The sequence below is a fragment of the Perca flavescens genome, chromosome 17 (genome assembly GCF_004354835.1).
Source record: "Perca flavescens isolate YP-PL-M2 chromosome 17, PFLA_1.0, whole genome shotgun sequence".
NCBI classification, from domain to species: domain Eukaryota; kingdom Metazoa; phylum Chordata; class Actinopteri; order Perciformes; family Percidae; genus Perca; species Perca flavescens.
Genome location: NC_041347.1, coordinates 16,346,410 through 16,625,216, shown reverse-complemented (window position 1 = coordinate 16,625,216; position 278,807 = coordinate 16,346,410). Strand labels below are relative to the sequence as shown.

Genomic DNA, 278,807 nt, shown 5'->3' with positions numbered 1-278,807 from the left:
CTGCTGCCGAGGACCAAACACGACAATGCACAGTTTATCACGTAAGGCGCAGCTGTTTTGAACTCCTTGCCAAAGGACAATGCCAAGATGATGTGTGATAGCTGTTAGAGCTAGTGTCTAAACATTTCTCCTCTTCTTCACTTAGAGGTGTGGATTTTGATGGTTCCACTGTCGGCTTAGCCAACACCAATGCAATGTGCACCTCTAACTCTGGAGCCGTCAATGAGGTACATATACTTTTTTGTAACATATCTGTGTAAAAATATAGAAATTAAAAGGAAATTATTGGGAGTTGTGTGATGTTAATGTTTCAGTTTTACTTGACTCGACTTTTGTCTACTGTACACACAGGACCATAACATTAACTCAATAGGAGTGGCCTCAACTATTGCACATGAGATGGAGCCAAGTGAGCTTGAATGCTTAAGTTTATTATTATTACCTCTTAAAAAGGAGGTTATGTTTTCGGTTTTCCAGCAGGATTACGGAAAAACTACTGGTCTGATTTTCATGAAACTTGGTGGAAGGGTATAGCATGGGCCAAGGAAGAACGCTTTACATTTTCAAGCGGATCTGAATTAAGGGGTGGTTACACAAATTATTTTTTACTTTGGTTAATATTGCGAGATAGGGCTAGGTGTAGTCTTGCATTGCCAGACCTTCTTCCCCAGCGCTGCGGAGGAGGGTCTGGCTAGCCCACACAGCATTTCGGATGGAAGGAAAAAGTGCTCTGGTTTATTGCTATTTCTTTAAACCAATCACAATCATCTTGGCGGTGTTAAAAGCGCCCGGACGGGCAACGGCACCTCTGCAATATAGCCTCGGGAAGGAACTTGTTTTGGTGGAACATGTGAACGTTCAAAGGTTGTTTAGTCGTGCAACAGAAAACTCAGATTGGACAGATAGTCTAGCTAGCCATCTCGATTTACCCTGCAGAGATCTGAGGAGCAGTTAACCCTCAGAAATCCACTGGAGTTTAGAATGCCAACATAAAGAAAGCGGAAAGTGATGGACAGCCGGCCTTAAAAGAGGCACCTGAACAATCCTGGAAGTGTAACATTGTCAATCTATACTAGGCTACAACAAACAGCGCTGTTCATTGGGTTGAAAAAACAGCTAAGCGATAGTCACATTACATTACATCCAAAGCAACTTCCAATTAATCATCATGCATCTCGCCCAATACTGTTGTTGATTTTGCTATTTTTCTACAAAGGGGGCAAAAATACAACTAACAGCTCGTTGCGGTGTGCCCATTTCAGCTCTTTTGTCCGGTGTGGAAAAAAATTAAAGCCAATGTAGCAAATGACCATATGGATCAATGAGCAAAAAAACTAACAAACACGATTTGACGATCAATCGACAACAAGCAAGACTTGACCAATCAGATTTGTCTGCGCTCTCTGAGTGTGCTTCTAGTTATTTCAGTAATTAATGTAAACACCCATATCAAACATGCCAATGTATAGTGTGAGTGTTGCAAGCATTGTACCGTGTATAAGCGTCAGCGACAATTGGTGCTTAATAAGTTAATTTAAAAAGATTAAATTGTCCAGAAAATCTACATATATCTCATAGAAGCGCTTAAGGTAGAATTTGCTTTGGCTTTGCTTGTATTAAAGTCCTCACTGTGGTCCTTTTTTGCCATATGACACAATCATCATATTGGCAGGAAATTAACTAGTCACAGAAAAAGTATCCTCATTGATGATGAGTGTAATGATACCAAAACTAGATGAAGTTCTGGGGTGACCTGAACTCAATTCTGACTGAAATCACAGTTGTACAGAGATTTTGAGGATGAAAGAGAATAGCTTAAGATTCTTTTCAAAACATGATAAACTGTTAAAATGTCAAGATATGTTTTATTTCCCACATTACAGTGGGAGTTGAGTTGTGAAAGGACATGATATTTACATTTCGATATGAGAATTGACTTACTACTAGTGCTTCAAGACGAGAGACCGATTTAAGGCGAGCAAAGCTGATTTGGTCACATCTCTGCATGAAACAGACCAATCGTAATTATGATACTTGTGCGTATGGAAATAGCACACTCCATTCTGTCTGTGAGGATAAAGATAATTCATGTATGTAATGTATTATAAATCTTGTCATGGAAAGGAAAGTGTGTGTGATCTTACATCAATTGGCATTTTGACATACCAATGTTGGCAGGTCCACTCAGATACAGGATAATGTTCTGTTATGCTTCACCGGGCAGGCCTCTCGTCTCTTTTAAAGACGATACACTTTTACCCAAAGTTCCCGCTGTGTGTTTCATAAATGTTTATTCCACATGACTCCCCAAAGTTTACTTAGGCCCTGCCAACTCTTATGAAAGAAAAAAATGAAATTTATAAAGCCTACTTCAACACGTTTGGTTCAAAAGCCTCTAGCTCGCCCAGTAAGAGTGTTTACCCCATGTAGGCTGAGTTCTGCAGCGGCGCGGGTTCAAATCCAACCTGCTGCCCTTTGCTGCATGTCATCCCCATCTCTTTCCCCTTTCATATCTATCCACTTTCAAATAAAGGGAAAAAGCTCCATAAAAACAATCTTAAAAAAAAAAAAAAAAAAAAAGGCAACTCTTTTGGAAATAGTCAACTTTGGCAAGGCAGCAGGGTTCAGAGAGGTGTGTGAAAGTTTGGGTTTGTTGATTGATTTATTGTCTATATTGCAAGGGCACTGTTGCAGTATCACTTCTCACTGTTGTTTTATTGGCATGGCATGACTGCACTGTCACTCTTTTTTGTCTGTCGCTCCACCACATTTTAAGATTGAAATATCTCAACAGCCGTTGGATTGATAGCCATTCCATTTTGTACAGACAGTCATGCTGCACATAGGATGAATCCTAAAGACTTAAATGACCCACTGACCTTTTCTTCTAGCGCCACCACCAGGTTGACATTTTGGGTTTTAGTGAAATGTCTCGCCTATTATTGGATCAATTGCCATGCAATTTGGTAAAGATATCAATGGTGCACAATGTTGAATCTTCATAACTTTGGTGACCTTTCAGCTAGTGCCACCAACAGGTCAAAATTTTCACCTATCCAGTCAAGTATAACATCTACACGATGAACTGGCATAACATTTTGAACAAAATAAATTGTGTTGTTGATATGTATTGAAAAGCAATAAATAGGTTAAAAGACAAGAGATACTTTGTAATACAAAAACCTGTAGTGCAGCTACTGCACTGTATATAGATTTTTATTTCTCAAACAAAAATACGCATTGTTGACTCTTTTAGTATGTGTGTGCTACTCAGATAGAAGTAGGAAATATAATTTACTCATTCATTACAAAGCAATGGAAGAGAAGACAGCCCTACATCCCTTTTCAAACAGGAGGAGAGTGCGAAAGAGTAATATTCTCAGTAAGTAGAGGAGAATGTAATGTTGTTGGGCACTAAATTACAGTCATTGAAAGCTTGTATGGTTACCCAGCGATCTATCACTGTCACACAGAGAGGGAGAGCGGGAGAGAGAGCAGACAGGCGCCAGGCGCAGCAGGATCAAAGCAGAAATGTACCTTGGGGAGAGAAACAGTTAACTCCATTTAACCAATTGTCCTATAGACAGAGAGTCAGTGTGCTGCTGCAGGCCCAACAACAGTTCCCATAAGAGAGAAAAAAAAAACTCACATATTGGGTTTCCCCGAAAATGATTTGACTTGATTTGAAGAGTTGCAAAACAAGGCCAATTTGGATGGGCCTCTTCAATGGACCTCTGTGACATTAGTTAGGGTTTTACTGTGTCTCAAAGGGATTACAGACAATGAACACAATAGATTGAAATATGGGCAGTATACAGCCATAGATAACTTTGTTGCAGGCCTCAAGATAGAAATTTATAGTGATAATAACTCCTAAGAGTATAAAAAGTACCGTGAATCACAGCCTGGATTGCCTTATTAGTTTAATGAAACATGGTGATTAACTACTGTAACTTATTTTCAAGCACAACTTTTCAGACGAGGTCCTGCAACAAGTAACAGCACTAACATTTTGGCAACAAAATGAAAAAAAATGTATACCTTGTATTAACCTTGTATTATTTTGTAAACTGAGTTTTTGGGTCCATCTTTTGTTAAACTGTCTTTCATTGATTTGTTTGGGCACTTGGGGGCAGCAGAACAACACAACATTTATCAACATATTATCTCCTTGTAAAGTTGATATGGCGAATGTGTTAACAAACAGTTTAGCAACCAATTTACACTTTCAGAAGACACAAAACATTAGCATTCATTTGGAGTCATGTTTGTGTCTGCCTGATGAATGTAAGTCCAATATTTACTCTACTTGAGCTCTGATTTTAACTCCTGATGGAATCTGGCTCTTTAACTGCTAAACGCTCCACTATGTTCACCAGCAAGTCGCCAACTTTGGGTGCTGGGCATGTAGTGTAAAGTGGGTTTTTAGAGCAGCTGCCTGTTGCTGCTGAAAACAAAGCTTGATGAGAGTGGTGAGAGTGAATCAAAAAATGTAAGCTGGGGCCGTAAAACCAAAACAATGAGTTGAAAATAGAGCCCAACCTATATGGGAATTTTTTAGACCAATACCAATTTTATAGGGGAACATTTCAGAGATTACTGATGTGGCGGCTGGTGTATGAATGTTTGAGCTGGAGAGAAAATAGACCTTTTCTATGTGGATTGTGCACCAATATGACTATGCAAACTTACTCAGAAGGCTGTTTACTTAAACAAATAATTTTATCAAAGAATATTTAACATACATTATTTTACATTACACATACAATGTATTACACTGTCAACCAATTCCACATTTTATAAACAAGATATGATTTATATTATCAATATTAAACAATATATTAGCCTAAATATTTCTGGCAATATTCAGACCTGGACCTGTGCACTGAAATGTTGATATATCCATGCAGTCAGTCACTGATGTTATGTTGCAATTTCTTGCAATGCACAAATTAAACCCATGATACCAGTGACTGGGGGAGGAAGATGGTGCTGATGTAGGAGTCCACAGCTGGAAAGGTCCAACAACAAAAAGTCTGTGTGAAGGGAGATAGAGGGACAGTGGTGGTAGAGGGGTGGAGGGTGGAGGAGGACTTTTTTACTTTGGGGATTCCGAATTCCGCAAAACTCGCTGATCGGAGGTTTACATCTGTCAAGGCACCACAGGCGCATGGAATGGACCACAACACTGTCATCACAAGCCTGACCTATCAGAAACCGTTTCAGCCTAGTCACATGGGAACATCGACAGTCTGATAGGCAGGCGGAAGGATGAGAGAGGAACTAATGGCACTTCACTGAAGGAGAGGCAAGTCCGTGCGTAAACACTTAAGTTTACCACGCAGCTGCTGAACATTGGAGGACCCTGGGCAATAACAGATTTGTTCGAGTGAAAACGAAAAAAGAAAATCAGAAACGGAGAGAGCGGCAGGAAAATTGGTTGTATGGCACCTCAGTCGTGCGTAATGAATCCTGCGCAGGGATCACCGCCCTTGGCTGCTCCGACTCAGACCTCACCAGAGGACCGAACCTCTGGTGGCATTGGAACTGACGAGCTGGACCTGTCATCTACCAGAAGGTGTAAAACCAAAAGTTTAAATCTGCCTTTCAGTGTGGAATCCCTCATATCAGACAGGACGCCGGACAGACGCCTCCACTCCCCCGAGCCTGCAGGCTGCGCCCGGGCAGAGGAAACCGAGTGTGCGTCACCGAGGGGACTTTATCGGTCCAATCCGGAGGCTGTGGACCTCAACGACAAGGAGACGAGCCCCTGGTTTCAGGCTCCTTACGCATCCCCCAAGTGAGTGTAGGACAGCCTACTCTTTCTTTCTTAATTCTGTAAAACATACGCTACTTTTAAACTTTCCAACAGTGTAAAACTGTCTCCAAATTATACATATGGACATACGTTTGTACTAATTGAAGAACCTTGCACGAAATACCACAGCAAATACAAAAAAGTTCATACCCTAAGTATTTTACAGTAGTAGCCTGCACTGATGAGGAAACTCGATGTAAAAAGCCATCGTCCCTTAATTATCTCAGACTTTAAATCTAGAGATGATGGGGATGGATTTTTAAACTTTAAGATGTGATAGCGTTGCCTTAAATAACAGCTCCTGCATATATATTCGGTTAGATATTTCCCTGATTTGGCTTTACTTGTATCATGCATGATGTGTAACGCAAAGTGGCAATATAGTAAAGTAATATCGATAAAACATTTTCTATTCCAATAATGTGTCTCTAAATATTTTTCCAGGACATCCCAGCCCAACCTCGTGTAATCTACGGAAACACAAGAATAACAGAAAACCCAGAACTCCCTTTACAACCTCTCAGCTGCTTTCTCTGGAGAGGAAGTTCCGTCAGAAACAGTACCTCTCCATCGCAGAGAGAGCGGAGTTCTCAACTCCCTCAGCCTCACAGAGACCCAGGTCAAGATCTGGTTTCAGAACCGCAGGGCCAAGGCCAAAAGACTGCAGGAGGCCGAGCTGGAGAAGTTCAAGCTGGCCGCGAAGCCGCTGTTGCCGGCCTTCGCCTTTCCCTTCCCCCTGAGCGCACCCATGGGCTCACCGTCCCTATACGGGTCCCTGAACGGACCGAGGCCTGCCTTCACCGTCCCAGGACTATTCAGTGGACCATATGGGATGTACTACTTGTCTTAACCCTCACTACCTTTGAACTGCATCGCTGGGAAAGCTGCCTTTTAAAAATGCCTTAGCCTATACAGCAAATAACCAACACTGAAGAAAATGTCCATCTTGAGTCAACATGTCTGAAATCTTATATTAATTGTTATATTTTTCGATATAATGAAACATATTTTTCACACAATAGTTATGCTAGTAGAACAATCTATTTTAATATAACCACTTTATTTAAGGAACACGCGGGACAAAACCAAGTGAAATATTTCACTCGATTGGCTTTTTTAAATGATTTGTTAACATGGTAATTTTTGCAGTATATTCAGTAAAATCTTTTTTTTTGCAGAGCTCATTTTCGGGACCAATTGCTAGCCTATTGTGAGCTTTTCCATTCAAATAGAGGTAGGCTATTCCATAAATATCTGTCAAAGTGAATTTAATGTAACAGAGATACCGTGGTTATTTAAAGGCCTATAGCTTTGGGTTTAAAGCAACAATAAGTGACGACGTTTTATTTCCATTCCAAAGGCCATATATATATATACATATATATATATATATATATATATATATATATATATATATATATATACATATATATATATATATATATATACATATATATATATATATATATATATATATATATATATATATATATATATATATATATATATATATATATATATATATATATATATATATACATATATATATATATATATATATATATATATATATATATATACATATATATATATATATATATATATATATATATATATATATATATATATATATATATATATATATATATATATATATATATATATATATATATTTAAGGCGAAAGGAAAAAGTTACCAAACAAGTGTGATTTTTTGTATTGTAGACCTACCTACAATTATAATCAGAGGCTATAAAAAGGAAATTTAACAACAAAAAAACAGTCCAAAAGTACATCCATAATTATAACTAGTTGGTCATCAACAATAGCTCATAATCAATAACAAAAAGAGACTAGTGCCTTTTTATCACCTTTGCAATGAAATCAAATGTCCATAAAAGTTTATAGTTTTATCTTTAAAAATGGGTTTACCCTTTGGCAACACCAGTGACCTTTTTCATGTTAATATAAACCATGAGACCTTTTAAGGTGAATTTACTATTTAATACCTAAACCACACAATTTCTGTTTCTAACTTCTTAATAATTTTCCCAGTTTAAAAAATAGAAATCAGCTATATAAATATAAAAAGTGTATAATTTTTTTTACATTACCTCAAAAGGACAACTTCTTTGCACATATGTTCAAAGAGCTCTTAATAGTCCAGTTGCATTACTAAATGTAAATAAGTCAGCAATTTATGAAAAAACTCAAAATCCTAAACATGACTGATACTCACATCAGTCATTAATGAACAGTGTATTTTATATCTGATGGGTAAAAAGATGTTTTGTACAATTATTAAAATCTATTATGTAAATTCTGACATCCGTCTTATTTTTCTCTTCCAAAATCTTCCATCACACACACACTCACACACACACTCACACACACACACACACACACACACACACACACACACACACACACACTCACACACTCTCACACACTCTCTCACACTCTCTCACACTCTCTCACACTCTCTCACACTCTCTCACACTCTCTCACACACACACACACACACACAAACTAAAAAAAACATTTTATTTGAAGAAAAGGATACATATGAGAGTAAATATATTCATTAGACAAGTGTATAGTTTTTTTTTATCTTAAAAAAGGACAGACAACAGAGTTCTGGTGTTTCATTTCCTCCTTCCTCGCCGCCCTCTGAAGCCTCGGACAGAGCCGTGACCGAAGCACACGGTTGTGGGGACCCTGAGAGACAAGAACACGGCTGTTGTTTTGTATGTCACATTGTTTGTAAAAAACTGTAGTGAATAATATGAAGATATCAACTCACATTCATTTTAATTATATAATATTGCATTTAAATGCTAGAAAAAAACTTCCTACAATTTGCTTAATTACATAATTGCACAAGTTTTGCCTTAAGACTAGAATCTTTAATATCCAGAGTTAACCTTGAAACATTTTGAAAATGGCTGACAGTCTCTCTAAGTACAGGGCTCAAACTGCCTGAGAATATCCAGTACTTTTGTAAAGACTAACCTGTAGGAGTATCGTGGTTTTAGTGGCTCCGTGCTTGTACTCCCCGTACTGTGAGCTGCCTCAGAAAGATCTGCGTGCTCCTCAGTAGAGGCTGACTTTGCCATGCGAGCAGCTTCTTCCTCAGACACATGCGTCTCCATGGATTCTCCTTGCTCGAGTTGGTGGGACAGCACATCACACATAACCTCACTCACACCCTCAGACTCACATACATCGTCCACTAACTCCATGGCTGTATCTTTCTGCTGCTGTCTCTTCATCTGTCGGGTTCTATTAACAAAGACATTATTAGAAATACACATACAAGGGTACTTAATGAAAATATAATTATTTAACACTCATTTAAGCCATTTTACTGTTAGTTGGGACTGAACAATGATACAAAATATGCATTTTAAGCAATTCACACTGTAGCTGAGCTTTTGAAAGAAAGTTCACTAAAAGTTACAGACTGGCTTCAATAAAGCAGCCAAGAGAATCTCAGTCTATAACTATTTTGTTAACAAGAGACTATGAAATAGCCGAGTAAAAATATAAACAGTTTCAACTCAAGAATTTCAATTCAGAGGCATAAATTGTGTTTACTGTAATAAACATGGACTCTTCTAGACTGAAACCTTGCAGAGAAATACACCTACTGAGGTTTTGCTGCCATCTAATGGACCAAATATGCAGTCTTACCCTCTGTCCTTTTTGTTTTGTCAAATCTGAAGTCTGGAGGATACTTGTGAATCTGATGAGGTGGTCTTTCCTGTGTTTACTAGTCCTGAACTTCTGTCCACAGCCCTCCACCAAACACTGGTACTGAAAAATGTGAAGGAAGAATCAGGAAAAATAAAAATAAAAACTCAGTATTAATCTTCAATGAATGTTTAGAATATTTCACTTTATTTACAGCTTAAGATCAAGACAATAAAGAGTCGTGGGAAATTACACAACCTTAGACTTTAGCTCACCAAATCTTGCCGCTGGGCAAGGATAGTGAAAAGAGAGTCATGCCACTCCTGAATGTGAATGTCTAGGAGCCGGGCACTTGGCAGGGAGGCGGCGGCAAGAGCAGCACACATGTCTGTGAAGGGAGTTGTAGTGGTGCTCATACTCCTCCAAAGTGCTGAAGACTGCACTGCAGCCAGAAATGTGACAGGCAAACTCTGACACGCTGAGAAAAGACAAAAGGAGGTCATTACAATGGGCTAAAGTTAAAAAGGGAAGAATCCACAGCTGTTAGCTAACTTTGTTGTTTGGTGTTAGGGGTTTTGGTGGTTTATTTGCCCTATTTCTGGAGATAACTGGTCAAGACTAATAGACTATCTAAGTGCTAAATTCTACAAAAACTTGCACTCAGTCCTTTTATTTTAACTAATCAGTTTAGTCTGTAAAATAGTACCAAACGCCTGACAAAAATTAGTCATATAAAAAATGAGTGATATATTGGTCAATGTCAACATTTGTTTAACACACTACCTCAATAGTAACAATGTGATGGTCAATTGGGTAAGATGATTTCAATACATGTCAATGTATAATCCATTTGTGGTACTTTCTTCTAAAATGAAGTTAAAACATATTTTAATGAGTTCAGGAACTGCTTTTCAGTGAAGGACATTATCTGCCCTGTAATTAAATGGGCTAAATAATGTAGCTAAATTTGTTAACTGAATGCAGCCCAATTCTGTACCACAGCCACACACAAGCTAACGTTATTACAAAAGCTAAAACTTCGATCACGAATTGATATAACTTGATTTAAATACCTGAGTGGTGGCTTGCCGTCAGCCTCTGAGATGTAGAGGTCTTGCAGATACATGTGTCTGTGAATATCCCCATCCTGTTAACAACATTCACATGCAGTATTTTATGGTGGCTACTTGGTTAGCTAAATGTGACCGTTATCCAAGGGCTTCAGCAGAATGAGTAAACGATCAGTCGGTTCCATTTGTTGTTGCTATATTAACGTTACCTCAAAGAACTCGTGGTCCTTGTGCAGGTGGATGAGCTGCGGGGTGAAGTTGAACGGATTTCCCTCCTCGTCCACACTCTGCCTCGGCTCCTGTTGGATTCCTGTCAAACAGTCTTCATCGCAGTTTTTTAATAATAAATGTCCATCTGTCAGAAGTCGGACCAATTCTGGCTGCTGTAGCATCGTTTCAAGTTGTCATCGGTTGTTATAGGTACCGTAACGTGCTAGAACGAGAACACGGTGCGCAGGCATCAACACCATTGACATAGCTAGACATATGATCAACACACATTTGAACACGTATGTGTGTACGTGTATATACATTATACATATGTGCCTATTTGTACATATTTGTATTCATGTATTTCTCCGAATGATTTGTATATGCGACAGGAAGATGTTTGTTAAATAAGTAAATTTGTGGTGTCTTGTAATCCCATGTGGGATGGGCCAAAACGTTTGACATGACACAGAAATAAAGCATAACATAACTAGATAACTAACTAACTTAACCCTGCTACAACGCGACGTTGTAGTGAATACTATGAGTCCTAACCGGTACAAACGCAGTATAGCAGCGTATAATTCAGTATACATAAATATGTAACTTACCTTAAAAAGTACTCTTTCTCGACTGTAACGTTCATTGACATATATACAAGGTAACGTTAGCCGCGAAGAGTTTGGGTTGTAGTAGTTGTCGCGAAATGACGACGTCATAATGGGTTTTTTTCAAAAAAGGAAATGATGCGTTACCGCCACCAACTGGCCGAACATACGCAACATAATCAGAGACAGTTTACAATAATCTTTGGAAAAGTTATATCCACATCAGGATGCTAATTAATTGGTAACTTTATTTAATTTGTTTGATATTATGCACCACAAACGAGCAATATAAACTTGACTCGTCCGTGTGCAAGCACATAGTGTAGGCTATTTGTCTTTTCAACTAACTTTACCAATTTAGCAAAAGAAACGCGATGTCGCAGCTTGTTTTATCCGGTTGTATCCGTTTATATACTGTCCATGGTTGTTGTGTCCATAGGGTTGTACCAGTGACATATATATAAGGGTTGTACCAATGAAAATTGTAAAAGGTCAAGAACCACAAAACCGGAAACAGAGACAGCTTGCCTTAAAAGTAAAAGTAGCCTACAATTAATGCACATTTTTAAGACTAAACCCTCCCTAAACCATTGGAAGAATGAGCTAAATATCTTGTGTAAGTCATTGAAACAGCTTAAAGACAAAAAGCCCTTAAATTGATTTCTTCACTTGAGACTCTTAAGTTAATTTGAGATAGCCCTTTTCTTTTCGTTTTTATTTATTTATTTTGAATTGTTATGTAAGCTCTTAGGTTTGGTTTATATGCTCGACCCAAGGCAAAAGCTCTATCTTTGAAGTGAATTTGTAAATGTAACTTGTTGTTGGTAGGCCTATTCTGTATTCCTAATAAAGAAATTAATAAAATAAAAAATAAAAGTAAAAGTGTCGCATTTGAAGCGTAACGTTAACACATAGGCTACAACTCACTCCAAAATATGTATTTACGCTGCTGCATGATAATAACTGGCAAAGAGTCACTCGATAGGCTAATATGTTTCAATTGTAAAGGAATCGAATTATACAGTTGTTTTTTTTCTCATAACATGAAAACACCGTCTGAGCGAATCTGACTGCTCCGCTATTTTACCAGTAGATGGTGATAAAGGCCACTAAGATCCCTTGTATTTGGTCTGCTGTCATTTGCTATTGGGTAGATGTTGGCTTACAATTAGGCTACTGGACATTTTTTAATAAATCAGGACTTTCCCATAATCTGCCGAGTAAAATCTGAAATTGAATGAAATGAAATGAAATAGATTGAGGGAAAATAGAGGGCAGAGCCGACCATAAAACAGAGCCGACTTTTAACTAACTGCAACTTTCTAAACGAGGTTTATCAGTAGACTAGTTTATCACCGCGTTTTTAATCCCCGTACAATCATGTCTATCACTTAATTTTGACTCACCCAGCACGTTACACAAATTTAAAGAACAACCTTTTTACGGCTCGGGTTGTGACTCATGTGGTTTGTCAACCTCAAATGGTAATTGTCAGGATATTACACAGCAGAGAAGGGGCGGAGAGCTGAGGAGCCTATTTCCCTTAGACTGCCAAGCACACAATGTCAGAGTCCGTCCGGTAGAGCAACATGCCATATTCTGGGTTATTTATATGGATTTTCTTCTCCTCATGGGGTACGAATATCTTTCTTTCTTTCTTTCATTCTTTCTTCCTTTTCTTTCTTTTTTACTTTCTTTCTTTCTTTCACTCGTTCACTCTTTCTTTCTTTCTTTCTTTCTTTTTTGTAAAATATCCCTGATACTTTCAGGAATAATTGCGGGCAATGAGATGACTCTTCCTCATGTGATGAAGTACCAAACAGTGATACCTCAGAGGCTGAAGGATTCATCTCGCATTAATGATGCCACTACACATCAGGTAACAGACACTCTACTGAACCATTTGATGAGTTTATTTAAAAATCAATTTTAACTTTTTGAAGAATGCATTAAAGGGTATTTTGCTGTGTGTGTGTGTGTGTGTGTGTGTGTGTGTGTGTGTGTGTGTGTGTGTGTGTGTGTGTGTGTGTGTGTGTGTGTGTGTGTGTGTGTGTGTAGACATACCCTGTTGTACTCCAGTACTCTTTGACGATTGCAGGGCAAAACTACACACTGCACCTGGAAAAGAACAAGTAAGAAAACTTAAAATGTTTGCAACACTGCTTTGTATTTTTTTCTGATTGTGCAGAGTCCACACATACTGTACTCTCATTCTTGATGTGTCAATATTATTTAAAAATAAATAAATAAATGTTCTTTTCAGAGACCTTGTCGGGAAAAACTTCTCCGTGACACACTATTCTGATCAGGGCACCCAAGTCACAACTACTCCAGATCTTAGGGTATGTCTTTGCATTATTTCACTAATATTTTGCTGACATTAATATAATCCCTGTATTTATATCAGAAACAGATGCCTGTGTTGGGAAAATTAGATAAGCCTCAAATGAATGCTTTGTTATTTTTTTTTATTTCGAATCACTGAATAATGGAGATGTGGATGATTCAGAGGTCTGGAACCAGATGAGTGTAATACAACCAAAGATTTATTTTCCTGTACAGGCAGGCAATGAGTTAAGTAGGCTACAGGATATCCTGTGTCACCTCACCTCCAAGTTTCAGTGGTTTTGTTACATTGGTTTCCTATATTTGGTCTTTTGTTGCAGGTGTGGTTATTTTGTGGTCAGTTCAAAATGTTAAATCACAGCTCTGAACTCTTGAGTTAAGATAATATAAGAAAGAGGGTTTATATAATGCAGATCTTCCCACATATATATTTACTGTATTGACCAAATACATGTGATACGATTTTAAAGGCTGTACAACTCAAATAACAACACAAAAGTAATTACATACATATCTAATTAATTATACAGATCCCAGTCATCTTCATCATTTTTATCTACAAACTTTGTGTTTTGGGCATTTTATGCAATACCTGCCCGTAACATTTCAAAATAGCAGATGACATGATAGTTTCTCAGTTACAAAGTTCCTATTTATGAGAGGGGACACTGCAATTCTTGTGTAATGTGGAAGAGGAATTGACATATAAGGAAACCGTGGCACATACGATATTATCTTCTTCAAATTAGATCACATTTTTACACTTCGCTTAAGAAAAAAACCCAAAAGAGTGAGTTGAAATCTCTCCATTGAGTCTGTGACAAATAATAGACGTCTCTTCAGGTCCACTGCTACTACCATGGGCACATTGTGGGGGTAGATGACTCCTCTGCCAGCGTGGGACTGTGCTCAGGAATAAAGTGAGTAATTCTGGATGGCAAGTTTTTTTCATTATATCTCTAATTACAAAAAGTTATTGTTTCTCAAAGTAGAGTGCCAAATTTAATTAAGCCTGTGGTAATTTGAGACTGTAAGTCTCCCTTTGTGACTCATGACCAGTGTGTCCAATCCAAAGAGAGGATCAGTCTCTCAGCATCCATAAAGACTGCATGTAGCTCGATTTCTGAAAACCTATAACCCAAACAACAAAGGCCATGCAATGCTGCCTTCTGTCTGCTATAAAATACATGTCTGTTAGTCACAATATCTGTGGAAACTTGAAAACAGGATAAACAAGGTAAACTGAGATCTGTTTGAGAAAAGAAACCGTTTTTTTCGGTGTCCACTCTGAAGTTCCTGTTTTGCACTACAGGGGGTTTGTGCGTCTCCAGGACCAAATGTACCTCATTGAACCTCTGGCTGGCACCGAGGCGGGGCAGCAGAACGACAGACAGATCTCCGCAGTTAACAGTGACAAGGTTCTTCATGCTGTTTACAACTACAAACACCTGAGGAGGAAGAGGAGCTCCTGTTCCCATGGAAACACAACCACATACTATGATCACGGACCTCGTCCGTCTGGACTGTTCCAGCTCAGCAGCCTGGTAAAGACACACAGTGTGGACATATACAGAAATACACCAGGCTTAGAAGCCTGAAGCTGATCCAATATATATCCAATATTTAGTGCCGCATTCTTGCCTTTGACAACTGTATGCAAAAAAAGAAGCAAGAACGGATATGCAGTAAAATACTACTAATGATACACAGTTCTTGTATCATAGTTCCGTATCTGCATCAGATTTATGATAAAAAGCACTTTCTCCTTGATATTTAAAAATCTAACAATATGAGACCCAAAAAAAGAGTTTAAATAATTTGAAAATTACAAGTTGCACTTCAGTTGAATGTAACAAATTAACACAAAACCAAAGTGAATGAATAAAGGGGCGCATGGTAAAAAAAAAAAAAAATAGACAAGACAACAAGAAAACAAGGAATAGAGACATAATAGATCTTAATATATTTGGAAATGATTACAGGATGTGACTATTAGCTTCAATAATTCGTCATTTTGCATATTTCAATACTTTTGCATCAAAATAATTGTTGTAATTATTTTACAGTTTGTATCTTATCTTATTCATTTATTTTATAAGCAACAGTGTTTTGAAAGGTGCTATACAAATAAAGTTTATTATTTTATAAAACTTTTGTCTAACCATATCAGACACATATGCATGCACACCCACCTAATATACCTTTTGTGTTATTCAGAAAAGCAGAGCCCAGACCAAAGACCGTACAGGAAAATCCAGGACAGTGGAGCTGGTTGTGGTGGTCGACAACAAGGAGGTTTGATTCCTTATTTTCCTTTTCACAGTTTGTCATTGCAGATGTAGCTCTATTAATGACATTGATCTTGTGGATGATACACAATTCCCTTAAGAAGTAGATTATTTGATATACCTGAGATCTTCTTGGTTGTTATTACTAATTCAAACAATAATTTCTTTTTAGTATGAGAAGTTTGGCAGCAAGAAGAAAATAGAGGCCAGAGCGCTTGAAATAGCAAACCACGTGGACAAGGTATGTTTGTTTCTCTGTAGTCTATCAGTTGAAAGGATTCAACCTTGTGAAGGCCTGATCTTAAATAAGGGCATTCTAGAGTTCAAATGAGTGTAAAAGCTTCATTTTATGTAATTTTCCTTCTGGACTAATAAAGTAGTCCATCTAGTTTTACCAGTAATTTAGTTTTTTTTCATTGGTGGCAGAAAAGACTATAAAAGATTTTTCTCACAAAGCAGCAAAGCCACGTGTCCGGCACTTCATCAGACTTTACTTTGATTAAATACAAGAAATCTGTCCTGATACTATCTGTTCTTTCCTGAGTTGAATCTGACCAATAAAAGGAATGAACAGTTCTCTCTCTGTGAAAATCTAACTTTAACTGTGAATCTTCACACCTAAGTTGATAATCACACATTCACACATATCACACAATTCTCTTTGCATACTCTGAAGGAAAAGGGCCAACATGAATGCATCATCAGACAGCACTAGACCCATAGTGGTTTCTAGCATCATAGATGAGGCCTTTGGTTGTGTGATTTTTAAAATTACGTGTTTGATCCTTTCGTGTATGAAAAATACTGATTTCAGCTATTTACTTGGCAGTTCAATTCAGTTTTAGGTTCATTTCCACTTTCCAGTTTGTGTTAACATGCTGCTCTGTTTCAGCTCTATCGCCCCGTGGGTGTTCGTGTGATGCTGGTCGGTCTGGATATCTGGTCATACAGAGATCAGATCGAGGTCAGTACTAACCCTGAGCTCACCCTCGGTCGCTTCCTAGAGTGGCGTCAGCGGAGCCTGCTGCCGAGGACCAAACACGACAATGCACAGTTTATCACGTAAGACGCAGCTGTTTTGAACTCCTTGCCAAAAGGACAATGCCAAGATGATGTGTGATAGCTGTTAGAGCTAGTGTCTAAACATTTCTCCTCTTCTTCACTTAGAGGTGTGGATTTTGATGGTTCCACTGTCGGCTTAGCCAACACCAATGCAATGTGCACCTCTAACTCTGGAGCCGTCAATGAGGTACATATACTTTTTTGTAACATATCTGTGTAAAAATATAGAAATTAAAAGGAAATTATTGGGAGTTGTGTGATGTTAATGTTTCAGTTTTACTTGACTCGACTTTTGTCTACTGTACACACAGGACCATAACATTAACTCAATAGGAGTGGCCTCAACTATTGCACATGAGATGGGTCACAACCTTGGCTTGTCCCATGATTCTGAAAACTGTGTCTGTGGCTCCTTAACATCGAAAAAAGGCTGCATCATGGCTGAGAGTGTTGGGTAAACTCAGTTTCACTTCCACATAAGCTCCCCCAAATCTACTGTTCTTAAACCCAGAGTAAAGCTAATATTTACCTTTTTTTTTGTACTTGTTCTTGTTAACTTTTCTCCTAGCCTTGTGTATCCAGAGCTGTTCAGCAGCTGCAGTCAGCAGCAACTCAGCAGGTTCTTGGAGGAGGTCAACCCTGCCTGTCTGTTGGATACTCCCTCTACTGACCGCATCTATGGAGGGCCAGTGTGTGGAAATGCCTTCCTGGAGCCTGGAGAGGATTGTGACTGTGGCACTGCAGAGGTTTGTTCATGCCGCACGCAGAAGGTGGATACAAACAATATCAAACTAGGAGACTGGATCGTTATATTCCACACCTTTCTGTCTGTCTCATAGGAGTGCAAGAATCCCTGCTGCAATGCCACTACCTGCACACTTAATGCAGGAGCCCAGTGTGCACAGGGAGAGTGCTGCCACAACTGCCAAGTAAGTAATACTCACTATGTCCTCTCTACTGTAGATGAGGGAAGTCACACTGATACTTACTATGTTACCAAATATCTAGACACTGTCTGACTCTGCCGTCTGGCTGGTTATGTGCGAGTGTGCTTATTTCAGTAGTCAGTACATCACCAGCTGTGTTTCTTTTCGCTCTGCAGCTGAAACCGACAGGCAGCGTCTGCCGACCAAAGACAGGAGGCTGTGACCTGGCAGAATACTGCACCGGCTTCTCTGCCTCCTGTCCGACTGATGCCTACACCCAGAATGGCCTGTCCTGCAACCGTGGAAAAGGATACTGCTACAATGGACAGTGTCCTTCACGGCAGGAACACTGCAAGAGACTTTGGGGACCAGGTAAAACACCAGTGAATTACAGTTTGTTTTGTTGTTGTTATATTCTGATACATTGAGATTCTTACGTCCGCAACTATCTTGTTTGTCATGATTCTGCTTAGATGCTGAAGTAGCTCCAGATGTTTGTTTCTACCAGCACGGAAACTGCAGAAAGACACTGTTTAGCCAGAGATGTTCAAACCGGTATGTATTCAAAAGCCAAAACAGCACTATAATCATGTATATATTACAGTGTGGTATTCTTGATTTGTGGTACAGTATCATTGCTTTGTGGTTTTTGGTTACAGAGATCAATCTTGCGGGAAACTTTTCTGCTCTGGAGGATGGGAGTTTCCAGTGACATCCAGGAAGTCCTTTTACAAAGTAGGAAATGGGGACATATGCAATGAGGCAACTATGAACCCTGAGGATAACTATCCTGCAGATCTGGGCTTAGTGCCTGTTGGTACCAAGTGTGGCAACAACATGGTAAGAAAACTGCCCATGTTGCTGGTGGCTGTTACTATCAACAAAACCTATGTGGACTCCAGTTCTGTGAACTTTGTCAATATCTTTCAGGTATGCTATGATCAACGGTGTCAAGACATCAAAAACATAAAAGTGTACGGAACAAATGACTGCTCTGCCAAATGCAACAACCACGGGGTGAGGAATCTGTTAACCTCACAACACTGTAGAGTTCTGTATAGCCATGATAACATAACTGACTGTGAGTGTGATCTCTGGCAGGTTTGTAACCATGAGAGACAGTGTCACTGCGACCCTGGCTGGGCCCCACCTTTCTGCGATGTGGAGCAGTCAGAACTTCCTGAAGGTATTGTACAAGCCTTTATATCGTTGGTTCACTGTTTGTGTCTGTTGTTCTTCTGCTCTGTTTTTCCACCATGATTTTACACATGAAATAGATTTATCCTGGACTCTCAAACAATGATGCTCTGTTTTGATGATTTAATGGAATTCCCCAGTCACATTGGTACAAATGCAGTAATGATGTTACAGTGCATTTTGTTTCCTGAGCGGGTGACATACTGTGTTATCCTTGAACAAAAAAAGAATATTGTCACAATCAATGTGTGTTTGTGTGTGCAGAGCCAAGTCTGGTGGTGTTTATTGTGTCACTGATAGTCGGCTTATTTCTGCTATCGGTCCTGGTTATTGAGAGTTTGATGTGCTGCATCAAAAAAAGGCGACCAGCAAAGAGGTACAGAAAAAATGTTATCCCTTTATTTCAGTCTCTGTTTAATCACTATGTACATTCAGCCACAAAGACTATACTTTCTACTTTGCCCATCTTGAATTTTACCTTCTGTGTGTATTTCTTTAGATGCTTCCAATCTACCTCAGGACAAACCAACCCGTTGTTTCGGTCAAGCGGTGTACGAGGCAGCCCTCGTCTCGGGTCCACGCACATCAGCCAGCCTACATTTGTGGAGTCTTCAGCCGCTCAAGCCTGTAAACCTCTGTCCTCTGCCAGACCACATACCCAAGCACTGAAGCCCAGCAGAGCAGCTCCATTGGTGAGCTTCCATTTTGAACAGCTTCAGCATCAGAGTGTAGTAATGCACTGTATCCACATGGTATTTGTTTTATTTGGCAACTAGTTTGCATCTGAAACCATGTCATTGTGGTGAATAGTTTTGGGTAACTGACCCAAATATGAAGCCACAGAAAACAGCAAAGATGTGCCTGCTGAAGTGTCTTTGAGCCACACACTGACAACCAATGAGATCCAGGGATGATATTGAATAAATTCCATGCTATCATAAAGAGGCCATTTTTGCAATGAAGCTACAAAAACCAGAAAGTATCATGGTTTTCGCCTTCACTCATCTCTGTTTGTGTCCCTTACAGCCCCCTAAGAATTTGTCAGCTGTATCTCAGCCATCAAAGATTCAACAGGTAATCTGCTCTACTGTTTTTTTCTTTATTTTAATGTGGCATTATGTATGTGTAGTATTGCAGTCTTTATTGTTTAGATGTCTTCTGTATTTCAACCAGCAAATACATGTTTTTCTTTAGGTTGTAAGTCCGTTCATGCAGCCTGTTTCAAGCAAGCCAATCTATTCTGAGGTAAAACTGCATACAGAAATTTCTTATTTTCTTATATAAAGGACACTAATAATTTGCTTTGTGTGTATTACTTGTTTTAATTGTTGTCTCTTTTTTGTCAGAATAAGCCACTACCTCCATCTAGACCTCTGCCACCACTTGCAACAAAACTGGTGAGTTACATTACATTAAAGTCATTTTACCTACAATTTTCACATTTGCACTCACACATTAACAGTGTTGGGAAGGATACTTTCAAAACGTATTTCGTTACAGAATACATGCCCACAAATGTAATTTGTAACGTATTCCATTACGTTACTCAATCTGAGTAACGTATTCTGAATACTTGGATTACTTCAAGATTACTTCCACATTGAATTGCGTTTTATAGGTGTAGGAATGCGGCTATCACATCCAGCTTACTAAACAGGCCTATATTGGTGTGTTCTTTTTATTCCAACTAGCTGAATGTGTACCTGAACAAGCAGATAGATTATTGTATTGGTAGTCCCGAACTGCATAGCCTACTACAAAAATCGAACTGCAGTCTAAGCTACCACAAGCTAATTTTAGCTAACGTTAGTTAGCATGTCAAACGGGGCTATAGTCTTTAAACGGCTCTGGAGCTAGTAAATCAGCACCTAGGAGAATATAAAGTCGCACGTCAATGTTAAAATAGCAAGGTGACCAGTAAAACTACAGCAGACGACTACCCTTGGCTAATTAAAAAAATAACTTACTTTAAGATGCTTCTTCAGGTTGGAGGTGGAGTAATTTGGAGCTGAAAGGAGGTTGGTTGCTGGCAAGCAGAGGCTGCACGGCACAGTTAGCTGTATTTCATTCTCCCTGTTCGTTCTTTAATGTGAAATGCTGTTTGAATTTCCAAGATAGAAACTTATTGCTGCCCTGGCTCTGTCGTGCCGGTTCCGACTCCATTGTGACTGATCACGCAAATAGCTATTTTTTTCTATTTCATATCGGGGCTTCTGAAAAATGCATTAAGTTGCCTTAATTTATTCAGAGTGAATAAACTCGTGAAACGGAGAAGTATTGTCATGTAATCCATTGATTTTAACAATGTAACTGTATTCTAAATACCAACTATTTAAATTGTAACTGTAACGGAATACAGTTACTCATAATTTGTATTCTGAATACGTAACGCCGTTACATGTATCCCGTTACTCCCCAACACTGCACATTAAAATGTTCGTGCCATTGGCACTTGTTTGAAATGTGAACATCTGCTCTCTAAGATCATGAAGCCAAAGCCTCCAATGCCTCCAGTGAAGCCGAAGCCCTCTGCAGTCCGGTCTCCACTGCCACACACTCAGCTGGTATGTATTCAGACGGCAACAGAGTCAATCGGACCTTCCTAAATCCTCCAAATCCTGGCAGTTGGTAGTCAGACATTCCTAATGTTATTCAAGGCATTCACGTTTATAAAGACGTCTGTGGTTTTGGACATTGTCCTAACATAGCAGTGTAATGAACAAGTTGTGACTCAGTGTTAGTGAGTCAATAAGCACATAAACTTCTCTGGACCACCACTGAATAACTAAGAGACATGTAACAAAAGAGTTTAGGGAAAGGCATGTTTCTTAACATTTGTTTTTCTAGCTTGCAGGGAGAGCTGCCCTGATGCCCCAAAGCAGGCCCAGATGACAGAGGGAATCAATCTCCCATGGTGTAAACACTGAGATCCTCTGACAGAGGACACTGTTGTTGTCCCACCTAAGAAGGACCAATAAATCCTCTCAAGAGACGCATGTCTGTTTTAAAGTGGAAACGAGATCCACTGAAGAATCGGCAGCAAATAAATAACAGAGCTTTTCTGGCAATTATGGCCTCCCTAAGGATTACCACCGTCTGTGTCTTGCTTATGTAAGCCTGCAGTATGTTGATGACAATCTGAAGCCGTGATTGACAGACTCAACTCCTGTGCTTTATAAATGACAAATGGCTATGCTGCCATGATGATGTTTTTTCTTATTTTTTTAAATTTATGCGGAATGTCTCTCTGCCTTGATCCTTGAATATGTGAAGTGAACACTTTGCAATTGCACTATCAATGCTGTAACTGTTTTACTAATTGTTATTATTCCCTCACATTGGTTTTGGTACTGCTTTTCTAAGAAATAATGTTGTTAAGGGATTTTAAAATGTGGCACTTTACAGATTATGACTTTTTCTTGAACTTTTTTATACTAATTTATGTATGCTTGACTAACGGAATTATTACATGCTGCTGTTTTGTTTCATGTGTTGACTTAATATGTGTTGATTGTAATTGTTCAAGGGATTTTATATTGCATATTTTCTATGCAGCAGACACCTTCCCTCAAAATGCCATTGATTGTGGTATTCCCTTACAGTGAGGATTCTGCCTTGATTTGTCCTGCAAACTTTGAATTGACAATTCATTTGAACCTTTCCTATTTATTGAGATCTTCTTTTTGTCTGTGTAATGAAGCGAACAATAAAAGAGAATAGCCATAATCAGTGTTCTAGTCATTTTTATCCATCTGTATCATGATCCATAATCTGTTGTCATGGTTCCTTAGCGGTCGCCTAGCAACGCCTTAAACAACTGTCGTCGAGAGAAGCTAAGAAGCTAGCTAGCCCAGTAAAACAGTTTGAGTCTTTATAGAAAGACTCACTTACTTGTCCAGAAACCGATGTCGCTTTAAGAATAATGGACCGAGAACTGAACGAAGAGGAACTGCAGGATTTGTACGCATGGATAGACAAAATATCTCTGTCCCGGCCCAAACGAAACATCACAAGAGACTTCAGCGACGGAGGTAACGTTAACCGTAGTTAACTTAGCTAGCTAGTTTTCGGCCTTGCTAGCAGGGAGGTGGTGACTGAACAAGCAGCAGGAGTAATATGACCTCGTATAAATGTGTCTCACGTAACTACTGTCTCCAGCTACAATAATCTTGTTTGGCTGTTTACGTAGTTTATCAGCTCAAATGTCTGTCTGTCTGTTTATTTATTTACTTGAACTGACTCTACCTTTCTGATGAACCCTCTGTAGTGATGGCTGCAGAGGTCGTCAAATATTTCTTCCCAAAGTTTGTTGATCTGCACAACTATATTCCTGCAAACTCCACACAGCAGAAGCTCAGTAACTGGGATCTCCTCAACAGGCAAGACATAATAATAATAACAACCATTTATTTGTTTATTAAAAGGTCATGTGTGGATCTAATAAAGGTGGCTGCACTCATGTACTGTCTGGAGACTTCTAGCTTGTAAATGGGATAGGAGGGAATTGCATGAAGCTGAGCTGGAAAGATTTACATTTTCACAATCTGACTATATTCTTACACAAACACACACTCAACAAAAAGTTAAAATTCCAATATATATATATATATATATATATCCTAATCCAAACGACAGTGCTTTTTTGCTTTTCAATAATTTAGCTATAAACACTGAGGCAGAACTTTTGTTCAGCATACCAAGGGCCTCTGCATCTGGTCGTGAGAACCAATCCAACACACACCCACTCATCCTCTCCCAGGCCACTGATATGGCACATAGCCAGCTACAGATTTATGGGTCTTCACTGTAAACACATTGGCCCCTGGGGTGTTTATCATCACCATGCATCATCATCAGTTAAACCACTTTCAATCTGCTGTTCCTATTGTAACTAGTTTTGATTTTCTGTTTTATTAGTTATTATTTGTATTAGAAACATCTGTTTTTTATTCTTCTTTGGACAGGAAGGTGTTTTCCAAGCTGAACTTCCACGTGCCTGAAGAGACAGTGAAGAGGATTGTACTGAGCACCGCAGGAGTGATAGAGCCTGTACTGAATGCCCTCAGGGAGAAGATAGACAAGAAACTGGAGCACACTACAGAGAATATACTGGTGTGTACTGTATGTTTATGTGTGTGTGTGTGTGTGTGTGTGTGTGTGTGTGTGTGTGTGTGTGTGTGTGTGTGTGTGTGTGTGTGCTTAGAGACATACATACTATAGTCCCTTTTTATCTGTTTGAATGCTAATTAAAAAAATAAATAATAGCTGTGGTCCTCTTTCATTGTAGCTATGGGAAAATAATCGCACTTTGAACACTTTTTTTACTAAGGATTTGGAATACTATGACACCAGAAACCAGGAGAAACCTCATACAGGTAGCGTAATTATTATGTTATTGCATTTACACAAACCCTAACATACCTTCTTATTTCTTTACTCAAACTTCTTTTACTCAATCCACACAATTGTAGGAACTTTATCCTCTGACAGACATGTCTGTTGTCATATTCAACCTAAATTTCTGCAGAAGAACAAGAAGTTTCTGCGATTAAGTCAGTGAACTAAACCAGATTACAAAAACATAAATTGAAGAATGTGATGACTGTGTTTTGGCCTTATGGCTTGTGCATGATATATCCGTATGCTATTTGTGGAGTGTATTAGCTAACACAGTCAGTTTGAAACCTTGACTAAAGCGGCACAGTCCAACATTTCACATCTTTTAGAGCAGGGAAGGAAGTGGGTGTAATTTTAGACTATTTTTAATGTTGCTGTATCTACAGGTCAGCTGACAAACACAAAATCTGCATATTCAAGATAAACTGAGGTGTTTTTTTGCATCTGAGAGGACTAGTGACTGCTATGAAGGCTGAGTCTGCCTCTAAAATCATATTATTTCTAAGATATTCTCTACTTCTCGCCCTCTCTTTCCTGTCTTGATATTGTCAGCGCTTGAGTCCTCTCTGTTACGGTAATGCTAATCTCTCCTACTGATAGCAGCGACCACACAGCGACACAAACATATCTACGTTGAACAGCATCAGACAGGATTGATAAGGGAATCCCACGACCTTTAGGGAGTGAATCGTTGATGTGTCTTTCTTCCGTTTCCCACACCTCATCTGTTCCTGAAACAACCCTGCAAAGCTGACCTCAGGCCTCCTTCCTCTGCTCTTTCCTCTTCAATCTACACCCCATCCGCTATCAGACACACAGCTCAGTTCCTCATATCAGCGCCCAACATCACCAGAGGGCCTTTATCGCTAGCCTGAGCTCAGCACTGCAAGACTTAAAAGCCTCCTAATTTTTTCTTTCTCCATCTTCTAATCTAACTTCCCTTTTTCGCCCTTTTTCTTATACGGTCATTTGCCTCCTATCCTCCTCATTTTACCCTAGTTGTGTCCATAAGATTTATGGCATGAATCCCTTTAGGTTTCTAACAACAGCAGAGTTTTTAGTCATCATGTTGTGTTCACATTATAGTTGGAGAAATTTTTATAGTTTTGCTTTGTTGTCTTCAGAAATTCACCAGACTGAAGCAAAACTTGTGGCTCAGCTGGCAGGAGAAGAGATGAAAAAAGATGAAAAGAGCAGAATAAAAAACGGGTAGGACCAAAATGTTGCTTTAAATGTGACTTAAATTTAATCAAAAGCAGAGTTTATAATAATGATGGTGTATTCTGTTTTTTTTTTCATTGTATAGTAAACCGCAGCAGACAGCACAGTTTTACTCAGACATGGACCCTACTTTACAACTAATCCTGCAGGAAAAAGAGCAAGCTGTCATGGCTCTGCAGGAGACTGTGGAGGTACACACACATAGATACACACGCACACACACACCACTTGACTCATGGAAACACTTGGCTACTACATGTGATATTGTTGCTGTGTGTGTGTGTGTGTGTGTGTGTGTGTGTGTGTGTGTGTGTGTGTGTGTGTGTGTGTGTGTGTGTGTGCGCGCACGTGAGTGAGAGACATTGAGGTGTGTGTGATACATATGGGTCATAAGCTGTGTCAGCAGTGGTCAGTGAGTCAGTATCTGCTCAGCGGAAATAACTTTTTTTTCTTCGCCTTTAGCCACATCTGCATGTTAAGAAAGAATAATGACACAGATGTGCAACTTCCCCTGTTATTACTTTTCATCAAGTTTTCATCAGTGAGATAATTCACAGTTTTAGAAATAATCCTTACCTAGTTTAATCACATCCTTTTGCATATGTGTGTGTGTGTGTGTGTGTGTGTGTGTAGATTCTGCAGATGAAAGTAAACAGGTTAGAGCATCTGGTTCACTTGAAGGACATGCGTATTGAAGATCTGACGCGGCATCTGGAAACCTACAAAGCAAAAGGCAATACACGCTGATACAAACGTATGTTTGTACACACAGATTTTTTTTTTATAGTAGCTCTACATTATAACACTGTAACATAAATAAACTTTTACTTTATCAAGAAATTTTAGTCAAGGCAAAGGATCAGTTCATATATATATATATATATATATATATATATATATACTGAGATTATTGTCATCCCTGCTAAAATGCATCGTACCTGACATGCAACAGTGGGATTACAGATGTGTCTTGTTGAGTGAAGTGTGCTTTTGTGATGAAAGAGAGGTTTGGTAATTGAATTCCCATTAACATTAGTTACACCATTCACAATAGAGAAATGTAAGTACAAGTAATATAGCCATTCCAGTGTGTCGCTCTTTCATAACATGAAACACAACAGTGAACATTTCAAGAGGATTTATCTAATTTGACATTGAAATCCTTTTAATATCATGTCTTCTCTATAATATAAAGGTTTTTTGCAGATATTGCATATTATGTCCTTGTGTTTAAATCTTATCTAATGAGATTTTAAAGTAAATGGTTTATATGAATTTGGGTTGTTTAATACAGATAGTCGCTTCTTTACGAGGAGTGAGTAGAAGGTGATTTTTATGTGTTTATGTATCTACAGTCGTTAACCTTCTGTGCCTTTACACAGCCTATTTTACCTACTTCTGACTTCCAAGTGCTCAATAAATCAACCAACCTCTTTAATTTCCAAATTGTCTTTTTGAACATGAGCAGTGTAGCAAATCAGCAGTGTAGAGATCTAAGGCATTGAAATGAACCAAGCTAAATGATATGCAGTGTTAGGTTTATACACTGTGACTGTCACTTGCTTTACGATCTAAAATCACATAAGTCCTTTTTAATGCAACTCTTGTTCCCATTGACTAAGTGTGAAGACTGGTCAGAGATAGAACACAGTTAATAATTACTTCATTTTCAAGCGTTTCGAAAGACATGCACGACCAAACTGACAGATGTCCAAATATAGTAAGCTAAAGCTGACACAGATGTTCTTTCTATTTAAATATAAAGTGTACTTCCTTTTCTGATATATCACGTCATTCCAGTGAAATGGGGTTGGGCAGGTTCCTCCAAATTAGTAGGTCAGTGTTTGCCTGTCACTGTGTTGGTGTAGAATAAGAAGAGACAGGAGACCTGCTGAGCAGCATCAGGAGCAGCTGATCTTCTCCAGCTAGCTGCTGCTGCTGCTGCTGGGACCGAGTTCTAATCACCTTCACACCACCTAATCAATCACCATTATCAGGCTTACAGCAATAAAACACTGAGGTACAAATCTTACATTTTTTAGTGTTGATACTTAAAACGTCTTACAACACTCCAAGCTAAGTGGCTAGTTGGCAAATCAACCACTGGAATGCTACGCCAGTCAAGACATGCTAGCGTTAGTCAGTCAGAACAACTTATTTCTGTTTTTTCTGTACTGGGCCATTTACTCTAACAGAACTATAAGTTCAGGTAGTTTATTCACAAGACATATTTGTACCATAGACTCCTGTCTTATAACCAACTGCTAACCAGTCCTCTTTTGTGGTGCAGTTTATTCTCCAATATGTTAAATAAAAGTGGATAGTGACACACAGCGAATCAGCTACAATAGCTTCTCTAATTTTGGACTCTCTGGCTCTCAGTCCCCTCAAAGCGCAGCGCTGTTCACACAGCTTGCTATTGGACAACACTGACATCACTGAGTGATCTGTACAATTGATGGAGGGCCCATTTTATGGCTGATGAATAATTCACAACAAGAGAATAAAGAAGAACAAAGCACAATTAGGTTGATCAAAACATTCAAATATTTCATATTCATATTGACGCATATGCAACACAGAATTAGGTTTTGACCCTACATTTTACAGCTGACTCGAGGAATGACTGCAAAATCCATCCAGAGGGTCACCTCAAAAATGTAGAGGAGCATAAGTAAAAGACCTAAGAAGGGAAGGAAAGTGCTTAGAAATAGCAAAGCTAATGCTCTTTGTATGAGGTTTTGTATTACACACCCAAAAAAACACACACACACACACACAGGATAGGAATGTGAGAGAAAACTGCAGAACAGAGCAGCTACTGATGATGGCGCTGACTGCAGCTGATGAATCATATTCTGCTGTTTGGGGAGTAGATTTTCCGGCCTCCACTCAGAATGAAGGACCACGCCCTTGTATCTCTGAGGGATGGATCTAGGGACGAGGAGTCAAGGCTAGAAGGATCATACAGGATTTGATGATCAGTTACAAAAGGAAGGAAAGAGAAGCGCTGGCTCATGCAGGAATCAGCAAACATGACCTTGACACCACTTCCTGAGAGGGGAGGGCTTTAAACTGGCTTTGCAGCCCTGACACCAAATCAGACCACCCATTAAAATGAGCCCAGACATCCACAAAAAAAATGTCACTTGAGTAAACAAGCTGAGGACACGTGAAGTTCATTCAAACTCATAGACAGGCTTTATGGCGGTATTTCTCACATATTCTGGCATCAGGAAAACCAGATCTGTGGTCAGACTATAACTAAACATCCTCCTCCAGAAAGCAAAGACTGATGCTTTGGCTGGGCCAGGATATGGAAGGACCAAGGTCATACGAGGAAGCTATCCCTCATCTGGTCATCCAGGCAGTGGTCACACTCACTCACACACACATTTTGAATGCTTCCTGGAAAGCCTTTGTTAACAGCTGACTGGCCTTGCTGAGGACAAGACTTAGAGTCCGTCTCTTGGGATGACCATTTTATAGTCTCGACAAACACATCTCTGTTTTTGTAATGTTTACAACACATTATGTAGGTTATAACTAAAGGAACTGTGATAGTGTATGCATATTCAGTAAATGTTTACTGAATCATCCTATCGCCTCAACCAACCAGATATCTTTATAAGTGACTAGCCAACACATGCACATTGTATGAATTCTCAATTTTTTCTAAATGACAGTGATTCTGTGTGGGCTCAAACATGATTTTAAGCTTGAGAGGCAATGTTCAGAAGTAATAATTTATCACCATTTGTAAACCTGTGAAAAACTTCTAAACCAGAAATATAAGTTTGTGAATGTATAGAAAACATTTGTTGTTTGCACAGGATGTGTGCATGTGTAGTTTAAGTGTCCCACAAAGTATGGGATCTTTAAGTTTCACAGTTTCTTCTTTAAATGTGTGCTCCGATATTAACGTTTTTCCTCAGTCTTTGAGTAACCTTACAGTTGATTACATTTGTGGACAAATTTTGACATTCTCAATTTTTTTCTAAAACTACAGATCTTTTTTACACATTGACAAACTTTCTCATGCAGTATTAACACCTATCTACATTTCTCTAAACATATTGCACGCTTACTATCTCATTGACCCCTATTTGTGCCCACAAGTTGGTGTTTTTCTGTTTTGTTAAACTTATCTTGTCTTTCAACATCACCAGTTGGTAGCAATCTGGCTCAGTGATTGAACCAGAGCATTTATAATTTAAACACAGTTAGCTCTCCTCCTGTTGGCATCCAAGTGTACTACACAATGTCCACACACAAAGCTGCACAGTTGGAGAAGAGAGGTACCAAAATAGGTTTTATTTTACATAAGAACATTGTCAAAACTTGAAAACATTTTTGCATATAAACCTTTTAAAACAAGGAGACAATGTTAGATTTCACAGATTGTACAAAATAGACAAAAAAAATCATTTTCATGAGTGATTCATACCCCTCTTTTGCATCTTTAAACCCACCACCCAAGCAAATGCAGAGTGCAGCCTTTAACTGCCATTCATAGGTCAAGTAAACATCACAACATCTTCCAAACACTAGTAGTGTCCACTGCTAGTTCTGTCTTTCTCAGCTAGAGTCGATGATGAGGCCCGTACAGTTCAGTCTGTACATCCAAGCTCTTAAGAAGTCTCACAGTTCAAATGGAGCTTTTTAGTTCATGAGAATCACTGAATCTTTAAGTCTGGGGTAACCCATTAATTAAGGCTTGCATTTTGAATAGTGGAAGTAGTAGGTGTAGTAGAGCTGAGCAAAATCCAAAAGCTTAAACACATAAAAACTAGCACCAACTTGCATCTTATTTAAACCCAAGCTCTATTAACATTCATCTTTTATTAGAGCAAAACTTGTTGTGTTGAACTGGAACATAAAACTGATCAAAGGCTAAACAAATTCTCCCTTAAGAGGAAGTAAGTTAATACTGTAATTAGGAGCTGTGTGTTGCCATTACAATTAGCTTGTTTAGCAAAGATTGAAAAACTTTGCAGTCCATCAATTCTTGAATTACAGAAACATGTAAACATTGACCGTGGAAAGAAGCTTTTGTTTATACTGTTTCTACTTTGACAGACCAACATGCTCATTATATTCAATGTCACAGACACCCACTGGAAATAGGTCGTGCAATAAAATAGTGACAGTGCACTAAGAATGTCACCTGTCAAAACAAAGTTTGATTCTAGTGAAAAGGAAATCATAGCTTTGCTTATCCTCGAATCAAATGTTCTTGTTTCACTGTTTCAACTTGTCTATCCAAATTCAATCAACAGATTTTTAACTTTTTAAAAGTAGTAACTTTCTTACTTGCAAACATTGCCAATGATGATTTTAAAGGGTTTAAGCTCTGTCCAACATTGAGCAGCCGTTTATTAAAATAAAAGTCAATTTCCTGAGAATTTACATTTTTACATCTGAATAAGCTGTAGAACAACAGAATTGGCAGACATCGCAGGCACTACTTATCATCTGAATCAAGCCACTACACATTTCCACATGCATGGCCCTGATAATCAAAACCAGATCAAGGAAATAAAGATGTACAAATCACAACTTCTTCCTGTGGCACTATCAAAACCGCCTTATTGTTACGTTCCCATATTAATTAACTTTGTTATTAATGCATTTATGTTAGCTTTTAGAAAAGGAAATCTGATTTTCTATTGGCAGCACTAAAGCCTTTTTCCTCACAGTAAATACCACAGCAGCTCTAGTGCAGCATCTCAAGTCTCCCTGAGGTGGCTGCACTCTCAACCACAACTAACAACAGCAAACTACCACCGAGGTTACAGAAAATAAACTGCATTACTAACAATCTGACACCGCTGTACATCAACTATAGAAACTGGGAACACCCGATGACTACCCTCCCACGTCAAAGACTTGAGTATCTGTAGGATTGTATCCAACTATGCAAACTTTTATAAAGTCAGGCCACTTGTTTCTAGAGCGCAAACGTTTAAAAAGTCTTTCACATATCCGTTTTCATCCACAAGCAGCATTTGATATGAGGTGTGATCAAACAGTCCTCACACTGACTCATGTTGAGAGAGCAGAGCCAACTAGTGATTTAGTGTAAGAGAAGATGGCACAGATGACCTACCCACATTACACACTTACACAAACCCTAACCACTTTTAATTAATTAGTGTCACCTGTTAGATTCCAGTTCAGCTCAACCAGAAATTAATTCTCAAAAATCATTTATCACAAATCACTCCTCTGGCGTACAAAAAACAAAATGAATGCAGATCCAACAGCAAAGTTAAACACTGCACTGACTGCAAGCACACATAAATTAGGGCGACTTCTTGCAATCGCCTTCCCAGGCATAAGCATTTATTATGCTTTTCATTTTTAACTATGGCATCATTCTCAATCCTAAAACTTGTCCAACCCCCTCCCCGCCTTCATCCCCCCCCCCCCAAAAAAAGAGTGGAAGTCACGAATAATTCCCTTTTGTCTTGCCTTTCCCAGCTTTCACTTCTGCTTGTCCTTACATTTTCCCACTTGTTCTTTGCCATTTAGATTTAAGACTAAAATGCGTTATTAACCAAACTAGCTGCAAAGCTTTCCCACCCACCATCTTCAGTTCAGAGCTCTCCATCTCACAGACAAGACAAGTCCTCATCAGGTTCTCCTGTCCTGTGCAGAGGCAGAGCTTTGGACTCACTCTGGCTTCACTTGTTGAGCATTGGGCAGATTAGGGGAGCGCACAGACTTAGGGGGGTTGTTGGTTCCCTCTACAAACATGTTAGGGATGTCCTGGCCAAAGTAGATCTTACTGTTAGCTGATATGGCCTGGTACTTCATCAGCTCCAGGTACTCTGGTGTTAACTTCACCTGTAAAAATGTAGAAAAAAAGACAGCAGTATGTGAGGACTAGATTAGGGCTGGGTCATTATCACTGTTCATGACAATCCTTGTATGAATCTGACAATGTACAGCATGGCTAAAATTGAATACAACATTGCAGCTGGCTCAACTGTGGAGGATTTTGTTCCATAAAAGGAAGTGAATTCAGTAGTGCAGAGGTGGTTGACAATATGAATGTTCAGAGAGAAGAACTGAGGCGCTAAAGCACACAACAATAGCCACATACTCCGACATAGTAACTACACTGACCATAAAACGAGTCGCTTTACTACGCTGTACATTTTAGAAAAAGGCATCAGGTTCAGTTCTGCTCTGAGGCTGTACGGTTTCAGCATAGTTTTTTTTAAACAAACTTTATTGACATTAACCAGGTCTCATGACTATCACTTGAGGCAGGTATCATAAGTAGTAGACATTAGCAAGAAGGGTACAGCATACTTTTCATCTATAGACACCGCCGGGAGGTACAATAATGGCAGAAAATGGAGCTGGCGGCCGCGGGAGATCATTGTTTACATGATCCTGTTTAAATCGATGTACAGTGGGGGAAATAAGTATTTGACCCCTTGCTGATTTTGCAGGTTTGCCCACTTACAAAGAATGCAAAAAATCTACAATTGTAATCATATGTACATTCTAACAGTGAAAGACAGAATCCCAAAGAAAATTCCAGAAAATCACATCATATGAATTTATTAAAATTGATAACCATCTGATGAGGAAAAACAAGTATTTGACCCCCTGGACAAACAGCAAGTATTCTGGCTCCTACAAGCCGAACCAATTATCTACATCAAATACACCTGCCTCACCTCGTTACCTGTATAAAAGACACCTGTCAACACCCAAACAACCAGCATCCAACATCACCACCATGGGCAAGACCAAAGAGCTTTCTACGGACATCAGGGACAAGATTGTTGATCTGCACAAGGCTGGGATGGGCTACAAGAGAATCGGAAAGCAACTTGGAGAGAAAGATCAACTGTTGGTGCAGTTATCAGGAAATGGAAGAAGCACCACACCACCGCCAACCTCCCTCGGTCTGGGCCTCCACACAAGATCTTGCCTCGTGGGGTGTCCCTGATCATGCGAACGGTGAGGAATCATCCCAAAACCACAAGGGGGGAACTGATGAATCAAGTGAAGGCAGCTGGGACCACAGTTACAAAAGAAACGGTTGGTAACACACTACGCCGTCATGGATTGAAATCCTGCAGCGCACGCAAGGTCCCCCTGCTCAAGAAGAAACATGTACAGGCCCGCATGAAGTTCGCCATTCACCACCTGGACGACTCAGAAGAGGCCTGGAAGAAGGTGATGTGGTCAGATGAGACCAAAATAGAACTTTTTGGCCTCAACTCAACTCGTCGTGTTTGGAGGGCAAAGAACACCGAGTACAACCCAAAGAACACCATCCCCACCGTCAAGCATGGTGGTGGCAACATCATGCTTTGGGGTGCTTTTCAGCCAAGGGGACGGGACAACTCCATCGTATTGAGGGGAGGATGGACGGGGCCATGTATCGTGGAATTCTGGACCGACATCTCCTTCCCTCAGTGAGAGAGCTGATGATGGGTCGAGGATGGGTGTTTCAGCACAACAACGACCCTAAGCACACCGCCAAAGCAACAAAAGAGTGGCTGAAGAAGAAGCACATCAAGGTTCTGGAGTGGCCTAGGCAGTCTCCAGACCTGAATCCGATTGAAAATCTTTGGAGGGAGCTTAAAATTCGAGTTGCCAGGCGACAACCTCGGAACCTGAATGATTTGGAGGCTGTCTGCAGGGAGGAGTGGGCCAACATCCCTGCCGAAATGTGCACAAACCTTGTCACCAACTATAAAAACCGTTTGACATCTGTGCTGGCCAATAATGGCTTTTCTACAAAATATTAACATGCTGTTTGTCCAGGGGGTAATACTTGTTTTTCCTCATCAGATGGTTATCAATTTTAATAAATTCATATGATGTTATTTTCTGGAATTTTCTTTGGGATTCTGTCTTTCACTGTTAGAATGTACATATGATTAAAATTGTAGATTTTTGCATTCTTTGTAAGTGGGCAAACCTGCAAAATCAGCAAGGGGTCAAATACTTATTTCCCCCACTGTAAAATGAAAACTATAACAGCGTTACACGTTATGTGAGTTCCGGTGCAAAACAACAAGCGGACCATTTATATTGCAGAGTTCAAAGGGTTAAAAGATGCTATAGAGACCATTTTCATGAGAGATTCACCCCCCTTTTTTGCATCCTTATTTAAACCCACCACCCAAGCAAATGCAGAGTGCAGCCTTTAACTGCCATTCATAGGTCAAGTAAACATCACAACATCTTCCAAACACTAGTAATACAATTACTGGAATTGTTGGGGCTTTGTAAATTATAGTGTCCACTGCTAGTTCTGTCTTTCTCAGCTAGAGTCGATGATGAGGCCGTACAGTTCAGTAGTGAAAAGGAAGTAGTATGTAGTAGAGCTGAGCAAAATCCAAAAGCTTAAACACATAATAAAAACTAGAACCAACTTGCATCTTATTTAAGCCCAAGCTTATAGAGAGCACATATATTCAGCATTTCGATTGCTAATAGAATAATAAGGTTCGTAATATAATACTGGACTTTACCTGCTAAATTTGTGATTACTAACAAATTGAAAGAGATGTCTTTTTAAGACTATACATCAAATACTTCCCCATCCTGTCAAAAGATGTGGAGGTCAGTTGTTCCTTTTGTGCTATATACCCTGAAGACATTTTAAAACTATCCTTACATAAACAATTTGTGGAAAGACATGATAGATAGATAGATAGATAGATAGATAGATAGATAGATAGATAGATAGATAGATAGATAGATAGATAGATAGTTTGGTTCCACCAACAACATTTCTATTATATTAGCCACATTATTATTCCATTTGCTAAACAGCTTATTTATAAATGTAAGTACAGCAATCAGAAACACTAATTCATTGTTTAAAATTTAAACCAAAAAAACTAAAACCATTTTTATTTAAAAAATAAAGCAATCAAAACACTGAATATACTGTAGGTGCACTCCATAACATCTTTTAATTAATGTGATGCCATGCTTTTTTCTGCCATTATTGTACACCTGGTGGTTATTGTCAATGTCAAATGTCAATAAAGTTTGTTTAAAAAAAACAGTAAACATGCTAAAACCATACGGCCACAGAGGAAACGGCCTCAAACCAAACAGCCCCAGAGCAGAAGATCGAATGAAGCCGTTTTATCTGAGGCTGTTTATCCTGAGACACGAAGCCTTATCAGCTGACGCTTGAGACCAGAGGCCGTTTTTTTTTTAAATCTGACGCCGTTTTACCGTACGCCTTTTCCTCTGATGTCTGAGACCTGACTGATGGCTGAGGATGTCCTTAAATGTACACCGTACTTGAGGGTCTAATTCAGCTCCGGCCGACAATGATCAATCAATCAATCATGACATTGTACGTTCCATTTTTATTATTAATCAAAAAAGCCCATTGTAATGTCACATAAAAAAATGTTTGTTGGGAAAAGTGGAGGGTAACCACTCACTCAGAGGCAGGTGGGGGTATGGGAGAAACATGTCAATGTAAACACCTGTTTAGATTATCACCAGCTAGACATGTTTAACCCAATACGCTCTGCACCTATTTAAAGTTAGTTTTACATTCGATATTGATCAGCTGGACTCAGCTGACTAACACCATTACAGCAGAGCCGTTTCCATAAACAACTCTGATTTGAGAATTACTTTAGAGCAGCTCTGCCTCTACCACCACAGACAGAATACATGTGCTGGCTGCAAAAATCTGATCACACCTGCTGAAATGTTGTTATTGCTATTATTGTTATACTGTAAAAAATAATTATATTGTAGTGATCACAAAGATACCTCCCAAAATCGTGACGTTGTTTTAAGGCCAGTAAATGTTGTGTTTATGTATTAAATTATCTCAACAGCATTTCTTTTGTTTACCTTGTTTGCGTCGGCAATCTTGGCAGCAGTGTAATATTCTGCATCAGCCTTAGCCCTCTCCTTTGCCAGGAAGGCAGAATCTGAAACAAAAGAGGCCGTGTTGAATGAGGCAGACACATGACAGACCAGTTCACCAGTCGACAAACACATACAGAAACACACAAATCTCAGAAGAGAACTGAAAGCACTGAGGCTAACCCTCTATTTCAGAGATCCTCTTCTCCGTCTCTTTCTCCATCACCAACTGTTGGAAGTGGATCTCTGCTACCTGGGCCACTTTCTGAGCCTCTATGGGACAGAAAAAACATGTGAACTGTAACAGCTGTACATAAGGTTGAGGGTTACACATGGGTGATAGTAGGGTTACACATGAGTGACTGAAAGGAGAAAGCAGCTAAAATTATAATCACCATCATGCAAATAAAAACCTAGCTGGCTTATTTACAGTAAAAAACCATCACATTTACCAATAATGGCCCTCTTCCTTTCAGTCTCTGCTTCCTTTTCCACCACCCTCTGAGTCTGAGCCGTGACTAACAGACGAGTCTTCTCTGCTTCCCTGCATATACAACACACATACACACAAAAAAAGGTTCTTGTAAATATTTTCCTTTCTGTGTGGTCTTACATGAACTGAGTGGTCTGGTAACAGAATTTGAACCACGAACTAAGACTGTGCTAGTAAGTACAGATTTACAAACTCACATGAGTTCAAAGTTCCTCCTGATAGATTCAGGGATCTTTGGCTTGGTAACACGGACTGCCTTCAACAGGATATTGAAACAGCGCAGAGGAAAAAAGAGAGAGAAAACAAATGTACACTTCATTCGCAGTCAATCTGCCAAAAATGTTTTTCAGAGAGCTGGTTATCAGGCTAGTTAGGGTTTTCAAGTTATAATTGGTCTACTGGTAGCTGTTCAGAATTTGAGTGGAAGAGTGAAACCGGTTTTAATTTGACCATATGTCATAAGAACAGTAAATTGCCATTGGCTCAAAGCTCAAGCTATATTTATAGGCTAATTAGCACAGGAGGTTAATGGCAGTAGGTAGGTTTTGAATTAGAGTTTAGCGTCAGATTTTAACATTTGATAACACCACAACAATCCTGGACTGATGGTATGTAAAATCATATTGTGCTTTAGCTATATTCCCTGCAGTAACTATGTTCCTATTCTTCATTTACTTTGCAAAAGTGGGCTACAGACATTATACAGTATAACTGGAGTTAGAGCCACGTAACTTATATTCCGCATTGTCTCATCAGGAGACTACTGCAAATACGATGTGCAATCCCTGTTTACGTTCTCTCATTCACTGTGAAGGGCGACCGCACAGAGCAGAAGGTTTGCAGTGTAAATAGCTAGATGTGTGATAAGGACAAGCAAGCCAGATTTTTCAGCCTCCACTGTGATATGAATTACTAAACCCCTTAAGTTATTCGTGCATGTGTTCTAATACCTGTATTGTAAGTCCAGGTGCCATAACATTAAGATCTTTCTGCAAAGCAGTCTTCATGTTCTCATCTATAATGTCTGCAAGACAAAAAAAAAAACGCAGCTGTTTGAATACACAACATGCCGGGTTTCACATTTTAGGAATTTCAAGAATGAACACACAGGACAAGTTGCATTCTATTGCATGAAAATTTATATTTTTTTACAAAAGCATACTCACCAAACAAGTCAATGTATACCTCCTGTAGTGTGTGTACACTGCAGAACTGGTTGAGTTCATGGTGAATCTTGTTGAAAATGAGAGTTTTGTCATAATCTGCCGTGTAGTTCCTCACAGTGTCCACCACTGTAAAGAAATGAACAAAGACGAGAGTTGTAATGCCAAGCAGCTGGCAGGGTTAATGTGTCAACCAAATAAACTTTTGCAAAGAAGGAAATTAGAACATGTTGTACCTGCTGAAGGGACCAGCATGTTAACAACTTCTATTCTGTCAAAATAGATCATCACACCACCACTATCAAGAAAAGAAAAATCTGTTAAAATACATAACCATTTTCATGGATGGAACACTGTAACAGCTACATCAATAAACTCAGTCTTACCTTGTTCCACAGGGCACATTCTTGATCTCATCAGTTTGGAGAGTAGTCTGAAACACAAAAACTCAATTACAATCATATGATAATGATGATAAAGATTATTTTCCCACACAGCCCATGAGAATCCAAATAAATGAACTAGTCACATCTTTGATATTATTTTATTACTATTATATGTACGGTCAAATAACATAAAAGGTTGGTCAAAAATATCTCGGTAGCATAAGCTGTAAAAACATATATACAGTGTGTGTGTGTGTGTGTGTGTGTATGTATGTATGTATGTATGTATATATATATATTCATTTTTTTTCCTTCTTTCTTCTTAAAATAAAAGCACAACAAATGGTGCGTAAACATGCCACTGCAGCCATGGTTGAATGGCAACTGTTTGCATGGTGCAACTGATTTATTTATAGAAGATCCAATTCTGGTCTTCATGCATCAGCACCTTCTGGTTGACTCTAACATTGCACTTGCCTCTGCCAACAGGCCAAGTTTCAGGGCTGAAAGGTAGGTTTACCTGCACTGATCTGTAGGTGGTAATGAAAGGCAGCATGATGTGATATCCAGGACCGTTGGGAGAAGTCAGCAATGCCCCACCCCTGAAACAAAGAAACTAATTATTTGGTCTGCTTCTTATCAGATTATCTACTGATTATATTAAAAGAGTGTGGACAAAAAATAAATGAAGGGTGGACAAAAGAAAATGACTTAAGGTGTTCATTCAGGTTTAACAGCATTTATGAGGGTATAGTTGAGTTTTTGTTGAATAATGTTGCATTATATTACAGGTTGTTCCTGTTATTTTTTTAATGAACACTGCCAACAATTAGGGTTTAATATTTGTTCCATATGTTATAATGTAGTTGTAAAGTTTTATTCAATTAAATTCCCCAAATGGTCCAACTTCCCTGCAGGGATTAGTAAAATGTTATCTTAAGATAAGATAAGATAGACTTTATTAATCACACACTGGGGAAATTCCTGTGCTATAGATATACAGGAAGCATTATAAGAAATAGAAAAAAATAGAATTAGTTATAATAATACAAACAGATTTACACAATAAACACCCTTATATAAACAGACAGTATACAGCATATATACAGATGAGTTAGGTGCGGATGAATATAAATGACATTTTGCACAGTTGGAGGGGACACAGAGTAATAAATAAATAAATAAATATGCATAGTGCAGAATATTGTCCAGTGATGGCTCAAATTGCAGAAACAGCTAGCAGTGCGAAATTATGATGTTGCATTAAAGAGTCTGACTGCTGCTGGAATGAAGGACCTGCAGTGGTGCTCCTTCTTGCACTGAGAGTGCAGCAGTCTGCTGCTGAAGGAGCTGCTCAGGGAACTCAGTCTCATGTAGAGGGTGAGAGGTGTTGCCCATGATTGATGCCAGCCTGGCTAACATCCTCCTCTCCCCCACCTCCTCTATGGTGTCCAGAGGGCAGACCAGAACAGAGCTAGCCCTCTTTACCAGTCTGTTTAGCCTTAATCACTGTTACATTTGACTGATTTGTACAAACAGACACTCGTTAAGACCATGCTCAGATCTGGACTGGAAAATTCTAAGCTAACAAGTTGTTGGCGATGGCCTCTCTTTTGCTGTCTTTGGTCAGACAGGTATGGAGTATGCACTCCTCAGAATCCCAGATAATATTGCCATATCCAGGCAAAATGTGTATGTATCATTATCAGAAAATAGGCCTCTTTCATACAAAAATATGCCATCCACATTCTAGTAAGTATATTTGTTATTTCTGTCAGGCACATATATAAAAGGTCAGTGTTCCGATACCTGTAGTACACAGCAAGGTGTCCTTCTTCTACCTTGTGAATGGAGGAGTGCAACATGATGGCCATCACTCCTGCTATTGCTCCAAATACTGCCCCTATGTGCGGCATCGTCATCCTCGCTAGTACTCACCTACGGGCAGAGAAAGAAGCATAAACATACGGACATATTTATACAACATTATGTACTCAGGGCACCATTACACCTCGGTGTCAGATCTTTACTATAATTGTCAGCAGCAGTGAATCAGTCATTTAACAGTGTGTTAGGTAAACCTATCTAAAACTAATGCAGTCTCACACAACAGCCCTTTGATAAATCCTACCTTCATGAAGGTTTTAATGTTCGGCTTGGATTAAACTGTTTCAGAGAGGTATTTATCAACTTTATGGTCAAAACGTTATGGTCTTGGAGACTGTAGTTTGTGAAGCTGTTGAATTACATTGCATTATACTGAGAGGTGATCCTAACATTTAGTCTAACGTTACCCTTAAATGGAGTGGACAAAAATGTGTAATCTAAAAACTATAAAAATAAGTTATCTTAAAAATATCTCAAAATAATGAGAAACTCACTCAAAATAATGACTTGGTATATTTAGGTAACGCTTCTCATTATTTTTGAGATACTAACTCATAATTTTGAGAAGGTTTCGCATTATTTTGAGATACTAGCTAGCTAGCTATGTCATTATAATGAGAAGGTTTCGCATTATTTTGAGATAATGGCTAATTCTATAATGAGAACGTTTCTCAGTTGAATGACTTGCAGGATTATTTTTTCATCGCATTGGCGGTAATGTGCTTCAAAACCTTATCGTTAGCTTCCTCAATTAGAAAGTGCACTTCACAAGTAGGAAGCAAACAGCTAACACTATAATAAACGATGAGCTAGCTTGCAGAATTACTTGTAAGGAAACTAGCAAGAAATCCTCTGAAAACACATACAGTAACGCGTTTGCGACACAGATACTCCTTCAATATAACGATCACACCGAACGTCTGAATATATTTAATGAATCAATAGCAAAGGCTGATACACCATGATTCCCCTGGTAACGTTAACCTAGCTAGCTAGCTCTCATTATTGGGTGGGTTAGTCAGGTAACGTAACTCCGTCAGTTTCTTGTAGCTTAACATTAGGGCTGCTAGCGTAAGGCAAACGAGTTTACTCACCTGTCACAAAGCTGAAATAAAAGTATTAATATGTACGCGTTAAAACAAAAGGTTGGTTTATGATAAATAAAATGAACGTTACCACTGCGATCGAACCGTAGCTATCCCTTTCTGGTCTTATCATTCAACGTCCAATCCCCCTCACCCCGCTTCCCACAACTTCCTTCTTCTTCTATGGGTTTAAACGGCAGCTAGCATCCTTAATGTTGCACTACTGCCGTCTGGAGTTTAGATTGTCATGTAGATTTTAGGAAGCTGACCAAACATCTTCTGCCTTGTCCACTTTTACCAGACTCAAGTATGTTCCTTACACAGGTCTCCTGTCAATTGTTTCATTTTAACTTTATACATATATGTATATATAAATACAAATTCCATTTTTATGTTAGTGACATAAAAATGACTTCTAAAACCAGACTAAAAAGGAAGGCAGACTGCCACGTGCAGCGCCTCATTTGGATGTGCCTGACGCTTTCTTTGGAGCTTAACTTCCCTACGTTTCTCCTACAAATGGGCCTTGAGCTTGTTTGGAGGTTCTAGCAGGGGAGCGCAGCTACTGGTACACCGAAGGATGGACGTCCGCCGGGGGAACCATCGTCCTCTTCCACCGAGCGCGGGGCTTCGGGAGGGACACACATGGAGCGGTGAGGGAGGAAGGGGACACCCGCCTAGCCAGCCAGATCAGCCGAATAAACCCTAGCGATCAATGGGGTGACAGATGTCGCAGCCAGATCGCCCTCACATCCAATCTTTACTAGTAAAGGCAACGTTATATATAGCACTGAATAGAAGTACCATTTAATATCACGGTGTCAGACTTGAAAATGTCACCCGCTATGTATATAGTTCGTCTCTTATGACAATGTAGCGTAAACGACGTTAACGTTTTTTGTCAATACGGCAAATAAGTCGATTCTTCTTTAAATGCGACCAGTTTGTCTTTATCCCATGATGTTTAGCGACAATATGTTAATTTGCCATGTTTCTATTGGCCAGAACCAACCAATCAATGCCTTCAGATGTTTCAGCAGGTCTTCCATCATTTAAATAGCCTAGACATCTAGAGTCTAGATTCTAGACGCACCCTAGTGGCAGCAAACTTATTTTGCAGTCAGGGGCCAACATTTTGACGTGGGTCTGGCTTGTCAGGCTACCATTTACACGCTCTAAACCAGTCGGTATTGTATATGGGTGTTATTGTAATAATATATATAATAATGTATGAATGCATGTATATCAATGGGCCCACATTTAGCAGTTTAAGAGCAGTCAGGCCAACCAAATTAAAAGGCTCCTGTATATGAGATGGGTGCGCAACGATCAGCTTTTTCTCCGCGAAGGCATAGTTAACTAGACAAAATGAAAATAAACACAATAAAATGTTACAAAATATTGAATGACACGTTATGATGAGGTTAAGTTAGTGGTATAGGAACTGAATAAGTTAAGTGGACATAAATATATTATTATCTAAAATATTTTTATTAAAATATATTAACCCAACACTACTTATACAAATACTGCTCAAACGCATCATATTGTATTATGCGTTTGCAGAATTTCTGTGAAATGAAAAGGGAGTTCAATGTAATGAGTAAATGCAACCATACAGTGAAGTGAAATAAAACCAACATTTTCCACTGACATTGAGTGAAATAAAAAAGGCCATTTATTTCAGTGTCTGGTATTCATCTCAAATAGTAAACTGTTGATGCACTACTTAGTAATATTAAACTATAATGTGGGCTTAATGATGGAGGTCAGTATGACTAAAACAAAAGGTGGAGATGCAGCATTGCTTTGGACTGTTAATTTTGCATCGGTTAAAGACATCTTCCACATGTATTAGGACTGTATACTGATGTTCTTCCTCCTTTAATGAATAAACTATTATATATTCTGTTGAAACTACAGAGAGCTGTCCTGACTAAACACACTGCCTTGAAGTATGCCCGTTACTTGATTTTTGTCATTTTCATTTATATTATTTTATGCATGGTGTTACTTTCGTTTGCCTCCTTGCTGTTTAGATTTCAGCAGCTCCCAAAATAATTTTGAACCCAGGGTCTTATAAACAAGCATTTTTCCTGCATGAGTCTGGTCCACTGTGTGTATGTAAATAACCAGATACGTATTACATTCAACAGTTTAAAACTTGCAGAGAAAAGAAAAAAACATGATATACAATATGTGCCATACATTTATAAATATTTATTCATATTCCATCATGCATAGTTTGTCAGCAGCAATGTTTACTCTAATCAATATTACCAGTAAAATAAATATGGTCTTGATTACAGCTAAAACTCAATAATATGCATTTAAATTAAAACATGAATAGCTTACAGTGCACTATTATGCAGTTTTACACTGTTACATGTATGTTAAATACACAGTATGGAATCACAAAGCTTTCAGATAGTGTAACTCGGATAAGGCACTCGTTTACAGTTAGGGTTGGGTAACGTTTGGGTTTTTTCCGATACCCATGCTAAAACGATACTTTTAAAACGGTGCCGGAACCGATACTTTTGAAAACATTTAAAAAAAATATGTATTTATTAAAAAAAGGAGCACAAAATGACAGTCGGCGACATTTAAGAACAGCTTGTTTATTGCTAAGGCCATATGGTCAAAATTAAATGATTTATTAAAAATGTAATAACAATAACTTATAACAATCATTTATTTCACCAGTAAATTGCTGGTAAACAACGACACAACCACTAGATGGAAAAAGGGTATTTTTCAATAACTTTGAATGCACCATGAGGCTGGCGAGGCGAATTTCAAGCGAACCCACCGTCTGTGTTGTTTTTCCAACAACAGCAGCTGCAGACTACGTCTCTGTGTTGGAATCCTCTACAGTGAAATACAGTCACACCGCATTAGCTGTCAGCATTTTAACCATTCTCTTAATACAACCATGGTTTAATCCAGCTGCTAGCTAACGGTAGGCTAACGTTACCTGCTGCTAAGTGCATTATGCTAACTAGCGTCACATGCAGCGATGTTTCGGTAGCCTCTAACATCTGTTTCGGAACATCAGAGGGCAGCGCTGGCATTTCAGTGGCACCGAAATCCGCGTTCTAATTCGGTACGGTAGATACCGGTTGTTAAGGCACCGGTGGCGTATCAGCACCGGATGTCGGTACCCAAACCTATTTAAAAGTATATACTATATTTGACTCCTGAGCCTTTGGCCATTTTCTACAGCTTCTGAGGTTGGGCTTGCACTGCTCCGTACTGAGTCCAGCTCCAGTCCTGATCCTGGAGAGAGAACAAACAAGTTAATACTGTACTACTAAACATACCGTTCTCCATCTACTGAACATTTTCATGCCATTGTCCCATCTCAAAACTTAACTGAATCTATCAATACTCAATGCAAATGTATGGTAATAACCTATGTACAAATAATATTCAGGTCAATTAAAAATAGTCAAAAGTAAGATGCTTCAAGGATCTGTTTACATGCATGAACACACTCCCTCACTTCTGTATCCCATACCATGACACTGTGCTCCATCTCCTGGGTGGCGTCTTGCAACAGAGAAGTTAGTTGACTTAGATAACGCAGATTCTCATCCAGTAACTGATGAACAGTTTCACTGAAAAAGAGACGAAAGACTCTACATTCACTGAATGGATTCTTCTTACTAAGATGCTAGACTTTGAAGTGCATGGAGTGACCTCTTGTGGCAGCTTTTTGATTTGTACAAAACCCAGCAGCTGGTTTTAGGAGATCATTCAACTTGTTCTGTGCAGTGTAGATTTAAACTCATCTTATAGAATGTAGCTAATGACAGAGAAAACAGCCACATTATATTTTAGTGTGGCGATTCCTTTTAACAGTGTCTTTTTTAGATACAATTAAATATATATTGAGCTCTGTAAAACTTGTGACTTTTCCAGATCTTACCTGTCAGTGGATTGTTGCATAAGTGACTGTGATGGAGAATTGCTCTGGGCCTAAAGACACAACCACACACCATATTAGCTACAGTATTGCAGAGCTTCAAGCTACTAAAACAGCACTAATAGCTAACAATATTTTCTGTCTCTTGTTTTACACTCACACAGGCAATCTTGAGGAGGTACCAGAACTCTTTCTGTCTCTTCATTTGCATCTGCATCACTGCAGCCTCTGCAGTTTTTATGTTCTCTACAGCCCTCTCCAACTTAGGGAACAAATCAACGATGCGTCGCTTACACACCAGAATCGTACTACAGGAAAAAAAGGTGAGTTAAACCACAAAAAACACACAGAGAACTGTAACATAATACCTCAGTTATGCTGAACTTTGCATAGTTGCATTTATGTGTATGTGTGTATCTGTTTAGATTACACTTCTGGTTAAATTACCTAAGGTGAGTATACAAGTCTTTCAGCACTCTGTCCTGGTTCTGAACTGTTTGGACTATCATCTTCACCATGTCCGAGCTGTCACTGTAGCCATGTGGAGGGTCAGGACCTGTACGAACACATACCACTATGACCATCCATGTACTATCATCTGACACAGTCATGTAAACACACGCCACATACCATCCTGCTATTCACATTAACAGCTATTCTGAGGAATTAAACAAAAAGGTGGCCCCTGTGACACGTTTGTTCAGTGAATCCATCTGCACATTTGCCAGCCATTGAATTTATTTGTTATACAACTGAACTGTATCCATAGCAACAAGCATTATCAGATTCCACTGTAGCTGGCTATGATCAACAACAAAAAGCAGGAGCCCCTATAACTCGTGTTTTCCATTTTAAATGTGTAATGATTTGTACTAACTTTTGCATTTAGCTTTCAGTTGCTTGAAGAGGTCAATAGCCTTTTCCTCGCTGAAAAAAATGGCAAAAAGAGAGAGAGTTAACTTTTGCATACCGCAGTTATATTTTAATGATAGGCCCACATTTTTTCAAGTCTGTCTTAAAACAATTAGTCAGGTCATTAATTCCTTCCATCCGTACTGGCCATTAAAAGATCCTTTCTTAACATGCATCCACTAAAAGTGATGGAGGACAAAATCCAATGTCCTCGTTTTATCATACAATATATTCTAAAGTTTATCTGAAGTTAATATGAGGCTTCAGCCGTCTGATTTCAAATCAAGCGGATATCTTCCAAAGTTTGTTTAGTACAAATTATTTCTATTTTGAATATGGGCGCATGCCTATTGTTTTAAGACTGATTGAAACATGTGAACTCCTTTAAGAAAAGGATTATAGTGTACATATAACAGAGATACTGACAGCTGTTCCATTACATCCCCCTGTCTCCTCGCAAATGGACTCCTCTGCAATTCCACAATCTCAGAATGTAGAGCCACTATCTCTTCATCCAGATACCCCACATCTGCAACCTACAGCACAAAACACCCTTAGCATGCTGTGTTTTTAAATCACTGCAAGTAAGTTTACAACTGCAAGTAAGTAACAACATTCCTACCTTTGTGAACCCGTCGGCTTTATCTTCATTTTCCTGCCAGGTCTTCAACATTTTTTCTGAAGCTTCAGAAAAACGCACAACAGCAGATAGTTTACCTAAGGCATCAGTAACTACTTTAAATTATGTATCACATCAGGAGATAAGCATGCACTCACAGATGCCGATGTGCCTCTGCTTGGTGTACTGCTCAAGGTCGTGCTGGATGCTGGTTTTAAAAAAAGCCAGTTTGGCTCGGAGCTGCTGCGACTGGGAGAACAGCAGGTTCTTGTACCGTGTTAGGTTGGTGTTGTAGCGCAGCAGGCTCAGCCTACACATGCACAAATACAAGGTAAGGATGTTTCAGTGTGTAGGTGTATGTGTATGTGTGCGTTTCTGCACTTACATGGCAGCCCTATGTCCCTGGTACAGGCGAATGTAGTCCTCTTTCAGTCCGCAGATGTAGCTGACGGCTTCCCCCCACACCTTTCTCAGTGCAGAGAGTGGGAGCTGTGTCTTAGTCTCCCTGACTGAGACAACACACGATTCCCACATTAACTTGGACAACAAATAAAAAGAATTTGCTACAACAAATCTTTGGAGGGTAAAAACATAACAAAGACGATGCACTCCCAGATGTGTTGACCAAAAATTTGCTGTAAACTGAGAAGAAACTAACAATCTTGCACACTGTCGATCACTTTTATTTACACATTTTTCCAAGTCCAAAGTTAACCTTCCAGAGAGCAGCAACAGACGAGAGTAACTTTTAGAACATTATTTTACAGCTCAGTATACATTTATATATCTCACCTATAAAGTTGACACGGTCTGGCAGAGGTCTGGCAGTCAGCGGTCCTGAGTACTTGGTCAGGCTCTTATCAAACAGGAAAACTATGGAGCTGTCCCAACCTCGCTGAAAGCAGAGAACAAATTAGAGATGGTCCGATACCATTTTTTGCTTCCCAATACCAATTCCGATACCTGAACTTGCGTATCGGCCGATACCGAGTACCGATCCGATACCAGTGTGTCATATATTTTATTATGTTTTAACAACTGTATACTAATATCCCTGTATGGATGTGATATGATTTCTATCTTTGTTGTCGGTCTGGCTCAGGTTAAACTCTTTGTGAAACATGAACAAACACAGAACTTTCTTTTATTCTCCAGTTTGACAGTCAGTTATAACGGAAAAAGAACATAAATAAACTACTTTAACGTAGATTTTCTTTAGGGCTTTATTACGTGGTATCGGATCGGTGCATAAACTCCAGTACTTCCCGATACCGATACCAGAGTTTAAGGCAGTATCGAAGCCGATACCGATACTGGTATCAGTATCGGAACATCTCTAGAACAAATATCCCTGTGAATACTAAAGTGTGTGTTAGTGGAGGTTTGCTAACTGGTGAAGTCTAGTCTATGCTTAGGTTTACATTTGCTGGAACATTTTCTTCCAGAGAAGCTAGACAGACTGGAAGCAAGCAATATTTATGCACTCATACAGTCTGCAAAATATTGTCAAAAAAATGTGTCCCTTCTTACAAACCAACTCATTTACCTTATCAATTTTTACTCCACGAAAAACCCACTGGAAACTAAATGTTGAAGTAATTTCACTATTTATATATGAAGGCAAAAAAATAATTCCAACTACCAGAAATAATAAGAACAGTGTAATGTATAACACGACGATATTTAAAATAATATGAAGATAAAAAAAAGAGTTGGTTGTCTGCTGCGTATGTACTTGTGGCTGGGCCTGTTAAACATTAGATATTTTTGTTTATGTGTGTGTGCGTGTGTGTGTGTGTGTGTGTGTCCCCCATACCAATCCCTCCGGCAGACAGTGTGCGGGCAGTCTGCGTGGGTCGAGGGAGATTCCCGTCTCCAGCAGCAGCTCTTGACTCAGCGGGGAGATGTGCGTCTGAGTGTGTGTCTCCAGACGAAGCTGCAGGGAGTGTAAACTCTCCTCAGCACCCAAAACTAAAGAGTGCAGCTGTGCTGACGTCATGTCCAACACATGAATCACCTGGAGAAATAAAGGCACAAAGCGTAGTGGGTTTGCTTTGTGTGCTGTCCTCAACTGGGACATATAAAACCACGAATACACTCAATAAAATCTGGTTTAGGTGAGTCTGAAGGCTCTGACACATCGACCTGACGGCCGACCGCAGAAAAGCCAGTCGGACTGACTGCCTCCCCGAGTTGGTCAAAAAAGTGCCTCGGAACACACCGAAGCGACGCCGACTTGAGCGTACGTTCTGTGTGTGCGCGAGACGTAATACGTCTCCATAACAGCAGGCAGCGCTAATCTGTATTGCCGCCCAAAAAAAACAAACCTGAAGCTGATTGGACGAACGTGTCACGTGGGTCTGGCTTCTCTTGAATCTCAAAACTGACCATAATGGCGGCTCGTTCGGAATACAATTGCGTATTTTACGAAAATAGTTCACCGAAACGTGTTTCTGAAAACATTTTAAGCGAGAAATAGGCCATGCAGTTGCTGAATCTGTCTTCATTTCAGATTGACAAAGGTCAGTTTAGAAGATTTTCGTCAGATTTTGAGAGGCGTTCATCACGTTCATCCCGCTCACTCATTTCCGGGTTAGCACTCCACCAATCAGATTGGTCATTGAGTCCGACTGCCTTGTTGCCGATTCAACATGTAAAATCGGCCCAAATGAAGGCCTCCGACTGACGAAGGCACCGAACACACCAAACGGACTTGAGTCACCGACCTCGCCAGACTGTCCGACGGCCGATAATCAGGTTGGTGTGTCAGCACCTTAACTACAGGCAAGGTCCCTATTATAAATACAGGCAAGGTCCCTATTATTAACCTTCATGTTGAGAATATTCTGTAGAGCTGTGTAGCAATGCGGTTTGTTTGTGTCAGGATCCAGCCCACCACCACGCGTTGCAGCGTCCCACAGTAACAACACCTGCAGAAGACACTCGACTGGTTCCTGCAACGGTCTATGAAAACACACACACACACACACACACACACACACACACACACACACACACACACACACACACACACACACACACACACAGTTAGAATGTGGGACGCTTGACTGGTAGGTATGAAAAAAGTGTCTTTTTTGTCTCTACCTGCTGAGATTATTGGGATATGGGAGATGTGGGGAGAATCGGACTTCTCCATTCATGTCCTCTACTGCCATGATGTCTTTGGGACCTTTGTTCTTGACTTTACTTGTCCTACAAAAGCAGGACAAGATGCAACCAGAGATAGCTGACATTAACGCTAACAAATTGAAACTAGACCCATAAAATATTCTAAACATTCAGGAGAAAAACAGCTGTATAACTGTCTCCCTCTTTATCATGCAAATATTTTGCAGATAAAAATGTAGTCACAATCACTACATTAATAAAAAGTGTATATACGTAAATTCCTTAAATTAAGTGAGTCTTTAGTGGTCAATATCAAATTTAATTTAACCTGGTTTAGGATCTTTATTTAGTACTGTATGATAACACTCAATCAAATGTAACATTTTGATGTGATTTAGATATACTGCAGACAATCATCAAATTATTTAGGATTATTAGATCTTCTCATTACATATGTGGAGATATTGTATAACGTTAAATCCCCCAAATGTGTGTTTTAAAGCCATGTGTATGTCCATGTTCTTCAGCACACAGACAAGACTCACCACTGTACAGGCTGCATGTGATGTAAAAAGGGGCGAAAGCCACAAGTGCATTCAAAGATCACTGTCCCAAAGCTCCAGTAGTCCACAGTTACAGTGTAGGGTTTACTCTCAAACAGCTCTGGAGCCTGGCACACATACAGACAGGTTTATTAAACAAGGCTTGATTGTTACATCTATTGGGAATAAAAACCTTGCAGAGCAATGCATTACTGATGCAACACTTACCAGATACTGGAGAGTTCCAACAAAGGATGTACAGAGACTGCCCTGATCTAGGTCTTTTGCATAACCCAGATCTATGATTTTATGGACAAGCTGGAAGAAAACATAGTTTGAGATGAGAGCAAGGCACAGAAAATCTTCAGATGAAATTGAATATAACACAAGCTGCATGCATATACAAAAGTAAACTAGTTTACCTTCCCACCAACCTCCTGCAGAACTATGTTCTCTGGCTTCAGGTCTCTGTGAATGATCTTATTTTCATGTAGATATTGGATACCAGAACCTGTGTTTGTAAAGAAAACAATTCCATGTACATTTATGCATGAACATTTCTTAACAGTGACTTTTTGTCAAAGTAAAAGCTGAGGAAAACATTACCAATGTCACTGAGCAGCGAAAGGACTTCACCCTCCTTTAGCCCACAACAGTTTTCTGGTTTATTCAACACCTAAAAAAGAGGTATGGAGGTTAACAGTGTAATGTTTGAAAAGACAACAAATTGCTTGGGGTCTTTATAATATACCTGATACCTTGCGGAGGTCTCCTCTTGAGCAGTACTCCATGGCCAACAGAGGTAAGTCATTTAAAGCAATGGAGCTCAACTCTTCTGGAACTTCTCTGGCCTGAACAACATTCACATGGTTGAGCCTAAAACAGAAAGAGAGCCAAACATGCAGCGATGGTTTAACAAAAACAAAATGTGCAGTTACGTTTGTTCATAGGCTGCTTTGTGAACACAAGCAGATGATTTACACTCACTTCTTCATGATCTGAATCTCTCTGCCCCAACGGTCTTTGTTCTTGGAGTTCAGCTCCAAGCGGCAAAGTTTCACCGCAATCTTCTCTCCCAACTCCTGCTCCAAACACAGACAGGGAATAAAACCAAGCTACAGATACATATGGGTCTTGGGTTTACGTTCTCCTTTGCATACTGCTGGATGGCAGAACTTACAAGGTGCTGGTACAGGTAGACATTCCCAAAGCCTCCTGTCCCAAGTTTCTCCTTCATTTCCCAGGAGCCGCACAGCTGGTTCTGTTTAAGTGCAGACCGCTCCATATTGTGAGGTCTGCTGGAACCGCTGGGTTACCAAGGGACCAGAGCTTAAAAAAAAAAAGAAAAATATAAAATCTGTCACTGTAACATTATGTCGACTACACTGTAGATCTTGATCAAGGCTTCTGTTCTTAAAGCCTTTTTAATTACACATCTGCCTCTACAGCTGCAGTGTTACTTTCAACAGTTAAATGTTCTTTACTACATATTCATGTATTATATTTTCTCTTCATTAGAAATAGACACTTATCATAGCCTTTTTAAAATATACATTAACTTTATTTTAGAGCTGCTTTTAATATTATTGTATTAGCTTATTTATGTACTGTTTTTTATATTGCAGTGGTGCACATATATTTTTGTATAGTGACCTCATTTTCCCACGAGGAAACAGTTTTATTTAACTTTAATCACATGTAACGTTACTATTGTTGATGTTGCACTTTGCGCTTATTGTTAGCTGTAGCTAGTTGTAGCTGTTGTTATTGGAAAGCCAATGTTACAATGTCAGTGGTTCAGTGAAGTCAGATAACTCAAAGACAGATTGACCATGTTGAACAAAACATCTACTAAAAGCAACATCTCACTCCACAAACATGATGAACTCACCTGTCCAGGAGGTCAGAGTCGACAGACGAGTTGTTAACTTAACGTTACTTTGGATGTCTGAACATTGTTGCTTCAGAGTTAGCTAACGGTGTTGTTTACGGTTCATTTTCTTATTTAGTGTTCAGCAAAAAGGTTAAGCTGGCGAAATAATACCTTCACCCTTTACAGTCCATCAAACACGGCTTTAAAGATTACGTTTATGCTGTGTTTTTGTTGTAGTTTTGAGTGAAAAGCTGCTCGATATCTACGCAAAGTGAAAGTGTAGCTAGACTGTGACAGGCAGACGTTGTTTCTGCGCATGCGTGTCTGGTTTGAGAACAGCTCTCTGTAGGACTACTCCCTCTGTTGGGGAATTCCCATCACACCCGTGACCCACAACCAAAGAAGCAGACAAAGTGTAAACCATAGACTATTAATATTTACAGTATATGGTGTAAACGGATGTATTTAATGTCAACAGGGGTGTTAAAGGTCCCATGACATGGTGTTCTTTGGATGCTTTTATATAGACCTTAGTGGTCCCCTAATACTGTATCTGAAGCCTCTTTCCCAAAATTCAGCCTTGGTGCAGAATTACAGCCACTAGAGCCAGTCCCACAATGACCTTTCCTTAGTATGTGCCATTTATGTGTCTGTAGCAATTGAGGAGGAGAGATGGGGGGCAAGGTGGAGGGTGGGGGTGTGGCCTTGACCAACTGCCACTTTGCTCGTTTGAAAGCCATGATGTCTCTCTCTCTCATGGGTGGGCCAAATTCTCTGGGCGGGCAAAGCAGAGAAAGTGGAGGTAACCTTGCTCCTTATGACCTCATAAGGAGCAAGATTCCAGATCAGCTCATCTGAGCTTTCATTTTCTCAAAGGCGGAGCAGGATACCCAGGGCTTGGTTTACACCTATCGCCATTTCTACTCACTGGGGGACCATAGGCAGGCTGGGTGAACTCATATTAATGTTAAAAAAAAACTCATAAAGTGAAATTTTCATGCCATGGGACCTTTAAATAAACCCACTCGTTTTTTGTTGACAATAAAAGCAACTGCTCAGTAGCAGCTAAGAACTAATATTTCCAAAACTTTGACACTTTAAAAGTGTTCACTAGATGGTGACATTGCCGCAGCTTTAGTCATAATCAGAAGCTCATTACAGTACAGAAATAGTTTTGTCAGTCTTTAGTTAGTCTCGAATTGATCAAGACCTCCTTTTCAGAGAGACCATATGCACTCAAAGAAACATTTACAGTATAAGCATTAATAAACACACAAATTCACAGCAAACAAAATCCCCATACACTATATCAGTTTCATATTAAAAAGAGAACAATTAGGGTACAAGTGGCAAACATTACATTTAGCTGACACTTTTATCCAAAGCAACTTACAATTGCTATATATGTCAGAGGTAACAAACCTCTGGAGCAACTAGGGGTTAAGTGTCTTGCTCAGGGACACATTGGTTGATGTATCACAGTGGGATTTGAATGCAGGTCTCCCACACCAAAGGCAGTTGACATATCCACTGCGCCATCACCACCAGTACAAGTATGATGGTTATATTTTAATCTTAAAAAGCAACGAGATATTCATTTTTGAGTTTCATTACATTTGTAAAGAGCATATTTAAATCCAGTTTTTCAAGCACAATGATTACTGTTTAGATGTGATCAGAAAGCAGAAAGTTAATACAGCCTCATAGGTAAATAATGTACAATGCAACATCCTTCTCTTGTTGGTTAAAGAGGAATATGCCACCTTTTCATTTGGGATACAATGGTGAGTCAAGACGGTGTTGCTTTTGCTTAGGTGCAGTGCACTGTGATCACAGTCAAGAGGCTCTAAGGTGGAGGGCATACAATCTATACCAGGGGGTCCTCAAAGTTACTGCAGGTGGGCCGCAAAATTCTTGTTTGATACATTTTTTTGTTTGATAAATCTTTTGTTTTTCTTTTTCAAAATTTTTAATATGTCTGAAAATATTACATTTATTACCATGAATCCAACATATTATTATCAAAGGAAAAGCAGTCTTAATTTGTGATTAAAAAAATATTTAATTTACAAAACATTGATGATAGGCTTAGGCTATATGTAGCCACCATGGCAGACATCATAGCTACACCACTGATCAAGTGCAAACATAATTGTAGGTTGAAAAAAGTCTTCCACAAGAAAAACATGACTTTTTTTCTGTACAAACATCAAAGTTTAATCTTCTGTTTGGTAGTCAGGTGTTCCAGGTGGTTCTTAAAAGTTAGTCAGTTCTCCAGCCAGATTCCCAAATATTTGTAACATTCAACACATTTCAGTTTTGGTCCCAGTCTTTCAACTATCAAACAGAAATGCCATTAAAAAGGGCACTTTGCAGTTGCATGAACAAATCTGCATTTCAAGCCCAACTAATCTTTCACTGAGAATAAGAAAATGGACTATTACATTACATGGGATATAATAAAATGTTGTTTCTTTTTTTTCAAATTAACAATTTAAATCATTTATTTTAGATTCTGTATTAGGCGGGTTATGGTTCCAGAGGTTTGACTTCATCAGGGAGAAATCATAATTTCTCAATCTATTAAACAAAAGATGAGCTAACAGTAAACCATGGGAAATGTGCAATTAGTCAAGAATTCTGACAACATAGTCAAAGCAATGAGGCCCTCGTTGCATCTGCTTTGACTATGCTGAGGGGCAGTGCTGTTCAATGAAACAAAATGCTCTGCAACTGCTTTTGTGCTTTTGCTGTTTTTGTTCCCCTCTGTGTGAAACTGAGTTTGTGAAGCAAGACAGCTTTCAGACCATTATTCAATTAAAGAATTATTAACAAAATTTGGTCTTTGCTTAGCCAGTGTTCAACCATTATTGACATTTATATTATTAGAAATTAATTTTATTTAAATATCACGTTGCTTTCTCCACAAGTTGCTCAAATGAAAAGTCAATTATATTTACTGTCTGTAGACTATTAAGATGTCCAAATGAATCTATATATTCATTTTCAGACTCAAAGTAGCTATAAGTTACAATTACTGTGAAAATCAAACAAGTGAAATGTACGCATGCATACCAACCCTCATAGCTGCTTATTAAAACAGTTTTATTCAACAGAATGTACTTTTTGCTGGAAAGGGGAAGCAGAAAGGTATCTCGTGATTCAATAGAGAAGCTGAAAACACATGTAATCTAAAATTCGTCACTAGAGTGACAATATCAGGTGATGTAAGTGTAAAAGGTTTGGATTGTGAAAATCAATGGTTTCCTGACTGTTTCACCAGGTGTTAATCCCTTTAGAAACAGGAGAGTTAAAGTGACTGGCAGGGTTTGAGTCTGAGATGTTTTGCACGTTTCAAGTTCTATTGATCAGAATTCAGAAAATAAGAAATATTAGGAGTTGACTTCCCTTCTTGGGGTTTAAAAAACGTTCCTCTCACACATGAGGCAACCACACTTTGATCAAGATAGCGGTTATATCTGTGAAGTCTAATTTCTTTTTCTCTTCTTATTAGGCTATAAAATAAACTGTGAATCACACTGTTAGGGTTTCACACGGCAGGCTTCTATTTCTCGGTTTCTCCTTCCTCTTTTTCTCAGAACTGATGTCAGTGGGTTTCATATGTGCAAACTCCCACGGTGTCTGGAGATACTGAAGCTGTTACATTTTAATGTGCAGGTTGTGACCCTATTGTTACAGGGAAATAACACAGCAGTAATCATACTTTTTATGGTTTTAAGCTTTACTTCTTGTTAGATCAAAAAATATATTAAAGTATAAATTATAGTATATACAGTATAAAACAGGATACATCATCTGTTCACAGGTATCTTATGCTTGAGGGCCAACACCTCTCACCACGCTAACGCAACTGTAGAGATTTATCAAAATAAAACAGAACTTTATTAGAAGAATATTTAACACAGAAAGTTGAGGAAGATACCAGGAACTGCAAGAGGTGAGTTTCAAGCCTTCAGGATGGTATTTTGAGGGTGACTGGTGTCCAGCCTGTGTCAAAATCCACTCTGCTGTAGGTTGCAGATGGCTTCAACCACAAATGTTTCCATGGGTTGGATAATTTCTGGTAACTTAGTTCTATTTTTGGTAAAACATATATGTGAAGCTTAAAGTAGACATTTATCAGAGAGGGCTACTGGAGTCAAAACATTAATTGATGTTTGTTATTAAGTTGTGTCATGCTTCCTGACTTCATGCATGCTGTACATGTTTTACATGTTTATCTCATCCCTTTAAGTTATCCGGTCCACAAAGCCCTGCCAAAAGGTGTCATATCTGGCTATTGTCACCAAAGAGGAAATGTGAGTAAGTAACACAAGCGTCAGAGTATTTGATAGGGGTATGTGAGGGAGAATCCAGTCTAGAAATCCCCAAGCAAAATCCATAACAATGCCTATTCTTTTATGGGAAATTGTGTTACATTATTAGTACAAGATGTGCAAAGAATGTTGTTTTGAAAGACAGCTGCTCTGTTATCCAAAACAGATTTAATTGAAAAAGTTGCTTAAACTAATCTGGTAAAAAACAAGGAATTTACAACTACTTAACAGATGATGAATGATGATGAATCCCTGATCATTGAGATGTTTAAACTGAGGAAATATCCCAACCCATTGAAGACAACATAAGAAGTCTAAATAAATCTCTCTTTTCTTATTCTCTTTAGTCTTTATTATCTGGAATTGACACACAACACATCAAGAAAGCATTCCTTTACATATGATACAGACTTACAAAATGGAATATCAATTGAATCAATGTTAAGTGTTTCAATGGAGCATTGGATATCCTACAAATGAACATATGTAACATTACCATATAGTGTGGGGAAATGTTGTATCTAATTTCACAGGTTCTTGAGTGGACATTTAAGATGAAGGATCAAGTGATTAAATACCAGTTTGAACTGATGCCATCAATACCACTTGAGTGTGTTTCGACTGTAGAAATAAGACCTCAGTTATACATTAAAATATTAGATTATGCCTATAACAAAGTAGTAGGTATTCTGTTTCTTCAGTGCATATGTTGTAGTGTCTGACCAATTTATGTTATGGAAAAAAAAATTAACTAAATTCAGTAAATTAATTTCAAACCTGTCATTCTACTTTTTAATGAGATGTGCTCTTCTGCACCCACATATGCAGCAGTTGCCATTGTACGTATGAGCAATTTTGGATATGTCATTTTGAGCAATATCACTGTGGTTATAGTGGAAGGAGGAGGTGCTCAAGGAATGTGTCACAGGAAATGACAGATTCTTTATTCAAGACTTGCTTATCAGCAATTGAGCCCCACTGATGTTTTCATTTTTCTCCTTAACCCCTCCCACTTGTAGCCTGTCTGTTTTTAAATAGGAGGTTCATCAGCACAGCAACACCAGAGCAACTAACATCGGAGTCCTGCCACAACAAAGGTGCCTATCAGAGGACACAGAGAAGAGATAACAGTCCCCCCAGCTGGAAGAAATAACAAAGAGCTTCATCAGGATTGCAAGTTTGGACAGAAAGGTAACTATATCTCTGACAAAGCTTCTGTGACATGCAGCAAAATATAAGAAGTTGTTTTACCGTATTTATGATGAAGTATAAATGATAGGTCAATCCAAGCCAAGTCAGTTTTATTGATTTTGCCCAAAACCACACATCACAAATTGGATTTGTTATAATGGACCTGGGAAGAGGACACACTACACAAACGCACAAGAGGAAAAGCTCAAGCACCCCATTCACACAGATGGTAGAAAGGATGCAAACACACAGAGACTAATATTTCTGTGCTTTAGTTTAGTTTATTGGTTTACACATATACAAATACTACAGGTAATATACACATAATCAATAAAAGATGTGATGGAGAGATGCAAAAAACCCTCAGAGGGGCTTAATCTGGGCACTTTCCAATGCATACACCAATTAAAATTAAAATAAACTAAAATGCTGAAAAAAAAAAAAAGAAAGAAAAATTTAAACAAAAAGCCATTAACTTGTTAGTGTTAGCTTTGGAAAAATCTGATCGCAAAGCATTCCATATCACTAAACCTCTGTAATTTAATTTAATGCTAAACACAAAAAATGTTTTGTATCAAAAGTAAAGTGTTACCATACAACCATTTGATTTGTCATTATCAAGTTGATACTGTGTCCTAGAAATATCTAGAAATGCAATGTTTCAACTGTATGCATTGCAGAACTAATGTGATGTAATGGTGTGCACGTCATGCAGTAATCAACCATAACCTAAATTGATATTGCACTCACTGTACCGATAGAGGCTGTGTTTATAGTACAGAGCGAACACAGTGGACATGCTCTATCTGTTGCTCTCACATTAGAACCTCCACAGCACAGTTTTTCATCTGCAATAAATGTACACGTGCAATCAACAGAAATGTAACACTGTGTGAACTGAAGGTTAGCACAATTAAACCCAGATAAAGAAAGCACATGCCTGTTCAGTAGTCACACTTGTTTCTGTCCTATCATGTGCTTTAAGATAAACTCCGTATAAGGAGCTTTAAATTCAGTGGCTTGTTTTGTTCCATTTCTGTAATTTTGCTTCTTTTTTCAGTCTGTCTTAAGACAAAAATATCCCCAATAAGGAGAAGTGAAGATGAACCTGTTAGTCATCCTCGCCATCCTTGCAGCTATCAGCGTTGATGTGGTAAGCAATAATAAAAGAAAGTAACTTTAGGTTTAACTGTCATGCTGAGGGTGTCAGAGGATTTTTATAAATGTGTCTCAACCGTCTGTTCTTCTTTTTAGGCTTTTTCACGAAGACGGTCACCTAAATCCTGGGGCATTAACAAGGGTAAGCACACTGTCAAACCAACTTTATATTCATGCATTTGTTGCATCTGGTGAGAGAAATTAAATGTTCTTGTCTCTCTCTAATGTGATCCTCAGAGATGTGCCGGTCTGGGGATGGGAGCAGTTACAGGGGATTTGTTTCTGAGTCGGCAAACGGTAACACATGTCTCAACTGGAACAAGTTTAAAATCCCTTCAGGATCTTCAAATAGACTTGGCAACCACAATTACTGCAGGTATACTTTAAATGACCAATCTGGGACCTAGATAGACCATGTTAAGAAGAGGTATTGTGGGTTTAACAGGCTATTATTTAACTTGAATGTTAGGAATCCTGACCAGAGCTTGATGCCGTGGTGCCGTGTCCGAAAAGGAAGGAGGATCGTGAGAGAATTCTGCAACATACCCAGCTGTAAGGTTTGATCGGGAATTTAAAAAAATCATTGAAACATTGTATATGTTTGATTTGGATTTTTCTAATGATCTCTGTTTTCTGCTCCTGTACAGGTTCGACACCAACAGTAAAACCTACACCGGCTGTGGATACAGGTAGCTTTGTTATTTAAATACACTTTTTTCTCTCAATGTCACCTCGTGATTCCCTTCATCATCACTCACTGACTCGTCCTGTCCCCACAGAGCTGACATGTGGCGAGAGGTCTGAGCGGAGGATGCATAAAATTGTGGGTGGTTCTTTCACACCCATAGAGTCGCACCCATGGGTCGCTGCTCTCTTTCATCAGGGCAAACGTTTCCTCTGTGGTGGCACTCTCATCGCGCCATGCTGGGTTCTCACGGCTGCACACTGCTTCCTTGATGGGTGAGACAGAAAACACAACACACTATCATTTCCTCCACTAAAATTCTCATACTATGATTGCAATATGACTCATATGAGTATGTAATATGTTTACACACCTGTTGGTTTTTTGTTCAGTAAGGAGACAAACATCAAGCGTTTGTCTGTATACCTGGGAAAAACTGCCATCAATGACACAGATGCTGACAGGGAGCAGACATTCACTGTGGAAAAACTGATCATCCACCAAAAATACAATGAGTCCAACTTCAACAATGACATAGGTGTGCACAATTATTGTACTGTGTGTGTGTGTGTGTACATGAGAAAGAGTTGTAGCCTAATGGGTGCTTTGTGTGCAGGACTCATAGCTGTGTTTGTCTTTGCATTTCAGCACTGTTGAAGATCAAAAGCAGCAATGGAGGATGTGCAGTGAGGTCAGCGTCTGCCCGGACAGTGTGTCTTCCTCCATCTCACACTCAGCTTCCTGCAGGATTTCAGTGCAGCATCGCAGGATATGGGATGGAGAGATTCGGTATGTAATACAGAACCTCTAACCTACACATTCATTACTGATCATCTCACCCATTTTACTGATTCTTACAACTGACACTGTTGTCTGCAGCGGCGTGGCATTACTCACAGTACCTGAAGCAGGCCAAGGTGAAACTGCTCTCCAAGACGGAGTGTACAAGTAAATCGTACTATGGAGATCTCATCACAGAGAACATGTTCTGTGCTGGGAGCCCTGACTGGAGCACTGATGCCTGCAAGGTGAGCAACGAACCCATAGGCTATGCAGGAATGTCTTTAGTCTTTAAATGTCTGCACAAACACAGAAGTGCCTAAAGAAAAAACCTGAAGGAAGTTGTAATCTAACAGACATTATAATTATAATTATAATAATAATTTTCATCAGATTGTCATTACTTTGTTTATAGACAGTCAGTATCCATATGAGCCTTTATAACAACATACTATGTACTTGGATCTTTCTTTCTTTGCCGTGATCACTGACTGATTGTTGCGTCCTTTCTCTCACAGGGTGACTCTGGCGGTCCGTTGGTGTGTGAAGTGTCAGGTCGGATGTTTCTGTTCGGGGTGGTGAGCTGGGGTGAGGGCTGCGCCCTTAGGAACAAACCAGGGGTTTACACACAAGTCACCAACTACAACAAGTGGATCGCAGCTAAAACGGGGCTCTCCAAATACACCAAAGGAGTCATTTATCCCCTAAAATGAAGCTGTGGCAGACTGTTACCTGTTGGGCATTTTGTGCAGCAGTTTTGTAGCTAATGGGCATTTCTTTTTTAGTCATATAGTTTTGCACAGTGAATATTTAACAGTTCTAAATGAGTGTTTATTATTATTTTTTTATTTTCTATATTTCACTGTATACAGTTAAATTATTTATCTAATTTAATTTAAATAAGCATTTCCTCTTGTTGAAGGCTGGACCTGCTGTTGAGCTATTTATGTATAATAAATAAAATATTTTTATTACATATTCATTGTGTTTATTAATCTCCAAGCTCCAAATGTTTCTGTCTCTGTTTTGCATGTGCAGACTCTTCAACACATGTAGAAATATACACACCCTGTATGTATTCACCCTGTATGTCAGAAGAAGAACATCTGCTAAAGGACATAAATTTGGGTCTAACAAGTGAAATATATATTTTATGAAATAAACTGCGGATATTTAGAAATCCAAAACAACTGACTCTGGGACTCAGTTTGTGTGAGTTCAATTCAGTACACAGTATGTCCTTCAGTGGAAGTGTTCTTAAGATGAACACTGGAGGGCACTGTTGGGTAAAATAAAAATTACATTACAAACAGGCAGTTTAGTAGTCTCAAACATACTGGAAGTCAAAACTTTAAAAAAATATTTGAGTACAAACAACAATAGCATCCAAACATAATCAATATCTTTATGACAATTTATGACGGTTTAATACACACTTCTTACACTTTTTAGACACAGTGAATGTAGCAGTTTGCGTGTGCCAATTAATAGAGCAGGACTTTTCAACTTACATACTGCCATATGAGTCAAACTAGAAATACTAAATATAAGATATATGGTGTAATATGAAACGCTATAAGAAAAATGGTGTAATATGAAACGTTATGTCTTACTTGGCACTATCTGATTCCTCAAAAGCATATAGTTGAAAAATGTGGGGCTTTTGTTCTTATATCTCTCCCTAGTCATGAATTATTCCACTAAACATCTATCCAATTGACTGCAGCAGATTTATATTCATATATATAGTTGGAATAAAAAGAAATGCATGGCAGCTGAGGTTGGAGAGCTGATGGTTCAGGCTGTTAATGACACAGAAAGCAATCTGTTTTTTTTTCTTGCCTGACTTGACTTCCAACCTATATTTGCATTTTAATGGTCACAGCAATACTGCAAATAATTCTCACCATTGTTTAAAACCCTTACAGTGAAGCTCCTCTACAAACATAAAGATGTTGGTGGAGTCGACCCCAGGAATCTTTTAATTTTTATCTCCTGTCTCTTATGCTGAGATTGTAATGGAGCAATAGAGATTCACAGAGAGTTCAGCTCATAAATAAACAACATTGTTTATCAGTGCAGCAGAGAGATGCTTTTTAAAAAAAAAAATTTATTGATATGCTCAGGATTACAAATTGGTGTGATTTTTACAAAAACTATTTCAGCATAAAAAAGCAAAAAATAAAGCAGATAATTGGGACAAAAACAGAGTAAAAAAAAGCAAAAACAAAAGGAGAAAGATTAATTAAAGATAAGGTTTAACATGGTTAATGATCCGAAACATGCTGTTGTTCAGGTATAACATTTACCATGTTCACCATCTTACTTTAGCGTGTTAGCGTGCTAACATTTGCTAATAAACACTGAAGACAAAGTAGGCCTACAGCTGAGGCTTGTAGGAATGTCATTAGTGTTAGGCAACTTTACCTGATGGTAGTGATATAAATGAAAAGTCATTGGATGACTACATTTTGTCCCAGAATCAGATGTAATGAAGGCAAACTATAGGCTACTATTCTACGCTTTTATTCCTCTAGGACTCAGGAAGAAACTTTTGTTGATATCCATATGCAGCAAGGCCCAAATGAAAGTAGTTCTACTAAACATGGTTCTGTGAAGAAGGCTGAGCGTCACCTCATGCCAGGATTCCCAGGAAAGTTTCAGTGTGGAGCAAGTGTTTACATGTTCAGTTGTCCACTGACTCACACCTCTCTGTCTAATACCCCTTACTTCCAACACCAACACCCCACTCCCAAAAAAGAAACATGTCACAGGAACGCACCTCTGCTCCAATCATGCCAAACAATCCATCAATGTGAATGCATATACAACAGCAACACAAAGAAATGAAAGTTAAATCGTGGTGTCATCTTTTTAGTAAACTTTGTTGCAATAAACAACCACAATCCAGCTGGTCATCGCGTCATTATTGAAAGCATATACTTTAAAACCTCTCTAAGCGACCTGCTGCAATGCTTTCTATCAAAGTCTGTTTGGACAAGTCCACGTATACAGATTGTTCACAGCAGGACTACTGGAGCCAATCACAGTTCATCCTATTCCCCCTCAATTACTCACAGTGAGCAGTTTACTTTACTGCTCCTCTACTCCATCCATATATGGATTTGAGATGCGAGTATGAGTCTTACTCCTCTTTAAGGACAATTTCTAAGGGATAGGAGAGGAGAGGAGAGGAGAGGAGAGAGGAGAGGAGAGGAGAGGAGAGGAGAGGAGAGGAGAGGAGAGGAGAGGAGAGGAGTAGTAACAGGGTCTATTCTAACCAGGTGGACATAAGTGTCTGGTCTCTCTCCGGATGGCTTTTCTACCACACCCACATTAGACACACACACACACACACACACACACACACACACACACACACACACACACACACACACACACACACACACACACACACACACACACACACACACACACACACACACACACACACAGGGGGTCTCTTGGCTGGAGGCTCTTTGGTTGACACTGGGTTTCAGGGGTATAAATACCGCTGTTTTTGCTGCGGGGGTCTCCAGTTTCCCCAACACAGATTCAGATCTGAGGAGCAAAGAGCAGAGGCAACCTTACCAGCAACCACACACACACACACACACACACACACACACACACACACACACACACACACACACAAATTACAGTTAAATCAGATTATTTCACTTTAATGCAAACACAATTTCAAGTACAACCTGTCAGGTGGGTGTTAAACCAATAGGACAGCATCTCTGTGTCAAAGTGAAGAAGTTGGAGAAGCAGTGTGTGGGTGAGGTGCAGGATCTGTAAGTCTCCTTCTGCTGGACACACTCCTTCTTTCAGCTGCAGCCAGCAGCAAGTTGAATCCATAGGCTTTATTTAGACCTGAACATTTAGGCCCGGAGACATGAACTCCTGACCCCCCTTTTATTGAACACAGATCATATGTCAGATGAAGGTTTGAAGCTTCATAAAGAGACAACACCAGTTTTCTTCAACATAATGGTGCAGCTCGATCCTAATCTCATCTCCAGTGTTCTCAATGGTTGATGTGAAGCTGACTTTTATCAGGCTGAATAGGTAAGCTTCCAAACATTATGTTTACAACCTTTCCTTGTTATAGCTAGATGTTAGCCCCCTCATCTGCACACACCTATTCCGCCATATCTTAGAACCACAATCTATTCCCATTAAGTTACCCCAACACTTTCCTTTTTGGGGCCACTGGCATGTATGACGTAATTTGGGGAGCGCTTTCACTTGCAGTGTGTGTGTGTGTGTGTGTGTGTGTGTGTGTGTGTGTGTGTGTGTGTGTGTGTGTGTGTGTGTGTGTGTGTTTGATGTGTATGCGTGCGTGTGCGTTCTGGGAAGCGTCAGTGCGCACCAACACCAACCCGCTTGGCAGCCGTAGGCCTATTCCTTGGTTGTGATTGGGCGGAGGGCGGGGATTCCTTCTGTCACGATTTGGATCGCTCCCACCGGAGGACACCGACCGTCTGAGTCCAGCCTTCACCGAGGTGCTCACCCACAAGAGGAGACGGTGCACACAAGGAGGAGAGACGCATGAGGGTTTCGTTTTAGGGGTTGGACTGACAAGTCGGGGTTTGTCCTCCTGTCGGTGTCGGTGAGGAGAGGAGAGGGAGAGGAGAGGAGAGAAGGGGGGTCTTCAGAGCTGGAGCGACCAGCAGCCTTTCTTTTGTCGGGGCTGCGGTAAAAGTCGTTCAAGATGCCGGTGTTTCACACCAAGACCATCGAGAGTATCCTGGAGCCGGTGGCCCAGCAGATCTCCCACCTGGTCATCATGCACGAGGAGGGGGAGGTGGACGGTAAAGCCATCCCAGATCTGACGGTGCCGGTGGCCGCGGTGCAGGCGGCAGTCAGCAACCTCGTACGGGTGAGTCCCGAGTTCGAACCAGAACCAGGGCGTCAATTCACTAAAAGCCTCAATGGCAAAGTGTCAGCATCCATATGTATCACGATGACTGGTCTGATTGTATAGCTTTTATGTTATCATAAATGATTATAATAGGATGTCATCACACTGTCCTGCACTGCACATGGGGCAGTATAGGCTATAGCCTACATTTATTTTTCTATATAGGCTATGGTTTCCAGATAGATTTATTGCAATCCAATCTCAGCTGACGCTCATATGCGTTTTTCACGAGCTCCTGCAGTAGTTTTTTGTGCGCGTCTGTGCACACACACAACACATGTCAAACTTTGCCCCGATTGGTAATCAGATGGCCGCTGAGCTCAATGAAGTTTGTGGGGCGGAAGGAACGAGTGCTTGATTGAATTAACAGGATGCTGTACTCTCTCTCTCTCTCTCTCTCTCTCTCTCTCTCTCTCTCTCTCTCTCTCTCTCTCTCTCTCTCTCTCACACACACACACACACATATACACACACACACACTGTGTGATCAGTATAGAGGGAACTGTGCCATACTTCATTAAACTGAGTTAGATTATTGCAGAATTTGCAGTTTATAGAACAATGAATTTTGAAAACTCAGCCCATTAATAATAACCTCCATAGAGAATAGATACACCCTGTGGTCATTTATCAGACTCCCATCTCTTCCCTTCATAGTAACTCATACACTTTCCTCCCTGTTCTCTCTTTTCCCAACTCCTTTGACCTCTCCACTTTACACGTCCCAGTGAGTCTAAATTGTCATTTTGTGTAGAAAGAGGCAAGCTTCAGTCAGACAACAATGTCTCCTCTGTATGCGCTGACTGGAAAAATCAATACGGGCCACATCATTAATGCCAATCCAGTCATTGTTATTGATGCAGGGGCGACCAGGCTTCACTCACTCAGGAGAACTCAGTAGCAGATGAACACTCACTCTATTCCGCTTCACAGTAATAGTATGAAAAGAAGCTGGTTTCATGTTCATTTGAGCCTGAATGTATCTCACAGTGTGAAAGGTCACACTTGGTGGAACAGACTTGATCAGGATGCCACAGAAACTGTGATGCAGGTTGTGTGGCCGACTAAGACGCTGTCTATGCTCTGCTTTGTCAAGATTTAAACAGGCTTTGTCTACTTCTTTGTTGGGCATTTTGGCAGTTGTATTTTGCTCTCCCGTTTAAGAGTTTTAATTGTATTTCGCTGCATATTGCTGAAGCACATCACCATTATGCTGCTCTTCTGGCCATGGCTCCTCTGTACTTGTTTTTGCTATTGGACAAAAAGTAAAGTAAAAAAAAAATAATAAAGTTTGAAATTGTTATTTTGATATCATACTGGTATGCAGGGGACCATGATTTATCATCTGGAAAGCACTACTGTAAACTGTTGCCTAAATCCAAAAATATACAGTATTGGCTAAATGAATTTTGTGATATTACTCAGCATGTGTAAGATTATGTATGAAGGATTTTGAAGTAAAACACATAGGAAGGTCATTAATACTTTGCAAAGTCAGTGTCCACCTTCACTGACTTCAATGACTGCCACATGGAAACTATGTTATTGGATAGTCTGAAGGTTTGTTGAATTGTTCCTTTAAAATAATTTACAGTGAATAAGGCATCTTTAATTGTTCTAATAGTTGTAATGTCAAAGTTTTGAATAGTTCACGCATAAGGCTGCTGATTCCCTTTGCAAGGACACAAAAGATCATTTTGATAAATATCTCATTAACTGAGATGAATAAAAAGGGCTATTCCGTTTGAACTCAAACACAATGAAAAATCCTCCTTTTATGCGATACCATCCAGCTGCACTGAGGCTTCAATATCTCATTGCTACCAGGCACTCTTCTCCATCTCTCTCTTTTTCTCAGCTTGTCCTTTTTTGACAGCCATTCATTGACTCGATTCAGTTGATTCATGCAGACAGTGAGCAGAAGGAGGCTAATAGCAGCCTCAGGCATGTTGCTGGGTCTCAGATGATGGAGATGCCAGGCCATAGAGAGAGATAAGGGCTGAGGACACAGTTGGAAGGTGTCGGACAGAGGAAAATGCTGTTAAGAGGGAGGAATCCAAAGATTAATGCTGTCTTTTCCTAGCGTTTACTCTTGTATTTTGTACTCTATATAACAACACAGCTAAATGCCTACATACGCAGTTGAAGAAGAAATGATGAGTAGTTGTGTAGTCCACTGATAGAGGAGTGAGAGTTAAGAAGTGGGTGACAAGAAGGTGTTGAAAGAGAGCACAAAAGGTCCTTGAAAACAGAGCTTGTAAAATCAGCACTGGTTGGTTGCTGGGTAGATAAACTGAATTGGATGTAAAAGATACCAAAGTTGAAATACACATACACTTCTGAGCACATGCTCTTTATTTTAGAAAGCTGATTCATTTCTACACTTGCGCAGTTTGAGCTTAGATATAACACAGTATACCGCTACATGCCAGCATCACCACAAGAGTCCCACTGCACACTGATACAATTACACTGTTAACTTCGTCCAGGGTGGGCTGGATGTGGGGGATACTTAAAATCTAGGTCACTGAGACACTTACCCACACGTAAGATGGTGTCAGTCTCTGTCAGAGCTTGTGCGTGGGTTGATTTGACTAACGATCTTAAAGATGCTGTTAGTGTATTTGGTTGAAAGTGTGAGTTTGCTAAAGTTGTGCTAAAAAAGAGCTGCCTCAGTGTTGTTTAAGAAGTATCTTCTCCTGAAGGAGTCATCATAGATCCTGAGTATGTCTGGGGGAGGGGGAGGAAGGAATAAATAGATTTACCGTTAAGTGAAGTAGCCACTCTCTGGAGAGAGAAAGAGAGAGGAGGGAAGAGCGAGAGGAGGGATGCAAGGTGCGAGATTGTCGACTAAAACTGCTGAACAGCGTGATGCAGAATGAGGAAAGAAGAAGAGGGATGGAGAGAGGAGGAGGAATAGACACTTTGAGTCAGACACCGGCACCCTGTTAGGGAGGGAATTTGTCTCTGGCGTCTTCAGACCAGACTCTGCCAAGCCTCATAGTCCACCCTCCCACCTACACCCCACACACACACACACACACACACACACACACACACACACACACACACACACACACACACACACACACACACACACACACACATACCAACTGTCCTCAGCCTGCTGTAAATATGAGCCATCTCTTCTTGTTCATTGGCAGACCCAGGATGAATCTTAGTCTCCTCTGTTTCTCAGTTTGCCTTAAATCTACTCCTGGCTTATATTATATTGCAGAATTGTATAATATTTTTATTATGTTATCAAGTGCTGAAATGGTGTTGTTGAAAAATTGGTTTGTTGATTGACAGAATGTTGATTATGGTAATTCCATCTTGCTAATCAATAATGTAATTTACGATCAAATAAGTAATTTAAGTCAGAGAATCATCCACCAACTCTGTAGTTCCTCTCAACTCCACAGTGTTAGAGCATCTTTCAGCTCATTGGTTTTACGTATAACCCACAACTTTGTTGTTTTTGTTCACTCTCACAGCTCTCATCGGCTTTGTTTGCAGCAGTAGCGGGCAGCTGTACACTACCTGCTCAGCACCAAACTGCAGAAAGACAAATTTAGCGACTAGCTGGTGAACATATTCAAGCATTTAGTAGCTGAAGATCCAGATATGTCCCCCTGCAGTTAGTGGAGACCAAAATAGAGCTATAAAGAGAGTGAATATGGGAGTGACAGATGGGCACAACCACGACTCCAAATGAATGCTAATGTTGCTCCATGTCTTCTGTATGTGTTAATTGGCAACTGTTTGCTAACATGTTAGCTATAACAACTTTACAAGGCTATAATATTTGAAAATGTGTGTCAAATCTTTATCTTGATCTGCGCAAGTATGTAGCTAAGTATGTCTCACATATGTGTGTGCAAGGAGGAAAGACAGAGGAGAATGGCATGCAGCTAACTTTGAACAGCAGTTGTAATTTCATGGTCATTGTCCAAGACATTCTCTAATAAAATTATTATTATTCATTACTTGCAGGAGATGACTTTTGCCATTATTCTTTGATCGGACTGGACTGTTAGGTTCCATTAATATGACATTATTAGAAAAGAGAGTATGGAAGCTGAACCCACATCAGAGCTGATGCCTGTAGATCTGAGATCAGACTAATTGTATTGTGTCAGCTTTGAGTGACAGCTGTCTGTTTACCGCTGAATTGGTCACACCTTTCGCGCTGTACAACCACACACACATCACACTGTCAGTGTGTTCAGCAAACCACTTAAATTCTCATTAATTATGTATTGAATAATCAATGCCAAGCGTTGCTGCTTACAGGAAACTCACACAGGTCTTTGATCTTTCACCTAACGCTGCATTCCTCACAGTTTAGAGTTGGGAAACATTTTTAAACAAGGAAATTCAACAAGATACATTTACTGTAAGCCTTCATATATATTGATCATATTTTTGCAGTGTTTGTGAACATTCATTTATACACCACTGCCACACATGACAGGTTCAGTGTTGTGTAGGTGAATCTGTGTTTGAACATGTTATATGATGGCTGCCTCCTGAGTCTCTGGAGCCAGAAAGTGTACTTTACGTAACAGACTTTCATTGACGCAGCAGCAAGAGACTGATGTTATCATCTCACTTTACAGTAATTACATCTCAAGTGTGTCAGTGTGTGGTTGCATGTTTTTGTGTGTGTTGTAGGATGTGTTTCACAGACATGTCGTTTTTTTAGCCAGCTGCATCACCATATGAACATGGGCCTAGGTGGAGGAAAAAATCAATACTCACAGTTACGACTGTCAAGTTCGATTTGTTCATTACTGTAAATGTATAGTCTACACAGACGGATGTTGTGCTAACTGTGTTAAGAGTTTAGGAAAGTTGTTAAAAGTATTGAAAAAATTGTCATAGCAATTGGAAAAAACTGTAAATACCGTATATCTTCACTAACTAGTCTAAAACAGGACACCTACTTAGGCTTTCAGCTAAAATTCCAATCAGCAGTGTTTGATAGGCACCAGACTAAAATCTATTCAGTTTTGAATGCGTGGTTAACAGTTTAGACAGCACTGTGTTAGCATTTGAACAAAGTGCTGTAAATCTAGTGTTGTGCACATTGTGGTTAAAGCCATGGGATAGGTGTGTAGAGTTTTGAAAACTGTGTTCAAGCAATGAAAAACGAACTAGAGTTTGGTCCACATGAACTGCTGCTGTGCAGACTGTAGTCAGAGTTTTGCACATGTAGCTCTAGTTTTGCCCACTGTCTTTTAGCAATCAAAAACAACTGTAAAAAAAGAGAGCATATACATTTACCAGGTCCCGACTATCATTTGTGCCTGATTTAATGTGGGAAATGATTACACTCCAAACATTTTCTACATTGTTGATGTTGTACTGATGACTATAGACCTCCAGTAGCGCAGCATAAACATCTCACGCCTCATGTAGAATAACAGATGTCCGACTCAACCAGAGCCCGAGCTGCCTGCTCTCGAAGCTTGAAAGATATGACATGCACGCATGGTTGAAATAGGTGTGAATTGATACACACCCGTTCACCCTTAGGCTATTAATAGTGCTTACTTGAATAGTATTTCCTGTCTTGCTGCAGCTTATGATAATAAAATAAATGGTCGATCTGTGTGTGTGTGTGTGTGTGTGTGTGTGTGTGTGTGTGTGTGCGCGCGCGTGTGTGTGTGTGTTTGGTGTTTTGCAGGTGGGGAAGGAGACTGTTCAAACCACCGAGGACCAGGTTATGAAGAGAGACATGCCTCCTGCATTCATTAAGTAAGTCTGTCTTTAAAGCATTGTGCAAGAAAAAGCACTGCTCTTGTTTCTTTGTATAACTCCCTCTGTCCCTCTCTCACCCACAGTCACTCACAGAAATACACAGTGACACATTTATGGAAATGATCCACTTTATCTCACAGAGAACTTGTTGAAAAGAGGATTCCAGACGATTTAATGTCAGGAAACATGGCTGAGCTCCCAGCTGCAACAAAGAGCCACTTCTGAGGCCGAGCCCGGGAGATTGTCCGGCTCTCTGCATCCAGATCGCTGAGAGGCTGTTTGTTGTTTTCAAGCTTGCATCCAAAGAGCTGACATGAACTCTGGGTGCCAGCTGAGAGCTGCTTCTCAGCAATCCTGGGGCATAGACATCTGGCTGTGTTTGCTTGCCTGTATGTGTTGCATTTGTGTGTATTTTTATCCTATTACTGTGCATTTGATATAATTGAATTTTGAATTAATTCTCTTCATGATTTTGTTTTCTGTCATTGTTTTAAGAAAAGGGTCTAGTAGATCCACACACTGCTCTCTCAGGCCCACTTGCACATACACCATAAATCTCACTCACGGGGCTTAGAAAGGGGCGTGTGGGAATGTGTACCAGCCTAAATATAGATGAACCAGCAGCCATTGATACCCTGACCAATGGGGGTCAGAAAGAGGAGGGACTTGGCTTTATTCAACTGCTCTTAAAATCTATATTTCAGGTTAAGCTAATCATTGATCTCTGATAGGCAATTCAAGTTAGAAAATGAAAGTCCTAAACTTTGACCATTATAGCATTGTAAATGAGAAATTGGTAGATATTACTGAATTAAAGTTGACATGATTGCAAAAAAACTAAATCCAAGATTTATTACAGGGCAACGCTTTGTCATTGCTTTTTTATATCAATGAGACAAACTTTCAAATGCAGAACTAAACAGAAAAATCTCTTCAAATTTGGTGCACTTCCCTATGTGCTCACCTCGTAACCATCTCTTGTTACCAGGAGAGCAGCTTCTTTAAGCGAGTGGCATATGGTTTTCTTTTCTAGACATGAGATCTGATCTTTTTGATTTACAAGGCAATACATTCCTATGATTGGTAAATGTATATGCTGCTCGTCTTAAGCCAGCTGTGTATTTTCAGGGTGGAGAACTCGAGCTCTAAGCTCGTCCAGGCGGCTCAGATGCTAAAGGCAGATCCATACTCGGTTCCTGCGCGAGATTACTTGATCGATGGATCCAGAGGGATACTGTCTGGAACGTCTGACCTGCTCCTCACCTTTGACGAGGCAGTGTGTGTGTGTGTGTGTGTGTGTGTGTGTGTGTGTGTGTGTGTGTGTGTGTGTGTGTGTGTGTGTGTGTGTGTGTGTGTGTGTGTTTGCCTCCTCATATCCATGTATGTGACCTGAGAATCACTCTAACTTCAGAGGTGTGGTATCTTTCAGGGAAATAAAGCTTTATATAGCTGCACAGAGAAAGGAGGAACTCAGCTTTGAGCAAGTCTGTAATGGAGCCTCAAATGCAGCCAGATCTAATCACTGAGATCAAATGACTTTCCTCTGTCATAACTCAGGATGTGTGTTTGTGTGTGAGGACATGGTATGTACCAGTCTGCATGTGTGTGTGTGTGTGTGTGTGTGTGTGTGTCTGATAAGTGGAATCACATTGGGCACGGGATAATGCTCACCATGTCTCATCACTAGCCTCATTTTTGAAAGAGCAACTTTTCAGTCACAAGACGAACATCACAAGACTTTACACACACCAACACACACACACACACACACACACACACACACACACAAACACAAAGAACAGGATAACTTTAACACTGTCTAAAAACAGATCATGCACATGTTGAATTTTGTTCTCTTACTGTAATAAAGAAGTTTGTGTATAATCATCATTAGCTGTTGTTTTTGTTATCTAACAGGTGCGTAAGATAATTCGTGTGTGTAAAGGTATCCTAGAGTATCTGACAGTAGCTGAAGTGGTGGAGACCATGGAGGACCTCATCACTTACACCAAGAACCTGGGACCAGGTCAGCAGGAGCTTTCTTTCTTTTCTTTTTGGACAAAACAAACAATTTGAAGGAAAGGAAATTGTCTACAATTTTCAGGCAATTCATAGACCAAATGATACTTATCACAAATGCATGACACTATATTTTGCATTTGTGGCTCTGTTTTACAATGGCCACCAATAAAACATTAACAGTGCAATGAACCTTTGTGTTAGAGTAATCTAAGACACATTTGACATGATGAAAACTAAACTACTGACTGTTAACTCTGACACTAAGATGCTGTGATTAAAGATCTGATATTTTCACTGGCTGGAGAGCAGCACCATAAACAGGCTATTTATCATCAGAGGTAGAAGGTCAATTGTGTTGTCAGAGCACTGTGGCATAATGAGCTGGAGGAAATCTGATGCCAAGGGTTTCTCACACTTGACTGATGCTGTGATTGTATGAGATCAGTCGTTCATGAAGTAATGATCTGTTTGGATGTGTTGGGGCTACTCAGTTAGTGAATATGTTGGAGGATGCCCTTGGCCTCTGATCGTTCGAGCGTAGTGAACACTGTAATGCTAACGCTAACAAACCGAAGGTCAGGAATATTTGCTGCATTCTACCTGCTGGTTGGTTTGATTATGGTGACCTCTAACTTTCACAGAACAATAAATTCTCCCCCAAAAACTCCCCATTTTTTGTTTCTCCCCCTCAGGGATGACCAAAATGTCAAAGATGATTGAGGAGAGGCAGCAGGAGCTGACGCACCAAGAACACAGACAGATGCTAGTCAACTCCATGAACACTGTTAAAGAGCTGCTGCCTGTTCTTATATCAGGTTTGTGCGACTTTGTGTGTTTGTGTGTGTGTGTGTGTGTGTGTGTGTGTGTGTGTGTGTACGTGCGTTTGCCGCTCATGTGTGCGTGCGTGCGTGCGTGCGTGCGTGTGTGTGTGTGCGTGTGTGTGTGTGTGTGTGTGTGTGTGTGTGTTCAAATGTCATCACAGGTCACTGAGCATCCAACAGTTGTTATAGCAACACTGATAATTACAGTCATTAGTTGCTGGGGATGTCAGACTACACACACTTCGCCCACTAGCTGCTCAGCTAGCGTCTCTCATACTGTATATTGCACCAGCAAAGAAGAGATGGACTCGATGTGGATGTAATGTCAAAACTGTTGTGCTTGCAAGATCACGAACCACTTTGCAAACATAAAGTTGCTATAATCAATATTTTCTACTGTTTTGAAAGGGTTCAATGGTAGTGATGAACCTGCAGATAATTATCATCTGACTCTGCAGTCCCCTCAGCTCTGTAGAGCATTTTACCATCTTTCAGCTTATTGTTTTTGTTTTCCGGCCCACAATTTACTGTTTTGGTTCACTCTCACCATTCTCACCAGTGTAGTTTATGAAAAAGATCTGACAAACCCACTGTATGCTACATGCAGCATCAGAAAGACTAAATGGTGAACATGGTGCAGCATTTAGCAGCTAAAGAGACTGATATTTCACTCAGGAGAGGTGGAGTTTGCCATATCAACTTAAAAGTTTATTTTAAGTATAAATATAAGTATTTTATATTTATGTATAAAAGTGTATGTTGTTTTTTCGCTGCCTCCAAGTGGCCAGAAATTAAGCTAATACAGTTTTAAAGCCACTAGAATTTAAAGGATTGGAGCAAGTTACATTATTCTGATGGTAGTTTTAGTTTGTTGAATATTTTCTGGTGAAAACTCGTGCAGTGTTTTGGGGTATGCCACAGCGTCTTTTTTAAACTACACTACTAGTGGGGGATTTTCAATACTCATGTTTCTGTCCTCAGCTATAAAGATTTTTGTCGCAACCAAGAGCAGTCGAGGTGCCGGCGTTGAGGAGGCAGAGAGGAACAGAAGGTTTACCTTTGAAAAGATGAGCGCTGAAATCAACGAGATCATACGAGTCTTACAGCTCACCACGTGGGATGAAGACGCCTGGGCCAATAAGGTATGCCCTGTGCTGCACATTTGAACTCTGATTTTCTTCATTTTATAACCTAAACCCCCACAACTACTTTAAAAGATCCCCACATACCTAAATCAGATAATCACTTTTGCTTTGGAGAGCCTGTTTGCACACACATAGCCACACACTCTATTCACACATCGCTCTGTGCTGCAGAGAGCATCTACAAAAAAATTCACTCTTCTTTCTGTCTCCACTTTTTTCTTTTTGCTCGGTAGTATAACTCCTGGTTTTTCTTTTTCTTTTCTTTCTTTACCTTCCTCCTCCATTCTTTTCCTCACTGTAGAAGGTAAGCCTGTTTCTCTCCCCCTCTGCAGTTTCCAGCATGCAAGTGTGCCTGTGTGAGAGAGTGAAGGAAATATGTCCTCATGCTTACATATGTATCTGTCATGCTGGTATTTAACAGTTAGTGTGTCATGTGTTTTAGTCCACTGACTGTTAGCTGACGTGATCTATATTGTCACTATATTGTTATATGTGCATCTGTTTGTCTCTAGATGTTCATTTGAGTCAAATGGCTTGAAACAGATGCCAGTTGTAAGATTGTAACAATAACAGCTTCAGACATTCAATCCATGTTCAATCATGGTATTTTCCTTCTCGTGCTGCTAATGTTTACTGTGTGATGGAGTTGTCAGTAGCACAATAAGATACTGTTTTGGGGCAGAATATACTCTCCTGGAAATATTTATTTGGGCACATCAGTTATAGACTGTGCCACAAGATAATTTACTGGTAAAGTCAAGATCTGTTTCATCAGTCTAACCTGTAACCCTGCATGTTTCTCTGCACACAGCTACCTCAGACAATGATCTGTCTGTTTGTGTTTTTTTGTGTGTGTTTGCTGCTGACATACCGCATACTGAGCTGTATGTGAGTTGTGATAAGCACTTACTGTCAGTGTGTGGGGGAACCACAGGCACACAATAACTGTCCTCCACTCAGGTCATGAATTATAGAAATAAGCTGGTTGGTGTCCAGACACATCTATAATAGATGGGTTGTATTGAACGCTTCCACTTAAATGGTTCATTCTCCTCTGAGCTGGAAAATGGCTTTTTATCCTCTCCACCTGTTATGAAGCAAAGAGTTCCCCTTTAATTTCTATCTTTTTCATAAGTAATTATTATTTTTATTAATTTTTAACAGTTGATCTCTATACATAATTTCTGAAAATGCAACATAACGACTTTTGTTGTTACAAATGAAGGTTAATAAATCATGTATTACTAAGTTTGTATATTACAGATAATAAATAGCATTAATAAAAGTAACTTTTGGGGTCGCCAGGTTAAGAGACTACAGTTAAGTACATACTATTTGCTATGACGCTTCTAATGCAGTAACTTTTTATTAATGACATAAATGTGATGATAAATGTCTGTAATTCATCAATAATTAAACAATTTGGATATTTTGTAGACAAATCCCACAGAATGATCAAAACTAACAATAAATTGTTCCTATTAACAAGTATTACTGTAACCAAAGCCTGATAAAGTATAAACATTGAAGCTGAACATCAGCACTGTAATTTATGTTGAGTCAATCCCATCATGTTATTTTATACCCACTGCTGGTTTGACAGAGCTATATCACAATGCTGCCTTTTCTCTTACCCTCAGGATATGGAGGCTTTGAAGAGATCTCTGGCTTTGATTGAGTCAAAGATGGCACAAGCTAAAAGCTGGCTTAAAGACCCCCATGGACAACCAGGTAACTGGATTTTTCATGATTTCTGCTAAAACACTTAATCAGCTTTTTAGATGTTTTTCCACAATGTGATCCTGTGGTGTGTTGTCGTCCCCAGGAGACCCTGGTGAGGTTGCCCTGCGTGTGATACTGGATGAAGCTGGTAAGGTGGGAGAGCTTTGTGCTGGGAAGGAGAGGAGAGACATACTGGCAACCACTAAGGCTCTGGGACAAATGACAGACCAGATTGCAGATCTACGAGCCAGGTAGTGTGGTGGTAGCGATATGTGAGTTAATGTTTGTATGCTATGACATGAACTTCCACGATAACCTTCGAAGTCACTGTGACTTCTAATGTGACTGTTATCACCACTGTTCATCACGCCCCCAACTGGCCCGTCAGACACCGCCTACCAAGAGTCTGGGTCTGCCGAGGTTTCTTCCTAAAAGGGAGTTTTTTCTTGCCACTGTCGCAATAGCCACTGCTAATGCTTGCTCTTGAGGGAATTACTGTAATTGTTGGGGTTTTGGAATTTATAGAGTGTGGTCTAGACCTACTCTATCTGTAAAGTGTCTCGAGATAACTTTTGTTATGATTTGATACTATAAATAAAATTGAATTGAATTGAATTTTGTAGTCTTGTGTTAGCTGTGTGTGTTTTTCTTTCATGACAGAGGCCAGGGCCCGACCCCAGGATGTGTGCAGCGTGCAGGACAGTGCTCGCAGGGCTTAGACTTGTTATTTGGCAAAGTGGACAGTGCTGCTCGCAGATTGGAGGCTTTAATCAATGCCAAACAGGCCATTGCCAGGAGGCTGGACGCTGCACAGGTCAGATAAAACAACAACACAGTTATCCATGACAACACTCTCCCCAGTGAATGATACCTACTCCTCTATTTAAACAATTTCTGTTTCTTTTCTTCAACAACAATTTAAGTCATAAGCTAATGTGAATAAGAGCAGTCGTCAAATGCTTAAAATAAACTATATTTAATGAAATTATTTATTAGATGAGAATTAATCCATATATATGCATTTTTAGGCCTGGCTGGCTGATCCTAACGGCGGTCCTGAGGGAGAGGAGAACATCAGAGCACTGCTAGCAGAGGCCAAGCGCATCGCCGATCTATGTGAAGACCCCAAAGAGAGGGATGACATCCTGCGCTCCATCAGTGAGATTGCAGGCCTCACTGCCAGACTTGTGGAGCTACGTAAACAGTACGCTTTCCTTCTTTGGACACATGCACAACCGATGATGTTTCATGACTTTAAGTAATTCTTAGAGAGTCTCTTTCTAGGCTAAAACTGCAACCTCATTTTACCTGCCTGGAAAATATGTTTTTGCCTGTCAACCCTGGGCGTCAGTCCTACAATAAGGTTTCTTTTTAAATATGTTGTGAAAGAGATGGGGCTATGGTATTTATTAAGGTCAGTAACAGTTTGATGATCAAAACTTAACTCAAGAACCTAAAGGAAAATACCAATCATTTCAAGGTTCCTGCCACTGAATTTCATATTTGAAATACATTTCAGATGCAGTCTGATTGTCAGTTTGTTTGTCATATTTTATTCTTCTGGCCTTAGATGTGTCAATAGTAATTAAACTCACAATATATTTCCTTGAACTGTTATGTCTTTATTTCAGGCTACAAAAGACAAAAAGTAATGTTGACAAAAACAGATGAAAAAGTGCCATCAGACTTTGACAGTATTTTCCTTTAAGGTGGTGTCTAACAGGGTTATGGTAAGACATTTGGTGGGTTTGAAGCCCATATTTAATGGTGAATTTCTACACTTCATAGCTTTTACACCTTTTTGTTTCCACCCTCTCGCTATCTGTTATTGTCTCAGGGGTAAAGGTGACAGCCCGGAGGCCCGTGCATTGGCTAAGCAGATTGGGGCGGCACTGCTGACTCTGCAGTCCAAAACCAACCGTGCCGTGGCCAACATGAGACCTGCCAAACCTGCCGTCACCTTGGAGGGCAAGATGGAGCAGGCCCTCCGCTGGGCGAGCAACCCCGGAGTAGACGACAGAGGAGTAGGTGAGCGGGGTTGGATGACAAGCTCTTGGGATCTATATATGATGTAGTAGTTCTAAAATAAACGCTCTGACCTTCCATGCCTTTTGTCAGTCTGTGTGGATGTGTCATGAAAGTAGTTATGGGATCCTGAAAGATGTGAGGTGTTTGTGGTCCATGAGGGGGACGCAAAGTGTGTCATTTTCAACATTTCTGAATATGGTACAGAAATGACTGTGCTGGTGACTGATGCCATTTCCTTAAATGCCCACAGTGAATCACTGAATGAATTAATAATTTAACTTAGTCATTTAGGAAGCATTGTTTTTTAATGCTTTGTTTGATGCCTGTTGCTGTATCCATGTTTGGTCATTTGATTGTTTTCTATTTCCTCCCATGCTTCCCTATGGGAGCAGAGTGTGAGATACTACAATGGAACACAGGTACCTGCCCACTATATGTTTTCTTAGAGGATATGACCAAACACCACAGATATTAATCCCATAATGACTTCTTAGAAACATTATGATCTCTTTTCTAATTTACAAGATAAGATATATAAGCCACAGCCATTGCATTCCTAGTACTTATTAGATCACTTAAGCAACAAATACAAAAACACTGTGCTGCAATTTAGAGAAGCTTCATGTCTAAAGGGTTTTTATTTTTATAGGAAATGTTGTGTATCCATATGTGATGTGAAAATTACTTGTGCCCTATGTGTCTCCCCAGGTCAGGCAGCAATAAGAGGAATGGTTGGAGAAGGGAGGAGACTGGCAGGAGGCCTGTTGGGCCCGTATCGGCAGGATATGGTTGGGCGCTGCGACCGAACAGAGACCCTTATGACATCTTTGGCGGATATGGCCGGCAGGGGCGAGGCTGAGGCTCCTCATGCACGAGCTACAGCCGCACAACTGCAGGACAGCCTCAAGGTAGCTCAACGGTCTCACAAACACACACATTCATTTATGAATTAATCATTCCTTTGTCATTACAAACCTACTCTGTGCAGGCACACATTGTTCAAATGCACAGAGGTTATTTTAAGTGATAGTGCAGAGTCCAAATATACCAAATATGTCAGGCTAAATTTTGGGGAAATGTAAATATAATGATGCACAAGACATCTAAAATATTTCCATTTGATCAAATGGTGCATCCATAAAAAAAAACATGGAGTCCTGTATGTATGATGCATGGGTGATCATTATAATTCAAAGTATTGGTGCAGAGCTCCACCTAGTGGACTCATATAACACTCTCTGCTTCTACTAGGACCTGAGGCAGCACATGCAGGAGGTGATGACCCAGGAAGTATCTGATGTTTTCAGTGACACCACCACCCCTATCAAACTGCTGGCTGTGGCTGCAACTGCTCCCCCCGATGCCCCCAACAGAGAGGAGGTCAGCAACGTACAACAATCTGTGCTGCTCCATCCAGTTGTTATGTGTGAAAAAAATGGAAACCGAATGAAAGCGGATGATTATGCCTGTAGTCTTTATAACCAGCATTAATATTTGTTGTAGGTTTTTGAAGAGCGTGCAGGGAACTTTGAGGCCCACGCAGGTCGGCTGGGGGCTACTGCAGAGAAGGCTGCTGCTGTGGGAACAGGCAATAAGAGTACAGTAGAGGGGATACATGCTGCTGTGAAACATGCCAGGGAGCTCACACCACAGGTGCTAATGTTTGTTTAGGTGTCCCTGATTTGGTTAAAACATCTGGTTAAAACATGTAGCTGTCAGAGTCTGTCTAAACAGTCTGGCATGTTTGTTGATGTCCAGGTGACCTCTGCTGCACGGATCTTGTTGAAGAATCCAGGAAACAAAGCAGCATACGAGCACTTTGACACCATGAAGAACCAGTGGATTGACAATGTTGAGAGACTTACTGGTGAGAAGTTTCTTTCTAGTTGCAGATCAAGTACTTGTTGATACACATACATTCCAAATGACATTAACATTGTGTGTGTGTGTGTGTGTGTGTGTGTGTGTGTGTGTGTGTGTGTGTGTGTGTGTGTGTGTGTGTGTGTGCGTGCGTGCGTGTGCGTGTGGCCTCAGGTCTGGTGGACGAGGCCATCGACACCAAATCTCTGTTAGATGCTTCTGAGGAGGCTATAAAAAAAGACATTGACAAGTGCCGAGTTGCCATGGCGAATGTTCAGCCCCAAATGCTTGTTGCCGGGGCAACAAGCATAGCAAGACGAGCTAATCGGGTCCTGTTGGTGGCTAAGAGGGAGGTGGAGAACTCTGAAGATCCACGGTTCAGAGACACAGTGAAACACGCGTCAGACATCCTCTCCCACACCATCTCGCCCATGGTGATGGATGCTAAAGCTGTGGCTGGGAACATACAAGATAAAGGTACAGGAATACACTATGCAAACACATGTTCAAGATACTGTATGAAAGGTTTATTCACTTCATTGTCTCTCTTTATGCTCCACCTTTTCTTCCACAGCTCTGCAAAAGGCCTATTTGGACTCATGTCTGAGGATTCTGGCTGCAGTTGGAAAAGTTAGAGAAGCCTTCCAACCTCAGGAGCCTGACTTCCCTCCTCCACCACCTGACCTGGACCAACTCCATGTATGCACATTCAAATACATATTTCATATTATCCACAGTAAACCTTCCTACCACCACTTACTAAAAATGAATGCATTAATACAGATGGGGAAAGTAATGTTTTATCAACTTTGGTAGCAGTGACTTTGATCTGCTAATTGCTCTAGTGGAGCTGCTCAGTGTCCAACAGCAGAAAGCTGGTTAGAGTGGCACCTCAGGTGTAATTGTAAATGTGAAGCTGGGTGTTGCAAAGTGCATACTCACTTAAATTCCTGTGGAAGATTAAATGAAAGGTTAAGACTGAATAAAATGTAAACAAATACCTCATCCCCAGGCCTGTTTTACCTAGTAACAAACACTCTTTACAGGCCCTGAATACATCTCAATCAGCTTTTTACTGTGATTAATTGGGTCTCACATGAATGCCATATTTTCTGCTAAATTAACAACAGTTTGGGTCATTTTACTGTCAGTCTAAAAATATTTACATTTAAGCAATCAGAAGTATTGCAAAAAAAACAATATTGGGTCAAACAGTATAGCCTAGTAGATTATAACAAAACCAAAATGGTATCACGTTTAAAGAGTAACTTAACAACTACTAGAAATCGTTTCTTGCTGAGTTCCAGTGCTTTAACTCCTCACCCTGCTGCAGTGATGTATGGCTGTACTCCAGGACCTCCTCATGACATCACTGTTGCGTGTTTTTACAAGTGCAACAGAGCACATTTGCATGTTGGTCAGAGGTGAAACAGGCCTGAAACTTTCAACAAGAGAGAGCAGCAAACTCTGCTTTTATTCTTTAAAGCCCCAAGAGTGTTGACGTTTAATGTCTTTATTGATACAACCACTGGATGGTGCAAAAGTCACATCCACCTTTGTTCCTCATCTACATATGTATCGCTAAGATATGTGTGTCTATATGTGTCTTTTCCAGGTTAGTGATGAGCAGGCACCACCCAAGCCCCCCCTGCCAGAGGGCGAGGTGCCCCCGCCTCGGCCCCCTCCTCCAGAGGAGAAGGATGAGGAGTTCCCAGAGCAGAAAGCCGGAGAGGTGCTCAGCGAACCCATGATGGTGGCAGCCAGGCAGCTGCACGATGAGGCACGCAAATGGTCAAGCAAGGTCAGTTCACACAAACACAGAAATCTACAGTTTGCATATCCACCCCATCAAATGTGTTTAATTTCAAAATCAGTAGCATACATACATTTCTATGCTATCAAATGATATCCTTATGTCATGTTAATATACATGACTTCAGGGATTTTACTTTTTCACTCTGTTGGCTATAATGCACTTGTCCAATGATGAAGTGCCTTCTCATTCTGTGAATATCCTGAAATCATGTTTTTCCTGAAATCACGTTGACGATGGAATTTGGAGATCAGTGGCTCAAATCCAATTTCAGAGGGAAAACTGGAAACTGTCCTCTGTTCAAGGTGTTGGCATTTAAGGTTGTTAATGGCTTACACGCACACACTTACATGCACAAAGTAAATATAACAAAAATAGTCATTTGTGGAGGGTCAATCCTTCCTCGAGAGACCAAGCCCACTATATATTTGCAGTAGACTTTGTATTCTTTGCACTCTTATCCCTTTGGGGTCTATGTTCTATATGTGTGTCCAATTGTTTTTGTGTAGAGAAACTGTGTAAATAACCCTTTTATTATCTTTGTGAAGCTTGTAACCGTTTTCCCCTCTATAGCTTTCTTGACATCACCATCTGTTTAATGAAATGCATCAGAGGTGTCTTTGGAAACCAGGCACAAAATATTTCTTATCTTTTATGGCATTGTGCCACACTCAGTTTCCCAGCACACTGCTAGACTCCTAAATACACTAGAAGGATGCCAACCACTGGATTTGGCTACAGTTGGCTACAGATTATGATTTTTCAAATGCTTTACAAACTGTCAACTCAGCCACTGCCTTAGAGTAAGGCATGTCATCCACCTGCTACCTGCCCAAACCAGCTCCTCTTTCCTTTTTTTCCTACCTTTGCTTGTATGTGCAGTTTCACCTCCCCTCTCCCTGCTTCTTCACAGTGCTTGTATTCGCTCCTCTTCCCTCCTGTACATCTCCTGTCCTCTGTTCTTCCATCCAGTGCCTCTCATACTGTACTAAATGCTTCCTTTTCCCATGCTTCCTTCCCTCCTGCCATCCCTGGCTTCCTCCTTCCCCTTCTTCTCCACATTTTCCCATCTCCTCCTCCTCCCTCCTTCTTTGCCTCCCTCCCTTTCCTTCCCATCCCAATTGATCCACCAACCACCACCAACAATACCCCCCGCGCCTGCCCAGCCTGAGGATGAGGAGGCAGTAGAGGAGAGAGAGGTAGATGATGAAGATGAGTTTACTGATGGTGAGGATGACTATGAGCCAGAACTGCTGATGATGCCCTCCAACCAGCCTGTCAATCAACCCATTCTGGCAGCTGCCCAGTCTCTCCACCAGGAGGCGCGCAAGTGGTCCAGCAAGGTCTGCGCACGCACATGCACATTGAGTGCACACACAACCAGATGTGGGTCAGTTTGATATTTGTAAATGGCTCCCAGTGTTTTGAGCGGCTGAGTGGCTCATGCAGCTGTTTGACCCCACAGGCACAGACATCCACACATGCAAACAGATATATGCACCACACAAGGAAAGCCCTGCAGGACAAATGAACACCCTTTGGAGTACTAGCCATGGTACTAGCTGACAGTCACTGTGGCTGTGCAAACGATGAGCTCTGCATCTGCCACTACCACGGAAACTTCCAACCAGCTGCGGCTGTTGTTGCAACACACTCAGGCATGGTTGACACACGGTTCTGCTAACGCCACGCTAAGATTGTACTATTAATCAGTCAATCAGTAAATCAATTTCATCACCTTTTATTTGTCACATGAAATCATATAAGGTACAATTACAGTGAAATGTGATCCCTTATGTGTATGTAATCTTTCCTTTAAGCAGGGTAGAGCTCCGCCTATTGTATGTTCAGCTGAACGAACCACTCTTTTCAGGGCCTTGCAGTCCTGTTTGGTTCTATTTCCGTACCAGACAGTGATGTTCCCTGTCAGGATGCTCTCAATGTTGCAGGAGTAGAAATTCCTCAGTATTTGAGTAGACATCGCTTAGAGCACCTTTAACTCAAATATAAACGTTGGAGGCCATTAATCGTGCGTAAAGTCCTTGAAATCCATTCTGCAGTTAGCATCATATAGCCATGGCAAAAAGAAAACAAGGCAGTTTAATTGTTTTTGGTTTTACTAAGAAATTGTGTAGCGATGACGTTAATAGCACGACCGATTCACCTGCTGCGAGCCCTGTTAGCACACCTCCCGCCGGGGTGACAACGTAAGAAGAGGCTGCAGAAGTAATTTCCTCTCTGGCTGAAGATGGAGGTTGTAACAGCTCGTCAGAGGTTGGTCACAATCCTAACCCCTCAAACTCCTCTCTCCCATTAAATTGGAACAGCCAGCAGTGGAGAGACTGGAAGAGCCTATATACATGGCTGTTTGTTAACCCTTGTGTCATCTTTAACCCTTGAGAGAGATTATCTATTGATTGATGGAATAGCTGACAGTATAACGCCTTTGCATCTTTAGCAAAGTCACACTTGGCCATTGGCGGCATCCAAGTCTGCATGTTTTTCACTTCACCTTTTCAGATATTAATAGCAACGTTCTTGTTTATTTTCAGGCTGGAGGCAATTCCAGGTGCAACTCCCAATACACTTTTGTTTACAGAGTAAAGTTGAAGCTCAAACAGAACATGTTAGAGGCTGTTTCCCCTGCAGGGAGATCACAAACTAAAACCTAAGTGTTGCTCATCCAAAAGGCCTCAGGAAATACTGTAACTAAAGTCTGTACACACTGTGGACACACAGCACTTTGTTCAAATGCTAACACGCTGCTGGCAAAACGGTTAAGGATGGAAGCTTGGGGTGCATCGCTTAGGCCTAATTGAACGGAGGAATTATGGTATTCTTCGGTAGACTGAGTAACTCATTCATTCGTTCATGTGAAATCTCAAAGACAACCTGATGCTTTGTTTATAGACTATTTGTGGGTGGCTGTTTGCTGTTTGACCTATCTATTCCTGTCAATAAAGTATAATAGGGTAAATCCAGTATGCATACACTTGTAGCTGTTACGTATCTTTGTAAATCATTGTAAATCGCAAGCGCACGGGAAAATAATCTGCAGTATAAATCCATAATTGCAGTAACAAGCAATAACAAGCAGTAATTTGAGAGGCGACCAGAGGATCCCAAACTCTCCAAATCAGCAACAAGAAAGCAGCAGTTAGAAGTACAAACCTTCAGAGCTGACAACAGCTAAGAACTAGTAATCCTGTGTCCTTTGAACATTTAAGAGAAGATCTGAATTAACTTGGGTCAAAGTCCTTTTGGAGTCACAGAAACCAATAAGCAATTTGATAATAATATATTTTAAATGTTCCATTCGACATGCCTGCTTGCCAGATATGATCACCAGCTTGTGCTTCTTAGCCTCAGGGTGCGTGATCGCCCCAACACTGTGAACATCACCTCATGGGTACTAACCTCACGTTGACTGTGATGTTAAGGGAGACGGTGAGGACCTCAACACTGTTTCCCTCCAAAACTACGCTTATAAATTTGAGAATTATGTTAATCTATGAAGGTTGAAGAATATGTGCTAACTTGCACTGACAAGGCATGCAGCTTTTCCGCTTGTAAATGTAGTGCCTGTTTTGCTTTTGTCATTAAACTCATTCATACAAAGCACCAGCATTCATTTATTGTTGGATAACACAATTTTCAGTATCCTACGATCCTATGATTATTATCAGAAAAATGTGTGGAAACATGACTCATACAAGATGTTTCTATTGCATTCTCATCATCTCTTATCCAAAGCCATGCTCCTCTCCAGTATCTTGCTCACAGCTCTTACTGCTTCCTCCTCTACCCCCTCTCCGCTCTTCACAGGGTAACGACATCATAGCAGCAGCCAAGCGGATGGCTCTGCTAATGGCAGAAATGTCTCGGCTGGTGCGTGGTGGAAGCGGGAACAAGCGAGCACTTATTCAGTGTGCTAAGGACATCGCCAAGGCCTCAGATGAGGTGACGAGACTGGCTAAAGAAGTGGCCAAGCAGTGCACTGACAGACGCATCAGAACTAACCTGCTGCAGGTAAGGACATACTCATACGGACACATGCTGAAAAGCCCTTGTCCTTCTGTCTTGTACAGAAAATAAATTACATGTTTTTCTCCTACCAAAGGTGTGTGAACGAATCCCTACCATCAGTACTCAGCTGAAGATCCTCTCTACTGTCAAAGCCACCATGCTGGGACGAACAAACATTAGTGAAGAGGAGTCAGAGCAGGTAAACTCCCGAAATTGCACATGATACCGAGTGCCACTTCAATAACTTTGCTCTCTTTCTCCCCAAAATTTAAATAGTGATAGATGAATGTAACTGATGTAACACTGAATTTTATAACGAGCCCAAGTCAATCAGAGACTGGCCCGGCAGATCACTGCATGCCTAAAAGATAATTCTTTTGTAAAAGTATAAAATGGAAGTACTAGTACAGTACAAGTACCTGAGTACAGTACTTGCGTAAATGTCTTCTCTCTTGTCTTAATTTTGTCCCATCGCTGGTGTTATTTATTTTTTTATCCAAATGTTTCCCTGACCAGGCCACAGATATGTTGGTCCATAATGCCCAGAATCTGATGCAGTCAGTGAAGGAGACCGTCAGAGAAGCAGAAGCAGCCTCCATCAAGATCCGCACTGATGCAGGATGCACCCTTCGCTGGGTGCGCAAAACCCCCTGGTACCAATAAACAAACCTGGTCACTGAAAAAGTAACACTTTTAACTTGGCAACGATAGCACACACCTCCAGTCATGTATGGATTACTGAATGGGCCTACTGGCTACAAAGACACGCACAAAATAACAACAAATAGACACAAAATGACCACGAAGAGACACAAAACACCTACGAAGAGACACAAAATGACCCCAAAGAGACACTAAACAAGCACAAAGAGACATTAAAATGACACAAAACTACAAAGAGATGTGTAACCACTTCAAAAAGACGCATGTCTGTGCCCAGGAGCCCATTGTCTCGTAATCCGTCCATGCCTTGAGTAAAAGTAGCAATGTGCATACTCATCATGAGTACACATGCACTTCTTGAATAAGGAAACTGATGCGATGTGGTGCTTACCAGTAACCATTAGATTTGGAGTGAGTTCAGCTTTGCTATCCAGTTCTCTTTATCTGTAACTGTGGAATCACGTAGGCTAATCCGAGACAGTTTATAATATATATTTTTGGTATGTTGTGTTACAAGAGTTTATCCAAATCCCAGGTATATATTTTTTGCATGACATTTTTTTCTATTTTCTAAAGACAAATTATGACATTAAGATACTTATCTCCTAGAGGGTTTACTCTTATTCATTCATTTTTCAGTGAGTTTCTTATTGTCAATTGTATATACAGTAATTATTTGTTTAATGGACAATACTCAGCTGTGAGCTTTATACACTGAGTTATACACTAAAGTGTAAAGTCTTGTGTGAGCTGATGAGCTCTCCTCATGTTTACTTTTAGTAATAACACTGTTCTTAACTGAAGATCTATGAATTCAAAGGTGATACAACATCACTGCTGTCTGGTGATGTTCATACTTGAAGAACTAAAAAGGTCTTCTGAATGAAAAGTGTTATAATTTATAGGCAAATTATACAGTTTCAAAAGTGATTGTATAATTTTTTTAAATGTATGGTTGTCAATATATATTACCTTAATTGCAGGAAGGTTGATACTTAATAGATAAGAGACTTTCACATGACAGTTGCAGTATGACTGACAATAAGGTAAGGCGAGATGAGATGTTTTGTTATGGCTGTTTTGAGTTCTTTGTTTGAACTATATTCAACTTTAAGTTCAGTGAACAATGCCAAAGGATTTGTCTTAAATTATTGTAAGCCTCATCTTAACACTTAAAATCCAGGTTATAACAAACAAGACAGATCATTTCTTTAGAGATGCTGAGGTACTTTTTGAGGTCTGTTATTTTTTTAGCAAAAAAAGAGAATGCTTTCTCTTTTTTAACTAATTGTAGTGCTTTGTTTCTGCACTCTGTAACAGTTGAACTGTTTTGATGTTTTATTCAAAGTGTATCAAAACCAAGGATTTTAGACAGCCATTCAACTTCCTGCTTTAGACTTTTCTCCATGTGTGAGCTAAGTAGTCCCACTCGGAATGTTCTGAAGCATCATCTTGACACAGATTTTCTAGAAGACCCAGGTGGTTTGAGAACAAAAACAAACCTTTTATGTGATATATCAGGCATTAATACCAGTAGGTATTAGTGTGGGTGTAGCTGTTTTTGTCTGGAATAATTACACATCAGTTCAACAACAAATGATTGGTAACTCTATATTAAATGCAGTCAGATCAATGAATACATATTTTCATTTCCTAAACAGTATTTCATCAAGTTTTATTACACATGTTTATGGTTGGGCAAATGTAACTATTAAATAGAGAATCTGTATGTATGTGTGTGTATGTGTGTGTGTGTGTGTGTGTGTGTGTGTGTGTGTGTGAAGCCTCCACTTAATCAGTATTATTGAGCCGTCCCCATGGTGGTTAGGGACAGAGCTCTAAATATTAATCGCATTTTCATCTTTTTTTGGACCTACCAAGCATGTAGCAGTCACTGACCCCTCACTGAGAGCGACAGGGTGAACTTGTTTGTGTACTTGTGTTCATTCAAACCCTGAATGTATTCTGATAGCTTCTTGCCCTGCCAACACATCAGCTGTGCCTTGTTAGAATAAAAGACTATAATAATGACTGGAGTTCGCCTTTTAATTCCCTTTCGTAAGTCACATGTACCACAACATAAAATCAGTGAGTGTTGTGGGGAAGTAAGACTTAACTATCTGAGTCGAGTCCGAGTCCAGGACTCGAGTACTCCATCACTGCCATATGCTAACATGCTCAATATGACAATGCTAGCATGCTGAAGTTGATGTTTACTATGGTTGCAGCATGTGTATCAACTTAGTTTAGTGTGTTAACATGCTAGCATTTGCTAATTAGCACTAAATGCACAGTAAAGCTGAGGCTCATTTATTTAGTAAAGCTAAAAGAGCACAAATGAACACATCTTTTTAAAGCTTTTATAAGACATATTACACACTGGAATACAGATTCAACTTCTTAAGGAGCTTTAAGTAGTATTTTTCACATCAACAACTGATTGTGCAAATCTTGTGCTGAGTATATAGTTGCATTCAAGATTATGTGAGGATTTTGTAGATTTCCTTGAGTTCCTTTTTACGCAATTGTGTACAGGCCCTGCAGATAGTTCTCCATAAGTCAAACAATGTACGTTAGATGTAAAGATATATTTTGAAAAAGAATGTACTTCCACTCATGCCTCCAAAACATGTATTTGTGCTGTAGTGTGCTATACAAAGCACCTTTACCTACCCAAAGGCCTCATTAAAGAATGAATGTGTGTAAGAAATACCTGCACTAAAGACTAAAATATTTTTGAAAATGTGTTTAGTATAAAACTTGCTACCTTATATTATGTAAAAATGTTTTCAAAGGCATGGTTGCTTACTTTTAGGCAAAATGCAAGATTGTATGTATAGTTGTGTTAAAATGGGAGTGTCACTTTTCAAACAGAAATATTTCCCTCAGGCAACAATCAGAAGGTGTTAAAAGAAAAGAAAAGAAAAGAAAAAAAAAACTGAAAAAGTCCAAAAAGAAAAGGAGGAATGGTGCATACAATACAGCACATTTAAACTAGATAGAAACTAGAAGCACTTCAACAAGGTCACATTGATTATTAAGGCTTCCCTTTACAGGCCACAAATACCATTCAGTCATATATATGTAATGCCAAAGACATAATAAATAACTCTTCATTAATAACAATGAGCCAGAGGATATGTAAGACATGTTTGAGTCGATTGTCTTGCTCCCTATTTGGCACATTGGATTGTTGACCATTGTCCTCTGACATGTCATTACTCAGGTCCGCACTTGGAATTTCCCTGCTTTAGTCAGATATTTGACCCCTTTAAACGGCTTGTATTTCTCTCCATACATGTCAAGCCGACTGACCTTAAGACCTGTACAGAGGGAAAAGAAGCATATTGAGCAATGACTGAAAATGCACTTTAAACTTGGCCCAGTTAAAAGATTAAGAGAGCTTGTAGCGAGGAATGGATTACCTGATATGGCAACCTGCTGAATCTTCAGGTCAATGTTGAGTGATGGGTTATCTTCAGGTTTGGGGGCTCCTGCCTGCAGACTCAGACTGCCTCTTAAGTTAGGAAGCTTCTGGGGGTTCAGTTTCCCAATGTCCCAAACCAACACCTATCAAAACACAAACGTGCTTCGAGTAAGGACATTAAAACAAAATGCTCTTTGTTTTGAGTTTTAATTTTCTTCATTACAGAGTCCAACACTGTAGAGCTACAAAAAATATCTAGTGCATTTGCATATCTTAAAAAATGTCCTGCTTTTAGTTTTAATGTTACTCTGGCTATCAATTTAGCACTTATGAGGTAAGCAGCTTTGCAATATGGCATTGCACGAGATCGACAAAAACTGAGCAGTATGCTCGACATGGATTGGATAAAGGGGTCCACATTCTACTAACTGTATCACTGCTGAGGACAGCCTTGTAAACAGTTGTTACCTTGGTAGCAAGGTCGTAGGTGTAGTTTCCCTGTGTGGGTGTGAGGTTGGCACTGAGCACAGCTTTAGGCATGTGGATAGTGACCATCAAGGCCTCCACCGTCTTCCCCATGGTCTGCTTGGGTCCGATTGTGATGTCCAGGCGACCACAAGGTCCCATCTCAAAGAAAGTGATGCTCTGCTTCACGTACACTGGAATGGCCACGAGACTGAGGAAGGACAAAGAAGGAATTGACCATGATGACAATAAACAGTTAGGTTCAGCAGGCATTCAGCAACCAGATTATGTTAATAAGTGAACACAGGAACAAGTGAATACTTATTGCGGAAATTAAACCAGAATTTCGATCCACTCCTCCACACTGAAACCCAAAGAAAATAATACGACAAATATTTGATTAGTGATATCGCATTTTTACATGTATCGCAATCAGCCGATACGCGGCTGTTGCATTCGGCGATAGTTTTTTTTCCAGACATTATTTACAGACAGCCGTCCACAGGCAGCTCTGTGTTGCTGGAGACGCTGCAGTTCCCGTGCAGACCATGCACTGCCCCTACCCCACTAGCCATGACAGTCTTAAATTACAAATCAAGCACTTTATTTTAATGGCTACTTTTCAGGTTTATTGTTTTCTTAAATTATTTAAATGTGTTGACAAAGGACATTTTGTGATTACCTGATTATATCTGTCTTATAATATGTCAGCAAGCAATGCATCATCAAGGCTGTGTTGTAGATGTTGATGAAAGCCTTTTACCCTTGCACAGTTAACCATATGCAGTGCACCCATCCATATGATGCACATGAATGTAAGATAGATGATTGCAGAAGTGACACTGATCTGTGTTTTTGTTTACTATTTTTAAAGAAATGGCAGAGCAGATGCTGAAAACAAATCCAGTGTGGCAGGGTTTACATTTTTATGATGTAAATTGAGGGAGCAAAAGCAGTATCGGCTCCAAATATCGGCTCAAGAAAATCGGCAGCTCGTATTGGTCATCGGCTAAGGCTGATGAAAAAAAAATTGGTATTGGCACTAAAAAAAATCCATATCAGATGTGCCTATGCTTACTTTTGAGAGCTGACATGATAGTTCATGAGTGTGAAGTTTCCATCTGGCGGGATGAAAGAGAGGACGCGCTCAGACTCCCAGCGCTTAAACCGCACACATGGGTGGAAACTCACATCATCGAGGAGACGAGGATTCTGTCATCAAAAACAACAAGGGTGGCGAGTGAAATTTACACTCAGACAGACGCACGAGCAGACCACGAGAGCACATACAGAAACACACAGAGCTGAGAGGAAATAAACCCACCATAAAGGACAGAGTCAGGTCAGGCATCCCAGTGAGCCTCACACAGGCTTCAATTACACCCTGGATCTCTGCAAATACTGTCGAACCTGAATTAGAAAGATTGAAGTGGATGCAAGTTTAAAGAGTAACCACACTGTTTATACATTAATTCTAAAAAGTAAACACTTCTAACTGCTGTGGTAAACTTTCATGAAACTTTGTTTAATCATTTATTGAAGTTTTGATTTCTGTGACTGCTCACTCTGTTCATCTGGAAAATGTAAAAAAAAAAAAAAAAAAAAAAATGTATGTGAATTCACGTTTTCTAAAGACTGAAAAACAAGTCAGATGAAGAACATTTGCTTTGTTGAGATTACTTGTCTCTAGGCTACATTCTATATTGAGAAGTCAGATGCTGCACATTTGACTATCAGCCGATGCCTTCTAAAGCCAATCGGGTCTTGTATAAACAATGCATTTTCTGGCTCTTTGGAGAGAAGACTCCTGGGTTTCGTGATGAGGTTTGTCTCTCTCTTATTAATACAATAATACAAACAACTTTAACCTTCAATCCATCATTGTTGTTGTGCATTATTTTATGTGTGCTTGAGTGATTGCAGATATTTTCCACGACACTGCCATAGATTTACTCTTCATCTATGGCGATCAAATCGTTGCTCATTTTTACCTGATTTGTCCAGAATGGCATCGATTTCCTCTATCACGTCAAAATATGCCTCATTATTAGTGTATTTAACACCAGCCCTCCTCCATGGGATATTGGACAACTGACCGGTTGGTAATGTATCTCCAACATTACTACCTCCTGGAAAACACAAATGAACGGCAAATACATAAATGTACACATAAATATTTTAGATAAGTAAGCAGGCGGTACAGTTCAGACTGAGTCAGGGTGACCTCGGTTTACCTGTGAGCGTATTGACAACTGATCGCAGGATGGTGGGAGGCCTGATCATCTCTTTGAGGACGTTAGACTCTGTTGCTAGTGGAAAGCCGTTGTCCAGCATCTCCTCCAACAGCTCATACACAGTCACCACATTGTCCTTGATTACACTTTCTGAGCACTCTCCAAAGTAGTCCTGTTGACAAGAAGACAAATGCAAAAAAAAAGCTTGTTGCAGAAACTCTGACTGGATTTGTCAGTTGTCTTTAAAAGCAGCACCCTTAGTCTTTTCCCATCAAGACCCTACATGAGTCCCAATTCCATACCTCATACTAATTGTTTACAGTATGTACGATATATACATGTTTTAGTACATTTCTGTAGTGAGTATACAAGAAATCAACATATTTTACTGTTGTATTAATGGGAACTTCTCCAACAGTTGCAACCACAGAAGTCAAACTGTAACTTTAGATGGCCACTTAAACTTCACGGTGAAATAATCAATATTGTGGTTCTAAGTAGCTCCTCCATTTCCCTTGTGGATTGCATTAATGAGAAATACTGTATGACAACAGCACACGCCAAAAAAAATCAAGCACTTTTTTAAAAAGTGTTTTAGGAGACTACATCTAGACATCCTGCAATCTGTTTATACAGGAAAACAAGTTTGAACATAACCAAATATGTCTGAGTTATAAATGCTGGCATGTATCAAAATGAACAGTTTAATCACACCTGAATTGTGTCTGCCACTCTGTGCAGGAACTCAATGACAAACAGTGGAGGGACTTCAGTCTGAATGACAGAAAGGAAGAAGAGCTTGTCCCTGTATATGGTGATGAGATAGTGGTGTGGGGTCTGCAGGACAGGGGGCACATTCTCCGGGTCCACTGCCTTCTCCTTCGCCTCGAAAAAGTAATCACACACACTCCGGCTGATGACACTCTTCCAGTGTTTCTCCAGGAAGAGGTCTCCCGAGTGATTAATCAGGAACAGACTGTGGATCATCTCAGCTGCAACAAAGAGGTTATTGTAGTGACGGATAGAGAGAGGTTTTAAAACCTTAAAACTCCTTATCAAGTATTTCATTGCGCAAAACAAAACAAAATAATGCAAACTTAAATGTAAAGCAATGGCAATTGTTGTCAACATGTATCTACTGGCATTCTGTCAAACTAACTTTAATCTCAGGTAATTTAACCGGCTGGCTAGCAAACTGATTGATAACTTCGGACATGTTTTACCATCGGTTTGTTAATGTTACAAAACATATATATATATATATATTTAAAACAAAAATTAAATAAATCATCTTAAAAGAGGATGATGTATACAAAGTTTCACAGATTGTTAAAAGTTTACCTGCTAACTCCGGTATATTGCAAAGGATATGGTGCCAGTATGGCAGAAATTGTCTGAGTTGCTGAAGAGACGCCTGCAGATCTATGCACACGTAAACACAATGTAGTCACGAGTACATATCTATAAATCAAAAGAATAAGGCCCAAATACTATTAGTAAAGTATTGAAATAAATTTCAGACGGTTTAAATACAAACCAACTCTAGTGTCAACCTGATCGATAGTTTTAGAGCAAAGTATCGGACTTTTTAATCAGGCAAGCTTTGCGGGCAGCTGATCTGTATGTGAGCGCTTGGGATTTTGTAGCCCTGAGTGTTGCCTTTCAGGTGTCTATGCAGGTATACAACCATTGACATATATCCATACATCCATGGTGCAGGTCCTCAGGGGGCCAGTTGTTCAAAACATTTAACCTGGATCAAAATGATCCGGATTTGGAAATCCCATTTTTTGCTATTCAGGATCAGTTAATCCGTCTTACTTTTTTGCCGGTTTTTCAAAGCAACATTAGACTGGATCACCCTGATCCAGATCCAAGATTACCAAATCCGGATTACCAGTGCTCTAAATGGGACAACATATCACAATGTGGGCTACCAGCTATGTAAAAAACAGGTAGAAGAGCCAACATGGGGTCACTGTAAGTGTTTCTTATTTTGAGACAAAACACAAACATAACATAAACATCCACTTCCATTCATAATTTCTTTTATGACCCCTCATCTGAGCCACAACAAATAAAAACAAATATACATAAATACATTGTGGATATTTTGAAAATGTCTTAAAAACAAAACAAAAGGCTAAATGTCCAATAGTTAACAAAATAAAGAATGTTCAGGGTTCTTCTTCATCTGAGGAGGAGAGACCAGCATTTCCAAGCCCTGCTTTTAGGAGGTGGATCTGAAGTTTGGCTTTGGTTTGCTGCAGTTTGGTCAGCTTGATTTGTTCCTCTGCCAGGAGTATCTTTGCTTCTGCTCTTTCAGTTTCTCGTTTAGACATGGGGACAAGATCATTTTTATTTTTATTTTATTTTTACTTTACTATACTGAATAGCTTAAGTGGTAGCCTATGTCTACTTTATCTATTTATCACTGTTACAACGGTTACACAAGTCAAGTGCAAAATATAAATAAAAGTATACACTAAATTATACAAATGTATTATTCGACCAATTTTTAAGTTTTACTACATTTTCTTCCTGGAATCCACCTTGAAATCCTACCCCCTATTGGGATCAGAATAATCCTGGTTTTTTTTTATCAAAGTTCTCCAAATCCTACTGACAAGTTTTGAACAACACAAACTGAAGGTTTGATCCAGATTAAAACTAGGATTGGATTTCATGATCTAATCTGATTTCAGAATCCTTCTTTCCTTTTTGAACAACCCATTTTCAAGATTTGATCCAATCCGATAACCAAAATCCGATCAGTTTGAACAACTGGCCCCAGAATACCACACATTTATTGATTTCTGAAGGCTTCTTCCAACAGCTAAATTTAATTTCATCCAAAGCAGACCTCACACTAAAAATGAGCACTTAAAATGTACCTTAATGTCAGGTTTCAGATGTAAAAATGCAAAAAGATTAGATTTGATAACCAAACTGTAGTCTTGCAGTGAGAAAAAATCAAAGTGAAACAAGTTGTCGAGTATTTCAACTTCATTTAGAAATACTTTGCTGTATAATTCCTGGAACACTGACTTAAATCTTAAATTGAGATCCACCAGGTAGACGTGCTACAATTTACAAAGTAAAATTATGACCATATAAGCAGAGCAAAGAAGAAGTCACAGCATCTCTTTGTTAGACAACCAATATGTTTAACTCGGGTTTAGTCTCCACTATCTCCTGTGGAAAATATTTGTCTCTTTAGTCTTTACCCAAGCTAAATGCTCCACCATAATCATCTTACCAGCTAGTTAACGTTATCTTTCTGCTGTATGGTGCTGGATAGTGTGTACAGTGAGGTTTAGATGTTTTCTTTTCCAAAAAAGCCTGCTGTCTTTTTTGTTATGTTACTTTTATTTTCATTAACATTTTATTTTCACATACTATTTAGTCATTTTACTCGAAGGTATTCATTTTTAATCTGTATTTTCTCAGCTGTATTGTAATGAACTAATGTTAATTCCAAAGATGTATATTGTATGAACTTTTGAGATGTAAAACACTTTGTGCAAGTTAACACATAACACACCAGCCAAACCTAATGTAAGGCGTTTGATTGGTGGAGCTCTGTGAAGGCTTGACGTCACACGCACGGCCTTGGGGAGGCAACGTCTGCCTGCGAGGCTTTACTCCGGAGAATAAACGTCCTTTTAACTCTGTGTTAGCAGCACGAGCGCCTTTTCACACCGGTTGAGGTGATTGCAACGTTCGCGGTCAGCCATGGCTTCTGAAGAACCAAAAGCAAAGAAACAAAAACTTTCAGAGGAGGAGAAGACAGAGCGTCCGAGCAAAAAGGCTCCCGCCAAACTAAGGTGACCAAAGAAAAAAAAGTTAACAAACTGCCTCTCTGCGGTGCGAGGAGACACGACTCTCCTCGGAGTTGTTTGAATGCTAATGTGCGCAAATCTTTAGTTTACAATGTAAGCATTATGAATGCGTGCATGAAAAGTGAGTGATGTTTTAAAAATTCTTTAGACTACTAAATGTCTGCATGAACCACCACGGTGGGGAAAAGAGATCGGTCGTTATCAATAATGACCGGTGTAAAGTCCTTTGTCGTATAGCCTATCAATTGTTAACGTTAGGTCAGGAGCGTGTAGACTGCTGTTGTCTAAAAACGTCCTAGCAAGTGTGCCAATATCTAAATCTAAGTTTAACATGACCACCACCTGCCCCTGCATGTTTAAAAGCTGCAGAAAGAAATACTTGGACTGATCTGGACACTCCGTTCATTCAGTGCCAAGGGTTTGCTCCGCTGCTTGGTTTAGCAATGGTTACTGCAGAGAGAGCTTACTGGGCCATCCTGTACCAGCTCACAAAACATTGAATTGCGAAGGATTCACGTGGTGGTGAAATGCAATGTTTTGATGTATTTTTTTCCCCCCTGAATAAAGCTGACTGGCACGGTGCATCACTCGGCGAATTGCGCATATTCAGCTCAACTGAAATCTGCTTTTGTAATATCATCAGCACGCTTCTCACGATGTTATTTAGCTTCAAAAGAGTGAGTGAGTGGATTGAGCCTGGGTCGGCAAGACAAGCCAATCACCAGACAGACGGACTGTTCTGGCCCGTCCTCCTCGAGATGCCTCCAATCAGTCAGTCCCGAGTAGGAGGAGCTGGGGTTGCAGGGGGAAATCGATATACCCGCACACTGAGCTGAAATTGTGAAGTTTTAAAATCCATAGCTCTTTCTGAGCAGGTTTTAGGTTGCTCAACAAGTCTGTCAGGATCTAGCAGGTACACAGAGAGAGGGACACAATGTCTTCTGCGAGGTAAGACCACGTTGGCATAGAGTATTGATCTAAAGGCAGACATGGGTTGTGGTTCAGTGTAATTGGCTGCACAAGCCCAGTAATCTTCTGACTGCATATTGGCATATGTGCTGTAGGAAATGATAGCAAGGGTGTGGCGTCTGCTGGATACATGCATCTTCTGTTTTCCAGTGGAAAAAATAAATAAACGTGCTTAATTACGTTTCCTTATTCATTGTTTTATTTTTGAAGACATCCTTCCTCATTGCTTCTTTTTGCCTCGTTCAATCTTGTTGTCAGGCGAGTGTAGAAAGAAAGGTTTGTCCATATGCCAGCACATGTTCATGTGGAGGTGGCGTATGTCAGAGGCTGTGTTCAGAGACTTGCTCCATCTGGGGTTTTCCCCAGAAACACTGACAAAATTGTGGTCACATCAAGGACTAGCATTCAGGAGTGAAGATTACACGAAGACAGATCTGAGTTCACACGTTAACATGATACTACCACAATATCTTGGTGCTTTTGCAGTAGTACTAGGTCATTCAGTATTTCTTTATGGAAAAGGAAACGTTGCAGACTAACCCACTGGATGGTTGGTGGTTACTGGTGTGTAAGTTCCGGTGTATGTGTTGGCACAAATTTAAGTGTTGTTGTGCTGTTTTAAACAGGTTTTTGTTGGCATCACAGGACTATAACTTGCTATGATATTCAAGCTCTGTGTTCAGTTGTTGCCCCAGAACAGAACAGACTGTACAAACACAGAGACACATGTGGCCTACAGCTGCCCTGATGTTGCCTTGCTGTGAATGTCATAACATGGTTACATGCATGACTGACTGGGTCTTCACCGCCGCACCACCACATCCATATTCTTTGTAATGTTTGAGTCATGCATGTTTCCAAACTATTGCTCTCAGATATGTGCTATTTCTGCTTCTGTCTGTGAAAGTGGAATGTTTAAGTCATGTGATTAAAGTCACATGGAAACAAAACTGTGGGTTTTGCAAATAAATGGTCAACACTGGAATTAAAACCCAGCTCATTCAGTGGAGTGACCAAACATGATTTGCAAAATTTTCCTTTCTACACTGTGCTGAAAGGAGGGCTATTTGCTCTTCAAAAAAGCTATCAGAATCAGAAAGGGTTTTATTGCCAAGTACGTTTTTTAACACATACAAGGAATTTGTTTTGGTGTTGTTGGTGCACATCACACATTCTCTAAATGGAATATAAAAAGCTATAAAGCTATAGTTACTATAAAAAATAAATAAATACTACTGTTACTTAGAGGTTAAAAAGGAAGGTAGTGCTGTTCCATGCTGTCCAGGCCAAGCCATGTAGAGCTTTTTTTGTTTTAACGCTTCGTCTTTATGTTTCAGCCCTAATTCACTATTTGGGATGGGAAACCCCTTACTGGACATCTCTGCTGTAGTGGACAAAGACTTCTTGGACAAGTAAGATAAAGCAATGGAATAAGATTTGTGTGACCTAAAGAAAGTGCTGTCATCAGCTTGTTATGGTCCTGGATTCCTCAAGAATTGTAAAGGCAAATAAATAATAAAAGATATCTGGATTCTTTTTTTTTTTTTAATTACAATGTTGAATGAACTCTTGTCGTGGAGCCATTTTGTAGCCCATGTAAAATCTCCACAAAGCACGGTCACACTTGACCACACAGACGTTCTGTGCCAGTGAGGACACTCCACTGACAGGCTGACCATAATGATGTAATTTGATCAATGGAGATACAAGATAAATATTATACAAGAGAGCAGAGCACAGGAAACCACCAAGCTGACTGATCAGCGTCTGCAGAGCTGTATGCCCAGCAGATGTATACCTTTAATATCTCCTGGCCTGAGACAGGGTATCATGACATAACAGTGAGGTGATGCATATTGTACTGTCCTAGCAAAGTGAAACAAACAAACAATACCTCTCCCTGTTTTGTCATCATGTTCAAAATTGTATTGTTTATCAATGTAGGAAAATTACATTGGCTAAGTCTTAAAAGCAGTGGACAAAAAAAAAACACTGACTCAACAATCCACCTTTTTAATATTTGTACTTATTTATTTACTTACTTCTTTATTCTTTTATTTATTTACTATGTAGTGGAAACCTACACAGTGAAAGCAGCGGTTTTCTGGTCTGTCCAAGCTCTGTCACACTAGTTGACCAGGGCAAAGGGCTCCTTTGGGTTCCAGCTCAGAGTCCACTCTCAAGCCCCTTGCATAAACTCCAGGATTCGAGCTAAACCAACCAACCACAGTTCTAATTCAGTCACATTGAATAAAGCAGGGCTAAAGCTGCACCTTTAAGCCCCAACCTACCTTTTGTGTTTCGAGGAAACTAGACTCACTTTATTGACTCACTTTATTGACCAACATATTGATTTGGACTGAGTGGTGGTGATAGCTAGTAACAAAATGCACTTTCACAGAGTTTCTCAAAGCCTCTACCTATGACTAAATTATTTCATTAATTACATTTTCCATTGGAGGGAACAACCCATTTGGCAGCACCACTATTGTTTCTGCAATGCTTATCCACATAATCCAGATGCTTGTTGTGTATTTTTTTTTCCTTAAACACATTTGTGGAGTTTGTTAGATGGGTAAAACAGAAGGGTTTAATGTAGTATATGTTTCTGATGACTTTGAGAAACTAATGCCTCTTTTTCTTTCTCATTTAATTATTTGCAGGTACACTCTGAAACCCAATGACCAGATCCTGGCAGAGGACAAACACAAAGCACTGTTCGTATCTCCTATATTGCAAGTTGCAACAGTTCTTATTCAGTAGTGGTCTGTACAGGGAGAAAATGAATATGTCTAAATTCATACAGAGTTTTGTCCTCTCTGTTCTAGAGCAGGCCAGTGAAAACAAGCACACACCAGAAATCCTCCTCTATTGACCTCCGTATCGTCAAAGCGGCATATCCAGCACAGAGAGACTGAGAGCCAATAGCAAAACAGCATACTTCACCTCCCAGTCCCTCTGAGCAAGAAAGCAAACATTTAACAGCAGGAGATAAGAAAGCTGTGTGTAACTGACTGTGTGAGAGAGGATTAAACTGATGACTGTATTTTTTGACTCTCCACCGTTATAATTATAAAAACAAGTAGTTTTCTAGTCATATCTATTTTATATTTGCCATAGTGCTTGTTATGCAAGATATTCACATTTACACTATACATGTTGTTGAGGATGGCATTTGATAAAGCCAGGTGTTTCAATTAAAAAGATAGAGGCAACTTTAATGCAACCACTAAAGACGGTTACATCTCCATATATGAAGAGTTTATGTAAGGGAAGATTTGTACTCATGATTCCCAACTTTCGAGTCAGTAATGTCAGGAGCTCAGTGAGTGGAGGCTCTGTTAATAGGGAAGCCATTAAGGCGATGTTTGTCTTTATCCAGCTCCTTTCTGATCATTGATATGTAATGTAATACAGCAAATAATTTATGGGTATATTATAAAATGTGTCTGTTTCCATGAGCGGTATAAAACCAATGTGAGGCGAAATAATTTATACTTTGTGTGTGGTGAGGTTTGAATCACTTAGCCAGCACCACAAAGAAAGCTATTGAGGTGAACAAGAATTAAACAAACTTTATGAAACCTAATTGAATCTTCTCTTGGAAATATGAATTATGGGAATAACACGTTTGTCTCTGTGTATAGATTTGAGGAGATAGTGAAGAAGTTCAAAGTTGAGTACCACGCTGGAGGAGCCACACAGAACTCTATAAAGATTGCTCAGGTCAGTCAGTCACACACAAACTCACTAACTTCCTGTTCTGTCACTACATCAGTGCTCTGTGAATTCTTACTGTAAATGTTGGCCACAGTGAGCAGAGTTAATCGACTGATGCTGATCAGAGCTGTTGTGACTGTCTGTAGTGGATGATCCAAGAACCCCATAATGTGGGCACGTTCTTTGGCTGCATTGGCAAAGACAAGTTTGGAGGGATCCTGAAGCAGAAGTCTGAGGAGGCCCACATCGATGCCCGTTACTACGAGCAAGATGAAGAGCCCACAGGGACATGTGCTGCTTGCATCACTGGAGATAACAGGTGGGTAATAATAATAATAATAATAATAATAGAAATAATAGGCACATGTTGATTCATTATAATCTCATCTGTCTATAACTCTTCATCTGTTTTTTTTACTTCCTCCTCTCAGGTCTCTGGTAGCTAACCTAGCTGCTGCTAACTGTTATAAGAAGGACAAGCATCTAGACCTGGAAGAAAACTGGAAGCTGGTGGAAAAAGCTAAAGTCTACTATATTGCTGTAAGTAGTAATTGGCAAACTAATATATGGTGTGTTATGCCATTTACTTCTAATATTTAGGTAAATTGATGTACAGTCACTTTCCCTTTGTACTGGGGTGTATAACCACCAGAGGACCCACAAGGGAATATCCGGACATAGTGGTGCAGTCAAGACCTTACCTCATGTGATTCATTTGAACCCATCAAGATATGAAAATCCGATCCGTCTTGACCCAATGTCACTGTTTGCTTCCAGGGTTTCTTCCTGACCGTCTCTTTGGAGTCCATCCTGAAAGTAGCGAAGAATGCGTCTGAAAACAACAAGCTGTTTTGCCTGAACCTCTCGGCGCCCTTCATCTGCCAGTTCTTCAAGGATAACCTCATGCAGGTTATGCCCTACGTTGATGTGTTGTTCGGCAATGAGACCGTAAGCCAGACTTTCACAGTACATTCTTCAGATGACTGCATGTAGGACTGGGCGATATGGAGAAAATCAAATATCACAAAATATTTGACCAGATACCTCAATATCGATACCGCAACGATATTGTAGTGTTGACTATTGGTGTTTTCACAAAATATTTACACAATGAGATTTTGGATAAATAATCATCAGTAATGTGGATATAATGAATAAGTGGGTAAAGACAAATAATAGTACATTTACAACAGTCAGTTCAGAAAATGACGTAACTTTACTGTAATGCAGCCTTTAAAACCAGGAAAAGACAACATTTATGCCATATTACGATATCCAAAATCTAAGACGATATCTAGTCTCATTTCACGATATCGATATAATATCGATATATTGCCCAGCTCTAGCTGCATGTGCTTGTGCAGTGCTTTGTGTCCACCAGATGTTGATGGTTGGCTCATATTTATCTCTAACACAATCTTATTTTTATTCTTCAGGAGGCAGTTGCATTTGCTGAAGCGCAAGACTTCGAGGTGAGTGTACTCACACTCGCTGACTGTCTCTTTTAGTATTTGCAAATGATTAGTGCTGCATTTTTCATGTATTTTGTGCATTATCAACTGGTTGTGTTAATGTTTATTTTGTATGTAGACCAAGGACATTAAGGAAATTGCAAAGAAAGCCCAGGCTTTGTCCAAAGTCAACACAAAGAGACAGAGGATTGTAGTGTTCACCCAAGGGAAGGATGATACTGCTATGGCCATGAGTAAGATTTTGTATTTTTCCTTATATTTCTCTCATTCTCTAAACCGCTCTTAGAAGTATACTGCAGACGTAACATTTCCTTCACGTGTCTGTTCAGGTGACAAGATCGAGACATTCCCTGTACTGAAGATTGACCCAGAGGATATTGTTGATACAAATGGTGCAGGTGATGCTTTCGTAGGAGGTAAGAGTGTCCTCTGTTTTCATTTGATACATTTCCAGGTTGTTTTTTGTCTGTCCTCTGTTTTCTGTGGGTTTCTCTTCAAGTTGTTTTCCCCTTTGTGTTGCAGGTTTCCTGTCTGAGCTGGTCCAGGAGAAACCACTGGATCAGTGTGTGAAGGCAGCACACTACGCTGCCAACGTCATCATCAGACGAGCAGGTTGCACCTTCCCAGAAAAACCTGACTTCAACTGAGGATTGCCGGACAAATTGTCCTTCAGCCTGAAACCTCATGCTCCATACAAGCTGCCATACACAACTGCGACCCATAATTTCCACTGTTTTCTACAAATACTACCCTCAATTATCATAGCCACATTTCTTTCTAATCAGCCACCCGTCCATGTTATTTTTCAATTCATCTGCAGATAATTTCCTTCCAGTTGTTAGGTGGGTGTCCCCCTGACATGTGTGCCTGTCTCTGTTCTCCACTTGGGACCCCAAGAGGATCATACAGCCAAGAGCCAATGGAGATTTGGCTATATATATACCTGTACATAGATGACCATAAAGGAATTATGATAACATCCCAGGAAGTGATAATGTTGCTTTACACAAAGGATCTAAATGGGAAGTCTCTTTTCATGGACAGTTGTTTTTGTTTCTAAATGTTTTTTGGCTCTGACACTGCCAACGTCTGGCTGCACAGATGCCCATCGGACTGCTGCAAGCTCTTGTGCTGACATCTCTAGAGTCTGTTGTTTCTTCGCCTTGGAGACAGAATCAAGCTAATTTTACAATGGGAGGACCCATTATACAAAAACAAAGGACTAATGCATAAATTATCATTGTCAATGGAGGATTTGGATACTGCACTGAAATGTGCAGTAGTAGTTTGTTTTAGACTTTTTTTAAAGATGAATTATTCCTGATTTATTAATTTTTATTTGTGTAGATTTAATTTAACCGGCCAGTTATGAAACCAAAGGTTTTTCTTTGAAGTGCACAATTTTTAAATGTGTCAAAGCCTCTGCCCACTTAGTCCTGTGATGACTGCTTTACTGTGTCAATTATATTCACAAGTTACCTTCAACATCAACATTGTGGAAGTTTGTTTTTCCTCGCGCTGTTTTTTGGGGCAGGTGCTTTTAGTAACGAGTGCCTTTTTATTCCTTTATCTGTAAATGTTACGAAGTTTGCAGAGGCCACAAGTGTTATGTGAACCTGCATTTGTTTTTACAGGCAACTATAGTGGCTTATAGGGGTGGCATCTTTAAAATGCATGTAAGGTAGAAAGATATTATGTTTGAATGGTCTCTACAATACAGTTGGTATGAAATCTGACTTTTCCTCCTGTTTATTTTTTTTTAAATGTTCATTCGGAGTGTATGTTGATCTCTTGCAGTATCAACATGTAACCCAACTTTAGCACTGTCCGCTTTGCTAAATCAGATGGAAATGTAATTTAAATGTACATTTTCAACATCAGATTTTTATATTTTTGTCAAGTGACAATTGGTACAACTGGCAAATGGGAGATACAAAAGAAATTGGGGAAACAAATCAAAAACATAAGCTAAATTAAGGCTCAGGTCACACTTGTGATATGGGGCCTAACATTTCAAACCCCTTGTATTAACCTGAGTTTGTAGTCTGTGCAACACTAAATACTTGAATACAATTATCCTGAATATAGATGCACTCTAAAAATGTCATGGTGAGCAAAATGTAAGTTTTCTGATATCTCCCAAGTGTTTTGAAACTATCTGTTCGTGTTGCCCCCCTCTGTTGAATAGGTGGTTAATTTTTTATGTTCAAAATCACCAAAAAGCCTTATTTGACAATTCCTGGTCTAAACTACACTCAAGTTGCCCATCTCACAAAAAATCACAAATAAAACTTAAAGCTATGATCTTTTTATTATTTTTTTCTTTTTTAAATCCTAAGAAATTATTTTTAATCATGGCCGGGTTAGTTCAGTTGGTAGAGCAGGCGCACATATAGAGGTTTACTCCTTGACATAGCAGCCGGGTGTTAGGCTCCGACCTGCGACCCTTTGCTGCATGTCATTCCCCCTCTCTTTCCCCTTTTGTGTCTTCTGTCCTGTGGAAATAAAGGCCTAAAAATGCCCCAAAAAATAATAATAAAAAAAAAAAATGAAATTATTTTTTATCAAAGACATTTCTTAGTAAGAGATCTACAGTATGTACCCAATTTAAGGTACAACAGTTTTCTTCAAGTCAACATTTGTGAATGAATTTTAGGCTTCTTAGCTCTCGCCCCTCATGTCCTACAGTAGATCTGGAAGGGCCAGGACCTACTCTGTGTCACTCATTGAAATCTGGTCATACACTTACAGTAGACACACATAGACAAAATCGCTCTTTCTTTAAAACATCACTAAGCCCTGAGGACACCCCATTCTTCAATTTGACATTTTAACTCTTACATGATGCAGTTGTGAAAAACAAAACCGAGTTTAATGATACAACAGTTAAAGAACATTTTTGTATATCTAAGATAGATTCAAAAGAAAAATTGAAGTAGTAAACAGGCATATTATCTATTGTACATTATTGGTGTTTCATCTCTCTTTTTTGTTTAAGCCTCTCCTCTTGTAACGTGATGTCCAGGGCTCTGAGCTGTTTTAGGAAGCCGTGATTGGGCAGGATGCAGCGGCGCTGTCGCACATGCTCAATAGCATCCACCACAGTTAAGCTGTGTTTCATCATCAGGTATGCCAAGACCAGAGTTGCTGACCTGCTCCGACCCATCACACAGTGCACCAGCACCTTGTCTAGAGACAAATTAAGTAAAGATAGATGGAATCATAGATAGAAACATAGTGAAGCATACAAGCCTCTTCAGAGAATTATCTCAGTTCAAAGATTTTACTTACTCTGTGGGTGACTGAGGGCCTCGTGGATGAACTGGGTTGCAGGGCAGAAGTACTGGGAGATGTTGAAGGTGGGTTTGTCATCAGCTTCTACACCGTAGTACTGGATGCCCACGTCAGTGTAGTAATCGGCACCAGTCAGCACATTATTCCACTTTCCCTCTGCTGAATTAAGGACATGTGTGATACCCAGATCCCTCAGGCCAGGCAGCTCCAGAGCCGTTTTCCTGTTTTCATGTTACACACAGACTCAGTATGAAGCTGTCATTAGAACCATAAAACCACCTCTTTGTGCATTTACTCACTCGTCCCCGATGTAGACACTGGGCCAGACCTGGTTGACATGTGCATACTGAGCCCCGGTGCCGGTCCAGAACAGCTGTTCCAGGTCTAATGTCCCCGGTGTGATGTAGTCACTGTCTGGGTCTACCTGCACCGCTGTGTAAGGGTTCCTGCTTCTGGACTTCACCACACAGGAGGACATAGCTCACTTCTGCTGCCAAGAAAACATACACACATCCCTGAACGTAATCAAAAACTAAAAGAAAAAAAATGTCTGCACATTGTTATATAAAAATTAAAGCCCTCTAAAATGTCCTCTTAAGGCAATATTTGTAACTCAGATTTAGATTATTAATGTATTAACTTTGAACTTTTTTTCCATGCCCATTTGCAAAGATATTTAGATCCTCCATGTTCTTAGTTTCAATCTACAGTACACTTCTGTTGTATGTGCTGCACATTCATGCTCCTTTTTCTATCTATTCTATCTGAACTAAAGCTGGTTGTGGTCACTTCAGGGATGTGATCTACTCACGATATTGGCTGTTTAAAATACACTGATGGCTTGTTCAATTTTTTCCTACTCTACAGTCTGATTGTCATAATGAAGTACTATCTTAAAAAACAATGACTTACCTCTTTCTTATAACTGTTTAAAGCTTTTAATCCGTTCCTGAGCAGGATCGCAGACCAGCACCTCAACTTTTTCTCAGTAAACGTGTGTGTGTGTGTGTGTGTGTGTGTGTGTGTGTGTGTGTGTGTGTGTGTGTGTGTGTGTGTGTGTGTGTGTGTGTATCAACAGAGACCTCCCTTTGCAGTACGCCTGAAGGCTAAAATCCAGATCTGGAATGGTAACTGCTCTCTCGGGCTCTGTGGTTAAGATGATATTTTTAGGCAGTTGGGCTGCAACACCTGACCTCAACAACGTGACACACACACACACACACACATACCCAGAGACCCTTTCTCACAGCCTTCATAATGGGATCTGAGTCCTCAACAATTAAACAATGCCAGATCAAAACTAGAAGTAGCATGTTGCTTTATTATCAACATAAGAATGTCACTTATGTGTGAACAGGTGTGGGGAGAGTTATTTCTGGAGACATAAAACTTAAAGCATTAAGTTGTTATATTCTACTGTTGAACGTTGGTTAGAGATAATATATGAGAGAGAGACTTCTTGTAACAGATGACACACACAGTTGACATTTCTGTGTGTCATATTGTATGTTGTTATTATAGAAAATGTGGATATAAACAAAACAGGTGCCTGACAAAGGTGAAAGGGCATGCTCTGTCATGATGTGTCAGCGCGCTCCTCTGTGATCTGTCGCTCAGCTCCAGCTGCTCCAGAAATCCAGAGTTGGGGCCAATGTCCCGGTTCAGACGTACAGCGATGATGGCCTCCGCTGACGACAGGCCCTGGCAGATCATCAGATGACCAGAGCGGCTGACACCCATGGCACAGTGCACAAACACCTTTCCTGGAAGATACATGGATAAGTACTGTATATACACTTTGACAAAATAATTTCTTTTACCAGAATTGTCAAAGTAGGAAAAGCACAGGTGTTACTAATTACGTTAAAGATGGCTCTGTTCTATTCAAGTGTCTTCAGTAAACTGTGACATTCATTTGAAATTGAAGCAGCTAAATGGAATTCAATCACCCTTAATTGTATTATTTACACCTGCGCTTTTCCTGCTTTTAAATTAAAAGAAAGGATTACATGGGTAGATGAGGGAGCAGAAATGATAAAAATTCTAATGCCTTTAGAATAAAGATTAGTTATCTAAAGGTGGAAGAGGAGGTGTTGGCTCTCTTTATTACCAATTATCTGTGCAGCTGAAAGCTCTAAATAGATAACATTCAACATAAAGTCATATGGTTATAAGTTAGTATACCCACAAATAAAGCAGGAACTGATTTAGTTCACATTATGAATTGGCTTGGGCTGTTGAAACACTTTTCTTAAGAGCACTGTCTATGAACTGTGCAGCAGGGTTGAAGAAAGGTCGGAGGTTGAACTCCGGACGGTGCAGCATTCAGTGTGTGAGTTGCACACGGAAACAAGGGTGTGGTTTTACCTCACGCCACAGACCTGCAGACACACACCACTAGAAACCTGATTCGTTCTAATATCTTTTCACAACATTTTAAGCTGCTGGTTGTGATTTTTCTACTCACTCATCTCCAATGCACAGGTTCGGCCAGACTTGATTGACAGGTGCCACTGGCTTCCTGTTGGTCCAAAGAATTTGCCTTAGCTCTGTCAGATATGTTATGTTCTCCTCCTGGGATTGTCCTCTGTAGCAACAAAGATTTGTGTGTGTCTGTGTGCATATGTTGATGTGTATGGCTTTGTGTGTGTCTGCGGGTGTCTTTACAGTGTTTGGGCCTGTTGTCGCCTCCTCCTCTCCCTCTCCAGGCCCATGTCGAGGCTGCGGAGCTGCAGCAGGAAGCCTGGGTTGGGACAGATGTCTCTGTGCGGCCTGACAGCAGCCACCGCCTGCGGCAGCCTCAGGCCCTCGACAATCATCAGGAAGGCCAGCACCAATGTTGCAGAGCGGCTCACGCCCATCAGACAGTGGACAAACACCCGTCCTGGGACAGGGACATTTGCTGTTACCTTCAGCACCAGATATGCAGCCAAATATGCACTTTATTTGGTAAACCTGTACAATCCAATACAACAGACCTGCCATTACATCTATCTTCACAAAGCTCATAATGTTCAGTTTGTGTTGATATTGTCGGAAATGTGTCAATTCAATTATATGTCTATTACTGAGATCATAGTGAAATGTGGTGTTGTATTGGACTTAATTATATTAAGAGGTGCTTCTTCTTTTTTGTCCTCTCTATTTACATACATGAGGGGGGCAGAGTATTAGAAACACCTCTCAGTATAAAGCAGTCCAGTACAACATCATCACGAAAGACTGAAATAATAAAATAAACATTATATGCATCATCAAATTAGACTTTATGGCAGAAGAGTTGTATTGGATTGCATTAGATTGTACCTAATACAATGGCCACTGAGATGTAAATCCAATCACACACATTCAGATGTCTGACTTGCCTCCTATGGCCAGTGCAGCTCCGATGTATCGTGCTGTCGGGTAAAAGAAAGGACTAAGGATGAACTCTATTGCATCATCAGCCTCCACCCCATAATACTCCACTGTCATGTCTCTGTAGAAACGTGGGCCAGTGTTGACGTAGAAACAGGGGCCGGCACCAGGGTTGGTGGGTCGGTGAGCAGCATTTACAATGTGAGTTATGCCCAGACTGTGGAGAGTGTCCTTGTCACGAGCCGCCACCCTGAAACACAATCATGCATTCACTTCTGTATAAATGTAGGATGTTAATGTAGACGTGTGTTTGTGTGCATTGTGTGTAAACCTACTCGTTTCCTATGTAAAGGTTAGGCCAGACTTGATTGACATGTCCTGTAGGTTTTCTGTCTGCCAGCAAGAACTCCTGCAGCTCTGAGACAGAAGGAGGCTCGTACGGTGGATCCCTGAGGGACATACTGGCAAACACACACAGGCAAAGAGCACATACAAGGCGTTTACTTTGTTAAATTACAAAGTTCCCCTGTCACTGCTGCCTTTCTTAACAACATTCTTCTCACAATCACAGACTGAGCAAACAAACGCACACTAACCTCTGTGAATGAACTTACCTCACTTTAAAACAAACTCTTCTCCTACCGTGCTTGCTCTTATTTCTCTGTAAAGACTTACACCCATATATGACTGTTTCTTTTAATAACTCTGTAATCATACACTTATTAGTGACAAAAAAAAGAATGTACAGTATCTATCAGCAGTTCAAGCACTTTGAAATCCATTTAAACCATTTTGACTACATGCCTGTAGCTTCATTCCTATGAACAATGTGGTATTATCCTTTGAACTTTAACATTGGCTCACTTGCCATTACTTTCCATGGCCACAGACTGTTGTGTAATACACTCTGTGCTAAAGGGGTCTCTATGTTGCAGAGTAACGCTCTGCTCCTTTAAGAAATATGATCAAGGCTGTGAGTAACATTCACCAGTGACGTGTTAACTTTTGGCTGCATTTGTTGTGTTTACATCATACTGAATTATTTAACATGAATTAAAAATGTAGGATATGCTCATTGCATTTTGTAACAAGGTATAAAGGATAAGAAAGTGTAAGTACAGCACTCTCTTTGCTCCTTTAGATGACTGTAAAGAACAAGAGTGACAGTTAACATGATGTCAGTTACAGGTTAAAAGAAATCTTCAAGCCACATTTCTTTTTTTATGAGTTTAAATTAATTGAAAACTCAATCAATGGAGTTATACATGTATAGGAATATTGGTTCCCACTATGTTTTATCATTAGTTTAAAATATATCCAATGTTTAGTTACTGTATTCATATACCCCCTCGGTTGTAATGAGTCCACATTGAAATCCATTTAGAAAGTTGAGATTATTCGCCTACCCAAATAATTCTTTTGTGAAAATGTAATTTTAATCAGTCTAATGCCAATAGATAATAAGATCTTGGTTAAATGAAAATAATTTTAAATGTTTGCTACCAGAGAAGACATGTCTTTGTTAATGCAAAATGATTTGGCTGAAACAAAAAAACTAAGTCTGGTCTAAGGGATTATTGAAGAATGACATGGTGCCTTATTAGGCAAACTGTTCAAAGTTATGTTTTGTCAAAAATGTGTAATGTGCATACATGTTTAAAATACATGTTTAAAAATATGGTTTACCACTCTCAATTTTATAGATATCCAGTCAAAACATTTCAAAAAGATATCATAAAATGTCTTTAATGGTTATTCACAACAAGTCATAAAGGTGCATTTAAAAAGCTTGTACACATGCCTGACGACAGGTTATAGTTGAATACATTTTTAATATGAAAAACAAACCTCAGCGAAATATGACAATTAGATATTTACAATATTTCACACAACACATGACCATTGCCAGAAGTTAAACTTGTACATGAAAAGTAGACCTTAGATCCGTAGAAATAAAAAGATGGACTTTAAATGTTCACCACCGTCAAACTCACACCTCTACTACATCATACACATTATTTATATAAATTGTCCACACTGATTAGAGTGGAGTGTAACACATGGAAAGAAAGAGAGATCTAATGTGATGATGGAGTTTAAAGGAGGTGAAAAAAGACAGAGAAGAATGTCAGAGAAGAGGACACAACCTCCGTTTGAGTGTCAGCTGTTCATCCAGCTTGAGGAGGAGAGACAGGAAGTTCCGGTTGGGATAAATGGCTCGTTTTTGGACGACACACCTCAGAGCGTCTCTCAGAGAAAGACGCTGTCGCAACATGAAGAAAGCCAGGACCAAAGTGGCCGATCGACTCACGCCCATGATGCAATGGACCAGCACTTTTCCTGTAGAGCAGGATGGAGAACGAGAAAGGAAATAGAGAAAATGTGAGACAGCTAAAATATAAAGGTTTGATGGGACAACGGGTGTCACATTCATGTACTGTACCATCTTTGCTCTTCAGGGCTTTATCTATGAAGTCAGCTGCAGGTTTGAAGTACTGACTGAGGTCAAAGTGGTCAGAATCCTCTGCTGGGATGCCAAAGTAAACGCTGGTGTTCCCATAAAAACTCTGGTCACCGATGCTGCCCTGCTTGGAGTGTGCTGCGTTCAGGACATGAGTGATGCCAAGCTTATGTAATTTCGTTCTACTCTGTGCCACAGCCCTGGAAAACACAGAAAAGAGACGAACAAAGGGAAGGCAAGATGCAGTTACACGGGTTCAATACTTTAACAAGCTAATAAAACTGATCAATTTATCTCTTGCAGTGCTCATGGAGGTCACTGCAATATATATACAAACACAAGACACTCACACATTTCCTATGTACAGGTTGGGCCAGACTTCATCCACTGGTGTGAGCTCCAGTGTGCAGGAATCCAAGATGATCTCTAGTTCTTTAATGAGCACTAGGTCCTGTAGCTGGTTGCTCCCCGACATTCTACCCGGACACAGAGTGCTCCTCCAACAGACTGTCTACGTCCACCGTCCCTTCAGCACCAGAGTGGGCAGCTCAGTGACTGACGACAGCAGGTGGCTGTTTGAATGCAGCATGCCTCCAAAATTAGTTCTCTGTGTTCAGTGAGTACTCTCCGACTGGATGTAGAGTTATTTAATGGTGTTGCTGTTGCATTGATTAGTCTGTTCACTGATGCCAAAGGTCCAGCGGGAAAAGACAGGGAACTTTCTCTGTCCCCACTGAGGTCACATCAGGAGAGGACAAGGGAGGGGAGAGGTGGACACAGTTGAACTGTTTAGTGTATACATACAGTAAGTGGTACAAACGGAGACAGGCTTGCATGGTGAATGAGGACATTGACTTCTGCAGACTAAGGGACGACAATCCTATTGATTTACTACGTAGGGTTGCTCCTTTCTTTGTTTTATTTTGGCTCATTCAACCCTTCATCCTTCAGTTTTCGGTCCAGGGCTATAAGTTGTCGCAGGAAGCCTCTGTTTGGGAAAATCCAGCGTTTCTGTTGCACGCAGCGTATAGAAGACAGAAGACTTAGGTGGTGATGAATCATCAAGTAGACCAGGACCAACGCAGCTGAGCGACTCACACCCACAGCACAGTGCACAAACACCTTTCCTTGACATCATTAAAGACACAAACAAAGACACTGAAAATACAGGTAACCCCACAGTAACTGTTTCTATGTAGTGTCACCTCTGAAAACATGTTGTGGCAGCGTATGATACCTCCTGATGCCAAAGCCAGGTGGATGAACTCAGCAGCAGGGTAGAAATAAGGTGAAAGGTCAAATGTTGGCAGGTCGTTGGCCGGGACGCCGTAGTATTTCACCGTGGTTCCATAAAAATCATCACTGCCCTTACAGCACAGTTTACCATGTGCTGCGTTCAGCACATGAGTAATGCCCAGCTGCCAGAGCCCAAGCTTGTCATGAGACATAAACCTGACACAGATACAACATTTGATGCACAATTTGGACACATATAGGTGAACTTAAATAAAGCGCAGGATACTCACATGTCCCCCAGATACAGGTCTGGCCACACCTCATCTCCGTGGCGACAGGAGCGTGGAGCTGAATGTAAAAGCTCCTCCAGCTCCTGGAGAGACGGGACCTCCCACGTCCTCTTTGAATCCTTTGTCGCACATGTGGACTCTTCCTCCTCTTCTGGGTTTGTGGCGCTGATGTTTCTCTGTTCAGAGTCTCCACATCTAACCTCAGAGATTGGTTTAATATCTGTCATTTCTAAGTTTATAGGGTGTAAAACTACTCTGTTATGCCCCTGCTGTCTGTTGCCTTTGCTTTGGTTACTGCAGCCTCTGACTGTCATAAACAGGTGGTCCAGTTTGGCACTGACTCTCAGCCAAACTTTCACTTATGGAAATGTGTTTATAATAAAATTGCTGTTTTTGGAAACCACTGCTTCTGCTTGTGCTTGTCCGTGAGCGGTCAAATTCAAACCAAATAGTCCATGAAATCTACTTTTTATTTTTTATCTAGAGAAACATAACGTGTAAACAGACCCTAGTTTTACCTAAAGGTGGCCAGCAGATGTCAGTGTGGGTTTTACTAGCAGCCCTGCATGAGCCCAACAGTTCTTCTTTACTGGTGTTGTTGACTGTTGTCTCTTCCTGTTTGGTGTTGCCTAGTTGTCAGAAGCATGTTGGCCATGGAATTCTCTAAACAGACAGCTCATCTACACCCATATCTACACCCTCTGCCAGCACAGTGACTGTAGATTTATGGTAAGAGAGGCAACTGCTGTTTAATATAACCTTTTAAAGAAAGTTTGAAACTACTAAATGTACTTCCTATGACTTGTTGGTTCTCATACAAAGTTGAAGGGTATTCTACTGTTTTGTCCATGTGAAGAAAATAATGTTTAAACTTTTCCATACCATCATAAAGATGTGATCGAATCGCTCAGAGAGTCGATCTCATGCTGAAATGTATCAGTCTGGCGTTGCTTTTTGGTCCTGTGATAAACAGACTATGACCCCTTTGTCAAATTGTGTCTCTCTCTCTCACACACACACACACACACACACACACACACACACACACACACACACACACACACACACACACACACACACAGAAGGGCTTTTTCTCTCACAGCTGTGTCACTGCTCACTGTGACTCACTGTAAACCAGCCAAACAAGCTGACATGGCACTTATGAATCCCCAAGAAAAGACATGGGCAGAGAAGCTGCAGGATGTTGCCAATAAAATCTAGAGGCCAGTTAAAAATAACTTGTTTCTTTCTGAGGGAACGGAGCAGCAACTACCCAGGTAAATTGCTTTAGGTTTCAGACATGTGCCTATATTAATCATCAGCCAATTAGCTGGATTTGTCCTGTATGGGCACCTTACTCACTCGCAGTTACTCACCATATGATCTGCATTATTGATGGTAGGCCTATACAACAAACTTCAGTTGGTGTGATGATTATTGGGAGGTTGTTGACTAAATCTAATTTCCTGCTATTTTTGAAACAGTATATGCTATCAATGCGATGTCATATCAGCTGTGACTGTCCATTTAAGGGTTTTACTCTTAGAAAAAAATGAGTAATGAATGACAAGAGAAAACCTTTATCGATCAAAAGCCCAAACACTGTGACATCGCGCTAACACAAAAATCACTTCCGAGTAGGCAGTTGATTTAAATTGCGGAGATATGAGAAATCGGCAAGCTTGTTTGTTTCTGTTGTCATTTTCAGCCATAACTGTAACGTTTAGAGTTGACTAAACACGATGGTCCGACCTATCGGGTCTTTCTGCTGTTCATATTTTCTGGCTTGCTTTCATCACGTCCAAGAACAACCAAATTAATCTGTCGTTACGAACAACAACTCACCACCGCTCGGACTAGCTAACTGCTGGTTTGGGTGGTGTTTTTTCTTTAGTCTGTGGCCCAATAGGTACATTAGGTATCCCACCTAATGTTAGTGTTGAAACGTGAAACATCAAACGTGCATTTTAGATGAATGAGATGCGAGATCCAGCTGTTCCCCGTTTATTTTGCCCAGCGCCGTGAGGGACGGCAAGTTTTTCCTAGGATGGCGAAGGCATGGGGGCGGCATGACCCGCCCTACTCCACCTCTGATTGGCCAGTAGGCCTACTTGTTGACTTTGTTTGTTTGGTTGGTCAGGTTTAGGGTTTAGGCACCTAGTAGGTTAGGGTCAGAGCCATGTCTTTCTCTATCACTCTGGTTAGGGTTAGAAACTGTCAGGGTAAGCCAATCAGAAGCAGAGTAAGGCGGGACATGCCATTTTCAGCTGATATTTTTGGTCTTGTATAACAATATGGACAATATTTTAAATAGAGCTTAAACAGTTCAATCGATTGATTTCAATTTTAATCTGTCATTTATTTTTGATTTGATGGTTCCAGCTTTTGAAATATAAATATGAGGCTGCAACTAACTATCGATTAGTCTGCTCGTTCATTCATCAATTAATCAGTTTACTATAATGTAACTTAAGACAAAAAAAGGCAGCAAAATCTCACATTGGAAAAGCTGAAACCATCAGTTTACATTTTTGCTCAAATAAATGGTTTCGTCGATGATCCATCTACAGCTTAATCGACTAATCGTTTAATCTCTAGTGAGGATTAGTGGCTTTTCTTGTTTTTACATTACAGTAAACTGAATATTTTAAGGGTTTTGGACTGTTTTCATAATATTCTGACGTTTTACAGACCAGACGGATAATCAATTAATATAGAAAATAATCATTAGTGGCAGCCCTTAAATTGACGTAGTTCCCAGATCCGGTAAGTATCACAGAGCAGACTTACTTATTCTATAATTCTGCTCACTCAATTATTGTAACTGTCTAAGTACTAACCAGCTATACAAAATACTGGCTCCCTTTATGTAGGAGCATTTATAGATATCTTATCATAGTAGTCATCCTTTATAAACCTAGTGCTGTCTCATTTATTGCTGATAACTGAAAGCTGCTTACTTGGGTAATTTAAAGTCTGTGTTTTAATAGTCGTGTTGGTTTAGCCTTACAGACCTTTGGAGCAGTCAGGACGACAGGGCGAGCAGCCATGTAGTGAGCTTATCAGAGGGTCAAAGGGCCAAAACTAGGAAAAGAGAAAGCAAAGAAGAGTGTTCATCAATACCTGAGTCTGTCTGTGGGAGAGGATCGTACTTACTCTGCTTGTTTTGTGGATGGTTAGTGACTCACTTTTTTGTTTTTGTTTTAATATGAAATGACACCTATGGAACAGAGAGGATGTTCACGCTCAAGTCAGTTTGAATTCCTGTTTGTTTGGTTTGAGACATACTGGATACTTTGTGGATCGGGGTGTCAGTGAATACTTTAACTGTAAGCCACTGCTCTGCTGTACAGTCACAGACCACACAGATGATGTAATAGCCCTAAGTAGCCGGTAGTGTGTAGTGCTGGGTCACGTTGAATAAGCGCACAAAGAAGCTTCCCCACAGCAGCCTTCACAGTATGTATTACTGTGTTATAGTGTTATTGTTTGTCTTTTCTTAAACAAAAGTGCATTTTGTTTGTGGTTTCAGCTTCTAAAATGTGATGATTTGCTTCATGTCTCTTTATAACATTTAGGATGGAAACTAACAACTATTTTCATTATTAATTAATTATTTAGTTAATAAAATGTCAGAAAATTGTGAAAAATGTCAGTCAGTAATTCCAAGCACCCAAGGGGATGTCTTCAAATTACATATTTTCTCCAACCAACAGTCCAAAACCCAAAGATAATCAGTTTCGACGTGACATAAAAGAGAAAATCCTCACATTAGCTTGAACAATAAATTGCTTGGAGTTTTTGCTTGAAACATTTGTACGTGATCAAATTTGTAATTTGATTTATTGATTATCAAAACACTTCCTGATAAATGTCCTGACGATTGATTAATTTTTTCCGCTATAATATTGTAGATTTTATAGCTTTTGATTTAAGTTGAATGAAGACATCAGTTTGTCTCTGGCTAATTTTGATGTGCATTTTGACTAAATGATTATTACGTAGTTGAAAAAATAAGGTGAAGTGTGAGGATTTGCTCTGCTTTTCTCTGTTTTATATCACTGTAAACTCATGTCTTAATAAAACAAGACATTTGAAGATATCACCTGGACTCTGAAAAAATGTGATGGGCATTTGTTGCTATTTTCTGACATTTAATAGACCAAACAACTAATTAATTCATTGAGAGAATAATCTGCAGATTAATCAATAATTGTTAGTCACAGCCCTGGCTTATATACAGTTAGACAATGGGTTGTCCTCAATAGTACGCACATTGAATAGTAATGACAATGGGTGAGTTTTGAATTCAAACAACAGGGCTGACAGTGACAAAGACAGGAATGAAATCAAGAAGTGAAAACACAGTGGAGAAAGAAGTGGTAATTAACACTGTACATGTCTGTATCTGCAGTAGCATGGCACCGCCAGGGGACAGTGTGAGTGCCTGGAGCTGTAAGCAGGTGGCCCAGTGGCTGCAGGAAGAAGGCTTCGGGGAGTATGTGGAGTTATTGTGTGCCCAGCACCGCCTGGATGGCCCCAGCCTGCTGGCTCTGACTGAGGCTGACCTGCGCGGGCCTCCACTGGGCCTCACCGTGTTGGGAGACATCAAGAGGCTGACCATAGCCCTTTGCCGGCTCCAGAGACAGAACCAGGCCCAGCTGGAGGTGCAGGGTCTCCTGCCTACACACCGTCTCCCTGCTGGGCTGTCGGTGGGCGCCGCAGGGAAGGAGTGGAGCTGTGATGAGGCTGACAGGAGTTATAACGGAGGGGATGGCTTGTGTAACGGGACTGAGCTGAGGTTGAGGAATGGTCACAGATCTGGATACGGTTCAGGAGCTGCAGTGTGTCATACACACTCCAATGGGAGGTATAGGCAGCACCTGGCAGGCAGATTGGACCCAGAGGTGTGGAAGACAATCATCAGTTCCATATATGTCTTTTTTGTGTTTGGATTCACATCTTTTGTCATGGTCATCGTACATGAGCGTGTCCCGGACATGAGGACGTACCCACCACTGCCGGACATATTTCTGGACAGGTATAAGTGCATGTATCCAGTGCATGTTGAGCATACTCCAAAGTTCATGTACACATTCTCTCGCACTCCTATCTAATCTGCACACTAATACACATGTTTTTGTACTCTGGCAGTGTTCCCAGAATCCCCTGGGCTTTTGCAATGGCTGAGGCCTGTGGCCTCATCCTGTGTTACATGTTTCTGTTGATCCTGCTCCTCCACAAACACAGGTACTGTAGTCCATCATTCCAGCTATTCCCATCACTAATACACTGTGTTATAATAATATGTGCAAGAAGACCACATCACCGCTAAAACGCAAGGTGTCTGGCATGCAAATATAATTTTGGGCAAGGAATAAATTCCTTGAATGTTCTTCTCTATTTCAGGTCCATTCTCTTCAGACGACTGTGTTCTTTGATGGGAACTGTGTTTTTGCTTCGTTGTTGTACCATGTTTGTCACCTCGCTCTCTGTGCCTGGGCAGCACCTGAAGTGTGCCAGTAAGGTGGGAAGCACTCATGAGATTATGTGCAGATTAGATAAAGTTTGCCATTTTCAACTGTGGAGTGGCCATTCATTCTTGATGCTATTGGCAGTGTTACAGTTTATTCTTGACTCAGCATTCCCACTGTGATTTGTGTGATTCACAGCATGACAGCACGATAACTGATGTCTTTTCTTCCTCAGACATACGGGGATTCCTGGGGAAAGTTACAGAGGGCGCTACTGATCTGGAGTGGATTTGGGATGACTCTGACAGGCGTCCAAACGTGTGGAGACTACATGTTCAGTGGGCACACTGTTGTTATCACATTGCTCAACTTCTTTGTAACTGAATGTGAGTGTGAGTACTTTTTTGGTTTTTCCTCAATTACAGTATGATTTTAGAGTATGTGTGACCTTTTGTTAGGTGACTACCTCATGAAGCTCATTGAGAGAACACCAAGGGTTTGCAGAGTTATCAAAAAAAGCAAAGGGTGGCTACTTTGAAGAATCTAAAATATAAGACATGTTTTCAGTTATTTCACACTTTTTTGTTAAGTACATCATTCCATATGTGTTCATTCATAGTTTTGATGCCTTCAGTGAGAATCTACAATGTAAATAGTTATGAAAATAAAGAAACACATTGAATGAGGTGTGTCCAAACGTTTGGCCTGTACAGTGTGTGTATATATATATATATATATATATATATATGCCTTTCCATGGGCAGCTCCCTCACTCTGACATCTCTCCATTAGTGCATGTATAGGTACTGAGCATGTGTGTAATTCAGGCCTGTGTGTAATGTGTATGATAACAACAGAGTGAAAACATTGTAATTTCCCCTTGCGGGATAATAAAGTATACATTATTATCATTATTATTATTATTATTTTCCTTATTGTCAACAAATCCCTTGAAGAGAAAACACAAAAAACAGTAACGTTTTGTCCATCTCTCAATACTTTCTGAAGCCAAGCCAATTGGTTCCTATTAAAGAAATCCTTGTAAGTAATTCACAGGACAGATAGAAAAATTGCCGAGGTCCACCATGTTATTCCCAGAGTCCGGACCTGTTAGAGGCCAGTGCTTTTAATCGTTTTTAATCCACGTACAACAACTACGTGGATTAAAAACAATATTGCATTTACACTTGTGTTTAATGTGATAACAAAGCATCCCTGACTTCCTGGTTGTGGTTTGTCTGATTGACTCACATTTTAGGTGCATTTACTCCTGTACTGTTATGTGGTCTAGCACTAACCAATTGCAATCCAATCACCTAAAACACATTTTAATGCCCGGTGTAGAGGGGACCAGTGTGGCTCACTGATGTGTTTTTAATTGTTCTTTGGCAACATAAGAGCTCCCTGGCACAGAGGAATAAACTGTATCAAGCTTTGGATATGATGCTCACTGTAATCTTTAGTGAGTCAATTTGTTGGGGACTACTTTCAGCCATGGATTCATTAATTTGCTGTGCAAAACAGAAGGAATGTGTAGATGAGATTTATTCAACATAAATTACAGTGCTGGTGTACAGCTTCCATGTTGCTAGTTGGATCAATTCACTGTTTGTTTTGATCTTTTCAGGGGATTTGTTGACGATAAGAAAAATATATAATATATATCACTATATTTATCCTTTAATGTTTCCTTTGAACTGCAGACACTCCACGAACCTGGAATCTGATTCACACCATCTCCTGGGTGTTGAACCTGTTTGGGATTTTCTTCATCCTGGCGGCTCACGAGCACTACTCCATCGACGTCTTCATCGCCTTCTACATCACTACCCGCCTCTTCCTCTACTACCACACGTTAGCCAACACCCGTGCCTACCAGCAGAGCAGGAGGGCGCGCATTTGGTTCCCCATGTTCTCTTTCTTTGAGTGCAATGTCAACGGACCTGTCCCCAACCAGTATCACTGGCCCTTCAACAAACCAGCCTTCATGAAAACTCTGATTGGATAGAGTAGCCTTTTACAGATCAGAAGCTGCAATTTGCATGGCCTCTAATCTTAAAACCTGAATGAGAAACTTTTTACTTGATATGCTGCTTTTTATCTTCGGATGGTTATAAGTGTATTATGTATTATGTATTATTAGAATTCCCCCCGCCCCCCTATTTGTATAAATGGATGTTTTTTTATTTTGGCAACTAATCTTATGTTTAAAGGAATAGTTTGACATTTTGGGATATATGCTTATTTGTGTTCTTGCTGAAAGTTTGATGTGAAGATACAGTACCACTCTCAGAGTGGTACTGTATCTTCTAATCTCAGAGTTAGATGAGAAAGCGAATACGTTTATTTCCCAAAATATTAAACTATTATTTTTTAAATCAGGCCTCTGCAGGTACGTATATTTTCATGGAGATTTATTTGCCTTTGGTTAATCACTTTTATCGTTTATGTTCCTCTTTGGAGATGTTTATGGTTCACGTGTGGTTTGGGTTGTTAGTCTCACTCAACATCTACAGTAAAAAACTGATCACACAGCTGTAGTGCAGGTTGGTACTGTAGTTTTGGGTTTTTGGGAGTCGTTGTGGTGACAGTTTACATTTTGTTTTACTGCAAAGAGATTTGACACGTTTGGTGACTACTGCCAAAGGAGCATTTGTTTCTTTTGATGTGCAACGGGAAAAAACAATTCCTCTTCTCCTCAAAAAGAGCTCTGTTTCAGTCACTGTTTTGTTTTTCGTTTACACTTTATAAATTGAACTCTACATAGTGTCGTATGAATAGTGTAGCTTTTTTTTTTACATTTACACTTAAACTCAACCAAAAATCTGAACATGTATTGCATTGTTCAATTTTGCCAATCGGTCCTTAGTATAATTCTCTCGTTATCCTAATTTGATACTGTGTTCTGTTTTTGTTGTTGTTGTTTTTTTAAAGATTGTTAATTATGTAATGAGTATAGAAATGTATGGAGATGGATTTTGTTGAAGTTTTATTGTTCAGAGTTTTCCTCTGTTGCACAGTGCAATGACTTGCTGTTTGGATTACAAAGTTTCAAAAGTATATTGTTTACTATGCCATGGTTGATCCAAACTATATCTTTATAATAATTGTTTACAATGTGCAGCTTTATTTACAATGCAAGTAATTTATCTTTAATAATGAGTTTAGTAATTAACTAATAATCTTAATCTTCCTCTGCCTTTTGGCTCAGAAATAAAAGTTTACAGATAAGGTTAACCGTTTTTATAAACTTCCTTGGCTGCTTTTTAACTAATGGGTTTGCTTTTTGCATTTGTTGAATAAAATCAATTATACATATTATTAGAAATCCAGATTTCTTGTGAGTTTTTAAAAACAACATGCGGTATCTGTCATGGGTAAAATGTCATGATTCACTGAGGTGTGCCTTTAATATCAACATACCTGCTTCTCTTCCCCACCTTAGAACAAATATCTGATAAAACATTTATTTGTCATATCACTATTCAAATATTATCCATAAAGATATGCAAGGGTGTACACCTTAATATAAAGCCTCCGTTAGAGAGTACTCACACAGACCAGCTTCCTGTTGACTGGCTTACTTCACATCTGAGGATGGTACGTATTTGTTCAATTAGAGAAGCCATGAACATGTAGAGCTTAGGAATAAAAATGTCTGTCTTTTATTTGTAAAGTCAGGTCTTCAATTGTAGTTTTACTTTTTTATTATTATAAGATATGACACACAAGGTATGGATGGATATATTGGACTTAAAGACGAAATTGCATATTGTACCTTATATTTTATGGCTAAACTTTAAGTAATATTGGAGTGCATAGTTTAGGTTTACGGTCACCTTCAAATTCCTGCAGGATTCAAGTTTAGTCCCTCTGCACCATTTATTATATTATTATTAATAGTATTATTGTTTATAGTAGTAGGAGTTTTAGTGGTGGTGGTAAAAGATAATTCAGCAAGTAAAATCAACAACAAAAGTGGTTTAGTAAATAATGTTACTGGTGATTCCTTCACATAATGATTAAGATTATTACACAAATGTAAATACTGCAGAAAAGGTGCAAACACTTTTAAGTGGTTTAAAGACAAGTTAGTCTTGTTGCACACAAATGTCTTTTGCATTTAAATGTATTCAAATGCCCTTTTGTATAGAACTGAATGATTTGGAATGACGACAAATCACTTAAACATGCAAATAGCTACAAAGCTAGCAAATGCCTACTGATACTAACGGTAAAACATGTTTTCCTTTTAGCATTTTTAGTCTGTGTCACATAAAATAATTGGTTTGTCTGACCAGTATGAGACAAAATAGGCATGAATAAAAGCCAGACATTTCCTTTCCATGTTTAGGAGATCTTAAAAGGATGATAAATAAGTGTGTAAATACACTGCAGAGACTATAAAACATGCACCATGTTTACAGATGTCTTTTCTTTACTCTTTTAGGCTTCCCTCCATGTATTTCTTTGTCTGCTGGGACTGGTTGTCCTGTGTCACTCTGAAAGCTTCTTCCAAAAGTTAGAGCTCAAAGATCCAAAAAACCCTCCAAAGGGTGAGTTGACATGATAACATTTGGAAGAGACAGAATATAACAGTTTGGCAGCAACGTATCTCTGCTATGTTGGAAGGAAGGTGGACAAACTAGCATGTAGTCCTTCTTCATCTATGTCTTCATTATGAGTGGAATGCATCATTTAGCTGTTTGTGTGTTTACCTGGTGTACCTGCTGACTCAAAATCACACCTATGCACACATCGATACACTCACACAATCACTGCCACAAATTTATCAGAGCTTGATAAGTGGCTCAACAGCTCCTCTGAACTGTGGTTTTATTTCTTTGCATGTAGGGTGTGTGGATAAGGATGGAAAGCAGCACGATTTTGGCTCTAAATGGGACAGAGACTGCATGGCGTGCTCTTGTACGAGCGAGGGCTTGAGCTGCAGTAGCAAGTATGGTTTTCATGCTTTGATTTGTTACATTACACCTTCTACATTACATCTACATTACATTTTCCAGCAACTCTCTAAATAACTGCATGAGAAGTATTGGGGCAGGGAGGGGCTTAACCTTATGTCCAACATGTCTACTATAATTAAAGAAACACTTGGCATAAATGATAACAAATAAAAGATGTATGTGTATTCTGTGTTTCACCAAACTGATATATTGGTCCTATAGCTACTAGTTGATTGTGAAAGCTCTGATACAGAGACAGGAATATTGTCCTCGGCATAGTGCATCATGCATGACCCATCTCTTGCACCCACCCCCCTCATCTTTAATAATGTGTGTATAGTCCCTCATTTGTTCAAAGACATGTTCTGAATATTTAAATTATTAAATTATTCTTTTTTTTTATCTTTTAGGATGCCTGATGCAAACACAGTAGACGTTTCTGAGGACTGTGAGTTGGTTGTTGATAAGGACGCCTGCTCTGCCAAGGTGGTGATGAAGTCAGACAAGACAAAGGAGTGTAACCCTATCTGAACACACTACAAAAGTGACCTGTACACATTAGGGGCAACTGAAGTCCAAGGTTATAGGGTCTTTAATCTTGTTTGTATTTTATCAACTAGTTTGTGTGCATACAATAAATTACCAATAAACACAGACTAATCAACATTTGTCTTGCTTTTCATGTTTTAAATGTCACTGACAAGATTAAACCTAAAAAAATCCCACTCCAGCTCTGTTTCTTCTTGCCTGCTTTATGTCTCTATAACAGCACTTACAGTTGGTCATTTTCAGCATGTAATTGAATAAATCACTGTGTGACAGCAGAGCTCAGTGCTCAGAAGGGGAAGTCAACTTGGCTGAGCCAATATAAAACAATCAATAGACAAATCACTGAAGTTTCATCTTTACTGGAAATGTGTAAAATAAGAGAACATTGAAATAGGCAGTCAGCTTTTTAATCCTTTTTCAACAAAATGCATAAAAAATATTGTGCAAATCAATGAAGCTTTTCCAGCACCTTACAAGTGTGGTAACTTACATACTGTATATACTGACTATTTCACTTCATCACATTAAATCAGATGTCATTGTAGGCCTACTATGAAAAACCACAATCATGACAAATTACTGTACAGTATTACTGCCTACTGTTTATTGATGTTGATTCATCTAATTTGATCATTATGAGTCAATAAAAATAAGATGATCGAATGTAAGTATTTTTTATTTACTGTATATTTTGAAATTATATTTAATTACATTGCCTATGAATTTATGATGGCCTACATCAGAATGTGAGTAGTAGACTATCCTAAAACATAAAAACAAAATCCCGTAGGCACACCTAAAAATGTTATTCTGCTAGCTACTATCCACATCCAACTGGAACCAAAACACCCACGGTATGGTTGAGTGAGTGATAGCGCAGACAGGGAGAAAAAGAATGAGGAGTCTGTAGTTCACATTTATATTGGTATTCTCATCTGTAAAGTGAAGTGACCTCAGTAAGCCTTTAACTGGCTATGCATTGGTTTAACCACAGACGGTTTATAACATGGATGTATCGAGATCAATATAATACACCCATGATCGAGATGTATGTAGGCCTATGCTTTAGTTTAGAACAACGACTGTGAATACAGTCTATGGTTTAGAAGCGAGACAGCCCAACGGGTAATTCCCTGTATTTGGTCACGTGGGTTTCGCAACTGCTCCACTGAAGTAAACTGGATCCATGTGTAATGTTACGACCCAAAAATGGCATTTATTAAAGACGGATAAATCAGGAGAAAATTAACTTTTTTCGAGACTTGTTTTTGTCTCAGCAACAAATTCTCGCAAGCTCTATAGAGCATCTTTGGTCAACGTTTGTTACATCTTCAGTTGCTGGATGGATGTATAATAAGTAGTTATTATTATACATGGAACGAACGAACATACCGTTAACATTATTAGCTATGTCATTTAAAGGTAATGTTCATTGTCACTGTCATATCCACTTAGTTCAGATATATAGGCTAAGCAAGCTGCTATATTAATATTTAGCCTACTTATTCCAGCACCATTGCATTGCCCGTTAGTATTAGTGTTTACAATCCTCAGAGAGCAGTTTGTTTACATGCGTGTGTGTATGGCCAGCACCTGTACGAACTCTGAAAAAAGTAGCCTACAAAACTGTTCTCGGTTGAAACATTATTTTGGGGGGAACAAAGTTACATTTGTTGATCACTTTAACAAGATACATTTTACAGCACATTTAACATGCAGATGTTGAGCAGAGCACAGAAGATACATGAACATCCGGCCATTTCGGATGTGTAGTTTCTGAAAGGAATTCACTCTTATGGTAATTAAATTGCAACACAGAGGAGCCTTAGCTAGACTAAGTTTGTAACAGCAAAGGGAATTTAGCATAACATCCCTTAAGTCTTTAAGGAGTAATTTGATTTATTTCCTCACTCAGTTTAAAACCTGAGGGGGAAATAACTAATGGGAAAAAACGAGCCCCCATCGATGTATGGGTAAGGTGGAGAGCAGTTGTTGGGACGTTTAAAACGTTACAGTAATTTACTAATCAGATTACAGATGTCTTTTAGTTAACAATTAAAACTATCTTCGAGGAACTAAGATGGCCAATCAAGCATTAAGGTAAAGAGTCTTGAACTGTAATTAGTAACATAGTTTATTAAGAAATGACCAAAAATCATGGGTACATTTTTAAGATGCTTGAGCTTAGCTAATACAACATAACTACAAAGTCAGCAATAACACGTGGGCATTTGTCTTGAGGAGCGCATCTTTGAAATACAGCCAGTCAAGGAACGATCTTGAATCGAGGGGACGTTTACTCAGCATCATAGTCGTGTTGTTCGCGATATGAAGAGCGGTCACCATATGTAGGCTGACTCCTATTGTCTCTGTATCCGCCACCCCCACTCCTGTACTGGCTGCCGCCGCCGCCGCCGCCGCCTCCGCCACCAAACCTCCCCTCATTACTGAAGCTTCTGTCGCCGTAGCTTCTGTCACTCCTATCTCCGTAACTCCTGTCACCGTAACTTCTGTCTCCGTAGTATCCTCCGCCTCCTCTCCCACGCCCGCCAAATCCACCTCGTCCTCTTGGGCCCGATCCTCCGCCTCCCCTGGATCGTCCACCACCCTTTCCTGCTTCATCCACCCGAATCGGCCGACCATCCAGAGTCTTTCCGTTCATTCCTTCCAGTGCATCTTTAGCATCTTCTGGATTGGCGTATTTCACAAAGCCAAAACCGCGAGATTTCCCCGAGTCTCTGTCCATGATCACATCTACTTTTTCGATGGTTCCATATTTGCCGAAGGCCGCGGCCAGAGATTCCTCGTTGGTATCAAAACTCAGTCCTCCGACGAACAATTTACCCTCGTCAGACATCTTTAGTGTAGCTTTCACTAACAGGAGTGAAGTAGCTGATGGCGAGCCGGTCGACTGAGAGAGAGAGAGAGAGGGGCGGGGAGGAGAGCTGCGCTTCTTCTTTGTGTTTTTTTGGCGGATTGCAAAACCAACTTTAGGTGGAGCTTTGACAGGAACGCTTCACTTCCGCATTGTGTTTTGCCATCGCTTCTAGGTCGGAAGTGACGTTCACCCAATGATGGTCCTTGTCCCAGAATGCAATGCATCACAAATTGCACGCGCGAACTAAAGAAATTGCGCAATTTAAACCCCACTGTCCCATAAAGTAGGCTATGTGCACGGGCACGGCAACTATTAAAACACACTGGTTGATATTTGGTGTGCCATTTTCAACTGTGGAGTAGGGTTATAGATCTGGCAATGCAAGACTACAGCGCGTTCTGTTAATACATCCATACCAGAGTGATAGAGAAATATCTCTATGGCTCTGATCCATGCAGGGGCGTCGGACTGGGGGGAAAAAGGGGACTGAGTAGCCTACCCAGGGCCCTCATGTGAGGAGGGCCCAAAAAAATGTTAGAATTAATAGCTGTGGATGAGGGAGGGGCCCATAGAAAATCACTTTCTACAGGGCCCAGAATTTTGAGCTACGCCCCTGGATCCATGACAGATAACTGATAACTTTTTTACCTCGGACGTATGGTGATTCCTGGGGAAAAAGAGAATTGATCTGGAGTGGATTGGGGATGACTGACAGGCGTCTATACACATTTGCTCAACTTTTTTAGTGACTGAATGTAAGTGTTAATATTTTTTTTGTTTTTCTTCAACTACAGTATGACTTTAGAATATGTGTGACCTTTAAGGATAAAGCCGGTGGTTTCCTATATTTTCCTCATTGTCAACAAATACCATAAAGAGATAAACATAATAATAATAAAGCTCTCATACAAAGACAGGATTGTTGTCTATATGGCAAAGTGCAAAGGAAAATTAAATATATAAATTTGAAGTGAGAAAAAAAAAACAATAAACGACAAAAGAAAGACTCCCCTACTTTTAGCCAATTCATAATTTCAATACACACCTCCGGCCCCTTTTCGGAAGACTGTTTTTCTATTTTTCTTTTCATCTTGACAATCTTTTTTTTTGTCTGATGCAAACACAGTAGACGTTTCTGAGGACTGAGTTGGTTGTTGATAAGGACGCCTGCTCTGCCAAGGTGGTGATGAAGTCACACAAGACAAACACTTACAGCAGGTGTCATTTTTAGCATTGTAATTGAACAAATTCACCACTGTGTGACAGCAGAGCTCAGTGCTCAGAAGGTCTTTGGCACCCAGAAGGCTCTAACTGCCCAATAATAGGGGTTCTTCCCTCCCTGTTTGTCTCTGACAGAAAACATTCTGGTGGTTGTGATGTTCAGCTCCTTCTCCAACTCACATATTTGTGGTTTCACACCTGTTCAGAGCATTGTTTCCTCTGTCATCTTGGCATCACTGAGACACTACACTCCAGCCAACCCACCACGTGAGTGCTCTATTTATTTATTTTTTTCATACAATAACGATCCGTAACGCACAATAATGATCTTTGTCAGCAAAGGTCAGTGTCTTTTATTTTTGTTAATCAGTTATAAGATTAATGCTGTGTTCTTTCACCACTGTCCGCATGTATAGTGTCCACAGATATGCAAGTATACTGCATGTCTCAACTATTGCAAACATGTTTGAATGATGCATTGAAACAATAGCAGTACACAAAAGGTATTTCTGAGAATATGCATCCGATTTCAGCAGGGCATCTGGAAAAAACAGAAAACCAGGGAAAAAAAATATGTACATGCATTAATGTTGCAATTGCTGTGTGAAAATCCCATCTCATGACATTATTCATAGTAATAGTGTATTCACGTTCCCAGCTGAAAAAAAATGAGGATTGGGTCATCATCTCATGTAGGAGGAAAGAAAATTGATTCTAAATAGTCAAACTGACGGAGTGTGTGGTGGTCTGGTGTGAAGTTGTAATATAGAAAAGGGGGGATTTTTTTTTTTTTTAAAGCACACTATTAATACAGTAAGCATCTTTTAAGATACACAATTTATATAAATAGATTTCAATCAGTGACTGCACAGAGGGGAATTAAGAGGTTGGGCTTTCTCTTTGAATCTCTGTCAAGCACATATAATGCAAGCTTTCTGCTTGTGATTTCCATTTTCAAACTTGCTTATTTATACTACAACTAATTAATTACAAACAAATCCTCTTGTCACGCCCTCTAGGATTGCTCATACCTTCAGACCTTTTAAATTCTAGTCAAACTCATGAAGTTTCCAAACCTGAAAAATTTGTAAAAAAATTTACGATGAATTACAAGGAAACATGTATTAATACAATGATGCAATCATAAAGAGTACCATCTTAACATGGCATGGTATTGCTACAGAGAATCTTTGGCAGATAATGAAGAGTGAAATTGTCATGCAGTGTGACAAAATGTTTTATCGGAAGCTACAGAAGACCTTTTAGAAAAACATCGATGACCATGTTGGTTAAAAATTTTAAAAAAAAATCGTAGCACAGCACGACTATTCTCAGAAAAATACAAACGAGAGAATCAAGGTGAGTCTTATTCAAGGGAAATGACAGTCAGCCAGTGCCTCATTTCCCTGTCAGAGAGCACTATTCTCAGAGATGGAGGACACTTTGCTGAGACAGAAAAGAAGAATATGATGGACCGAGCGGTGTCAGGTCACAGTGTTCCTTATCCTGCAGAGATTTTTCTCTAGAAAGGGGACGTTCATAATGACACACCTACTTGCTGGATGTGCATCCTACAGTGTCACATCGTTGCATCATGACAGGACCATATTTGCCTATTTGGGAAATGTAACCGTTTTCTCCTGCTGGTGTCAATGGATCCTCCATTCTGGTACAGCTGCATGTTAACAGCTGTTTGTTACAGCTATTGGTTACATCTGGTTACTGGTGACATTGCACTTGCCTTTCATCACTGAACAAAGGATGATCAATGCTGTATCACCCTGCCTGCAGCTCACTCAACACACTGACAGAGTAGGTTAGTAATGATGCAGTGTGAAGTGACTGATAGCGAAGTGTGTGTGCCATTAATGGAAAATGACAGGCTCATTTTCTTCGCGATGCTGGTTTTCACAGCACATGGCAGAGGTTTTAGGGGAGAGAGCTAGAATCCATTTTTAGGATTCTGACAATGTCATACCCTTTCACTTTGGCATACTAAAAAAATCATTGTTGCTTGACAAATAGAAGCCTCTGTGCAAATGTATGCATATTAATTTTATTGTCAATAAGCTATTATGTTTAGTCTGGAAACCTGACTGGAGGGTTCATTTGTGGGAAGAGAACTGGCAAGTCTTAAGATGGGTAAAGAATAAGAGAAAAAGAGTGATTGTTAAGCCCAAGAACTGAAACTACTCCATGCAACTGCAGTATTGCTAAGTACAAAATACTAAAACTATAGCAAACAAATTACCTTGTGTAAATTATATATATATATATATACATCACATTTTGCATATTATAAACTGTGTAAATGGTTTAAAATGTCTCATATACCTCATTATGGTGTGTAATGTTCTGTAAGTGTATTTTGTGGACAATCAACACAAAATTAGAGCAACTACAAGTAAACTTTACATCTTCCTTGAGGCTGTACTGTGTTTAGCAGGTTTAGCCTTAAACACAAAGTACAGCTGAGGGCTGATGAGAAAGTCATTAGTTTTTACTTATTTGGTTATGAACCAAAGTATGGGACATTTAATTAAAATGTTGACCTGAGAAGTCAAAGGCTCACCAAAGTCATAACAATTCATCCTCTGGGAACCATGAATAACTAATAAAATAAAATTTCATGGCTATCCATTAAACAGCTGTTGAGTCAAACTGACATTGTCATCTGAACTGACATGCCAGTAGCATGGCTAAAGATAGAACATAAGGGCATGTTTTAATGAGAATGCTTTCCTAAACACAATTTCACAGTGAAGTCACACATCTTTCCTATGCTTTATTTCTCCTCAGCCACAGGATAGAATAGGATAGGATGTTTGATAGGATAGGATAGGAGCTTGCCTTTCCTTCACTCTCTGCTTCTCTCAGAACAACAGTATCAATTCCACATGAACAGAACCTTTGACTATAAGAGTAACTGCTTTGCAAGTGATTACTGTTATTTTTTTTTCTGTCTCCCTCTGTGCTTTCTCTCTGTCTCAGATGCATGTTTGATCCTGGGGACTGATGACATAGAGGTCCTGGTGAGATGTCCTTGAGTAACAACGAGAGCCAGTCTTCTCCGTCAACGACAGCTCTGCCTCTGCCCTTCAACAGTTCCACCTCTACACATTCCTTACCTTGGGAGGAGGGAAGAACCACTCATGAGTCTGTGCAGGAGTGGTTGGGGAATAAGACCCAACTCCTCTCAGACCTCGCTGTTCTCGGGCATGATGAGCAGTGCTCTATGTCTCCTGTCCTCACAGCGTGTCTAGTTGTGTGGTACAGCATGACAATGGTGCTGGGGCTGGTGGGGAACATTGGCCTTATCTGCATCATCGCCCGTCGCAGAGAAAAAGTCAACGTCACTGGCATTTTCATCTGCAACCTGTCATTCTCTGACATCGTAGTGTGCATCTTCTGCCTCCCCTTCACTGTCATATACACACTAATGGACCATTGGGTGTTTGGGGCGCTGTTATGCCGACTGGTGCCATTCATCCAGTGTGCGTCTGTGACCGTGTCTGCACTGTCTCTGGTGTTCATCGCTCTGGAAAGACATCAGCTCATTATTAACCCCTCTGGGTGGAAACCAAGCATTCCTCAGGCCTACGTGGTGGTCGTTCTCATTTGGATTCTGGCCTGCTTCACCTCCTCACCATTCTTGGCCTTTCAGCTACTCACAAGTGAGCCATATACCAATTTGAACCTGCACCAGTCTCCACTCCATCACCAAGCCTCTGCTCAGACTAATCCCAATGTTTCCTACACATACAAAAACTCATCTGCGCTTCCAAATTCATACCGCAACCTCTTTTCTTATGTCCCCACCTCTCCACATATAGAGGTCTGTCTGGAGCACTGGCCATCCCAGCAATACAGGCTCGCTTACACCACATGGCTCCTGCTGTTCCAGTACTGTGGTCCACTATTGTTGGTCCTGCTCTGTTATGTTAGAGTTTTTGTTCGCCTTCGCCACCGCGAAGACATGCTGGACCGTGCCAGGACCCCAGAGAGCCAGCGCTTGACCCACATTCGCCGAATCAACATCATGCTGGTCGCCCTCATAACAGCCTTTGCTCTTTGCTGGCTGCCGCTCACCATCTTCAACGCGGTGTCAGACTGGAACCAGGAGGCTCTGCCCATCTGCCACCACAACCTGCTGTTCTCCCTCTGCCACCTGCTGGCCATGTCCTCCACCTGCATCAACCCCATCATCTACGGCTTCCTCAACTCCAACTTTCATCAGGAGGTGAGAGACGTGCTCCTGCACTGCCGCTGCAGCCTGCTAGAGGAAGAGTGTGAGCGTTTCCCCATGTCCACTGTGCACATGGAGGTGTCCCACACCTCTGTGCCTCTCAACTGCAGGAGCAACTCTGTTTGACTTTGATATGACAACCCTGGAGGATACTGCTGTATTAGGGTATAGTCCCATACACGGTACAGTTGTAGGTCTAACTTCTGCTGTTTGTTCTACCTTTTAATGGCGATATTGACAGTGGTATAAAGTGCAACATTTTTGTCAGTGGTTTGAAGTTAAAGTGTGCAGTACAATGTTGGTTTATCTTATTCGGCAGCAGCAGTAAGGAGTGTGTTGATTTACAAAAAAGGGAATTTCTCATTTCAAACTAATCTGTGTCCCTATTAAACGCTTCCTGCTAATTGTATACAATATTATTCATTACAGTGCTGCTTTTTTAATTTTAACCATTTTATACTAACGGGAACTGATCGAACGTGTGACCTGTTGGACGTCAATTAAACTGTGACTTTAGCGAGCTACTGACCAACCTACGATCATCAAAACACAAAATGAGGGAATATCTTTCGGAATAAATGTGTTGTTTGAAGCTGTTCTCGAGGCTGGTGGTAGACGAACAAACTGTTAAGAGACTTTCCTATATGTTGGTTTTTGTAGTGCTGCTGTTTTATTTCTGACATTTTATTACTTATTTTGTATTTAGGGCATTTATTCTGTGAAATCAATGTGAGCTTCTACAGTGAAGAAAAACATGTCATTTTTTGTGATAAATGTGACTTTGAGATAAAATGTAAGTTTAACATCGTTAAATTAAACATTTGCTTTAGATGAGTTAAATAAATATTGAAATAACGATAAATGTGTTTACACTTGGCTTTTAACGGATATTAAATTGTGTACCATTTTGGCACAGGGAAGGAGTCTCAAATCTTCCCTGACACTTCAGACCTGTTTACATATAGATTACACACCACTGTCTATCTACCTAATCCAAATGTTCACTTACAACTGTGCATGTATGTAAGAGACTGTAAGACAATGTAGTCATGTAGGCCTATATGTTCCTGGTTTAATAATCAAATTAGTGGGACTACCATATTAGCAAAAAAACAAGATTTTGTCCACCTCAATGCCTTATTTTGTCTGTATCAAACAATATTTATATTTACAAATTGTTATTTTTCCTGCATGGCTTTCAAAGATTGTATAGCAAAATAAATATAGCTATCCAACCTGTAAAGACTGTCAAATGCAAATTTTAAATTGTTTGACTAATCTGAGGCAGCCTGTCTGCAAAGGCAATGAGATGTCTTTAGAAGTAAGAAAAAATAATAACTTGTATTTGTTAAAGCATGAATTGCATCTGGACACTAACGAATTTGAAAAGGTCACCTGAAATTGTTAGCATGGTAGGTTTTCAACAAGTTAAACTTCAATCCAGGACAGTTATGTCTGTTGGAGCTTGCTCAGTGTTGGTGAGGGAAGCAGTTGAGAGATCCCTACCACACAATAGGCTACACACACACACACACACACACACACACACCATCTTATGTCCTATTAGCCTTTGATTGACCTAGATAAGTCACTCCAAGCTAATTGCAGGAAACTTGAGTTTGGACAGAATCCAAACTTAGGTCCACACATCATACAACTACACATTAGGCCTATAATAGAAATCCTTTCCACCACTTTTGACAGTAAATTAAGTAATTTTTACATAGTAATGTGGTTGTCAAGAGATACAGAAATAATAGTTCTTATAGTTCACTGTCAAGGTTTAAAATAGACTTCTCCGGTGACTACATTCTAGCATTATGCGCCCTTTTTTCACTATCTGTTTAATAGGCTTCCTGAAGCCAAACTGACAAAGAAAAAAGTTGATTATAACAAAGAACATAAAATTCAAAACTGTTGCCGGTTGAGATATTACTTTGGGGAAACAAAGTTACATTTTTGATCACTTAATCACAAGATGAGTCCATTTCCAGCACATTCAATGCAGATGTTGAGATCACAGAAGATGCACACACTGAAACATGCTGCAGTTTGCAACTTTATGAACAACAGGCCACTGGATGTGTAGCTCACCAGTCTGAAAGGAATTCCTTATTTATGGGAAATACACATTACATTACATGTCATTTAGCTGACGACTTACAATTAAGACACTTAGCTAGACTAAGTTTTTAATAGTAAAAGTAATTAAGCATAAAATTCCCAAAAAGTTAGTGTAATTCCTCACTCAGTTTAGATGTAGGTCAGCCACAGAGGGAATGATTTTTATTTCCCATCTCAGTCTGAGATTACTACATAAAACTAAATTTACAGTTAAAACTGGGGAAATACTATATAGCCCTAATGTAGTTTTACGATGTGTGGTCCTCCGTTTGAACATTTTCCTGCTTTTGACTTATCTTGATCAAAGACTAATAGGAGAAAAGATTGGTTGTAGACTATTTTTCATGTTTAACAACCATGTCGCATATTTAAACCAAAGTTAATCCCATGGGCATGAGCTAAGAGTAAGAGCATCTCGACTGCTTCCCTCAACACTAAAGCAAGCTCCAACAGACGTTACTGTCCTGGATTGGGGTTTAACTTGATATTGTTGTTACTATTACAGCATTAATTTGATTTTTATATAATATAAAGCAACTATACCACGTGGTTGACTGTGCAGCACGTGGTGATCCTCCATTGTGAAAAGGAATCCAAATCAGAATGGAGGATCAACACGTGCTGAACAAAAGTCTACGGCCGTTGTTGGAGACGCCACAGTAATCAGATTAAACAGATGCAGTTAACAAACGGCCTTTGATGAATCAAAATGCCCAATCAAGCAATATAATGAGTCTTGAACTGTAATTAGTAACATTGTTTATTGAGGAATGACCAAAAAAATAAAAAAAAGAATCAAGGGTACATTTTTAAGATGCTTGAGCTTAGCTAACGTTAATACAACAGAACTACAAAAACTAAGGTCAGCAATAACACGTGGACATTTTTCTTGAGGAGCGCATCTTTGAAATACGGCCAGTCAAGGAATGATCGTGAATCGGAGATTTTTACTCCGCATAGTCGTGTTGATCACGGTATCCATATCCACCCTGACCCCTATTGTCTCTGGATCCGCCACTCCTGTAGCCGCCGCCTCCGCCACCGCCGCCGCCACCATATCTCCCCTCATTACTGTAGCCTCGGTCGCTCCTGTCACCGTAACTTCTGTCTCCGTAGTATCCTCCACCTCCTCTCCCACGCCCGCCGTATCCACCTCGTTGTCCTCTCGGGGCCGATCCGAAACCTCCGCCGGAGCGTCCACCACCCTTTCCTGCTTCATCCACCCGAATAGCACGACCATCCAGAGTCTTGCCGTTCATGGCTTCCATTGCATCTTTAGCATCTTCTGAATTCTCGTATTTCACAAAGCCGAAACCGCGAGAATTGCCTGACTCTCTGTCTTTGATCACATCTACTTTTTCGATGGTTCCAAATTTGCCGAAGGCCGCGGCCAGAGACTCCTCGTTGGTATCAAAACTCAGTCCTCCGACGAACAATTTACCCTCGTCAGACATCTTTAGTGTAGCTTTCACTAAAGAGAGTAAAATAGCTGATGATGAGCCGGTCGACTGAGAGCGGGAAGAAATGAGAGCTGCGCTTCTTCTTTGTGTTTTTTTGGCGGACTGCAACACCAACTTTAGGTGGGGCTTTTGTACAGAAACGCTTCACTTCCGCATCGTGGTCCCTTTGCCATCGCTTCTAGGTCGGAAGTGACGTTTGTTACCCATCACCCAATGATGGCCCTTGTCCCAGAATGCATTGCATCACAAACTGCACGCGCGAATTAAACAACTGCAGTTAGGGAACTGCGCAATTTAAATATCACAGCCACATAAAGTAAGTGCACGGCAATTATTAAAACAGTGGTTGATATCTGTATTCACGGCGTTGTACTGCTAATACTAACTCCTTAGTACGCTAACGTACACATTAACCAATGTCATGTTGTTAACCTTTACAGTCATCGATTCACGTTTACTTGTTACGTAGCTAACTAACGTTAATGTTAGCTAACATTAGGTGGTTTAGCTAGCTAATGTTAAATCTTCACGTTTCAGTCATTTAATTTACAATAGACCACAATACAGAAGTACTTTTTAACAAACTAAATTGAAGTTTGCAAGTTCTTTTCAAGCAAAAGTCGCATAGTACAACATTAAAAAGTTAAGACAAGCATCATGCAATGACATAAAAACAAAACAATGACCTGTTAGGGCTTTTCTGCACGTTTAAGTTCGTCTATTAACGTTAAGTTATAAGCACATTTACGTTTATAAAATAAATGTCAAGTTGTTTCAATATGTTCATCCCAAAATGAGAAATTGTTATTATCTATACCAAAACGACGTTTTGAAAATTCCCCAGAAAGGATATATTCCATAAAGAATTTTAAAGTGGATATCCTTAACTTTTGTAAAATAACTGCTTCTTCATTTTCAGCTTCATCTTTGGAAAAATATTTTAAGAAAGAATTTGGGCAATTTTAGATTAGTGACAAGATGTATATTTATCAAAAGTTTAGGAAGATGCAGATTTACATTGCATGGATATATAAGTTATAACACATCACACTTATAGATTGTGGAAAGAAGTAATGTGTTTTAATAATGCAGGTAGAGGCAGGTGTTCATACAGACTAGACTTTCAATTTCCAGTACAGTGGCATTACAAGTTGAAAGCAGCACAGCTTTAGATCAGAAGCCTCCATGTCGTGACTGGTAGATTGTCACATTTAATATTAATTCATCTGATTACAGCGTCACAAATGTGATGAGTTGCTTGTTTTTCTTTGTGTAGGTGAATCTAAAGATACTAGTAATGACCACAAGCAACAAGTGTTCAGCTCTTCAAGGTATTGTACATAATCCTAGTTTTAATGCAGTTAATCTAAGATGAATTTTAGGGATTATGGTGTACGCTTATGACTGTGTTCAATGTGTCTGCAGATGTCGTTGCCTATGTTGATGTGTGGTCATCAGATAAAACAGCAAACTATTCGAAACCATTTGTTCAGCAGCTGCAGGAAATGGGAGCCCAGGTGAGACCGCAGCACACATAGACACATTTGCACTATATTGTACTGACCATAGATACGTATACTTTGCTAAACCTAAATGCATTTTCTTTTACAGGTATCAAAAACTTTCAGTAAACAAGTCACACATGTAGTCTTTAACAATGGTCACCCGGCTACATGGAGGAATGCCAAGAAAAGCGGTGTGAGGCTCGTCTCTGTTCTCTGGGTAGGCAGGTAAGAATAACACTGAAAGTTGTGTACTTTGTAACTTTAATAATTCTATGATATGTTTTGATTGTATTGTTACGAAGTGTTACAAGATGGTTTCTTAAATCATTTCTTGAATCTCTTTATGTGGCTTATTCTTGGTGAAATGATGTCCAGATGTTACGATGACGGTGTGTGTGTGGATGAAGACTTGTATCCAGCCTTTAATGATGAAAGCAATCCTTTGTTGAAGAACAAGAAAGTGAGTGGGGACAGATTTACATAAGATGTTAATGTTGGTGTCGAAGTTTAAGCTGTCATTGTAAATCAGTGTTGGACCACTGTTAGTCAAGCCATACATTGTGCTGATTTTCGGTCACTGACCGAGGTCTTTTCTTCATACACGATACAATAGGTAATGCAATACCTTTATTTGATTCCATCTCTTTTTACACTTCACTGTCATACTAACCCATAGAGAAAAATCTGCACAAGTCCTAGAACTAGAACCTCGACGAAATGTATGTGTTTAGATTAATTACACTACCACTACCATTTTCCTTGATAGTTTGCCCTAAAAGAAGCTAGTGTGAATTTACTGGAACCAGTATGTAGACAAACAGCTTGTGAATATAACCTGTTATTATGGCTTCTTTCAACTAATCATAACCTATTGGGACCCTCTTATGTTAAAATAAATCTTAAAGTTTGTTATGTTTCACTGCTGTGATACATTCAGTAAATTTGATCTGATTGTCATAGTGTTGCATAGACTGAGAGATAAAGCAATTTGTCCATTGTTCAGCTTTTTTAAGCAAAGTGATAACATGGCCTTTTACTTTAAAGTGCTCATATTATGCTTTTTGGCTTTTTCCCTTTCCTTTATTGTGTTATATATCTTTTTTTGTGCACGTTATAGGTTTACAAAGTGAAAAAGCCCAAAGTCCACCCCAAAGGGACTTACCTTCTCCAACAGAAAACACTGTTCACAAACTGCTCCAAACGGCTCCATTGTAGTCCAGCCTTTACTTCTGTGACGAACGTGCATCACTTTGTAACACACGTTATAATGCTTGCCTAGCTACTAGCATGGCACGCCCTCATACTCATACTCTGCTTCTGACTAGCTAGCAGTACTTACTGCGCATGTGTGACTCCCAACAAAGATGGAACAGAAGTGAGATGTCTCACTCTGTAGCCTAAACAGAAAGCTCAACACACAGGGTGAAAAGAGGAGCTGTAGCAATGTGCAGTACAACAAATATATGGTGTTTTCTGAAAATTAAACCACGTAAACCTGAAAATTAACATAATATGAGTACTTTAAGTGATTTTGACCTTAAAAGTATTCAAACGTGTAAATATTTACTACCTATTCAAAACTTTTCTTTTGTTTGATTCATGTTAAGCATCGTTGCATGCAGCCAAAAGATTCTCCAGAGAGGACACCTGAAAACGACAGACGCATGAGGAAAAAGTTAGACAAGTTGATGAAAGACCTAGCTCCAAAACAACCCCTGGGTAAGAGATTATTGCACCTTTTTAGAAACTTTTAAAAAACAAATGTGAAATGACAAACTACATCCTTTGTTTGTTTTTTACCCACAGTTACAGATGTGTCGCCCGTCTTTATTGATGAAGAGAATGGAATCGTCTATAGCCCTGCGTTAAAAAGATCAGATTATATGGCACAGCGTTTGAAAGACATGAAAGAGAAACGGGAAAACCTCTCACTTACAGGTTTGTGCAGCAGCAGTTGTACAGGCTGATGACCTGACAAATATTTCAGCACTTTTAAAATAATAGAAATTCACATTTATACCACTGTCTTTCAGCTTCTCAAATGGTTGAATCCTGCTCACCCACTGGTCTGAAGCCTTCTCTTGGGAGCACACCACCCGTCTTCAAATTAATGTGTAAGAAAATGTGGTGTTACTGATCTATGGAAAATTTTATCGTAGTTTTTAGCTTTCCCAACCCCCAAGATCACTTACTACATTTCCAGGGAAATTAAGTGTTGGGGACTTCCTGATACCATAATTGATTGTGTGTTTAAAGTGGCTACATAATACAGTGTTTTCCCTAGGTTTGTGGAAGACTTAGGTGCACATATTTGACCATTATTATTACCAAACCATGTCTAAAACATTGGAAAAGCTATATCAGATAATAAATAAATAACATTCAAAAATCTTACAGACAACATTTGCTAAAGAAGTCCACTGGGAACCAACTACAATCATTAGATCTGAGAAAAGTAATTTAGTTACATTAATTTGGCTTAGGTGGTGTCCAAAATGGCTTGGGTGCTGCGCCTAAGCCTTATAATGGTAGGGACAACCTTGCGTATGTCTGAATATTTAGAATCTACATTATAAGCATATTTCCAGAGTTAGCTGGTAGGTTAAGCAATGAGATGAAGCCAGATGAACCCATGTGTTAAAATTCAAGATAGAACTTAACAAGTGCTTCTTGAAGTTGAATCTCATCTCTTGTGGAGTATATTGTCATCATCCTACACATTTGTTTTTGCTCAGTTTCAAAAAATGAGGTGAATGTTTGCAAACAGTAAAGAAATTACATTAAAACCGCATTAAAACATAGTATGACAGCACCAAGCAGCCTTGCGTGTGGTCTCTTTAACTTGCTATACGAGCAGCTGCTCACCAGCCTCTTGTTAAATTTGGCGCTACACAATTTGTGAAGTTAAGAACAATTTAAAATGGCAGCAGCTGGTAGTGGTTTTATATAGTGCAGGCCATTGCATATCCAGCTAAACACACTGGCAAACAAATAAACACAATATGGCTAAATGATGCACAAAACCCTTAATTATTATTATTTTTCCTTAATATAGATGACCAGTCGGATGATGAATCCAGTGCTTCTGTTGCTGCACCTGCTTACTCACCTGATAAGGAAGAAGGGAGAACACAAGTTGATGCTACCGACCATGACCATCTTGACAAACGCCACAGGAAAGGCTCCAAAAAGCCATGGCTCTCACCCTGCCATGATGTGCCAAAAAGGATTTCAAGCTCTGTGAAATTTCCTGATTTAAACAACAAAGAGCACGATGAAGGGAATAGACAAAAAGATTCAATAGGGACCTCAGTCAGAAAAAAGCCAGCAGAGAAACACAAATCTGTATGTTTATTAGAAAGTCCTTGCCAGGATAGGAGATCTGACAACAGCAAAAACTTTCATAAAGAAAAAAGGCGATCACAAATAAAATCATCTAGTCCATCACCTAACAAATCTGAAAAGGGAATGCGAAAAATGAAAGCAGTTAAATCGTTTACAGAGACTAAGACCCAGTTTTGTTCAGAAGCTGCATCTAGTTGCCTCTCGTCACCAGCCAAATTAGTTGATGCTGCAGTTGAACTGTCAAAAGAAACCGCTGCCCCACTGCAGAAAATAACAAAACGAGCCAGAGCATCCATTTCTGCCTTGGTACGATCTTTCACTCTATCTGGTGACCCTAAAAGTGTTGCCTCAGGTTCCACTGATGGAGATGATGTGTTTGAGGACTTTTTCTCCCCAGCTAACCACCACCAGACATTACCTTTGCCTAATCGACCCATGAAGAGAGACATTCAGATTCCTTTTGAGTTAGACTCTGTCCCAAAGAAGAGAAAACAAAGAAGGAGTGAAATCATTGTATCTGAAACTAACTGTAAAAAGAAGAGGAAACTGGGAACAAGTCAGCAGTCTGATGCAAGCAGTGAGCCTCAAAGTCACCCACAACAGGATGTTAAAGAATCTCTGCCTGCATTGGAGAGTCCAAGTGGCAACATAACACTTGTGGTAAAAAGGCAAAGACAAAGCAGCTTGCCATTTACAAGCACCAGAACAACTACAAGTGATACAGCGAAGCAGAGAAGAACATCAGCATCAGTACAACCGACAATGTTCACTAACACAATATCGGAGCTGCAGAAAAACTCTGATGTCAATGTCCCTTCTCGTACCTTGCAAAGTGAGTAGTAAGGCTAGAACATGAAACAAGTTTTCTTTTATTGTCATCATTATGAACTGAACAAAACAAAAATATTACGGTGAACTTTCACAGTGGTGGAGGTTTGTACATTTTTCTGTAATCCCTGGGTCATGTCTGTGGTTTTAAAAGGTTTACAACACAATTATTCTCACTCATGAAGGTGAGGTTACATATATAAGGCCTTCATATGAATAGTCGTACTATTCTGAATGTTTGTCTTTTGAAGACCTAATTTATAATTTAGGACATAAGTTTGATGAGAGAGAGAGAGAGAGAGAGAGAGAGAGACTCCCCATTTCCTCTGGTTTTCTCCCACAATCCAAAGACATGCAAGTTAGGTGAATTGGAAGCTTTATTTGCCCGAAGATGTGAATGTGTTTGTCAGTATGTGATAGACTGGCAACGTGTCCAGTGTGTGTACTTCACAACTTGCACAAACATTAAAAAACTTTGATTTTAATATTAGTTCATGTACTAAAAGACCTGCCAATTTGAGCAAAGGAGCTGTTCTCAACATGTTGGTGGTGATGTGGCTCTTTTGATGGCTTGTCAATTTCAGATTGTACGTATTGTACTTCTTTTGAGCTGCTGATGTAGTATAGAATTATTACGTTCATTCATAATATTCTCTCATATATTTGAAGCTGAGTTTATTTAACATTTTATTGAAAATGTGTTTATCTTGAACAATATATAAGACCTGCGAATATTTGAGTCCTTTTAAAATAATGATTAATTTGAATGTATTTAATTTCTAATAAAATGGAGTGAATAGTCTGTTACTTCTTGTAGTTGTGGTGTGGTAGTAATTAGTTTCAAAATGTTGCAATTTAATGTTACTGTTTGTAGCCAGGTGTAAATTAAGAGATAAACAAACACACACACGCCTCCTGTGTGATAGCTTGAGTGACACCCCCCCCCCACAGTTTTCAATTGTTTTTCTTGTTTTCAAATGTAGGTAGGGGAAATGCATATACAGCTGCAGCTGTTTTAACAGAGATCCCCTCTGAAGGAGAAGAAGAAAATCACAATAAGCAAGTCAGCTTGAGTCTTCAGAACATGGTTAACAAAACAAAGGTAAAAAGACATGATTGTTTTTAATGTTTAGTGTAAATTGTGATTGAATTTGAAGACTTTTTTTGCATTGAATCAAAGTTTTCCATAGAAATAATGTATGTTAATGGTACATTTTTCCTATTGTGTTCTGAGTATTCATCAGTGGGAAGCTTACTGCTTCATTAAGATACTGCTGTGACATGGGATTGCACATTACATTGTTTTAATTACAAATCTCCCATTTGCTAATGTATATACATTTGTCCAGCGTTGTGCTTTCATACCAGCTAAATTGCATGTAGTTGACTTAGACACAGTTCTGTGTTTTTCGTACTTTCTTTATTTACTTGAGGTTGTACTTTATTTATCTTCCAAATCTATTGTAGTTGCAGAACATGTCCTGACATTGATGATGTTCTGTATTATAGGAAGTTCAGGAAGTAAACAAAACACCAGTAGAGTGTGTGCCAGTCCTTTTTATCATCTGCATTAGGATTTCCTCCATAAGGTCTTAAACTTCCATAGCTGTAGGTGTTTGACGCATCTAGTCAAAAGGTTCTGTCTGGTCCTGAGGCTTTCCCGTGTTTTGCCTCTCTGATGGCAGTGTACAACTTCCTTGCTTGTGAAATGCACCTGGGCTCTGTTTTCGTTACGCTGGTAACCTCAACAAGCTGAAAAAAGCCAAACACGATGACGTCATCTCCTCCAGGGATCTGTTATGGGTTGACTTTATTGTAGCCTGATTACAGAGATGGTTGTAGTTATTCTTAGTTCTGCAAAGACCCTGATAATTTATTCATGTTCAAATGTGAGGCAGTATTGGTGAACCCATTCATCCATGATACATTCTCGAAGGTCACACCTGCATAGTTTACCAATCATTGAAAGTGCAGATGGTAATGATACATTTCATGTTGCTTGACTTTGGGTGAATACAGTGCAGTTGTGCAGTTGCCATTGAGATTGTTAGACTCAAAAAAATGTACTTGACGTTTTCATAAATCCTTTTAAGCATAAGATTCTTTCAATAATTGCCAAAGTCAGAAAAAGTAGCTTAGACTGTTCACCAGTGTTAACTGACATGAGCTACTATATGTGCCCATGGTATTTTCAGTCAATGTTTATGTTAGGTGCTCTACAGTTGTGTGAAGTGGAGTACTGTAGCAGTCATCAAGGAGACCTACTCATACAGTGAAGAATTTCTTTCATTTGTGCTGGGAGCGCTTGTCTTCAGAGGCCATGCTGCAGTTCACACCAGCTCTTTGTCAGAGGCTCATTATGTCCAACTCATTCTTCAATGCCTTTTTTTGTGCCTCTGCCAGAACATGTCCACTGTATAAGATAAGCCAAATTCCCCTTTGAGGAACATTTAGAATAGCTGCTCATGTTTTTAGTTGGTTGAATAAGTTTGAAAGACCTCAAAATGAACAGATTTTTTTGTCGCCTTTTGGCAGTGCTGTAGTATTAGAGGTAGAGCTGGGCAATATATCAATATTACAGTGGAGGAAATAAGTATTTGACCCCTTGCTGATTTTGCAGGTTTGCCCACTTACAAAGAATGCAAAAATCTACAATTTTAATCATATGTACATTCTAACAGTGAAAGACAGAATCCCAAAGAAAATTCCAGAAAATCACATCATATGAATTTATTAAAATTGATAACCATCTGATGAGGAAAAACAAGTATTTGACCCCCTGGACAAACAGCAAGTATTCTGGCTCCTACAAGCCAGTTAGTCTTTCTTTAAGACACAGCCCCAATCCGAACCAATTATCTACATCAAATACACCTGCCTCACCTCGTTACCTGTATAAAAAGACACCTGTCAACACCCAAACAACCAGCATCCAACATCACCATCATGGACAAGACCAAAGAGCTTTCTCACGGACATCAGGGACAAGATTGTTGATCTGCACAAGGCTGGGATGGGCTACAAGAGAATCGGAAAGCAACTTGGAGAGAAAAGATCAACTGTCGGTGCAGTTATCAGGAAATGGAAGAAGCACCACACCACCGCCAACCTCCCTTGGTCTGGGCCTCCACACAAGATCTTGCCTTGTGGGGTGTCCCTGATCATGCGAACGGTGAGGAATCATCCCAAAACCACAAGGGGGGGAACTGATGAATCAACTGAAGGCAGCTGGGACCACAGTTACAAAAGAAACGGTTGGTAACACACTACGCCGTCATGGATTGAAATCCTGCAGCGCACGCAAGGTCCCCCTGCTCAAGAAGAAACCTGTACAGGCCCGCATGAAGTTCGCCATTCACCACCTGGACGACTGAGAAGAGGCCTGGAAGAAGGTGATGTGGTCAGATGAGACCAAAATAGAACTTTTTGGCCTCAACTCAACTCGTCGTGTTTGGAGGGCAAAGAACACCGAGTACAACCCAAAGAACACCATCCCCACCGTCTAGCATGGTGGTGGCAACATCATGCTTTGGGGGTGCTTTTCAGCCAAGGGGACGGGACAACTCCATCGTATTGAGGGGAGGATGGACGGGGCCATGTATCGTGGAATTCTGGACCGACATCTCCTTCCCTCAGTGAGAGAGCTGAAGATGGGTCGAGGATGGGTGTTTCAGCACGACAACGACCCTAAGCACACCGCCAAAGCAACAAAAGAGTGGCTGAAGAAGAAGCACATCAAGGTTCTGGAGTGGCCTAGCCAGTCTCCAGACCTGAATCCGATTGAAAATCTTTGGGGAGCTTAAAATTCGAGTTGCCAGGCGACAACCTCGAACCTGAATGATTTGGAGGCTGTCTGCAGGGAGGAGTGGGCCAACATCCCTGCCGAAATGTGCACAAACCTTGTCACCAACTATAAAAACCGTTTGACATCTGTGCTGGCCAATAATGGCTTTTCTACAAAATATTAACATGCTGTTTGTCCAGGGGGTCAAATACTTGTTTTTCCTCATCAGATGGTTATCAATTTTAATAAATTCATATGATGTGATTTTCTGGAATTTTCTTTGGGATTCTGTCTTTCACTGTTAGAATGTACATATGATTAAAATTGTAGATTTTTGCATTCTTTGTAAGTGGGCAAACCTGCAAAATCAGCAAGGGGTCAAATACTTATTTCCTCCACTGTATATCGATATTGCGATATGAGACTAGATATCGTCTTAGATTTTTTTTTGTGATCAAATGTTTTTATTAAACACACATACACAACCAACAGTATGTTGGTAAAGTAACAGAACATACATGTAACACCCCCCCCCTCCTTCCCACACATAATAAAAAAAATATATATATATACATATATACATATACACATATATATATATATATATATACACACACACACATATATATAAATTAATTAAAAACAAAAACTACATTATCTTCTTAGATTTTAAATATGGCGTAAGTGTTGTCTTTTCTTGGCTTTAAAGGCTGCGTTACAGTAAAGTGATGTCATTTTCTGAACTTGAAATTGTTCTATTATTTGCCTTTACTCCACTTAGACATTATATCCACATTACTGATGATTATGTATCAAAAATCTCATTGTGTAAATCTTTTGTGAAAGCACCAATAGTCAACACTACAATATTGTTGCGGTATCGATATCAAGGTATTTGGTCAAAAATATTGTGATATTTGGTTTTCTCCATATCGCCCAGCCCTAATTAGAGGAAGATATCCCTGTTGTGGATCATTAACAAACTGGAATATCAAAACATTTTCCTTTGAAGAAAACGTCTGTCAGGACAACCGATGAGTAGCAGTCATGGGGTGATGATAACCAACACAATGATTTCCAAACTTGCTTATCAAGGATAATGTGATGTGTGACTGGTGTTGGAGGGACCGGTGGGTCATTTTGGCACCACTGTGTGCAGCAGGCCTTAACCCCAGACTTCCAGCTGGCGGACCAGATATCAGCGTGTACCAGGAAAGGGCCAGGTGGTCCTGTTTGTAACTGCTGTTCAGGTGTTTGTGTCGATGATGACTTGCTATCTTGGGGCCAAAGTACGAGGCTGGATGGAACACAGTCATCAGGTTACAAATTTACTGTTCCGTTTCAGTGGCTCTGAATGTTTTTCTCCATTTAATGGCTTTGGTGTTTGATTTTTTTGGTCTATATGCAACTATATATCTGGCAGGGTTATTGAAAGTCTGTTTTGCTGTTGAATAATGATCCTGTTAACTGTTCAGTGCTGTATCATTCAACAAACCAGCTCATAAACTCGCCCTCAAAAGAAAAATACATGCATTAGACTACATTTCCCAGTGTTTTGAAACATTCTTTATTTATAGATAATCTATAAATGGACCTTTTTCACAGCAGACATTGGTAGGAAAAGCACAGCTGAAATTGATAACCTTAACGATGGCTCAATTCCATCAAGTGTCCCAGTAAGCTATTTCAGTGAGTCAGCATGCACAATACCAGGACCTCTCCTAAGTGGAATGCAGCCATCATTAATGGTTTTGAATACACCTGTGCTTTTCCTACTATAATATGTCATCATGTCTGCTTTTAAAAAGGTCTATTATTGGCTACTTTAAAGTGTAGATTTGTTCCACATAAAGTTCACAAATTTCACTCCCTTTTTCTGTGATCTTTGCTTTGCCAAATCTGTGCTCTATAGTGGCTCCACTTATATTTAATTGTTTACCAAACATGTGGAAATTGTGACACAATACAATAAGGGGTTCCTTGAACACACTATAAGGCTTAGAATTACTTAATTAATGTATGAAAGCATTTAACACACATAAACTCATTTATTTTCAAGAACATATTGTGTAATGGTTTCATTTGATTTCACTTCTAGCTTTTGTCTAATTGCTTACAATTACATTAAGTCTACACAGAATTAGTTCATAGAAGTGTCCATGATCATTTAAGTAAAGAAAGATTTGGTTAAGTTTTGTGTGTTTATCTTTGTTTCAGGCTATGAGAACATTGGTCATGACAAGCATGCCCACCGAGTAAGTACAAAAATTAACTGTTTGTCTTAAGATAAATTTCACCAGCAGCAGATTGCTCCCAACACTTTCAATGCACGGGCGAGAAAGCTGGTAAAAATGTCTTAATTAAATAATTTGTGTTGGATGTATTCTACTCTACTCACCTCTTGTAGGAAGCAGCACACATTGGCTCAGGTGGTGACGGCATTGGGTGGTTTTTCAATCGTTGACCGAGTTTGTGAGAGCACAACTCATGTGGTGTCAGGGGGTCAGCGGCGGACTCTCAACATTCTGTTGGGCATAGCTCGTGGCTGCTGGATCCTGTCTTTTGAATGGGTATGTAGTTTGTATGTTTCGAAGCCATTAAATTATATTATTTTGATGATGATGATGATAAAGTGTTCTATCTTTTATTTTCATTTTTCCTGAGTAGATCCTCTGGTGTCTGGAGCAAAGGCAGTGGATTCCAGAGGAACCGTATGAACTTTCAGACCAATTTCCTGCAGCACAGGTGAGTTCATTACTAGTGTAGTAGTACTAGTAAAAGTGTTCACGACACAACTACTACCAGCATTCAATTTCACTATAAGCCTCATTATGTTTTCCATTAGTGCAAACAATCAGATTTTTGTTTTAATGGCCATATCGGAGTTTTTCAATGCATTACACTCATTAATATTGATGCCTTTGTCTATATAATCCATTCTAAATGTGACAAAATTAATCTAGAAGCCTGTAAATATATGGATTTATTTTTATTTCTAGCTGCCAGTTTAGTCCTGGACAAGTACCAAGCTTAAGTTAGAACTGCACATTAAGGCAACATTGCGTAATATTCATGTTTCTTGCTATTTGGTGCCCATACAACTTGAGTGTAATTTAATCCTATCTGAAAAAGTTAAAGTAGATTTATGGTCGCCGTGGTGTTCCCAGTGTGAGGTGTGCAAGCCAAAAAGTTACGTCATCATGTCTTTCGTGTCCCGTCCTTTAAAATATCTCAAGAACCGTTCATCCGATCTACTTCACACTTGGCTTCCTGGGTACCCAATGAACTTGGGGTTAGGATTTTGGAACAGTTTGGACAGCGTTGGATATGGATATTAAGGTGAATAAAACTAAACGACCACACAATAAAGGTTGAGAGAAAAAAAAATGCCAAACACTATATTTTTCCCTTTCCTTTATTGTATTATATCTTTTTTGTGCATGTTATAGGTTTACAAAGTGAAAAAGCCTAAAGTCCACCCCAGAGCCACTTACCATCTCCAATAAAAAACGCTGTTCACGAACTGCTCCAAACAGTTCTATTGTAGTCCAGTCCAGACTGATCTCATGAAGTAGCGTATGTACGACACGCCAATTTGTATGCCATTTTGGCATGTTATCAAGACGCAAAATCACTTTTTAACGTGTTTATTAATGCAATTTGCCCGCCATTGACCTACATTACGAGTGAATTTTCACCGTAGCGAGTAGTATAAAGAGACCTAGGTCCGCAGAAGGAGGGTGGTTGGGGTGGTGGATCGGTAAAACACAGGACTTTCACCCTGGAGAGCCGGGATCGCGTCCCGCGTGTGGTGATTTTCAGCCATTGTTGTTGTTATTGTTTTTTAAGCCTTCCCCAATGTTTCTTTCCTAAAACCAACCGTTTGTTTTCCTAAGCGTGTTTTTGTCGTTTTTTTCTGTGTTTTTGCCGCTTTTTTTGTGATACTAAAGCCTTTCCGTGTTCTTTTCCTAAACTCAGCCTTTTTTTTTTTTTTTTACACATGGGTGACATTCTCGTGATAGTACGTCACGTTCTCGCGATAACACGTAACGTGGTGACGCCACGTGGTGTGTATGTTTACATCTGCTGTATACAGCGTAGACATACACGTGGATAGCTCAAAATGCGTACAGATAACGCGCCATTTGGCTTTAGGAAAGTGCCGTGTATGTTTTCGCAAAGTTGATGCCATGATGCCATGTTGTCCAGCCTTTACTTCCGTGATGAACGTGCGTCACTTTGTAACACACGTTATAATGCTCGTCTAGCTGCTAGAGTGGCACGCCCTCCTACTCTGCTTCTGACTGGTTAGTAGTCCTTACCTAGGTACTGCGCATGTGCGACTCCCAACAAAGATAGAACAGAAGTGAGATGCTTCACTCTGTAGGGTAAAAAGAGGAGCTGCAGTAATGTGCAGTACAACAAAAATATGGTGTTTTTTGAAAATTAAACCATGTAAACCTATTCTGATATAACCTCTAAATACAATTATGAACCTGAAAATGAGCATAATATGAGCACTTTAAGTTGCTGTGAGCTATAAATTCACCACTTCTAAGCAGAAGGCAGAAAATAACGTCATTTCGGAGCCTGACTGGGCAAAGAGAGCTGTCTTCCTTTGTCGCACTCAGACTAGGTCTTTAACACTAATAACACTACCACCGGCAAAATACCTGTGCTAATTAAATCCATACTTTAATGTTACTTGATAACCGTCAAGCCACTATGCCTGTTTGGAAATTAATATCTCTGCTAAAGTGTTAAATTAAACAACACACCACTGTCTGTACTCGGTTCGATTCTGATGGTTGATTAATGCATATTTTTGATGATCGGGGGCCGGATCCCCCATCCGGCCCCCGATCATCAAAAATATGCATGCACATGGCGCACCGCCATAAGTCCATGAGGCAAATGTCTCTAATTACTCAAAATTTTAATTGATATTTTGTGAGTAAAATCTGAATCTGCATGTAACCAGTAACATTTCTCTGTCAGCTAAATGTATTAGTACAATGTTTTCCTCTGAAGTAGAAGTACATAGGTCAAGCAATCGGCCTGTTCCTTCCCGTTCCATTATAACATGGTTCAGCTGGGAAGACTGGCTGAGCAGGTTCGCCTGTACAAACATCTGAATAATTCTTCATGTACAGACCACAGGAACAGTTAAATGGCCTTAAATATGTGGTAAGAGAGAGCCAATACACTGGGCAAAGAAAAATGCATTTTGCTGGAGGGTGTGGAAAAACATGAGAACGCTTTGTCAAAGAAAAATAAAATTGTCTCATGGAAAGAGTTTTCATAACTTCGAGAAGCAGACTTTAATTCTGACTTGGAGATCAGCGACAGTAACGTTAATAATTGGGAGTACACAAATGCAATGTTTTGGTGGTATTTCTGTGTTTATCATGGATGTGTTTACTACTGTTGCCCGACAGACTGCTTTCCTTTACTTCCACTCTCTACTTTTTCCTTACTACTTCTTGCTTATTCAAAGATTGTTTTGTTTGTATGCCCCCTGGCGTTTCAGAGAATACTGCAACAAACAATGTGTTGAGCATGAACTTCTCGGTGCATGCTTGTAGCTCACATGCCATCTACGGAGGCCAGTGCCACGTTGTCTTGCACAAGTATAAACAAAGCTTTACATGCAAAAACAGGCTATCGGCGTGCAGAGTGGGGATGACAGGCACCATTCTCCCTATTATGTAAGTTCAGAGTAAGATCAAAATGATTTAGAAGCTTTTATTTTAAGGTAAAAAAAGTTACGGAATTTTGCTTTAATATACTTTTAAAGACAATGGTTTACATTTCTTCAGTTTCATAATTATAATTCTTTTCTTTATATAAATCATTTTCTACATATAAGTCATCTTTGCAACGCCCCGTTTTGACGCACAAAACTAATAAAGGCTTGTTAAACCAAAGCCGAGGAAGTTGGACGGAAACCTGCTAATTTTTATTGCCAGTCATCCATTTTCAGTCCGATTGTTTTTCCCGAAGCATCCTGTGTGAACTGTGAATGTTGCCTCTTCCTGAACTCATCACTGTCCGCTCCTGCCACTGTGAGGGAAGACGTGGGGTCTTGATGCAGACACATTTCAACACATTTCCTCTTGAAATTGCATGATGGCTTTTGTTGTGAAAAAGTATTTTTTTATGTCCCCATGGCTGTTTGTCATTCCTTTACACTTACGGGTACATTCCAGCGTTTGGTGACCACATGCTTCGCTCTTTTATTTATTTATTAATTAGCTGAATTAGCCAAAAACAAAACATTCCCATGTGGCTGTTTTATCCATAAACAACCCCATATTGATTGTGCCACAACATGTATCAATATCACACTTTAAAATTAACATATACTGTGATAAAAGATTTGATCCATATTGCCCACTATTAACTTTCCCCATATCGCTCTTCTGAAGATTTGGTGGTTAGATTTGAAATGTGTAGTTAAACAGTGATTAGTGACCTTAAAGCTACAATAGAAAATGCAACTTTTGAACATTTCATTTTTTATTTTGTACTTGAAGTGATAAAAAGTTACTGAAAAAGTTGTGTTGATCTGGCATTTTTGTGTCAAACAGAATTGTTGTTGAGAAGGACTTTAGAGCTTACGTTTTAAGCTCTGTGTCTTGTGGTTGTGTTTGATATTCAACTTCAGTTATGAAACCGCTGGTAGAGTATTACAGTCAAACACTCCAACAAATCTAAAGCCAGTGTTTACTGGTGAGAAATTCAGCTTCCTCACTTCCACAACCTTTTCATAAATTGGATGTTGAAGCTTTAAAAGAAATATTGCATAAATAAAAAAGACTGCAAAAAGATCGTCATGCATGAGCATGTGGGAAGGTGCTGCAGAATTATATTAAAAGAATTCCCCTTAGTGTAGCCTATGTGCAATAAAATCGTTAACTAGCTAGGATTCAAGATGTCAAACTAACAAATCTCCATCATATAATAATGTTAAATATCAAATTTAAAATCTACATATAAATTAAACAAGAAATGCACATACATTCTCAGGAGAAAAACAGCATCGTAAGAGAAACATTTTCTGTCATTTTTACATTTGCATTTACATTTTAGGCATTCAACAGAAACATAATCACTTTGAGCCAGTTTTTCTGTGTTGTACCATTGTCTCTTTCTTTTTTTGTTTTTACAATGACATAGGCAGCTATTATTTAAAACATAGTTAAATGGGTGCTTGAACATTAAAATCTTTAAAGACATTAGATTAAATAATGTCACAATTTACTCTGGCCTCTTCTGTATGGTTAGCTAGCTGTAATTACTCATTACTCAATAATGTAATTATTATACCTAATTATCTATACATACCATTCATAAGTATTTTCAGTATAGATATTTGTCATTTTGTCAGTCTATTTCAAATTACTATACACATAAACATGCACAAAATATGTCTTTCCAAAGGTATGTAAAAATATGTTCATGAAGTGCTTTGGTTCCCTTGAGAATTTTTATTTTTGGTTTTGTTGCTGTTCGTCAGGCAGAATTTCCCTCCCACTTTGTTTAATCTGAGCGTGACAGTTCAAAGGGAACCTGAGAAGTCTGCTGGTCTGATCATCATTGTAGTGGACTTCAGTGAGTAGCCCGAGCCTTTCCAGTAATACCATTTGATTCCATTGAAGCGATTTGAATTTTGGCCTTGTTGGTAATACATCCCATTCAAATTGGACGGACCACAGGCATCAAACCACCAACCTAGAACATCAAACCAAACTTACATTTAGATGTAATGTTGTCAAAGAGGATAATGCATGCAACTCTGTGTATAACAGGGATGGCTTTTGCCGTATTTTCTGTAGTATGATTTGGTAACCTGTTTTTAGAATGGGCTAGTTTGGTGGGCTAAATACTATCACACTTGTCATTGATGATTGTACATGATTGTACGTAGCTATAGGATACTTTTGGATACAAAGCCCCTTTCAGAGCTAAACCATCTTTATGTTCTCTTGTGGTGACTTTCAATCCATTGTACATGATTGTACGTAGCTATAGGATACTTTGGATACTTTTGGATACAAAGCCCCTTTCACAGCTAAACCATCTTTATGTTCTCTTGTGGTGACTTTCAGTCCATTTATACACTTTACTAATGCATTGTTGTTTTAATTTAGAAAGCTATTAATGAGAGTTAAACCATCTGAGTTCACTATAATTGAAACTACAACATTAAAATTGTATGTATATGCAGGCTTTGTTAACTGTGCCATCTGGAGACTGCCTACACTCCTCTAAAACCTGAACAGTTAACAAGCTGTGACATCTACTATATAGAATTAATAGACAAAGTTGAGATTTAAACAAACAAATGAGCATTAAATTACATTTTTCAAGCAATAATACCGGTTGTATAGCTTCTATGTAATGAAAAGCATTAATGCACTTTTCAGCTGTGTTGCACTTTAGCCATAGCTCAATCTATGTTATGTCATTATGTCATCACACAAGCAACTAGAAGCTACTTGTTCAAAAGTGGAAGTACGTGTCATGGTGTCAAGGCAGGCATTTCATATTTTGCAGCATCTAATTGGATATGACAGTACAATTGCTACTGCTCTTATGTAGAGGTGTCATCATAGAGATTGTCAGTTATCGTGGACACATAGCCCTTTTAATTTGAATATAACAACTGGGCTGTCATTCGTAGTCCATAGGAGTAGCATGTATATCTGTAAACAGTGTTCAAGCAAACCTGAAAATCTAATCTTTCAGTTAAAAATAAATGATTGGAGCTCGTAATATGGTTTAACATACTTATGGTTTCTTACAGATTTAGTAAATTAATTCAAAGCAGAGCCTGCTTTACTCTTTAACAGTGTCGTGATTGTGGATAATGTGCATTTGAAGTCCCCTGTGAGAGAGGCCTCATGGGAAAAAAGGGAGAGGGTTAGGGTTTTCATGCTTTAATGCTCACTTGGCAGACCCTAATACAGAGGGAGACTAACTTCTGGCAGTGGAGTCACTTTTCAAGGGGAGAGAGGTAAAAGCTCTGTTCCCAGGCTATGAATGTCAGCCATTGTAGGCACTGAATTCCCCAATGAGTTGATCAGTGATTAACTCTGAGCTAATTGTGCTCTTTGACCTGGCCATAAAAGTAAAGGCGTCCTTAAAATGCCCTTGAATATTTTTGGGGGGAGTTCCAAGATTTGGGTGGGTTGGAATTTGTTCCATAACAAGTGCCATCACGAATCAACGTGATTATTGTATTTTCCTGACGAGCACAATAGACCTTTTTCACGGCAGACATGTTGACATGTCATAGTAGGAAAAGCACAGGTGTATTCAAAACCATTAATGATGGCTGCATTCCACTTAGGAGAGGCCCTGGTATTGTGGATGCTGACTCACTGAAATAGCTTACTGGGACACTTGATGGAATTGAGCCATCGTTAAGGTTATCAATTTCAGCTGTGCTTTTCCTACTATGACAAGTCAGAATGTTTGCTGTGAAAAAGGTCCATTATTCAAAAGCTCAAGTTATTTACAAAAATGTGTTTCTTACCCCCTGTTGTCAGTTGTGAACATTTGCAAACACATTTGTCGTTGTCCGCATCCTTTGTACTGAAATCACTTCCTGGCTGCCCGATGCTGCTTATTTTGCCTGCTGTTCCACTGAAGCCTTTGAGGTGTATCCTGTAGAATGGAAAAGGAAAAATGAAGGAGGAGGTGTGATTGCTGTTCCTCAAAAGGCAGCGTCCAACTACCTTACACAGTTCTTTGGGCACAGCTTTACTAGTACTGGATTTAAAATGGAGTTTTGGCATAAGGATTGAAGTGTGTGCTATTTGCATTACAGTTTTGTTCAATACTATACAATAATGGTCATTTTTGTTGATGTTTCTGCTTATTGTGATTTTCACAAGTAGCTTGGCAATTTCAAATGTTGTCATGCTATTTTTGTTTCTTTCCCCAAAAGATTTGTGTTATGCTATTATGTGAAGTTTCTTTTCTAAGAGTTATTTGGGAATACTGAGTCAACTAACTGGAGACATAGTTTAGTAGACTTAAGACCTAAAAAGAACTGTGTTGGATTGGAGCATTTCAAACTCTGTTTGTCAAATTCAAAGGAAGGATCCATTCCACTCTTGAAATCAGCTTAGGTTCGGAAAATAAAATACTTCTGAAGGCTGTGTTATTGCCAAGAAGTGCAGACTGAATGTTCAAAAACCAAGGCATTTTATGTATTTCCTATTTTTCAAACACTGGCCAGTTTATTACTTTTTTTTGGGGCTGATTCCAGTACGTCAGTATCAGGAAATAGATAGTCTTATACAGCAAAGAACCACTTTCTATAATGTGTTTTGCTTTTAAGTAAAACTAGGAGGTCAGCATTTATCATGAGCTAGTTTTTTCAAAAGTAGGTTTCTGGCGATATGTGTGATACGGGCCAGGGACACTGTCAAAATGCATTATCAGTCAAGACTGTAGAATTAATCCTTGCACATTAATGCTACGACTTAATAACCAGAGTGAATTCAGCACTGTCAGCCTGTCCGTTAACGTGGTGTCATGTTGCCTGTCAGTGAACCGACTAGTGAATTAGCCTGATAATCCGACTGAATCGTTTCACTTCATTTTTACATTTATTTGAATTGCTTAAAAAAAAACAGATGTGGGTGACGATTCAGAAGTATGGATCCAGGCTGGTAAAAAATGTTGTATGATGAAATAATTACAGCCAGAGCTCCTATGCTTTTAGCTTTGGGGAGAAATTTATGAATGAAATAGATTGCCATTACACTACATGTGAGTTCTATTGATGGTGCTTTAAAGATGATTTGTATGCATCTTGTTTTATGACTATTGCCTCTGTAGGTTGTCACTAACATAGTTTTTAATTTCTTCATAATAATTGCAAGGCTTTGAGTTTTGAGGCTCTGCTTTAGTTTCGCTCCTTGATTGAAAATTGGCATCCGTTTTGGGTATCTGTTTAGGATAGCAAACTTCAAAAGCACTGTTGTAAGAGAGACACATTATTTCCTGAAGGGCTTCTGTATCCTTAACAACTTGAGCTACATGAACTGTAAATTTTTTACTTAAAACAGAAATTAAACAAAATGTTCAGTATTTGCTACCAAGCATCTGACCCACTTTGTTTTTTTCAGATTATTTGTTTTTGGCATTTAGGCCTTTATTTGATAGGACAGCTTAGATATGAAAGGGAAGAGAGTGGGGGAATGACATGCAGCAAAAGGGCGCACGTTGGATTTGAACCTGTAGTCGCTGCAGAGAGGACTGAGCCTTTGTACACTAGGTGAGCTACCCAGGCTGCCCGACCCACTTTTTTTTTTTTTTTTTTTTTTGTTGTCAGTACAACGTACCTGTAATTTTGTGCTTCACTGTCGAGAGAAAACTGGTCATATTGTGAGAATTCAGAGTTTCCTTCCCAGTCGCTCAGCTGGATCCTTAGTTTATAGGACTGTTGAATTGTCAGTTTGGAGACAAATTCATTTCCTAACCAGAATTCACCTGAAGGATCTCCAAACCCCTGAAAAGACACAAAATAAATGCAATTAAACCTTGTTGAACCCCTGCAGGAGGGGCTTGTAGGTTACTTTTTCCATTAAAAAAAACAACAAACAAACAGGACCACCATGTACATTTCTTGGATACTACACTGAACGTTATTTTCCCTGTAACTAAAATATTTCATCAGAATACTGAAGAGACTTTCAGCAGTTACACAAATATTCACATTCCCAATGAGATGTTGATAAGAAAGTATGCCAGTTTTTACTGAACTTGCATTGTGGTAGGAAAAAAGGAAATGGCATGAATGCTTTCCTCGGTAAAGATTGCTTAGTAGGGACTTGAGGTTCTTTTTGGCACGGCGTTGGCTCATTTATCTCCTGTTTGGCATTGGCAATGCTGGTCTATTTTTGGGCATCATCTAGACCCCCTAGATTTTAAGTTTCAGATGCACTGCTCTGTGTTTGTAGTACAATCACCAGGCCTTTAAATCACTCTCAGTTGATGGCCAAAACCAAATTTGCTCACTGTATTGGAATGAATTGCATTGGGAATGAAAACCGTAGCCTAGGTTATATTTTTTTAAAGGGAAGAATTACTTCTTGATCGCTTTTACCTTTTTGTACTCTTGCCACGTACGGTGAAAGTCAACATGGCCGTCAAAGCGTTTTTGTAGTACTGTCCACCCACCTCCTTCTGTCTCCATGTCACAGAAAGCCTTCAAACACAAGGAAAAAGGAGTTCTTTGCTCATTTATAATTTGACAATGTTGTCTTATTTGAGTTTGTTTAAAACGTGTTAAGTTGCACGGAAGGTACACAGAATTGAAGTCCAAGTCTTAACTGAAAAGTTTCTAAGGAGATCACCATTTTAGCTAAAGCATGTACATCATTAATGGAAGTCTAAGAACATTTTAATTTAACTTCTCCGCCCTCAAACACAATACTGTTTACTGAGCATTCCAGAGGTTTTATTTACAAGATTGAGTAAGTGTTGATGGGTCAGTGCATGCCAAGTCTGAATCAGTTAAACAGGATTACTGTACCTTAACCTCTATTGTAGTGTTAGGTAATGTGAGAGTGTGGACTCCACTTTGGGTGTTTCCTGCCTTGAAGACCGCAGCACAGTCCATGAATGTGGTAGGAGTATCCTGCATCATGACAGTTTTGCTCTCTGCAGAAGAAATCAGCCTTGTTATTTTGACACACAATTGTATGGCATTTAACCGTTCTCCTTTGATAAGTTCACATTGAGGCAAAAAAAGGTCACATTCATTTCTTCAGTGTTACTGCTTTTACAGTGAGGCATGTGATAATTAAAGTTATATGATGATCTTTTGTGCAATTCATGACAACTGCACAACGACACACAATGGCCTAAAAAAAAGAAAAGAATTGTTGCAGGGCCATTTGATTGGATTAGTTTGTGCAGGCGTTAAATTGATTTCAAGTGGCTACAGCGGACTGTGGTTGTACTTGCAGCGCCCAAGTATGGATTTGTTTTACAAATATGAATATAAAACTTAAGAGTGCATCAAAGAGGTTATGATGACCTGAAGTGCGGACTCACCTCGAGCTGAACCGACAGAGATGGTGTGAATGAGGTTGTTCACGGTGTCCAGTAGCTCCTGCTGCTGACGTTGCAGTACAGTGTTGTTGGAGGAGACTTTGAGCAGCTGTTGCTCCAACTCGCCGATTATGGATGTCTGCCTCAGTATTAGAAACTGAAGCTGCTCTTTTTCATCGCGAAGCATCTTCAGCTCCACCTGCCTCTGCTCCTCCATCTCCTCCACCTTTTTCTCCAGAAAGCTGGGAAGAGGGTAACAAGTTCAGTGGTGCACATTAGCACAACACTATATTGTTTAGTATGGCCTGTGATTTTACAATATGTTGCGATTTGATGTTCTCACCTGTTTTTGTCATTCAGCTTGCTGATGTCATTTGTTTGGACAATTAGTTGTTTTTCCAACTTGTTAGTTGACAAGGAGTTTTCAAGAAGTTGACGCTCAAGTCGAGTTGTATGATGAATTACCTAAAAACAAAAGAACAAGGCGAAGCAGTTCAGTCAAGCTGTGTACAAGAGATATCTTGTAAAATGGTCCATTCGTCCATCAGTAGATTTCTAAATGCTCCTGAGTGATATAAACACTTTGTACTTCACATTAGCCTCAAGAAGGTCTCAGGATCCTCTTGATTTGTTTATCCACACAACACAACATGGTCCCAAGTTTAACTCACAACTAGATGCAGGTTGTGTTCTACTATTGACATGTTACTGTGAAATTATGCAGTTGCATCTGACATTTCTCCAATACAGTATGCAAATAACAACATGACTTGCATCAATTTAGAAAAAAGAAAGTAAAAAACCTTGTAACATAGAAGAAGGTATGGCAAAAGAGCAATAAACGTGTATAAAACAATCCTAAAAAGTTTGTTTCGTCAACAGGCAATTTGTCAAAATAATTCCATTTCGATTAGTGGGTCAAGTTCAACACAAGCTCAGTTTGCACCTCTAGCGTGAACAACAAACAGCCATTTGCAAAATGGAAAAACATGACAGGAAACAACGACCAAATTCCAATACAGCAGACATACCTGAACAAGGGAAACCTATTTTCACAGACCGACGTATTGAACTAAACTCTGCGGTTAGGGACCTTGCCTCTAATTTCCCAGTTCGGAGGAACTGAACTCAGCAAAAAGCAGGTTGTTTACATGGATCCAATGGAGCTGTTGATGCCTTTGAACAGACGGATGTCTGATTGTGACAAACTGATAGACCCTTTCTTGGGAATACGAGTGTGCTAATAACAGGAAATGCTGTACAGTTGGCTCACATAAGGTCATTGACGTGTAGCCACAATAATAAACTGACGCAGTCATGCCTGTTTTTCCCTCTGCGTATTTTCTTTTACATTATTTAATGCAGTGTATCGCAGAGGACACTTAGGCTTGCATCTATGAATGGAAACAAAGGAATGTTAAACATGTATTCATGTCATTAAAAAACAACTTAACCACAATTTCATTAGCATGTTATTCTGTTAAGAAGCTTATTATGCTATGTGTAAACTGTTTTGACAGTCCTGTTGCATAGCCTGTAAAAGTAGCAGGCAGTACAGCCTCACCTGTGCCTCCACATTGGTCAGTTTCCTTGTTTGCTCTGCGGTTTGACTCAGCAGGTTTGTTCCAATTTCAATCATCGTAGCTGTGTGGTTGTGTACAGCAGTCTGTTGGATTTGGACCATGTCCTGCTTCATGCTGTCCTGTATGTAGTTCTCCAGCTGCAGCACAGAAGCAAGACAATTAATTAGCTTGAGACCGTTTTAAAGAATCATTGATTAGATTGATCTTGCAAATGCCATTAGGAGCACTATGAGGAGGCAGAGGAACATGCTTTTCTCTAAGATTATCTGTCTCGTGTACTACTGGAAGTATATAGTGACGGTGTGAGCAAATATGACAAAAGGTTATTTTTACATTTGTTTTATACTGAACCTTTAACAACTTATTTTGGAAATATATTGATGGCGCTATAATAGAGATTTATGATCAAGCACCATTGTTTAATTATTTAAATAGAGCTATGGATGAAGTTGAACAGAACTGTCCCATGACAAGGTATTTTAAATAGTTTTTATTATACGGTGTCAAATATTTAAAAGCTTCTTTAAATTAAAACATGAAAATCATTGTTTTGTCCTGAAGGTCAAAATGTGGAAATTAATAGATTGTAATATTTTCTTAGGAAAGTAATACAATAATAAGAATCTTGAAACAGATTAATTAATTAATTTATATAATCTTGACTTATGCATGGTACAAACATTTACAGTTCTGATGTAACCTTGCCCATATCAAACCTCTTAATCATAGGAATAATACAATGAGCATAGATGGCCTCAGGATGTGAAATGGTCAGTGTTTCATCTTTACGAGATTTGTTCTCATCTACCTTACAGTATTGCCAGATTTAGACCGAGACCAATCATTAAGTTATTTCCTGCATGGTGTTCCTGAGTGGCAATCAGGTCACACGACTCGTAAACAGGATGGAAGTGTTGAATGAGGAGTTACATCCTTCATGACAGTATGACATGTGTGTGCAACTGGAAACCAGTGTCCGTTTAATATCTTTGTCATCTGCAGTAAGTTTGCATAATCACTTTGGTTATTTTCTCATCAGTCAGCAATGCAACCCCAAACTGACAATTTTATTATTATTTTTCTTATGGAAAATACAAGTAACATTTGCAATTAGTGCTGATTTTGTTTGTCTTCCTTTCATGACGTCAAGTTTGTTTGTGTTATTGGATACACAAAGGGATCTGTAGTAGGTGGAAGGCTGTCATTTGAAATTTTGGCAGGATGTCCCATTGACAGTCATTGATCTAATCAGTTGTTTACTCCATGCGCGAACTGTGTTCCTCAACAAATTGTTTTTCCTCATTTGTCATTAGCTGGTGCAGTGTAAAAAGGAAGGAAGGAGAAATTAAGTGACTATTTTAAATATATATATCACACCTGATGGAAGTCTACGGTTTACTGATTTGGAAAATCTTTTCAAAATAAAGCTCATCCTGAATGTTTATGTGACAGCAGTGTTAAGTTATTCAAGCTTTTAAGTGACTGATTCCTCTAACTTAGGTGGCAATTACTTGTTTTCTCAAGTTATTTACACTCTATTTAAGCTCTTCCATCCCTCAAGCCACTTCTGTAAAAGAGGCACTACCATGATTAAGTAAAGTTCTATATCATCCATCAATCCTTCTATTTCCTTTACCTGTTTAGTTCTATTTAGGATAATGGGGAGCCAAAACCTATCACAACATGGAATGGGTACATTATACCCTATGCACCTTTTAATCAGCAGTATAATTACATATATGAGTTTAAATGAATTAAGGCTGCACCCAAGGTAGCCAATATTTTGTTTTACTACTTTCTAGCTGTAGGAGAATGTGGTTTTCTTTTATCTGTGATGACATAAATTGTGACAACTGACCTCTCTACCACACGTAACAGCTTATCAGGCTGAATAATTAAATAGTATTTTTTTTACACATTTGTTCTGGGTTGCTAAGCTAATAATGGCTATAGCACACTTGCCTACTGATGGAGGTTTACAAAGTCTAGGCTAATTCTTCCACTTTGCAGAGCTGTGGTAAGGTATAATATTTAATAGTGAGAATATGTATTATATTTGGGTGCTTTAGTTCACACAAATCTTTATGGCAAAGTATCAAGTTAACTTTAGGAAAGAACGTTTGTGTTGTGAAACTTTAACCATCACACCTGAGCTGAGATTTCTCCCATATTTACTGTATCTTCTAATGTGCAAATTAATTTGGTGAAGTCGCACAACAGAAGAAGGCACTGGAGTCCTTCATTTAAACACAAACAGCTATGTTGATACAGCTAAATCTTTGGTGACATATCATTAATCAGCAGTGCTTCTTTGTAGGGGTAGGGAAAAAAATGGATTCACCTACGTATCAGGATTTTTTTTAGACAAATTTTAAAATCGATTCTTTTTCCTAGAATCAATTTTTTATTTTTTTTTTACCAGTGGTTCACCTAAATATTTCCTGTTTTATGGTAACGCAAACGGCGACTACATTATTTCCATTTCCAGCAAAACGGCGAAAGCAGAAAATGCAGAAAATACATGTTATGTACTGTACTTCTTTACAAATTAAATAATGTCAGACTGACTTTTTTAGAAAACAAATAGTTTTTAGAGATGTATAATGATATATTGTCTCTAGAATTATTCAACTTTTGTTTTTGTTAAAGAACGAAAAGAAAATCGCAATACTCAATACTATCGAATCACAGTACTTGTAGAATCGCAATAAATGAAAATCGCAATACACATTGAATCAGCATCAGTGTATCGTGAAAGAATCGAATCGGTACAAAAGCTTATTGTCCCAGCCCTCCTTCTTTGTATGTAAGAAATATGTAACCTGTGTTAAAATGTTCACTTGTGCTGCAAGCAGGCTTTGATTTCTGAGGCAGCACTTGAGCTTTTGTGCCCTCTGAGCGCTCCTGTGGAACAGTTTAGAGCTCTTTTCATGTTACGAGACGGGAATTGTGTGATCAAGCTGTGAGGTGTTCTTGTCTTGTATAGTTCTGATCAGTAATTACACTCTAAAGAGGGAGAAGAGAGGGAGGTCGTTCACTTCTTTCAATCACATCCCTCGTGTGGACAACTGTGTTGAGTCTTTGTCAGTCATTAAACCCATCATGTCCTTTTGCACTGAAAGAAAGTGTTTCACAGACAGATTTTTGTAAGTTTGTTTCCACATAAGACAATTGTTGTTTTTTAACAAAAATATGTCTGGTAATGCTGTGTGTGGGTTTTTTAATGTGTTATAGCTCTGACATAACTACACATTTAGACAAAATTGTTGTAAACCTTTTCTAAACTGATTATGTCTTGTTAAGTGGAGCAGTTTCATCACTCTTTTATTTTGTGGTATTGGTCAAGCCTCACTCATTTTAGTATGGCACTTAAAGAGCTAGTGGTTTAGTGTGAGCCTCAATAATCTGCCCATCACTTGAAAACAAAAACAGCATCCTTGAAAAACAACTTTCTTTTCATGCTGGATGTTAAAATGTGTAAGTGTGTAAGTACAGTATTAGATAATTCATCAAATGTTTTAGTGTTCTATATTTCATCCAAATGATTCTCATGCTCTATACTAGGTGTTTGATTTTCTTTAAAATGCTACCTTTTTTCCTTTCCAGAAAATTGTAAGGAAGTATGAATATCTCCAGTGACACGTGCTGAGGAAATATAGCTCCTCAGCACATGTTGTCCTTTAACATATCATGCTGCTTCAGATACCTAAGTATACTTCATCCTAGAGCTGGGCAATATATCGATATTATATCGATATTGTGATATGAGACTAGATATCGTCATAAGTATTGTCTTTTCCTGGTTTTAAAGGCTGCATTACAGTATTTAGTTCAGTTCAGTCATTTTCTGAACTTACCAGACTGTTGTAACTGTTCTATTATTTGCCTTTGCCCACTTAGTCATTATTTCCACATTACAGATGATTATTTATCAAAAATCTCATTGAGTAAATATTTTGTGAAAGCACCAATAGTCAAAACTACAATATCATTGCGGTATAGATGTCAAGGTATTTGGTCAAAAATATCGTGATATTTGATTTTCTCCATATCGCCCAGCCCTACTTCTTCCTATTTACCTCTGAAACTATCACTCTCAAATAACTGTAATCAAGGCAGTCATTGATATCACAGTCTCATGTATTGATGTGATATCATGGGTGTGACACAACTTTACCTTAAGCAGCCACTGTGTGTTGTTCTCCATGATGATCTCCAGTTGCTCCAGCCTCTGAGCCGACTCCTCGTTGTCCACAGGTCCATCCTTTTGAACTGGATAGTTGTAGTTGCTGCTCTGGGTTTGGCAGTTTTCCTGCTCAGGCAGCAGAAAAGTGTAGCTGCACGGCCCGTTTTGGATCTGATATTGTCTCTTACCCACAGCACTTTGTCCTGTCCCCAGACAAAGGCAGAAACTTAAAACTAGTAAGTCCACATTCAGCATCTTCATAGTAAAGCTATATATAATATTTACCTTTTACAAAGTAAGTACAATTATAAGTCCTTGGATTTTTAAGTTGACCTGTCCTTAATTTTCTCTCAATGACTGGATGTCTTCCCTCAACAATCCTCTTGAGGTTCTGCAGACTCCGTTTATTACCTCTCAGTGGAAGGAGGAGAAAAGGGCATCAGGAATTAGAGGTAATGTGTCATTCCCTTTAGGTTACCGGTTCCAGACTGCATGTGCTCTTCTCATCAAGCCCCCAACCACTTGTTTGAGCTGCCCGTGGCCCCTCTGATTAGCTAACTGTGAGTCTAAACCACACCCCCCTCACTGCCGCCACTCACTGTGAAGAGCAATGAAGTGGAGATTCCTTTCAGTGCACACTCACTTCACAACAGCAGATGCACAAAACTACACACTTTCCACTATATCCTCTGTTATACCCACATGTTTTTTTTCTTCTTTAGTTGAACAGCTACTCAGGATGCAGCTGTCCACATTCAGCACACACTGTGATAGTAGCAGTGTCCATCCCATTCATTGAAAAATGTTTCCCGGCCTACAACAAACACACTTGCATCTTTAAATGGGAGATTTAAAATCCACTGAAATCTACAGATTTTCCCTTTTCCTGAGAACGTTTTTCCATTTCTATTTTTCACCATTTTGATTTATTTCACAAGTTCATAATGTCATAAAACCATTCAAAATTCCCAGGTCTTTCTTCGTGTCTCACAGTCCACAAAGTCTCATATCATCTGTTATTGGTACAAACTAAAGTTGCCACTTGATGACCTCTGACCACAAAATAGTCATGGCTTTTATATTTGCCTTTGCTTCAGGGTAGGTTTTTGCAAGAATTAGATGAAATGTACTTGGCAGATCTCTATCTGAGTCTTAAGTATAATGAAGCATGATTTGCTCTTACCCTTTAAGGTAAAAAAAAGTTGTTTGTTTTCTCTTACAAAGAAAATGCAATTTTGTAAGTGTAGGCTACCTTGTTAGATGAGAGATTTGGTCAGCTTTTGAATATGTGGGCAAGTTGTGGGTGTTTTCTGTATCCTGTCCCAAATGTTCACATCTACACTAGCTTGAAATAGTACGACAAAAAGTGATCCCACACATTGTGAATCTGTTGAGTGTAACTGTTAATACTGTAAATGATCAGACCTAATACTAATACATATTCTATAAAAAGATTGGATATTTTCCAGAATTATTAAAGTCAATAGGCATGTTCTGAGTATCTTTCAGACAACATGCCTGAAAAGATTGAATTAGTAAGTTGTTTTTCTGTGGCTTAAAGAAAAAATGTTTTTAAGTAGAAAATGGTTCTGAAAATGAATCACCCTTGGTTTACGTTTTCTAGAAAAATTAGGGAACTGGCTCCCCACAACATATAATGATACAGCCATATACTGTACAACTTTTACCTGTTATGACTTTTCTGCAAGACACAAATAGAAAGTTTGGGGCATTTCCCCCTAATTGCAGCATTATTTAAGTATTTAAGTCTGTCTCAGGGCTCTGGGGAACAGATGGCAGGTGTGTAGTAGTGCAGGAAAGGCATTGACCTAGGAGGATGTTTTGTCCTATACTGCAGGAATGTGCCTCCATCAAAGACAATCTCCTATTGATTCAGTAGCGTCACTCTTTACTCCCCCTAACAGTAAAATCTTTGAAAAACAGACCTTCGTCCATTTTTAACAGTCTGTAAAGTAATTGTAGATCGATTGAGCTATATTGTGTACTGAATAGTCAATTTACCATGGCATAATCACATTTTAGTGTTAACTGCACCATTTTTAATTTTCTGACAGGAAAGCCGTAGATTTGCCCTGTGCAGTTGGATAGAAATACCGAAACAGAATTGTAGGAAGTAGGCTGATGTAATAGTTACTGTATAAGGGAAATGCAACATATTTAAGGTACATTACCAAAGAGGAAGGACTTGTCGTCATTCTAAAAACATTAACTTTTTTCAGGTGTAGGCTGAATCATTCAAACTTTAATGTCAACATTTGAACACACAGGGAAGGAAACATACCACACACTAAACTGCCCTCATACTACAAGCAGACAATGTGACTTCTGCTGAACTCTCTGTTAATGTATTCTTTGTATTTCTCCTAGTTTTTAAAGCCTCCTTTCTCACAAAATAGACCTTACATATAGTCTTCAATCATTCCCTTTAAAGTGCACAATGTGGGTTAACGTTAACATGACCCTGTCTCTGAACCCTCTGACCAACCCTTGATTACTTGACGTTAAGTAAAACCTGTGTGAACATTGACAAAAGACTAAAAGCGTTCAAGTTTGTTTCCTGGCATTCAACTTCAGAATAGAGCAGATTGTCCCCTTCAGTTTAGCAACTGACCCCTGCTGGATATAGAGCAGGCCCGTGGTGAGAGCTTAGGGTATCACTCACCAAACCCAAAAAGAAACAGAGCCTCAAAGAGATTCACATCATTTAGTAAGACAGAGCTGACAATACACTATGAACAATGTGGGCTGCCGAAATGAAACCAGGCACATAGGATGCCATTGTAACTCACCTTAATGCAAGTTCAACAGTGAGCAAGGAGTTGTCTTATTTAATGGGATTCTGATGGGATTTGGTGTTATATAAATCTAAAAATATAAGGATGCCTTAAAGTTAAAGGTTAACTTAAACAGTGGTGAATATTTTGTTTAAATTTTGTTAAGCTAGTTGCTATTAAATTTCAGTAGTGGCTGTTTTTCATGTGCCACATTCTCACAGCTTCAGCTGTATCACTATCAGCCACCTTCAGGACAGTTTCAGTATTGAATCACAGTTTCAAATTGGTGGCTGTGATGACTAACAACTGATATCCTTCTGGGTTTAAGTGAATACTTAAAGGACAATTCCAGCGCAAAATGAACCTAGGGGTTAATAAAATATGTGTATCAAGTCAAACATTCCCTGGAATCTGTTTTTATGCTAATCGAATGCGTCTCTAGCTTTAAACATGCTACCGCAAACCGGTGGTTAGCTGCTAACGCTAGCTTTCGGGGCAGAGGGTAAATCGCTATTTTATACCACTAACAAGGCTAAAAATTTCACCACACTTCAACAGTAGCATAATGAGGGTCCCTACATGTAAACAGAAGCATTGTAAGTGTACAGACAGTTTATTAAAAAGATAAAGAGTAGCGTTCATGTTTACATGCGGGCGCCATCTTGGAAAACAGTCATGAGAAAAGCCGTGCAACCAGTAACATAGCTCAAACGCAGCGTTCGTGATTCGACTGCTCATGACTGTTTTCCAAGATGGCGCCAACATGTAAACATGAACGCTACTGTCTTTATAATCTATATTTTTAATAAACTGTCTGTACACTTACAAAGTTCTCAATGCTTCTGTTTACATGTAGGGACCCTCATTATGCTACCGTTGAAGTGTGGTGAAATTTTGAGCCTTGTTAGTGGTATAAAATTGCAATTTACCCTCTGCCCCGAAAGCTAGCGTTAGCAGCTAACCACTGGTTTGCGGTAGCTTGTTTAAAGCTAGAGATGCATTCGATTAGCATGAAAACAGATCCCAGAGAACGTTCGACTCTGTACACGTGTTATTAACCCCTAGATTCATTTTGCGCCGGAATTGTCCTTTAATTAATTCATCAGGGACAGCACACCATTATTCAACATCAATATGATGTAAATGTGCCAGGTTGGTGTTATGCAGGTTGACGTTATCATCATGGTTAGTATTATTTTAATGTTTATGAGAGAAATTCACTATAACTACTAGAGAGAAAGTTTCTTGAAATCCAAACGCACGATTAATGCTGGGAAGTATGTCAATGTAACAACATTTCAGAACAAATTTATTTTGATGAATTTAGTGAACAATCAGCAGGACATTAATTCAACTCATAATCACAAAGTCACAAATTAAACTCAGAATTCTTAAAGGCCCTACACACCTATAGTCCACCCACACAGGTGTTTTCACTTATGTTGCCTTATTAGGCCTCTTCTCAGGACTGGGCTTGTATATACTGTACTATACTTGACTGACGGCTCCCTCACTTTCCTGTTAGCTTTGTTGCACTGGTAGGGCCGGCTTTTTTTTTTTTACTGGAAACGGTTTGACATGTCACAGCAGGAAAAACACAGTTGTAAAACTCTGAAACTTAAGCAGCTAATTTCCGTTTAGCTGCTTTACTTTCAGGGTCTTGCTAATGTGCATGCTGGCTCACTGTCACACTTTCATGGCCTACTGGGACACTTAAATTAATCAGAGACATTGTTAATATTATTAGAAACACCTGTGCTTTTTCTACTATAACTAGTCAAAGCATCTGCAGGTAAAATATGCCTATTGTTATTCATTCATAGAGGTTGGTGATATAATGTAATTTTCAGCTTCAACCAGGTCTAATTAACCAGAGTAACTGAAAACTGAGTGTGTTTAACTTACTCTAAATGTTGTAACAGGAAATTTTAAGTTGACTTGAAACTGATAAAGTAATTACAAACTCCAATGAGTTAATAGAAAAAAGATGATTGGACTGAATTTATTCTTGGACAAGTAACTTCCTGTAGTTTCCAGATGAGCATGCTTTCAGCATGTCGAGCTGTTGTCTGTTCTTCTGGTGTGTGTGTGTGTACAGTGTGTTTTTTTGTTGTTGTTTTTTTACAGAGAAGCTGAACATGATTAGCTTCTGCGTCACTGTATCCTGACTGTACCTCTCTGAAAAGACTTCATTTGGATGGTCATTAGCTGACGGTCAGTTTCTCTTCTTAGATTTGTCGTCTCCAGAGGCACCTGTCTGCCGGGGAGCACCAGCAGGACCTGTTCCAAGGCCAGCCAGCCATGTTTGTGTCCCATCACTCCCAGCCACCCACTCAGAGTCTGGTGGAGCTGATCCAGCTCTGTGGAGGAACAGTCTGCAAAACTGTGCGACAGGCTGGTATCTGCATCGGGAAGTACAGCGGCAGGAGACCAGAGGGAAGCAGGATCCTGTCTGAGCAGTGGGTGCTGGGTGAGATGTTTTCTTTTACACAATCTGTGTTAAATGCAAAATTCCTTTATTATGTCATTAGTAATTGTATCTCTCATTTTTTGTGATTTTATTTCAGATAGTATCACACATTTGAAGCGGCTGTCATATGATAACTACGACTTGAGTTGAAATTGATGTTGTGCCTGGTCACATACACTCAGTTTCTACCTTAGTGTTCCGCAGGTTTATCGTCCTGCTTGTATTCAGGGGCTTTACATAAATCCTCTGAAATATTCAGTTTTGAAAGACTTAAGTCCTTGGTTACCATGGAAACATGTTACCTCTGAGGACTAGCAATCATTCAACAGCGCCCTAGGTTACTGTGAAACATGGAAAACTGCTTTTACATAGTGCATGTTGAGCCTTTATTATTATATATTTTTCCTATAAATTAGTGTGTAACCAACAAGGCAGAGAGTGAGCATTAGGATTTTTTTTCATTCATAACGCTGTGATTTTAAAAATACTTTCTGAGCCAGTTTAACACTCTTATGGAGATAACACACTGTATCCTTACATACATGTTTTGTGATGTCATTTTTAATAAATACTTTTTTTATTTGATTTGATCATTGGTTTTCTTATGTTCTTTCAAATAAAGAGTTGTTTAAGTTGTTTAAGAGACAATGTTTTTTTTGAGTGATGTAATTTTCAATTTTCCAGGTTTTATTGAAATTGACTTGTGACAAGATGAATTTAATTTGAGAGTAACCACTTGGTTTTGAAAAGTACATATCATAGTGGTTTGATGGATCAACCTTCAAAAGTGTCCATTCAGCTGTGTCACTGGGTGACAGATGGCAAATTAACAAGCTGATGTACTCACACTTATCACTCATGTTTAGGCAGCAGAGATGGAAAGTGACACAATTACTCATATACTACAATACTTTAAATGTACTAAAATCTTACTTGAGAATTTGTAGTTTTGACAAACAGATGTTTTTCTAAAGTATTTAATACATGCATGTGTAGTATGTTAGGTTCATAAAGTATAATGCAAACACTATAGAACAGTGATTTGCCAAGTAGATGAAGAAATTAGTTTTTAGCTGTAACATTTACTTGCCTCTTTGTCTTTGCACCCAGCGTTTGGAGCCACTTTATCAGGCCAAGCGCAGTAAAATAAAGAATTGTATAACTATTTAATTTCAGATAGCATTCTGGACAAGACCTGTTATCACCCCACCTTCCCTGCAAACATTACTAAATCATATCTGTGTCGGATTTAATTATTTTGTATAAAATTGAAATGAATGTGATGTGAATCTTTTGTAAGAAAATAAGTAAACACTATGACTTGCTTTTGAAAATGGTACTATGCATATATATACTATGTAATTTGTGGGAAAGCCGCATGAATGTATGGGAAAGCAGGACCAGACTTGCAGGAGCATTATGGAAGTCATGGTGCGCTCCCGTCCATTGGCTGGCCTCTACACGTCATTTGACCAATCAGCTTCGTCGATGTTACATTACGTAGGGAAGCGTGTGTGTGACATTTGCTGCAAGAAGCTAGTTTATGAACAGCTTGCCGGATAAAGATGAACTAGGAAAAGAAATAGAAAATATTTTGCCTATTAACTGAGCTGACGTTTGGGTTATTATCGTACCCGCATTAGAGAAGACAGTTTATATCAAAGGTAGCGTAAGGTAAAACTTGCTGTCTAGCTAAACACGTTAAATAGTAGGCTAACCCTTTTTCTTAACTTACAACGTTAACGTAGCTGGAAGTGTTTGGGTTTAAGTGTTGTTCCGATTTGCTCTTCTGAGATGTTAATACTAATCCGTTAATTTCGTTTTTTTCTATTGCAGTATGTGTGGACGTTAGCGCTTAAGCCGACTTTGCTAACTGCCTTTTGCACACAAGGTTATAATTAGCTTTAGCCAGCTAGCTCTTCACTCCCCTTTTGCTGCAGCTTTCTCACTTTCTTATGCTGACTTATCAGGACAGGTGTGCTGAAAGTAGGCCAGGTGTGGTGTCGGATAGATAGAGTAGGCAACTTATTCATAGTGCTTACAGAGTAGTACTGTCCTACAGTCTACTTCGGGGATTTCTGTTACTTTAGTGGAGCCAAAGGTGGGAAAATGCTGCTTTCCTTTGTTGTGCACACATACTCGCTGCGGTACTGGTTTCCAGCCACGGTCATGCTGGGAACAGCCCCAGCTTATCTGCTGTCATGGGGGACATGGCGCTTACTCTCAACTGTCTTACCAGCGAGGGTGTATCACAAGTTGGACGACCGGTTGTACTCAATGTACCAGAGTATGGTCCTGTTCTTCTTTGAAAACTACACAGGAGTTGAGGTGAGTGATCTTTCATTTAATGCGTGTAAACCTGCAGTAAATCTGGCTAATGGCACTACATTCAGTGGGTTAGTGTGGTCACCATGTGTCGAACTGTGTTTATTAAGGATAGGGAATTTTAGCCATTAATATCTATTCTGATAATAGAAATGCAAGTACACAGTCATAGCCTAAGTAAAATTGATTGATAAGTGACAGCTGCCTCTGACTGGCTGCGCCTGCGGACTTTACGTTGCAATTAATATTGCATGCACACCCCATGCAGATTGCATTTTTTGCGGGTGTCTACATTTGTTGGAACTCTTGAAATAACAAAACGTAAAGTGGAGCCAGTCACAGAGGCTAACAAACAAGATCTTGATTAACCAAATGTATGGCAGGAAAGTCTGCATTCTTTTGCCTTTTTGTTGCCACTCCTTGTACAGTTGGTATGGTTGTAGGTTAGAGTTGGCAGACAAACAACAGTGATGGTGTTGTGGGTGGGAAGATGTCATTTCTGATATGATGTGATTTGTGTAATCAACGGTCTGTGCTGTCCCGCCAACTGAGGCCACATGAATAGATTGGAATGGACCTGTTTAATTAATCCTCTTAGGTTTATTGAAAAGCTGCAGTCTATGCTGGTTGAGTTTTTGTAAAAATGGGAAAAATCCGTCTGAACTGGAAACAAATCCCTGTTGCAGTTTAAATATTTAACAAAACAAATTAATCTTTATCTTAATGTCGAATAATTTTGCAAACTGATGTGTCTACCATTTTGCTTGATTGTGTAATACCTTCAACCTGCTTTCTCTGTAGATTGTTATATATGGAGATATACCAAAGAACAAGGAGAATGTGATCTACCTGTCTAATCACCAATGTACAGGTAATGCATTTAATCAAAATCTAGTGTCAAGCACCGATTGAAGTAAATGTCTAATCTCTACCAATGGCTTTCCTTGTAGCTGACTGGATCATTGCTGACATGCTCGCCATCAGGCAAAGTGCTCTCGGCCATGTCAGATACGTCCTTAAAGATGGACTCAAGTGGCTCCCGCTGTACGGATGGTATTTCTCTCAGGTAATGCAACTGTGTGAGTATTTGAATGTCATTGTAAATTGCAGATGTAGTGATGTAAATTAAACTTGAATCACATTCCCCACTGCTGGTCTCATAAGATTATCTTTCTGTTTCAGCATGGAGGAGCCTATGTGAAACGAAGTGCAAAGTTTAATGAAATGGCGATGAAGAAGAAGCTCTTAACTCAGACTCAATGTGGCGCACCAGTGAGTACACTTTATAAATGTTCTAAATAAGCCTATTGACGGCATGCGCATTTACTCAGTGAGGTTGACATACTGTATGCGGTCATGTCTTCCCCCTCAAAGACGCAAGTTCAGTTTTCAATGATGTTCAAAGACGAGCTAGGACTTCAAAGATTAAGATTTTTGTTCCTGCAGTGGGGAAATTACATTATTTTCACTCTGTTGTAAGTATTACACACTAGCCTGAAATCCATACACATGCCCAGGACCTATACATGCAATAATGGTCAGAATGAGGGGGCTGCCCATGACATGTGCCCCGAGCAGTTAGTGGTTCGTGGTTCTGGGCTTTTGCTCAAGGGCACCTTGGCAATTCCCAGGAAGTGAACAGCTACCAGTACAAACTCTGTAGTTGGTCTGCACGGGGACTTGAACTGGCGACTCTCCGGTTCCCAAGCCAAGTCCCTACGGACTGAGCTACTGCCATCCGACAAATTATGTCTTCATCTGGGGCCTTATTTTCCCAATTTTTATGATCAATACAAGTTTTTTAAACTTTCACCACTTAAATTCACTGCAGAGCTTTGTGCAATAATCTTCCAAAATACTGTCTTCCAAAAATTTCTCCTTAACCGACTTCTAATTAGGATTTTGATGTGAATAGTGTCTTGAGTTTGTATTAACAGAACATCTGAACATCTGTCGCCAGCACCAATGAAATGAAACTGATCAGATATTGGATGCAGGAGGGTTCAGTTGCAGTGTGTGTTATTGTATTGAAAGGGCTTTTTTTTTTTTTTTTTTTTTTTAATCACTGTTTTGGGATTTAACTGTGGGGGATTAGTGTGTGTGCGTGCGTGCATGTGTAGACAGAAGTGGTCCTGGTGACCTGAAGGTAATGTATAAAAGCTCTGTTGTGAAGTGGTGAAAGTTAACCTAACCAGTTGTCACAAATCCGTGCACTCATATGAACATGTACATTTTCATCTTTGTTCCTTTTTGATTGAAATTCATCAAATCAACTCTAAATCAAATTGTTAAAGTTAAACTTACATGCCTGGTTCCATTACATCACACATACATTATGAAGCATTTTAAAAAGTGCTTCATTGGCACATCAACTACTTATTTAGCAGAAAATGAAAAAGAATGATTCTTATACATTTCATTCAGTACTACAGTGCTAAAGTAAATGATCAGAAGGGTACAACTTCCTGGTAATTGTTGACCGGAAAAGACGAAGAGATGTAGCAGTATGTTGAGTCTACATGACTATAAACTCAGTTTTCAGTTCAGTTGAAATCCACACTGATTCAAAAGAACGAGGGGATGAAAATTGTGTATCTTCTAACTATAAATTCAGTACAGTGTTTGGTTTCCATGTTTCTTGTTCAACAAATCCTGTCAATGTTAGACATTCCATTCTGGCCGGTGCAATAAGAACCAAACGGCTTTGATTTCATGTGTATTTCTCCCTGCAGATGTACCTTGTCATCTTTCCAGAAGGAACTCGGTATAATCCAGAGCTCAAGAACGTTATCGCTGACAGTCAGGCTTTTGCTACAAAAGAAGGTACTTTCATGATAGCAGCCATTTACTGCTGTACTGCCGCATTATAGTTCGCCACAGCCCAGTCAGTCTTATTGTGTGATCTGTGATCACCCTTAAAAGCTACTGTTGTGCATACGGATTTAAAAAATAATTTCAAAGTTAATTTTTTTCAGTTATTCATTAAAAGAATCATGTATTGCGAAGTTCAAAACTGTACAACAAAGTGAAACTTGTATAAAAACACTAGCATTTCCCATTTTATTTATATCTATCTATATATCTATCTATCTATCTATCTATCTAGGACATTTAGAACCCTTTTTGTTGAAGAATTAATTAGAAGAGCTTTGTAGAGAAAAACTATATTAATTTCTATCATCATTGGATTACTGGTGTGGTGCCAGGAATTGGTCAGTGTCCACCAAAACGGCTTATGGAATATTCCAGCTGGTGCAGCTCAAAGTTTTGAGGACTAAATGGACCTGTGGCTGGCCAATAAGAGAGTTTGAAAGAGAGGACTCTTCCGGTAATTTTTTTTTTTAGCATGAGGATGTGAAATAAACTGATTTTAAATGGTGGTTATATTTATCTGCAATGTAAATTTGAGCTACAGCGTTACAATTTCACAGCTAAATACAGTTGTTGCATCAACATGATTATTGTGATGCCTTTTGGCAGGGTCGACTCACAAACTGCATCCATTTCTGCAGAGATTAAGTCTATCTCTGGACCACAGCTCTGAATATCACCTTCCCCCATTAATCCAAATAAATCGCTCTGGAGAGCCGACATGTGCACATGACATTATCTGCTATTAGTGAGGTATTAGTGAGCAGAGGGTGGTGCCACGTCGACGGGGAAACAGACTGTGCAGTTAATGACCAAAACACAAGCATTTACATAAAATTAAAATGTATGTATTTATTTTTAAGGTACTTTGGAGGGGTTTTAGTCATTATTTTGATAGTAGATAGTTGACAGAAAATTACAGCACAGATGGGAAGATGACCTGTAACAAAGGTTCTCAGCCACACTCACTCTGAGGAAGATGCGATTACATGGCTTGCATCTTCTATTGTGTAGGCTGATATGGCATGCTTAATATTCCCACTGTTAATATAACCTGTATTTAATCAGGCAATCTAATTTAATAAATAATGTATTACTTCTGTTCCTCTCCATAGGACTGGCTGTCCTGAAACACACACTTACACCTAGAATGAAGGCCTCGCACACAGCCTTTGAGGCCATGCAGGACCACCTGGACGCTGTGTATGACGTCACAGTGGCCTACGAGGGAACGCTGGACGCCTCTGGTCAAAGGAAACCTGCACCATCGATGCCAGGTAAGCGGGCACCAGGCTGCAGACCTGTGTAGGAATCTCAATCAAGCATCTTTTATAAAGAAGATTTAAATCTGTTTTCAACAGCTTCCTTCATTTAACCTGGTCTCACAATGTGATCTGGACCAGGAACTGTAGTCCTAATGGGTTGAATAAAATACTCATTTGTGTAGGGTGTAAAGTCATACAGGACACACGCAGCTGGAAAACGTGTAAATGCAAGCCCACCTCCAGGGGAGTTGGCCAGGCCAGGCCACAGAGTAGAAGAAGAGTAGTCTCACCAGTCGACTCCAGAATGATTCTATTCTGCCCAGTCATCGCTCCTTTCCTGTTGTACTATTTACAGTAGCGGACAGTAATATGGTGAAAAACAGGATTCCATTTGTTGCCCATTTACACCTCACATTTATCTGGATGTCCTATGTGGATAAGAAAACACACTAACATTAATGCAAGGTGTTAAAGTACGAGAGAAGGTATTTTGATGTGAAAGCGACCGTATCGGCCGGACCACATCAGGAGCTGGACAGCAACAGCTATAACTCTTCCCTCACAAAAATGATTCCAAAAAAAATTATATCCGTCCATGGCATTGCTTCCCTTGACTTGGAACTTGCCATCCACCAGCTAACTAATTTACATCTTAAGATTCAATCATAGTGCCGGCAGAATAAAAAAAAAAAAAAAGAAAGAAAATGCCAGTTATTAATGCAGGAGATGTGATTTGTTTTTTTCAGCTAACAGCAGCTGCAGTCTGCCTCTATCTCCTGTTGATCAATGTATCCAAAAGACACACAGGCCTTGTATCACCAATCCTGCAACATTGTGTACACCGCCTCAGTAATTAATCACATAGCCAACCTGACCCATTAACAGCCGTGTCTTCCTGTAAACAGAATGACTCCATGTTTTGGAGTTTTTGATTATTCTGTGTTCCCGGTTGCTCAACGAGCACTGTTTGAATGTAAAAACAACATCCCGTTTCAGTCAGGAATAAACATCGATGTGTTTCTAGCAAACAAAACGGAGCGAATAGAAAAGCATTCTTCTCGTCATCACGCGCTTCCTGATCTCATGTGGTGAAGGTGACTGTAGTGATTTCAGAAGGAAGTGGAAGTGACTCGAGGCTGTGTTGACACTAGAGTCCAAACTAACGTTTCTCATCCATATGAACAGTTTGAATCCGTTCCACTTATGTGATGGTTGAGGAATGGGTAGTGTAAAGTATGTGACTTGTGTTCCAAAATTTGTATCACAATTGATGTCAGTTGGCAGAGATAATAGACTTAATAATATTGAATTTGATCAAAAGAAATAAAATTTCTTTGAATATATTTAACCTCTCACTGTGAATGTTCAAAAAGAAAGAACACAACATAAAGTGTACATTTGTCGGTAATAACTTATTAACAGCATTTTTAAACTATAGACAGGGCCAGTAGCTAATTTTTTCTCTCTAAACATTGAAACTGATATATTGCCATATTTCTGTATCTCGATTTCAATATTGAACATCGTATTTTTTTAATGAGCATTACATTTGTTTTTGGCATTTAGGCCTTTGTGACAGCTTAGACATGAAAAGGGGAGAGAGGGAGGGGGGATGACATTCAGGAAAGGGCCGCAGGTCGGACTCGAACACTCTGCGTCGAGGACTGATCCTCTATATATGGACGCAAGCTCTACCACAGGCACCCGAACAACATCTTATTGATTGAGAATTCAATGCATTCAATTAAATGAACACTTTGCATAACAAAATGATCTACCATCATGTACTTGTGTTGAGCTCCCTGCACCTCTTTAGTAGCAGTTTGGTCTCCTCTTTGTTTTCGGACGACTCAACATTTTAAGATTCATTTGCAGCTTTAGAGTTTATTAAAAAGGACTCCGATTAGGAGGCATTGTCACTACAGAGCAAAGAGTTGATTTCCTCCTTCTATCCAGGAAGTTGTTTTTAAAGTATGTTTTGGAACATTGTTCCGCTCAAACACGAATGTGCTGCAGACAGTGGACGCTCAGATGGTTGTGTTTTTTTCTTTTTAGAGATACGTTGGCTTCATATGTCTTCTTGCAAAAATAACTCATGCGTTTGTGTGTCTCTCCTCCTCCGTCTTTCATTGAGTTGTCAGTGTTTATTGAAGTGGCACATATTGTGTCTGGTCGATTTTTAAATCTGTGCAGCAGCTGACTGAGGTGCTCTCTCAGCTAGTGGAGCGATCTTTCGCTGCTGACTTCGATCAAGTTTCCTCTTTTGGCCGCAGTGCCCGGTTTCCTGATAATATTGCATGTTGTGGAAACAGGAACCTGAAGGTCTCTGGGGATACACGTGTAGCCTTGAGCGTTCACACTTGGTTACATTTTTATGCTTGACCTTCTCAGACCCTTTTCTTTCTTTAGTTCTCTGACAGTTTTAATTTTGACTTGACACTAATAACTTAAAATGTTTTTTTATTTTAGGAACATGTATTGGGTGATGCTGATTTTTGTCACATCATACAACTAATGAATCTTCAGTTGAAACTCTGAACATTTAGCATTTCGGACATTAAATTGAACTTGTTTTTCTACGTCTACACTAGACTTGATTTTAGTCTCATTTCTTCACTGATTTCATTATCACATCTGCACATTGGTCTGATTCTGTCTAAGGATTGCTTATCTTACTTTGGTGCACCAGTTTGACCAACAAGCTGTTGTGCGATACCAGTCTTTCCTCTCTTGAGTCAGAGAGCCCTGGCATCACAGCGTCAGAGCAGCTCCAATCTATCATTGTCACATCATGTTGATGTTAAGTGCTTGCTCTACGTGCCATTTTGCTGAAAGGCTTATCCTGTTTTTGTTTAGTCTCTTTATTTTTTGTGTTTGACAGAATTCCTGTGCAAAGAATGTCCCCGAGTCCACATACACTTTGACCGCGTGGACATAAAGGAAATTCCTCCAGAGCCACTGTTTTTCCGCAGGTGGCTGCACGAGCGGTTTGAAATCAAGGACCGGTAAGTGTGTGGGTGGAACAATTAATCATCTTGAAATTGCATGTTATTCAATCAATATATAAACCGCAGTGATGTTTTTAAATGTTTTGCCACCAGTTTTAAGGACATATGTATCTAAGCTTCTAAAAGAACTTCCAGCTTATTCAGAAAATCTTCTAATGTGCAGTTCCCTTTAGTATAGACCAGTGGTTCTCTAACCATTATTAAAGAAAATAAATCCGCAGATTATTGGATAATGAAAATAATCATTAGTTGTACCCCTAAGATCATTTTACTCGGGGGTACGTGAAAGACAAAGTCCAGAGCCTGTGATATAGACTGGATTTCAGAAGTGTTTGGAAATTCTAGTTGTTGTTGTTGTCTTGAATATAGTCAGCATGGAAAATGGTTATCTACTGAGCCCAACATTGACAACACCAACCAAGCCACAAACAAAAAAGCCCCAGGGTGATTTTGTTGTAGTTTTTGTGCTGTAACTGCTGTAAAAAATCCTTACGTGAACTTTTGTCAGACAGATCTTTGCAATGTTCTGTTTAGCTTTTGTACACTTGTTCTTTTCTAAGATGGGCTGAATCCCCTAAGAGAATGATCTTTCTTTTTAAAGCCTGCTGACGGATTTCTACGAGTCGGAGGATGGAGACAAAATATGCAGGTTCCCTGGGGAAGGCAAACATTTGCCTCTGAACCTTTCTAAAACCCTCCCATCAGTGATAATCTTGGGGGGGCTGACACTGCCATTACTGCTGACGGAGAACGGCAGGAAACTGTACGTGAGAACCTGGGTGTACGGGACACTGCTGGGCTGGCTGTGGGTGAACGCTTTTCCTTAACGAACAGGGCAGAGGTTGCCACGATGAGACGCGCAAAAGATATGGAGAGACATTGCCATTTTCCTGTATCACAACAACACAAGGTGTGTTCCAGATGCAGAGCAGTATCTGATAAGAGGATCAGAGATTTAACCTACGTGTCTGGCTCACTGTTGACCTTGAGCTGAAAGCTGAACGGCGATACAGAGAAATGTTAAGCATTTTGTGCTACTTGTTCCCTCGCATTATTTGGATTTGCAGCCTGAAATGATAAGAAAACGTGTGGATTTGGTGGAAGGCATTCTCAAAAATGCCCCTTGTTATCTACTATGAAATACAAATAGCTATATACTTCTTAAAGTAATTCCCCCCCCCCCATTTAGCCAAATCAGTATTAATGCATGCTCACTTTCCCATCAAACATTGGCCAGTTTTAAAGCTCTAATATGACATGGAACAACGATGAACAAAGATGTTGATGATAGATTATTAATTTTTAAATGCACTGACTCCTTGGCATTGGTGATCATGTTATTTATGCCAAGTCCCATGTTAGGAAGTTTATGCACTCTGCTCATTTAGAATGATGTTTTTACGTTAGTAAAACAAAATAAATTGCATACAGTCCTCTATAGGGGCTCATAAACATGACACCAGCTGCATTGTTTACCATAAATATTCATATGACATCAATTTATTTTATATACTGATAATGAATGTAGCTATAAAACCCTAATTTATGCATATATGAAATAGTGAATGTTTTTTCAATTTCCAACACCCAAGATATTGATTTTACTATTAGTGATATCATATCATATTAGTGATAAAAAAAAATACTATCTATTGTACATTTTTGAGTCTTTGTTCTACCGATAAATATTGCTTTAACCTCAATGTCAATCATTGCCAAAACCTGGTGTATTAACCATGATGGTCTACGTGTTTTAAGTTGAGCAATACTTGTTTAATACCAGCCCAGATGACCGCAAATAAACTTAATGCTTTTTTTTTGTTGTTGGCCTAAATACATTAGAATTTGATTTTTTTTTTTTTTTATATATATATATATATATATATATAGATCTATAATGGTATATTCACAGTTCCATCACTTTTATATACATTTGTTACTTGGAATACCATGTTACAGCTAATACAAAAGTATCTACCTAGCAAAAAGCTGGCAAAGCCATGTTAACAGTATATCACAGGTTCTTGTGAACTCCAAGCCATTTATATTATAAATGTCACTGTGTTGTGAAATTCACTCTCTGTTCTCTGTTGTTGTTTACTGTAATGATACCATTGCATTTTCCCACGAGTCACTTTACATGTTTGCCGTCTCGTCCTTGTCTGGAGTTACTCTGAGATATTTTTTCCTCGTGGATGGTACAGTAAATCTCAGTTTTTACATGCCGCTCCAATACCTCACTGGAATAATCCTTTCTTGCTCTTAAATGACTGTTGTCAGCCATTTTATAGTCATTTTACCCTGACAAGGTCCAACTGTACCTCATGAGGAAAACTATGTAGACAGTATTTAATGCCAACTGGTTTTGGAAATGTGTGCCTTCTCTTTGGAGGAGATGGTCCTCAGCCCTCTTAGAGAGGGCCACAGTGGCTCTTTTCCACCAGGTGGCTGCATGGAAGTGCTCTGCTGGAGCATGTGGTCACATTGTCTACAGTTCATAGTGGCTTATTTTGCTCAAAGAATGCATTGATTTACACTTTTATTAAACGATGAAACCTTTTATGTATGTAAGTTCTGGAAATGGGTTGGTCAGAGTGAAATAAAGTGGTTTTCTTTGGGGAGTCACGTTTGTCTTACTGTCCTGATTCTAAACACATGATTGTTAAAAGACTTCGTCCCATATATTAGAGATGCACAAGTATATTTACATACTGCTGGAGTTAGGCTGATTGTTGAGTTAAACATGTATACCCAAAATGCACTTTTTAATTGCACGGTCACATCAAAAAGATTTTTAAATGCTTATGCACAATTTAATGTTTTTCATTAATTTACACTGAACTATTTTCTATGTTTGGAAACTTCATTATCAGAGCAAGAATTTTAAAGTAAATCCTGCAGGTTTAAGGGCTTGAGCTGCCTGAGGGACAGACTATGGCCAGAATAAATTTGCTGTTGGACCCATATTTACCACCCATCTCCACACCCCACTTACTGCCTTCTGTGCATTGTGTACCTTAATGCCTCCATGTCCTCATTAAGTACAGTGGACACAGCAGACTGCATATGGCAGCTTTATCTAAATAAGCCAAAGGGATCAACCAGTATCTATGTAGCTACTTTTCACACACCAAAGTGGGTCTGACAATCCCTACAGATACAATTATAGAAGGTTTTTGGTTGAAAACTGAAGAATTCTGTCTTTTTGAATGTGATATGTACCCAAGAGAAAATCATTTATTTGAGAGTTTTCAGTATTCAAAAATAGGACCATACCTTCTGAGATGGTAAGCAAAACAATACACTCCCAGATTTCAGGCCAAAAAGAAATGGTAAAAAATGTGGTAAAATGGTTATATATTGTTATTATAACATGTTTTTCTTATCTTGTTTTTCATTATATTTATTTCTTAGATTACATTTCTTTCTTCTATATAGCTCGTATGGTCAGGAGGGTACTATGTACAAAACTTCAATAAGATTTTTTTTTTTTTAAATTGGAAACCAAAGAAAAACGATTCATCTTCCGAAATACTACATTCCCACGTTATCAAATGTCAGCGAACACAGTCCGAACTAAATGGCGCATGCGTATAACGATTTGTAACAAGGAAGCACAGTCACAGATTGAAGGTAACGTTTAAGTGCTGCTGCTCATTTGTTTGGCCTCGAGGTATGTAATATTTCCCAAGACGAATTAAATTAATGTATAATGATAATTTGATAACAATGCTTACTTAAACGTACATTGTAATATAATATGCGTGTAGGGCGTAGGGCTGTTTCTTTTTACGCTTCCTCTGTTGTCATTTTATGTTTTAACCACTAAAGGTCTCACAGCGACACCTAGAGATCTTCCGGATAGATCACAGGGGTTAAAGTACTAACATACTAAAAGTATTGTCGTGCTAAAAAGTTTACAGCTAGGCTGTTCATTGGTGGTTACTAAATTGATTTAAGATTTGCTTCAGTTTAAGAATTGAATTATCTTAGATTTTTTTGGTAAGCTTAGCTATTTAACATGAATACCAAACACACCTGACAACCTGTACTTCTGTTTACAGCTTTGTGATGGCAGTGGACTGGATTGGATTTGGCTATGCTGCAGCCATTGCCATTGGAGGATTTATTGGATACAAGAGAAAAGGTTGAAAGATATTTTTGAAAGTCTTGGCTCTCTATCCTCTTCTGTTAAACCTACCCTCTGTAATCTAGGTGTTTTAATGGACCAGGCTTTGAGTCTTGACCAGCATGTCAATTGTTTGGTTGGCTCCTGCTTCTACCAGCTGAGCAACATTGCTAAACTCAGGTCCACTGTGTCCCCAGCTGAGTTGGATAGGATTATTCATCCATTAATTCCCTCCTGTCTTACTGCAATTCTCGTATCACCTGGCTTAGGAAGACTTCCATGAATTGCAGAAATGAAGACAAGTGCTGCTAAGCTTTTGAACAAGTCCTCCAAAATGTCTCATGTTACTCCAATATTGATTTCTTTATACGGGCTTCCTGTCAAATTTAGAATCCAGTTCAAGATCCTTGTGTTGGAGCCTTTTGGAAGAGCTTCTGCAGCCCTACATCAGCAGGTCTCAGAGGTCCTCTGATCTGGGTTTGTTGGTTGTTCCTCGCTGTCCGATCCGATCACGATTGTTTTGTGATTTGAATCCTATCATCTAATTGGCTTGACCTCTGTGAGTTGATACAGTGGCGAGCTCGGAGAACAATGCAGGGTTCAGTTCACAATGTTCTAAAGGTTTAAAGGCGACCTGCCAAACGTATTTCATTACTTTGTGGTGATGTCTGAAGTTCTACCATGGACTCTGTAACATTTTTTTGTGGAAAAAAATGCCTTGGTTACCTTGTTTCAAGCCATTCAAGTTTGGTATAGAAAGTTGACTCTACAGGAAGACTCAGCTTGATTTTGGCCATTTCTCATTAATATTCAACAAGCTAAGCTGTTTGAATCTGATTGGCTAACAGCTAGCCAGTGAGAGCCTGGCTGTCTGCATTCTTTTACCCTGCACAACTGGGTGAGCTCATGAATAGTAATTTATTTATTTTATTTTATTTATTTCAGGTTTATTTAACAGGGACAATGCACACTAATAATACATACAAAAAATGTACAGTGTTACAGAATTAGCCAAAAGGCTATTTTACATCTGCTGTCCCTGGACAGATCGTACAATGTCACACCTAAAAAGATAAAAGGATTATAATAGTACATAGAAGTTTAGTCCAATACAAGTAAAATTGACTATAAATATAAAAAGAAATGATCAAGCATATAAACAAAAACAGTTGGTCAGTCCAACAATCTCATAGGCATAGCACAAGGGACACAAACGGGCAGGACAGGAAAGACAAGCAAGATGTTATAACTACATGTAACGTTGACAGTCCTGATTACCTGTTAGCCACTTCTTTAAGTTAAATTTAAAAGAAACATAAGTTTTAAAATTCCTAATATGAGTTGGAATAAGGTTCCATTCACGAGCAGCCCTGACTGCAAAAGCTGTTTGGCTGAATGCACTTTTCCTCAACGGAACAATGCAGTCACCTCTTGCTGCACTCCTTGTGGATCGTTAAGCATTTGGTACTGCGTTTACAATGAGCTCAGGCAACATGATGTCAGACTGACCAGCTTTTGTAATTGGCCTGATTTCTCCGCCTATTTCTGTTCAGTGGCTAGAGCTGACAGAGGAGCTAGCAGTTCATTTTCACATTCACCACATAACACAAACACATATGAACATAACATCAAAAAAACAACATTCAAAAAATACAAGGAAAAACGGTTTTGTATGTCAGGGCACCTTTGTGTTGACTTTGGGTCAAATTGACCCGTTTTCAATTTTTGTTTTATATCAGAAAAAATGGGACGTAGAAATAAGCGCTGAAAATTTGTAGAAGAAAAAGTTAACAATTTAAAACGTTGGAAAAAGCAAAAACAAACTGTGAAAAAAAGGCGTCGAAAAAAAGATTGATGGGAAGACATCACAAGGGTTAATAAAACACACAAGGATATATACATTTTCTAACAATCGCTCCGTTGACCTAGATGACGTGAGAGTCGATAGATAAGACTCCCTAGGAGAGGAGGATTGGTTCAAGGTTGGTTTACACAGATAGCTCTTCAAGAAGGAAAACAGTGTTACATTTTATGATACAAATTGTTGCTTTGTTTTGTTTTCCCAGAATGGAATACAACCTATTCACAACACTTACTCTAGGCTCAAGACAAAAGAAGACGAAAATGAACAAAAATTCCGTTCATATGTGCATCCTGATTATCATCATGTGTCTCTGTGTCATTGTAGGCAGCGTGATGTCCCTGATGGCTGGTTTAGTTTTTGGTTGGTTCTCCGCTTATGGTGCATACAACATCTCTAATGACCCAAAAGACATCAAGGTCTTATTGAGTGAGTGTGGCTAAGCTCATCCTAATATACTGATTTTCAGCAGTTTGTGAGTCAGAGAATTGGTATTTTCATGATGTTTTCTTTCTTTCAGTTACCTCGGGAGTCCTCTCATTCGTGATGGGAACGAGATACAAGAAATCTGGAAAATTCCTGCCTGCTGGCCTTATGTCAGGGCTAAGGTCAGAGTCGAACTTGGTCAACATGCAGTAAAGTTTATTGAGAAAAACACATGGTTTATAACACACTTGTTGTAATAAACTTTGATTTGCTATCTCTTTCTTACAGTTTGTTGATGGTGTTCCGACTGTTACTACTCTTCATGGTGTGACTGGAGGAATAACAATGTCCAGACTGAGGGCTCTCGTCTCTCAATGAACCAGCCTTGTTTTAAAGGAAACAGCATTCCCAGTTACCGTACAAGAACAAGCCCTCTGTTTTGTATGGGAACTTAACTTTCATGTGACCAAAAAGTTTGCAAAAGCTACCAGTGGGTGTTTAACAGATTAAAGATTAACTTCTAATCTTATTGCAGTAAATCTGTTCTTTGAAACATAAAACTGTTTTTGATTTTGTATATAAGCACGTGCATGAATGTCAATCTCATGATTTGAGATTAACAATTATGTACGTGAGCTTTGTGGGTGCAATTGTGTGTGATGGCAGGGCGTTTACCGTATATACACTAAATCTTCAGTTTTGCAGGCTGCTACTACTATCAACGTTAGTAATCATAAATATTCAATTTACTAAAAAAAATAAATAGGCCAAGTTAACAAAACGTTATTATTGCCCGTTGACATGCTACTGTATGTTGTAACCTTTAAAAATGAAGTAAATGTTTGATTTTTGTAACAATAGCAAAACTAAATAAACAAATATGATCCTTAAATGGTTTTCTTTTTGTGTGGAGATAATCCAAATTCTGTCATTGAATTAACACAAAACAAAAACAAAGCAGCTTCTCAAAATTTTGGTCAAAAGTGAACAATTTATTTAGTACAATCTTCACATTGAATACACCTATGTGATGTTATGAAGGATTACATAGATTCCTGACATGCTTTTTGATGGATAGTGCAGTAATCACCTCAACATAAACCAGCAAATATAATTGATCCACATGTTTTACATGCTGTGTTTGCATAATTAATAACTCCCACTTCCTATGTGAGGAATGTACAGAGTTTATGACAATGGAATGTTAATTTTGAACACCTCCATGATGGTCTTCACATAGGTTTCATCTGGCTGTGGCTTTCTCTTGCTGCCTGGCAGCAGGAACCTGCTGATGGCAGGAATCTGAGTCATCCTACCCTGGAAAGCCTGGAGGAAAAACAAAAGTTATCCTTAAACAGAGCATTCAGTAATTGGTGTGTATTTTCTTATGATTACTAACAGTATACTGGGATTTCATAGGAACAAGTTAGATTTTTTTCTGTTGTTTTTGTTCCTTTTGTATATTCAGCCTTATACAGTATGTCACTTTTACACATTTACCTTGACGTTGGGAAACTCGCCAAGGATTTCAGGAAATTTCTCCTCCAACATCAGGGTGCATTCAAGCAGCTGCACGTCTGCACAGCTTAGCTTACCTCCCACCAGGTATATGGGCCCAGACAGCGCCTGGAATTTTTGTCAAAGACATACAATATATGTATGTTAACCGGAGTCAAATTCCTTGTTTGTTTGCGCAATTCTGATTCTGATTTAGTTATCATATTTAATCATCAACAGGTCCATTTTCAATCTAGTGGTTTTTAAACAAGATGCATCAGTTATTAGACCACACCATTTCATATAATATGTACAGTAAGCATGGTGGTACCTTTTCAAACACAGGAAGGTAGCGGTCCTTTGCTTTACTTTTAATGGGTTCCAGTTTTGCATCTGCTTTGAAGGGCAACATCATTATCATTTCCATGAGGTCAAATATTCCCTCTGAATACATGTTGATCCTGAGGAAAAGCACATGGCCTACTGTGACACGTTCATCCACTAAAATCATGTCCTAAAATACACTTAATATAATTCATAATAATATAATACATAAAGAAATGGACCCTACATGACACGGTCTTTGAGATCTTTTCCATGAAGATTGTACTTCTCTGCGATGTAATTCAAGATTGCTTTTGTCTGAACAAGCTTCATGCCATCGATCTCCACCATAGGAACCTGTTGAAACATGAGAGCTCCATCTGCAGAGGAAACACAGCAGCAGGTAATGCAGAGCGCCACACCCATGTGGTAAACATTAATTTAAAGATTAACAGGTCACAATGTTACGTTTAAGATCTTCACCTCACAAAGTCCGTCTCACCCATAGACAGTATAAGAACGTCACACCCAGGGTGCATCATCGGTTGACGTTAACAGATAAACAAATTGAAAAAGTAAAAACGTGACTTGGTTTATTTTAGCTTGTAAACAACGTTTTGAAAACCAACTTACCACTCAGGAGTTTTTCATACTGCTCACGAGTTGTCAGATAGATCTCATCAAACTGTGAACACGAGATTACATAGCACATTCACAGCACATTCAGGAAATTTGAGGTTCTTGAAAGACAGCCTAGCTTCAGATTAATATCATCACACACATCGCTTACCTCGACCTCTGCAACTGTCAAAAGCCAACGGATTGACTCCATTTTCCCTCTCCCATTGAAGTAGTGCAGCATAACTTTCCCAGCCATGGCTATAGTATTTTTGAAGTGTAACGTTAACGTTAACTCTCTAAAATTAAAAAGAGACAGATTAAATAGCACATAAAACTGAATTCTAATGCACGTTACGTTACCAAAACTGAGTTAATATTTCGTTGGTGTTATAGCTACCTAAACAGCGGCCCAGCTGCCTTGGAGAAGTCAGGGTGAAGTCAGCACACGTAGCTAGAAAGTATAAAGAATGGGAAACATCCGAAGTCTCTGATTGGTTAGTTCTGGCCAACAGAATCATGTCTAATTAACATGTTGCCGCTAGACATCATGGGAAAAATACTCACTGACCGTGTTCGTTTAATAATTTTGAGGTGAAAATTTCGAAGTATCAACGTAGTTTACAAGTTAGAAATATGACAAGATTGTTACGTGTACTACTATGTAATATAAACATAGATATAGTAGATATTTGACACCGTGATAGTTAAGGGTTGTATTGTACTGCGTATTATAAACCCCACGCCTCACAATATATTTTCGGATGTGAGGGCGATCTGGCTGCGACATCTGTCACCCCATTGATCGCTAGGGTTTATTCGGCTGATCTGGCTGGCTAGGCGGGTGTCCCCTTCCTCCCTCACCGCTCCATGTGTGTCCCTCCCGAAGCCCCGCGCTCGGTGGAAGAGGACGATGGTTCCCCCGGCGGACGTCCATCCTTCGGTGTACCAGTAGCTGCGCTCCCCTGCTAGAACCTCCAAACAAGCTCAAGGCCCATTTGTAGGAGAAACGTAGGGAAGTTAAGCTCCAAAGAAAGCGTCAGGCACATCCAAATGAGGCGCTGCACGTGGCAGTCTGCCTTCCTTTTTCAATTTGACCGTAGAAATACGTACGTACTCAAGTAATTTTGAAGTATGTGTTTATACTTCTACTCCACTACAGTTTTGTGATAACATTAGATACTTTGCTGATTCAGATTAACAAAAAAAAGTATGTATGTAATGGAACATTCTGCATAATGTATACTTTTACCTTTGGTACTGTAAGTATATTTTTAATGCTAATGCTCTATGTACTTTTACATACACTTTTAAGTAAGATTTGGAATGCATGAATAATTTTATACTGTGATATTGCTACCGTCAGCACATAAAGGAATACTTCAGTTTATCACCAACATTCAAACATTGTTTACACTGGACAGAATGGGGATGAAAAACTGTCATTTGAAAAGCAATTAAAGCAGTCAGACAAATGTAGTGGAGTAAAAAGTACTATATTTGCCTCTGAGATGTAGTGGAGTAGAAGTATAAAGTTGCATAGCATGGGCAATGGGGCATCCTCAAATAAAGAACAAGTACCTCAAATTTGCAATTAAGTACAGTACAGTACTTGAGTAAATGTACTTAGTTACATTCCACCACTGCTTTATTAGTTTGTCACAATTTAAACCGCTGATATGTTTATCACTTCTTACACTGTGTATCTGTGCCCTCTATTTAACTGGAACCCCTGTAGATGGTGCTATGTAGCAAATGGAAAGTTAACAATTAACATAATGTTGGTGTGCCATGAATGTTTCCTTTTTTCTCTCCTTTGACTTGTGGCTACACATACATACATACACATGTATGTAATATTAACAGTTACAGTGAGCTACTGCTGACAGATTAATCTCTAGCAGATTAATCTAGCTGGCCAGCATCTACCAGGGCTGATGTGCTCACCCTGGTGCAGAAAATGGACTGATAAGTAATAAAAAAAATGTAGGGCCTGCAGTCAGCTGATCCATTTCAAGTGTTTCATGAAAAAAATTACACAAGTTGAACATGTTGGTACCCAGTCAAAAGTTTAATAATACTCAATAACTGGCAATTTAATAATCACACTCACTTTGGCCAAAGGGTTAAACATGTTAACTAAATAAGATTTGTACAGTACACTTGCATTGTATTCATTTTACTGATATCAAAGCACAGCCTTGAATTTCATTAAAAACATACAATGCACAAATAGTTAACGGACAAGTCGACCATCATAAAACAAAAAAGACTTAACTGTCCTGTGGCAAATAATTAGTTGTAGCCAAAAACAAAAAAACACTAGTCACAGTGTAGTTTTTAATAAAATTATAATATGCATATTATGTGTACAGGTTGGTGAACATTACGTGATAAATCTGATACAAAACTGAAGTTGTAACCTCTGTAGGACAGTAGTTATGTTACAGAAATACAAAATAAAACACTGGTTTTGGCCGGTTGCATTTAAATATACACAGAAGATATTTTACAACTCACAACATCCATAGTACACATAATGAAAAACAAAATTATTGCTGTGTAAGATGTATGTACAGATTCTGATTATAAAACAACTAGGCCTACTCTTTGGAGGTGAAAGAGTTCTTAGGAGCACAGATCAGAGCTCCAGGCAGGGCACTAGCGGTGTCCATATTTGGCAGACCAGTCTGTTCGGCCGTGGATAGGCTGTACCGGTGGGCGAGGCAGCAGACCAGGGGTGCTCTTGTTGGCCAACGGCATGTTGGTAGAGGTGTTCATCGGACTCCGGCCAGACTGCCATGTTGCATAATCTGAAATAACATCACAACAACAGGTTTGTTTGAAGGTTTTTAAAAAGGCATTGATAGGTGGCTGGGCACTATAAAAGTTTAGATAAATTAACATATAAATAGCTGAATATTACAGAAAGTTTTAATCTCTGAAATGCATCCTCACTTGATGCGGTTGATTCCACTGAAGGACCCTGATGCCCTCTGTGACCGGCAGAACCAATGTCTTTTTTGTAAAACGACGGCATGTATCCACCTGGGATTGTATTTGTACCTGATAGTTTAAAGTTAAAAAAAAAAATCCATTCATTTGAACCTAGTGATACCAACAAATTGCTTTACAGTTGATTACAGTGAAGTTAAAAGATGTCCTGGGGGATTACCGTGAGCGCCTCTGCTTGGCAGAGTCCCTCCAAATGGAATACTACTGTTGCCCCAAAGATGGCTTCCATTCGAGTCTTTACTGGCATTTATGGCTACGTTCTTCTTTGTGCCAATGCCTGAAGGAGACAGTAAGAGATTATAAAGATACATTTTTTTTTATTTTTTTTTTTAGGAAGAAGATAAACACAAGTCACAGTCAGAAAAAAAGAAGGACCAAGGGAAAAATTTTGTTCTGGTCAGGTTCATGTTCACACTGGCTGTAAAAATGATGGTGAATGACAGGTCATTCTGTACTTTACTGGACCTGATGTGTTTATTTATGTTCTTTGTTGTCACAAAAGAGAAATAACTGATCATGAGCATCGTTAGTCCTGGCTTCCTGGCTGCAACTGGGCATCATTTTAGGAATATTAGGATGAAAAAGAGACGTCTTTTACCATTACTGCCAAAAAATAGATTAGTTTTAATAACTTTAATAAATTATTAGCATTTAAATACATTGTACATCACGTATAATGATTGCCTATGAGATCACTTTCTTGACAGTTCATAGCCAAAAGATGGATTTAATAGTAGTTTAGCTTTCTTAATTCCTGCAAACACACATCTAGTCTTACAAAATCCTGTGGTTGATGTGATATTCATTAACACCACAAATGTACTGAAACCAAACTGTCAATCAAACCAGAGTTGATTTGAATCAAACTGAACCAGGTTAGGTGTGAAAACACCTGTAGACACGGATTTGACTAAAGACTACCCTCAGTCCTACTAACATCTACTTTACTCAAGAGAATATTACCAGGTAAATATCTTGACTGCCTCAAGTAATGTTGTTTGGCAGAAGCAGTTCTCAATGGCTCCTGGTAGGCTGTACTTTTGTTCAGGTTTAAAGGTGCATCTTCCTTTTCACGGGGTCGACTGAAATCCAGAACATTTCCATATCTGAAAGACAGAGGGCATTCAATGAGACAAATGTAGTGCGAGTTACCTCCTTGTATTAACAGTGATGTATGGCTACAGATCTTGTGTTGGGTTGCCTTTTTGCACATTTTGTTTGCACATGATTACAGTGCAGATGGCACTGATTCTGCCCCTGCTAAAAGTTACCATCTGATGAGAGCTCATAGCCTCACCTGCTCATTGCATCCTCGCCCTGCCTCGACTTCTCTGTGGAGAAGTTACTTTTTCCAAGAATACTTATGGATGTCAGATCGGTTTGCTCATATTCGTCCCAGTCTTCTCCCTTAAGGTGTCCTGTGCCGTGGCCCCAGCGCCGCCGCCCTCCTTTAGGTTTCAACTGATAGCTCAGTAGGTTTGCTTTATCTGACTCCTGTCTTGTTTGCTAAAAGCACAACATCAAGCATGCATGCATGTGAGGAATATTTTCCACAATTCCTGTTTTCGAAGAAACAAGTTATTATGGCAGATTCTGGCTGTCAGCCTCCCTTTGATGGAACCAATCTACAAAGTGAAGACCAGCAAAGTAAGGAACCACTTGATGTAAACAATAGATTACATGTTTACATCAATCAGCCATTTTTAGGGATGTACAGCAGGTTTATAGCCCAAGGTTTAACATCTACATTTATATGTAAAGGCTTCATTCATTTATTTATCCACTGGAAGACATAAAGATGGAATACATGCAATTCAGGAGAACTAATAATAGTAACAGATACTGTATATAGTAAATACACACACATAATGTTTCACACCTCACCTTGCTCTGGAGACTCTTATCAACAATATAAGGAAGATGGCTCTGTGGTGTTCCTCCGGTCTGTTCCTGCTTCAGGGTGTGCTTCGGTTGCTGCTCTCGCACCAGCTCTGTGTGCCGTTGATACACTGCCGCCTGGGCAGCTGCAGATACAGGGGAGGGCTGGATCTGCTGGAGAGGCCTGGGGGGGGTGCAGTGTTGGTTGGGAGGTGGAGGCTGGGAGGGAGGAACAGGCTTAAGCAGCAGGGGTTGCTGCTGCAGCGTCTGTTGTGACTGTAAACGAGCCTGCGGCGGCACAAAGCCTGGCTGAGGTCTGCCCTGCTCCAGGATCTGCTGAGGAGTGCCCAAAGCCTGGCCCACATGGAAGTAAGAGTACCTCAGAGCCTGTAAAGACATCAAGATTTGAACAAATCAACATCAGCTTTCATTCTGTATGTTCAGCTATGAGGAGGTCAGGAAGTGTAGGCCAGACACTACCTGGGCAGAAGCTGGTCTCTTCTTGGGATCCCACTGGAGCAGGTCTGTCATCAGATGAATGGCTTCCGGACTGGCATTTGGGATCAGTGTCTTCAGATTACTGGGAACACACTGAGGCCAACGGAAATTCATTGCACTTGCAAGATGGTATGCCTCCGGCCAATCATTCTAGAGGGAGAAGACACAGGTCATCTTACGCATTCAAATAACATCATATTTAACAAAAGAAAAAATGTTTTTATTGTATTTTATTGTACAATGTAACAGTAGTAGCAGTAGCAGAATGGTAACTGAAAAAAATATTAACACACACGCTACACAGGTCTAACGAGGAATGACAAATACGGTGCCCTTTTAATTCTGCCGTACGCGTTTGGAAAACATTACCTTCTTTGGCGTACCCAAGACTTGGCAAACTTTGAATATGGTATCTACTTCACTGGAGCCTGGGAAAAGAGGCCTGAGGGTATAAAGCTCTGCCATGATGCAGCCAATTGCCCACTGGTCTATGGGTGAACTGTAGGATGTGGATCTGAGGAGCACCTCTGGGGCTCTGTACCTGGTCCAAAAAGAGAGGGTACTCAGACTTGAGTGTGCTGAACTATTAAACACAATGCATCATGTTTACTCTTTAAGTTTAAACTTACCATCTGGTCGAGACGTAGTCTGTGTATGGTGGTCGTGATCTGATTTCCCGGGCGAGCCCAAAGTCCGCTATTTTCACCAGCTCTGGGCCCATGCACAGAAGATTCTCAGGTTTCATGTCCCTGTGAAAAAAACCTAACCAAAGACACATTGCATGACCGCCTTGACCCAATTGGTACAAAATGTCAAAAGTGACATATCTAATTTAGCATCCCGGAGTCGTAAACAGACGTACCATGTTTATGAATGAACGCAAGCCCCTGTAGTATCTGAAACATAATATTTCTTACAGCAGATTCAGGAAACAATCGAGTCCTGCAGCAAGAAACTAACAGTTAGAAAACTCAAACGGTTGAGAAATTGTAAGCATTTATAAAATACAGTTTTAAATGTGGCATTAATGATGAAACAAGTAACAACTATACGCACCTGTCTTTCATTAGCTGATATAGATTTTCCTTCATGTACTCAAATATGAAGTACAAGTGATCATTTTCTCGAATGACCTCCTTAAGTTTGATCACATTAGCATGGTTGAGTTTCTTTAAAGACTGAAAGAATAAAGGAAACCAATAATGAAAGAATAATGTGGAATACATTCACAAAAAATGTGTAGAAGAAATAAAAAGTCAATCTAACCATGCTGGACAAAACACACATGTCACTGCAGCACATTCAACTACAACTATGATGAAACAAAACCTTCATGTTAAATCATGGCTAGTGTAAGAACACAATGGAGTTTGGGGGTAAATGCTGCAAAGATGAGATTTATTCTTACAATTTGGAAAGCAAAAATAGACAGCAGGATGGAGAAAAAGAAACTTTTCCCATGCACTTGAATTATAAAGGTTTAACCATGCTAAATTTTAGTAAGGGGGGTAAAAGCTGTAATGGGATTTGAGATTGTATGGTGGGACATGCTGTAATTATCAGGAGTAAAGACCAGTGTGTTCTACACATGTTTTGCTGCGTTAAGGTCAAGCTCTAGGAAAGGGGTGTGTAGGCCAGGGATGGGAACCAGAGCTCAAAACCAACAGCACACAAGAATCACCTGCAACTCTTAGAGCTGGTGTGTGACTTTGAGCTGTGAGGAAATTTAGACAGCAACATACTGAATTGGTGTGAAAACAAAGCATATTTGAAAACTAAAAATATATTACTGTATATTAACCATATCATCAAGTTATCATGAAGTTTTTTCTCTATTCTACAAAAAAAGTGAAAAATCAACCCAAACAGAAAGTCACAGGGTGTGGCACTAAAATGTGGCTTATCTGGTCACTGCAGCATCAAAACAGCTGATGGCATGTGTAACATTTAGTATTACATGTCATATTTATTTGATGTTTGAGATATGTACATATTTATGAAACTAACTGCGTGTCAATCACTGCTCATGCACACACATTAATTCTCCCTTGTGGGGGGAGGGGCTTAGGAGACCGTTTTGGGCTTTAGCGGAAAGGGGGGAGGGACTGAGAAGTTGTCGATGTTCAAATTTTTTGGCTAAGTCCTGGATCTTCGCAATCCTACCTACAGCACCTTTAATGAGAGATCAGTTGCAGCAAATGCGTACAACAGTTCATTAATTTGGGCACATACTATTTAACATTGACTTGATCAGTAAATATGGACCAGTCTCTTCCAAATCAAAGATGCAACCGCACCTCTAAATTGCTTAAATTCTATATTGATGTACAAAAATGGTGATTTTGGGTTGATTTTTCCATAATTCTGCTTTGCTTTTCAAATGTGTGAAACTAACATAGTAAAGATAAACTCACCTTGACTTCACGAAGGTTCATGCATTCTTCCCAGGAGTAGAATTTTCTTTTCATTCTGAAAAATATTTCTCCTATTAACTAACTTGTTGGAAATCATATCAAATTGCAAACACACACAATTGTCCAGATACTCACTTCTTTATGGCAACTAGCTCTCCTGACTCTAGACTGCGACCGAGGATGACTGAGCCGTAGGTGCCATCCCCGAGCTGTCTGATGGTAGTGTATCTATTCATTATGCTTGTCCTTCCATTGCATCCGGGGCAAGATAATAATTGGGTGGAAAATTGAGATGTGTTTGCTGTCTGCTGCTGAATGCAACCAGATTTTCCTGTGACAACAGCAGAAGACCACGGGCAGAGTTGGAGGACTCATGGTGTCATGGACGTGCCTCCCTCTGGCTGAGAAAGAGAGGGATGAACAAAAACGGATGTTAGTTAAGTAGCTTTAAGAATTGCTACGTACGTGGCCCTTTATAAGCCAAGTAGGACATGACTTGGCCAACTGATCACAAGCTAACTACTACGTGGGACAATTAATGGTTGGGAAACACTGTATATGATGGAGACACTGTTTCTAAGCTACCTTAAAACAAATCTTTGACAATGATGTATTGAAATTCTTGGTATGCATCATCCACAATATATGCTGATATATCAGTATTATTGCACATATCGATTAACAGTGGTGCAAATCATGGACTGCCTCACTACATTTAAGTGTACTGTAAGCTACTACATGTAATGGATACTCGTATGCAAACCATTGCAAACTATGCACAATTAGATGTTGTATTGCGCGGGCAGGCTCCATTCATTCTCCCAATCCTAGCTATGTAGACCTGCTGATTAATTAAGAAGCACAATTTTCCTGGTTTTCAGTATCACCGTTTAATCTGCCTGCAACATTAAATAAATGATTTGGGATAAGGACACCACTGTTTGGTATATTATAGAAAACTAAACACTAAAAATGTGTAGTGCTTATTGTTACCACACTTGGATGTTTGAGCTTCTCTGTGCTCAACTTAAATCTGAGTTTCAGGCAAACCCATTTTTTACCATTGATGTAATGGAACTTTTTTGAGGAAGAAAAAAAATATTTCAGTGAAAAATTATACATGTCTGGATTAACTTCAAGTGTTGACTGACAAGTGAAACAGTTTATATACTACCAAGTGTGTCAAATATATGCATTTCGATAGAGATTAGGAAGAGATTAGAAATTGCCGAAGTGATCCTTTGAGTAATGTTAGCTAGTATACGACCGTAATCAGTTATCATCTCTAGGCATTAATGGTAGCAAACGTGGTACAACTAACGCTAGCTTGTGCTTGCTTTGTGGTGCTGCTGTCAACACCATTATAGCGCTACAGAGAAAACAAACTGGCCTGTTTAGACTGAATGATCTCCCAATTTAAAACAAAACGAGAAGCAGCAGACAACACTCACCATCCTCATGTCAAATCGACAACACATGACCGAGCATTAGTAACGTTAGTCAATCACTAGTAGTCGATGTTCAACAAAAGGCTTAACGGACTGATCAGTTGATGCCACCGTTAGAAGACAGATAACCGCATCCAGTGTGTCCAACACACAACATAAATACATTTCATCGAGGCCCTTTCGTCATAGAGCTCATCAAAATCTCGCGTTGCTGTAAAACAGTTTGCGGTCACAACAAATCACAGCTCACCTCCGTCTGCAAAGATACACAAAACGAGATGGAATACGTCACTGCATCCCGATCTCCAACGTCTGCACACCTTTAATGCCTGCAGCATATGAAGTCGGAGGCTATGTAAAAGCTTTTTCTTTTCTTTTTTCCCTTCTTTTAGTCTGCACTTTGTTTATGCAGACAGAAACCGAACGTTACAGTACCACGCTGCAAACAGGTGATATTAAAATAAATACAGAACAGTGATTCCCAAACTCATAAGCAATCTTAATGCATAGTCGTGAGACGTAAATGCCATTGTAAGTATAGTTCATAACACTGAAATGACGCTATTAAAAGAAATTGCATAAAAAAACGAGAACGATTTTTTGGGGCAAAGCAAAACCGGAAGTATCCCCCTATGTATGCTCTTGTATAGCATTCTTCTTCTCTGTTCAAATTTCCGTCTTAAAGTGAAGCAAACGGTCCGCCCAAACCTGTTTTATTCTGTCCAAACATGTTTTTAAGGTGTACACAAACACACGCACACCAGTGGTGGAGGAAATGCTCAGACGAAATAACACAATGGAGAAATACCTTCTGCGTTGCAATATGTACTTAGGCCTGAGTAAAATCATCGACTGTTAATATACAGTCTATGAGTAAAACTAAACAAATATGAGTAAAATGTACTTAGTAATCCAAAGTCAAAGATTGAAGAAGATGGGGAAGATCGAAGATCTTTCACTGTTAAACAGCCTATTAGATCATTATTAGATCCTTAACTAAAATACTCCATATAGTGGGGTGGCATATCTAACCCATTGTTCATTTTGTGATAAAAGCACCAAAATTGGGACTATAGCACAATATGTTTAGAAGATATATGGATATTGGGCCACTGCAGATTATTATGACCATATAATGACCATGGCTGACAGTGGTTACTGGCAATCGCCATGTTTTCAACCCCACAAATATGATTTACATACAATTTTAAGTGACAAATTTGTTGTTGTTTTTTTACAATAAAAGTGATTAATAAATAATAATAAAAAATGCAATAATGTATAGTTATATCTGGATTAAAGCAAGCAATAGTTAGTGCAGTTAACATAGGCCATGTAACACTTTTCAGTGAATGTACTGAAGCCATTAACTATGCTACTTAAAGGTCCCATCACATGGTGCTCTTTGGATGCTTTTATATAGAGAATTACAGCCACTACAGCCAGTCCTGCAGCCTTCTTGCACCTGCAGCGCTTTCTGCAGCCACAAGAGATAAGCTTGTGGCATGATTTTGATGCTTGTGGCAACGTCGTCCAGTGGAGCTGTACATTACTTCTGGCTTCACCCACCCCCAGTTAGTTGGTGATGGCAGCACAGAGTCTGGTATCAGTCTTGTCCCCAAGATGTGAGCACCCTGGTAGACTGCTCTCTTGACATGTTCCACCAGAGCAGCATGGGTAGGTGGGATTTGCTACATGTCTGTGGAAAGAGCTTCCCTCTTGCAAGGTTCACCTTGGTGCAGGTGCTGGTTCTGTCAAAAATAATACGACAAACCTCTCAATAATGTTCATTGCATCATCTGGGATCTCCTTTGGTGCATTTGCCAGCATCAGTTGTGCATCTGTCAGTCCAGCAGTGACTTCCATGTTGATGTTGCGTTCTTTCCATGTCCAGCAAAGACGGATACAGTGTTGCAACCTGTCAAAGCATGAAACATTGGAAGAGCACATGCCATCTCTGGTCCAAGGCATGCAGCTATTTGGTTGGCTGCCAGGTAGCGAAAGCTCTTGCCAGTTCCGAATGCTACCCACAGTTCACATCTAGCTGGTAGTTGACTTATGGCAAACACAGTTAAGACCACAACATCGGAGTCAACAGTGCGAATGAGCAGCTGGTGGTGGCCATGCTGTGCAGCGTGTGATATATGCAGTAGCATACGACTATCAGCTTGGTGACAATAATTCCAGTGATGTATAATTAATAGAAACAAGGGGAAACAGCCTACTTGTGAAGCTGAGCTATGGAACTACCAAATCCAGATAGAAGACTCAACACCGTAACTATGAAGCAGATTAGATTCTGTGATTAGGAATAACACTGTATATGTCACATTTAGATAGCTTTACCAACAATTGTGTAAAGTATTTAGATACGGTCACACGTTTTGATAGCAGTAACGCAGTGTGTAGGTCTGTTTGTAGAGTATGTATACTTCACCTGTCAATTTGGTCAACTCAGAATGGGTAACAGATTTTGGAGTACCTGTCACATGACTGATGTATTACCACAAATAAACTACTTAAATGCTACTGAGACAGAAATGTGAAGTCAATGCTGTTTTGGCTACTGTCATTATGGGGGAATTATTATATATTATTGTTTGGTAGCCTACAATATTTAACCCAAATAGCCTATTTTCATTAGAGCTGAAACAATTATTCCTTTGACAGGAAAATAATTTGCAACCATTTTGATAATCAATCTAATAAACTAAATCCTTTTTCAATTTTCATAATTTCATAATTGTTAGTTGCAGCCCCACTTTTAATACTACTAGCCTACTACTACTACTACTACTACTACTACTACTACTACATTAAATAATAATGTAACGTATAAAAAGTCCGCTTTAGCTTTACAATTTTAACCTTCTAGGAACCTTCAGGGTTTGTTCCCTACAAGTTTTATAAAGGTTTTAAAGAAATAACCTTCTGGGAATGTTCCTAGCATAGATATAGAACAATATTGTTCTATATCTATGGTTCCTAGAACCAGTAACCTAGTGGTAACGTTCTTAGAATGTTATTTCAAGGGCCAGGGCTTGTGTGTGTTGTTGTTTGTTAGCATCAACATTTTTGTTGGTTGAACTAAATTCATCTCTGTTAAATAATTCCTTGTTGATTCCTCTTGTGTGCTTATTTAGTTTGCTGTGGTCTCAGAGCCGGACCATAATTATCTATTAATGTCTAGGCTATTCATTACAGCTTTTATTTTATTATACATTATTCTATTTTTTTTTTTTTTTTAGAATATTACTTCATTTATTTAACCATTTGTTTATGTATTTATTCCTAATAAATAGGTCATTTTTCGTCCTCCATAAAAGAGCCAACCTGCAGCTCTAGTCTGCTCTCCTTGTTTTTCAACTTCGCCACACTTCCTGACTTCCTGTGTCACTGAATCTCCGGGTCACTCAGCGGAATGGCTGCGTTCCTGCGAGCCCGTAAATATGTCCGTTGTGTTGTTCGTTTCTCCGACCGTGAACTGTAAACGCTAGTGTTAACCGTTTGTGACGATAAAAAGGAGACCTACTAGACAAGCTGCCATGGTGGGTCACCGTGCTTTTACCATTTATTCAAATAGAAAGGTGTTAGCTAGCTAGCTGACGTAGCTAACGTCACAGTTCCTTAACTTAGCAGCAGTAGTTGCTGCGCTGCACGACGTGTCACTTCAGGGTTGAACTGTTACCAAACAATAACATGTTTGTGACCAGAATTTAGCTACAAGTCCTTTTTAGCTAAATTAACGACATATTGGCATGAGATGAGTAACAGTTAACTTAGATTAATTCTCTTAGTCCAAGGGCGGAGCCAGACATTGTAAACATTCGGGGCTCAGCCCAAACCTAGGGGGTCCGGGGACATCCTCCCCTGGGGAAATGTAGCTCCCATTTAATGTTACAGCTATTTGCACTATTTCTCCAGCCATTTGATAATAGAATGTCAATAAAGCTATACATCATTTGGGGAAAACAAGATAGTTGCCATCTAGGGATGTAATGGTATTTACATTTAACCTCACAGTTATAGTGACCAAAATTATCACGGTTTTCGGTATTATTGCGGTATTTTTAAAAGTGTGTTCAATATGTTCAGAAAGCACAAGCTGAAATAGTTTCAAAAAGTGTAACAGTGTTTATTATATTACAAAAATATAGGCAAAACCTTATCAAAAGTGTAACTATTAACATCAAGTGAACAAGGGTTCAGCATGTAAACAGCTTATTTATCAGGAACATTTCCAGTAGTGCAGGTTTAAATTATAGAAATCCTAACATTCAAGCTAAGACATAAAGAACAGTATGTAAACAAATAAAAGAAACACCATTAATTATATACTGTTTTCTTCATCATCAAAATTAAAATGTAAAACTGTACACATGAACACTTAAAAGTAAACCTTAAATAAATAAGACAAAAGTGCATTATGCATTTAAAATAAATAGCCACTATAAACTGCACGTTCTGCAGACAGGATAGCTATCTTCAATCAATTGTCCTTCGGCATTCTTGTAATAACCAAAATATGCCCATGCTTCAGACTTAGTCCTCTTAAGAGGTCAGATAAATGTCCTGAGCGCTGTCCTCTCCTCCTTCCACCATGATTCCAACTTCAAGAAAAGCACGTTGTAGGCTACGCAGTGCGCCTGGTCGGCAACTTCAGGAAACTTTGATGAAGCTGGGAAGGATTAAACACAGGGTTTCCACACCGTGGTAATCCACCGTGATAATAATGATATTTTAAATGAAAACAGTAATTGTTATCGTCAACATTTTTATCGTAGTTTACCGTTAAACCGGTAATTGTTACATCCCTATTGCCAAGGAAAAATATTGTCCTGTAGAGGCTACATCCTATTTTGTGTCTGTTCTCCGACTGTCTTCATCATTCTGAACCTAACAAAAACGATTAAGCTTAAGGGATTCTCAAAATTAACGTTGATTTACTAATCGATTTATTCACTAATCGTTTTGTTATCGTCACCTGTTTTTAAAAGAATTAAGTTAACTTCAGTGTGGGCGAGGCCAAAATAACGGTTTAGGCCGATGTCACCTCGGAAGCAAGTCATCTACAAGAACCTGCACACCCAAAAACTAAACAGCTCTAACCAGTTTTAAGGACCGTTTTAAGGACAAATGGCTCCTGTGGTGAATGTAAGTAATACTTCACTTCTTCCTTGTACAGGCTGAAGAAAATACAGATGTGGCAGGTATGATTGAGGATGAAGATGAAGGTTTAGATGACCCAAACCTTCAGGTATGAAATCTGCTATGGACATACACTAAATTATTTATTTTATATACTGCATATTTTACAGAATACTGAGCCAAGTCATATTATTTAAGTTAAGCACAACAAGAACCCCTTATTAACTCCAATCAAAAACCATCTTTTTTCTTTTCTCCATATGGTGTAGTTTTGTGATTAGTTTGGAAAAAAGGTCAAATGAAGAAAAACCTCAATATTCTAAATTTCGGCAGCCATGTAGAAGTTTGATGTACTCTATTTCACATGGTTCCTAATTCCAAATAGTTCTTCCTATTATTATTATAGTAAGACTGAGAACAAAGAAACTCAGGATTTTTTTTTTGGCACTTAATAACTTTGTCATTGAATTGTAGCTGGAGCTCAATGCGTTCAGAGCTCAGTGGATGTCTGAGCTCAAGCCGAGCTCTGGAGCAAGTGGATTAAGTGGCCGACTGCTGCGAGCTAAAGGTCTAAAGAGGACACAAGATATTGCCAGGGAGGAGAAAGTGAGTTGTGAAATGATTTCTCCAGGTTGTGATGTACTATTGCAGACAGAGTGCTTTAACTGAAATGTACTGAAATGTGTGTTGAATGACTGACATGAGTCTTCTTCCCTCAGGCCACAGAGCTGTTCTTGAGAGCTGTTCAGGAAGAGCAGAATGGAGCCGTTTATGAGGGTACGTATGTTGGCTATATGGTGATCAAAATCACTAGTGAAAGGATGAAAGGTAAATGTTAATCACAACAAGCTAATTCTTAAGGAACTGACAGAAATGTCACAATTAATTTACAGAGTAAGCTTTTGGGAAATGCTACATTATATCAGATTCTTTTTTAATAAAACTGGCATTTCTAACCATCAATCATTATCTTAAATTAACATGCGAATAATTTCAACAGTTCAGATGTCATTGCTGTTGACAGTAATTGAGCGTGTTTAATCCACCCAAATAGTTTTGTATGAGTATGTAATAGACTTTTGAGAAACAAAATCAGCTGATTGCATTAGTTGAGCACTTCAAATTTATTTTCTTGTAAATGTGTCATTTGATGTCTTTCTTTACTTGCAGCTATCAAGTTTTATCGCATGGCTGTGCAGCTTGTACCTGACATTGAGTTTAAAATCAACTACAGCCGTCCTGCTGATGCAGACCGAGTTGGAGGAAACTAGTAAGCTGCTTTTCATTTTTGGATATGGGCAGACCTAGATTGATAAACAAAATCCTAAGTTAATTAACAACACCAAGAACAAGTTAATTAAGCATCTTTGTCTCTGTGATAATCAAAGTATAGTACATTTGTCAGCTATATTTATGGTTGAGAGAGAGACGTAATTATCTGCCCTATTAACTAAAGGGTTACCCTATTAAAACTAGTAATCCTTTAGTTAAAGTGAGTGGAGAAACAGTTGTGAGTGGGACATGGAGCCAGGATTGACGCATTCACACCAACAGCAAACACAGGTCCTTGCTGATGTCTGAACATGTGTATTTATTGCAGCGTGGAGGACAATAATGTTGATGAGATAGAGGATCTACTTGCCTACTTTGAGCAGCAGCTCAATGTGGAAAGCTCATTTCCAAAGATCTGCACTCCTGAGTTGGATTTGACTCAGATGCACATTTCAGGTAAAAATCTTCTTTTTTTTAAGATTATTTTTTGGGGCATTTTAGGCCTTTATTTTTGACAGGACAGCTGAAGACATGAAAGCGGAAAGAGAAGGGGGAATGACATGCAGCAAAGGGCCGCAGGTCGGAGTGGAACCTGCGGCCGCTGCATCGAGGAGTAAACCTCTATATATGGGCGCACGCTCTACCAACTGAGTTACCCGGGTGCCCGATCTGTTCTCTTTTTTTAGTTTGTAAATATGCCTAGAGTCATTATCGGCTTGTATTTATTGTAACTAATTTGTTTCCTGTTTTATTTGATGGCAGCCTTGCCACGGGAAATCATGATGTACATATTCCGTTGGGTCGTGTCGAGTGATCTTGACATGCGAGCCCTGGAGCAGCTCTCTCTGGTTTGCCGGGGGTTTTACATCTGTGCAAGGTCAGCCCCTCTGTCATAACAGATCAGATGTGTGACAGCTTGTCTGTCAACTGCTGCTTTCCTCAGGTTTTACCTCTCAAAATTGATGATATGGAATCGGGCAATTGGGGATTTCACATTGTTGCTGCATAATAGATAAACTAATTAATAGCCAGTTTTATGTGCATGGTTAACGAAATCTTAATTTATTTCACTATTTATTTCTCTCCAGGGACCCTGAGATTTGGCATTTAGCCTGTTTAAGAGTGTGGGGACGGAACTGCACCAAACTTGTACCCTTCAAATCCTGGAGGGAGATGTTCCTGCGAAGGCCTCGTGTGCGTTATGATGGTAATTAGGTATTTCATCAGTTACACATTTGGGATGCTACGTCAGAGTTTATGGGACCAGTCTCTTGATATCTTTTATTTCGGAACCCATATCAACAAAAGATTTTACACATACACATACCTGCTCTTAACATGCAGCACAGTGTTGCCCCCTGCAGTGGGAGGAGGGCTACAGCAACTTTACTGGATCAGCTGGAGCATTTCAATCAGTCACTGCAGAAATCTGAAAATGTTTACTTTAAAAACTTTAGAAATGTCATACCACTGGGCTTACTGTGTGTTTGGGTTCAATACTGGAATACAAAATGTAGTGTGAAATTGCAGATGCATTGGTTTGGGGTTTTGTAATTCTTTACCACACATGTAGATATAATAATGATTATTTATTTTTTTAAAAGTCACAGATTCAAGCTTTAGTTTATGCACAACACTTTCAAAAGCCAAATGTTTTAAATAGCCAGTTGGCTAAAAATAATATTGGACGGATCTTGATGTTGCTTCTGAAAGTTAATACTGGCCAATAAGGCTGCCAGTGTACCACTAAATCAGTTTTCTATTATTAGTCAACTAAACATCCAATGAATATGTTTAACTGGATGTTGACCTTTCTATTTCTATTATTTTCACAGGTGTTTATATCAGCAAGACCTCATACATTCGTCAAGGAGAGGAATCTTTGGATGGATTTTACAGGGCTTGGCATCACGTTGAGTACTACAGGTAGATGTTTGACTTACTTTTTTTTATTGTGAGTTGTGTAGATGTCACGGCTAACTGTTGACGTTGTTATCGCAGGTACCTCCGGTTCTTCCCTAGTGGCCAAGTCGTCATGCTGACCACCCCTGAGGAGCCTCTGGCCGTTGTTCCTCGCTTGCGTACAAAGAACATCAGGTAAACCTTCTGTTTTCTACAAACTCAGCAAGAATGGACATCACAACATCAAAAACAATTTCACAGATTTGAGTGTCAGCTCTTTTCATGATTGTTGAATTTTGTTTCGTTTTACAGAATGGATTCTGTTATGCTCGGCCATTTCCGTCTGTCGCAGGAGACGGACAATCAAACCAAAGTTTTTGCTGTGGTCTGCAAGAAAAAGGAGGAGGTGAGAATAAGTTCATAGGGTGAAGAGAAAGAAATAGAAATATAATGTAGGAAAGTGTGTGTGGCCATTTTGATCCTTCAATGCACTACAGATGGGGTTTTGTGTAAAGTGACATTTTAACAAAGCCACCAGGCATTTTTTTTCTACTAATGCTAGTTCTGAAAGGAGAACATACCGTATTTAATTATTTGGTAATGTTTTTTTTCCAAAGTTAAAGAATGTGTAAATCAAATACAAATGAATTACTTAATTATGGAACCCCATTTCCCCCAGGAAAAGAAAAATACGATTTAAAAGTAACAAAAAAAAACAAATACTTTCTACGACTTACAGTACTATCTCATACTCATAATTTTGATTTTTAGGATTTTATTCAAAGTAATTTATTCTAAAACCAGGGAGTTATAACCTTTTAATACTCTTTTTACTTTCAGACATTTAGAAAATATTTCTCTGAGCTTCTATCTGTGAACTTGCGTTGTTGTACAGTATTCTCATCCTACTTTTGTACTGTAAATGTGGTGCCCATAATACATATATAAAGTGTTGTCCAGGTTAATGTAGAAGGTTATGTGAGACAACTAACCTGGACCGGGTGGATTTATTAATGTACTACTTTATTTTTAACCTAACATGCATTGGGGGCTGATAACAAAAGAAAGTATTTTACTCATTACAGTAGTGTTACTGAAATTGAAATATGAATTGTTGCACTACTCCTTAACTAGTAATGTCATAGTAGCAGGTTTCTAATTAACACATGAACGCTCACCTGCACTGTAAATTCCAAATTTCTTAACAGAAAGCGACCGAGTTTCAAAGGAATCGGTTCTGCAGGCGGAACCCAGCTCCGGAGGCTGAGCACAGCTTCCATGTGGGACTGCATCTGTCCTCTGGGGGGCGTCAGATGTTCAGTAAGCTCGAGTGGATTCACCACTCCTGCCACATCAATTACAAGTAAGAGTACCAGTAGTAGTGGAAAAGATATTTCCCTATTTGTTTCAAAAATGACATTAATTCTGTTTTTAGGCTGACTGGGGAAACGGTTATCACAGCGTTTGACGTGGACAGCAAGTACACACCCTTCTTCTTTGCCCGTGTGAAGAGTTACACTGCTTTCTCAGAGCAGCCTCTTTAAGCTTGGAGACAGCAAAAGTTCATCCACCATTTTAACAACCTGCATACTCCTCTGCTTGTTTAATTTGTGCTGCAGCTCGTTGACGGTGTTAAAGGTCCCATGACATGCTGCTTTTTGAATGCTTTTATATAGGCCTCAGTGGTCCCCTAATACTGTATCTGAAGTCTCTTTCCCGAAATTCAGCCTTGGTGCAGAATTACAGCCACTAGAGCCAGTCCCACAATGAGCTTCCCTTAGTATGTGCCATTTCTGTGTCTGTAGCTTTAAATGCTATTAAGGAGGAGAGAGGGCCCGGGGGGCAAGGTGGAGGGTGGGGGTGTGGCCTTGACCAAGCCATGATGTCTCTCTCTTTCTCATGGGCGGGCCAAATTCTCTGGGCGGGCAAAGCAGAGAAAGGGGAGGTAACCTTGCGCCTTATGACATCATAAAGGGAAGATTCCAGATCGGCCCATCTGAGCTTTCATTTTCTCAAAGGCAGAGCAGGATACCCAGGGCTCGGTTTACACCTATCACCATTTCTAGCCACTGGGGGACTGCATATTAATGTTAAAAAAACTCATAAAGTGACATTTTCATGCCATGGGACCTTTTTAATATATGAACCCTCCTATGTCCTACATGCAAACACTTTATGTTTCAGATTTACATAATAGAATACTACTTATTTTCTGATTTCAGAAATTCTGATAATGTACTGAAAGCTAAAATAATTAGCAACTTTTCCCACCTGTTCCAAGCAATGAATGTCCATACTGTGTTTGTGTCATGGTGCACTTTCTCCCTCAAATAAACAGTGGTGTACAGAATATGCTCTTATAGTTTTAATTGTTTTAACTGAAGGACTTGTATTGACAAATACTACATAGAAGGGAACTGGGTAAATGTTCCAAAACTAAAATAGCATCCTCAGTGTAGTGATGTCTAAACTAGGTTTTTTCGCACATTTCTTCAGCTCATGGCTATAGGGAAAAATGATGCATCATGGTAAATGCTCGGTGTACTAGCTAGACCCTCCTCTGAAGCACTGTGGAGGAAGACCTGGCAATGCCAGACTACTTTGTTATTGACGGACATTTTAGATTGATGAAAGAGTTCAACATGTTGGGAAATGCACTTATTCGCTTTCTTTCAGTGAGTCAGATGAGAAGAACTCTCTTATGTCTGTACATTAAGTATGAAGCTACAGCCAGCAACCGCTTAGCTGAGCTAAGCATAAAGTCTGGGAACGGAGGGAAACTTCTAGCCTGACTCTTTCGCAAGGTCACAAAATCTGCCTACCAGGACTTCCTAATATCATAGCTCCTTGTGACACAATGTGGTTTGGGGTTTTACATGGGTTTATGTGCTGGACTATTTTTCATTTATTATCAAACTTATTTAACTAAACTTGATCCACATCAGGTTATCTAATTTTAGTATTATAACTAGAACATAATAGAACATTAAAATGCTCACAAAGAGTTGGGAGCTGATATCAGGATTAAGAACACACACCAACTGTATTTCTCAGAAAAGATTCAAGTGAAAGCTGAGCAGGTTAACGACGTTTCGTCATGTTTGCTCACAACATCCTCGCTAACTTTAACCTGAATCCACGGAGAGCACTTATGGATGGCCCAAGAATAAAGAAAAACAGACAAAGGAGACCAAACACATTCTCAATATTACAGGCTTGATTGAATGGCTGAAAATCCTAAAATATTAAATTTGTCCTCCTTTAAACCTTTTCCTTCATAATTTTTAATACACACAATAAGCTGAAACTAAACAGATTTTTGCAAATGAGGTAACGGTTTATCATTTTATTCACCTAAGAGTTTTGTTTCCTCTCATATCTTTATTATCATTTTGTAAATTATTTGTTGATACTTTGGTTCAAAAAGCTTCTCTAATCTACTGTATATTACTTTAATAAAGCATAGCTGTTGTAGTGTATCTTGTTTATTCGATCCAGTTTCTAACCTTTCAAAATCTACGATGACAATGCTAACATGCTGATGTTCAGCAGGTCTAATGTTTACCATGTTCACCATCTTAGATTAGCACGTTAGCATAAACCAACCGACAAACTTTTACATCAAGCATTGCCATCAAGCCTTTGACATGGCTAATAAATGTTAACACAAACCATTAAATACGTAGAATTAAAATTCAAAAATAATTATAAGGCTCAGTAAATATTCAACTCTGTTGCTGTACAGATATTGTTTGTCTTCAAGCTACATTATTTATAACATTTACATCATTTTCATGAAAGGAAAACAAGGTTTAAAATGTCAGTTTGATTTTAATGTGTTACAGTAAGTAAAGCATGAGTCACAACATGTTAACCCAGATTTACCCCAGATTTCAGAAAATATACATATTTATTTTAATAGTCTATAAAATGTATGTAATATATCATTACATACCTATATGCTTCCTTGGCCTTTACCAATTGGGGTTTATTTATGCTAATCAGGCCCTTAATTATATAAACCCTGTTACTTTCAGCGCTATCACCTTGCACAAAGGAAGACCTGTAACAGGGATGGCATGTTGCTGGAAATAATAAAACTATTAATTCAATTGCTGAGACGATATGGCTCATGCATGTTAAACAGGTTTCCTGTTGTTGACAGATATTTGCAGACCAGATTCATCAAGCAGACACAATGTAGCCATTGTATGTATTATTTCGAATTTAACAATAATTTCTGATGCAGGACATGTGAATCTAGGTCACCTTTACATTTGAGCAACATGTCATGCTCATTCAGTGGTTAAGGCCATACAGTAGCTCGTTAAATTGATTCAGCATGGTAGAGCAGCGCAGCAGTGCTCCACAGCGAGGGAATCAGACTTGCAGAGTTCATAATTCAAACATCCTTGTACCTTTTGCCTGCTATACCCGCATTTAGGCCCCTGGCAATGGTTTAGGTTAGTAAAAAAGAAAATAACATTAAGGAACACAAATAGTTAAATACCTACAACCTTTCTCCACCAACAATTCTCATGGGACTTTTTGTTTTCACTTTAAGAAAACACATTAATGTGGTAAAATGAGAATAGTTTTTGGAAAAAGAATAGTTCACAATTTTAGGAAATATGCTTGTTTGCTTTCTTGCATAGAGCTGGGAAGATTGAGCTTATATCTGTATGCTAAATATAAGGCTAGTTATCTTGGCCAGTTATCTTAGCTTAGCATAAAGACTGGAAACAAGGGAAACAGCTAGCCTGGCTCTGTCCAAAGGTAACACGATCTAAAGTGAGCTTTAGAGGTGCTGGTACAGTAGGTGGATTTTGTTACCTCAGACAGAGCCAGGCTACAAGCTAGCTAGCTACAAGAAAGCGTACAAGCTAATCTCCCAAATATTCCTTTAATATAGGATAAACATCACTGTTGCACCTAGTATGTGTCAATTGTTAGGCATGATAGTTTAGGACATTTGATATTTTCAAAAACATAAAGAGTCAGGCACAGGATTTGAGCTGGAAGTTTGACACAGTCTAAAAAGGACCAACATGAATCTGGTGATAGCATATTGAAAAGGTTCAAAGTGCTACATTATAAAACAAATCAACTGGTCCAGAAGGCACCCTATTTATGTATGTATGTATTTATGTAAGACTCAAAAATAAACTATATATTATTTGAGAAAACAAACTTTTGATCATAATCTTCAGTAAATTAGGTTTACCCAGTTGTCATGGAATTGTAGATGTTTGCGTTTCCATTTTTTTCCTGAGCATTATAAGAACTTCTCACAACAACCGGGCAAAACCAATGAGTTGAGGAAGATGTGACAATCAAATGCTCTCGAGCATCTACCAAATGGACACTGTGTTTTTTTTAAGGTCAGTAATGACTATATAAAAAGTTTATCCGAATACAACACACTTGAGTGTTTAACATTAATATTATACAGTATGATAATATTCACCTGATACCGAATAAGCAGCTACACTGCAGACCTAATGGGTGTTGCCTTATTTAATTAATTCCAATTGCATTTATTGGATAGAGCTACAGTAAAATAGCACAGCGTGAAACAGATTTTTATAACATGGGGGATGTTAAGTTTATATTGTGCACAAAAAAAACACAACAACTGCCCTCCAACATTATGTCTTAAACTGGTTTAAATATGGACAGTACACTATGCTTTGGTTATGCTTTGGTTAGATGGCTAAATATTCCAAATTAGAGACCTTGCACCTCTGCAAATGTACAGCAAAAAATTTGCTGTTACAACCTGTCAATAAAAATGCATTAAAGTATTACACAGGGCAAAATTTAGGATTATGCAACGGCACAGGTAGGAGTAAGTTAAAGCAAGACATAAGATGCAAGCTCTAGTTTCACATTAAGGACCATAGCAAGCCTATGTTATTTTAACTGACCCATAGGTTGTTGGAACAGAAACGTCATTGAGTGTGACGAAACCCTCAGCTGCCAACACACTCACTTGAGCTTTCATCTTTGGCTCTTTTGTGGGTAAAGCATCATGGAATGAGTCAAAACTGATGTGTTTTTGCTGGTACCAAGAAAGACATTTTTTTGCTTTGAAGTGAATTTCCTCTAGAGGAGGGGTCTTCAACGTTTCTTTTTAAGCCAAGGACCCCTTAACTGAGAGAAAGATAGAGCAGGGACCCCCTATTGCATATATTGTATAAAAATAAGTTGCATAATAAACTGGGCCTACAGTAACTTGTAGGGCGGCCTAAAGTCTTCATACATCCCTTTTTTTGCATATATTACTATGCTATTAAAATAGCCTAATAAGTGTTGGCGTGATTTTATAAATCATGTTTTAATGTTAAACATACATTGGCACAGTGAATCCTTAGAATTAACTGTATCTGTTGATGACCTTAGTGACTACCTTACCTATAGGCCAGTAAGCCTATCATCGGAGGGGAGTTATATTTGCTAATAATATGTTAGATTGATGTTAAGAAGTTTTCATTTTTGAAAAAACGTAACATTAAAACACCACACAACATTTAACAATAATTTGGAGGCCCCCCTGCATTGACTCTGACGACCCCCTGTTGAAGATCCCTGCTCTATAGGTCAGAGGAGGCAATATTGTGCAACCATATTACAATACTCTATTATATTAATAAATTAATACTATATTAATTAATATAATCAATGTGTAGGAACGTGTTCAAAAACATGGAAATTATCTCCATTTATGTAACTATGGCTTATTTCATCTCAAGTGAGTGCTCAACTATTCTAGATAAGAAGATCCATATACCTCTTAGCAGCATTAGCTAACACGCTACAGTGAGAATGAGGTGAGGCTTTCTCAAATGTCAATCCACCCTCAGTTTCTTGTGTGCAGTGTGCTCCAGAGATGGTGTCGCCTTTGCGTTTCCATTTGTTGATACAGGAGAGCCGTTGTGATGCTCCTTCTTCAGAGAACCGCTGTGCTTCTTGTAAGTCTTGAAAGAGAGGCAGCGATAACATGTTATTACACATAATGTTATCATTGAAAAATTACATAAGGTTAACGTGTTACCTAATAATTAAATGTAATTACTTAAACACATATATCTATACTGTAAGATAGTTGCTGTTAAATGTCCTAATCAGTACATAGCTTGGTCACTGTTCTTTAAAAACACAAATGTAAAGGCTCCATATCAAAAACATTTGTTGATGTTATGTGTTACAGTTTTTTTTACAAATGCTTACACACAAAAGCTTTACATGTCACACAATTTTTTAAACCTCTCACTCAAAAAGCAAAACTAGACACCAAATCTCCAAAACCATAAGCTATTTCTCAGCCAATTCAACTCAACTCAATTTATTTCAATTGCATAAAACACTACACACAATTCTCTACCAATCACTGCTTTAGTATAGGCCTATAAATAGGTAAAAATTCAGATGAACAATGGATGTCAACAATTGACAGAGAGCAAGGGGGGTACGAGGGAGAGGAATATACAGTTTAATTTCTAAAAAAGAGCTTGGCACTGTAGTTTCTAGTAAAGGTTATTTTATATTCTTCACTGTTCCATGTAACCAGATATAACAATGATAACCTGGTCTACGACGGAATATTAACCGTTTATTACCCCAACAGCATGGCTTTATAGCAGCATGGCTAACACCAACAATGGATGCTAAAGTTACCCACAATCCATCAGGCATATTTCACTATGGATCTCATATAGCAGCCCAAAATACAAGTTAATTAAACAGGAGTAAATAGTGTATTTGTTGGGAACTATTTTCAGCTGCGGAATAACACACATTTGGTGCTCTGGAGTATTTACAGCAGCAGGTCTGTATTTATAGGATTGACTCAAAATAAACTACAGTTCACTGTGGCTCATCTATGTGTTTTGAATAGTTTTTGTACAGCAATGGAAGGCTTTGACTACACATACAATACTTGTGTGTGGGATCAATTCATAGTTAGTTTTTTGTTGACAATAAGAAAACATCACCGGACGTAAACTTTAAACTCATTAATTAACAGTTTAAAATGGAAAAACCAACTGACCTTAATGTAGAAGTTTAAGAAAAATAAAATGAGTGTGACCATGTAACTTGTTTGGGAGTACAGCCATCCCTTGGGAAAGCCACATGGCCATACGGCTGCACACATCGTCTGGTAGATGGTTAAAAAGAACTGGATCTGTGGAGGGAACACAACATGCACATGCTGACACATACTAGAGTGAGAAGGTGACACATAGAGAGCCTATAGAAACATAATATTGATCCAGAGTCTAAAATATCTTTTAATGGACAGTGAAAGCGCCTGCACTGTATTAAAGCTAAAGAGCGTCCTGCAGAAAATAGTAACAAAACAAATAGCAACATCAGCTCTACAATGTAATGTGAATATAACATTCATCACATACAAATCAAAGGACAAAGACTGAAAATACACCCATGAATTTTGAAAACTGTTGAAAGTGCATTTACTCATGCACTGCAATTTGTAGTTAAATATTGCTAATTAATGCTACTATTTCTACTTCACTACATTTCAAAATTAAATATTGTACTATTGCTGAAATACATTTATTTGGCAGCTAGTTACGAGTTACTTATAATGTTTCATTTTTTTCTTACAAAATATATTATCTGTATTATTGTTAAGTGCACAACATCTCCTTATTGTCAAGTTGTTCTAGTCTTTCATTAAAGGTCCCATGGCATGAAAATGTCACTTTATGAGTTTTTTTAATTTAATTCATTAATATGTGTTCCCCCAGCCTGCCTATGGTCCCCCAGTGGCTACAAATGGCGATAGATGTAAACCGAGCCCTGGGTATCCTGCTCCGCCTTTGAGAAAATGAAAGCTCATATGGGCTGATCTGGAATCTTCCCTTTATGATGTCATAAGGGGAAAACTTATCTCCCTTTCTCTACTTTGCCCCCCCAGAGAATTTGGCCCGTCCATGAGAAAGAGAGAGACATCATGGCTTGCAAACAAGCAAAACATGGCAGTTGGTCAAGGCCCCATCCTCCACGTTGCCCCCCCCCCTCTCTCCTCCTCAATAGCTACAGACACAAAAATGGCACATACTAAGGAAAGCTCATTGTAGGACTGGCTCTAGTGCTGTAATTCTGCACCAAGGCTGAATTTCGGGAAAGAGACTTCAGATACAGTATTAGGGGACCACTAAGGCCTATATAAAAACATCCAAAAAAGCAGCATGTCAAAGGACCTTTAACTCATTTAAGTTACATTTCCTTTAGTAGAAGTGAAAAATGAGTGCGGTTAGAATATATTGAACCTACTGTATTTTCAAAGCAGTTTCATTTTTCAATTATTCTGCATGCAGAAACCTGCCTTAATCGTTCATCTTTTCAAGCTTCATACTTGGGTTTTTAGAGCATTGATTTAAATTAAAAAGTCAAATACAGTATTCTTACTGCACTGACTGACTTCTTTAACTAAGCAAAATTAGATTTTTAGGATGTAATTATATTTGCACATTAAACTGCCCAACAGTTTATAGAATAGTTAAACCACAACAGTAAAATGCTACTTACACATTACATCAGTGATAATAATCATACAATATAATATACAGTATATGTATACTACATCATAATCAAATAAGCCTGTTTCTGCATACTTTTGATTTTTGACCATAAGTACATTTTAATGAAAATACTTTTTATTATTATTGCTACTTTTACTTAAGTAAAAGATCTAAACACTTCTTCCACCACGAGCGAGAAACTACAGGATGAACCCACCAGCTGTAACTGTGTGATGTACTTCTTCCACCACAGGTATGGCCGCAAACCTGGGATGGCTGACAGACCGTAGTAAGAATACATCACAACGTGGACGAAGCTGTTTATGGTGGGGCCGAAGTATGCTGTAGAGACACAGAAGAGAGATACGGTTAGTTATTCATCTACTGCAAGCAATTACTGTCCGTGAATGGCAAGTGAATGCATTCAGTGCAATGATCATATAGCTACTAACTTTTCATTAGTCTGCTCCATTTGGAACAATTACTAGTTCATGTCAAATCAATAGCCATTAACAGTAAAGTAATACAGAAATAATATATTGAACTCTGATGAATAATGAAATGTGTTTATGAATCAGAAATTTCACATTATTATTAAAATCAATAGTAAAAGGCATAATTAAGGACATTGTTATTGTAGGAAAATTGACAGCTCCATTGCTTGCAGGCTGCTGTGCTTTTTTCTGCACAACTTTAATAAAAAAGCATAAAAAGTAGCTTATGTTACACAGTGCCGCAGCGTTCAGGTCAATAAGTGTCACTTAGTGTCCTTAAAGCCCCTGACACACCAACTGTTGGCAGAAAAGGCAGTCGGACTGATCAGTCGGCTCCCCGAGGTCCAAAAAGTGCCTCAGAACACACCGAAGCCACGCCGACTTGAGCGTACATTCTGTGTGTGCGCGAGACATAATACGTTTCCATAACAGCAGGCAGCGCAAAACTGTATTGTCGCCCAAAAAATTAAAACCGGCAGCTGATTGGACGAACACGTCACGTGGGTCGGGCTGCTTCCGGATTTTTCAACCGGGCATAATGGCGGCTTCGTTCGTAATACAATCCTTATTTTACGAAGATAGTTCACCGAAATGTGTTTCTGAAAACATTTTAAGCGAGAAATAGGCCGTGCAGTTGCTGAATCTGTTTTCATTTCAGATCAACAAAGGTCAGTTTAAAAGATTTTCGTCAGATATTTAGAGGCTTAGTCACGCTCATCCCACTTGTCATTTCTGGGTTAGCACTCCACCAAACAGATTGGTCATTGAGTCCTACTGCCCGACCTCCGACCCAGCAAATCAGGTCGGCCAAAATGAAGACCAACAGCTCCTCCAACGGATGGCACGGAACACACCGAACAGACTCGAGTCACTGACCTTGCCAGACTGTCCGACAGCCGATTACTGGGTTGGTGTGTCAGGGCCATTAAGGCTTTGTGGCTGTTTTTGGGGCTAATGGGTTTAACATTGGAGCACTTGAATTATTTAGCTTGCTTTCGGGCCACACAGTAAATACTGGAGGGTGAAGTTGTGTTAAAACACTCACTATGGCCGCAGGGTACCCAGTTCACAACAAACCACCAGATATTCAGCATGGTAGCATGGTGGTAGATGTGAAGAAACGTCATCTGGTGATTATTCTTCCGTAGTATGAAGAAAAAGGTGTCCATGAACTCAATGAGCTTGGAGAAGTAGTACCACCACAGGGCATTTATGATCTGAGAGGAAATGCAGCAAATAACTAAAACACAAGAAAAAACTTCCTCTATATTCTTGAAGAGATGATAGAGAGGATAAATCAGGAAAATACATTCCAAAAGTTCTTCCCAAATTCCTGCAAACACAATTTATCATACAAGGTGTTACGCGAACGTCTGTCCAGAAGGTCCTTGAAAGTTCAGGATAAATAGTGTGACACAGTGATAACACATTTCATTTAATCACCGCAGAACTGCAAAACCGTGCACATTTTACTGAACCTTGTTTTCACCTCCACTGCAGAGCTCAGTAGGGACACCAAAGCGAGTCATCATGATGACATGAGTTAGATTAAATTGACTCAGTCTCTTCAGCTTATCTGCTGGGATTTACAGGTACTCACTCATAGAAATCAGGGCAATATATTCTAGCTGTCCTACAATAACTGGTATTTATACCTTTACAGAATGGGAAATAGATTACTTTGTAATACAATTATGTCAAACGTGATCAAATGAAAACATAATCCCCAGCAATAAACATAAAAATGTTGAACGGTGTAAATCAGACTGACCTTATTATCTGCTTCCTCTGCACTGTGAGTGTCCTGGCAGTAGAAGTTGTAGCCACCGTACCACACAGCAGTAACAAGCTGAAGAAAAAAGCCATTTAGAACATGTTATCACAGAATGTACTGGAAGCTAATTAAATTTAATTAAAGCATTTAGCGCACAGGGAGGTATTGCAAGAGAAGTGCAAATACAGGAATATCTATTTACCTATACATTTGTACATTAAAGTGGTACTCCAGTGATTTATCCATAACGTTTGGCCAAGATATCCTGTTAATCCCTAGTTCAGCAGGAAAATACGTTGTATCTCACACTTCCCATAAGGCAACTCAACTATTTATTCTGTTTATGTTGTAAGGGACCATGTACAATATCAAAGAAAAATGTTAATGTTTGACTTGATTTATCTTCAACCGTCCCTGCTTGGCATACGCTAGTGTCTCCAATAACTCTGTTTGTAACACAGGCTTTCTCAGGTTATTTTTTCAGACTCGACAAAAGCCACAACAGCCATTATACTGTGTTTATAGGCTGAGTAGAACTCTCTGTGACAAGTAAACTAATCTGTGTATCTGTAAAATCAGTGTCATTATTGTCAATTATTCAAATGCAAGTATATGGCGTGGCTTAATGCTGATTCACCAAATCAATATCCACTGTCTTTAACTGCTGCTGTGAAAGTCTTTGCTAACTAACAGCAGAGCCACGAAACTGCCACCAGTTAAGAACTAGCAATGGAATTAAGTAGTTTATCAGGAGAGTACAGACAGCCCTTTAAGCTGATATACCTCCTTGATTCTTTCTTCAAACCTAAAGCAGCATTAGTCAGCCTATAAATGTAAAAAATATTATCGCAAACACATTTAATCACAATCATTATGTGACCAACCACTATGCCCTGGAAAGTTGACAAGAACAAAATTGACCTGTACTTTGATCAGGTGGCATGATTGGATGGCCAAATCACCCCATGGCCGGGGCATTGTCAGAGTACAGGGTTTAATGAATCACACAGCTTCTGGTCCATTGGGGCCTTATGCAATGCAGACAGAAAGACAAACAGCTTGTTCTGCCAACTGGATGGGGAGTTAAAGTACGGTTACTTTAGACTTACTGTACTTTACACTTACTTTACACATACACACATACATACAATCTGGTTCTGACTTCCAGGTGCTCACAGGTACACAAAATGACAGATACAACTTAAACAGCAAATTCAGCTCAGGCTCCTTGCCAAATAATCCAAGTTTGTTTACATCAGTGCATCTATCAATTTCAATTATATAGTCAGCTGTTTATCAAAAGCAGTTTTCCAGATAACAATAGATGGCTGTGCTGATGTCTGTGAGGGTATATGAGGGATTTGATGGCTGAAACAATGAGCTTGTCAGCATCCAGCTGTGTCCCTTTTACTCCCTGATAGCATTACCTAATGGTAGCTTTCAGTGAGAGACAGAAGCCAGTAGCAAAAGATCCGAGTCTAATCAGAGTCAAGTGTTAAAGCTAACCGGCTGTTGCTAAGCTAACCGGCTGTTGCTAAGCTAACCGGCTGCAGGCTGTAGCTTCATATTTAACGTACACACATGAGAGTGGTATCAATCTCCTCTCATCTCTGTCAAGGAAGCAAATAAGTGCATTTTTCAAAACATCAAAGAATTCCTTTAATTAAACATACCAGTCCATAGGCTTTACATCTGGTCATATTAACACACTAGAGATTTTAGTGGGCCTGCGGCTCAGATTCAGGTCGGTTTCCTCTTTTTTTCTTTTCTTTTAATAATCTGTCTGTAGTGTGACAGTGTGACATTGCAGTGATTGCTTTGGCCTACTTCAACACATATCTTAGTGCCGAGCAGTCTGTTTACCTCATAGAACATGTACAAGGACAAGACTGTGAGGCCCAGATTGTAGAGCACCAGGAGGCCTCTGCAGGAGTACGGCTGCCTGTGTTTCATGTACTTGGGCCCCATCCACACGATCAGAAGGTACATGACTGTGAGTGCAAAGGTTGGTGGGTAGTTGTCGAGCAGCAGCCATCCCTGCACCCGCTGATCTGAAATATGGCGATAAAGAGGCAAGTTGTCACCGTTGATCAGGTGGCCTTATTGATAATAGTCTGTTATCTTTCAATGAACTTGAAAAGAGAAAACAGCAGCAGTGCACACACTGAGGGATGTTTTCTCAACAATCGAAAGGTTAGCAGCCAGACAGTGAAAAACCCCAGCAAATGTCTTGTGCAAGTCCAATGTGTACATTATGTAATAAAAGACTTTATTCAAGGTTCTAGGTCATTTTTACTTTCATAGCTACCTTCACCTGTCTGTTAACTACAGAACTCTGCTGAGCTTTTGCATTGAATACCGTATTTGCAACGTGTTGGGAGACAGATTTTATATCAACAACTAAGATGACAATAAAAACTTGACTTGCCTCTGGGACCCATCCATGTCTCAAAGTAAGCGTTCAGTTTATGATTAAAGGTCTCCATTTGTCACCTAAAAACAAAATGAAAAACAAACCAAACAATTTAAAGCAGCGTGAGTTTTTTTTTGGCAAAGCACTGGCATGATAAGTATGATAAACTTAATTAATTTGCCTGAAAGAGGCCTTGACGGTTCAGTGATCATTAGCTCTTAGTAGTGTTTAAATAACAAAATGTAACTCAAAGTCAATGTTAATACATGCCTATCATGTTTGTTGTACATATGTCTGCTTGTGCTCCAGCTGGTCCACCCACGGTCTCTAATATGTCCCATGTCCCAATAACTAACCCTTTACATCCCTGTGGTTTCAGACAACAGATCAAATGTGGCCACTTCTGTAAAACAAGAAGCCAGCAGGCAGGTGTGTACAGATGATAACCCCATTTCTACACTGTTGTATTGTGATGTTCTGGCATTTAAATTGTTGAAGGTAATGAAATGTGTAGATTCATTATCGCTAGTGTGCTCCAGGTTTTAATAATCACAGAATGTCTTTTTTTAAAAATGTTTATTTAACCTTTATTTATCCAGGTAAGTCGATTGAGAACAACTCAATCTCAATGTCTGGTCCAGAAAGTCTCTAAATCTTTGTGTATGTTCTCCTGACAAAGCTGTCAACTTATGGTGGTGCATTATTATATATTGTTTAATTACCCTATTATCCTTTGTGAGTGTTTTAAACATGTATGGTGTGTATTCAGTACTGATTCAAACAGCTGGCCGTGGAACATTTAGGAAAAAGTTGAAAAGTGCAGTTTTCCTGTGTCAGACGTGAGTACCTTTTCCATAAACAGTATATTATATACTATATATAATATCAGATTCCACCAGTATGCTTCTGACAGTCAGATCAACCCTGTGATATAAAGCAGAAGGCCATTTACACAACTCTATGAATGTCTGGATGTTCACAGCTGGATATTTTTTCTGTCTGTTATCTTCAAGGAACTATTTTGACTGACATCTGGAGAAACATGTTACGTTGTATTACCATGTTTTTACAATAGAGAATGTACAATTTCCTGCAGCTGATTTTCTTGCTGTAAACCTGATAACTCTCACACGCTTTTTATTCACTATCACCCCAGAGATATTTACACAATCCTGCATGCACACAATCACACAATTTGCTCTATCACTTCAGGCTTTGCACAAAATGCCTCCTTACAGTCACACAAATTCTTACATTCCAATGATGTGTTTCCAAGCTATACATTCAATTAAGGTTCAAATATGTCACAGACTTCTGCACCACTGGACAGTTTCTACTAGCCTGGTAAAACCCTGACAAACTTCCGTCAAATTTGAGATTTGCTCTGCAAGTCAATCTGGCCAAGAGCCCATTCAAGCCCATTTCCAATGGCACCAATCACAACCGTTGAGACGGGCTTTACACAATGACAATAGCGCAGCGACGGCAAGCAGCTTTTTGTTTAAATTCAACATGACGGCCACCAAAGCGCAGCAACCCGTTGATGCCGCTGTCGCTGCTATGTCACCCGGATCCTTGGTGTGATTGGTTGAAGGACTATCCAATTGCGCCCAGAGGCATTTGAGCGGCGTCCGTTGGTGACACCCCTTTGGAAATGGTCTGTGGATGAACCTTGCCCTTTCATACTACTTGCTACGGCAATCGCAAGGTAATGTAAGTCAATGGAGGCCAAACGGCGTTGATAAACACGCTAAAAAGCGAGTATGCGTCTTGATAACATGCCAAAAATGGCATACGAATTGGCGCGTCATACATATGCCACTTCATGAGATCTGTCTGCCTACAGATAAGATATAAGATATTGTGGCTCTTATATGGGTCATGTGGAACTTTGTCATTGGTAAAAGGTAAAAGACAGCTATACAGGTTAACAGAATCCCCTTGGACTTTACAGAGAGAAATGTGATTCCATCTATCAAATTTAGGTAACGCATATCAATTCAATCTGAATGCAGCTCTTATATAAAGTTATATGATATTGAAATATGACTAATAGAACTGAATGGGGCACACCAGTGACCTTGTTTACATGCATTTACATTTATTTTAATCCATATGAAGAAGTATTCACTTTAATCCTGTAAATAGCCATAATTTAATCATTTCAGTTGCACAATAGCACACAAGGAACAAATATGCATATAACAAGCAAGGACATGCACAGACATTTTGGGCGGCAGGGGCTCAAGGAAAAAAAGGTCTAATAGTTGATAAATAATTATTTATTTTAAATTTAAACAAAATGTTAAATATATTAACACAACTGACTACCTTACCAATTTTTCTTATTTACCTTACATTTAATAGATTTAATAAATACTCAACAAAATACTTAGTTCTCACAGACACTTTTTAGTATCCACCAGGTTAATCACAAACAGCAAAAAGAAACTGCCACAATGTGCATGTTTTCTATGCTACTAGTATTAATATATATTAATATAAGTATATATTAAGAACAGGTGACTGCATCAAGGATAGGGACATAGTTTTGTTTATTTTGCAAATGGCAATAAATCTTTTTTAATTATTTTGGGGTTATTGGAATAAATAACACTTCACAAAATCTTTTTGAAAAATCTCAACGAAAATCTTCACACTAAACTGAAAAAGGCTGTTGCTGCAATTTTGTTAATTTTACAGGAAAAAAACACTGCACCAATAATGAATAAACACTGTTACAAGAAGATGAGGAGCCTATGATCAAAATGATGAAGTCTTTTGGCTAATTAGCTGTAAACTCGAGGCACTGGCTGCTTAGTCTTTTGTTCATCATCACTCACCTCCACACAAGCCAAGAAAAACCTTCTGGGGTAGGAGCTGGATAGCCAAGTCCTACCAGACTCTCGTACATTTCATTTGTACTGAAGGAAAATACAAATTGAGCGCAAGTACGTAGGAGGGCGGAGCCAGGCTAGGAGATGGAAGGGACTGCTGCCTCTCTGCCTGTCTCTGTGTGTGTGTGTGCGTGTCTGTGTGTGCGTGCGGCGCGCACTGCTCCCGGGGAGACACATCGCGGAGAGAGATAGAGAGAGAGAGATAGAGTGAGAGAGCAAGAGAGAGAGAGAGAGAGGGATGACAAAGTCTAATCTCTGACATTTTGATTTTTTTAATTCAAGAAATAGATGTGTTTAACAGGGAAGCTGTGTGCATACAGGGATATATAGGCTATGTTTATTATTAAAAAATAAAAAAATAAACATGCATCCAGAGGAAGAAAAAGGGCATGTGCTCAAGCCCCTTTTGATGTGCATGTGTGCACATGCCTGGTAACAAGTGTATGTTCTAAAAGAAAATCCTTGTAAACATTGTGCAATATACAGTATATCCCAGTTTACAAAGGAACTTAGATAGTTCAAATGGATAATGATCTGCTGCCCAGGCAACATAGCATACCACGGATAGTTGAATTTGTCCATAACAAAATAAGGCTTATTCTGGTCAACCTTAGTACAGTAATATCCATGCTCTTATTATCAGAGATGCATTAGGCTGCACCAAAACATGATAATCTGCAAGGCCTTAATCAGAGCCGGATGAGCCACAACAGCAAAGCATATAGCCAGTCAGTGAGTCTGTGCTAGCTAAATTCTGGAGCCTTGCAAAATACGTCACATCAATCAAAGGAAATACTAATGCCTCTGCATATGGACTTCGGTCAAAATGATTGGTTTCATCACTGCAGCAGATGATGATTTATTTAAACAGTCTAATAGGCTACTGTAAGAGTTAGAGTTGGGCAATATGATAGTATATACAACAATATAAATATCATAGATTTCTTAATACCATGGTAGATATCCCTTTACAGTTTTTTTACAGTACAACTGCTTATACATAAAATCTTTAAATGTCACATGAATTTTAAAACCTCTCACTCAAAGAGCAAAACTAGACACCAAAATCTCCAAAACCATAAGCTATTTCTCAGCCTTTCACTCAGTTTTCAATTGCATAAAACACCTTATTTCAAAACACGACACACAATTATATACCTAAGACACAAAAAATTGAATAGGAAGTGACTTGTTTTCCTTTTCCAAACACAACCAATCAAAATGCTACACTTCATCAGGTCACACACACACTCCTCACATGTGCAGACACTAATGGCTTACCTGATCACTGCTTTAGTATAGGCTTATAAATAGGTCAACGGTCAGGTAACCTGTTATGAACAATGGATGCAACAGTGAACAGGGAGCAAGGGGAGTAGGAGGGAGAGGTGGGGGATGACAATGAGAACAAGTTAAAAAAGGAAGAGTTGGAAGAAGAAGAGGAGGAGGAGGACGAGTTGGAAGAAGACAAGGGCAAAGAAGAGAAGGAAGGAGAGCCATTTCTGATGAGATCAGGGCCACACTTATTGATCACTGATGATCCCCCCACACCCACCCCATACGAACATCATCAACAACACGCACACACACACACACACACGCACACACATGCACGCACGCATGTCTGCGATTCAATTCGATACGATATCTCGATGCATCACGATGCATCACGATGCGTCAAATAAATGTTTCTATTAAAGTCATGCAGGATATTTAATTCATAGCTTTTCAAGCTTCAAAAACAAAATATTCTGCAGTGCTCTAATACTAAATAAATTGGATACATAAAACTACAGCACTGAGCACATGGCACTTCCTGAATGTGCAAAACATAACAGAATATGTAAACATAAATGTTGTTAGGCCTACATTAAATTGTAAACAAAATAATTGATTATGAGCCTGCCAATTATCGATGCAGCATCGTCCATGTCCACGTTTCGTTGCATCGATTATTTGATTAATTTCAACACCTCTAGTGTACATGGTAGCCTATATCAAAACAATTATGAAAAAAGTGTTTGCTATTTCATTTTGAGATGTGTTTATGGCATTTTGAATGCAGTGTGGAGATGAGGCCTTTTGTGTGTGCAGTTTTAGGAATTGTGTGTATAGAGTTTTTAAAAAAGGACACAAAGTTTTGAAGCGTGTGTAAACAGTTGTAAAAAACTGTAAAATATATAATTGTATTAGGCCATTGTGATCAATGTTGCAAATCAATCAGCATGACTTCTTCGTTGTCATACTGGATTTTTGCATGATTTTGCATCAATGTGATGACCTGAATTTGTAAATTATTGTTATTTCACTGGATTAGCCAAAAACATCAATTCATTAGTTTATCAATACGTTTTACAATAGATTTTCCATATTGTATCAAGATATATATTGATATTGCAATATAAAATTACACATTTTTGGGATTGTGCGTATTTCTTACCCCTTGTAAGAGTATTAGATAGATAAATAGATCTAGAAAAGCAAGATGGAAAGTTTTCACCAGGACATTTGACAACCATCAACTATCACAGTTTAGTAGCACTCGGCTGTCAGTCTAATATGACAGAATATGATGCAGTAGCCTATCGCGAACACATGACAAATGCATGAGACTATTGTAGAATATGCGTCCTATACCGCTTACTTGCACCACGATATTGTACACTTGTAATTTTCCGTCGGGGTCACACGTTAACTAAACTGCACTTAACGCACTGTAGCTCTATTACTGCACGGTATGAAACAGCAGACCGGTCTGCAGTTAAACAAAAAGATGTGAGCTTATGGCAGCGGTTATCTCATTACATCATCCTAAAAATAAAAACTTAAAAAACGTATGGCATAATATCGATCGCATAGGCTACAGTAACAGACAGTAGAGGTCAACACTTCAGCATCACCCAAACTCATCGCTTTGCCTACAGTACAGACGACATGCGCCCTGCAACATTTTCCTTTCCTTTTTAAACAATATAATATAAAGTCTCACCATAAAGTCACTCAGCCGTCCGGTTGCGTTAGATAAAGAGCAAAATGTTGAGTGTGGATGAAGAGATGCGGCTGTGTGCGTCGGACTGCTTACGTTAAGAGGCGGGAGAGAGAACCCGACTGTGTAACCTTGGCTGGCTGGCTGGCTGGCTGGCTGGCCGGTCTGTGCACAATGTGCAGCCTTGTCGCTCAGTGGAAAATAGTGGGAGGAACACGCAGACTGGCCCATTGCCCTGCAGGAGGGTAACAGCCAGGAGGTGACCCGGTGTGTTCCTATGAGGGACCGTTTAGGCCATATATCAAGAATGCATGCACATACTCCACTTTTATCTGCACACACATATAAAAAGCATATGCACATACACTACTTTTTCTCATGCACACACATAAAAATCATGCACATACAACAATTTCTCCTTGCACACACACAAAAAAAAAGCATGCACAAATTCGCTTTTTCTCACGCACACACATTAAAGGCTAGCCTATAAATCTAGAGTGAGCTGGAAAAACCAAACTCTTGTCAGGCCAATCAAATCGTGTATAGAGTCGGTGGGCGGGCTTAACCCTAACCCTAACCCTAACCATAACCATAACCATTGCCTAATCCTAGTGCTTTTCAGGCAGCGCTGCCTGGAAGGAGACGTTGGGGGCTTAAAACACTGATAAACCACACACACACATGGATGGAAATACTCCAAATTGTACTTAAAGGACAATTGTCGCTCTCTGGGACATGTTTTCATGCTAATCGAATGAGTTTGGAGCTTTGACGAGACTACCGCGGACCGCTGGTTAGCTTAAAATGCTAGTATTTGGGGCATGGGGACACTCAAATTAAATTGTTATTTAATACCACTAAAAAGGCTCAAAATATCACCACACCTTAACGTTAGCATAATTAGGGTCCCTAAATGTGAACTGAAGAATTGACAACATTGTAAGTGTACAGATAGTTTATTAAAAAGATAGATTATAAAGACAGTCGCGTTCATGTTTACTTGCGTGAGCCATCTTGGAAACCAGTCATAACTAGTCGAAAAATGAGCGCCGTGCAAATGAGTCTGAGATTCCCATACTGTCTATGGAGATTCCACGTTGCACGGTGTTGTACTTGCATACATATACCAGTGATCTTGTCTGTGCAAAGAAATGAGTAGCATAAAGCTGCAATACCGGATTATCAGGATCGCAATTCTAGGGGCCTAACCAGAGGGTGGGTCTTGCCAAGAAAGCGAGTGGGATTCATAATAACGTGACAGGACCGCAGTTCCACAAAAAATGCAAGAAGAGCACAGCAAGCCAAGTGTGAGTAACATTACTGATTGTGAATAACGTTATTTTTATTTAGTAGTAGTAGCAGTAGTCTATATCCTTGACATTCCACTTCCGGGATTGCTCCGGTGCTGCAGGAAATTCCACCGGATGCATGTATTTTCGGCTTTCTTTGTAATGGAATTTTAAATTCGGTAAATTAATGAGGACTATTTTTGACTGCTCCTCAGATCTCTGCAGGGTAAATGGAGACAGCTAGCTAGCCTAGCTGTCCAATCTGAGTTTTATCATGCACAACTATTTTGCAAGTGACGATTCTGATTGGTTTAAAGAAATGCCATTAAACCAGAGAACGTTTTCCTCTCATCCCCAAATGCTATGTGGAGTAGCCAGACTCTCCTTCAGTGCGCTTTGGAGGAGGGTTTAGCAACACAATCTTCTGCAAGTAGTGGCTAATGTAGCCTCAAACAGAGATGAAAACTGTACCACTAAGATCTGGTACTTTCTATCTCCACACCTGATTTCTTTCATTTTCAAACTTGTCTTCAGCTTCCACCAACGTTGATCTGTATTTTATAAGACTTTTTCCCTCTGAAGCCACAAAAGGCTTCATACAACTTGTTTCACATATGCAGTAGTACTCCCCAACACCTGTAAACAGACTTTGATATGTAAAATCAGTGGAGTTCCCCTTTAAGGTTTTCATAAGGCACATGCCATTGGCAGGTTGCTCAACACGCTACTAGACTGGCATGACTGACTTTCTCTGTGTATGGTTTCTAGAAAAAATCCAGTGTACATATTGCATCGGTGCTGATCAGATCACTGAGAGCCTATTTTCTGAGAGCAGATTAGCACAAGTGTAAATAATAAAAGGAATTATGGCTGAATTCAATTTAGCTGCTTCAGCTTCAGGGTCCGGGTATTGTGCATGCTGGCTCACTGTCACTGGCTTACACACTCGATTTGATCAGAGCCATAAATGTTACAAGTAACACCTGCGCTTTCTATAACAAGCCAAAATGTCTGCTGTGAAAAAAACCTATTTGTCCTCGGGATTAGTGGGGACAGATGGCTGTAACATTCACTGACCTGCTGCATATTTATTGCTTTAAACATGTTTTCACATTAAGTGTCTCTAATACCTTTTTTTAAATTTTACTTTGTATTTGTGAACTATTTTATGGTAATTTCGCTGTTTTCATATTACTATATTCTCCCCAAAATCCTATTGAGACTAAGTTTTGTTTCAATATCTGTTGGTGATACGACGATAATGTTTCTAAACATTTATCGTCAAAGCATGTTTGTGTTGAAGAACAACTATTTAAACACACTAATGCATACACATATCCCATTCTAATGGGGAGGCTGTACCAGCCATAATCATTATCTGGTCCAAGAGGCCATATTGAGGCAATGCTCTTACTCTTATTTGTCACTGCAGCTCAGTGTTATGTATAGCTGTGGTTCAATACCACCACCTTGTGGATGAAAATGTTCAGGTATTTGCTGTTGGACATTTCCAGTATTACTGCACCTCAAAGGTCAGGAACATCTTTAGCCTTCCTGTCTGCTCTCTATCATTCTTGGCTTTCCAAACAGCTGCATTTGATTTTCTGCGTGTAACTTGTGTTTTTTTTTTCTTTTCTGAGAAGAAGTAAGTTAAGACAAATGCTAAGTGTAGAGCATCTTCTTTTTTGGCATGCGTAAGAGGGTATCTGTGTGTGTGTGTGTGTGTGTGTGTGTGTGTGTGTGTGTGTGTGTGTGTCCACCAGGAGGAGCAGTTGGAAAGAAAGGAAGGGTGGTGTATATAAAATGGTGCACAGGAAGACAGGGTCACATTGCCAAAGCCAAATTAATAGTGAAATAGGAAGTGTTACTAAGGTTGGTGATGTAAGGACTATTTACAGTGCTACTTAGTGAACTGCTGTAGCTGGCAAGCTAATGGCTATAAACACTAGCAAGCCAGGCATATGCTATCCACATTCTGATTCTTTAATTTTCCCTGCTGTTTAAGTCCTCTGGGCTTTTTTTTAGGATTGTACACATTTTGTATTCACCACAGTTACTTCTTCATGTCTTGTTCTAACTGACTTAAGGGTATTTGTATAACTTCATTAGGAATTCTCATTTGTCCTTTAGGTCTGTGGCATTGTTAACCGCAAAGATCTGAGTCCAAATAGTTTTTTGGGACTAGCAACGATTGCATTTAGCAAAATGGTTTCACTAAATCCACCCTTGCTCAAAGCATTACTGTAGTTTGTGTGCTGTTTTTGACTACAAAACCAGTTAAAAAGATGCTGTGATGGATTTAACTGAATAACTGATGCGTTTAGTGATAGAAGCTGTATTTAAGATTATGGAAAGGTGACATAGTGGTAAGATTGTGGAGAGACGCACTTCAAACAGCTTCAGCTGTTTTGCTCTGTCAGACCCTGACCTTCAAGCTCTCTTCAGGGAGGCCAGGACTGGCAAAGCCGCCCAAACGCAACTACATATCTCAACATAGCCTATTACAGTTTGTCATATGTGGTAAACATTTGGTTTACTTAACAGGTCCTTTATTCAGGACACAAGTAAATTCTTGCGGAGAACAGACTGTCGGCTCCTGGTTGCTATCCACCATTCAAATAATGTGAATTTGCTCACTGCAGCCGTATCAATCAAAATGCTGTTAATGTAGCTAGTTGACAGATTTCAAGACTTTTTTTTTTTTTTTTTTTTGAAGGCTGATCAAGATCAAGCTTGATGTGGATGCTTTTGTGGTGGCTAAATTAAATTCCTATTTGGCTCATTTAAATAAAAAGCATTCCATAAAACACTATAGTACATACATATACTATACACTGAAATTGTAAGAAGACTGACTCCTGTTGTGCAGATTTATTTTGAAGCAGCATCACATTGCAAACAATGGTTCACCTTTTCCACTTGAATGCAACACTACCTCTAAGGTCCCACTACAATGTCAGCAGAGCAAAGCAAACAATTCTCTTAAAATGCAAAAGAAATAAAAAAAAAATTTTATATATATATATATATATATATATATATATATATATATATATATATATATATATATATATATATATATATATATATATATATATATATCTCTCACTGCAAAAAGCAAAGAAAGCTCATACCCAGAACAAAAAATATGCCCATGGTAATGTTTTAAAGAGCGGAAGTACAGTATTTATAGAACACAAGATTAAAAGTAGACTACTGTACAACTCTTTGCTACATTTATATTCTCACACAGATACCTTTTTATTTCCAGAGAAAAATAAATACACATCTGATTTCTATTACACAACCTTTTGCATGTCTTAACCCTATTAAAAAAATTCTGTAATCATAAAAATCTGATACTGTATATATACACATACATGCTGTTTTGCATTCGCTTAAAATTGGACCGCTTTAGTTCTGAGCCACACATTTGGTCTTTCTTTACATGCGAGTTTGTATAATGGTGGTGCAATTCTGCAGCGCTTCTCATTTAAACCGGTTTACTGGGTTTCCAATGAGCTCCGGGCACTGTTCTTCACCTTTTGCAATCTTGTCGCACTTCCTGAACAGGTCGTAGTTGATCTTGTCAGTTAGGACGCTGTCCTGCTTATACTGTGGGTGCTTGGCAACAAATTCCCTCATCCACTTGGCCATGGTCATCAGTTCGCCTGTTTCAGATAAGAAAAATTAGGAGTTGTGCTCAGAGTTGAAGCTGCATAAAGAAAAGAAGAAAAAAAAAAATCTGCTTTTGGCTTATGAGAACATTAAGTTTTGCCCTTTAATGCAAATTTACCTGAGGCACGTTTCTTGATGAGCTTCAGATAATTCAAAATGGTGCACCTGGTGTCCACATCCACTTCCATGTTTTCCAGATAGCAGTTAAGGATTGGTATAAGCCCTTGAAATACTCCCTCCTAGTGATAAAAACAGAAGAAAACAGCAGTAATTGTTAGAGGACTTAAAACAAGATTGGGATTCGTCAGCCATGCTAGCGGCTCTGTGAGACTGTACTAATGCCCAGCTGTGATTTGAACTCAATACAATCACGCAATGTCGACAGAATGGGAGGAACAGGAAAAACCTCCCATTATTCCAACTCAAGTTTAATGTGTTACAATTGTTAATTCGCACTAAACACAAAGTACAGCTGAGGCTACATGAAAGTGAAAGTTGTTAGAGTTATTCCTGAGGGGAACCTGAATGTTTGTAGCAAATTTCTAGCCTGGAAATCCAGACCCAAATCCAAAAGACTAAGGGTCTGTCATTGAGTAATGAAAATTAGGGCTGGGCGTACTGATCTAAATATCGATACCAAGATGAGTATTGGTATTGGATGGGTACTGTCGTGATGAGTTCATGCGTTACAAGTAAAAAGTATTGGTATCCGCGATACTAGCCCTGTATTTACTTGGTATCGGATCAATACCAAAATTCCCAGTATCGCCCACCCCTAATGAAAATGGCCCAACTCGAGGGGCAGCACCAAGCATGCATTTGAAAATCTCACTGCACGCAATTGGATAACACTACGACCAATCACAACAATACACGGGGTGACGTATCCAGAGCCCCATACGCTTAGCTACCAGAGGAGCTAACTGGTAGATTAAACTGTCGTCATCTGTTTAGCTCGCCTCTGGCCCGCCTATATCAGATACACCGATGTGATTGGTGCAGCTCGGCTACAAGGGCATAGTTAATGAGCATCATTACTCATTGCCACAGTAACTCACTGAGCAAATTCAAATTGTGCTCTCGCGAGAACTCTGGATTTCCAGAGTAGCAAATTGCATGGTAATTCATCCAATAGTTGTCAAGATCAATCAGGCGTCAAACCTACAAACGTCAACGTCATGGTGGTGCTAGCAAAGATCAGCAGGATTCATCCTCTGGGTACCGTGCATGTTTGTATTCATCCAATAGTTGTTGAGATATTGTCATCAAGTGTAAGCCAATAATTACCTTTCCGTTGATGATTGTGTCGATACTCATTAGAGTGTACTCCTCATTAGCACCATCAGTCTCCAAGCCGTTCTCAGCTGAGGCTGTGCCATCAAGGACTGGGTTGCAGCCTATTGGTCCAAAATACAAATGGATCAGCTCCTCCTATGTGAGGCTTTTAGCACTGACCCTACGTTGTGCTTTTTATTCTAACCCACCTTTAAAGATGTCCTTTCGGAAGTAAAACATGCCCTCCTGGACAGAGTTTCTCTTCTGAGCAACCTTCATGTTTTCATCAACCTAAAGAAAGACAAGGGATTACTGTATCGGAGCACTGTATGCAAAGTATATTTTTATGTGCTACTTCCTTAATCTAATTCCTTTCAACATTTTATAAAACACTGTAAAAATGTTGAGTTGTTTTTACCTTTGACAATGGGATCAGAAAGTCGAGTTTATAAGACAAGATCACTCTGGTGAGCAGGACGACAAAGACCACATACGCAGCGTTTTCAAAGTCAGTTAGCTGCACCTGAAAGATAAAACCATCATGTGTTTGTCTGTATTTGAAAGGCCATGTCATCGAATATAAAACACAGATTACAACTAACGGCCTGGTCAGTTGTATTTACCTCCATGGGGCGGAACTCAACTCTCCAGCCGATATCGGAGTTCGGAGGTGGAGGTTTGAACCTCATCGTCTGCCAGTTGGTCGACTGAAGGTTCTGCAGGAAGACAAGTTTGAATAAATACTCAGTTACGCTGGAAGTAAGCCTGTATTGTGTTTTGACACATGGTTGGCTTTCTTCTAATCACCTCAAAGTGATCGGACTCGTTTTCATCATCCAAGTGGATTTTCTCCTCAAAGACGGAGAGTGGATCTCGTATGAAGAGGTGTGCTATGTGCTGGGCCAGAAGCTTGTCAATTCCTACACACAGCAAGCGGATTTTTTATTTCATTACTGCACAAGCATCTATTAGTGGAATCTGACTGTGAAGTTGAATATTTCTATTGATGACAGTATTTTAGACATATCACTTCCTCCACAGTACCTGCATCCAGCAGCTGCTTGTAGATCTCCTCATCTATCGTCAAATCAATGTCATTGTACTTCTCACCACAACTAGACAGGTAGCTGTCGATTGAATCGTATCTTGACTTGAAGATCCGGTATTTGTTGTTTTTCAAAGGCTTTGAAGGAAAAGTAATTTTTTAAACATTATCCTCAAAATACAAACCTTAAGCATAAACACTTTACTGTGATATGCTTTTGCCTTTTGCTTGAGAAAATTTTTAAAGATGCAGGTCTATGGTGGTATTCATCTAGGTAAACACATACCAAGCTCCAGTAATTCAGTAATACAGAGGCAACAGCAGCATTTCTTACACTGGACAAAATAAATATACTATAGTGTCAATAATGAAAAGTGACAGGCAGAAATAATGAGGTTTAACTAAACAAAACCAATTCACAAAATAATGGCTCGACTGAAGCATGTTTTTTGCACGCTAATCAAGGATCAGCTCTGCCTGCTCACCTTGAGCCCGCGTTCCTCCTGCGTCCTGTCGTCCACCGAGGCAGAAATAACTTCCCAGCGACAATCATTATCTGACACAAAGCCTCTGTAGAAGGGGGAGGCCGCACTCAACGCCATCTGGAAAGAGAGTTTCAGTAGTGTTTTATGAAGTTATGGGAACAAGAAACAAAGCCACACAATCTTCTATCTCTGATTTATTTAGATTATAGGATAACACTGAGTAGTTATTCAGTTAATTAATTATTAGTTATATACGAGTCCAGATGAAGAAGAGGCCAAGTAAATAATCGTAATATTTGACAGGAAGCTTCATTTATCGACTCACCACTATGGGGCAGAATGTTGCTAGTTGGTCATAAAGATATCTTGCCTCATCAATGCTACAAGCTTGGAATGTCACCTGCAAAAGCATGAAAAAAAGGGGCTGAAGTACATTTATAAATCACTTATTGGGATAGTAAAGTTTTACATTCCCGTTTGAAAACAAAAGGATTGTTAAAAGGCAACAGAGACTGACTCAGTTCATTCAGTACCTGCAGGCAGCAGTTGCCCATGCCAAAGCCCATGGCGTCCATGTAGATATGATCAGGCAGAGCTGCCCTCGCTGCTTCACCATCATCCTCAGGAAACTCCTCCACAAATGGAGATGGAGTGCACTTGTCTTTGAAGACTGAAACACAAGAAGAGATAGATAGATAGATACATAGATAGATAGATAGATAGATAACATGCAGTTAGAATAATGTCAACATGTTGTTTTTTGTTTTTTTTTAAATGTACTGTTAATGGTTGTTATTGATGTTTTTATGATAAAAACTATATTATAGTTATATATAGTACTGTTCATACCTGTCATTTCATTCAAACTTACTTGGCACATTAATCACGACTTTCTCTCCTCTTCTGTGACGTATGTTTCTGGTAAGGGTACTGAAAACACAAACACTTATAGTCTATAGTCATAATCTACTGGAACAATCTGCCTTTCTCAGTGCATACATACATACCATACATAACATACACAATTATATGTTTATTAAGTTGCTGATTTTGCTCATCATGAGTAAAGGTCAACAATCCTGTAATTTAATAATAAACTGTGAGTCAAACACACGTGCAGGCTGTAGGAAGCTAGAATAATGAAGCCTACCTGAATCTTGGGTGTCTGTTGATGGCTTCATCTGGGAAAAACAGTGACTTCGACACTCCCTTTTCAACAGGGGTCGGCCGGTGCTCTGGTTTGGTGAAACCTGGGCAACCTAACCTAAATAAAAAGGATCAAAACATACATACCTATTAAAAAAGGGACACGGTCCTGATCTCCACTAACCGTTATCAACAAGGGTTCAAACACTTGGTCAATGTAAAAGCAAAGCACCTTGGAAACGAGGTGATGGTGCAGAGGGTTTCATTCTGGTTCAGGACCGATGAGGCCTCTCGTCGTCTCTTCCCCATGTTGCCCTCCACAGTGTTGAACTCTGACATCGTGCCGCCGTACGGCTGCCCTGGGGTTCCTTCAATCATGTAGCTGCCATACTCTGGTCTCCAAAGTGTGGGGTGACTGCACAAATATGAAAAGTGTTGTCAGAACATTCTACTTTTATAGGACAGCAAGAAAGGAGGCCATTGAGAAAATGCCCCTGATCTCGGTATCACAATGACCTTTTTGATTGAATAAACTGAGCGCTCTCCCTTTATTGTATGTCTGCCGTAAACTTGGCACGGCAAACAAACACGACGTATTTGTGCTCCAGAGCGTGCTCTTTGGTGTGTGCAACAGAGGGGCAGTAATGAGGAATGCATGGGCTCTACTATTCCCACTGCCACTGGTATTTCCCCTGGTTGAAGTTGGCTCCACAGATTCAGACCGACGTCATGGGCAGCAAGCAAGCATAACACGCCGCGAGCTTGTACAAACACTTTTACATCGCCTGCAGAGAATTCTTTTTTAAAGAAATGTTACTATAGTTTGGACATGCAAATGGAATTTCCAGGAGGAGGAGCTCTGATTGTTATGTGCACAGGCCAAATATCCTCACATCATCTATACAATACATTTTGTAGGATTTATCTGGAGCACTTTTGTAAAAGTTTCAACTTTCTTTTTTTTTTACCATCTCAACAGTTATGTTGAAAAAAAAAAAGACACCGCTGAAAAAATAGGTTCACTTTTTTCACAGTTTGTCTCGACTTCATTAAAATGACTATTTCCCTTAAAGCCACAAAAAAATCCAAGCTCAATAGGGACATTTTATTCTTTTTTAAATCCTTCAAACTGAACTCAGATCCTTTTATCTCTGAGATGTTTCCAGACCAGAGATGATGTTAAAATGCACACAATATAAAATTCCTGCAGTCCACAGTGACTCAAAGTAAATCCAATTCCATAAGGTTTCAGGAACTTTATGTGGGCTACATGCTATGTACAAGATAGAAACGTATGTCGGGGTATAAATCAAAATGACGGGTATAACAAACTGATGAAACACTGAACCTTCTCTGGGACACAGAGTGCACTAACACTATCAAAAGCAAAAGGACTTTCGGTTCTATTAAGACAAATACGTAACCTTTTAAAATAGGATAAGACTAATTATCTTGTGTTAAAAGTAGGGCTGCAACTAACAATTATTTTCAGTCGATTAATCTGTTGATTAGTTATTTGGTCTATACAATATCAGAAAATGATAAAAAATGTGGATCAGTGTTTCCCAAATGCCCAAGATGACATCCTCAAATGTCTTGTTTTGTCCACAACTCAAAGATAGAAGAAATTAGAAAATATTCACATTTAAGAAGCTGGAATCAAAGAATTTTTACTTTTGTCTTAAAAAAAAAAATCGACTAATCGATTATCAAAATAGTTGGCGATTAATTTAAAAGTTGACAACTAAATCGATTAATCTTTGCAGCTCTAGTTAAAAAGGTTCCATGTTTGTCTTAATAGACCAGATACTCTTTTTCCTCATTCTCTCGGTCAATCATTAAGTGCTGTTTTACACTTTAGGGGATTTGTCTTCCTCAGAGTTCTACAAAATAAGAGACTTGTTGGTTCCAAACATCTTCCATTTTTGGACTAAATACTAACATGTGAGGAAGAACGCTGCTCATCACATAAATAATAACAGGTTGCTGACATTTCCCGACCCACTTTAAGGAGTCGGAGGGGATCTGTCACAGGGAAGACGTAGGTGTGTAAAGCTAGAGGAGACACACTCATAAGAACTCAGAGCTGTAGCTGCTTCTAATGGCAATAACTGCCGTGATTTTGATAGATTTTAATAGAACGCGGTGAGACTAACAGGGCAATGCTGCCTGCCTCTGCTGTACTGCTTACGCCGATCCAGGTGTTCTATCTAGCTGATTAGAGATCTGTTTACGTTGAAGTTGGGTGGAGCTATGAGAATTACATGCCAGAGGGATTTGTCCTAATGTGGATGTTACAGTGGGAGTGAGCTACTAAAATAAAGTGCAGAAAGCAACCAAAGCAATGGACCACACGTCTCACAACAACCAGAGAAATAAAGAAAAAAATCCTAAAAGTCAATATAGATTATGCAGCAACTGAAGAACTTTAGCCAAACAACCCTTAACTGAGCAGCTACAGTGTAGTGCATTTCTCTTGAGAGCTGTGTCCATCATCAACTGTCCCTGTTAACATTTTTTTTTGCAATCAAACAGGATCAACACAATCCTGAGAAGAAGTCTTGTCTGCCAAGCATAAAATAATGATGGGAATGTTGTGGCTTTAGTGGTTACAAAACAAATACCTGTGTAAGTGTGCGTGATGACACCTGATGATTTAACCTCTATACAGAGTCTAGTCTTGCCCCTACTTATACATATCAGGCCAAGGCTTTACTATCAGCCCGTCAATAGCCCACTGTGATCCAAAACAAACCATTAATGTAACAACAGCACTGCCACTTGACATTTGAGGTGTGGCATTTACTTAAATGTCATTCAGATTAAGAATGTAAGTGTTGCTATAACTGAGTTTGTTGATCTATTTGTGAGTATGATTACTTATAGACAAAAAACTTTCACTTGAACCATGCATGTCTTTGCAAGATACAAATGCGTATTTGGAGGAAGGAAACAAAAACAAAATGATCTAAGTAACTTATGGTCTTTCTCGCTTAAATGAACACGCCGATTTATTGAGACTTTAGCTTATTCACCGTATCTGCCAGAGTTAGATAAGTCCATACATACCCTTCTCATCTCCGTGCGGGTCGTAACTCTGTCTGGCACATCCACTGCTAGCCTATCTTATCACAGATCCTGGAGGTAACCGTGCTTTTCAGGTGTTGCGCTAATCACTCCGCCCAAGCAGTGCTTTGTTATTTGTACACGCTGTGATTATACAAATCACAACATGTAAATAGGAAAAGGTTGGTGTTATTTTGTCACTTATTGGGAGCAGTAGGCTAGTTGGAGCCGGTTACCTCCAGGATCTGGGCTAAACTAAGCTAGCGGTGGGTGCATCAGACAGAGTTACGACACGCACGGAGATGAGAAGGGTATGTATGGACTTATCGAACTCTGGGAGATACGGTGAATAAGCTAAAGTCTCAATAAGTTGGCGTGTTCCTTTAAAATTACACAGTATGGAGACATCTACATATTTTAATATGTAGTCTGTGGCGAGCTTACTTACTTGGGGTTTATCTTTTCACCCTGGTCTTGGAGAGTTTCCAAAACATCTCCGCCGTTCAGGACAAGTCGAACCTTTTCATCCTTGTCATCCAATTCCACCAACATGTACTCAACCTTAAAAGTAAATAATAAAAACAGGACACATTATCAGTCAAACATTCAGACACTGCTTTACAGCCACGGCTTTATTCGTTCAACACATTCTTTTAACCTCTAAACCAAGTTTTTAAGCCGCGCTAGACTACAGCACAAAGCAGACGCGTTCAAGATCAGAGTGGGACCCCATCACATCCATTCCAATTCATCAGTTATGTTTCCTTGACTTTGACTCTGCAGCCCTGTAATCCCCTGTCTGAAAGAGGGATTAATCTAGAACAACAGCATTCCACATTGTTCGAAATCAAAACACTTTGTTCAAGCTGTAGCACGCTGAAGTTTTGTGGACTGGTGGCGGGCAAAAACTAGTGTTAAGTTCTGACTAAAAGACAAAAGCCTCAGGTTGCAATAGAAGAGCCCACAATCTGTAGGTTAACAAATAGTACAGTACAGCAGGTGTTGTGTTAATGTTTACTAAACAGGGAGTGTCTCCCTGAATTAGCAGTAGTACTGTTTGGATTATTAGCATTATTAGTCAGTTACTAGGAGACTGAACAATTGGTAATACTCAAAATGAATTGTTATAATCAGCGGTTTATTTTAACTACTGAATAACTATTAGCAACTATGCTGACACTAAGACTGGGAAATGCAACCAGTAACAACTATTACCTTTTCAATCAACTTACGTAGGGATAATAAAGTTAACTGTTATACATAGTAGAAAATGTCATGGCAGCACCTTCCGTACACGCAAAAATAAAAAAATAAAATAAAAATCACAATATTGAAAGTTGCAGATTCATTTGAATTAAACGTTTTTGTTTTCGGCAGTTACTGTAAAAACAGCAAAAATAGTTTTCTAAATCAATAAAAGGCCACTATTGCATCATGACAGACAGATCTAAGGCATTAACACACAGCAGCAGCTCTTTCCACATGTTGGATCATTTTAAGTACAAAAGCTCGTTTCTTACCTCATCGCCCCATTTCAACACATCTCTCTGGCGTTCCTTCACCTTGTTGTAGATGTTGAGAAACTGAATGATGCCGTGCTTTCTGATGTGGTCGGCATACTTCTTGGTTTCTTCCCAGTTCAGTGGAGACCCCTGGGACAGTAAACCCATCGCACAGACAGGCTGGAAGTGTGATCTGACGGCTGGTGTCTTATATGAACCTGCAGGCCGAGCGTTCGTTAGCTAGCTAGCTAGTATGTCCAACTCGCACGGAGCTAGCATGAAGTCTCGGTCCAAACAAACGGCAGAGCCTGGATCCTTAAGGTGCTGTCCGAGAGGTCAAAGGCTGAAGCAGAGTCTCTTGGTGCTGTTAAGCGGCGTGCCCTGTCGGTAACCTTAGTACGGCATCCAGAAGAAAGAGGCCCCTGCTCATCACTTGATAATGTCTTGTTAGCTCGGTGAAGCACACCCGAGGGCTGATATGGCTGTTCTTCCGGAAAAAAACCCGACGAGTTGCCGTTACTTAGCTAGTGCCGGCTAGCCTCGGCTCGGTTAATGTGTAGCTCTGTGATGGGATGACAGCGAGGTGAACTCGGATAGTTAGGTCGTTGTCTGCTTCTCAGTGGGATGTGTTGTAGCTACATATGTACGCCCTCCTGGTTTCACACACGTGATGTCGTCAGGCGGAGCGGACTGACGCAACAATGACTCAGCATTCTTCCCACTGACCTGTAGCCATCAGACGGTTGCCTGTAGCTATGCTACATTTATGTACGGCCGGAAATAGCCATTTACAGATAAGCAAGGCAGAAATCCCCAGAAAATGTGGTCAGCAGTGGTGGTATGTAAAATAAGGCTAAGTCATCTTAGACACTGTTGAAAATTGGATAATATTAAACCATAATATAAGTCAAACTCTGCTTGTAAACCCAGGACACAAAATTCTGTAAATTCACAATCTGTGTGCGGAAAAAAATCACAGTTGCTAATACAACATAAAACAATTACATAATTAAAACAATTTTAATTTGTCCTAAATTAAGATGTTCATAGTTCAGTTTGTTTAAACCTGCTAATTTCCTTTGTTCTTTCTCTTTTTTTATTTGTTTTCTTTTACAAATTCTTGCCCATGGCTAGCCCTTTTCTGAAAGACAAAATGAAACACATTGGTCACAAGAAGCACAAAACAAAAGTGCTATACAACCACCACAACGCTATTTACTCATTGGGTCCCGTGTCTTATCATTTCCAAACCACAGTATTAAAATGAATGAGTCATGTTTACAACTAAAGTTTGGGAAGTACCCGCTTATCAGGAGCACATGAACGCAACATCATAGAAGAAAAGAGTTATAGTAATAATGACACAGCACTCGAATGTTTTGAGAGGGTGCGTACTCTTAGGCTACATGCGTGGGTAAAACAAGTTATACAATAGTTCATGTAACTGCACTGACATCTGCCCCAAATAAGGATGTGGTTTAACTTTCAATACACTTAATTTTCTTGATTTTCTGGTTTCCATTAGACTGATTAAGGAAGTACTGTTTGTTAGCCTACTAATCTTTCTAAAGGTGTAGCCTACAGACAGAAAAAAAACACAAATACAGACACCTCTCATCAGTTAAGGCAGCATTACACATCTGCTTTATGAAAAATTCACAAACAGCTTAAAAGAATTTGGCTTAAAGAATAACATTGACGGTTAGAGACGGCATGAAACCGGTGGTGAATTTGAAATGCTTCATTTTTGAGGATTAATGAACTTGCAGAGACACAACAAAAATGTATTGTGCATAATCTAATGGTAATTTATGTATTCATTTGGCTCATGTTACATGCCAGAAGCCCTGTTTCCTCGGTCTCACAGTGTAAAGTATGTTTACAGTTAAAAATGAGCAGGAGCTCAAATCTTTGTGGTTTTACAGTTATAATGCTTAACAACAAAGTAGAGGCAGACCTAAAAGCTACAATTAGCTGTAGGATACTCACTCAATGCCAGTGAACTTCAGAGTTTTTAATAATTCAGAATTTGGTGCTGCAAACACCTGCTGTGTCATTGTATTTATGTAAATACTTATATATGTGTAAAGCTATATAAAGAATACACACATGAGTCTCTTGGCTAGACATGTACAGATGTCATACTCTTCGTCAGGAAATGTACCCCTCTAATAATCGTCTCATGTTCCTACTGGTCCACAAATACTGCAATAGATGATAATTTATGGTGCTCAAAAAAATAATTTAATTTTAATAAGTGTCACACAAGTAGACCTTATCAAGGTCAAGTAGAAAATTGACCTAAGAACAACAACAAAAAAGGAAAAATATTTTGAATAAATGACGATGGCTCAGAGTAGCTTACACTTCATCTTTTTAATTTAAAAACAAACAAACAAAAAATAAAAATACATGAGCAGTCAGGGAATTCATGACTTCCAGGAAAGCTCAGGCTGACATCGTTCCCAACTTCTATTTTTCTTTTTCTTTTTTACAAAATAGTTTATTGCTGTCACATCTTAACCCATTCAACCCTCATCCAACATTTTCCCAACAGAATCCATTTCTTTGCACTTATAGTGTTTATGACGATCACACATCATACGACACAAGACCACTGAGTACTGTATATGAGACAGAGAAACTGCAGCCCTTCTGTGTAGTGTGTTTAAACACTAATCACAAGCACCTACTCCAATAGGTAGGTGATACCGACACTCATTCCAGCTCATTGTTCTGTTCAAGTATCTAAGAATCACAGTAGGTATAATTTTCATAACTAAATGTCACTAAATCCTTTAATCCTTTAACAATAAGGACTGTGTTGCAAACAAACAACACAATATTGTTAATTGTTTTTGCACTAGGTAAAAAAGACAATACTGTTACAGATTAATCTCAACAACAGCAGTGATTTTGCATTTTCATACCTTTTGAGTTTTAAATAATAAAAATGAATAAATTAGGCCTAAATTTGCTATAGAAAAATAACTAATGAAATTATCCCAACTAAATTGGCCCCAAAGGTACGTTTCTATCTAAAGTTAATACAATTGGTTATTCCTATGTCCAGTTTGTCTCTATCATAAACATTATCTGACCTTAACGATGCCAATTATACTAATTATTAAACTATAAATACTGAAAATACACTTCAAGGCTTCCATTTGCTTCTAATGAATGGAGTTTTAAAAAAGATCCTATAAAAATATGTTCACAAATTTGTAATCCTTGCATTTTATAATTTTTTTTTCATCTCAAGAAAGTTGGGGACCATTTAAACATCATCTTAGCCCCCCAAAAAGGGACTAACGGTAAAGTTTAGAACTAAGATTTATGCAACAGAAAGCTGGAGACCTTTAGACATGTAAACTACATTATCATGGTCTAAACTTTTATATACTGACTGGTGCAGAAGACACTGAACTGGCTCTGGACTCTCGTGTTTTCCGCATGGGTATGGTGACAACACAGCATGAAATGCCGACTGTAGCTTCTGGCAATTCATCATCCTCAGTCCATTCATTGAGGTCAGGGTTGAAAACCTGAATGCATTTCTTGTACTTCTTCTCGCCCTCGTTCCAGCCTCCCAGGAGATAGATCTTGTTGTTCAAAATGGAAATACCAGCCGTGCTCACACCTGTGTGGAGAGGCGTGCAGTAGCTCCACTGCCCGTTGTGAGGGTTGTAAGACTCTACGGCGAGGACATCCACCCTCTCCCCACGACCTCCCAACTGACTGCCACCGATGACGTAGGCTCTATCTCCCACGGTGGCAGCGCAGTGCCATCCTCGAGGTGTGCTCAGACTGCTTTTATCCTGCCAGGTGTCAGTGGAGGGGTCATACGCACACACAGCCCTGGAGTAGGCGTTGTTGATGTAACCTCCGGATACAAGGATCTTGCCATCGATGAGGGAGCTGCCGTGACAGCAGCGGGGCACCTCCATGGGAGCTTTCATCTGCCACTGGTTGGAGGAGGGCACATAGCACTCCACAGAGGCCTGAACACCATCACCGTTTCGTCCTCCGATGGCAAACAGGAGGCCATTGAAAATGTTGAGGCTGAAGTGTGTGCGCCTCTGGATCATGTTGCTCATGTGAATCCAACTGTTGAAGCGTGGGTCATATCTAAAGAATGTGTAAGAGGGATTTAGAGTTATATTCCAACTCTATACAAACTTGACCAATAAAAAAAATCAAACGGGACAATTAGTTCTTACCTGCAGAAGTTGCTAACGGCATGTTTAGCCTGGTTTCTTGCATCATTCTGATCCTCACCACCTGCCACATACAGGAAGCCATCCAAGACTGCCACACACTGATTGAAGCTCTTTGCTGGCATTTCGGTCAACTTATTCCACACGTTATCTTCATCCCTGTAGAGAACTTCTTTGCTGAGAGATTTCTCTGTCAAAGCAGGGCGACCACCAACTGTTAATATCACCTTGAGGCCACCGCGCACTTTTGTTCTGCGTGACTGGAGGATGTTTTGTTGGTATGGCAGCAGATGGTAATTCATGGCATCAACAAGGAGACGGTGGCACTCAGGGTCTTGCATCATTCTGGGCGCAGTCTGGACATGATTCACCAGGTCTTGGGCGGAGATAGTGCCGAAGCGGATGAGAGTTAGGAGATCTGCCGCGTACTTCAACCTCTTCTCGTCAAAGTCCAACCACTTCATGGCTATCTGGAAGGCTGTGACCTCGGAAGGAAGATGCAGGGAATCATCTGAGAGGAAATCACTGATCTGCTCATAGGTGAGCTTCAGGAACTGCTCCATCTCAGAAAATTCGATGAAGTTCTCCCGCATGAACTTCTGAGCCGCCTCCTTGGTGTCTTTGAGGTCATAGGCATCAGCGATGTTGGCCACATACATGCAGTTCTCCACGCTGAGCTCCTGCATGAGGAAATCACTGCACATCTTCACTAAGGTACCAATCTGCAGCAGTATGGCTGCAGCAATGGTGCTGCCAATGCTGTACAGCGACAGGGTCAGCTTTCCTGAGTATGCATATGTAATGGCTGTGGCAAGGCCGACGGGTGAGAGATCGTTCAGGTCGATCTTATGCAGGCACGAATCCTTCTTCAAGATGTTTCGAATGTACTCACTGCAGGAGGCCATGACAACCTTGTGGACATCAAATGACTTTGACTTGGTGGCGACTGTTAGATCGCAGAGGAAACTGTCCTGCCTCATAGTGCTCAAACCCTCCAAGAGGTTTGGGGCATACGCAGAATCATTAACTTCAGTTGAAATGCAGTTGAAGCCGTTTCCTCCTTCCAACAGAGTGTTAAGCCCATTGATCTTGTTGATTGGACTGTCCTCGACCATTATGGTCATTTCATTAATGTCGCCTTTATTCTTTTTCATCGCCTTATTCTTTTTTGGTGCCATGGCTGTAGCAGCAGAACACAGCCCAGAACTTCTGAAAATATACAAAAAACATGTCAAGAAAAGGGGCAAGATGATGCACAGAAATAATTAATAGATACATTGTGACAAATGCAACTTGTGACAAATATGCTGGCAAAGAACTGTCCTAGATTTAATCTGGTCTGCTCACCAAAATATAAGTGATTTAGCTGGAAATAGATGGGAGTTATGGGAATGCACATTCACAAGATTGATCACTAAAATAGCCTACATTGTTGAAACTTAATTTTGAAATGATATCCTGTACATGCTGTCTTGAGTCAGTTGTCTTTGTGCCATGTCTATGTCCTGTTTCTTTGCCCTAAACTAATTTAGAAATTTTTAAAATTCCTGTACACTGGACTTGTTGTATCCAAGAGAAAAGTTTTCTTACTTTGTGGAGTAAGTGTAATTTATTCAGACACTAGACACCTTTGAAAACATGCGTGCTGCCAGGTGATGCTGGAGCGATTGAGTGTGTCAACATGCCACTCTTTGCATCTGTCACAATTTATCAGCATGTCCAGGAATAGCAACGCTGGACGGCTCACCCATGACGTTCCTTTTATAGACTTTGAGACATGAGCAGCAGGCCTCATGTCCTCTGACAGTTTAAGTTCAAATTAGGACAAAGATTAATTTTTTGTCTCTCTCTATTTTATTTAATTGTTGTAGGCTTGTCCTAAATAAGTCTGCAATGAACACAATATACAAGACAAAAAAAACTTTCATTAAAAGCCACTCCTCACAATATTCACCCAGAAACTTAGACAACCTGAAGCTTACTGTCACCATGGCTATGTGTAAAAACTAACTTTACAAAAAGGTCAACAGCTTTTGGCAACTTATCTGCCTTTTAAATCCAAAGTAAGTGAGAAAAAAACCCACATTTTTAGTTCTTTCTAAAATGACGCTGAAGCATTAATTGCACCAAATTACCTTTTCATTAATAAAATGGCCAAGGATCAAGCATGGGAAAGCTCGACTTACCTGAGAATTGAAGCTGATGCTGGTGAAGGAGGAACTTGTGCCTCCAGTTACTAGAGCAGGAGAGAGAGAGCAGCAGTCACCCCAGCTGAAAGAGACATGCAGTTAACTCCTCCCCTAGGGGAGTGTCAATCAATTATTGTGCAATGCATGTGGCAGAGGAGTGGGACTATACACCCCCCCCCACATATGTGTCCCGAAATAGCCTCCAATCATTTGATGTCAACAAACTGTGGGGACTCGACCTATACCCTCAATGGGATGTCATATGCCCTTTGTTTAGAACAATTTCATTAGCTTTCAGTGGAGATCTTATTTTAGTAAAGGAAAACTTATATCTATATATATTAGTCTTACAATACTCAAGTAAAACAAATAGAAGCAAAAATTAACATGATTAATGAATTCATTGTTGGATCTTATAGGCAATCTGAATGGAAATCAGCCAGTGTTAATTTAAGAAAATAAAAAAAAAATGTAAAGAAGACACTTGAGCACCACTTCATTGCCAGCACATTTAATAATGTCCTGTGTTTACTAAAATGAGTCCTGCAGCTGTCTGTGCATAGGATATACAAAAGTCAAAGGAGACACACTGAAAAAAGGTCAATTCCGCAGTTTGACAAAGTGACCCCACCAACTGAGTCATACTGGATGGTTGGTTTCTTGGCTGTGTTGTTTGATAAAACCTGAAAGGTGTTTAAATGTTAAAATGCATTAATTTTCTCAAAATATGTTATCAACAGAGTGCTGATCATATGCATTTCTTTGGTGAAACTCTTGGAAAGGAGAGCAGGTTTCTTTCTTTTTTTATTTCTGCTTAGAAAAATGATAAATCTCTCTTTTATTAGCCCAATGTGTACATTCAAAGGGCCACTAGTTGCCTTGCAGATTTTAAGAAATTTTAAGAAAGTTTTCTTTAATAGGCTACTGTAATTTTCTTCTCTATAGCAACAATGTGTTCATGAACATCAATGTCTATGTTTTGTCATATATACAGCTACACACATGCTTAATTGTTTTATCATTTCTAAACCATTTCTGTCATCGGCTCCGCCCATTATATTAGTGTCATCAACGGGCGCGCGCTGCCGGTGTGCGTAGACGCTTGCACGTGAATCACCGTGATGGCCAGCAGCTCTGATGTGGTGAAGAAAGTCATGCGGTTCAAACTTCAGCTGACGGACACAGCACAGTCTGCTACGGTAGATACAATGACTAGTATTTCCTTGCGCACAATAAACCGACCAGAGCTAAAAGGGAAACTTTTCTGCTTTTAGGGGAAGAAATTGTTTGAGATAGCCTAATTGCTCCAGAAACATTACTGCTGGTTCGCAAGTTAAAAAAAAAAAAAAAAAAGAAGAAGCCCTACTTCATTTATTTATTCGCTAAACAAATGAAATTACAAATAAATCCACAGTGTCGTCTCCGTCAAAATCTGTGAGCTATAAAATATAGGCCTACTCTCTTTATTTCGCTCGTCTTGATCCTTCAAGCTTCAAACCGGCTAATTGAGAGCTGTTTCAGTCCGTGACATGTGCGCTGCTGCCACACAGCATTTTAAGCACTCCACTGTGGGGGTCAGGCTGTTTAAATGGGAGGTTCCTTGCTGCTAAAATTGGCAACCGCTCCAGTTGTTCAATTTATGCCTGCAGTCCATCATCAGTGGAGGCCGGGGCAGGCGTGTTTGAGTCGGTTTCACGCATAGATGCCCTTTTTTTTTTTTTTTTTTTTTATAAATTGGCAAATGTTTTGAGTTAAATGTAAATATAAAAAAGTCCCAAACTGTTGAAGCACAACCTGAAAGCAATGCAATATAGGCCTAGTGAGACTTAATAACAACCAGCAGCTTCATCCATTTATAGTTCAGAGTAAAAGGAGCAGCCTAAGTGGGTGTGTGAGGTACCATACATAGCTTCAGCTCTAAATGCACAATCAGCAACTGTGGTGATCCAAAACCAGGACTACCATATTTGGCATGTCAGGTTTTCCTTGATTTTTTTTTTTGTTGTTGTTGTTGTCCTAAACCTGCATGAAAACCACATTCAAGCACACTAACATTACTGTGTTAATCTCTTTCTAGGTTGTAAAGATTTTGCAGAAACTCAAGGATCTGGATATCACATTAGACATTCTTTCTGTGAGTCTCCGTTGTAAAGAATGTATTTTGTGTTGATATATTTGCATATGAATTTATGATGATAAATTCAATTTTCTTGGACTGCGCTGACTCCTGTCTGCATATAAATTAGGAAACTGGAATTGGCAAAACAGTTAACTCCTTGCGCAGACATGAACAGGCTGGAGAATTGGCCAAGTCACTAATTAGGGGTTGGAAAAGATTGGTCCCTAAGGAATCCACAAGGTGACGTGTATTTAACATTTATTTTGTTTTATAGAATGGTATACTGTAATTTTGATGTGTTTTGAGATCTTAATCTTGAATGTTTCCTTGATACAGCTACAAAGAGGATGCATCAGAGAGTGTGTCTGTTAAAGACAAACCGGATAAACAAAACTGTCCAAATAATGGAAGTTTGACCATGGACGATTCGAACAATAATGGCTTAGCATCTCATGGTAAGAGAGATTCTACAGACGAGGCCCTCTTCAAAACAGGGAGTAGGAAAGCCAATTCAGAGAAACAATGTGAAGAGCAGAAAAAACACAAGTACCAGAATGAAAAACAAGAAAAAAGTCAACAAGACAACCAGGATATCTGTAAGAATGACGTCTCGAAAAAGAAAACTGAAATGGACCAAGAGGATCAAATGGACAGCTCATTTGTCTCCAAGAAGAAGAAAGGTGATGAGAGTAACAGCAAATTAGGAGACACCGATACTTTTCTTGGAAACAAAAACTCAGGGGACTCTCATCAGAAATCCTGCTCTTTTTCTATGGAAAAATTGAAAAGCAGCTCTGATAGTGGAAGAACTGGGTCAGAAACAGAGTCAAATAGGAAACTAAAAGAAAGCAAAGAATCTTTTTCATTTGAATCTAGTGACAAACACTCTGAAAAGTTGAAGCGGGCCAATGTCAAAGATGACCAATCTTCAGAAATATCGAGGAGCTCAGAGCCCCAAAACACAAAAAGGAAAAGAACAAGTAAAGAGAAGCACGGCACTGTAAAATACAAACAAGAGTCTGAAAAAAATAAAAAGGCCAAAATAAAGCACAAAGACAAGCGAGGTGGAGCCCAGAGGAGCCCAGAGGAGCCCTCCTTGTCTTTTGAATCCTACTTGAACTACGACGTGAATGTTTTTAAGAGAAAAGAGCGATCGGGAGCAAAGAAACTTCCCAACGCAATCAAGACCGTAAAAGAGGAAGAAACAAAATATCCTGGCCTGAAACCTTTCAGGTCATCTGTGATGTCTATAAATGTTACCTCTCCAACACAGGTATGTTTGACAATGCTTTTTAAAAGGTTAACTTTTAGAGTGCAGGCCACAGTTGATTTAAATTTGACTAATAATCCTTCATTTTTCAGAAGTTTAAGGAGTCTGTATTGGAACTGCTTCCATTTACTATTCCTTTACCTGCTGTTCTGCCCGAATGTGAAAAGCCATTCGGTGTGGAGTACTTTGAGAGGAAAGGTACTGTATTCATAACAAATACAGCTGTATTTTTAGATAGCTTGTTTTGTTCTTGACAATCCTTCTTTTTTCTTAAAGTTGAGAAGGAGTCTGATTTCTGTGACGTCTCTGAGGAGTCTGTAGGCTTCACTGGTCAACGACTTAACAAAAAGATGCAAGTGTACTCTGGTGCCAAGACCGTCTTCCTCCCAACCATGATGAGCCTCCACCAACAGTGTATCCGCACACTCCAGAATAATATCAACTGTGAGTAAAGCCCAAAAAAACTTTTTTGCTGATCAGTCTGTCAGTTTGTTGGATTTATTTAGGTGCAGAGATTTCCCCTCAGTGCTTTATGAAACTGGCGGAGTCCCTTTTGAAATCCTTGAGCCGGTGCTGGAGAGATGTACACCAGAGCAGCTGCTACGCATTGAAGAATACAACCCAGTAAGAATGTGAATATGACAAAATTTAAAGCAAACGCACGCTTAGTGGCCACTTTATTAGGTACACCTGCCTAGCATTTCATTGGATCCCCCATTTGTCGTCTATAACTATATTTTCATAAAGGAAAAGACATAGGGTCTTTAAAACGTAAGGGATATAGTCCCTTGGGAGTACAGTATGAATGTAATTTAATAAATCTTCCTATTAGATGTCTTCTGTACAAAGTTGACATTTTCATGAACGTCGATGGCAAGTCTTACGTATAATGTTTAGTTGAACAGTAACTTAAGGGACAGTTTTAGTTTCAGGAACTCTTACCTGTAGTGCTATTTATCAATATAGTTTGTTTTGGTGTGATTTGCCCAGTGTTGAAGATGTCGGCCATAGAGATATTCATCTTCTCTTGCATATAATGGAACTAGGTGGCACTCGACTTGTGGTGCTCAAAGTGCCAAAGAAAATGCAATTAAAAAATTAACCGCTATGTCTCGTTCCAGAAATCATGACCTGCTTACTCAAGATAATCCCCTTAATGTGGCCACTGAGTGTATATCAGTTTATTCTAAATGACCTTTCTAGGTTTAGTATTAATTAATCTATTTCCATAGATTTACATTGGAGAGACGGACCACTTATGGGGAAAACATTGTCAGAGGGACTTCAAAGACTCCAAACTTCAGGAGTATGAATCATGGAAAGAGATGTACCTCAGGCTGTCTGAGGAGAGGGAAAGGAAACTCAAAAGACTGACCAAAAGCATTGTCTCGGCACATTCGAGCAAACCCAAAGGTGCGTGCTGTACACTGAAACGGGAAGACTAATCTTTAGTAGAACGGTCTTTTTGTGTTGACCACTTTAAAAAAAAATCCTCATCAGAACAGTTGAACATGCAAAAGTCTGTATTTTATTGTATACTATAGAAAAGTACAGGTTAGTCCTAACGTTCTGTACACTGACACCATTTTTTTTTTTAGGTCGGCAGGTAAAGATGGCATTTATTCACACTGTTGCCAAGCCACCGAGGGATGTGCGAATTCAGCAGGAAATTCATGGAACTGCTGTTCAGCAGCCTCCACTCAGGTGCAGGTGGGTTTCTAAACGTATTCTAAATATACAGAAATATCTACACAGGTTTTGTGTTTGGGATTTTGTTCCTTTTTTTTTTTTTTTTTTTTTTTTTTTTTTTTTTTATAAATTTGTTAATGAATATTCATTTTAACTAGCATTTTAACTCCTTAATTTAAAAAGTTACACAACCAAGGATTATAAGAGCCAAACTGGGGCATTGTTACACATTTTCCTATGGCAAAACATGAACATCTCGTAAGCCTTGTGCATGCTCTGCTCCTCTTCAACATTGAAGCCCTTAACTACAAAGTGATCACTCAACAACAGCAGCTTAGCAGGGTCATAACCTGCCGGAGACTCATGTGATAATGCTTTTTGGGGGAGGTTGGCCAAATAGGAATTGGAGCAATTTGCTGGATAACCTTTTTATTTTTTTTATTTTTTTTTCCCTCTGGTTAGAGATGGCCTTGGTTCCATTTTGTTGCCAACTGTCACAACATAGGATGTTATTTTCACTAACTGTAGTGTAGATGGAGACTCATTTTGTAATTTAACATGCTTTGTTTTGTTAATAATAATTATGTTGATTGAATTATGCACTGTACTGTTATTTCTTCATATATCAGCGTCAAGGTTCAGGACAACAGACCAAGACCAAGTTGCAATGAGCCCAGCAGATCCAGCAGCACCAGTTCAGGGGCAACCAATACACAAGACCCTCGCAAAAAAACAAGTGAGCTGACAAGATTATTGTAGATGCAATGTTATGTTTGCTACAACTTTACAAACCGGTCCAACTGTGTTTTTTGTCCAGTAAGTTTCTTCAAAGCTCAGAATGAAAGCTATACATATAGATTTAACTTGTGTAATCCTGATGATTAACCTTTCTATTTTACCTTCTACCCCCCCACCACCACCACCACCCCGTTGTTCACACAGGAGTTGCTCCAATGATGGCAAAGTCCTTAAAGGCATTTAAGAAACAGCTGGGACGCAGATAAATGCTCTTATATGATCTTGCTATTTGCAGTGTTTGGATGTGGGGAAAGTGCACTCTATCGTTCATTAACTTTGGACAATAGGACTGTTCACCTTAGATTACTCTGTTATTTGTCTAAATCTACAGACATTTGCCATTATCTTTTCTCTATAACTGTGAATTGTCTTTACTATTAAAGGGAAAATGAAAAGAGCAAATTTGATGTGATTTGATATTTTGTCTTTAAGCCGGTCTGCGCTAAACAAGGTCAGGTTGTAGGTCATTTAATGGGGTGTGGCTCCCTCTAGAGGATAGAGTGAAGTGTATTTTTTATTTTTATTTTTTACTACATTTCAGATTGTCTTTGATAATATTACTCTTACCTCTTTAAACACTAAATTGAACCAAATAAAAGTGAACCAATGACAATATTGGATAATAATAAAGGATAATTGTATTTAGTTTTTCATATCAAATGGTTTATGTATATGTTCTCATCCATCTGGTTTTGAGCCAAACAACTCTGAGAAGATGTCACCAAATTGTTCCACATAATGAAAAGAATGCAAGTCAACTTACTGTGATTCTCATGAGGTTTCTTTTATGGGGTAAGGCATCTGCTGTCTGCCCCTCCTCAAGGACCATCCATCCATCTTCGTCCACTTATCCGGGGTCGGGTCGTGGTGGCAGCAGCAGCAGCAGCAGGGGACCCCAAACTTCCCTTTCCTGAGCCACATTAACCAGCTCCGACTGGGGGATCCTGAGGCGTTCCCAGGCCAGGTTGGAGATATAATCCCTCCACCTAGTCCTCGGTCTTCCATGAGGCCTCCTCCTAGCGGGACATGCCTGGAACACCTCCCTAGGGAGGTGCCTAGGGGGCATCCTTAACAGATGCCCAAACCACCTCAACCTGGCTCCTTTCAACGCAAAGGAGCAACGGCTCTACTCAGAGTTCCTCACGGATGACTGGACTTTCTCACCCTATCTCTAAGGGAGACGCCAGCCACCCTCCTGAGGAAACCTATTTTGGCCACTTGTAGGCTACCCTCAAAAATACAGGAAGGGCACGTTATGATAGGCCTACTGGTCAATCCCAGTTTCAAATATGCTGCTGAAACATATTTTAAATTAAGTTTATAAGTAGGCCTAGGCCTATATTTTACTATAGCCTTATTTTAAATATCTTTTAATACACACTTGACGTTCAGAGTGTCCTCCCCCTCAGCCAGAGCCCCCACCCCCGGTCTGTTGTGGGTCCAATGTGCCCCGTAATGGCGGCCCTGTGCGGGACGGGACTATCCAGAGGAGGGATCGGAGGGAGGAGCAGCGAGGAACGATGACGTAGGATTGGAATGAGGGAGTGAATGTTCCGGGTCAGAAACTGGACGGGAGAGGAAATTAACTCCGGGACGAGACGAAAAAACAAGAATGCTAACGTTACCCCCTTCTACACGGAGATGTAGTCTGTGTTTTATACGCTAAAAAGAGGGGCTTTAAAAGCGGCGGAGGTCGATGTGAGACGAGGAACCAAGCGGAGAAAAAAACAGGTGCTTACAAACTAACCAAAGTGAGACAACGACGGAGAGTAATTCCCATGTTCGTCGCCGAACGTTAGCTCGGTAACACGATTTACTTGCAGTTGGAGTTTCGGTTTTTACTTTGCTGTGAGTTTCGCTTCACTTGTGTTTGACGGTATATTAGTGCAGGACTGTCCCGCCGTAGCAATCTGTTGCATCCCCCGTCCTCCCTGCTGTTTGTTTATCGCACGGGCACAAGATTTATTCCCACCTCCCCCGTGATGTTTCACTGTATACCCCTGTGGCGGTGCAACCGTCATGTTGAGATGATCGATAAACGCCACTGCTCCCTGTTGTATGTGCCCGATGAGATCTATCGCTACGGACGGAGTTTGGAGGAGCTGTTGCTGGATGCCAACCAACTCCGAGACTTACCCAAGGTAAGCAGAAAACCACTTCCGCTCACTCATTTTAATGGCAGGTTCAGAGGCAGGGTAGCTTATTTTTGGTAACATGAAATGCGTCCCTCCAGTTAAAGTGGTTTTGAGAAAGAGCAGATCAGGCATCCCGTGAGAGTCTGGTGGGCGCCGGGGACAATAATTACACAAGATCAGCAAAGCAGGCACCATGTGTCGGTGGACATTTCCCCTGAACTACACCTCCCATCGCAGGTTAACTCAACGCATACATGCCACAGTCTGGGTTTTGATCATAAAACATTTTATTTGAGTCTCAGGCATTCACAGCTTACCGCAAAGCCAAGACATGGTGTCTGCTATGTCAAACCTGTTTGGGCAGGTGATCCCAGGCTGAGGTCAGAGATGCTTTCTGCATGACAGAGAGCCATGGCTGTATGCACAGAGCATAACATGTCTAACGCTTTCAGGGAGTTCAACAATGACTCTGTATGTACCCTGATACATGATATTAAAGAGGTATGAGTAATGGTGCTCTAGAGTAATATTTGTTCAATGGTAGAGGTAGGCTAAATGATACGAATTAAGAGAAATATCATTAGTAGTGTGGATTAGGGCTGTGCTCGATTGAAGAAATTCTTAGTCGACTAACACTCATTCAATTGTATTGATTAGTTGATTTAATCGACAGATCTGTAAATCTAAGTTTCTCTGCAAAGAGTCATGCAAAAGCACCACTTTAATTCTTGTGTTCACCAGAGATGTGCTCGTACGTTTCTCAGAAATAAGTCATTCAGCATGAAAAAAGCATCAAACATGACTAATCGACTAAAGAAATCTAAGATGACTAAGACCAAAACGACCGATTAGTCGACTAATCGACTAAGAGGGAGCAGCCCTAGTGTGGATAAAGATTCATTATTGATTTTGGAATTAATTTTTACGAATAAAAATCAAACGCCATCTGCTGATGAAGGGAAAACGATGCAATTAATTCTGACGGAAGTAGCAAAATCCTTACATTCAAGAAGCTGTAACTGATTGCTTGATTAGTTACTGAAACGATTTACAAATCTATCCACTGAAGAGCCATATTCATAGTACGTTAGGTCATCTTTAAAGTCAGTCACAACCACTTTACACACACACACACACACACACACACCTCCAAAACAAGATGATACATCTGAAGGGGTTTATCCTAATAATATTATATATTTTGAACATACACACACACACACACACACACACACACTGTGAATCATATGATGATTGAAGTACTCCATCACTGCTACTATTTTTATTTAATATAAACCATGTAGGAGGACTGGGGTGGGGGCTACTCTGTGTGAATTACTGACTGACTGGTGAGATGGGGATACACAAGCCCGGGCCCTGGTCTTCTTACTTGTGACCCTAGTGCTCTGGATTAAGTGGGATACAAGTTAAAGGATTTGGTTATTTCCCATGGGCACGAATGGTTCATGTAATTGTCTATGTTGGGGCTAGACACTGATGATCCCTAGAGGCTGACCTTTTATAACAATGTGGTATGATCTTCTATAGTTGTGTCTTTCAACTCTGTGCTGCATGGCTTATTTGTTTGTTGACTTATATCACAATTTTAATCACTTGTAACTGCATCTTTTAACATTTTTGTAACTGCATCTTTTAACATTTTTACATTCAAGATCTCTCTATCATGTTTTTTGTACTTTATTTATGTCCTATGCTTATTGTTTGCATGTGTCAAAAAATGGCTATAATCAGTATTGCTTGGCTGTGTTTCGTTGCTTGGTGTTGCTCTGCATGGCTTCTTCTGCACTGTCTTGAGAATTCTTATTTTGTTGATGTCTTTATGGCGTCTTGTTTTCTTCTGATGCATTTTAACCATCACCTCACTGGTTTTTAAAACATCTCGCCAAAGTACTGCAGTTGAAAATTGGCCAGCTTGCTAACACAGTGAGTAAAAAGACTGACTGACTGACTGACTGACTAAGTTAAAAGGAAAATGCTACAAAACAACAAAAGTCAGTCAGACTTTTGTTGTTTTGTAGCATTTTCCTTTTAACTTTTTCAGCCAAACTGGTTTTATTGTAGGAGGCGCTCTAAGTTCCGCTCTGAAGAGTGTATTTTAGACCTAAATAAAAGTGTGTATAACTGAAGTCATGGTCAGATCAGATGAAAAGCTGATTGGATTGAAGGACTACAGTGTTTTGTGCCTTTTGACATGTCATTCTTTTGTTCACAAGTATGTAGTTTAAAGAAAACATCCCTTAACCATAAATAAAACTACTGGTTAGCTCTTCAACTTTTTAAGTAGTTTAAGTCGATTATTGAGATTTGATCTAAATAGAAAATAGACTTTATAGATTTTGGTTACACTTTACAGCACCCGTAAAGGAAAGAAAAGAGAACTGAAAGAATATTTTTGGGCCTGGCATGTCCATAGAAATGTGATGGAACTCAGATAATGTGAGCAACCTCCCATGGCACACTGCTTACATTGTCCATTGGAGAAAAACAGGTATTCTTACTGAAAACAAAGAGTGTTTTGTTGTTGCCTCGCTTGTGCATTTGTATGTACTAGTGTTTTCTAATGAAATCATTATGAATCATTGACCTGAATTGTTAAGTACAGACCAAAAAACCATGAACCGACACACATGGCAGACAGTACACCTGACAAACTAGGCACTGGCAGGGAAAACCATTTTTTTGTTGTCTATGCCCGCAAGGCTGTGATTAGCAGGTGTACTCACATTGGGACAACACACACAACTGTGTGACAGTTTAGGCATCTCTATACTCAGTTCAGAAAAATTCTAAGTATGTTTAGAGGGTAGAGGGCTGGCGGCAAGAAAAACTGTTTATTGTGCTCTTTGGCATGTAACTAATGTCATCAATGCTTGCTGAGTGAACCCAAGACACGTCCAACTGGATAAACCTTTTGTATCAGTCCAGTTCAGTGCTTGCTGTGTAGCCCCATTACGTTTGCCTCAGAGGTATCTGAATGAATGCTGACCACTTATTTTTGTCATGACAGTGATGTAACAAAGACATCTCCTTTAGAATAGGATTGTGGGTGATTTGGGAGGGTGAAGGATACACATATGCATCCTTTGCTGTCTATGGGAAATTCTCTGAACGAAGGACTCAGTCCTTGGAAGAATTCGGAGGATCCTCGACATTGGTCCTTTGACGGACTTCGATGACGTAGCATCCTCCAAATTCTGGCTTCGGAGGATCCTTCCTTGACATTGAGAAACCGCTATAGTAACATATTTAGAGTCAATAATTTCAACCAGCAGGCAGATTTAAAAAAAAAAAAAAAAAAAAAAAAAAAAACTTGCACAAGTCTTAACAGTGAGATGAAACCGCAAAGGTGTGTTTTATCATTAACAAGATGAGGCAAGTTAAACTTGAGCTAGTTTCAGTGGTTTTACATAAAGATCTGCTGACCAAGTCATGGAGACATGTAGAACAGGTTTGTATGGGCATGTTTAATTCATAGGCCCTGTTTCTTCTAGGCACCTTTTTTTTCTTCTTTGATTGTTTTGTGTATTGTTTGTGCTGAGGCAGTGGACCATATTAGCAAACAGTAATTTCTGTCTCTTTATTTATTCAGTTTCCCTTCAGCAACTGGCCCTCAAGATGCATGCCATCCTTATGGTTTGTAAACAGTCATTAGCTTACTAACCAGCCGCCAAACTAGGAAACTAACTGGAGAAGAAGAAGAAGAAAAAAGGAATGCAAGACTTGCAGGAAATGCTCTTGCCTGTTCGTCCAGTTTAAAAATGAATGTCGGTTTCACTGTTCCCAGCTTCTGTGAAAATATAAGACAGAGGTGTTTGTGGCTGTGTCAAAGGAAATCTCTTAATTTCTCTTACATCTGCATGGATATAATGCATAATAGAGTTCTTTAGAAATGACACAACTAGTCAATGAATCGAGAACTCAATTGAGAGAAAATTGTTCAGCAACAATTTTTATATCAATTAATCGTTTCAATCATTTCTCAAGCAAACATTCCAAACATTCTCAAGTTGCAGCTTCCTCAATGTGAGGATGTTAGGATTTTCTTTGTCATATAAGATAGTAAACTGAATATATTTAGGGTTTGGACTGTTGGTCAAATAAAACAAGCACTTTGAATACATCGCCTAGGGCTGTGGGAAATTGTAATGGGAATCTTTCACTATTTTCTGACATTTGTTAAGACTAAACGATCAATTGGGCAGATTATAAATACAGATAATCGTTAGTTTACAGTCTGAAACTAGCCTGAAAAGCAATAAAATGACCAGATATAACTTTTTGTTCCAACATAAAAAATGTGTTCAGGCTATAGTTGAAACAAGTAGTCAGTTAATCAGTCAATCCACAGACAATTTTTTTTTTAAAGCAAAAATGCTAAATAATCTTCGGTTAGTTGGACAAAACAATCACCTTGTTCAGGCATGAGCAGCTTTTTGGGGACCATTGAGGCCTTTAAAAAAATGACACACACAGTGATAGAGAGAAGAAGCCACTTTGAGCCAGGGAGCTGCGGGGTCTTTGACAAGCTGTATGTGAAGTGCTAAATCAAGTGGTATTATGAATCCCAGAGCAGGAAGCTGGTGGACTTACTAACTCTTCTGAGATCTACAGTACAAGAAGATGTTCTTGCCAAGAAAGAACTGTCAAAAAGGTAGCGCAGTTGTTGAGTTTCTGCACGTGGCTGGGGTTTAGACAGTTTTAACTCTGGCCTATGCTGTGATATGTAATACTGTATGCATATCACCATGTAACCTTAGACTCCACTAAGCATGTCATGTCTTTTACTTAAGTCTAAATGGCTGTACGGTTGTGGCCTGGCAAAAAACTGCTGCTTTTTAATGCTGATTGTTCTAACGTTTTGGTTAGGTTATGTAAGAATTTTGTTACTAAACTTGTTGTATTGTATGAATATATATTAAGGGCTTTTGTTGATATCTTGAAGTGCATTAATTCATGCACTCACTTCCCACAAACCACCTTCAGGCTTCTGCTTGTTCTCTAACATACGTTAAAAAAAAAAAAAAAAAGCTGAAGGTGAAACTGAAGATTCAAACATTGACTCGGGTTAATGTATGCTTGACTCAGCCTGTTTGGGTTTTTGTCTGTCACACACGGGTGATTGTTTGGGGCGTGGCGCTGAATGACACCAGGAAGAACAGGTTTTCTGTCAGTATGCTAACGCAAGACTCACAAAGCAATTATGCGACTAGAGTTATACCGAATCAATTATGTATTGCTCTTTATAGTTACTCCTCTGATTGTCTTTATTGTTATCAAGAGAATAAGAGTGGAACAAAAGCATCTGAATGATTCGGCCTTTGTTTTGTCTTGAGCTGAAAGTTTTACCTGAGTTTGCTTCCGGCTCTGATTGCTGTGTCAAAAAGGAGTGGCATAGTTCAAGTAGGAAGTCTGAGAGTAGTAAACACAATGGTATAATAAACCTTAATACTGAATTTTCATTATTTTCCTGATCTGCCACAATTCAGGTTAGTTTTCTGGAAATTAACAAGTTTGTACATGTCAAGATTCTCTTGATGATATCATCAAGAGACAACTCTTTGAGCTGTGAGATTGGAAGTCCAACTGCACCCTATATGTTTTGTGAGTAAGTGAAATGTAAAAGTGAAATTAGGTGGTTAGGATGCAAAGCTCATCAAAGTCATTACTTGTTAGAATGGATTAGAGACTGTTTGAACTGTCTTAAGAACTTGGAAAGACATGTGCATTTTGTAATAGGGTGGAGTTTGACTTTTGGACTCTTGAGCTCTTGAGGCCTATTCATTGTGCACCCATTATTAAAATGTGATCTGTATCTGGACATGGTCTACAGATAATGACCAGCCTAATCATGAAGTCTTATTTTCAAAAATACAAATACATTTTACACATTGCACACCCCGAGCTGCAGGTGATTATAGCTTTTATAAATGTTTTTGTCCTTACCCACATTTAACATCCCAAAACAGAACACTGGGTTCTGTAGTTTGAGGGCGGTAGTGTTAAATATGATCGGAAGTGGCACACTCATTAAGAATTTTTTTTTTTTTACACCTTTTGTAACAGCTTCAGTAAAGTAAAGTTTTACAAAACACATTACATTAACCTGAGCATACACCTCCATGACAGTAAGCTAATATAATGGGGAACCAAAGGGGAACACAGGTCTACTATTGTCTTTAAAATAAAGACATATTTCCTAAAGCCTAAAAAGTGTTCCCCTACCAGTTCTGCAGCCATACGCTACCTGAAACACTTTTGTAAGTGGTAAACAGGTAGTTGTAAAAAGCTGCCGCAGCTTAAATTCATGTTGGTTACAATAAATTCCAACAGTGACACATTTTTACAGCATAAAAGAGTCTATCAAAGTTATAGAAAGGTAGAAACATGCAACTTAATTAACTTGTCTGCTTGGAATACACAGCCATTGTGTTACGCTGCTGCATTCCTTGTGCAACAAGTGCAATGGGCTTGTGCACAAGAATGGAGAACAAAGTTGTTTAATTAGCCACATTTAGGCAAAAATATGTGTTTGCTACATACTGGATAGGGCTGAATGATGAATCTTTTTCAAATAGAAATTGCGGTTTGAAAGAATTTGATTAGCCAATCGTGAAGACTGCGATTAATCAAATGTGAAATATTTAGTTGAATGTATGGTGTAATATTTGATTTAACATTTTTTATTATTATATTTACGGTTTTTTTCACAAGATAAATGCTGAAAGAATGTTACATATCACAGATTGTTTACAGAAATGTCCTAGTTTCAGTGGATCTTTAATTTTTTTTTTATCACTTTATTTAACATGATCGTAGAAGCTGCAATATGTAGCTAAAAAAAAATTGCAAATCAAATCGTAATCATAATTTCTGGCTAGAAAATCGCAATTAGTTTTTTCCCCCCCAAATAGTTCAGCCTAAATACTGGACATACAGATCACAAAAAGGTACGGATCGTATTCAACAGTCAACTTTAGTGATCGATTGAATGAGAAATGTAAGTATTTAGTAACTGCATTTCTGGATGAGCTCTCATGGCCAGCTTCCTTGTAACTAGCAATAGCAGGGAAAAAACAAAGGCCAGAGGGGAAATTCATGAGTCATGTTCCTGCCAAAACGTTCAGGTAACCTGAAGCAGTATTGTTAGCTACCTGCTTTACCACCACACAGGCAAGGTTTTGCCTGCTCTTGTTCTGGGCGTCAAGTATGTGCTTGTGATAATTGCCTTTGCATATCAATAAGTGTGCCAACTGGATATTTCCTCCCTATAAGTTGGCAATAGAGACGGATCTCTGTACTTCTAAGTTGCAACCTGTGACCATGACCTCTCCAAACTATTTGATGGGTTGTGTCTGACTATCTGAGGCCTATCTGATGCAGACATTCAGTCTGATAGTGCCATAAAAGCAGAGTAGAGAGGAGAGGGGGGTCTGTAGGAGACACAGACCTTTAACTGGGAAACGAAAAGTAAAAACCTGCTGTAAGACATCCATGGTAAAGCCTGTTGAATATCTAAATTTCTCCAATGAGGACACTTGTCCTGCTAATTGTAATTCTTTCAAAATGGCTTATCATTAAAAGTGGAGGTGTTTTGTCATTAGGCCACTTGACATGTTTGCTATTAAACCCCCTCTCTTCCTGTCAAAATATCCATTCATGTCAAAATATCATTTGTGAAAAAGCATACAGTTATGGCTGTTAAGAGCAGCCATGCAATTATAATATAGAGGGTATAATGTTATACATGCATCATATTTAAATATTTCAACTGTCAAAGAGCATTCCTAAAATGTGATAACATTTAAAACTTTTTCCTAAATATGCATTTCTTTTCGCCTTTTAGCCATTTTTCCAGCTGGTGAAACTAAGAAAACTTGGCCTGAGTGACAATGAGATCCAGAGACTTCCACCAGAAATAGCCAACTTCATGCAGCTGGTAGAACTGGATGTCTCTCGAAATGGTAAGAAGGGCAAACACTCTGTTTCTGTGTATTTTTTCTGCGAGAATATGTTTACAATTAAGCAAGACAGCGCTAATTTCAGCAAATGAATCACATTGACATTGACTTACTCCTCATTAGTGAAGCTGATGCAACAAACCTGCATATAAATAAAGCATGGCTTGCATTAAGACAGAATCTCCCAAGTCATTTGTATAGACCCAAACATATTCCTTTAGATACGCTAGTGAGGTTTCTCTTACAACAGAGCAGGCTGCTCACAGTTGTGGCTGTAGAGCGAAACCATCACAAGTTAAAAGAAAGCACAGACATTTAACACACAGGGCTGTTTGTGTTGAGTTCTAATTAAGTGGAAGTGGTTTGAACAATGGTACATGTTTTTTGTGTGGTCAAAATTTAATGCATTTTATTTAAGAGTTAGACACGGGAAACATTACTATTGAATAATAAAACAGGTTTATTCTACATTAAAATCACCTGAATACCATTTTTTGTTTATCGCTTGCATTTAAATTCTTTAATATATTATCTTGGCATGTATTATTTAACTACTGCTGTATCATATATTTATTTTTTTAATAAGTAACCATTGCCTTTTCTCTTATTCAGACATTATGGAAATTCCAGACAGCATTTCATACTGCAAAGCCCTCCAAGTGGCAGATTTCAGTGGAAATCCATTAACAAGGTAATCCTCCAGATTATGATTACACATCAGTCCTATTTAATACTTACTTAATGTTGGTCTCTTCTGAAATATTCAGCTGTCTGGGTTTGTAACATTGCTAAAACCATACATTTCATTGATTTTTGATACTTAATTAATCTTCCCCTCAATAAACAGGCCTATTTATCCAGATAAAGACATTTTGGGATAGCAAAAGCAGAGAGTATATCTTTAACAAATAATTAAAAAGATGCATTTTTCTTGTGGAGAGGACATTTTATTTCCACTGTCTGCACTGTGTGTTTTAAGATCCACTGCTGTCATGGACATTCACACACTCTCCTTGACAGATTGCAGATTGTGCATTTTATTGTGTGGGTGAGACTGAATCTAATTTGCACCTCAGCAGGGACAAAACCTCATTTCTTTGCAGTATATAGTTTAGGGGGGAACAATGAATAGTATTACAAAGGCTTTGGTGTTCAATACTTTTAAATTGAAATGGAAAATAAGCATTTTGTGTATTTAACTTATTATAATTGAAAATATAGTCATGATGTTGTTTTGACAACATCAGAAAATATGAATAAATATGATTTAGTTGTCTGTCTTTTGGGGATTGATGGCGGTGTCGAGTTTAAATTTTAGTTGTGCAAAAATTGATGATAGCTTGCTTAAGAAAATATACAATACATACACACATCCGTGACTGTACTGACCTGGACACATTCAAAACACTAATCCAAACACACCTCTTCAGATTAGCTTTCCACATACAAAAGTCTTACATTTCTCACCTGAAAGTTACTGGTTTTATTGTTTTTAATTGCTTTTAATATGCTTGTTTTATGTGTTGGTTTTATTGTTTATCGGTTTTTAATGTGCTATATGTGCTGTTTTTACTGTAATATTTTGACCCGATTTGTTCCTTTTTGATCATATACAAGTTAAAACATTAGATTTTATGTAAAGCATAGAAAAGGGCAGGGCAGACGGCAAAGATGAATAGCAACAAGCATAGTACAGTTACAGTACAGTACAGTCCAATTAGAATCCTCTTCTCTTGCTAGCCGTAAAATGCTAGTCCAATTTTCATTCACAAGTTAATGTCAAAAATACTTTTTTATTAAATAATTCTCTGTGCATTCCTTTTCCACCAGAATCTTACCTTGTGGCCTTTTTTTTTTTTCAGGTTACCAGAAAGTTTTCCAGAGCTACGGAATCTTACATGCCTTTCCATCAATGATATTTCATTGCAAGTTCTTCCAGATAACATTGGGAAGTAAGTAAATGCATTGTTTCATCATATTTGCTTTGTAAAACTGTAAAACATTTCCACACAGTTTCATAGCAGCCTGAGCTGCATATAATAATGTATGTAATGATGATGTCAAGGTACTTTTTGTCATGTAACTTTCCACCTGTCTCTTTCTGCATTGTCCTAAATCACACTTTGCTTCAGCATTTGTGGTCTTGCTAGGATAACCATTCATTTCACCTTTACATTATTAACTTCAGTAAACCAATTTCAGTTGTTTTAAAAGCACATATGTACAGTGGCCAACCGGGCAAACACACTGCAACTTAATGAAACACACGCAAATAGACAAAACACAAGCAAATTAAGAAAACCTCTTCATTCATTTGACAACACATGCGCAGCATTTAGAGCAAGAGAGAGAGAGACAGAGAGAGATTGGGAAACAGTGTGCAACTGCTATGAGATCATAGACTGTAAATATTAAGTCTTTTCTCTCATTTGGTGGGTGTGTATCTAGTTTATTGGCTCAGGTCACAGGTGATACCCAATCATCAGAGACGTGTCTGTAAACTCGTGGCAATAAAAAGGCAGAGCGCTCTCTCCCTGTGGGGATCAAAAATCAAGCTGTACTTAACCCTAGTGGCTTGGAGAACTTCCGTTGTGTAAACTGGATGCAGTGTTTTTCTGGTGCATTTGTTTTCAGGGATTGTGTGCTTTTCCTATTGCATCGCTTCTGTATTTGCAGTGTGTTTGTGTAATTGGTTGTGTTGTGTGTGTATATGCTGTGCATGTGTTGTCAAATTAATGAAGATGTTTTCTTAATTTGCTTGTGTTTTGTCTATTTGCATGCTTGCATTTCATAAAGTTGCTGTTTGTTTGCCCCTGTCGGCCACCATACATATTTGCTCAACCAAACAACTAAGCATGAGCGACAACATTTTCCCTTTCCCCTTATCGAAATAATTTCTTCTAAAGTATGGCTGTGTGGGAGAAAAATATACCAACCACATTGCTCGTCATGGACACATCAGTCAGTGTCCACTCCTTGGCTGCGTTGTCTCTGTTCGTGAAAGGCAAAAGGCTTGTTGTGAGATGGCATGTAATCTGCTGCAGCCAAAGAGCATTTCTGGCCAACATTCTTATTCTTATGAGGTCTTCCTTCTTGTTTGAGTTCAGTTATAATTGGATTTAATAACAGAACTATGTGCTTTTAGGTCAAATTGCCACAAGGGACATTTTTAGTAGAAGTTTGGAGTTCAAGGGAAACTGAATTAAAGGGACAGAAATGGAATTATTCTACACGTGCACATTTGGTTAGAACTGTTGATAATATCCTGGCATTAGATTGATTTAAAAGGTACTGGGATGTAACTTTTGAGGAAGTTAGACATAACACCATGTTAATTGAATGTATTTTTTAAGACAGACATTTTTTAAAGGCATGTTTTCCGACGTTGATAACTACAGTAAAGCTTGTGCTGATGTTTTCCAGTAGTACTTTTTAAATAATTATTGGCAGTGCTCTGGATGGCATATTTTAACCATTAGATAACTGCTGAAACAGTTGGAGCTAAATTAAACAGAGATTTGTCTTGGCTTGCCGTGGTGTCATAAATTAAGGATTACTGCTTAACCTCTAAGGGATGATGCATGGCAGGCAGAGGAGAGCCTGACTCGGATTCAAGAAAGGATTCTTTTTGCTTCTTTAGTGATCATAAGTCAGGATTGTAGTCTTTGAAATAAGACTACTTATAGATGTTTTTTTTTTAGCCGTAATGTTAATCTGATGTTCAGTGTTTAGCCTAATGATAAACCTAAATAAGATTTCATGCAAGACACGAAACACAGATCTCTGATGAAGATCCATACTGTAATGGATTATAGTTGCATGGGCTAAAAGTGTGCTAAAACAATTATGGCTGTGCTGTGTATTCTTCAGGTTCTAGATATGTCTGTGGTTGTAATAAATTCTGCAAAATGTTAAACCAAACCTAAAAAGAAAACTAAAGTCAACGAAAATTAAAATTTGTGCTTGCTTTAAACTGAAATGTTGGAAATGTCCTAAATTATACTTCTGATTTGTGGTTTTCTTGCAAACCATATGCTACCTAGCAGCACAGTTTTTTTTGATCGACAGAATGTATTTCAATGCCTTCCTTCCTTCCTTCAATTTATCTTATCCTTTTAGAAATCTACATTTTGTAGACTACCTAGTTGGCTATAACAGCTATTTCTCATATTGTTCATGCTTTGTTTTTACCATGGCAACAACAACAAACTGAACAGTGATATTAATCTGTTTATATGACTTATTTTTCACACAGTCTCTTAGTTACCTTTTATGACATATACAGTTTTCCTACCAGCAAAGTCAGTCTGAGTTCAAGAGCTCAAGAACACCCTTTTCCTCCTGGTACGGCATGTGCCCAACGTATGTCCCATATCTATCTTACATAACGCAGTGACCTAAGGCCTGCTCTCTGTCAAGGGAAGAAGGTAATGAAGAACATAGTGTGGGTTTTTAGAAGTGGATATGATTAACGTCCAAGGGGTTAAATGACATCAGGGGTTTATCTCCTGCGTTGGGAATTTATTTCTGACAGTTAGCGGCCCAGCAGTCTACTGTGGTGAATGAAAAACACAAGATGAAGGAAAAGTAGCCATTGTATTTCACATATCTACTAGATTATGTTAATCCCTTTAACTCCCTTAACATTTATTTGCTCACATTATGAACGGAAAGGCTTTTTTGTTGACTCCTAGGTCCGTCTCTAATACCACACAAGGCTGAATAGTTTAGTCTGATCAACAATATGGACTTTGTACTGTACTAGTTGCTTGTTGTCATAAAATCCTCCAGTAATTGGGTACATGTACAGTACTGAGGCGTACATAAGCAGCAATGCAAGCAACCCTGTACTTTGCTTTATGACAGCCATGGAGACATTTTACTCTTCATTTAAAGTATGCAGTAGTTGTTTATGCTACCGCAATTTTACAGCCCTGATAAGACTGACACGCCTCCAAAATACTTCCTGTTCTCAGATATCTGATTGCAAGGACAGATTTTACAACCATTTTTACCCCTTTGTTTTAGAAATACCCAGAGCATCATGTATAATAATTATCTGTGTTGTGGAGATACGAGTAGAAGTCGTATAGAAACTACAGTTCGTGGCATTTTCAGAAACGTATAATCATCTGTTTGCCATTGTCATTGCAGCCTTTCCAATTTGGTATCACTAGAACTCAGGGAAAATCTGCTGACATTCCTACCAGAGTAAGTATTCAACCAACTGCACTGTCTTATGTGGATATATATTGTTGTAAGAGAGGCTGTGTTTTCTTCAATGGTACATGTCAAGAAATGACGTTACCTTGTTAACAGAGGTTAAAAAGTTATATTACATGAAGCAAGTCTGCATTTTAATTTTGACTGTATTTTCATTTGAACTTCCCTTGCATGTGTCATCCACAGGTCACTATCTATGCTTCATAGACTTGAAGAGCTCGACCTAGGAAATAATGAACTATACAGTTTGGTAAGTGTTTTATCTGTATGCTAGGGGGAAATGTTTACTCAGAAGAATGCCACATGGCTCACAAAATGAGCAGAAAGAAAGTTTTTTTTCTCCTATTTTCTTCTTCTTGTCACGCCCAAGTAGATTAGCATCCCTCGAGAACAGCTTTCACCTCTTATCACCCAGAAAGGAGGATGGCCATCTGCTTTGAGCTTTGGTTTTAAGTTGTAATCTTATGCGAGCAGTCGGACTCTGATGGGGAATTATTTACTGACAAAAGAAGCAAAGTCAGGCTGTCAAGAAATTGTTCTTTATGTGTTTTATTTTATATATCATGTGTGCATTTAACTCAATTATTTACATGGATGTTATCTGATATTTTTTCTGCTCTCAGTTTTGATAATTGATATTTGGTACAGTTCTAAAACTTAAAATTACGGTTTTACTGTTGACACTTAATATAGTAGAGAAATGTTGAATATGTACACATGCCTAATACATTATGCATTTCATATACCATAGTAAATTTCAATTGTAATCTTTGAATTGACTTTGACAAATTTATAGTAGCCATGCTAAAATGCCCTCTTGAAAAGAAGTATAGATAGAAGTATATGGGAGCATTGTGGAACCTTATTTTCATTAAACGATTGACTTTTAGTGCTTATGCTTCCAGTGGTCTGCACCTTGCTGCGTGGCACTATGTTTGTAATTTGAATGAAAGGAAAACTAAGTACATTATCAGAATCAAGTCACTTACATTGTATTTTTCTGCTTTGTTGTCTCTTTCTCTTCTGGCTCTTACTCTTTCCATCCCTACATGTTTTCCTCCCACATAGCCAGAATCAATAGGCTGTCTTGTCAGCTTAAAGGACTTGTGGCTTGATGGAAACCAGTTGGCCGAAATCCCCTCAGTAAGTTTATCAATCTGTTTCTTATATTCTAGAATATGTTATTGTCTCTGTATTAAATGGAGTAGCACCATTTCATATAGTTATTTCAATTACTGTGTGCAACAAGACATATAGGGCTTTGAGCGACACACCTTAATAAGTCTTCAAATACAATAAGAAAATACAATTTTGAGTACAGTACAGTCAATAAGTATAGTCCTCTTATTTACCCCAAGATAAGACAAATCTAGTCTTTGAGTCATGTTGGCCAAAACCTGAAATGCACAAATGTGTCCTCTGAATATAAATGTGGTCCAAGTCCTGAGATTAAATGCATAAACAACATTGATTCTACTCTGTAACTCTGTAACTAACTTTACTTACAAGTCTCTGCTCTGAACTTTAGGAGATGGGCAGTATGAAAAGCCTGTTGTGTCTGGATGTATCAGAAAACAAAATGGAGCGACTTCCAGAGGAGTTAGGTGGCCTGGTGTCACTCACGGACCTGCTGGTCTCTCAGAACCTCATTGATGCTCTACCAGAAAGCACTGGTAAGCGTGTAAATCCTCCAAGCTCTTTTTTAGCATGATTATGACTCTTGTGAGCGTGTCTCTGGTATGTTTTCACATACTTTTACAAGATGGCAGCATACATTTTCCACAGTATCACAGTAACTGCTCATCAGTCTGCTATTCAATGTCTGAACAAGGTTTATTTTAATTATATATATATATATATATATATATATATATATATATATATATATATATATATATATATATATATATATATATATAATATAATATAATTTTTTTTTCTCTGCAGGAAAACTAAGGAAACTTTCTATATTGAAAGCTGATCAGAATAGGCTAACTTATCTTCCAGAGAGCATTGGTAACTGTGAAAGCCTCACTGAACTTGTGCTGACAGAGAACCAGCTACAGGTGTGTTTACAACTTTATTACTGTCTAGTCTTTTAAAATTGAAAGAAAACAATGGGATTAGTATCTATATAGTTCATTTTCATTAGCTGTTTCTATGTAGATATTGCATAACCACAGTCAATGACAGCAGAAGCACATCACATAATGGTTTTGGTATAATTAAAGGATAAAGACTCCTTCCTCCTTACAGATGACATATTTTATTTATATATATATATATATATATATATATATATATATATATATAGTTAGGCCTAACATTCAATAGCCCAAAAAGCATACAATAACCTGCCTTTTCTGCTGTGCTATATTTTTTAACATATTTAAAACATTAGCACAGCTTCATATTTAAACACTGACATCTGGAATGTGACAGGAATACACTGAGTTGTTAACACAGAGTGGAACAGAGATTGTAAGCCACATTCAGGGGATGCATACATGGCCGCTCTTAACAATCCGTCTGTTTTTCTGTGTAATAAATGAAAGGAATGTGTGAGCAACGTATCTCTCTCTTTGTCACTGTACTGGTGACACATGATGATTTTGTTGTCCTTTTGGATAAATTGACAAATTGATCAAACAGTTTAATAAGTTGTTCTAAAGAATGCAAAGAGACAAATGAGATAAGGAAATACTATTGTGTGGTTATTAAGCTTCTAGTGTATTTACAAACCTCCTTATGTTCTATCTAATTGTTTTGATTAATTTATTACAGAGTTTGCCTAGGAGTGTTGGGAAATTAAAGCGTCTTTCCAACTTCAACTGTGACAGAAACCAGCTAACGTCACTACCTAAGGAGGTAAGCTTGTCACATATCAACCAACGTCATTTATTTCAAATCTAGTTTGAGGAGAAACCCCTTGAGACCATGGGTGTATAATAAGAACTGGATACAGTGTCTGAGGCAGAGCCCCGTTCATTCCCATGAGAGTTGCTCAGTGGCGCCTGAAGCCTTCATGTAGCCAAAAATGACCCGGCTGATCGGCACTGCTTCCGCACTGTGCAGCGCACTAGAGACCTCTGCCGGCCAAGCCGGCTACTTCCGGTTTGGCATTCCACTAAATTTAATGGTGATTAAATGATATAATCGTGCAGCTCTTCTAGACTTTCCAAATGATATCACACCGAATGGATCAAATTCTGATAGTGAAATAAGTCATTTTGTGTGGGTTGTGACGCTCAAAAAATGTAGCCACTGATTTAAAGATGTCTCTTTCGCCATGTAAGTCTATGGGAAAAAGTATTTTTGGACCAGATGGCATTACGTGATGGGCTGGGAGTTGCAATTCCACTATTTGGCCACTGTGTTCAATTTGCTTTAAAGCTTGGTGCACTTCCTGGGGGCTAGCTTGAGACGCAAGACGCATTTCGTTTTCCAGGGGTCCTTGGCAGAGATGGGAAGTAACAAAGTACAAATACTTTGTTACTATACTCAAGTAGATTTTTTCAGATATTTTTACTTGACTATTTATTTTATACATTTTTAACACGAATATCGGTACTTTCTACTCCTTACATTTTACAAAATTGGCTCGTTACTTTTACATTACATTACATGTCATTTAGTTGACGCTTTTATCCAAAACTACTTACAATTGCTATATATGTCAGAGGTTGCACGCCGCTGGAGCAAACCTCTCACGCGTAAGTTAGAGGACTCATGTTTGAATTCTCACAGAATCACAACTGAATTCATATCTTGCCACTCAGTCAGAATCTTATTAACCTGGAGTCCCAGTCTCTGTCACAATAATCATATATGTGATGTTTTTTAGCCCATTGGCAGACAACCATTTAAAATGTAGGCAATGGCATATAAAGAGCCTTTTTTTCATGTCCACTGAAGTTTCTCAGCTTGAACTCTAGTAACATTTGTGTGGTCCAGGTAGCTTTGCATAAAAAAATGGTTGTCATTCGCAAGGCTACTTTTACTTTTATAATTTAAGTACATTTCCAAGCCTGTACTTTGATACTTTTACTTGAGTAAAGAAGTAGAACCAGTACTTCTATTTATGAGTATTCTTTAACACAAATATCTGTACTTCTACTTGAGTACGGGAAGTGAGTAGTTTTGCCATCTCTGGTCCTCGAGCACAAAAAATATAAAATGTAAAGACATATATACATATCCATAAATTAAACAGAATTACTTAAAAAGTAAAAGCAATAAATCTCGGACTGCAGGTGGCGCAAGTACGCACAAGTGTCAAAATTGCAGACGCTTTGCCTGTAGATGGTACACATTTGAACTGAATTTATGGTCTGAAACTGCTGTGACATTCAAATTATTACAAACCTGTGATTTTTCTCTGTTTTGAGTACACTGATGCAATGCTGTTAAGTTAGACTGCATTTGTTATGTAATTCTTTAATGCACCTATTGAGATTTTCATTGGCTCAAACTGTCTAAAGTTCATTCACGCGTGGATCAACAATGCTCTTACTTGTTGAGCTCTCTCATTTCACGTTTACTGCTCAGTCCTCTGGTTAGTTCAGCTCTGTCTGAGTGTCTCCATTGTGTTTGTATGTGACATTCTTTTCTAACCCCTTGTCTGTTTAAGTGAAGGTCCGCCTGGCTTAAAGCTTCATCTGAAAGGCTTCCTCTTCAGACATTGTACAATGCCCCTGTGTCTTAATGATGCAAAGACTGCAGTGTTTGGAGAAAAATAACAGTTGGCCTAGATAATGAATCGATGGTGTCATTGTTTTCTCAAACCACCATTGCATGACGTCTCTTAACAACCACAGTGTAACCATGGCCCAAGTATTGATTCGAGCTTTTCTGATCTACTTGACCATTGGCCCAGTTTTATGGATTCTATTGATTGGTGATCACTTTTCTCTGGCTGAATTGTGTCTGTGCGTACATGGAAGCACACTTAATGTGTTTGATTTTTTTTTTTGTGATTTGTTTGTTCCTTGCGCTGATGACTATGAATGCAATAAGCACTTATCATATTAACCTGTGCAGATGATGAGCTTAACCTGCTCCTTTTAAAATGATGAATCTCTGTAACAATACTCGGTGTCTGAGCAGATTAATGGATTACAACTGCAGTCTAGCTGCTGGCCCATCAAGTCTCTGCTTTGTCTGGCTGCTAGGCCTAATTGTTCCTAATTTTAGGTCCCTCTGCCACATCCCATTGACATTTTAATCGCTCTGCCATTTAGTGCACACATGCTGGCAGATTTACTCCGGTTTCTTTTGTCCTGGCTTTGTTAAAAAGATTTATACACACATGCATTTACATAGCTTTTTTTACTAGGAAAAAATGAATACAATTGAAACCTTTGTGTGTCTGCCTATGCTATGTACTATGTTTTTGCTTCACATGACGTGTACACTGACTGACGTGCAGCCTAATCGTGTTGTCTCTTCTGTTCCTTAGATCGGGGGCTGCAGTGGTCTGAATGTCTTCTGTGTAAGAGAGAACAGACTGACCAGGATACCGTCAGAGCTGTCGCAAGCCACAGAACTGCACGTGCTAGACGTCTCTGGAAATAGGTACGTTCAACAACACATTCATATCTTCTTATTTTTCAAGTTTATTCTTTATTAAGGATCCCCATTAGCCATCTCCATAGTGAAGACTATTCTTCCTGGGGTCCAACACAAGACAAACATAAACAAAGTGATCAAAGGATTTGTAGACTTTGTGATTGAATAGTAAACCAAATACTGAAACATGATTTTTATTTATTTTATTTATCAAACTTGATTAATACTTGATGAAATACAGATTTTCTACTTTCTGATGCCTAAAGATTATCTTGATGTTTTGACCACATTACTCACCGTCAGTCAGAGGTTGTTTTGGCTTCTATTCTCTGCCACTGCCTGTTTTGGTCCATGCTTTGTCTTCAGCGATGTCTGCTGCTTTAGTCACACACAAACATGTTCACCTCTGACTGGGGAGTGTTTTTTTTTCCTCCTCCACATTGTCTAAACAGCTGCAAACCTGCAGGTACCTTGTGGTTTCTTATATCCTACGTGATATGAGCCAGTCAGTGATTTACATCTGGTTTGTTTTCAGGCTCACCCACTTACCGATGTCACTGACCACGCTACGACTGAAGGCCTTGTGGTTGTCAGAAAACCAGTCGCAGCCTCTCCTCACCTTTCAGACCGACGAGGATCCTAACTCAGGCGAGAAGGTGCTCACTTGCGTGCTGCTGCCTCAACAGCCATGTGAACCAGACAATAAAGGTAATGTTTTTAATCAAGCGGAAGCAGAAAATAATCGTCAGATGTTTGAATAATCTTCATGAATCATTTGAATTATCGGAAGCGTAGCCTGTATCTAGACCTTTTCTCTCATACCAGACTAAAATGACAGCATATGTGGTCATGAACAGTGTTTCTTTGCATGTGTACATCAGTGCTCCTTAAGTGTCCGGCTTCTTCTAGAGTGAGATGACTTGGTGCCAACACTGTGACATTTGAGTAATATTCCTCATCAGTTTTTGCATTGTCTCTGAGTATTTAGTGCCCCGCGGTTTTGACATTATCACATGATGAAGCACAGTGGGTTTTGCGCCCTCTGATCATCCCCTGCAGTATCTGTCGATGATGTGGTCCTGTAAGGGATCACAGCCTATAACACACCAGGGCCTCTTCTGTCCCTTGAGGACCTCCTTGGTTATGTTTTTTAGAAATGTGGTGGATTGGACCGCTAAAGAGGCTTAGCAGCAGCTGGCCTGTTGCCATTAAAAGCTCGCCCACTGGGTCTAGAGATGCGGCTGAGGGCCGGCTCCATCTCTGCCTGATACAACAGTTTATTGTAATTTCTGTTCTTCGCTGTCATCCACAGCCTTGCGCCTAAATCTATCGGGAATTAACTGCAACGTCTTTGTTGCTTGCTTGTCACTGTATTTTGCTATTAAAAAAAGATGTTTGTTTCTCCCTCAAAAATGTATTCATTCATTTTTTGTGATGTGCCATCTCTCTCTCTTGTGGGAGAGATGCAGATGTAAGACTGGCGGAGGTCAAGCGGGTGAGGTTGAAGCTAAGGTTGGGGGCAGGGAAGATTGTGTTGCTGTAAGCCTGTGACTAAGCTGGGATTTGAAACTGTGATCTGGCAGTTTCATGCTTTCTCTTATGAGTGCTGGGTTATGTGACAGCTTTCATTTCTTGAGTTGGCAGATTGTGGAGAAGCAATCATAACAGCCATATTGATTTTAATCTGCTGAAGTATTCACTTCAGCGCACACTGTAATTCTATCTGAGCATTTTGACATGAGCATGGATTCCAGTAACTGAAATTGTGTTGTCTCTTTTAAAAACAACCACAGGCTCTGATAATCTTGCCCGCTGTGGAGCACTGGAGAGCCTGGTGAATGACATGGCAGATGACACATGGGACAACAAAGCCATGAACAGGATCAGTGTCATTCACTTTCTGGATGATGAGGAGGAGGAGGAAGATGACGACAAGGTGAGACTAGCAAGCTCGAGGGCAAATTTCACAGCCATCCACCCAGAAGTTGGTGATATTGGTGATATTTCACACTGATTTTAAGCCGCTGGTGGTGGTAGAGGAAATGTCAGAGGATGTCAGGGGCCTAATCCTCTGGGGACCATAATTGTCTTCACAAAATTGAATCAAAATGCATATTACAATTTTTGAGATATTTCAATCTGGACAACAGTGGTGGACCGTCAAAGAACCTTGCCACCAGCATGGCTAAAAACATTTGTTTTCCTCCACAATTTAATTTGCAAACAAGTTTATTTGATTTAACATTTCTCTGTTACATTTCTCTACTTGCAAGGAAAATGCTAGACATTTGCATGCAGGTAGCCTTAAACCATCCTGTCCTTTAACTCATCGGTTCTATGCTCACCACTTACAACAGATGTACTATAAACAATTGCTCTTTTTGCTGCAGATCTATAAAATGCGCCAATAATTTGAATCTCTTTTCCTTCGCACAGGGAACACTACTTCGACGGGCCACGCCTCACCCCGGCGAGCTAAAGACGATGAAGAAAGCAGCCGAGAACATCCGCAACGACCTGATCGCTGCCAAAGGCCTGGACTCCAACAAAAACGAGGTCAATAACGCTGCAAACAGAGTGACCACGTCTGTGTGACCTTTACCTCAGAAATGTTTTTTACCTCCTGTGTCTCGCTGTGTTGTCCTGCACAACCCTGCAGACCCCCTTTTTTCTTTTACCTACGAACCCTGGTGTGGCCTTCCCCTCCTGATGAACCCCCTTGGACGCCTGTAACCTTACTTCATCTCCAGTCCTGTGTAAAAACGTGTTTGACATGTCTACCAGGGCCTTTGTGCCTTCCTCTTTTTTAATTAATGTCCACAGCAATAATCTGCACAGAGATGCTCCTTTTTAAAAAGATATTTAAAGATTTGTTACTTTTTTAAATGCCTCTTTTTAAAAACATACATTAGGTAGTTGCACTATTATAAGTCTTTTATAATATGGCCAAACCTTCGTAAATGTATATTTGTTCTATATCTATTTTAAAACACTGGGTGGATACTTTTTACATTTCGGGCAAACTTAAAAGCAGGAGTTTTTGGACCTAGTGATTAAGGATTATTGTACAGTCTCTTGTGAATATTGATACTTTTATACTTTTTGGCAGCTCAGATGTAAATAAAAATGTATAGCACATTTCTTAATCAGTTGCAGATTTTTTAACTTCTTTTCTTCTTTTGCAAACTTGGTACATTTTTCTTTTTTTAAATCGAAGAAATGAACAAAACATAGTCACTGATGTCTTATTCAATCCATATACTTGTCATTGGGTGAGTGGATGGCCTTGAATCCTTTTTTTGTCTGTAAAACATCTAGACCTATTTTTGGATTAAATAGATTTGATTAATTAATTAAGTTTGGATCTATGTACTGCACATCAATCTTTAATTACTCATCTGCAACGTAATTATGCAGAAGTAACAATCCTGTCTTATTTATATGTGCTGTGCTTCACTGCTTTGCAATGTTTTTCAAGTAGATGCCAAAAACAGTTGTGTATATAACAAAACAAACAAAAAAAAAGGTTTCTTTCCCTTTAACAAAGAGTACTGTATAGAATAATCATCAGAGGTTTGGGGAGAGGTTTGTACCACAAGGATGGCATCCTTTTAAAAATGCAGTTGTAAGAAGTTCCACTTTAATGCACTTCTTGGCGTTTCTCAAATTCTTTTAGATGGTACATCCTAATTTGTATTCATTTGTTTTTAAATACATTGCAAAACGTGGACAAGAGAAGTGTTGTTTTTTATGTTTTTAATTATTTTCTGATCAAACTGCACAAAACAGATCTCAAATGGGCACTGTGCGTTGAGGTTTGGATGACTTTTTAACCACTGATCAATAAAATGAGTGCAACACTAAACATGTTTCTTATTCTTTTAAATCCTATTGATTTCAGAGAGAATAACGGAAGACTTAATCATCAGATTTAAAAACAAGATTAATTTGGTGTTGTTTTTCTTATTATCCATATCCAAGAATAATATATTGACAAAATTAAGCTTTGACTTCAACTGCCTTTCTTTGAGGCAACAAACCAAATATTCCATTTCCTGACCCCTCCATTGCTTGTTTTGTCTGTCCAGTAGTGCACGATGTTACCGTAATGCTCTGCCAGCATGTGCCATGTTTGACTTGTCCACCCTGCGCGTCCTGCGTGTTGTACTGTCGCTGGCATATTTTTTAATGTTTAAGTGCACCTTTATTTGAATCTCATTGTACATGTTTGATTAACCGTTTGTAGAAGGGCATACTTATCTTTGGTGTTGAAATAAAACTATTACAAATACTTTTCAGTAAATTATCAATTAAGTCAAAACATATTTTAAAAACTGATAATTCACTAGAAAGTAAAAGTTACTGGTATTCAGGCGCCGAACTGTTAGTACTAACAAAATGTAATGGTGCTTTAGATGGCCTCTCACTATTCTTAAGTAGACGCTTCTTTAGTAAGACTACAATGCCTCGATACATCACGTCAAGTTTACACTTCAAGATGAGGGACGTGGTTTCATCAAACATATTCACCACTGATCCATCACTGTCACTACTCATTTCCTTCAAGATATTGAAATGAAATGACATTTTCAGCAACAGCTGGTGTCTTCTGACTATCTCCAGGAATGTAGAAAGCCTCATACTAACCCATCCCTCAGGACCAATGGCCAAAACTGGGCCATGATCCCAGGCTTCAGCTGGGTGGCAAACAAAGAGCGTCAGCAGCAAAGACCTCAACTGTTCCAGGGCAGCGATAGCGTGCGTGGTCGCTGCCCCAGTGCAGAGAAGGACGCAGAGGAACTTGAGCAACCTGAGGAGGTCTGTTTTCCAGTTTAGGTATCTTAGCAATGTTGTTTCATCTTGATTTCCCTTGATATGGGGATATACATTTTTATCAGCCACTGCAGACATTCATCAACTGTTGTTCTGCTGCATGTTTCCACTTATTCTAGTTTCGTCATCATTACATTACATGTCAAGAAACCCTGTTTGAGAAGATGCCTATTTAACTCAATGTCTCTCATTTTGCAAATGTCTTGTGAGTGAATTCAAAGTGAAATATCAGGCTCCACAGATGTAGGTCATACAGCAGTACTATATAAAAGCATTGGACTATTTCTTATCACCAGGATGGTACAGGCCAGCTGCCAGAGAGTGATGCCGTACCACAATGGCTTCACCATCACAGAG

General features: G+C 39.2%; 31 protein-coding genes across 51 annotated transcripts; 15 read left to right on the top strand and 16 right to left on the bottom strand.

Moving 5' to 3' along the window:
• The first annotated feature begins 5,898 nt into the window (after positions 1 to 5,898).
• On the top strand, positions 5,899 to 6,763 carry LOC114572533 (homeobox protein H17-like). Its single transcript, XM_028604203.1, is given in 3 exon segments — positions 5,899 to 5,908; positions 6,263 to 6,406; positions 6,409 to 6,763. Coding segments are annotated over 3 exon segments (414 nt in total). The 3' UTR covers positions 6,669 to 6,763.
• A 1,577-nt stretch (positions 6,764 to 8,340) lies between these two features.
• Positions 8,341 to 13,516, bottom strand: LOC114572464 (zinc finger protein 511-like). The gene is given in 9 exon segments (XM_028604117.1): positions 8,341 to 8,535; positions 8,830 to 9,099; positions 9,511 to 9,564; positions 9,567 to 9,633; positions 9,786 to 9,872; positions 9,874 to 9,988; positions 10,584 to 10,657; positions 10,790 to 11,013; positions 13,463 to 13,516. Coding segments are annotated over 7 exon segments (594 nt in total). The 5' UTR covers positions 10,973 to 11,013; positions 13,463 to 13,516; the 3' UTR covers positions 8,341 to 8,535; positions 8,830 to 9,085.
• On the top strand, positions 12,932 to 22,943 carry adam8a (ADAM metallopeptidase domain 8a). The gene is made up of 25 exons (XM_028604116.1): positions 12,932 to 13,033; positions 13,168 to 13,277; positions 13,457 to 13,530; positions 13,662 to 13,740; positions 14,588 to 14,664; positions 15,057 to 15,288; positions 15,962 to 16,039; positions 16,205 to 16,273; positions 16,925 to 17,094; positions 17,200 to 17,281; positions 17,406 to 17,548; positions 17,663 to 17,840; positions 17,934 to 18,023; positions 18,197 to 18,392; positions 18,494 to 18,575; positions 18,680 to 18,860; positions 18,951 to 19,037; positions 19,122 to 19,206; positions 19,482 to 19,593; positions 19,717 to 19,909; positions 20,244 to 20,291; positions 20,412 to 20,462; positions 20,564 to 20,614; positions 21,701 to 21,781; positions 22,065 to 22,943. Exons 1-25 carry the CDS (start codon positions 12,988 to 12,990, stop codon positions 22,107 to 22,109), a joined length of 2,640 nt encoding a protein of 879 aa, XP_028459917.1. The 5' UTR covers positions 12,932 to 12,987; the 3' UTR covers positions 22,110 to 22,943.
• Positions 22,944 to 23,021: 78 nt separating this feature from the next.
• spef1 (sperm flagellar 1) lies at positions 23,022 to 27,738 on the top strand. 2 transcript variants are annotated; one of them, XM_028603637.1, is made up of 8 exons: positions 23,022 to 23,248; positions 23,485 to 23,596; positions 24,182 to 24,329; positions 24,547 to 24,592; positions 25,739 to 25,823; positions 25,921 to 26,026; positions 26,469 to 26,589; positions 27,704 to 27,738. In XM_028603637.1, the coding sequence occupies exons 1-7, from the start codon at positions 23,140 to 23,142 to the stop codon at positions 26,580 to 26,582; spliced, it is 720 nt and encodes a 239-aa protein (XP_028459438.1). In that variant the 5' UTR covers positions 23,022 to 23,139; the 3' UTR covers positions 26,583 to 26,589; positions 27,704 to 27,738. The 2 variants fall into 2 exon arrangements, with proteins under 2 accessions (XP_028459438.1, XP_028459437.1); XM_028603636.1 differs by lacking the exon at positions 27,704 to 27,738 and having other exon boundaries at positions 26,469 to 26,592.
• A 2,396-nt stretch (positions 27,739 to 30,134) lies between these two features.
• Positions 30,135 to 42,008, bottom strand: erlin1 (ER lipid raft associated 1). 2 transcript variants are annotated; one of them, XM_028603634.1, is made up of 12 exons: positions 41,819 to 42,008; positions 40,565 to 40,693; positions 39,276 to 39,357; positions 38,756 to 38,802; positions 38,606 to 38,667; positions 38,373 to 38,498; positions 38,157 to 38,230; positions 37,404 to 37,462; positions 37,166 to 37,257; positions 36,897 to 36,986; positions 36,699 to 36,778; positions 30,135 to 32,684 (listed from the first exon to the last, which is right to left on the bottom strand). In XM_028603634.1, the coding sequence occupies exons 2-12, from the start codon at positions 40,675 to 40,677 to the stop codon at positions 32,511 to 32,513; spliced, it is 999 nt and encodes a 332-aa protein (XP_028459435.1). In that variant the 5' UTR covers positions 40,678 to 40,693; positions 41,819 to 42,008; the 3' UTR covers positions 30,135 to 32,510. The 2 variants fall into 2 exon arrangements, with proteins under 2 accessions (XP_028459435.1, XP_028459436.1); XM_028603635.1 differs by having other exon boundaries at positions 41,737 to 41,820.
• Positions 42,009 to 43,925: 1,917 nt separating this feature from the next.
• Positions 43,926 to 53,064, bottom strand: LOC114571888 (inhibitor of nuclear factor kappa-B kinase subunit alpha). Of its 2 annotated transcripts, XM_028603148.1 has the most exons (22): positions 52,749 to 53,064; positions 52,038 to 52,186; positions 51,845 to 51,939; positions 51,616 to 51,733; positions 51,464 to 51,533; positions 51,280 to 51,368; positions 51,086 to 51,175; positions 50,861 to 50,985; positions 50,292 to 50,399; positions 50,015 to 50,150; positions 49,003 to 49,203; positions 47,979 to 48,081; positions 47,572 to 47,695; positions 47,345 to 47,496; positions 47,190 to 47,251; positions 46,994 to 47,103; positions 46,533 to 46,582; positions 46,103 to 46,211; positions 45,816 to 45,963; positions 45,659 to 45,708; positions 45,248 to 45,347; positions 43,926 to 45,006 (listed from the first exon to the last, which is right to left on the bottom strand). In XM_028603148.1, the coding sequence occupies exons 2-22, from the start codon at positions 52,140 to 52,142 to the stop codon at positions 44,947 to 44,949; spliced, it is 2,205 nt and encodes a 734-aa protein (XP_028458949.1). In that variant the 5' UTR covers positions 52,143 to 52,186; positions 52,749 to 53,064; the 3' UTR covers positions 43,926 to 44,946. The 2 variants fall into 2 exon arrangements, with proteins under 2 accessions (XP_028458949.1, XP_028458950.1); XM_028603149.1 differs by lacking the exons at positions 52,038 to 52,186; positions 52,749 to 53,064 and having other exon boundaries at positions 51,609 to 51,733; positions 51,845 to 51,935.
• A 5,041-nt stretch (positions 53,065 to 58,105) lies between these two features.
• plaua (plasminogen activator, urokinase a) lies at positions 58,106 to 61,857 on the top strand. The gene is made up of 11 exons (XM_028603833.1): positions 58,106 to 58,258; positions 59,319 to 59,411; positions 59,513 to 59,558; positions 59,654 to 59,792; positions 59,886 to 59,968; positions 60,064 to 60,105; positions 60,196 to 60,376; positions 60,494 to 60,639; positions 60,750 to 60,890; positions 60,981 to 61,129; positions 61,400 to 61,857. The coding sequence occupies exons 2-11, from the start codon at positions 59,361 to 59,363 to the stop codon at positions 61,592 to 61,594; spliced, it is 1,173 nt and encodes a 390-aa protein (XP_028459634.1). The 5' UTR covers positions 58,106 to 58,258; positions 59,319 to 59,360; the 3' UTR covers positions 61,595 to 61,857.
• Positions 61,858 to 65,310: 3,453 nt separating this feature from the next.
• LOC114571921 (vinculin) lies at positions 65,311 to 89,708 on the top strand. Of its 3 annotated transcripts, XM_028603215.1 has the most exons (23): positions 65,313 to 65,769; positions 71,504 to 71,574; positions 72,706 to 72,854; positions 73,493 to 73,603; positions 74,292 to 74,414; positions 75,402 to 75,562; positions 75,867 to 75,869; positions 77,206 to 77,296; positions 77,391 to 77,538; positions 77,948 to 78,101; positions 78,316 to 78,491; positions 79,125 to 79,315; positions 80,024 to 80,223; positions 80,567 to 80,695; positions 80,819 to 80,968; positions 81,074 to 81,182; positions 81,350 to 81,652; positions 81,750 to 81,874; positions 82,791 to 82,976; positions 84,155 to 84,331; positions 86,814 to 87,017; positions 87,109 to 87,213; positions 87,531 to 89,708. In XM_028603215.1, the coding sequence occupies exons 1-23, from the start codon at positions 65,602 to 65,604 to the stop codon at positions 87,675 to 87,677; spliced, it is 3,381 nt and encodes a 1,126-aa protein (XP_028459016.1). In that variant the 5' UTR covers positions 65,313 to 65,601; the 3' UTR covers positions 87,678 to 89,708. The 3 variants fall into 3 exon arrangements, with proteins under 3 accessions (XP_028459018.1, XP_028459016.1, XP_028459017.1); XM_028603216.1 differs by lacking the exon at positions 75,867 to 75,869; XM_028603217.1 differs by lacking the exons at positions 86,814 to 87,017; positions 87,109 to 87,213; positions 87,531 to 89,708 and adding an exon at positions 84,454 to 85,014 and having other exon boundaries at positions 65,311 to 65,769; positions 84,155 to 84,374.
• Positions 89,709 to 90,023: 315 nt separating this feature from the next.
• On the bottom strand, positions 90,024 to 95,440 carry ap3m1 (adaptor related protein complex 3 subunit mu 1). Its single transcript, XM_028603219.1, has 10 exons — positions 95,341 to 95,440; positions 95,145 to 95,225; positions 94,518 to 94,795; positions 93,804 to 93,975; positions 93,561 to 93,698; positions 92,894 to 92,979; positions 92,648 to 92,781; positions 91,573 to 91,780; positions 91,103 to 91,247; positions 90,024 to 91,000 (listed from the first exon to the last, which is right to left on the bottom strand). Exons 3-10 carry the CDS (start codon positions 94,788 to 94,790, stop codon positions 90,900 to 90,902), a joined length of 1,257 nt encoding a protein of 418 aa, XP_028459020.1. The 5' UTR covers positions 94,791 to 94,795; positions 95,145 to 95,225; positions 95,341 to 95,440; the 3' UTR covers positions 90,024 to 90,899.
• Positions 95,441 to 97,414: 1,974 nt separating this feature from the next.
• Positions 97,415 to 106,108, top strand: LOC114571923 (adenosine kinase). 4 transcript variants are annotated; one of them, XM_028603220.1, is made up of 11 exons: positions 97,415 to 97,630; positions 99,952 to 100,026; positions 101,278 to 101,349; positions 102,262 to 102,340; positions 102,481 to 102,653; positions 102,766 to 102,874; positions 103,112 to 103,282; positions 103,771 to 103,806; positions 103,925 to 104,039; positions 104,136 to 104,222; positions 104,329 to 106,108. In XM_028603220.1, the coding sequence occupies exons 1-11, from the start codon at positions 97,539 to 97,541 to the stop codon at positions 104,451 to 104,453; spliced, it is 1,134 nt and encodes a 377-aa protein (XP_028459021.1). In that variant the 5' UTR covers positions 97,415 to 97,538; the 3' UTR covers positions 104,454 to 106,108. The 4 variants fall into 4 exon arrangements, with proteins under 4 accessions (XP_028459021.1, XP_028459022.1, XP_028459023.1 ...); XM_028603221.1 differs by having other exon boundaries at positions 97,417 to 97,630; positions 101,278 to 101,331; XM_028603222.1 differs by lacking the exon at positions 97,415 to 97,630 and adding an exon at positions 98,471 to 98,593.
• A 60-nt stretch (positions 106,109 to 106,168) lies between these two features.
• Positions 106,169 to 108,673, bottom strand: LOC114571924 (dual specificity phosphatase DUPD1). Of its 2 annotated transcripts, none has more exons than XM_028603225.1 (4): positions 108,013 to 108,673; positions 107,400 to 107,590; positions 107,098 to 107,321; positions 106,169 to 106,995 (listed from the first exon to the last, which is right to left on the bottom strand). In XM_028603225.1, the coding sequence occupies exons 2-4, from the start codon at positions 107,576 to 107,578 to the stop codon at positions 106,772 to 106,774; spliced, it is 627 nt and encodes a 208-aa protein (XP_028459026.1). In that variant the 5' UTR covers positions 107,579 to 107,590; positions 108,013 to 108,673; the 3' UTR covers positions 106,169 to 106,771. The 2 variants fall into 2 exon arrangements, with proteins under 2 accessions (XP_028459026.1, XP_028459025.1); XM_028603224.1 differs by having other exon boundaries at positions 107,400 to 107,587.
• Positions 108,674 to 108,776: 103 nt separating this feature from the next.
• dusp13a (dual specificity phosphatase 13a) lies at positions 108,777 to 111,169 on the bottom strand. Its single transcript, XM_028603226.1, has 4 exons — positions 111,072 to 111,169; positions 110,793 to 110,918; positions 110,466 to 110,707; positions 108,777 to 109,984 (listed from the first exon to the last, which is right to left on the bottom strand). Exons 2-4 carry the CDS (start codon positions 110,915 to 110,917, stop codon positions 109,764 to 109,766), a joined length of 588 nt encoding a protein of 195 aa, XP_028459027.1. The 5' UTR covers position 110,918; positions 111,072 to 111,169; the 3' UTR covers positions 108,777 to 109,763.
• A 1,015-nt stretch (positions 111,170 to 112,184) lies between these two features.
• Positions 112,185 to 113,800, bottom strand: zgc:153981 (dual specificity protein phosphatase family protein). The gene is made up of 3 exons (XM_028603693.1): positions 113,269 to 113,800; positions 112,901 to 113,118; positions 112,185 to 112,797 (listed from the first exon to the last, which is right to left on the bottom strand). Exons 1-3 carry the CDS (start codon positions 113,391 to 113,393, stop codon positions 112,586 to 112,588), a joined length of 555 nt encoding a protein of 184 aa, XP_028459494.1. The 5' UTR covers positions 113,394 to 113,800; the 3' UTR covers positions 112,185 to 112,585.
• On the bottom strand, positions 113,401 to 115,484 carry si:ch211-223p8.8 (dual specificity protein phosphatase 13A family protein). The gene is made up of 3 exons (XM_028603692.1): positions 114,445 to 115,484; positions 114,156 to 114,370; positions 113,401 to 114,045 (listed from the first exon to the last, which is right to left on the bottom strand). Exons 1-3 carry the CDS (start codon positions 114,756 to 114,758, stop codon positions 113,837 to 113,839), a joined length of 738 nt encoding a protein of 245 aa, XP_028459493.1. The 5' UTR covers positions 114,759 to 115,484; the 3' UTR covers positions 113,401 to 113,836.
• LOC114572193 (sphingomyelin synthase-related protein 1) lies at positions 115,031 to 123,187 on the top strand. Of its 3 annotated transcripts, none has more exons than XM_028603691.1 (6): positions 115,031 to 115,173; positions 118,859 to 119,485; positions 119,599 to 119,694; positions 119,854 to 119,971; positions 120,154 to 120,304; positions 121,622 to 123,187. In XM_028603691.1, exons 2-6 carry the CDS (start codon positions 118,863 to 118,865, stop codon positions 121,924 to 121,926), a joined length of 1,293 nt encoding a protein of 430 aa, XP_028459492.1. In that variant the 5' UTR covers positions 115,031 to 115,173; positions 118,859 to 118,862; the 3' UTR covers positions 121,927 to 123,187. The 3 variants fall into 3 exon arrangements, with proteins under 3 accessions (XP_028459492.1, XP_028459489.1, XP_028459491.1); XM_028603688.1 differs by having other exon boundaries at positions 120,154 to 120,310; XM_028603690.1 differs by lacking the exon at positions 115,031 to 115,173 and adding an exon at positions 115,587 to 115,721 and having other exon boundaries at positions 120,154 to 120,310.
• Positions 123,188 to 123,638: 451 nt separating this feature from the next.
• On the top strand, positions 123,639 to 125,413 carry msmb (microseminoprotein beta). Its single transcript, XM_028604202.1, has 4 exons — positions 123,639 to 123,650; positions 124,369 to 124,474; positions 124,773 to 124,875; positions 125,293 to 125,413. Exons 1-4 carry the CDS (start codon positions 123,639 to 123,641, stop codon positions 125,411 to 125,413), a joined length of 342 nt encoding a protein of 113 aa, XP_028460003.1.
• A 2,134-nt stretch (positions 125,414 to 127,547) lies between these two features.
• Positions 127,548 to 128,505, bottom strand: LOC114571909 (cold-inducible RNA-binding protein B-like). The gene has a single exon (XM_028603183.1). It carries the CDS (start codon positions 128,286 to 128,288, stop codon positions 127,728 to 127,730), a length of 561 nt encoding a protein of 186 aa, XP_028458984.1. The 5' UTR covers positions 128,289 to 128,505; the 3' UTR covers positions 127,548 to 127,727.
• A 389-nt stretch (positions 128,506 to 128,894) lies between these two features.
• npy4r (neuropeptide Y receptor Y4) lies at positions 128,895 to 134,476 on the top strand. 2 transcript variants are annotated; one of them, XM_028603377.1, is made up of 3 exons: positions 128,895 to 129,064; positions 129,737 to 129,797; positions 132,522 to 134,476. In XM_028603377.1, the coding sequence occupies exon 3, from the start codon at positions 132,568 to 132,570 to the stop codon at positions 133,900 to 133,902; it is 1,335 nt and encodes a 444-aa protein (XP_028459178.1). In that variant the 5' UTR covers positions 128,895 to 129,064; positions 129,737 to 129,797; positions 132,522 to 132,567; the 3' UTR covers positions 133,903 to 134,476. The 2 variants fall into 2 exon arrangements, with proteins under 2 accessions (XP_028459178.1, XP_028459177.1); XM_028603376.1 differs by having other exon boundaries at positions 129,666 to 129,797.
• A 2,166-nt stretch (positions 134,477 to 136,642) lies between these two features.
• Positions 136,643 to 137,563, bottom strand: LOC114572013 (cold-inducible RNA-binding protein B-like). The gene has a single exon (XM_028603386.1). The coding sequence runs from the start codon at positions 137,352 to 137,354 to the stop codon at positions 136,848 to 136,850; it is 507 nt and encodes a 168-aa protein (XP_028459187.1). The 5' UTR covers positions 137,355 to 137,563; the 3' UTR covers positions 136,643 to 136,847.
• mcph1 (microcephalin 1) lies at positions 137,363 to 171,571 on the top strand. Of its 4 annotated transcripts, none has more exons than XM_028603358.1 (17): positions 137,363 to 137,676; positions 138,637 to 138,691; positions 138,786 to 138,877; positions 138,972 to 139,090; positions 139,241 to 139,325; positions 140,473 to 140,584; positions 140,672 to 140,803; positions 140,899 to 140,979; positions 141,921 to 143,042; positions 144,022 to 144,140; positions 149,040 to 149,077; positions 149,230 to 149,392; positions 149,490 to 149,567; positions 165,860 to 165,901; positions 166,063 to 166,117; positions 170,693 to 170,930; positions 171,028 to 171,571. In XM_028603358.1, the coding sequence occupies exons 2-16, from the start codon at positions 138,658 to 138,660 to the stop codon at positions 170,914 to 170,916; spliced, it is 2,496 nt and encodes an 831-aa protein (XP_028459159.1). In that variant the 5' UTR covers positions 137,363 to 137,676; positions 138,637 to 138,657; the 3' UTR covers positions 170,917 to 170,930; positions 171,028 to 171,571. The 4 variants fall into 4 exon arrangements, with proteins under 4 accessions (XP_028459159.1, XP_028459158.1, XP_028459161.1 ...); XM_028603357.1 differs by having other exon boundaries at positions 166,054 to 166,117; XM_028603360.1 differs by lacking the exons at positions 165,860 to 165,901; positions 166,063 to 166,117 and having other exon boundaries at positions 137,364 to 137,676; positions 171,032 to 171,571.
• On the bottom strand, positions 153,374 to 166,172 carry angpt2a (angiopoietin 2a). Its single transcript, XM_028603374.1, has 9 exons — positions 165,657 to 166,172; positions 161,461 to 161,616; positions 160,240 to 160,361; positions 159,900 to 160,138; positions 159,376 to 159,503; positions 158,947 to 159,048; positions 158,183 to 158,349; positions 156,364 to 156,494; positions 153,374 to 154,556 (listed from the first exon to the last, which is right to left on the bottom strand). The coding sequence occupies exons 1-9, from the start codon at positions 165,924 to 165,926 to the stop codon at positions 154,384 to 154,386; spliced, it is 1,488 nt and encodes a 495-aa protein (XP_028459175.1). The 5' UTR covers positions 165,927 to 166,172; the 3' UTR covers positions 153,374 to 154,383.
• Positions 171,572 to 172,387: 816 nt separating the features above from the next.
• On the top strand, positions 172,388 to 183,020 carry agpat5 (1-acylglycerol-3-phosphate O-acyltransferase 5 (lysophosphatidic acid acyltransferase, epsilon)). The gene is made up of 8 exons (XM_028603380.1): positions 172,388 to 173,258; positions 174,057 to 174,126; positions 174,206 to 174,321; positions 174,438 to 174,527; positions 175,988 to 176,078; positions 177,242 to 177,403; positions 180,273 to 180,396; positions 181,001 to 183,020. Exons 1-8 carry the CDS (start codon positions 173,040 to 173,042, stop codon positions 181,224 to 181,226), a joined length of 1,098 nt encoding a protein of 365 aa, XP_028459181.1. The 5' UTR covers positions 172,388 to 173,039; the 3' UTR covers positions 181,227 to 183,020.
• Positions 183,021 to 183,950: 930 nt separating this feature from the next.
• tmem14a (transmembrane protein 14A) lies at positions 183,951 to 187,586 on the top strand. 2 transcript variants are annotated; one of them, XM_028603388.1, is made up of 5 exons: positions 183,951 to 184,032; positions 184,464 to 184,546; positions 186,717 to 186,818; positions 186,910 to 186,997; positions 187,104 to 187,586. In XM_028603388.1, exons 2-5 carry the CDS (start codon positions 184,471 to 184,473, stop codon positions 187,144 to 187,146), a joined length of 309 nt encoding a protein of 102 aa, XP_028459189.1. In that variant the 5' UTR covers positions 183,951 to 184,032; positions 184,464 to 184,470; the 3' UTR covers positions 187,147 to 187,586. The 2 variants fall into 2 exon arrangements, with proteins under 2 accessions (XP_028459189.1, XP_028459188.1); XM_028603387.1 differs by having other exon boundaries at positions 183,971 to 184,072.
• Positions 187,587 to 187,780: 194 nt separating this feature from the next.
• gsta.1 (glutathione S-transferase, alpha tandem duplicate 1) lies at positions 187,781 to 189,744 on the bottom strand. Its single transcript, XM_028603385.1, has 7 exons — positions 189,655 to 189,744; positions 189,427 to 189,553; positions 189,270 to 189,321; positions 188,884 to 189,016; positions 188,644 to 188,773; positions 188,316 to 188,441; positions 187,781 to 188,141 (listed from the first exon to the last, which is right to left on the bottom strand). Exons 2-7 carry the CDS (start codon positions 189,511 to 189,513, stop codon positions 188,004 to 188,006), a joined length of 666 nt encoding a protein of 221 aa, XP_028459186.1. The 5' UTR covers positions 189,514 to 189,553; positions 189,655 to 189,744; the 3' UTR covers positions 187,781 to 188,003.
• Positions 189,745 to 191,306: 1,562 nt separating this feature from the next.
• Positions 191,307 to 199,054, bottom strand: cilk1 (ciliogenesis associated kinase 1). Of its 2 annotated transcripts, XM_028603366.1 has the most exons (14): positions 198,511 to 199,054; positions 197,195 to 197,460; positions 197,060 to 197,114; positions 195,702 to 195,823; positions 195,508 to 195,587; positions 195,275 to 195,407; positions 195,015 to 195,186; positions 194,628 to 194,795; positions 194,154 to 194,534; positions 193,567 to 193,775; positions 193,233 to 193,375; positions 192,430 to 192,546; positions 192,213 to 192,320; positions 191,307 to 192,067 (listed from the first exon to the last, which is right to left on the bottom strand). In XM_028603366.1, exons 2-14 carry the CDS (start codon positions 197,293 to 197,295, stop codon positions 191,916 to 191,918), a joined length of 1,941 nt encoding a protein of 646 aa, XP_028459167.1. In that variant the 5' UTR covers positions 197,296 to 197,460; positions 198,511 to 199,054; the 3' UTR covers positions 191,307 to 191,915. The 2 variants fall into 2 exon arrangements, with proteins under 2 accessions (XP_028459167.1, XP_028459169.1); XM_028603368.1 differs by lacking the exons at positions 195,702 to 195,823; positions 197,060 to 197,114; positions 197,195 to 197,460; positions 198,511 to 199,054 and having other exon boundaries at positions 195,275 to 195,406; positions 195,506 to 195,578.
• Positions 199,055 to 201,836: 2,782 nt separating this feature from the next.
• Positions 201,837 to 208,396, top strand: fbxo9 (F-box protein 9). 2 transcript variants are annotated; one of them, XM_028603379.1, is made up of 13 exons: positions 201,837 to 201,950; positions 203,693 to 203,764; positions 204,130 to 204,261; positions 204,375 to 204,432; positions 204,826 to 204,925; positions 205,256 to 205,383; positions 205,690 to 205,804; positions 206,016 to 206,134; positions 206,763 to 206,853; positions 206,929 to 207,024; positions 207,142 to 207,235; positions 208,038 to 208,192; positions 208,265 to 208,396. In XM_028603379.1, exons 2-13 carry the CDS (start codon positions 203,720 to 203,722, stop codon positions 208,371 to 208,373), a joined length of 1,242 nt encoding a protein of 413 aa, XP_028459180.1. In that variant the 5' UTR covers positions 201,837 to 201,950; positions 203,693 to 203,719; the 3' UTR covers positions 208,374 to 208,396. The 2 variants fall into 2 exon arrangements, with proteins under 2 accessions (XP_028459180.1, XP_028459179.1); XM_028603378.1 differs by having other exon boundaries at positions 201,842 to 202,055.
• A 5,075-nt stretch (positions 208,397 to 213,471) lies between these two features.
• Positions 213,472 to 227,194, bottom strand: elovl5 (ELOVL fatty acid elongase 5). The gene is made up of 8 exons (XM_028603383.1): positions 226,945 to 227,194; positions 221,074 to 221,138; positions 220,509 to 220,696; positions 218,643 to 218,720; positions 217,917 to 218,088; positions 216,595 to 216,719; positions 214,880 to 215,014; positions 213,472 to 213,806 (listed from the first exon to the last, which is right to left on the bottom strand). The coding sequence occupies exons 2-8, from the start codon at positions 221,129 to 221,131 to the stop codon at positions 213,678 to 213,680; spliced, it is 885 nt and encodes a 294-aa protein (XP_028459184.1). The 5' UTR covers positions 221,132 to 221,138; positions 226,945 to 227,194; the 3' UTR covers positions 213,472 to 213,677.
• A 4,275-nt stretch (positions 227,195 to 231,469) lies between these two features.
• Positions 231,470 to 241,183, bottom strand: gclc (glutamate-cysteine ligase, catalytic subunit). The gene is made up of 16 exons (XM_028603371.1): positions 240,449 to 241,183; positions 239,377 to 239,489; positions 236,095 to 236,277; positions 235,867 to 235,980; positions 235,588 to 235,646; positions 235,250 to 235,386; positions 235,042 to 235,116; positions 234,717 to 234,833; positions 234,231 to 234,369; positions 233,994 to 234,106; positions 233,810 to 233,902; positions 233,605 to 233,709; positions 233,396 to 233,477; positions 233,199 to 233,308; positions 232,030 to 232,150; positions 231,470 to 231,904 (listed from the first exon to the last, which is right to left on the bottom strand). Exons 1-16 carry the CDS (start codon positions 240,596 to 240,598, stop codon positions 231,723 to 231,725), a joined length of 1,893 nt encoding a protein of 630 aa, XP_028459172.1. The 5' UTR covers positions 240,599 to 241,183; the 3' UTR covers positions 231,470 to 231,722.
• A 1,604-nt stretch (positions 241,184 to 242,787) lies between these two features.
• klhl31 (kelch-like family member 31) lies at positions 242,788 to 246,937 on the bottom strand. Of its 2 annotated transcripts, none has more exons than XM_028603369.1 (3): positions 246,834 to 246,937; positions 244,651 to 245,856; positions 242,788 to 244,558 (listed from the first exon to the last, which is right to left on the bottom strand). In XM_028603369.1, the coding sequence occupies exons 2-3, from the start codon at positions 245,823 to 245,825 to the stop codon at positions 243,826 to 243,828; spliced, it is 1,908 nt and encodes a 635-aa protein (XP_028459170.1). In that variant the 5' UTR covers positions 245,826 to 245,856; positions 246,834 to 246,937; the 3' UTR covers positions 242,788 to 243,825. The 2 variants fall into 2 exon arrangements, with proteins under 2 accessions (XP_028459170.1, XP_028459171.1); XM_028603370.1 differs by having other exon boundaries at positions 244,651 to 245,853; positions 246,834 to 246,932.
• Positions 246,938 to 247,871: 934 nt separating this feature from the next.
• Positions 247,872 to 253,194, top strand: eloal (elongin A, like). 2 transcript variants are annotated; one of them, XM_028603365.1, is made up of 11 exons: positions 247,872 to 248,035; positions 248,914 to 248,970; positions 249,083 to 249,195; positions 249,292 to 250,228; positions 250,321 to 250,423; positions 250,502 to 250,669; positions 250,752 to 250,849; positions 251,458 to 251,638; positions 251,824 to 251,935; positions 252,544 to 252,650; positions 252,857 to 253,194. In XM_028603365.1, the coding sequence occupies exons 1-11, from the start codon at positions 247,958 to 247,960 to the stop codon at positions 252,916 to 252,918; spliced, it is 2,016 nt and encodes a 671-aa protein (XP_028459166.1). In that variant the 5' UTR covers positions 247,872 to 247,957; the 3' UTR covers positions 252,919 to 253,194. The 2 variants fall into 2 exon arrangements, with proteins under 2 accessions (XP_028459166.1, XP_028459165.1); XM_028603364.1 differs by having other exon boundaries at positions 250,318 to 250,423; positions 252,857 to 253,193.
• A 953-nt stretch (positions 253,195 to 254,147) lies between these two features.
• Positions 254,148 to 277,482, top strand: LOC114572003 (leucine-rich repeat-containing protein 1). The gene is made up of 14 exons (XM_028603373.1): positions 254,148 to 254,853; positions 262,712 to 262,829; positions 263,439 to 263,517; positions 264,689 to 264,778; positions 267,981 to 268,037; positions 268,236 to 268,299; positions 269,118 to 269,192; positions 269,578 to 269,722; positions 269,997 to 270,115; positions 270,834 to 270,917; positions 273,508 to 273,623; positions 274,153 to 274,325; positions 275,411 to 275,553; positions 276,054 to 277,482. Exons 1-14 carry the CDS (start codon positions 254,695 to 254,697, stop codon positions 276,210 to 276,212), a joined length of 1,581 nt encoding a protein of 526 aa, XP_028459174.1. The 5' UTR covers positions 254,148 to 254,694; the 3' UTR covers positions 276,213 to 277,482.
• Positions 277,483 to 278,807: the final 1,325 nt, after the last annotated feature.

Coding starts and splice junctions, on each gene's coding strand:
- LOC114571888 (XM_028603148.1), bottom strand. CDS start 52,142: ATGGAGCGGTCTGCACTTAAACAGAACCAGCTGTGCGGCTCCTGGGAA. Junction 47,696..47,978: donor AGACCGTGTCAACTTTATAG/GTGAGATATATA, acceptor GTGTTGTCTCAG/TCAGGGAGACTAAGACACAG. Junction 46,212..46,532: donor ACTGAAAGCTAAATGCAAAA/GTTAGTACAAAT, acceptor GTGTTCGTACAG/GTCCTGACCCTCCACATGGC.
- spef1 (XM_028603637.1), top strand. CDS start 23,140: ATGGACCGAGAACTGAACGAAGAGGAACTGCAGGATTTGTACGCATGG. Junction 23,597..24,181: donor AACTGGGATCTCCTCAACAG/GCAAGACATAAT, acceptor TTCTTTGGACAG/GAAGGTGTTTTCCAAGCTGA. Junction 24,330..24,546: donor ACACTACAGAGAATATACTG/GTGTGTACTGTA, acceptor TTTTTTACTAAG/GATTTGGAATACTATGACAC.
- gsta.1 (XM_028603385.1), bottom strand. CDS start 189,513: ATGGCTGGGAAAGTTATGCTGCACTACTTCAATGGGAGAGGGAAAATG. Junction 188,774..188,883: donor GATCTCAAAGACCGTGTCAT/GTAGGGTCCATT, acceptor GCTTTTCCTCAG/GATCAACATGTATTCAGAGG. Junction 188,142..188,315: donor GCGAGTTTCCCAACGTCAAG/GTAAATGTGTAA, acceptor TTTTTCCTCCAG/GCTTTCCAGGGTAGGATGAC.
- npy4r (XM_028603377.1), top strand. CDS start 132,568: ATGTCCTTGAGTAACAACGAGAGCCAGTCTTCTCCGTCAACGACAGCT.
- LOC114571923 (XM_028603220.1), top strand. CDS start 97,539: ATGGCTTCTGAAGAACCAAAAGCAAAGAAACAAAAACTTTCAGAGGAG. Junction 100,027..101,277: donor GACAAAGACTTCTTGGACAA/GTAAGATAAAGC, acceptor AATTATTTGCAG/GTACACTCTGAAACCCAATG. Junction 103,807..103,924: donor CTGAAGCGCAAGACTTCGAG/GTGAGTGTACTC, acceptor TTTTGTATGTAG/ACCAAGGACATTAAGGAAAT.
- angpt2a (XM_028603374.1), bottom strand. CDS start 165,926: ATGAAGATGCTGAATGTGGACTTACTAGTTTTAAGTTTCTGCCTTTGT. Junction 161,617..165,656: donor ACACACAGTGGCTGCTTAAG/GTAAAGTTGTGT, acceptor TCTGTGCTGCAG/CTGGAGAACTACATACAGGA. Junction 158,350..158,946: donor CGTGGCAAGAGTACAAAAAG/GTAAAAGCGATC, acceptor GTGTCTTTTCAG/GGGTTTGGAGATCCTTCAGG.
- mcph1 (XM_028603357.1), top strand. CDS start 138,658: ATGACCACAAGCAACAAGTGTTCAGCTCTTCAAG. Junction 149,078..149,229: donor ATGACAAGCATGCCCACCGA/GTAAGTACAAAA, acceptor CACCTCTTGTAG/GAAGCAGCACACATTGGCTC. Junction 166,118..170,692: donor AAGGGCATCAGGAATTAGAG/GTAATGTGTCAT, acceptor TTCTCTTCTTAG/ATTTGTCGTCTCCAGAGGCA.
- zgc:153981 (XM_028603693.1), bottom strand. CDS start 113,393: ATGTCGGGGAGCAACCAGCTACAGGACCTAGTGCTCATTAAAGAACTA. Junction 113,119..113,268: donor AACCTGTACATAGGAAATGT/GTGAGTGTCTTG, acceptor TGTGTTTTCCAG/GGCTGTGGCACAGAGTAGAA. Junction 112,798..112,900: donor AGCCCTGAAGAGCAAAGATG/GTACAGTACATG, acceptor CCTGCTCTACAG/GAAAAGTGCTGGTCCATTGC.
- klhl31 (XM_028603369.1), bottom strand. CDS start 245,825: ATGGCACCAAAAAAGAATAAGGCGATGAAAAAGAATAAAGGCGACATT. Junction 244,559..244,650: donor GCCGTTAGCAACTTCTGCAG/GTAAGAACTAAT, acceptor CACATTCTTTAG/ATATGACCCACGCTTCAACA.
- ap3m1 (XM_028603219.1), bottom strand. CDS start 94,790: ATGATCCACAGTCTGTTCCTGATTAATCACTCGGGAGACCTCTTCCTG. Junction 92,782..92,893: donor ACCTGACTCTGTCCTTTATG/GTGGGTTTATTT, acceptor TTTTGATGACAG/AATCCTCGTCTCCTCGATGA. Junction 91,781..92,647: donor TATCATGTCAGCTCTCAAAA/GTAAGCATAGGC, acceptor GTCCTTCCTCAG/TCTCGTGGCCATTCCAGTGT.
- LOC114571909 (XM_028603183.1), bottom strand. CDS start 128,288: ATGTCTGACGAGGGTAAATTGTTCGTCGGAGGACTGAGTTTTGATACC.
- elovl5 (XM_028603383.1), bottom strand. CDS start 221,131: ATGGAGACCTTTAATCATAAACTGAACGCTTACTTTGAGACATGGATG. Junction 218,089..218,642: donor CAGAGGAAGCAGATAATAAG/GTCAGTCTGATT, acceptor ATTTCCTCTCAG/ATCATAAATGCCCTGTGGTG. Junction 216,720..217,916: donor CTGGGTACCCTGCGGCCATA/GTGAGTGTTTTA, acceptor GTGTCTCTACAG/CATACTTCGGCCCCACCATA.
- dusp13a (XM_028603226.1), bottom strand. CDS start 110,917: ATGTCCCTCAGGGATCCACCGTACGAGCCTCCTTCTGTCTCAGAGCTG. Junction 110,708..110,792: donor AACCTTTACATAGGAAACGA/GTAGGTTTACAC, acceptor ATTGTGTTTCAG/GGTGGCGGCTCGTGACAAGG. Junction 109,985..110,465: donor AGCTGCACTGGCCATAGGAG/GCAAGTCAGACA, acceptor TCCCTGTCCCAG/GACGGGTGTTTGTCCACTGT.
- plaua (XM_028603833.1), top strand. CDS start 59,361: ATGAACCTGTTAGTCATCCTCGCCATCCTTGCAGCTATCAGCGTTGAT. Junction 59,559..59,653: donor ATCCTGGGGCATTAACAAGG/GTAAGCACACTG, acceptor TGTGATCCTCAG/AGATGTGCCGGTCTGGGGAT. Junction 59,793..59,885: donor GGCAACCACAATTACTGCAG/GTATACTTTAAA, acceptor CTTGAATGTTAG/GAATCCTGACCAGAGCTTGA.
- LOC114572013 (XM_028603386.1), bottom strand. CDS start 137,354: ATGTCTGACGAGGGTAAATTGTTCGTCGGAGGACTGAGTTTTGATACC.
- si:ch211-223p8.8 (XM_028603692.1), bottom strand. CDS start 114,758: ATGACAGTCAGAGGCTGCAGTAACCAAAGCAAAGGCAACAGACAGCAG. Junction 114,371..114,444: donor GACCTGTATCTGGGGGACAT/GTGAGTATCCTG, acceptor TATCTGTGTCAG/GTTTATGTCTCATGACAAGC. Junction 114,046..114,155: donor CCTGGCTTTGGCATCAGGAG/GTATCATACGCT, acceptor AATGATGTCAAG/GAAAGGTGTTTGTGCACTGT.
- eloal (XM_028603364.1), top strand. CDS start 247,958: ATGGCCAGCAGCTCTGATGTGGTGAAGAAAGTCATGCGGTTCAAACTT. Junction 249,196..249,291: donor GTCCCTAAGGAATCCACAAG/GTGACGTGTATT, acceptor TCCTTGATACAG/CTACAAAGAGGATGCATCAG. Junction 250,424..250,501: donor GGAGTACTTTGAGAGGAAAG/GTACTGTATTCA, acceptor TTTTTCTTAAAG/TTGAGAAGGAGTCTGATTTC.
- agpat5 (XM_028603380.1), top strand. CDS start 173,040: ATGCTGCTTTCCTTTGTTGTGCACACATACTCGCTGCGGTACTGGTTT. Junction 173,259..174,056: donor AAAACTACACAGGAGTTGAG/GTGAGTGATCTT, acceptor CTTTCTCTGTAG/ATTGTTATATATGGAGATAT. Junction 174,528..175,987: donor AGACTCAATGTGGCGCACCA/GTGAGTACACTT, acceptor TTCTCCCTGCAG/ATGTACCTTGTCATCTTTCC.
- cilk1 (XM_028603366.1), bottom strand. CDS start 197,295: ATGAATAGATACACTACCATCAGACAGCTCGGGGATGGCACCTACGGC. Junction 195,824..197,059: donor TGAACCTTCGTGAAGTCAAG/GTGAGTTTATCT, acceptor TTATTCTTTCAG/TCTTTAAAGAAACTCAACCA. Junction 194,535..194,627: donor AGAGACCAGCTTCTGCCCAG/GTAGTGTCTGGC, acceptor ATGTCTTTACAG/GCTCTGAGGTACTCTTACTT.
- fbxo9 (XM_028603378.1), top strand. Junction 204,433..204,825: donor GAATGGAGCCGTTTATGAGG/GTACGTATGTTG, acceptor CTTTACTTGCAG/CTATCAAGTTTTATCGCATG. Junction 207,025..207,141: donor TTGCGTACAAAGAACATCAG/GTAAACCTTCTG, acceptor TTCGTTTTACAG/AATGGATTCTGTTATGCTCG.
- LOC114572003 (XM_028603373.1), top strand. CDS start 254,695: ATGTTTCACTGTATACCCCTGTGGCGGTGCAACCGTCATGTTGAGATG. Junction 263,518..264,688: donor AGTGGAAATCCATTAACAAG/GTAATCCTCCAG, acceptor TTTTTTTTTCAG/GTTACCAGAAAGTTTTCCAG. Junction 273,624..274,152: donor CTAGACGTCTCTGGAAATAG/GTACGTTCAACA, acceptor GTTTGTTTTCAG/GCTCACCCACTTACCGATGT.
- LOC114572193 (XM_028603688.1), top strand. CDS start 118,863: ATGGCACCGCCAGGGGACAGTGTGAGTGCCTGGAGCTGTAAGCAGGTG. Junction 119,972..120,153: donor ACCTGAAGTGTGCCAGTAAG/GTGGGAAGCACT, acceptor TTTCTTCCTCAG/ACATACGGGGATTCCTGGGG. Junction 120,311..121,621: donor CTTTGTAACTGAATGTGAGT/GTGAGTACTTTT, acceptor TTTGAACTGCAG/ACACTCCACGAACCTGGAAT.
- tmem14a (XM_028603388.1), top strand. CDS start 184,471: ATGGCAGTGGACTGGATTGGATTTGGCTATGCTGCAGCCATTGCCATT. Junction 184,547..186,716: donor TATTGGATACAAGAGAAAAG/GTTGAAAGATAT, acceptor GTGTCATTGTAG/GCAGCGTGATGTCCCTGATG. Junction 186,819..186,909: donor AGACATCAAGGTCTTATTGA/GTGAGTGTGGCT, acceptor TCTTTCTTTCAG/TTACCTCGGGAGTCCTCTCA.
- adam8a (XM_028604116.1), top strand. CDS start 12,988: ATGCCATATTCTGGGTTATTTATATGGATTTTCTTCTCCTCATGGG. Junction 13,034..13,167: donor GATTTTCTTCTCCTCATGGG/GTACGAATATCT, acceptor TGATACTTTCAG/GAATAATTGCGGGCAATGAG. Junction 13,278..13,456: donor ATGATGCCACTACACATCAG/GTAACAGACACT, acceptor GTGTGTGTGTAG/ACATACCCTGTTGTACTCCA.
- msmb (XM_028604202.1), top strand. Junction 124,475..124,772: donor TCCAAAAAACCCTCCAAAGG/GTGAGTTGACAT, acceptor CTTTGCATGTAG/GGTGTGTGGATAAGGATGGA. Junction 124,876..125,292: donor GGCTTGAGCTGCAGTAGCAA/GTATGGTTTTCA, acceptor TTTATCTTTTAG/GATGCCTGATGCAAACACAG.
- LOC114571921 (XM_028603215.1), top strand. CDS start 65,602: ATGCCGGTGTTTCACACCAAGACCATCGAGAGTATCCTGGAGCCGGTG. Junction 73,604..74,291: donor CACCAAGAACCTGGGACCAG/GTCAGCAGGAGC, acceptor TCTCCCCCTCAG/GGATGACCAAAATGTCAAAG. Junction 74,415..75,401: donor GCTGCCTGTTCTTATATCAG/GTTTGTGCGACT, acceptor TTCTGTCCTCAG/CTATAAAGATTTTTGTCGCA.
- LOC114571924 (XM_028603225.1), bottom strand. CDS start 107,578: ATGTCCTCCTGTGTGGTGAAGTCCAGAAGCAGGAACCCTTACACAGCG. Junction 107,322..107,399: donor AGTGTCTACATCGGGGACGA/GTGAGTAAATGC, acceptor ACATGAAAACAG/GAAAACGGCTCTGGAGCTGC. Junction 106,996..107,097: donor GGCCCTCAGTCACCCACAGA/GTAAGTAAAATC, acceptor ATTTGTCTCTAG/ACAAGGTGCTGGTGCACTGT.
- gclc (XM_028603371.1), bottom strand. CDS start 240,598: ATGGGTTTACTGTCCCAGGGGTCTCCACTGAACTGGGAAGAAACCAAG. Junction 233,309..233,395: donor CCGAAAGGACATCTTTAAAG/GTGGGTTAGAAT, acceptor TTGGACCAATAG/GCTGCAACCCAGTCCTTGAT. Junction 232,151..233,198: donor ACACAATCATCAACGGAAAG/GTAATTATTGGC, acceptor TTTTATCACTAG/GAGGGAGTATTTCAAGGGCT.
- erlin1 (XM_028603634.1), bottom strand. CDS start 40,677: ATGACGATGCCGCACATAGGGGCAGTATTTGGAGCAATAGCAGGAGTG. Junction 38,668..38,755: donor AATGTGCCCTGTGGAACAAG/GTAAGACTGAGT, acceptor TTTTCTTGATAG/TGGTGGTGTGATGATCTATT. Junction 38,231..38,372: donor GGTATACATTGACTTGTTTG/GTGAGTATGCTT, acceptor TTTGTCTTGCAG/ACATTATAGATGAGAACATG.